This window comes from Kogia breviceps, chromosome 13, assembly GCF_026419965.1.
Source record: "Kogia breviceps isolate mKogBre1 chromosome 13, mKogBre1 haplotype 1, whole genome shotgun sequence".
NCBI classification, from domain to species: Eukaryota; Metazoa; Chordata; class Mammalia; order Artiodactyla; family Physeteridae; genus Kogia; species Kogia breviceps.
Window position 1 is genome coordinate 55,483,711 of NC_081322.1, and position 288,358 is coordinate 55,772,068.

Below are 288,358 nucleotides of genomic sequence, written 5' to 3' on the forward strand. Positions count from 1 at the left end.
GTACGCGGGCCTCTCACTGTTGTGGCCTCTCCCGTTGCGGAGCACAGGCTCCGGACGCGCAGGCTCAGCGGCCACGGCTCACGGGCCCAGCCGCTCCGCGGCATGTGGGATCTTCCCGGACCGGGGCACGAACCCGTGTCCCCTGCATCGGCAGGCGGACTCTCAACCACTGTGCCACCAGGGAAGCCCTAAAAGCTCAAATTTTAATATCTTTTATCTTTAGATACTGTGGACAGTTTCTAGAACAGTCATTCTCAATTTTGGAAGCACGATCAATATTACCTAGAGAGCTTTCAAAAATTAATCAGATCAAAATGTCTGGAGAGTGGGACCCAGGTTTCAGAAATGTTTGAAAACCCCTCGCTGTGTTGTGCAGGTACACCAGTGGGCTGGGAAACACTGCTCTAGTCCCTGGGATAGGAGGGAAATAACACACTGATTAACACCCCATAGAGCATGCTGTCACAAAATGTAGAAACTCAGGCACAAAAAGGGGAAGAAACTTGCCTCGGTTTACACACAGCTAGTAATTTTCAGAGTGGGAATCAAATGAAGCCCCAAAGGCCACGTTCTCCTTCAGTGTATCAGTAAGGATCACGGTCAGAGCAGCACACTTTATGTCCTTTCCTAGTCCTTCCTCAGATTTCTGTTTTCTGCCTATCTCCCAAGGGCACCTTACAAGTACCCAGGACTCGTTTAGGCAAGACTGCTGAGTACATCTTCCCTTCGGACACTTAAGATTTCCACCACATCCCCACTTCTGTAGAAAGATCAATTCTCGAGGAGTGAACCAGGTTTTCATTGACTTAACCAAACACCCTCCCGTTGTCTTCCATGTGGAGTATCTACAGGGACAAAGAACAAGAGGGTGAAGATGGTTGTTTTCCTAAGCTTGAAAGATGTGAAGGAAATTCATCATCCTAAGTGGCAAGGAAAAAGAAGGACATAGCACAGTCTTCCTTGCCTAAACCATTATGTGGGGAATAACACAGCAAACCTGGTTAATTCCTTCATCCTGCAAGACTCAGGTGAGGCAAGCATCCTCAAAGAAACCTTCCTTTATCTCCTCCCCCGTCTGAGTTAGGAGACCTCCCTCATTTCTCACATGCATACTCGACTTAACTCTGGTACAGACCTATTATATTGCACTGCTTTATAAAGCATCTCTTTACCCCTCCTTCTCACGAGACCATAAGCTCCCCGGGTAAAAAGGATCACGGCTCTACCTGTATCCTCAGCACCTAGCACGGTCCTTGACACATAGAAGATATTCAGTAGCTGCTTCTGAATCAATATCAATACTTCATTACTAAGAACAATGATAGAAGAGTTTAAGAGGGCAGACCTTAAAATTTTATGAATCAGAAAAATGAGTCAGCGTTTAGAAGAAGTTTAGATGACTCAAGCTAGAACATCGTTAACTATTTTTAGCTCCTTTTAACAGCTAGGAGTCAGCTGTAACCTGGTGTTTAATCTCCAGCAGTAGAGAGGACCAGAACAATGGAACAGACTCTAAAGTGATTTAATCACCGATTCTGATTCATCACTTGGTGCATCCATGGTCACTATCACCAAAAACCATTTAAAAGCCCTATGCCTGATGCTCTATAGAGGAATTTTTAAAATATAACTTTATATTTATTTTTGGCTGCATTGGGTCTTTGTTGCTGTGCTCGGGCTTTCTCTAGCCGTGGAGAGCAGGGGCTACTCTTTGTTGCAGTGCACTGGCTCTAGGGCAGGCAGGCTTCAGTAGTTGCAGCATGCGGGCTCAGTAGCTGTGGCTCGTGGGCTCTAGAGTGTAGGCTCAGTAGTTGTGGCGCACAGGCTTAGCTGCTCCGCAGCATGTGGGATCTTCCCGGACCAGGGCTCGAACCCGTGTCCCCTGCATTGGCAGGCGGTTTCTTAAACACTGTGCCACCAGGGAAGCCCTATAGAGGAATTTTAATGGCACTGATTACAAATCAGGGACATCTTCAACATAACAAAAAACACTAATGTGTTTATACATGTGCCAGGCAATCATGAGTATTCCTTCTTTCAAGCAAAAATGTAAGATTCTATTAATGTTTCTTAGTCTATATTCTGAGAGTAACTATAGAACCTACTAGTTAGTTAATTGTTTATTCAGTAAATCTTTTTTTAGCTATGAATTTGTATAAGGCTCTTTGGCAGGAAATATGAGAGGCTCAATATAAGACCCACACCGGGGCTTCCCTGGTGGCGCAGTGGTTGAGAGTCCACCTGCTGATGCGGGGGACACGGGTTCGTGCCCTGGTCCGGGAAGATCCCACATGCCGCGGAGTGGCTGGGCCCATGAGCCATGGCCGCTGAGCCTGAGCGTCAGGAGCCTGTGCTCCGCAACGGGAGAGGCCACAACAGTGAGAGGCCCGCGTACCGCAAAAAAAAAAAAAGACCCACACCGGACCCTGACAGACTTTACCATCTAAGAGAGAAAAAAGACTGAGTAATACAGCAAATCATTCAAGACCAAATGTAAGTAAATACTGCATTGTATTTTGCAGATGAGGATGGTATAGATGGGAAGAAAGGGGGAAGATGTGTGACAGCTAAGGACCTGAGGAGGTGAGACAGGAGGAGATATTTCTTAGTCCCTGCCATGCTTTCTAGTCACATTGCCAGGCCAGCCCAGGAACAGAACTGTAAGTTTCTAGTCTTTTCTCTGAAAATATGACTGCTTCATCAACTTACAGACACAGCCCATGGGTTTCAGATTAGAAAATATATCCACAGTTGATGCTTTTTATTTGCAGATTCTATATCTGTGAATTTGTGTCCCCACAAAAATTTATTTGTGACACCAGAATCAAAGTGCTTTCATGGTCCCTCCCAGACAAGGGTAGAGGCCTGAAAAATTGGGGTAAACAGGTGCACACCTCCCAGCAAAGGTCTAAAGAGGCTAAGCTCCACCTTCTTGTTTCAGCACTCAGATTATAAACAAGTGCCCTTCTCACAGACTACAGACAGACTATTTTTGTGTGTTATGGAGGGTGATTTTGCTATTTAAAATGACCCCCAAGCCTAGGGCTGAAGTGCTGTAAGGCATCCTAAGTGCCAGAAGGCAGTCTGTGCCTTAGGGAGAAATGCATACATTAAATAAGCTTAAGAAGTTTCATTTAGTTTTCCTAAGTTAAATAAGCTTAATAGTGCTGTTGGCCGGGGAGCTCAATGTTAATGAGTTAACAGCATGTATTAAATGAGGTATCTTTAAACAGAAACACACATAAAACAGTTATATACTGATCAGTTGACAAAAATTTGGGGTCCAGAATGTCAGAGGAACCTAGCACTGTATTTCTACCAGGAGCAATGATTCCTTATTGTAAATCCACCCTCCTTCCTCTCCCCAGGGCACTGGCCCACTGTGCTGCAGCCCATAGATCTTGCCATTAGCCTAGCAACATCATTCACAATAAACTGTCCCATAAAAACAAAAACAAAACCAAAACACGCACCAAAGTTCATCTCCAGTATTCTGACACCAAGTCTCAACTGTGGAACTTTCTTCACCTAGGATATTAATTCATAATTTTTCTTTTTGTTGATGATTGATACCCTTCCCTTGAATTAAACGTACGCATTATTTTTATCCCACATGCCCAGTAGTCATAGATTCCAAAACCACTGGATCACCTGAGTACATAAGTGCCACTGTTTAATGAAATATGTGTATTCAGGTCTGTAAACACGAGACGTGGAGTGCTACTTGCAGATGATTCTGACGGTTAAGTATTTACATGGACCACGGTGATATCCAAAAGAAAAATGCTTTTAAATTTGTGGATTATTTCATTGAACTATATAAAATGGGTATCAATAAATGTATTCACGAAAAATCCCCCAAACACACAAAAAAGTGAAGGCACAGCCGACCTCAAGCCTTCATAGGGCGGCGGAGCACGCGCCCCGAGCCCGGAGCGGGCGTCGTCCGCCCGATGCGCGGAGGGGCCGGCAGGTGGCGCCCAGAGGTGGGCTCCCTCCCCGCGAGGTCTGGGCCAGGTGGACTGGAAGGGGCGGAGGTAACCAGAAGCGGGCAGCTGAGGCCGATCCGCGGTCCCCACCCCTTCAGCGCTGCGCTTGCTACAAGCGTGCGGGGAGAGGACGCGAGCGGCTGCGCTAGCTGCGTTCCGAGCTCGGGCACCGCTGCTGCTTCTCCTCCGAGCGCCGGGCGTCCCCGCCGCGCTCAGTCCGAAGTCGGCCACCATGGAGGCGCAGGCACGAGGTGAGTGGTCGCCGACCGCCCTGAGGGTCAGGCTCTGGGGAGTGTAAAGGCCCTTTCCCTGCATCACCTAACTTTGCTCCCGGACCGAGCGGATGGGTGACCGCTCCACACGTCCGCAACTCTGCTCCTACTCGCGCCTGCGGGGACATTCCTGCCCCCCAAACTCAGGATTTGCTGTGGGGCTGGGGACCAGTGAAGGATGCATAAGTGCAGAAGACCCTCTGCAGGAAATGGGCCAGCGGAATGCCCTACTTCTTTCCCAGCCCGTCGCCCACATGCTTCCCGAACCTCGTGGGCGCCCAAAGGACCTGTTGGGCCGGGACCGGAGTCCGCGTTTCGTTCCCTTTTCCCCGCGGGGAGTAGGGGGGAGCGCGACGCCTCCTGCCCTGAGCGGTGGGCTAGCGTCCCGCAGCTCCCAAGTCCCGGGCTGAGCGCGGCGCGCGCCGCGGTGGTGATTCCGCGGGGACCCGGCTCTCCCGGCTACGCGAGGGGTTGGCAGGGCCGGGACCTGACTTCCGAGGCCGGGAGAGCGTTACCGCCCGCTGATCTTCAGCAGCTCGACACGGGTGTCCCTGTTTTCCACGGTCGGGAGCGAGTTCTTCCTCCCCAGGCGCGCAGGGCCGCCGGCCACGGTCTGGCCGCCACGCTCCCAGCTCCTGGGGTCGCCCGCTCGAGGAGCCCGAGACCGCTTCACCAAGGGCAGCCTGGTGTCTTGGGGTCACACACGGACGAGGGTTAGGGAATCCCAAAGGAATCGTACAAGAGTGGAAGTAAATGGTCGGTGGAAAGAAACAGAGGTGGGCGGAGGTGGAGCCGGAGATTGGTAGGAAGGACACTGACTCGAGTCTATCTGGGGAGCAATGCCAAGAAGGGATGGGGGGCAGAGTTCAGCCTTTAAAACAGTCACCACCACCTTTCTAGCACACTGCGGGAAATTCTGTGACGGCTTTTAAAAATAAATTTAAAACCTTTTTTTTTTTTTTAAAAAAGAAGAGGTTCATGACCCTATGTGCTCGCCCTTTAGAGGCCTAAGCGTCCTTCATGTGAGCGACTTGGCAGATATTTGGGCCTGGAGCCACGCAACAGGTTTGCTGCCAGGATTACGATGGTCTGAACAGTACAAACCACCCTCGTTCTTACCATCAGCCAAGATCCTGTGCATAACGCTGCCAATTCCAGTATTTTTTTTCCCCACTCTCTAAATAGGAAAGGAGAATTCAACCAAGTGTTGTTGGTCAAATTCAAAGGCAGAGGTCAGGTTGGAGGACTTCACTCCTAAACTGAAGCAGGTGGAAACAAGGCTGGAGCTTTCCAACCTGCTATGCAGATTAGAATTATTTGCAGTCTTAAATACAGGCCCTGGCACTTTCCAGACCAATCAAATTGGAATCTCTGGGGCCTGGGCATGGGTATATTTGAAATCTTCCCAGGTGAATCTGTTACTCAGTGAGGTTGGAGAAAAAAATACAGCAGATAGGAAACATTCATAAGGTTTGTGAAACTACAGATTGGACCCACTAGTGTTATTTGTTTGCTTTACTTGAGAAATATACTTAACAAATATTCCAGTGCTTTCCTTGGCCAAGCACTGTGCTAGGAAGAACAAAAACGACCTTGATCTCTGCTTCATGAAATTTACAGTAGAGGAAGAGATGGACATTAATTTGATAGTTATTTGATAAGTAAAATGTAAAATTGCAAGCATCTTAATGATAAGAAGAGGGCCACAGTGTAGCAAGAGCCTGAAAAGTCTCCCGGCCTAGTAGGTGATAATCAAACCAGCAGAGTTTGTTTACTGTGTCCCTGTTTCTGCTCTTTGTGCTTTACATGTGTTGACTCATTTCTTCTTCACAGCCGTCTCATGAGCTAGGTGGTGTTGTCCTTCCTGTTCTCCAGAAAGGAAACAGGTCAAAGATGTCAATTTCTTGTAACATCAAGTTCAAGATCTTCTTGCCACTTCAGCACGTTTCTCTGGCTAAATGAATTGCCTCTTAGATTCTAAAAGAGTCCTGTGATTTCCTAAATGCAAGTTTCTATCCTCAACACCGTTTATTTTAGAATTATCTAGAGTGGGGATGGCCTCTCTTTCTGCCTCTTGATGTAGAGAAAAGCAAAACGGAGTGAGGTTAAGTGGTCAGCTGCTGATGAGATATCCCCATGTACTTTGCAGGGGACCCCCCCACACACACACACACAAATGCTATGGACATGATTTGCACACATCGCTCCATAAATGCAGCAGCGGGTCCTAGAAAGGTTTCCTAAGTGAAATGCTGCAGATATGTTCTTTGACTTTGGTAGAAAGTAAAACACAGAAGTGGGATTAGGAGCAGAGCCATTCCACGAAGAGGGCCTGGGGAACAGTATGCAGTGAGAGGCCCACAGGAGGTCAATGTTGCCAGTTGTTTTCCTGGTAGTAGAGAATTTGCTTTCATAAAAATGATATATTAGAGAGAGAATTTATTTAGGAATGTAGCATTTTCCTGAAACATGTGGCAGTCCTTTAAAGTAAAAAGTTCCTGATCTTTTTGAACTACCTCTCAATATTTCATTACTCTAGGAAATAACTTTCTGTCTTTCCCATTGTCTTTAATGTTAAAAGGCACAATTTCACTTAACACTTGTATATGTTCAGATTAATAATTGTATTAGTGTCCTATAATTGCTGTAACAAATTACTGCAAATTTAGTGGCTTAGAACAACAGAAATGTTTTCTCTCAGTTTGGAGGCTGGAAGTCCAAAGTCACTATCAGTGGACCAAAATTAAGATGTCAGCAAGGCTTCGATCCCTCTGGATGCTCTAAGGAATAATTTTTCCTTACCTCTTCCAGCTACTGGTGGCTGTTGGTATTCTTTGGCTGCATCTTTCCAGTCTCTGCCTTTGTGGTCATATTGCCTTCTCTTCTGTCAGATTTCCCTCTGTCTCTCTTTTAAGAATGCTTGTGATTTCATTTAGAGCTCCCCTGGGTAATCCAAGATAATCTCCCCATCCCAAGATCCTTAACTTCATCACATCTGCAAAGACCCTTTTCCCATATAAGGTAACATTTAGAGGTTCCAGGGATTGGGACCTGATATCTTTGGGTGACATTATTCAGCCAAATTACAGTAATTATTTTTTATATTCAGACATTCTGCTCAGGAGGATTCTCATAAGTCCATGAATGACATAAAGTAATAAACATCAGATTAGTCCTGTTTGCAGATTCTATTAAAGTGAAAATGTCATATTTACCTTACTTTCTTCTTTGCTCACAAGACATTTATTTGCACTCATCTCGTTCCAGGAAGAACTCAGGGTGGTTTATACAGATACATGAAACACAGCAAGGTAATGTAAATTAGAAATAGATGAAAGAAAACAAACCAGGATAAGAACAGAAAATGAAGCAAGGAATGAGCTCTAGAAAAATGAATACAGTTATATCCTTTTTATTAATATTCCATGAAAACAAATTCTTGCTTTGTAAACAAGGCATGTTATTTTTTTTTTTTTTACAAAGCAGTAAAATAATCCCTTCTCCCCTAAATAGCAACAGGTCAAGTCTCTTATATTGTAGGGATAAGATTACCCAAGGAAAAAAAAATCTGTTTTCCACATTTCAGGCCATATAATCATAAACCTCAAACTGTGGAAGCTAGTTATTACACATTTTGATGAATGACTTTTGAAAATATTATGAAGAGCATTCTTTGTGTCTTCAAAGCTACCTTCTATTGTTTTATTTTCCCCCTAAATAAAAGTTTTAAAGTAATTAGTGATGTTTATATAAGATAAAGTCAGTCATTTGCAACAAATCATGTACTATTGTTGCAATTAAAATTCTTATAAAATGGAGTCATAACAAATCATAGATATTATAGTATATTGGAACCTATTTTGAATTGCATTCCCTAATATACACCTTGTTTTCTTGATACTCTTGGTAGGCAGAATCTGAGAAGTTGCTTCAAAAAACTTATAAGCAAAAGAGTCCATTTTTCTGGCCAGTCATAAGATTTTTCTTGACATTCTGTATGGTCAAGGGGGTTTTAAAAGGGCAGAATTTAACCATACTGTCTGTTGCATATATGGGCAACGTCTAGGTCTGGGAATAGGACCCAGAATAGCTGAGGTCTGCAAGAATAAGCCCCATATTATGGCAAGTTGGGGTAGGGCTGCTTATGTAGCAACAGTTTGCTGTTTTAGTTCTGTTTTCAAGATGGGAAATTCTGTAAAATCACAGGCCATGTGATTCTTAGAACCAGTACGGAATTTTATCAGCAGCTGCAAGGAAAAGCCAGTTCAACGGTGGAATGGTTCAAATATGTTATTCCACTTTGTGTTCATCCGTATCTCGTAATCTCAGGACTTTAAAATAAATAAAAGACATAGGATCTACCTGCTTGTCTCCATAAAGTAGGGTCTGTACACTCTAGATGCCCGCTAAAAGGACTCATCTCAAGGAATACCCAAAAAAGAAAGACTTTTATAGTCTCATGAGTATTATAATTACTTGTTTACCCCGATATGTTTTAATTTAACCGTCTCCCAGCATGTTAGCACAATACCTACTTTAAGAAGGTACCTAGTGGAAAAAATTGAATCGTTAGAGGGTTTGTCCTTAAGCTACTGTAGCAATCTCTGTGTTAAATATTTGTGGTCTAAAATGGCAATTGAAACAAACTTATAGTTACCAAGGGGGAAGGAGGGGGAAGGGATAAACTGGGAGATTGGGATTGACATATACACACTGCTATATATAAGATAGATAACTAATAAGGACCTATTGTATAACACAGGAAACTCTTCTTAATAATCTGTAATGACCTATGTAGGAAAAGAATCTAAAAAAGAGTAGATATATGTATATGTATAAGTGATTCACTTTGCTGTACAGCAGAAACTAACACAACATTGTAAATCAACTATACTCCAATAAAAATTAATTTTTAAAAATGGCAATTGGAGAAAAGAGGGTGGCAGTCCCCGGCATCAGCCTGGCTTGCTCTCCATGTATGTGGGCGTTCATCATTACTGCAGTTTTGGAAGGTCCCCAGCAACACTTTGAAGCCTCCTTTTAAACTTATGGAGTTAGGATGCAGTTAAGAACATGTAAAGGATGAGCCCAATCTGTGGATTTTGCAGCCTGTCATTCTACTTTTCATTGAATATTTTAGAAGTGAAGTGTAATTTATTTAAAATCTATGCATTAAATTAAGAATCATTATTAATGCACCAAGGAAGGCAGTAGGACATTTTAATGAATTTGAGTTGGCTAAATGAAAGCTTTGGGTCCTCAAGGAAAGATGAATTTTAAATAGTTTCTCACAGTGCGAGTCGTTTATAAGTGTTACATTTTGATGCAGAGCGTGTGAAATTCCCAGAATAAAACCACAAATCTCCAAGAGTACCCCTTCATCACCACCATATTGCTTCTTTCTCAAAAGACAAAAATCTGACACTTGACTATTTGTGCTATAGCCAAATGATGTACCACACACTGAAAATGTGTGCATATGTTACACCTCATCTCCAGACTTATCCATGCTTATTTGCACCTTACACAAATTACATTTTCCCCGCTGTGTATCTAAAACATAGAATCCTCCAAGCCCTTGGAAATTGCAAAATGCAATTTTCTTATAATTAGACACCTCTTTTGTCAATCAATAGCAAGAACACCTTGTCAGGAATCCTGGAAGCAGAACTGATTCATTCAAAAGAAAAAGATAACTAGGGATTGGGGACGGTGAGAAGGGATCTCTTCAGATTTCTCAGTTTCAGAGTCTCTGGCTGTCGGATATTTGTTTGTTTTTCACGGATTTTCCCCCCTTCACATGAATGAGCTGAGAGTAGCAATAATGAGAGCAGAAAAGAAAATTGTTTATAAGTATTTCCAACATTCGGGATTTCAAAATGGATTCATTTCTACATGAAGACATCATGGAAAGATGGTTCCCTTACTTAAGAGTTAGGACAGGCCAGGAGGAAACTGAAGTCTTTTTCCTCGTTATTCCTCTTTTGATACCCCAGGTCTCCATCTGGAAATTTCAAGATATTCATTCTTCCTGCAAAGTTTATTTCAAGTGATTGGAAGGTTCTTATAAGCACTCACCTATTTCTATTTTCCTCATTCCATGAAGGACATTACTGACAAAGAAAATATCTATTTATTGTGGACCTACTGTGTGCCCGGCATGGTTGCAGTCATTTATGAGATGTTCCATCAGGTTCCCATACTCCACTCTCAATGACACTGTCCCTGAAAGGAGGAGGATTAGGACTTGCATTTTTTTCATTGTGACAGAGAATGTATACAGATAAGAGAGATAAGATGCATAGATACAATGTATAGAGACAAGAACACACATGCAGAAATTTTTTGAAATATGATCTTGCTATCTTGATAAAGTCTGCATGTGAAGACGTAAGGGGAGTGTATCCAGCAGCCAGAAGGCAGGTGGTTACTTCGTGGCAGTGCTCAACGCATATGCTTTACAGATTCTCTTGCATGCAGGAGAAGGGCTGAGACCCAGGCCCTGCCTTTCAAGCAAGGGTTTTGGCCTCCACAGGGGAGAAAGGCCCTTGTACTTACAAATAAAAAATCCAGTACATCTGAAAAGCAAATCTTGTATTGGAAAAAAGAGGGAGGTCGGTTGAGTAACAGTAAAAAAAAACAGCAGTAAAACACACATCTGAAAAGAGATTCAGATATACATTTGAAAAGAATCGGAATCACAATATTGCCCACACCACATTGACTTAAGTTCTTTGATTATGTATGTTATGAGGTTGCTGACTTCCCTCATTAAGAGAACTGGACAAGTAATAGTGGTATTAGCACTAACATTTTATAATCTATTATCCCAAATCTTACAATTAGATACAAATATAACTTTTTATGACCTTTGCTACTGTAGAGAAAAAAACCCATTTACATTTAGTGTCATCCCACATGTTGTGTACTTATAGTTAAATATGCTTGTTTGCAATGACCCAGGAATTCACAACATGTAGAAGTACAAAAACTACGTCCTGTGGAGATCTGACCTCAGGGAAAAAAGAACTTGATGCCCGCGTTTTGCTTGGCCCTCTCTTCCCGGATGACGCCCTGTGCCTGCCTCTGCAGTTGCCTTCCTCAGATTTTTGTCTGTTCTTCTTAGTCCTTCCTCAAGGCTGAGGGAAAATAAATATTTTGGATTAACGTAATGGGACCTGTTATATATGGTGGAGTTATAATGGTCCCATGTAATTGCTTTGAATTTGGGTTCTCTTTGAGGAAAGAGAAAATTAGCTCTTTCTCATTAAAAAAAAAAAAATCCAGTGGTCAGTCCTCCGACCGTCCCCATCTTAGTTGACCTCCGACCGTCCCCATCTTAGTTGACCTCCGACCGTCCCCATCTTAGTTGACCTCCGACCGTCCCCATCTTAGTTGACCTACCAGCATCTCTTGGCGCAGTTGCTCATTCCCTCCTCCCTGGAGCACTTTGTTCTCTTGGTTTCCAGGATGCCAAGCCCCCCCGCCCCCCCCCCTGCTTCTTCGCAAGCCCCTCCTCAGTTTCCTTTGCCTTCTATCTGCACTCACTCTCTTTCTTGGTGAGCTCCTCGTGACTTGTGCTTTTAAATTCCATCCATACACCAACAAACCAATAACTCCCAAATTTATTTTCCCAGCCTGGACCTGGCCCCTCACCTTCAGCCTGCTCACTTACTATGTCTGCATGAATGTCTAATAAAAATCTTGAACTTAACATGTCTAACTTTGAATTTCTGATCTTCTTCCTCTGAAATAACCCTAGTATCCCAGTATCTTCCAGAGTTATTGCCATCTCAGCTAATGGCAACTGCATTTCAAACATGGAAGCCCAAAACCTATCCCAGGAAAGGTTTTTGTTTTGGGGTTCCCCCCGCATCATATCATATCATTTCCATTCTGTCATGCCAGCTCTACTTTCACAATATATTGAGAGTGAAACAGCTTCCCACCCTCTCTGCTGACCGTGCCTTGGTCCAGGCCACCATTATTTCTCACCTGAGTTTCTGCAAGAGTTTCCTAGCTGGTCTCCCTCCTTGGGCCCTGGCCTGTCTTCAGTCTATTCTCAACATAGTAACGAGAGTGATCGTCTCAAAACAGGTAGTATCATGCCATTCCTCCCTTCAGAACTCTGCAGTAACTCCTCCTTTCACTAAGAATAAAGAGTAGGGTCCTTACTGTGGCCACAAGGGTGCTACGTGATTCCCCTTCCTCCTCGTTATTTCCCCGACCTTATCTCCTAATGCTTTCCTTTGGAATTCCCTTTGCTGCTGCTTCAGAGCCTTTCAATTTACTAATCCTGCCTCAGAAACTCTCCCTCAGCTACCTTCCTGGCTTGAGTCCTCATGCTTGTTTCCAACCAGTGTTACCCTTAGTCCTGGCACCTGGGCCCCTGTCGTCAGGAGACAGTTCTCTGTCGGTCTCTCAAGTTTCTGCGCAACTGGTCTTGTGAGCGAAGGCATTCACAGCTAATTTTCCCTTGACTCTCTTTTGAAGGAGGTTTTGCATAGCAGGCAGCCTTGGAAGACAGAGACTGTCTCCCCTAGGGGCAGGTAGATTTACCGTCCAAGATAATAAAGATCAGGACTCCCTCTGGACCCCATGTCGTGCAGATTTGCTAGCAGCCCCTGTATAAAATCAGAGCATCCTAATCTCAGTGTTAACTCTCGGAAACACATCCCACTGTGTAATCAGGCAACACCTGGCCCTCAGCACGTCACCCTTGTGGAATTAGGGCTGAGGGAACTGGTGCAATGATGTTACTATGGCTACTGCTATTGTTGTGAGTAATACATTTTCTTTTTTCTGTGACCCAGGAGTCTTGTATCTTCTGCCAACATCTCTGAAACTGGCAGGCTAATTTGTTTGCTTGCAAGTGGGGCGAAATCCAACACTGCACAATTCTTGACACCTTTCCTGAGCCATTAACTTTAGAGGACCCCATTTTAGCCTTCTGTGTGAGCCTTGTCTGGAATGAGTAGTCTATAGACCCACGTAGAACCTATGCCTTCTCTTCTAGACTGAGCTCTGGGTACCCGGGACTCCAGAATTCTCTGCCCAAACAGCCCTCAGTGTGTTACCAGGCTTGCCTGTGCCTTCCAAGAGTAGATCATGCTTCCAGCATGAACATTCTTCATCCTGAGAGATGACGGGCTGGCTGCTCTTGGAGTTGGACATACAGGCTAGGGTACTGGTTGTCAAAGTGTTATCCCTTGACCAGCATCACGGGCTTCACCTGGGAACTTGTTAGAAATGCAAATTCTTAAGCCCCACTCTCGACCTACTGAATCAGAGACTTTGGAGGCGAGCCATCTGTGTTTTAAAATGCCCTCGCCATGATTCTGAGGCACACTCTGTTTGAGAGTTCCTATACAAACTCACTGGGTTAGGTTTCCCCATGCACGTGCACAGGAACCCCTGTTTGTGCTTGCGATGGACAGACCTCTAGGTGACCCCCAGTGATGAAGGATTTTCAGTTTTCATACCCCTGTATTGTCCTTCCACCTAGATTTCAGGCAGCACCTGTGACTCGCTTCTAACAGCATGTGACAGACATGATGGGATGTTATCCTTTGATTATGTTACTTTAATAATACTCTGTCTTAGCAGACTGGAGTTGAGACTCTCCTGGTGGGTTGATGAAGGAAACAGCTGTTAGACAAGCTCACATGACCAGGAACTTTGGGCAGCTTCTAGAAACTGTGGGTGTTTTCTAGGACCTGAGGAAGGCAGCAAAAACCTAAGGCCTTCTGCTCTGTAGATGCCAGGAAATTATCCTGCCAACAGCCTGAGCGAGACTTGAAGTGGATTCTCCCCAGTCAAACTTTGAGATGAGAGCGCTGGGCTTCCCTGGTGGTGCAGTGGGTAAGAATCCGCCTGCCAATGCAGGGGACACGGTTCGAGCCCTGGTCCGGGAAGATCCCACATGCCGCGGAGCAACTAGGCCCGTGCGCCACAACTACTGAACCTGGGCTCTAGAGCCCGCGAGCCACAACTACTGAAGCCCACGCGCCTAGAGCCCGTGCTCCGCAACAAGAGAGGCCACCGCAATGAGAAGCCCGTGCACCGCAACGAAGAGTAGCCCCCGCTCGTTGCAACTAGAGAAAGCCCGCGTGCAGCAACGAAGACCCAACGCAGCCAAAAATAAATAAATAAATAAATAAATTGTTTGAAAAAAAAGAGTGCGCACTGTGGCTGACACCTGGGTTACAGCTTACTGCCCTGTGAGACCCTGAAAGAGGACCCAGCCAAGCTGTGCCCGGATTTCTGACCCACAGAAACTCAGAGGTAATAGGAGCGTGTCATTTGAAGCAGCTAACTTCATGGTACCATGCCATGTGGCAGTTGGTAGCTAACATGCTGCAGGGTGTCTGTGGGAAGAGAGGACAGGCTGTGTGCCTCCTTTGCGCTCTTGCCGTGGGCCCTGCAAAGGTTAGTAACGATCATGTCGTGGCCTCTTTACATGCCACTTCACGCTACACCCTCACCACTCACACGCACAGAGACACTTACTATTGGTATTTCCCTAACCTGCTTTCCGCTTCTCTTTTTAGCCGCTATTCCCCTCTCAGTATATACATACTGTATATGTTACCTAATGTATTTTTTTTCCCTTGACTTTTCCTACCCCTCCTAAAAGTAAGTTCCCTGAGGCCAAAATATTTTCCTGTGTTCATCAGTGCTCAATCTCCAGTACCTAGACACATAATAGGAATTCAATCAATATTTCTTAAATGAATGAAGCAAGCTACAATCTTTGTGAGTCTACTGGTTCCTTGTTAATGCTGCACTGAAATCAGCTGGCTCTTTCTACTGACTCAGTTCAGTTTTGGATAATTGCATGAATGGGAAAAAATAAATGTGAAGAAAATAGTTTGAAGCATAGTAGTTAAATAAATGAAAAAATGTGTTCTATTCCTGCGACTTCCCCCATAAAAAGAACAGACTGACCCAAGGTTTGCCATTCTTGCAAGACCAGAGTCCATCTAGCAGTATCGCCATGAACATATGTAACCCTTACTTTCTATCAGCAGGCCTCTTCTTTTTCTGTGGTGGGCTGGCGGCTGTGCGGTCGGTTTGTAGATGTGATCATGTGCTCACAGAAGGAATCCAGGAGGAAGAGAGTCCAGCTTCCCCACTGGTCTGTGCCCCATTTTCCTCTCTCCCTTCCCTTAATTACCAGGCTATGCCACCTCCGTCATTTGCCCCAAAGGACTCTCCACTTTGAGTCAGGAACATGGTCCAAAGGATATCTAGAGAGAGCCCTGGCTGTTTTCCCAATATAAATCTACATTTTTCCCTGGGTTGATGCTTTCTGTTGTTTCTGTCATCTGTCTCTTGATTGATCAAACCCTTTTGGGAGATGATCTGATGTAGAGAGAGGGCACTGGCCTGGGAGCCCAGAGACTTGTGTCTGGTCTCGGCTTTTTCATCATTATGACTCACCTCTCAGGTCTGTTTGCTCCACTCTTACCTGAGGGGTTGGATCAGACGTCCTTTGAGGTCCTGACTAGCTCGTTCTTGAAAGGCTCATTCAAGTTCTTTTATCTGTGTTGCTTTCTAAAAATAAAACAGATCTGTATATATCTATATATGTATATGTACACATAAAAATGTGTGTGTGTGTTTATATATATAAAGCTGCTGTTATATATTTAAAACAACCATAATGGAACTATGCTTGCTTCCATTTCTATATGGAAAGTTTGCAGTCAAGTTAGGTATTTTCATTTCCTAATGTAATTCCTAAGATTTTAGTCTGGATGCTGCTACTTCTCATTTAGAGATTGACTGTACACCCACATAAGCTGTTTCTCCAGGCTGAGAAGATGAGTGCAGTCATGTGGGGAGAAGTCAGGAGGAAGAAATAGAAGAAAGATAAAGGTTCTGTCAGATAAAGGGACTCTAGCCTAGTGGTGGAGAGCACAGATGTTGTCACAGAGATTTGGATTCGTGTCCCAGTTCAGTCATTTTTTGGTTGTGTGACCTTTAACTTAACCAAGTCTCAGTTTGGTCATCTGCAAAATGGTGAGAGTTGTGGCCACCCAGTGGGTTTGGTGATGACTGAGGGAGATGATGCCCAGGAAGTGCTTGGGATGGTGCTTGGGTACTATTATGGTAATTAAAAGGAAAGGTGAGATTTATTAATTAAACAAATGTCATTTCTTTGTGAGCTTAGCACCCTATTTTTATTGAAGCAGTTAGGTGTCAAGTTACCATGTTTAATGCATTTTTTGTGTGTGTGTGGTACGCGGGCCTCTCACTGTTGTGGCCTCTCCCGTTGCGGAGCACAGGCTCCAGACGCTCAGGCTCAGCGGCCATGGCTCACGGGCCCAGCCGCTCCGCGGCATGTGGGATCTTCCCAGACCGGGGCACGAACCCGTGTCCCCTGCATCGCCAGGTGGACTCTCAACCACTGTGCCACCAGGGAAACCCTAATGCATTCTTTTATCAGAAAATTCTTTGGATGTGGTACAACACCTACCACATGATTAAATATAGCTCTCTGGAGCTAAGGAAAGATGAGTAGGTTGAAGATAGAAATAAGTATATAAGTTGATGGAATTTGGACATCTGGCCAGCATGCAAAGTTCTTTTCTGAAGTATAAATTTTACCTACTAAAGCACACTGCAATTTTTCTAACAAGAGGATATTTCGTTTAATTTTTATTTTTATAAATGTATTTATGTATTTATTTATTTTTGGCCGCGTTGGGTCTTTGTTGCTGTGCGCGGGCTTTCTCTAGTTGCGGTGAGTGGGGGCTACTCTTCGTTGTGGTGCGCGGGCTTCTCGTTGTGGAGCACGGGCTCTAGGTGCGCGGGCTTCAGTAGTTGTGGCACACGGGCTCAGTAGTTGTGGCTCGTGGGCTCTAGAGTGCAGGCTTAGTAGTTGTGGTACACGGGCTTAGTTACTCCGCAGCATGTGGGATCTTCCCGGACCAGGGCTCAAACCCATGTCCCCTGTATTGGCAGGTGGATTCTTAACCACTGCACCCCTAGGGAAGTCCCAAGGGATATTTTAAATGATTGCTCTTTGGGTCCTTCTTTATTTACTTGGGTAAAAGCTTAGAGATACGCAGGCATAACAAAGCAATGTTCATCGTTTGGACACGTTTTGAGGACGAACAGGTTAAAGTTTTTTCTTTCATTTCCATTGCTTCTCTCATAATAATTTAATAAATAATCGGGGTGGTGGGGAGTGCTGGCAGTGCTTATCTTTTCAGTTAGCTGATCTTATTTCTGATCTTTCGTGGCTTGGATGTTGATTATTACAGTGCAGCCTTGCTGAAGGAATGCAGAGCCCGTGGAGCAAGGTGTGTATTCGGGATGGCAGGCCTTTGAAGATCCCGGTTTCTGTTGCTTAGCAGCATGCTTGAGATTTCTGAGTATTCTGTAAAGCTCGTAATGACAAATGCAGATTTCTGCTCTTGCTATTTCAGATGTTTCAAAAAATAATGCACAAGTGAAAACTTTATGTATAAATATAAATATATAAAACCCCATCACAATCTATTCCCTTTACTCTACCTTCTTTTTGTTCACAGCACTATGGCATGTTATATTATGCATAACTATTTGTCTTCATTTTCTCCCAACTATCATTTAAACTCCTTGAGGGCAGGGGCTTTGTCTCCTTTATTACCATATCCCCAGTGTCCAGAACAATGACTGGTCCATGGAAAGCACTCTGTAAATATTTGTGGAGGAAACAATGAATGAATGAATGAATAGTACTGAGTGGATAATGTCTTCTATAACCCTGGCAGGGTGTAATAGGGAATGAACATTTCAACTTTTATAAGAAATGAATAGTTAAAAAATTTTTTTATTTTAACTTCTCATAAAAGCTCTCCAAATTAAAGAAGTGCTAGAGTGATAGTAAGAATTCTCAGTATTCTTTCATTGTCACAGAATGTTTCCAAGATTAAAATGCTGAAGAAGATATTCAGCTTAGGTATTGGGGAATGTCGACATAAAAATAGAAGGTGGGGTAGAACTAAGTTGCTCCTTTTAAGAAAACTAGAATGAGAGGGCTGTGGAGAGGGTAAGGGAGAAATATGGGAAGCAGGAAGGGAAGGACCCACAAAGAGTGAGCCTCAGCAGGAGAAAAAGAAATACAGCAGGAGAGAAGAAGAGATGCTGGAGGCTGAGGAGAGAAACTTAGGATAAGAGATGCTTCTAATGGTGCTTTCCCAGGAAATGCTATCATCACCTCTTAGTTTCCCCTGTGATATCTTTATTCAATATAGAATTTCACATTTTTTTCCGTAGAGTTTTGTTCGTGAGACAGCTCAAAAGAGAAGAGGTCATTGGACAGCTGATGTATATTTTCCAAACAAAGAAATAGATACTCAGTTTCCCCCAGTCTCCATTAAGCAAATATTGAGCAAATAGTTAATAGTCTTCAGTATGAGATGTGCAAATGAACCGTGTGCTTTGGGTGCTCAGGTTTTTCTGACTGTCCTGGGGCAGAGGGTCCAACAGGGCAGAGGAGGGACGAGAAGGAGAGACTGTAGCCCAGTCTCGTGGGGATGCTTTACCTGAGCAGCTGATTTTCAGTGCAGTCGGAAACCTCGCATCAGCAAACCTGTTCAAACTATTTTAACTGGACAAATGAAAGTCTCATTTGTAGAAATAAAAGCTACAATAATTTGGTAGCATCTTCTTCTGTAATGTGCATGTGACCTGCTCTGCTTTCTATTTTGTAGAGATTTATGAGAAAATATGTCCCTATTCTTATGTCCAGTATTCTGCATGTTGAAGAAGTTACTGAACTTGAAAAACACTTATTTCCTGCCCTGAATGTGCCACCTCCCCCAAGTCTTTGCTGATAACCTGCGAGGGTTTGAAATATTGATGAATATGAGTCCATTTTTCTCCCATTTTCACTGACCTTTCACTGGAGAGTATTTTTAGCTTTGCTGAGAATTTCGGGAAGAGGAAATCTCTTACAGAAATATCAGATTATGTGGGTATTCTTTCTGTTTCTTAGAACTCAAGATGAATTCTGTAAAATGAATACTTGAATCGTGATTAGCCTTTATACTAATAAAGTAGTACAGTATAAGGTCATTTTAAAATAAGCTCCCAAGAAATAACTGTGTAATGTAAAAGCATATTCTCCTTCCAAAATCTAATCTTAATACAAATAGATGTAATAATTTTGTTAATCAAATGTTTGTTTAGGTCCTGTGTAAATACTACCATTGTGCTATTAAAATATCTCCGGCATCCTAGCAGCTATAGTAAAGGCTGCTACTAACACGTTAGCTTTTTGAGCTATGAGATGTATTCATCAACACACTGGTGAAGTGCTCTCTTGACCGCACTGGATGGCTTGCTCATCATTGGACATTTTCCTGTCCCTTGGTTTTCCAAGCCCACTTTCTACTTTCCCATGTTAGACCCTTCACTCAGGTGGTTTTGTCCACCTGGAATGCTGGTTCCTCTCATTTCAAGTCGTCAGATCCCATCCAGCTACTCATGAACTTCTGATCTTCTCCCTGGAGGTAATCCCCCTCTTCTGTCAACTTCCATGGCATTTGGAATCTGTTTTATGTCCTTAAGGAGCAGCATCATAATTTAGAGTTGGGAGGGACTAATAAATGATCTCATACAATCTCCTCATTTTGTGGATGAGAACACTCCAAGAGATCTGGAGTGGGGGTGGGGGTGTTGAGCCAGGCTAGTTTCTTATAGGTGGAGACACTAGAACAGAACACGGGTTTCCTTCCTGCCTCGCAGCCCTGTGATCCTGTCACGTGCAGCCTTCCACCTTCTGCAGCACATTGTGGTGATTTGTTCCTATGTCTTGTTGAAAAGACTATGTGGAGGTTTATTTTTTCATTCAAACATTAACATTTTATTCATTACAGTCAGATTCAGAAAACTTACACTCTTAAGTTCAGCTTGCAAATTTTATTCTATTTATAAAATTAGCAAATGCTAATAATTACTCTTAAAGGAACTTGAATAGTATGACAGTCAAATAGTATGATATACAAATTTAGCTCATATAGTCAATTTCATATTTGAGTGCTTCAATTTTCTAGTTGACATCTTTCCCAATTACTTAAATCTTGTAAATCTAAAAATTAAATATGTAAATATACTAAATCTAAAATTCTTAAATGTTCTAATATTACTTACAAATTTAGTAAGATTTCCACTTAAAAATCACATTTAAATCAATTTCCTAATTAAACACTTAAAATTGTAATTATAAACCTGATCGTCTCTCAATAGATGAAATTCTCTCAAACATAATATAAAATACCAAATACTCAGATGTCTTCCCACAAGTACCCCAGTTCTGTGCTTTGGTTTTATTCATTTTTTCATTCATTCATTTCTTTGTGCAATAATTATCTAGAATATTTACACCTGAAACTAATATAATGTTATAAACCTATTTTACCTCAATTAAAAAAAGAAATCTAAAAAATAAGTGAATAAATAAATAAAATATCTATGTGCCAAGACATTGTTCTAGACTCCAGAAAAACACAAGCAAACAAAATGAAAATTTCTGCCCTCAGGAAGTTCATATTCTAGGGAAGAGGCAAATAGTAAACAACATAAATTAATTGAAGATGTAGTGTACTAGTTGTTGGTCAGTGCTAAAGAAAACAGTAAAGTGACGAAGGGGGTGGGTAGAGTGGTGGTTGTAGATGATTCTGCGTCTCTCTGGGATTGATGCTCTGCACAGAGCCTTTAACTGAGCTTACTTTCCAGAAGAGAGATGTGGCTTTCCGAGTACACTTGAAGTTGCACAAGGAGAAGAGATTTGGGTGGGGACGCTTCCTGCATTCCCACTGGTGACCCTGGTGAATACTCTGAATTTATAATTGCTGTGTCCACAACTCCGTGACTTCTAAAGGGAAACCTGTAGCCCCCCATCACTTGATTGGATTTCATTATTTCTTTGCCTCTTACAAAATATAAACATCCTTTTCACCCAACCTTAAAGACCTTTGATGTCCCTCTGAAATCCTTCATATTCTTCAGACCGCTCAATCTTAACAGACGTACCTGACTGCATTCCAGGCATCCTTCATGGTTCTCTCCTGCAGTTTGGACACAACTTCCCCAGTCGCTTGCCTGATCAACTTTAACTCTCCAGGCAACAGTGAACTTCAAGGGGAAAAACGCTGTGCCTTAGATCTGTTCCATTTTTCGTTTATCACTGTATTCTGTAGAACACAGAGGATTACCCAAGTAGGCCCTTAGAACACAGAGGATTACCCAAGTAGACCCTTAGAACACAGAGGATTACCCAAGTAGACCCTTAGAACACAGAGGATTACCCAAGTAGGCCCTTAGAACACAGAGGATTACACAAGTAGGCCCTTAGAACACAGTGGATTACCCAAGTAGACCCTTAGAACACAGAGGATTACCCAAGTAGACCCTTAAAACACAGAGGATTACCCAAGTAGACCCTTAGAACACAGCGGATTACCCAAGTAGACCCTTAGAACACAGCGGATTACCCAAGTAGACCCTTAAAACACAGAGGATTACCCAAGTAGACCCTTAGAACACAGTGGATTACCCAAGTAGACCCTTAGAACACAGCGGATTACCCAAGTAGACCCTTAGAACACAGAGGATTACCCAAGTAGGCCCTTAGAACACAGAGGATTACCCAAGTAGACCCTTAGAACACAGAGGATTACCCAAGTAGGCCCTTAGAACACAGAGGATTACCCAAGTAGACCCTTAGAACACAGAGGATTACCCAAGTAGGCCCTTAGAACACAGAGGATTACCCAAGTAGACCCTTAGAACACAGAGGATTACCCAAGTAGACCCTTAGAACACAGTGGATTACCCAAGTAGACCCTTAGAACACAGAGGATTACCCAAGTAGACCCTTAGAATACAGTAGATTACCCAAGTAGACCCTGTTGCTTAAGGCAGTAAGTATAGTGCTGCTCAAAGAAAGACAGGGTAGCGCCACTCAGCCTCCGGGTTGAAGGCAATTGCTCATCGGCTGGACTCCCTGAAGTGTGAATAAGAATTATAATAACCCCCACATGCCTCAAAGACCTTTGTTAACTAAGAAGCACTATAGGAATGCTAATTTTCCATGGTATTCGTGGTTGGATGTTTATTTTTTAAATCCCTCAAAGCACTTCACAAGCAGATCTTCACGTTCCCTTTCTATTTAGGCTTTAGGATAATGCGAGTTATACTATTGTTTTGTTTTTGCAATGCTGATAATTTTATTGTATCTGGTATATATTTAAGGCACAAGTTTTTTTCCACAGGATAGCTTCAATGTATCAGAATGATCTTTCATTTCTTTCTTTTCAGTGGTACTAACTTCTTTTTTCTAGTCCTTCAATTTACTTTGAATGCCAGCGATCTTTTTTTGGACAGAAATGCTGAGAAGGCAGCTCTTATTTGAAGTGAGTCTTTTCTGCCCTCGTGCATGATAGCGTTGTTTGAGCATTCTAAGAAAAATTTGGAAATGTTTTTTTTTTTTTTTTTTTTTTTTTGTGGTACGCGGGCCTCTCACTGTTGTGGCCTCTCCCGTGGCGGAGCACAGGCTCCGGACGCGCAGGCTCAGCGGCCATGGCTCACGGGCCCAGCCGCTCCGCGGCACGTGGGATCTTCCCGGACTGGGGCACGAATCCGTATCCCCTGCATCGGCAGGCGGATTCTCAACCACTGCGCCACCAGGGAAGCCCTGGAAATGGTTTTTAAGAAGGCTGTGTTGCTCTGGGGAGCAGCTTCTTAGAGGCAATCTGGTTAAGGGAGAGTGGTTGAAAGCCATTTCAACAAGAAAAGTCACTTTCTACCTGGTGTCTGAACTCACCTAAATCCACCACCAGGCAGAACTCTTATACCATCCTGATACTACCTTTTCATGACCTCTAATCCATCGTTCTGGTTATTACTGTTCTTCTGTTGACGTTCTATCATGTGAATAATTGTTCTACTCAGAGTCTTGGTGAATCATCAGATGTCTCAGTTTCTTCTCTGTCTTTTCATAACTGCTGTACAAGCCCTGTTTTATTTTTGTGTAATTATTATTTCATCATATATGATGTCATAAGCCAATTCGACTGTGTTATGGAGTGAAGGTGGAAGGGAGGGAAGGAAGGAAAAGAAAAGCAGGCTTGTATTATTAAGATTTCAAAGATAGACATTTGAGAGTGAGTCTTTTCCCAGAGTTACCTAGCATCTGCTATGGTTAATTGGGCAGTTAGTACCAAGCATGGTTTATAAATTTTCTAAATTGAGCAAAATTTCACATTAACTTTGAAGGTCGTGACATTACTGACAAATTGGAATTTTCAAATTAAATGTGATACATAATTTTTAAATAAATAATAAATTCAGCATATGTATGTGTTATATATTCAGCTTTTCTTTATCAGAGAATATAAAGGAGAGTGTGAATTACCCTATTCTGTAGAATTCAACTTATAATTGAAAACATGAGTGGGACTGTTTAACATCTATACAAAACACTGTTTCCTGGTTTTTCTAATGATACATTCAGGTATCAAAAATGTTTTCTACTGGGCTTCCCTGGTGGCGCAGTGGTTGAGAGTCCGCCTGCCGATGCAGGGGATAGGGGTTCGTGTCCCGATCTGGGAGATCCCACGTGCCGCGGAGCGGCTGGGCCTGTGAGCCACGGCCGCTGAGCCTGCTCGTCCGGAGCCTGTGCTCCGCAACGGGAGAGGCCACAACAGTGAGAGGCACGCGTACTGCAAAAAATAAAAATAAAATAAAATAAATGTTTTCTATTTACTTGCTCAAAGTTCTTTAAAATAAAGAAACAGAATCCCACCAGTTTCCAGCTCTGGTGGCCCACAGAATGGCAGCCAAATGACTTGCTATTACCATAGCCCGTTATACTTGATGAATGCTTTCCAGTACACCTAATTGTGACTACTCACAGTACTTCCTGGTAGTGCGAAGGAGGCTGGCTGGTGTTGCTCTTTTGCAGGTTACAAAGCTAGAACCAGAAGAGGGGAAACAATGATGGCTTAAAATAATCTTAGAAGTTGGGTTCAAGCCCATTGTTTGTTTTTCTCTTTAAGGTTTAGAAAGGGTAAAGAATCTGATGGCAGTGAACCAAGTAGTGAATATGATGTCTAATTAATTGATTGATTTATATACTGTAGTGATTAATTTGTAGCAATGAGGTAGCAAACCTGATAATACGTGATCTAAATGATTAGCATAAGTAGCAATGCCAAGACCAAAATTCAGGAAGGCTAAGAGGTTGTAATATAAGACCTTCGGGAGGAATTAGGCATAAACAAGAGAGAACTACATAACAGACCTATCTACGAGACTCAAGAAACATATCGGCCACAGTACAAAAAGAGCTAACCGTTGGGGACTTCAGCGATAGTGTCGAGGCAGACCAGCTATTTTACCTGATTATGTACATGCTATTTTCTAGAGAAAAAAAGAGAGAGGACACCAAACTGAGATTTAACCAGCATCATGGGATTTAAATATCAGACTAAGAATAGTTATAGGATTGGGGTGTTTTCCACTAGCACTGAGGACAGAACTAGATAGAGGCATATGTTGTTTTATGATAACATTTGTTTACTGACAAGCATTTCCTGAGCATCTTCTGGGCACTGAGTAATGTATAGATTCTGGGGTACAGTGATGAACTAGGAGGAATGCTAAAATGTGTCAGCCCAGAGAACTGTGAGCATCCAGGCTTGATCTGTTTCCGTTGATGTGGTACGAGCCATAGATCTCTGGACAATTTCTCTCTTCTCTCTGTTTGTCAAAGGAGAGCTGGAGTGAATTGTCATTAGATGGTGCACTGATTTCAGGGTCTGAGGAGTCTCTGGGACATTACAGAGATTCTGGGGCAGTTGGCTTTCATTCAGAAAGTTGAGTTTGGGCTGCCGGTCTCCTGGTGGCTCTTGCCTAGATCACCCCTTTGGGGCAGTTCTTATGGGCAAGGCTAACTCTAGGACACTTCTAACTTTAGGGAGGCACTGCTATGCTCCTCTGCAGCTGTACTTTCTAGAAACCAGTTAAGCATATAATGACCAAGAGTCCCTAGGAAGGCAGATAGGCATAGGTGCTGAGTCAATGCTGGGAGGACTTTATTAAGCCAATAGTTGTAAATGTGTGTTACTTGGCTGGATATCGTACAAAGCGGTTTAAACAGCATCTAAGGCAGATGTGCGAATCACACAGAGGCACAGGGAAAGTATGTAAACCCTGAACAAACGCACAGCGCTGTGTCATTTTTTTTTCTAGTTTTATTTTTTTAACGTCTTTATCGGAGTATAATTGCTTTACACTAGTGTGTTAGTTTCTGCCTTATAGCAAAGTGAATCAGCTATACATACACATATATCCCCATATCTCCTCCCTCCCACCCTCCCTATCCCACCCCTCTAGGTGGTCACAAAGCACCGAGCTGATCTCCTTGTGCTATGCAGCTGCTTCCCACTAGCTATCTAAGCACAAGTTGTTTTTCAGGATTCATGAGCTGAAGTCGTGAGCAAAGTGTAGGAGTTACGCTTTTAGATCCGTGAGATGGAGAGCAGTGGCTGCCTCTGTATAGGCAGTCGGGAGAGGATTGCCTGCCGAGGGGGTGGTTCTGAGAGGTGGTTGAAGGTAGAAAGGGAGGGAACCTGCCATTTGGATGGATGATGACATTCCAGGCTCTGGGTGCAGCTTCTTAAAGGAGCCTTTGCTTTTGGAGTACGTGGAAAGAAGAAGACATTAAATTAACTTGGCTGAGAACAGCTGAGGGAGGCAGGATGTTATGAGCACTGGCTTGGCTGTCAGACATCCTCATCCCTACCATTTCCTCACCTCTGGGCCCTGGGCCACTGCTCAGAGCATTGCCATGTAAGATCCCATTTCATGTTCACCAAAATATAGCTAAGCAATAGGTGACAGCATCTTCATTTTGCAGATTCGTAAATGGAGGCCTGGAGAGTTTAAGTAATTTGTGCACCAAGTACTCAAAAAATTACTCTGTGTGAGTGTGTGTGTGTGTGTGTGTGTGTGTTTATATACCACATTTGAAGACACACACACACACACACACACACACACACGGTGGGGATTAAGAATGCAAGGCATGTTATTTTGAGTACTTCATGCCAATCACTGTGTTATAAACTCTGAGAACAGCCAAAGAGACAACTTCCCCTTCTTTGAGGAATTTCCAATAGAACCAATCCTTATACAATAAACAAAAATGAAAAGAAAATGGGAATGAAAGCAGCATTGAAGGTTCCTGTACAACATGGAAGCATCCAGAAGGTTCAAGGTGGCCAGCCTGGGTCAGAAGTATATAGGAGAACTTCTTAGAGGAGTGAGCTTGGAGCTAGGTTTTGTAGTTAGGAATGATAGGATATAAGTATTTGAAAGAAGCATAGATGGATGAAGAGTGCCTACTGAAGGGCCTTGAACAGAGGCACGGGTTGATGTTGTTGGTATTTGTATGACTCCACTGGAAGATCATAAGGGAAGGACGTTTAATGAAAACAATGAACAAAGCATCACTGGATTGTATGAGAGTGAAATTGGAAAATATTTATAAAACCTGTGAGGGCTTCCCTGTTGGCGCAGTGGTTGAGAATCCGCCTGCCGATGCAGGGGACACGGGTTTGTGCCCCCGTCCGGGAGGATCCCACATGCTGCGGAGGGGCTGGGCCCGTGAGCCATGGCCGCTGAGCCTGCACGTCCAGAGCCTGTGCTCTGCAAAGGGAGAGGCCACAACAGTGAGAGGCCCGCGTACAGGAAAACAAAAACAAAAACAAAACCACCTGTGAAACTTGTGAAAGTAACTAGAACAACTCAAATGTTGATTAAATGTAAATAAATAATGATAGTGATTGGGAATGTGTAATATGAGCTAAATAAGGAGTCTTGACATAGAAGAGACATAGTGAAAGGGAAAATTTGTCTTAAACTAAATGTACTCAATTATTATCTCAGTAAAATCTGGGAGTCCTTTGGAGAGGAAGGGGGCATGTCATTTAGAGTCCAACGGCATAGGACAGAATGCACCCATCCATTTTAAACAGGAAGGAATTTGTTACAGAGCCCTGTGAAAAGGCCGCAGAATCATAGTGGCCAAAGGAGTAGACTCCAGACTCAGCTTTCAGGAACAACTCTTAAAGCTACTCCAAGAACTGGGGCCCCATATTGATGCTGCCACAGCTACTATTAAGAAGCATTTGGAATCAGGAAGCCACTGCCATTGGGACCTGCTGCCACCAAGCTGCTGTTCCTGCCATTGGCTCCAGAACTGAGCTACACCTGCTCCTGTCTGCACCAGCAAAATGGATGGCTCACGTCATGAAGCTGGTGGGGGGCAAACACTGGGACCTCATGCTTGGCTGCAGGAATAGCAGAAATGGCTGAAGTGAGTCTTCTACCTCTCTGCTCTCACAGATCTCCTGGGAAAAACCTCTGGCTGACCAAACCAAAGTCACATGAGGCCCTCCGGTGTCATCCAAGGAGGCCAGCTTCTGGGACTTTGCAGTAGAGGCGGGCATATCCACAGAGAGAAGAATGCAAGCTCTCGCCTTACAGGGACAAAGGAGGAAGTGATATAGGATTAATGTATCTGGAAGGAAGCAATAGTTGGCTTTGTATAAGATAGCCAACATTTGATTTTGTCTGATTACTAGTATTAGGCACTTTGTTTTCAGAAGATTTTAGTACAACTATTTGTGAAGGAAAGGCAACAACTTATAGAATTGAGAAGAGTAGCAGAAATTTCAAATTAACAAGAAAAAGGAATGAACAGAAAGTCTACCAAGCCAGCAAAATAACAAAGAAAAAAAGAGGAGAAAACAAACTAAATCATAACTATAAAATTTAAAAAATCAAGTATACCATTGTTATATTACAGTGTAAAAGATCTAAATAAAGAGACTGTTGCGATAAAAATAAAAACATGGAGAAAAGTTGCTACAAGAAATATACTTAAGCAATATTTTTTAAGGTTGAGGGAAGAAGGGGATAGGCAAAAATATACAAGGCAAAGAACAAACAAAATAAAAGCATGAGGAACAATATTTGTATTGGAAGGAAAGTACAAAACAATAAAAAGAGTCACATTTTGTGATGTCATAATCTTCTATGCCCAAATGGCATAGCAACTAGAAATGCATAATCAAAAGCTATCACAATTGCATGGAGAACTGTTTAATAATTCAGTTTTATAGTGATGTATTTTAACGAGGAGATAGTAGATAATCGGTAAAGACAAAAGGGCTTTGGGTGATCCAATTAAATTGACTTAATAGGATATATTATGGAACTTTCTATAGAACTTCATGTTCTTTCCCTAACTCTCTTGGTGCCATGAAACATGGGGAAAGTTAGTGAAATACTTGGCCCAAAAAAGAGCTTAAAAATTTCAGAACAGCTTTTACAGACCACATACTTTTTTATGTTGAAAATGAGGAATTTATTACATGCTCTGACGCTAATGTTACCTTTTTAGCTTATGTGGAATGGGATTTATTTATTTTTTTAACTTTTTTGAAGTTTAGTTAATTAACAATGTTGTGTTAGTTTAAGGTGTACAACAAAGTGATTCAGTTATATATTCTTTTTCAGATTCTTTTCCATTATAGATTATTATAAAATATTGAATATAGTTCCCTGTGCTTGTTGTTTATCTATTTGATATATCATTGTGTGTATATGTTAATCCCAAACTCCTAATTTATCCCCCCCATCCTCCTTCAAAACCATAAGTTTACTTTCTGTCTGTGAGTCTATCTCTGTTTTGTAAATAAGTTCATTTATGTCATTTTTTTAGATTCCACATACAAGTGATATCATATGATATATGTCTGACTTACTTCACTTACTATGATAATTTCTGAGTCCATCCATGTTCCTGAAAATGGCATTATTTCATTCTTTTTGATAGCTGAGTAATATTCCACTATATATATACACACCACATCTTCTTTGTCCATTCATCTGTCGATGGACATTTAGGTTGCTTCCATGTCTTGGCTATTGTAAATAATGCTGTGAACATTGGGGTGCATATATCTTTTCGAATTAGAGTTTTCTGTGGATACACACCCAGGAACTGGGATTGCAAGATCATATGGTAACTGTATTTTTAGTTTTTTAAGGAACCTCCATACTGTCCTCCATAGTGGCTGCACCAATTTACATTTCCACAGCAGTGTAGGAGGGTTCCTTTTTCTCCACACCCTCTCCAGAATTTATTATTTGTAGACTTTTTAATGATGGCCATTCTGACAGGTGACTCATTTTAGTTTTGATTTGCATTTCTCTAATAATTAGTGGTATTGAGCATCTTTTCATGTGCCTGTTGGTCATCTGTATGTCTTCTTTGGAGAAATGGCTATTAAGTCTTCTGTCCATTTTTTATGGGGTTGTTTGTGGGTTTTTTTGCTATTAAGCCGTATGAGCTGTTTGTTTATTTTGGAACTTAATCCCTTGTCTGTAGCATCGTTTGCAGATATTTTCTCCCTTTCCAAAGGTTGTCTTTTTGTTTATGGTTTCCTTTGCTGTGCAAAAGCTTTTAAATTTAATTAGGTCTCATTTGTTAATTTATGTTTTTATTTTCATTACTCTAGGAGGCGGATCCAATAAAACATAGCTGCAACTTATGTCAAAGTGTGTTCTGCCTATGTTTTCCTCTAAGAGTTTTATAGTATATGGTCCTACACTTAGGTCTCTAATCCATTTTGAGTTTATTTTTGTATATGGTGTTAGAGAATGTTCTGATTTCATTCTTTTACATGTAGCTGTTCAGTTTTCCCAGCACCAGTTATTGAAGAGACTATGTTTTCTCCACTGTATATTCTTGCCCCCTTTGTCATAGATTAATTGACCATAGGTTCATTAGTTTATTTGGGGCTTTCTCTCCTGTTCCATTGATGTATATGTCTGTTTTTGTGCCAGTACCATACTGTTTTGATTACTGCAGCTTTGTAGGATAGTGTGAAGTCAGGGAGTATGATCCCTCCAGCTTCATTCTCCTTTCTCAAGATTGTTTTGGCTATTCAGGGTCTTTTGTGTTTCCATACAGATTCAAAGTGTTTTTGTTCTAGTTCTGTGAAAAATGCCATTGGTAATTTGTTAGGGATTGCATTGAATCTGTAGATTGTCTTGGGTAGTATGGTCATTTTACCAATATTGATTCTTCCAATCTAAGAACATGGTTTATCTTTTCATCTGTTTGTGTTGTATTCAGTTTCTTTCATCAGCATCTTACAGTTTTCAGAGTACAGGTCTTTTGCCTCTTTAGGTAGGTTTATTCCTAGGTATTTTTTTTTTTTTTGATGTGATGGTAAATGGGATTGTTTCTTTAATTTCTCTTTCTGACATTTTGTTGTTAGTGTATAACAGACCACATTTTTTATTGTCCAGTGAAATTAGAAATAAATATTAAAATATAACCCCAAATTTTTTAAAATTTGGAAATAAACATACTTGGGCCAGAGAAAAAATCAAAATGAATTCTGAACTGTCTAGAAAACAATGAAAAGGAAAACACTCCAAAATCTATGAGATACAAAGTGACCACAGATAATAAAGGTTAATACTTAAGAAACTAGAAAAAACACACTAAAAGAAGAGAGAATTTTAAAAGATGGAAACAGAAATGAATGAAAACAGCAACAACAAAAATAGTAGAAAGGGTAAATCAAAAGTTAATATTTGGAAAGATACACACCGCTTGAGAGCCTATTTCCAGAGAAAAAGAGAGCAAAGTTAGAAGTAAAAAAAGAAACAAAACTAAAATATTGAAGAAAGTTTTGAAGCTGAAGAATACCACATATAACTTTTGGGGAACTAAATTTTAAACCTAGAGCAGGGATCTGCAAACTTTTTCTTTTTCTTCCTTTTCTTTTATTGAGGTTACCTTGGTTTATAACATTATATAAGTTTCATGTGTACAACATTGTATTTCTACTTTTGTATACAGTACAGTGTGCTCACCATGAAAATTTAGTTTCTATCCCTCACCATACAGTTGACCCCCTTTACCCATTTCACCATCTCCCTCCCTTTTACCCTCTGGTAATCACTACTCTGTATCTACATGTTTGTTTTGGTTTGTTCATTTATTTTGGTTTTTGCCTGTGAACTTTTTCTATAACGGGACATATAGTAAATATTTTAGGTTTTGTAGGTCATACAGTCTCTGTCATAACTACTCTATTCTGTCACAGTAGCATTAAAGGAGCTACAAACATTATAAAAACAAATGGGGGGCTTCCCTGGTGGCGCAGTGGTTGAGAATCCGCCTGCTGATGCAGGAGACACGGGTTCGTGCCCTGGTCCGGGAAGATCCCACATGCCGCGGAGCAACTAAGCCCGTGAGCCATGGCCGCTGAGCCTGTGCGTCCGGAGCCTGTGCTCCGCAACGGGAGAGGCCACAACAGTGAGAGGCCCGCATACCGCAAAAAAAAAAAAAAAAACAAATGGGCACGGCTATGATCCAGTACAACTTTATTTACAAAAATGGACAATGGGCGAGATTTGGCCTGCAAGCCGTAGTTTGCTGACCCCTGAACCAGAGGAAGTATAGCAAAATATAAACTACCAAAATTAATTCCAGGAGAATTGAAAACTTTAATAGATTAATTAATAACTGTATTTCATATAAGTCCATTTAAAGTTCCAGTATAGGTAAGATATTTTGGAATTGGACAAATGCTCTTAAGAGTCGCTATAAAGAATAAATATGTGAGATTAGACAAGGCATTATGATAACAACAGCTAAGTGGGGGAGGGAGTTGCCTTATGGACTTTTTCTTTTAAAATATTACTACTTTATTTTTCTTTATTTATTTTTTTCTTTTGGCTGTGTTGGGTCTTTGCTGCGCACGGACTTTCTCTCGTTGCGGCGAGCAGGGGCTACTCTTTGTTACAGTGCACACTGTCATTGCGATGGCTTCTCTTGTTGTGGAGCATGGGCTCTAGGCGTGAAGGTTCCAGTAGTTGTGGCGTGTGGGCTCAGTAGTTGTGGCTCACGGGATCTAGAGCGCAGGCTCAGTAGTTGTGGCTCATGGGCTTAGTTGCTCCGCAGCATGTGGGATCTCCCCCGACCAGGGATCGAATCCGTGTCCCCTGCATTGGCAGGTGGATTCTTAACCACTGCACCACCAGGGAAGTCCCACCTTATGTACTATTACTATATACCCTAAAATCACTCCAAACAGCATGGTATTGCCAACATAGATAAGTACCACAAGATGGAGTCCAGAATGGATCTCAGAATATTCTGGAATTTAATATATGCAATTTAGTGGAAAATATTTAATAACAAAGTCCTAGTACAATTGACTATTTGAAAAAAAATAAAGTCAGACTCTTATTCTATGCCTTAAAAAGTTAATTGTACATAGATTAAGATTTTTACTGTAAAAAAATGCAAATATTCAAAGAAAAGTGATATGGCTATGTACCATGTAATGGCTGGGGAGACTGTTTTTACTAAGAAAGGAAACACAGAAAAGAAAAATAATAAACATTTTATCCTACATAAAATTTTAAAGTATTTACATCACAAAAAGTGTTATCAAATTCAATTAGCAAATAATAGGTGGGAGAAAAAAATTCATCACATATAGCAGTTAATGGATTACTATCAATAAAGTATAAAAAAATCTAATACTTTGATATATCAGTAGAAAATAGGCAAATTATTTGAATGGACAGTTTACAGAAAAGCAAATGGAGTTGGCTGACAGCATATGAAAAGATGCTTAAATTAATTATACAAATGCAGATTTGAGTAATGATATGATATTGTGTTATATACCTTGGATAGGTAAAAAGTTAAAAGTGTGGTAACTCCAGTAACTGAGAAGGATGGAGGAAAGGAATACTTTCATATGCTGCTGGTTGAAGTGTGAATTGCTTCAGTCTTTTTGGAAAACAATTGGGCAACATCTATTAAAATTTAAATTCTTCTCGAAATTTTTTGGAACTAAAAGTACCTTGTGTAATAATACATGCACTGATACTCATTGCCTCACTGATTATAGTAGGCACTTCCCATCCAGAAAAAAGTGAAGTAAATAAGTGTCCATCAGAGGGGCAGTGCTTGAATACATAGTATTTGCTTATCATGAAATAGTCACCAGTCCCTTAAAACAATTAGCTATAGCTATACCATTTAGCATGTATATTCATTGTGAATTGTTAAATAAGAATAGTGAAAGACAGAGGAGTATATAAATATGATGCTATTTTTCTCAAACAGTGGCAAAAAAAGTGCATGTGTATGCGTAATTAGATATTTGTACATGTACACACACATATACGTACACGCATTGCCAGAGAATAAACAAAGTCTTGTGTTATCTCAAATCCAGAAACTGTCGGATGAACTTTTATTTTTATACCTCCTCATTTACCAAGGATTTTTATGGTGTTAAGGCATAAAGGGTTTTAGGTGGGATTCGGAAGGAGGAGTAAGGGAGCATTTCACCTTTAAGAATAACTAAGAGAGGGCTTCCCTGGTGGCGCAGTGGTTGAGAGTCCGCCTGCCGATGCAGGGGACACAGGTTCGTGCCCCGGTCTGGGAAGATCCCACATGCCGCAGAGCGGCTGGGTCCGTGAGCCATGGCCGCAGAGCCTGTGCTCCGCAACGAGAGAGGCCACAACAGTGAGAGGCCCACCTAGCGCGCGCGCGCGCACACACACACACACACAAAAGAATAACTAAGAGAGATCTTGTTTGGGAAGTTTCTGTTGAGAAGGTGGCCAGGTTTTATGGCATCACCTGCTGAATAAGCTATCCCATAGTTATCCAAGCGTATTGTACATTCCGCCAAAGCCTTCACAGCTGGGTAGGTTTCAGACAAGTTACCATAGCAGAGAACACTAGTGACTCCAGTGGAAACTTTACAGTGACCCTCCTCTGTCAACTTGTTATCTAAGTGGAGGGGCACATTTTTATCCTTCAGTGGATCCTCTTCCTGTAGTAAGTGTGATTCTTCTTCCCACAGCTGCATTCTAAGTATAGCTAAAAGCGGCCTCATTCATCCTGGTTGACTACCACCCTTACCTTGTTGGAAAGAGGTAATTATAATGACAGTATGTGAAAATTTAGATATTGTATTAAACAAAGTTAAATATCCTTCTTAGATGTGTTTTTCAAACTTTTAAAACCTTGATACAGAGTAACAAATACATTTTATATTACATTCTGTTATACTGGTGTGTGTGTGCATATATGTGAGTGTGTATATGTTTGTGTGTATATTTATATATAATACAATAATGGCTAAAACTGAAACAAAATTTCATGAAACATTACTTGCCCCTACTATGTGCATTCCTAATAATTTCTACTCTATTCTAGTCTACATTTTTTTTTTTTTTTTTTTTTTTTTTTTTGCGGTACGCAGGCTTCTCTCACTGCTGTGGCCTCTCCCATTGCAGAGCACAGGCTCAGGATGTGCAGGCTCAGCAGCCATGGCTCACGGGCCCAGCCGCTCTGCGGCATGTGGGATCTTCCTGGACCGGGGCACAAACCCGTGTCTCCTGCATTAGCAGGTGGACTCTCAACCACTGCACCACCAGGGAAGCCCAGTCTACATTTTTTTAAGGTATATATTTTTAGACATAATGCTATTATTGCACACTTAATAGACTATACTATAGTATAAACATAACTTTTATATGCCTTGGGAAATCAAAAAAATTTTATTACTCACTTTATTGTGACACTCGCCTTACTTAGGTGGTCTGGAACTAAACCACAATTCTCCAAGGTATACCACAGAGAACAATAAAGGTAAAACACACATCTTAAAAGTATCCATAAAGAGAACACAGATTAACTACAAAGAAAAAAAATTGATGGCAGGCATCTTTTTTAAAAAATTTCTTTAAATTTATTTATTTAGTTTTTGGGTCTGCATTGGGTCTAAATTGTTGTGCGTGAGCTTTCTCTAGTTGTGGTGAGCAGGGGCTACTCTTCATTGCGGGGCGCAGGCTTCTCATTGTGGTGGCTTCTCTTGTTGCAGAGCATGGCCTCTAGGCGCGTGAGCTTCGGTAGTTGTGGCGCGCGGGCTTAGTTGCTCTGTGTCATGTGGGATCTTCCTGGACCAGGGCTCAAACCCGTGTCCCCTGCATTGGCAGGCAGATTCTTAACCACTGGATGGCAGGCATCTTATAAGCAACGGAGGCCAGAATGCAGCAGAGAATATTGAAAACCCAGAAATGTACCCACAGCAAATATTTTAGTGGAAAAAAATGATTTTGGTGCCAATAAGCCATCATTAAAGTTACTTCTAAAGGAAGTATACGAAGAAGGAGAAGAAGAGGAGGAAGGAGGAGGAGAAGATATAAGAAATAATTCTGACAAATAAATCAGTATAGGTAAGGAAATCCAAATGAAAATTGACTGTTTAGAAAAATGGAACATTTAGGTTTAAAAAGACAGAACTAAAATGTTGAGCTTTTATAAATACATAAAAGGAAGAGGGATTATGTTCAGCATTTTATAATTTTTAAGGAGAGTGTAGAAATATTGTTAAACTTTGTACTTTTAAGTATATATTTTTAAGTATGAGTGTTAAAATCCTCTAGTAGCCAATAATAGAACAAAACTAGAGGACATAGCTCCCAATGTAATAGAGGAGAGACTGGAATTAAACACAGCAATTCATTCAAAAAGAAAGGAAATAATATGGGAAAATCATAAGGAAGAAAGTCCAAAATATTCTGCTCAAGGAAGGCCAATGGATGTTTGTCAGTAATTTCTAGTGCATCTCAGATGTCCTCACAGCAAGAGCCTGGAAACCAAGGCATTGTGAAGTGATTTCTTCTCACACTTTCACTACAGCAGCCAGACAATATAAGGCAACTGAAATATTCCAACAAGAGCCTTGGGTATAGGGTGTCAACAGATTTCCTGGAAGGGGACAATGGGGGACTATACGCTCCATGATGTCACAACAAGTAGCCTCAGGAAATGGCCTGGATCCACCCCTGCAAATGCTAGTATTACCTCTACTGTTCATGTTTAGTATTTGAACTTGGGGTGATTTGGTTAGGCATCCACTTGTGATGGTTTTCTTTATGAAATGCTCCTCTTTATCTCATGACTGGTTTTTACCTTGACTATAATCTTGCCTTGTATTATTATTATTTTCGGCTGTCTATTTTTATTTTGTTTTTGTTTGTTTTCACCATTTACCTCCATCTGGTATACCATTTTGCATACTTTTATCTTTGACCTCTTCCAACTGACATAGTTTTTAGATAGTTTTATGTAGGTGTAGTTGGGTTGTGCTTTATGATCTCTTTGGAGAAATTTTTCTCTTGAGGCAAATTTATCCCATTCTATTTACTAACATGACAGACAGGAGAAAATATTTGCAAACGAAGCAACTGACAAAGGATTAATCTCCAAAATATACAAACAGCTCATGCAGCTCAATATCAAAAAAAAAAAAAAATCAAAAAATGGGTGGAAGACCTAAATAGACTTTTCTCCAAAGAAGACAAGTAGATGGCCAAGAGGCACATGAAAAGATGCTCAACATCACTAATTATTAGAAAAATGTAAATCAAAACTACAATGAGGTGTCACCTCACTCTGGTCAGAATGGGCATCATCACAAAATCTACAAACAATAAATGCTGGAGAGGGTGTGGAGAAAAGGGAACCCTTTTGCACTGTTGGTGGGAATGTAAATTGATACAGCCACTATGGAGAACAGTATGGAGGTTCCTCAAAAAAAAAAAAAAAATAGAACTACCATATGACCCAGCAATCCCAGTACTGGACATATACGCAGAGAAAACCATAATTCAAAAAGACACATGCACCCCAATGTTCATTGCAGGACTATTTACACTAGCCAGGACATGGAAGCAACCTAAATGTCCATAACAGGGGAATGGATAAAGAAGATGTAGTACATATATACAATGGAATATTACTCAGCCATAAAAAGGAACAAAATTGGGTCATTTGTAGAGATGTGAATGAACCTAGAGACTGTCAAACAGAGTGAAGTAAGTCAGAAAGAGAAAAATATCACATATTAATGCATATATGTGGAATCTAAAAAAATGGTATAGATGATCTTATTTGCAAAGCTAAAATAGAAACAGATGTAGAGAAAACGTATGGATACCAAGGGGGGAGGGGTGGGATGAATTGGGAGATTGGGATTGATATATATACACTATTGATACTATGTATAAAATACATAACTAATGGGAACCTACTGTATAGCACAGGGAACTCTACTCAGTGCTCTGCGGTGACCTAAATGGGAAGGAAGTCCAAAAAAGAGGAGATATATGTATATGTATAGCTGATTCACTTTGCTGTATGGCAGAAACTAATACAACATTGTAAATCAACTATATTTAAGTAAAATAGATTTTTTAAAAAGAACAAATTATAAAAACAAAGAAGAAAAATATAGAAATATATAGAAAACAAAGGACTTTAAACAGAAATCATCAAACAGATAAAAGGAGTAAAACTAATAGATCTGTCATATTACTAGGCTACTTTGTTCTATTTCATTTAAAAAATGCTAGTCACAGCCCATTAAGTTGACTTAATGATCCACTAAATGGGGTAGTGACCTACAGTTTGAAAAAAATACTGCATTAGAAGATTCCTATCAAGCTGCGTGCATGGCATTCCATGGTCAGAAGATTTCCACTGGGCTAGCAAGGCAGTGACTCAGTGAGGTCAAATCCAGACCTAGGTTTGTTTTGCTTTATTGAGTATATGCCAGTAAGGCCAGCTTATGTGGAAGACATTCAGGGAGCAGGTTCCTTAAGACAGTTTTCAGCCTTAGGCAAAGCATTGTGATACTTTTAGAGAATTAGCTTAAAATGGGAGCAAGTACTTTTTTTCCTGCTGTGGTAGATGCCTTAGGTAATGATTTTTCTCCAGCGGTTGGGTCTGTCATAAGAAGGCGGGTTGTCTTGATGTAAATAGAAGGCATCTCAGTTGATTTCACCTCTGCCCTAAACATTCTTAGATTATCTTTTCCACTTAGGCTTTAAAATTATATGCTCAAATGGAAAGAAAAGAATTTCCAAACCATACATAAAAACAATTAAGTGTATTCTTTTATAGTAATTATCCCAGTTGGGCAAACTGCTGAATTAATTCTTCTCAGGATCAGTAGAGATCACTTGTGTACCTCGTTCCAAATACAGAATTTGTGTGGGTCATAATCACAGAGGTGGCTGTTGCAGGCACTGAGGGTGGAAGTGTTTAAAAACCTGACTCGTACTTTGACTGCAAAGGAAAATGACATGTGTTATATCTAACTGAATTTGGGAGCAGCAAATTTCAAAAAGAAGGCGGACAATGGCCTCTGCCTACGGCATCCTTTATAGTATACCTAATTTAAGATGTGTATAGCAAACATTTTTAGATATTCATTAGGGGAAAAAAAGGCTTTATATCCTGCCATCAACTTTATTTTTTTCATCTAACATGTTTGTCCTAGTGATTAACATTAATGCCTTTGATTTTTCAGGTGTTGTCAAAAGATAGTTCATCACATGGGGAAAGAACAGAGATGGGGATTGGAAACCTCTCTCTTCTTGGTACTTTTCCATAAGACTTCTTTCAACAACCTCATTGGTCTTCCCTTTTTACTCCTAAGTAGATCCAAATCTAATATTGTAGGGACTTGATTTTGTTTCCTTATAACATGAGTATTTGAAATAAATTGAGCCATTTTTTTCACATTATTTAATAAGCATCACAGAAAGAAGAATGTAGAGTAAGAGCCATAGCAGTAATACTTATAGTTGACAAAACACATAACAAAAAGGATATGCTGAGACATTGAAAGTGAAATCATAGGTCCTCCTAAAATTTCCCTTTCCATTTGCCTTCCCCTCCTAGAATTCTCTACCAACATTGAAGTATTGGAGGTTAGGATGGAGAGAAAGTATAGATAGAGCTTTCAGCTCCTAAGTCCACATCTTTCTATAGATGAAGACAGCCTCAAGTACCAGGGTAGAAGTAGGTTCTCTGAACTATATTGGTCATAATTTGAACATTTCTATCAGCTGTGATTTTGTGGCTGGCAAGAATTAATATGTCTTTCTTGGTTTGTAGGACTGTCAAAAGATAAGGTACCAAATTTATGACCAGTCCCTAGTGAAATACTGTTGTCCCTGGTGCCTCATTTTCAGAATAAGTCCTAGGTCTTACTCTCTGAAAACAGTACTGAAGAAGGTGGCATGTGGGAGTCACTGCAAAACCCAGACTGATGATAGGAAGTCGATGAGGCTGAAGCCATCAACATTACATCAGCATGCTTCAGAGTTTTTATGATGTGCTCAATATATTCTCTTTTGCTATACTAAGGAAACAATATGGAGCCATCCATTACTGTTGTCTCCACTCTACTTATTGATTACAGTGGTTTGTATTGTATCATAGGATGTTATATGGAACCTTAACATGATTTTAAATTCACTTGTCTTCCAAACTATAACTACCGTTTTCTCTAAAATTGAATCATTCCTTGGTTCCCTTGGGATTTTGTTTTGTTCTTGGTGTCTGTGTTTGGTTATTTTGTTCAAATTATATTTTCTCCATTCTTTTATTCTCAATAATATTCCTAGCCTTATTTCCTAGTGGGTGCTTTTGCAGGAGAACAGACTGTCCTTTGACACTTGGATCTCACCATCGTCCATTCACTTGATGTGTTTCCATGAGCACAGGCATTCCTAAATGAAGAAGAGAGAGACTGAATGTCCTCTTCCAGGTTCCATCAAAATGTGGACTTAATTGTTTTTCTTTAATTTCAGAAGGAAATGGTGAAGGGATAATGATGCTTTCAAAACTGGGTGAATAATATTATTTCCTCTAACTTGAAACAGTGTAGAGGAACCTACCCACGATCCAATATCACTGGTGCAGCATTGTAGATGCCCAAGAACAGCAGTATTTCCCATTTGGCTGGCTAGTCTTACATGTAGTTTGTCAAAATAGAGAAACAGGGTGCAGATATCCTAAGTATAAAGCCAAACATTCTCTGCTATTACATCACCTGGCCACCAGGGCATGTGCTACTAGCACCTCATGGGAAAGAGGAAGGGGTTGGGTTTGTTTTGTTTTGTTTTTTTAGTACAGCAGCACCTCATAAGGGAGTCTTCCTGCTGTCTGCCCATCTACAATTCTAAGGAAGTAAGCGTTGATTTTTCTCCCCTTTGTTAACTTACCAGCTAGGTTAAGTCCACTTTTCTGAGAGTTAATAAGACGTCAGAGAGAAAAGAGAATATTAGCCGTGGTTCCAAACACCAGCCGAGGGCTTTGCCACCGTGGTCTGCTTTGGTGGTGGGCCTGAGTCTGCACTGACCCCTGTGGGGCTCGCCTCCTCCATGCCCTGCCCTGGACCCGCACACGTACCTTACTGATAAAGTCGGGCCCAGGTGTGGCCACTCCAGTGAGAGCTGGTTCTGTCACAAGTGTCCCACCTGATTTCTTGAAAGATTTTATTAGCATCCATGTCCTCCCTGGCAAGTGTTTAATTATAAGGGCACTGACAGAGCACTTCAGCTCTGCCTGGCTGATTGTTTATAACAACCATTGCTAACATCTATTCATTATCCTTATGTGTTAAACACTGTACCCAAGAGTTTACATAATTTAATCTTCCAGACAAATTTTTGAGGTAGTTACTATTATTTTCTGTATTTTACAGATGAGGAAAGTGAAGCTTAGAGAAGCTAAGTGAGATAGCCAGGATTGCTCAGCTAAGAATTGGGTTGCCAGGACTAGATTCAGGCCCATCTTACTCCAAAAGAGACGTTCTTAAGTTATATTGCGATTCTCAGTATAGAGGGAGGAGACCGGGGCTACGACCTCTCCCCAGTGGGGTAGGGCAGAAAGACTTAGAGAAAGTGTTTTCAAGCTGCTTGTGTTTATATTCTCCTTTCCCATGCCCCTCCTCCCTCCTCTCTGCTCCCCTCCTTTTTCCTATTCTGATGTACTTTCCTGGGTAGACAGAATAGGGGACGGCCTCTCCTCACCATGGCCGCTCACTGCCACGCTGAGTCCTGTTCCTGAGGGCTGTGCTACAGCCTTCAGGGGCACCGTGATGGAAAAGAGCTGAGAACCAGTGGGTTAAAGGAAGGCTAAGAAATCCGCAAGCAGTTTTTCTGTGACTTTCTTTGCGAGGCATTCTCTCTATGATGGCATAGCTTCAGGGGGGCGCACACAGCAACAGAGTGCTAAGGCAAGCTGGAAAACAGCCTCTATGGATATGAGAATTGTATGTATATAAAAAACAAGAAACATGTATATAAAGTGCATATACACATGGAAAACATACATACGCGAAACACATACATGAAAAATACATATATGAGAAAATATATATGCACATATATTTTATATATGAATCTATATAGCTAGGTATAGATATTGATCTGTATATGTTGAACTCTAGGTTTGTGTTTCCTTCTCTCCCAATTCCAGCATCAACCTTAATGAAGGTGCAAAGCTGTGATATGTTCATTGCGGAGCAGTTCTGCTTTGAGACTTGCAAGACTGAGCTGTGGAGCTGGTGGGGTTGAAGGCCATGCCCAGGCCTTCAAGGATCTCACAACCCAAAGGGCTTTTGTTTTTCTTGAGGGTAATACTGACAGTTCTATTTATAGATCCATTCTTTTCGATCGTCATGATTTAGACAGCCAGAGAATTCTGTGGAAAAGTCTTCTGAAAAGTAAAAGAATTAAAAAATTAAAGAATGAATACAGGGACTTTCCTGGTGGTCCAGTGGTTAAGACTTCACCTTCCAATGCAGGGGGTGCGGGTTTGATCCCTGGTCGGGAAGCTAATATCCCACATGCCTGCGGCCAAGGAACCAAAACATAAAACAGAAGCAATGTTGTAACAAATTCAATAAAGGCTTTAAAGATGGTCCACGTGAAAGAAAAAAAATCTAAAAAAAAAAAACCCCAAAAAACCCAGAAAATGAATACAAGGCTCCATGCCTTCTAGTCCCTAAGAGCTGACTGGGACCACCTTTGGAATTCAAGCTTATTTACTCAATTAATGATTAATACTGAGTGCGACTTTTTTGTTTTCCTTGGCAATGTCTAGTTTGCAATCAATCAGAAGTGGCAGTTCACAACAGGGAAAAATCTGGAAGAAACAGGGATAGATCTGGAAGCTCAGCATTTCTGAGCTTTCTGTATAAGGATGAAAGGGCCATTCATAATTCAGCAGCCCCTGAGGTCATCCATGAGCACCTCACAGCATCAGGAAAGTCGTGTTTTCTTCCTTAAGCGCATCCTGTCACTCCTCTGCTCAAAAACCTGTGCTTCTCTTTTCCTCTCCTGCCTCCAGTCTCCTTTCCATGTTTTTTCCAATTCAGGATCCTCTGTGATCTAGACCAAACATCCTTTTTGGTACATTCCTTAACCCCATCCCCTAAAAGCCTAACTTCAGATAGTTAAGCAACTCTTCATTCTTGTACTACACCTGAACATTTTTGGTTCTTATACTTTGCCAGTGTTCTTCCTCCAAGATCTCCCTCTCCATCTCTACCTATCAAAATTCTCCTATTTTGTAAGGCCAAAATCAAACAACATTATCTCTGTGAAAACCTTCAGGATTCGTTTTTGGATTAAACATTTCTTATTTATGCTAATAATACATTGTTTAGACCTTGGCTAAAGTGTTTAATACATTCTTAATTTATAGTTAGCTGAGTACACCAAGGCTCTCTACTCTGTTCTTTGAGGGGAAGAAGCATGTCATGCATTTTTTGTATCACCCTTTGAAGAGAGAAAGATTTTATGTAAAATGAGTAGTTTAAAATGCTTTAACATTAAGTAAACTTTAGATCTATGGAAAAGGACTGATGTGACGTTCCCTGATAATACTGGGCAAATCAGCATTGTCATCTCGAGTTGCTCTAATCATCACTTAAATATTTTGATTCTTTGATGTTCCAAGCAGAGATTTTAACCTTAGGGCTTTTGAACTAGCTGTTATCTCTCCCTGGAGATCTCTTTCCTTTTGGGAGTTGGTTTTGTTTTGTTTTGTTTTTCTGTACGCGGGCCTCTCACTGTTGTGGCCTCTCCCGTTGTGTGGAGCACAGGCTCCAGACGCGCAGGCTCAGCGGCCATGGCTCACGGGCCCAGCCGCTCCGCGGCACGTGGGATCTTCCCGGACCGGGGCACGAACCCGTGTCCCCTGCATCGGCAGGCGGCCTCTCAACCACTGCGCCGCCAGGGAAGCCCCCTTTTGGGAGTTTTAAACTTCAGCCCATTCTTGGGGCCAGCACGCCTGACCCATCTTAGCGAGGCTTCCTTTGACTTCTCAAATCATTGTTGGTCATGTGTTGAGACAGAAACCCTGCTTCCAGTTGCTCTGTCACGGTGCCCTGTTGTACCATAGCACTGCCACAGCCACGAGAGTTGTTGCTTATCTGCTCATCAAGCGTCTCTTAAGCTTCATGAGAGCAGAGGCTTTATCTAAGAACTAGACCAGGGCCGGTTTCACAGTGGCACCACTTACATCATATTATATCATTTAAAATCAGTGGTTCTCAACATTGACTGCACACCACTGTCACCTGTGGGGCTTAAAAAAACACAGATGTGCCAAGTTGACTTCAAAGATTCCAATTCAGCTGACCTGGAGTGACTGTCACAGAGAGATAATAAGGAGATCAAACATGAACTTACATTAGCCAAAGAAACATCTGGGGCAGTTCCAAAGTTTTAATTACAGTTTCAGTAATGGAAGAGCTTAATTATCGTTTGAATGTTGAAACAAGTTTGGGTATGTCACTCTACAAATAAAGGAAATATAAATAATTATCATCCGGCCTTCTGTCTCAATGCAAGACCAACAATCACCAAATTATTTTTAAGAAATATACTACATGTTAAATGGTTATTTTTCTATTAGCTTATATAAAATACATGACACTGAGTAATGCACTTGAAATAAATGCTTATTTTATCCATAATGTGTACTTTGGTAAACATCAGATTCCATTAAAATTGTATAACAAGTTTCAGTGGAAAGAGAACTTTTTCTTTTTCCTCATATTTGTGTATTTGATATCAGACTTCATTCTTAGACTCTCCACCTCCCTCATCACCATGGTATCAAAACAGATTTATGGCTGTGACATGCTGTGCCCCTTATTTTACACATGGGGCACAGAGGTGAAAGTGAGGAAGATTCCTGCTCGGAGCCACTTACCCAGTGAGTGGTAGACCCAGCATCAGGGAGGAACCCCAATGCTTTGCTACTAAGGAGGAAAAGTGTAGTCATATTAGTAGCAAAAGTATAGTCATATTCCTAAATCATTAGGCAGGGAAGTAGAAACAACAACCTTAAAACTGTTCCTCAGAGATACCTGGACAAGTCTGTGCTGTTAATCAGAACACTCATGTGGTGAATCTCCCACTAAGGAGCTCCAGAAAGGATTTTCCCAACCTTTTCTAGATCATGAGGAACTACATTTAATTTATAATCTGAAAATATTCCAAACATAGACTCATAATCTTGCTCGCTGAAATTTTATTTCATCTTTCTTATTGCTTGCTGAAAAGAAGAGCTGCTGTCCTTTTCCTTTTAACACGCCTCCCTATATGAACAGTCTCTAGAGATGTCACTTTTCTAGACTAAAATCTCTGTTTGTATGTTATCACTTTGACCTTCTAAATCCTTGAACCATTTTACTTTTTCTTCTTGGTAGGTCTGTTCTCTTCATAATCGCTAATTAAATACTTCTAAACAGCACATATCTGTCCCTTGATCCAGTTCAGTATTGAGCGGTATGAATCAAGCTCACATGCTCAGAAATGTAGGAAATGTAACTTTTCTTATTTTTCTGCATTCTCAATTTCATGTCTCTTTTGAGTTCCTTTTCTACTGTGAAGTATTTTAGCGAAGTGTTTGTCCCCCAAATCAGGAGGCATTTCCCTCTTTCGTCCTGCCAGACCCTAAAGTAAAGACTTTCTTCAGGGTCAAGTGCACAATTCAGGACTGTAAGAGGCAGAATAGTTGGACAAATTTTTTTAAGCAAAAGCTGTTTTCTACACAAAGTCAAATATAATATTCTAATCAGGTGTGTAAACTAGTTATTTCTAAACTAATATATAATTTAACACTTAAAGTTAGACCGCACTTCAGAAACAAGATTGCTTTTCCAGTGATTACTCTCAACTAAGCTGTACGCCAAAAGATTATTAAAAACTTGCCAAGTTACTTTTCCTTTCATCTTAGTGCTGAGGATTCAGATGGGTGGCAGGAACTAAGTAAACGAAAGTATACGTAATTGGTGACGTGGAAGAACCCAAAGGGAATCAGAGGTGAGGGGTTGCACCACCCAATTTTCAAAGAGGCATTTGGGTGTCCTTTCCCTGAGACAGTAGAGTCACTAGTGTCTCCAGAAAAAAAGAGAATAAAAGAGAGAGGTAGGGGATGTCACAGCCAAGTGTGGTTAGTAACAGTCACTGCTGGTGTCCACATGGGTGAGGCTGGCCAGCGCCTCTGCAGCTCTGGGTCAGCATGAGGCTGGCCGAGGAATCAGGTAGCCCAGGGCCCTCTGAGTAAGCCCGTTGCTCCAGTTAAATAAGTAAGGGTCAGGATCTGGGAAGGTCAGCACTGTCAAAGCACTGCCAGGAAGTAGGGCTGTGCCCAAGGCTTCAAGCTGAGACCCTGGCTCTCAGCCCCATCTTCATTTGATCTTGAACTCTGCGTTGCTCCCTGAATGGAGGAGCTCAAGGTCTGTCCACCTTTAGGGACAGAATATCTGCGGTTAGTTTCCAGTGGATCCTGATTACAGCAGAGGCAACCGCAAAGGCTCTCAGCCACTGGGAGGCTCTTACAGTACTTTAAACCCTTTAAAGCAATTTGAGTCTTCTGTGTCTGTTGTCTTTGAAGGCATCATGTGTAGTATTTGAAACGTGTAGTGGCCAGGTTAAGTGATTTTTCAGTTATTCACTGGAGATGGAAAAAAATCACAAAATTCTTCTTTATTTTACATTTCTACTCACTTGCAGTGGCTGCCCCTCTACACATGTTTGGATGCAGGGAGTAAGGGAAATCTATTCGCAAACACATGAGCAGCTTCCAGATCTGGGAGGCCTAGGGACACTGAGATGATAAGTTGCCTGAATATAGAAAAAGCAGGGAAACCTGGCTCGACCATTTTCTCTCTGTGAACATCAATTTTCTCATCTATAAATTAGAGGTAGTGATGCCTAACCGTATGAATTAATGAGCATCGAACCCCTTGACCTAGGGCCTGACACATGAAGAACACAAGTGTCAGCTCCTTCCCAGCAGCCATAACTGTAGATGTGGGGCTGCCTCTGTGCCCCAGGAGAGCTTCCTTAATGGTTCTCAACTGGGTGTGGTTTTGCCCTGCAAACACGGGGCAATGTCTGGAGACAGTTTGATAGTCCCAGCTGGGAGAAGGGTACTACTGGTATCTATCTGGCAGAAGCCCTATAAATTACTGAACATCCTACAATGCACAGGACGGTCTTCCACGACAAAGAATCCTCTGGCTCCAAATGTCAAATAGTGCTGGGGTTGAGAAACCCATCTGACTGAAAAGTCATAGCAAAAAAGGGCAAGGTTGGCTCATTTTCCTTCATCCTTAAGAAAGAGAACATATATTACGATAACATAACAATACTGACCTCTTCTGGCACTTAAAGAAACAGCCTATAAAATCTAGACAATGCTATGAAACTAAATCTGATTGTGGTGAAAGAAAATGAAAGTAAAGGTATTTTGTTTGTTTTAATTTAAATAAGCAATCCTATCTATTCCGCTGGTTTCTTGATTGTGGATTGAAGGACCTAAGGCTGGATTTTATTGATTTTAATTTTGACCAATCATACAGCCTAAAAAATGTTTTGCTAGATTTGTATGATTTACTAAATAATTACTGATGTTTCCATGACACACAAAACCAGGAAAAGGTCAAGTGTTAAATTCTGTGTTTAGACACTTACTTCAATTCAAGTGAAACTCTAAAGGAAAAAGATATCAAGTTTAGCTTGCCTTAGTATTACAAGAAAATGTGCTAGAATTGAGCACTTGTATCACAAAATATCAGATGTTGATGAAAATTTTTAAATGACTTACTGCACAAGAATGCTTTAGAATCATAGGGCAGTTTGTAAAGCTGGACTTGCCTTGTGTTTCCACGTTGTTGCATCATTAGATGAAGTCTTCTTAGTGGGTGATTACCACCTGCCTGCCTGGGTTACGTAGGTGAGCCTGCAGTCACTGCCATGTTTTATAGTCTGTGTTGAACTTCTGCGGTGGCACCCTTCTAAAAGAACATACTTTTTTTGCGGTACGAGGGCCTCTCACTGCTGTGACCTCTCCTGTTGTGGAGCACAGGATCCGGACGCACAGGCTCGGTGGCCGCGGCTCACGGGCCTAGCCGCTCCGCGGCATGTGGGATCTTCCCGGACTGGGGCACGAACCCGCGTCCCCTGCATCGGCAGGCGGACTCTCAACCACTGCGCCACCAGGGAAGCCCCAACTAAAGAACTTTTAAAAGCTTATTTAAAAAACAAAAAACAAAAAAACCTTGGGCCTGTGGAGGTCTTTCTTACTATTTACCCCTTTCTGTAAATATGCGGGGGGTAGGGGGGGAGTTATATTTTGTTCTGCCTGAGTCCGTAGAAGATGTCTTCTATTGTAAAGGGAATGGTTTTACATTTTTTGCTTGAACTTGCCCTGAAGAATGACCCAGACCTTTACAAAGACCCACGAACATTCAAGGAATGGCTGAGGATGGGAGTGTAGCCTGTGCAGTGAAGCTGCCCATATGCAAGCTTGTGTCTGTCTCACTCCCTCAGGGGTTGGAGGAAGTGAGAAACTGGTCCCAAGTCCCTCGACTGTAGCTCAGGTATCTCAAGACGACTCACCAAATAAATGAATGGAAAATCTAATTCTCGAGTCTATTTCTGATGGTGTAAGAAGAAAGAGGGGAGAAGTAGAGAGAAAAGGAGAAGGGATTCTTTCTTTTTTTAAAATGAGTGTTAATTTTTGTTGATGAGTTTGAATACAGGATAGTTTATTACCTTGGGCTTTTCTTGTAATATAAGTGAGACTGTCTTCCTTCTTGTTCAAGGAAAAAATCTAAGGCTGGGTGTTAAATTCCGTGGATTTATCTTTTGTCAGGTTTGGTTTCCTTTTCCAAGTTTCATGAGAGGTAAAGTTGAATATGTATATATGGGGCTGGGGGTTGTGAAATGAGGATGGGGATACAAAAAAAAAGGATTATTTAAAAGTTAAATGATCTACCTAATTTTGGTTTGTCTATACACATCCTTGCAATAGTTTTATTTTTCCACATCAGTGTAGGAGTTTATTCAGAGAAGGAAGTTCCTAGAGTCTGTCCGTCAGGAAGATTAGTTATTTTTTGTTTTTCCATAACTATTTGTTTGGTTTTTTATTCACAAATTTGTGGCTGCTGCGTTTTTATCACTCTGCTTTTGGATTGTTTTGGTCTGAGTTGCAGATTTATCCACTGTGCATCTATTTTGTGTGTGTCAAACTGTGCCTTTCTAGAATAGCAAATGATGGTTTGGAATGGGAAGAATATTCCAAGTGCCTTAATCTTCTACTTGAAACATAGGCAATTGGAGAAGCCAAGAAGATTCATGATAAATGTGTCACATCTTTTATTTATTTATTTATTCTCTTACATGTATTTTAAATGATGAAAAGCTGCCCATGACAGTTACAGAAAATGGATGGAGTTACCTTTAAAAATGCTTAAGTTCCATTTATGTACATCTGTGTGTAAATCTGTGTGTGTACATACACGCACTTTTTAACAAGAGTTAAATTAAACTCCCCACTAAAACTCATATATGGGAAATGTGTAGTGGCATTCTCACTTATGGGGAAGCTCAACAAGCTTTGGGAAGAGTCCTAGGACATTCATATTAAAATAGGAAATACAGGCTGTCTTCAAATGGCTCAAAGCTTTGTAAATCCAGGATGGAAGTCATGCAATTCTGAGACATCTAATCAGGATCTTTAGTTTTCAGTTCTTTTCCATTTTGGGGAAGCTCTTTCAAATGCTTTCTGCTTTCAACTTCTCTTTGGAGACCTAGTTCTCAATCCTTAAGGGTGAGCACAAAGCATGCATGTTTGGAATTTTAATGTGTCCTCTTTATGAGATCCAGATTCTAGTGACTGGCTTCCTCTTTGGTTCTAATATCTAAACTCTAAAATTCTGTCAGCATTAATCTCAGTTGAATCAAACTATACTCATCTGCCCAAACCATCCTTTTTCCTCTCCCCTAAAGTATTGCTAAAATATAGTATACTTTTTAGATGTTGGAGGATAGATTATCTAGTCCAGTAAAAAGAAAAGTATAAACCAAGGAAAGCACTGCCGTCGCCTTAAGAACTGGTCCCCACAGAGGATCAAAGACCAAAAATAATACAAAAAGCCTCAACATCTGCAAATCTCTATTTCTACCCCACGTTGTACAAAAAAATGTAGAAACTGTACTATTTCACAGGAAAAAGCACCCCATGATCACTTCCCCGAGACAGTTTCCACATCAGCGATCTTGCACTTAAATTTCCCAAATCCAGCCTCATCCTCTGCAGATGACAATCCTTTTGTGAACCGAAATAATGTTCAAATTCTGCCATTAGTGTCAGAGATCACTCATTCCTGATTCACGGGCGTTGATGAACGGGTCTGGATTGCTGACATAGCTAAGGAACTTGCAGCATCAGCTGAGCTTCTTACCCCAGCTTGCTGGAAACCCAAACAGCAGTCTGTCTCCATCTTTTAGAAGCCGATGGCATTCCCGCCCAAAACCCGGTGCCACTCTGCTGCGCCTGTGCTTTGTGACCGTGGCCATGGCCTGAGGTCACACCAGGAGGTAGTTTCGGAGCTCATTCCAGAGCTGGAATCTCTGTCCAGATTCACGATGGAACCAACAGATCAAGCGATCTTTTTACAACCCAAGGTCCAGCTGTCTACCTTATCGTGATCGGAGTGCCTGAGGAATTAGGAATTCTCGGTCTATTGCAGACAGAAGAGAAAACCCTTCAGGGCAGCTGTTTAAGCCAAGAAGGAAAGGAACTTTGCACGGGATTGGCAGTTCTTGTCTGGGTGGAGCTTTTCTCAAAGCAATGGGTGGATTTGAAGGCCTCAGGTGTTTTCTGGTTCATTGTCCTGAAACGATTCCCCCTCCTGTTGTACTGGAAATAGCTAGCCGTTGCCCGCACCAGGGTCACCACCACCCCGCGCACGATAGGAAACACGATTTTGCTATCTTGTTTCCTTATGGGTTGCCGTACGAGGGATAGCCATCTCCACCTGCGGATGGCCTGGGCCTGGGCGGGTAGCGGCCGTCATCGAGGTCCCTGTCGCCCAGGAAACCGTCCATTTGCTCCCCTGCTCCCCTTGCTGCATGGCCGGTGCAGTCCGTTTGGTGCCGAGAACCAGGCTTGGCACATAGCAAGTGCTCAGTGAAATGCTTTTCACAGTCCTCAGTGCAAGCTAAGCTGCCGTCCCCAAAGGGGGTCCGTCCAGGTGGGCTGCTACAAACCTGCCAGGGATGCTATCCTGTCCCTCGCACCCACCTGGGCAGCCTCCTGCGGCCCTGCTGCACAGCCTGCACGGCGGACCGGGCCCCCAGTCCCAGGACAGCCTTGATGTCCCAGCCAGGAGCATAGGGCACGGCTCCAGGCTCTGTCCCCTCTCCCCGTCCTTCAGCCTCCCGTCCAGGCCCGCCTCGTGTCACATCTTTTAATTGACAATTGACTTCGTGGTTTTTTTTTCCCCATGGCTTTGAGTGTGGTCACTTGAAATGCTTGTAACCAACAGAAGCCATTGGTGTGGATAAGGCCATGTGACCTCAGGTGAGGAATAAAAACTCAGGTCTGAGTGGCTCACTCTTTGGTTGTGATTCACGTTGGCCTCACACGAGTGAATTTCAGAAGCAGCCCCCGGAGGAACCATCTACCACATCAACCGTAAGGAACTTAAGCTTCTCTGTTTCTGGCTTTCATTAAAGCAAACCCAGTGTTTTCTATACTTGTTCCCTTGACCCACTTTTAAACATTTAGAGAGATTTTTTTTCTACAGTATTCACAGTTAACTAAAGTTTTCTTTTATTGATATATTCTAGACAACCTAAATTAACACAGAGGTTGGACAGTGTAACACAACTATGTCCTGGGTGACATGAAGGGACACCTTTCTACCACAGATAGTCCCAGGTATATGTCAGTTTTCAACTTGTCGGGATCCTGCTATAGGTGTTTTCTGTTACCAAATGGAGTTAATGTTCTAGGGACACCCATCATGTCTTGAGGATCCTAGTTCCTCTTAAACTTTCTCCCTTTATTTACTTGTATCTTTTTCAAGGAAGTAGAAACTTAGAATTATTTTATTGGGGAATATAAAGGTATAAACTCAGGCAAAACATTGATAGAATGAAGGCTAGCTTCTGGCTTAGTGTAGTTCTTGAAGCGACTAGATGCAGTAACAAAAATGTAGTGATGGTGCCAGGACAGCTGATATATTGATGTGTGCTGATCGTTACTTCTCTGCTGCGTTATTTACTACTTCTGTCGGTGGCCACTGCGTTGGTTGTAAGTCTTGATCATTTTGTCTTCAACATTGCAAAAAGACAGCTGCTCCTCTGACTGAATATCAGATTTAATTTATAGGCATTTGAATAGTACATATATAAGGTCATGAGAGCTAATTAAATCAGTCCACAAATATTGATATTTATGGAGAACCTTGTATTAAGAGTGTATAAAGTACCTCATAATCTAAAGGAGGAGAAAGACAATGAATTGTGCAGTTAAAATATAGCATAAGTGATAAATATCTTGAAGTCATCAAACTCTATTCTTCCCAATGCTTACCAAATAATCTTTTGCTGTTCATTTGGTTTCTCTAGTAGATTTTGTTCTGAGAAAGTAAAGAGCACAGAATTTCCTGAAAGAAATGTGGCCTTCTTGGCAAATCAATCTCCCAGAAGATTTGTTAGTGGAAACTATCATCTAAGAGGCTGATTACCACATGTGAAGTAGTGAAATAAAATATCTGCACTTAACAGACCACAGAATATGACATCTCTTAAAGATGCAGCCAACCTGGGTATCCCAGCCTGAATGGCCAGCTGGTCTTTCACAATAATTGAAGCCGTGTCTTAATGCAAGGACATTTTCTGTAGTTAGCCCAGTAAAATGATGCCACAAAGCAAGCCACTCCCATGGGCCTGGGCAGCAACACTGTAGCCATAGGGGAGCAGGGCCTCTCCATCCCTAAAATTTCCACAGCTCTCAGTGCCTTCAGGAGCACCTAAAGGTGTGGGTTGGGCATGAGCCTGAGGAAGCCTTGGGTAAATAGGGCCAGTTCAGACTGTCTGGGATTCTTATCCCTGACGCTAGGTTAGAGTCCTGCTCAGACCTTAGTCACAGAAATGATAACTTAGGTTTATGTGTATCCCTGATTGATTTGAGCTCCTTGAAGATGGCCTGCCCTTCAGGGCTGCGCAGTACTTATTTAACTCTTGTGTGCCATATACTTTCTGCTAACTTTAGTATCCTATTGAATTTTGGTGACCTCATCAATACACAATGCACCTAAAAATTTTATATCAAAGGTAAGTTTCCTCTTACAGTCAGAAGACAGTTGCCTTGTACATATGGGTAAAGGAGAAATGGAAGGAAGTATTTCCATATATTTGTTTATCTCTATCTGTAATAGCATGTCTCTTCCATCTTTAGCCAACATTAGGTTTTGGTGAGTCACAAATTTTTCTTTAGAGAGTAGAGTCTATTTTAACCAGCATCTGACTATATGGATTATTACCTAAACAGCATATTTTTTTAAAAAGGGGAAAGATGGAGTGTAAGAATTTAATTTAGTCGTCTGCAACCTCAGAAGCATCTTTAGATAAAATACTTAGTAAAAAGCATAAAGTCCTCATTCAGCTGATTAGTATACTCTCAGGCTGAGCATTACAGAGATGATCTTTTTAAACTACATTATTAAATGACACCAAAGCTTTAGAAAATAATGCTATTAGTAGTGGTGACTCATGTGTTCTTCATATTTTAATAAGGATAATAAAATTTTACAGGACAGTGTCTGAAATCTTTTCTTCATAAACTTGTTTAACTATAATTATAGTAATATATAGTATTATGTGTATTAATGCAATTTATAAAATGCAAGTCATAATGTAGCTTTTATGTAATATTTAGTAGTAATATATAGAATAATGTATATCATAATATATAGAGTAATGTAGATCGTAATACATAGAGAAAGCAAAAAAGCCATCTTAGATCAATTTAAGGCACATGACATGTTAACTTGTTATTCTAGTGTTGTTGGCAACTTGGTAGGATTCTTAGAAGAGAAACTGAGGAGGAACAGGAGAGAGGCTTTCGAGAGATGGTGTGGCACAAAAACATAAGAGTGAATAGAACATGAGTGAGGAAAACTGCATATGACAGCCTGGTAGGTTTTGAGGCCTTGGCGGGAGAATCATAGGCAGGCTAGTTGGAATCACCACTTGTAGCCAGCCGTGGAAGGTTTTGAATGCTAGTGTAAGAATTTTCAAATTTAGGCTAGAAGCAATTCCATTCCATCCATGTAATGTTTTTGCAACTGGGTTTTAACATGATGAAGGTTATGTGTTCAAAATATTAATTTGAGTGTTGTGTAGATTGGGTGGTGGAGAAAGAGACTGCAAGCAAGGAGGTAAAATTTAGCTAAGATTTAAATAATTTTGAGTGTGTAGTGACAAAAGCCCTAAATCACAGCAAGCAGTATGCACAGCAAGCAGTACTGTGTCATAGCAATGAAAATTCAAAAGGATAGACAGATATGATAGATGATGAAAAGATATGGAAAGGTGGCTTCCCTGGTGGCGCAGTGGTTGAGAGTCTGCCTGCCAATGCAGGGGACACGGGTTCGTGCTCTGGTCCGGGAAGATCCCACATGCCGCGGAGCAGCTGGGCCCGTGAGCCGTGGCCGCTGAGCCTGCGCGTCCAGAGCCTGTGCTCCGCAACGGGAGAGGCCACAACAGTGAGAGCCCCGCGTACCGCAAAAAAAATAAAAAAATAAAGATATGGAAAGGGCATCAAGAAGACTTGGTAAGACATAGAAAACAAGCCTGTGGTTACCAATGGGGAAAGGGATTGGGGGAGGGATAAATTAGGAGTTTGAGATTAGCAGATACAAATGCTATATATAAAATAGATACATCACAAGATCTTCAACAATAGGCTAGATATGAGTTTCTGGTAAATGAATGAAAAGCAGTTCAAGAAGGGAGGTGCATAAGAAATAATATTTTGGTTTTTTGTGTGGAAGATTCAGTAAATGTGCAGAAGGGATTCTGATAAATAAATTTGTTTTATAGTTTTAATTTCTACCCTCCTCAGATTAACATGTATTCGCTTTTTGTGCACACAGAGATAATCAGAAATCCAACAATAATGAGATTAGCTCAATAGCTTTTCCCTTAGGGAATAAATGGAGATATTTTGAAGTTTTATGTTAAAAGAATGCCTGAAGCTATTTTTACCAAACATCATGAAGAAAATATAATTAAGTAATAAATATTACAGTTGTAAGTTTATTATTTAAAACATGGTGAATTTTCATTTAAGCTATTCTATTGAATTCTTTTTTTTTTATTAAGTCCTAGGATAACTTTGTATTCTTTTTGAAAATATGCACTTCCTTTGCTGGATTTATTTCTTAATTCCTGAATATGGTGCACGCACACAAACATGCAAGATTCTTTTGTTATTTAAAAGAAATTCTGTAACTTTTATGTATTTGCCAACAATTCAGGGTATGATCACTCATCTGAAATCGCAGTTCATAATCATTTTACCTCATAGCTGTCTGTACTGTTTCAGTCATGTGCATGAAGCCACAGCCTAACCCAGGGGAGTGCTTGACAGGATGCATTCAAGTATGTTGGTGCCAATAGGTGATTTCATTTCAAGGTTGGAGGGGAGGCACTTTAATCCAAAGTTCACTCTTATTTGTACTCAGCAGCATTGTGTTTACTATTCTTCCGATGGTTGTAAGCCAGGTAAAGGCATAGGCTTAGGACTCAGACTAACCTGAGTTAGAACACAGCAACTTGTAACTGAGCCAGACTCTGAACCCAGGTCCCATGAGTGAAGGTCCCCATTAACAAAGGCTGAGACTGGCCCACAGTGACTTCTCAGTTGGATCTGGTTCAGTTTGTTGTGTCATTCAGTCCTATATGTGGGACTTAAATGAGTCATCATTGGGTCATTGTAGGTATAGTGAAAGCAGGCGGATGGTAGCATTTGACGATTCCCCAGGATGTCACCTGGCCAATGCAGAAGCACAATTCCTGCAGTAGGAGTCATTCCTGTGAATATTTGTTACTTTTATTAAGACAAGTCTATATATTTTGTTGCATGTACTAATGAAAGTAAAATGGGCATCTTGAAGTGCAAAATACTCCACAGCAGGTTTGCAAGATTTATTCACACCACATCTTGGTGCACATACTTGAAGTCTTCCGATGCTGATGTTTTCTGCAGATACTACTTGTGATCTTGTCTTCCTTACCTGAGTCTGGGCCCAGTAACCTTTCCAAGCCGATTCAGCTTCACTTTGGCTCTTGATGGCTGATTTCTCCACCCCCTCCACCCAAGACCTCTGGCCAGGGCCAGTAACCTCCGCTGCTGCTGCAGGGGCACCAACCCTTTGCCAAGGCAGCAAGTTTCTCCCTAAGTGCTAAGGGGAGTTCTGGATCCCATGCGTGGTTAAGTGACTGCAGAAGAGTGAACTGGGGAACTAAACACCAAGGGCCAAGATGCCCAACCACCCAGCACCTCTTCATAAGGATGTGGCTATGCTCCAGGTTGGTGCAGGACAGCCTGAAAGATATTTTTCTCTGGAGTGACCACTGCCCTCCAAATGAGAGTGGGGCAGGCTTCCTATGTCAGTCAGGGACCAGGAAAGAAGTAAATGGATGACATGCTCAAACGGGGTGCCTGATTCAAGAGTTTAATGAAGGGACTATTAGAAAGATAGAAAGAATGAAGGGAAACCAACAGGGGATGTTGAAGCTCCTCAGAGCAATAGCAGGTGGGGTTCTAGGAACTTGACAAGAGCTGAGCTGTAGAAGAAAAGTACTGAACAGAAGCTGTGGTCTTTGGTGGTGGAAAAATAAAACTGCACAGTGCGGCCTGGCAGGGAGAGAGGCAGTCCCTGCCCCTTTCTGTCCCGCAGGGTCCTGCTGGGGCTCTGATGGCCAATGCAGAAAGGAGGCAGAAGGGTGAGGGAACCATGATGATGTAATCCTTAGGCCAGTCTCCCAGGCACAGAGCGGACTGGAAGAGGATAGAGGGTGGGTCTGGAGAAGCAAACAGAACCTGCAGCAGGTTCCTCTATAAATCTTTCTGGGCCAAAACCCGAAGTGAAAGATTGGACATACACACCTCACAGCTCCTCTCCTTTCTCCCTTCCCTCTTCCTGCCTGCTCCCGGGCACAGAGCAGGAGGCACATACATCCTTGGTAAATCCTCATGCACTGTGTACCTAAGGGGAACTTCCTGGCCCGGATGTCCTGGCCTTGGCTTCTGATGTACAAAGAGGGAAATAAAGATGTGGAGAACATCCCCTCCTAAGAATATTGCCCATTTTGCAAAAATGTTGTCCTCCTGGCAAATCCAATTTCAAATGCCAAAAATCTAAATATTAATCTTTGTGTTTCTTTTGCTCCTTTCTCTACCTCAGACAGACGGATGCCTATCTTGGGGAGGCTAAAACACAAAAGAGAACATAGCACATTAATACTTTTAAAAACTATCACCCCCAGATTTCACCAATATGTTGCTGAGGTCTGTATGGAAATTTAAACATTTTCACATATCTTATCTGATTTAACATCATTTAATCTTAACAACAATCCTGTAAGGTATCCATTTTACAGATGAGATAATTGAAGTCAAGTGTCCTCTGCTGGGTAGTGGCAAGCCCACAGGTAGGCAGAATTCCAAGTGTCCCAACTCCTGTTGTAATGCTCTTTCTTCTATGCCAGATAAAGGCGGCATAGTCTGCACATTTGGAAAAGAAAACAAAATTCATAATGTATTGGTACCTGCTAAAAATTGTGCTTCTTGAACAGTTTTGCCCACTAATAATTGCTTTTATTAAAAATATGTTTTGGGCTTCCCTGGTGGCGCAGTGGTTGAGAAGTCCGCCTGCCGATGCAGGGGACGCGGGTTCATGCCCGGGTCCGGGAAGATCCCACATGCCGCAAAGCGGCTGGGCCCGTGAGCCACGGCCACTGAGCCTGCGCGTCCGGAGCCTGTGCTCCTTAACGGGAGAGGCCACAACAGTGAGAGGCCCGTGTACCGCAAAAAATAAATAAATAAAAAATATGTTTTTAATCTTCTCTAATATCCTCTTCCATAGTGACTAGGTTATTTTATACTCATTTTACTGCCCTTCTCACATTATCATCTGTCACTTGGTATCTTTTCCTATTTGCTTTTTTTTTCTTCCTGATTTTGACTCTTTCACTGTTTAATCACTTTTTAAAATCGAACTCCTTTTTTCCCCTACTCCTTGATTCTGGAATTATCCTTTGACCTCATGAGTGATTGCTAGGCCCCTAACCCAGTGAGTCAAAAAAAAGATGGGGAACTGGCATTTATTTCAAAGAGTAAAGAAGGTACCTAGTCTAATTAGACCTGACCTAACTAGCAGCTTCTGGGCTCCAGGCAGATTTCCTGAATGGCTGCTTTCTGGGAGAGAAACGTGGAGATTCATGATGTCTCTGAGGAGTGGCATGTGTGACAGATCAGAGCTGAAGGCCAGTGCAGGAAATATATCACTTTATAAGATTTATATACCTTCCCCCTGAAAAGTAGAAGCTGCCTGCTGGATAAGGGGAGGTCAGTCTTTCCCTAAATTTGCTAGAAGTTTCCCAATTCACATATTAGCAATTAAAATGGATTTCGAATCTTCCTAGAATATAGGAAGATACTAAAGATGTTTGATGTCTTGAAAAGTCTAAGTGCCTGGAACTATTGTCTCTTCCCTGGTACATGTCCTCTCATACTGTCAAGAAAGGAAAAGATGGAGAATTTAGGTTTTGGCTAAGTTTGAGCAGTATCTGCTAAGTTCCTGGGCCAGGCTGAGTTGGGGAGAAGACCAGAGTGTCTTACAGGTTCCTCCTATGGCTCTGCCCCAGCCCCCAGTGCAGGCGGGCAGCTTACCTTCTGGGCCCGTCTCTTAAAACTGTGCTTGGAATTACTGCTGATTCCTGATTTAGACGGTTATCCTAGAACACTGACTAAAAATATATTGGCCACATGTAAACATATTTACCAGCAAAAATAAATGACAGTTTTAAAACTTTTAAAATGACCTACTTAACATTCTTGTACCGAGAATCTAGAGATATTCTTCTAGGTTGCTGATGTTTGCATAAAACTGGCACCACCTTTCTGGGGGATAGCTAGGCAGAAGGTTTAAAAATGTCCATGGCCTTTGCCTCTGGAACCCAGTGTGTAGGAAATCATCCATATTTTGCCTAATGACTTGGCAAGGAAATGTTCACTGCAACTCCCCAATAAACAGGATAAATTATTAGTCATACATGAGACAAAATACTGTACAACCATAAAAAAAAAGGTAGATATGTGTTTTTGGACATGAAGGATATCATGTTATCCTATTGAAAAAGTAAATTAAATTCACAACAGTAAATACATATAACTATATACCAAAAAAATGTAAACAAATGCATAGAAGGAATACCAGAAAGGATGGACAAAATGATCATTATTTCTGGGTAGTGTGATTAATAGTAATTTTAATGACTAATGGGTCATTTTATTTTATTATCTTTTACAACGAACAGGTATTACTCATGAAAAAGGAATACTTAGCATTGAAACTGGTCTCCCCGACTCCTCAGAGAAAACCATGGTCCTGAATTTTTTACCATAGCCTTGCTTGTCTTTTTACTTTTATTCCTAAACAGTATTTTATTTAGTTTGTGTGTTTGGGGACTTCATATAAGTACAATTATACATATTATTCTTCTGCAACTTGTGTTTTTCACTCAACATCTTGTTTCTGAGTTTCATCCATGTGGCGTGCGGCATGCGTGGCTGTAGTTCACTCATTTCACTAGGGTCGAGTTGTCTTGGTGTAAATGACCACGGTGTGCTTATATGTTCTCCTGTTGATAGACTTTTGCTGATTTACAGTTTTTTGCTACCATGAAAGTTCTTATTATTGACCTCAGGTACTGATGTATGAGTGTCTTGGGTATATCCATAGGTGTGGAATGCTGGATGGTAGGATGTGTGAATGTTCAACTTTACTAGATAATGATCCATTTTTTTCAAGTTATTTGTATCTATTTATATTTTTGCAAGCAGTGTATCAGAGTTTCCATCATCTACATAGTTGTCAACTTTTATTAATATCATCAAACTTTTAACTTTTTGCTAATCCAGTGGGTATGAAATGTTTTAATTTGTATTTCTCAGAATATCAGTGAGGTGGAGCATGTTATTCTGGATTTATTAACCACTTGTGATTTCCCCTGTAATGAATCTGTTTGGGTTTTTCAGCCCATGTTTCTATTGGGCTGTTTCCATTGTTTATGTGGGTTGGTAGGAATTCTGTTTATTCTGGCAACTAATCTTGCTAGTTCTACATCTGGGAGATTCTTCTTCCATTAGTGGCTTGTCTTTTTATTTTCCATACAGTTAGTGTTTTTGATTAAGAGTTGATTTACAATATTATATTAGTTTCAGATGTACAATATAGTGATTCAGTATTTTGATACATTATACTGCATTTAAAGTTATTCTAAAAATATTGCCTGTATTCCCTGTGCTGTACAATATATCCTTGTATCTCATTTATTTTATATAGTAGTTTGTCTCTTTTAATCCTCTACCCCTATCTTTTCCCTCCTCCATCTTTCTTCCCACTGGTAATGACTAGTTCTCTATATCTGTGAGCTGTTTCTGTTTTATTTGTTTGTTTTATTTTTTTATGTTCTACATATAAGTTATAACAAACAGTATTTGTCTTTCTCTGTCTGACTTATTTCACTAAGCATAATACCCTCTAGGTCCCTCCACATTTTTGCAAATAGCAGAATTTCATTCTTTTCTATGACTAATGTTCCATTGCGTGTGTGTGGATATATATATATGTGTGTGTATACACACACACACACACACACACACACACACACACACACATTTGCCGTGTCTTCTTTATCCATTCATCTGTTGATGGACACTTAGGTTGCTTCCAGATCTTTGTTATTGTAAATTATGCTTCTGTGAACATTGGGGTGTATATATCTTTCAAGTCAGTGTTTTTATTTTCTTTGGGTAAACACCCAGAAGTGAAATTGATGGATCATATAGTAGTTCTATTTTTGGTTTATTGAGGAACCTCCATACTATTTCCATAACGGCTGCACCAATTAGCATTCCCACCAACAGTGCACAAGTGTTCCCTTTTCTCCTCACCAGCATTTGTTATTTGTGGTCTTTTTGACAATAGCCATTCTGACAGGTATGAAGTGATAACTCATTCTTAATCTTATCCATCCTTTCTTTCATGATTTGCCCCTTTTTAATGTCTCAAGAAATCCCTTCCTACCCAGAGGTTCATAAATATAAAGTCCCATATTGTCTTCTAAAATGTTTATAATTTAATCTCTGTGAATGGTGTGAAGGTGTCCGATTTTATTTTTACTATACGGAACACTGTTTGTTCCAGGACAATGTATTAAAAGACCTCCCTTTTTCCAGAGATGTATAAATGCCAGCTCTGTCATAATTCATGTCATAAATAAAGCTTCCGTATATATGTGCGCCTATTTACAGAGGACATATGCATTTGCGCTGTCCAGGCACTTCCCACCTCCCTCTGACAGAGTCATTGTGGCCACAGTACTTCCTCACGGCTGCAGCTGCTCCAGGTTCCATATCTGCATATTTCCACATCGAAGTGGAAAAACGTTTTAATACTCTCTTATCTCGAGGTTCTTTTGGACCACCTGGGAGGTTGTGAATTCTCAGGGGAAGCCCTTTTGCCCTGTCCATTTCATGCTGAGTGTCAAGGCAGGCAGTTTGCCTTGCAGACACCTGTGGGGAGTGAAGGTATTTACTTCCAGGTCACCTTACTCTCAGGGTGTAGCCCTGTGGACAGGAGGATTTATGGAGGGGGTCTCACCATAACCTTCTCTCCCTCCGTGGCCCTGGGCTTTGTCCTCTGCCCCCTGCATCCCATGGGACAGTAAAAACCAAGATTCATCTGGGTGGTAAATGTAGAATTAATGAAGACTTGTTTTGTTTACATCTCAACTTCCCACTTTCACTTAGTTTTGGGGATTCTTAGTTTTCTTTACTTTCTTGGCAGCTCATGACACATTTAGAAGGATTTCTTTCTTCTGGAATTTTTAGTTATTTTTCAGTGGGAGGGTCAGTCAGAGTACCTAGTTCTTCCGACCATGGAAGTAGAATTTGGCTAAATTCATTTTTTAAATTGTGTTATGTTTTGCCAATCTTGCCTAAAGGTTTGTTGGAGACTGAACCACTGCAAGGAAGAGACGAAGACACAGTAGCCAGTGCCGACTCCCCTAGCATGCTCTCTGAGGAGGAAAAAGAAGAATTAAAGGCAGAACTAGTTCAGGTATGTTTAGTAATCTTCTTATTGTTGCTATGTCTATCTCCAAATCCTGAGAATTATTGTTAGTTGATATAAGTTGCATATTACAATTATGTTGTGTTTCATTTAATAAGATTTAATAAGTGATATATTGTAAGACGATTCATTTTTCTGAGGTATTTTTGTAATGCTAATTGTCCATTATCCATTGGTGGCCATAGGAAAACAAACGGTTATGCTGCTTAAGCAACAATAATTAGTTGTAAATATGCACCTCTTACTCTTTTTAGTATCACAATGCTGTAGGGACAGTAAATCACTTACAAACCTTATGGAATTCCTTCAAGACCTTGGTACAGGCGCAAGCTGCCTTTGAAGAGCAGTTGTTGTTTTAGGTCAGCAGCTTAGCTCAACAAATACTGTGAAAGGATTTATGTTTATAATGAAAAATTCATTCATAGAAGCAACTGAATTTATTAAGTTGATGTGCTCTTTTTCAGAAGAATAAAGCTCTGGCGGTAGAGAGGGAAGCTATGATGACTTGAGGCTTCATTAGAGCTTGTGTAGTTGTCGTGGGCATCTGGACCGAGAGATGAGGAGGGTGCCTGGCTAGTCGTGAAGACAACTCTTTGTTCAAGCCATTTGTTTGTAGCACCCACTACAAACACTTTGCTACCTCTTAAAAATTTTGCTGGGGAGCGTTTACATTGTAGGAGGAAAGGGCAGTTCTGAGAAGGGAGCTTCTCAAGTAGAAGAAGCAGTAGGGCAAGAGGGGAAGAGGCCAGCATTCCTCCCTATTTGAATCCCTGGCTCAGAGGGTAGGAAGCTCCTGGTCCAGCTGGAATCAAGGCTTGTCTTCTTCCTCTGGCCTCTTCTACAGGCTGGAGACAAAGCTTTAAGTTAAGCTTCACCCTGCTGTGTCCATCCCAGACTCTCCAAGCTCTAAGGTTCTGATAGTGTGTGTTTATGACAGCTCATAATAATACTAAAGACATTTCAGGTGCTTTCATAAGACACACCCTAGAATAACCTCATGATAAAATGAAAGAGCAGCTTGTTCTTCTAGTACAGCAGAAATTATTTTAGTAAGGACAGTGCCTCAGATCAAATAGCCTGTTCTTTAGCTGGAGCTGTCTGTGGCCGCTGATCCAGAACCACCTCATTTATTTCAGATTGGCCACACCTGCCAGAGTGCACGGACCAAAGTCATCCTAAACAGAGAATATCTGAGCTCTACGTTTTCTTAAGGCCTGGAATCCTGGATTAAGACTTGTTCCTGTCAATTGTGTTGACAAAAGTTATATTCTGCAGACTGGCATCAGCTAACTGATTCTGTGCTGAAATTTAACTCCTTCACTGTTATCCAAGTTTAAATTCATACACAACCTCTGTAACAGACCAACTTTTATAAAATGACTTGATTTTTCTCGGTTCTGGGATTACTGGGATACACACACACACACACACACACACACACACACACACACACACACACACACACACAAACATACATCTATGTTTTTTGTGTGCCTGCATGCTGTATTTTCTAAACTTTCAACAATGAGCAAGTATTATGTTTATAATCAAGAAACAGTAAGCCTTGGTTCCCAATGGATGTCCCCGTGAATATAAAAAACCAGTGTTTTCACACATTCTTGTCTCATTGGGCTACATTAATGACCCTCCAGTGTGTCTCATTCCTAAGACTTTTTTGAGCCTGACTTCTGAAAATAACACCAGACTCCTTGTTACTTTTTCACATTACCAGGATTGATGTTTTCATCCTTTAGGGTGCATTAGCCTCCATGCTTCCTGTCTCTTATTTCTGGATTCCTCAGGGATGGAGAAGCACCATGTCTTGCCAAAGGTAGCAGTGTAACCTCCAGGGGCACTGGGCACAGCTGTTTGCCTCAGGCCCAGCAAAAAGCAAAGGAGGGGATCTTTGCTGCTTTTCCTCTTCACATTTCCATTTCTTCTCCCTCCATCTCAGGCCACCTCTGCTTTCTGCTCATTCTCTTAAATCCACTTTCTCTGCCCTTTCACAGCGTACATGTGCACGTACACACACACACACACGTACACACACTCACACACACACACACACCACAAATTAGGTTCTTTCAGATCACGCATGCATTCAGATTACCTTAAATGCTAGCGTTTCATTGCATCAAGGACATCTCAGCAGTCCCACGGCTGGCCCTATGAAGAACTGAGACATCGTGCAGACAGCTCAGCTTCTCTGCCTCAATTCTCCACAGATATTCCTCTGGGGCCCCTGGTCATAAGCAACCCCTCTCTCTTTGAGGGAAGATCCTACTGGGTCTGTTAGCCACTTGGGTAACAGGACATCTCACAGGTCAGCCTATTAGACTGCTTTTGAATCAGGCAGTCAGCTGTGGCCGTGATCCAAAGCAAGAGCTTTGGGTGGGAGGACTTCTTACGTCTGATTGCTTTGCTTAGAGGGGTCTGGGGGTGTACCAGGCACCCGCTCTCCTCTTCTGTACACTCCTCTCCCTCGTTTCCTCAGATTCTCCTACTGTTTGCTGGCTGTGCTGGATGCCCGCCCCACTGCTTTACCCTGCGCTGTTTTGTGGTCTGTATTCCCATGAGGGCGCCCTTAGACTTCGGGCGCGCCTGTGACCCCATTCAGCCACACAGCCGGCACATTGTTGTGCTTACCAAGGGCTGGCAGAAGGAAGACATGTCCTCGTGGGGAGGGACATAAACTAAGCCCGTATTGTCCAAGGGGCTACATCTTAGCCGAGGTCTGCATCTTAAAAGAAGAATCTGCCGTTAACACAGTTCAGTCTCGAGTTTGTTATTATGTTCATGCAATACGTGTGTTTTTAAAAGTTCCTTCAATGCGGGGCCAATATCACTTCTGATCTGGTGCAGTAGTTTGTGCACAGAAGGTGCGCAATTAAGATTTATAATTAACTTGAATCATAGCACCAACAAACAGTTATATTTGTGAATACTGGAAGAAGAGTATATATATATATTTTTTACAAATCTTGTCAATATATAAAGAAATACTATTTTGTTTCAGATATTTGTTCTCATTAGTCTTATTACCAGCTGATCCTAACATCTTTTCTGAGGTTTTTATGCATCTATTCTGTGGGTTATTTTTTCCTTTCTCCCTTTTGAGATAAACTTGCTCAATATTTCTGTGCTACGAACATCCCACTCCCACTTTTGTTTCGCCAAGCTGCATTTGATGCTCCATATTCTATAATGTGGCTTGCCTTTTGAAAAGGATAAAGTGTTAGCATTAGAACTGTAAATTTATGATTATATAACAATCAAGTACTGCCAATGTCCCCTAGATAAAATGACTCAAGAAAAATGGGCATTAATAGGAGTAGGAAAAATACCAGACAGCATTATCAAGTAGACAATGGCTGTTGCTTAGTGTGTCGTTCCCCAAGTAAAGCACATAGTGCCCTCAAGCCACCTATCTCTTAGCCTTTACAAAGAAGTGCCCTAATCTCTTCCTTCCTCTCTCAGTTTTTTTCCTTCAAGACTCATTTTTTCTGGACTGAGCTAGTGAACAACTAAAGTCTTCACAACCAATACTGTCTTATTGTAAAACCCCTCTGTGTTAATCAGGGTTCTGCAGAGAAGCAGAACCAATAGGATATATATATGTATATAGAAAGGGATTTATTATAAGGAATTAGCTGTTGTGATTCTGAAGGCTGGCGAGTCTCAAGATCTACAGTCAACAAGCTGGAGACTCAGGGGAGCTGATTGTATAGCTCCGGTCTGAAGGCCTAGGGAGAGCCAATGTTACAGTTTGAATCTGAAGGCAGGAAAAAACAAACAAACAACAACAACAAGACAAAACAGTGGCCCAGCTCAAAAGCAGACAGGCAGATAGAGTTCCCTTTTACTCAAGGAAGGGTCAGCCTTTTTGTTCTATATAGGTCTTCAACTGATTAGATGAGGCCCACCCACTTTGGGAGAGCAATCTGCTTTACTCAGTCTGCCAATTCAGATGTTAATCTCATGTAAACTAACCCTCACAGACACACCCAGAATAATGTTTGACCAAGTGGGCACCCCATGGCCTGTCACACCCTCCCAGATATTATTTGCATTTTAATTTTAATTTCCATATTCTTAGCCAACGCAGGAGTTACCAGGAGAAGTGGCAGGACTTGAAGCAGTGTGTACAAGAGACCAAATGCTCTTACTCCTAAACAGCATACTGATACTTAATAGTTTATAAAAGTATTTCTTTTTCTGGATTTAAGTTAGATATTTTATGTAATATAACAGATTAAATAGAAAAGTAAGTTTTCAATCTTCTAATATAAATTTCATATTGAAGCTAACTCATTACTTAATTTATAATTTTTTTCATTTTTTATTGCAATAAATTGGCATAACATAAAATTAACTATTTTAAATTGAACCATTCAATGGCATTTAGAAACTTTCAGTGTTGTGTAACTACCACCTCTGTCCAGCCCCAAAACATTTTAATCGTCCCCAAAGGGAACCCCATACCCACTAAGCAGTTGCTTCCCATTTCTCTTTCTTCTCTGCAGCCATCAGCCTGCATTCTGTCTCTATGGATTTAGCTAGGTATTTCATGTAAGTGGAATCATACAATATGTGACCTTTTGTGGCTGGCTTTATTTCACTTAGCCTAGTGTTCTTGACGTTCACCTGTGTTGTAGCTTATATCAGTACTTCATTCATTTTTACCACTGAATAATATTCCATTTTATGTATATACTGCAATTTGTTTATCCATTTGTCCTTTGATGAATATTTGGGTTGTTTTCACCTTTTGGCTATTGTGAGTAGTGCTGTTTTGAGCATGCATATACTTGTATTTGTTTGAGTACCTGTTCTCAATTCTTTGGAGAATATGCCTAGGAGCAGGAGTGCTGTGTCATATGGTAATTCCATGTTTAACTTTTTGAGAAACTGAGAGACTGTTTTCCACAGTGGCTGAACCATTTTTCATTCCCACCAGCAATGAACAAGGGTTTCAATTTCTCCACATCCTCACCAACACTTACATTCCTATTCGTTCATATCTGAGTAATCAAGTTGAAATATCTAATCTTGTGCATAAATATTTATCCTATAAGGAGATCTTCTAAGGGGTCAAGAAGCCAAAGAACCAGACTATCAGTTTCTAGTGAAGATATGATTAATTTAAAATTAAAGGGGAAAGGATATCTTAAATACTTTAATTGATGATTTACCTGCACTCCAGCTCATTCCAAAATGAATTTGATATGGCTGCAGAGGTACTTACAATGTAGAATTTGCATACTACCTGCATCAGAATATCTGGGGGTGCTTGTTAAAAAATATATGTAGGTTGGACTCACCAAATTTGAGACATCAGAATCTCAGGGCATTAAAAGGGGCCTACTTCTAGAATCTGCATTTTAAATGTGCTCTCTGAGTGACTTTTATATAAACTGAAATTGAGAACCACTGGTGTAACTAGGCCAAAAATTCTCATTAGTCAAATAAGTGAATGAATCTCACCAGGATTGTCATTTAAAGCATTTGTGATTAAAGGCCTTTCTGCTGTGTCAGGACTCTCTGCTCAGCAGAGAGAGATGAGATTGGCCATTTTCAGTCTTGCACGTTAATGTAATTTAAGATTATTTGTTTTTTCACCTTCTGGGTTTTGCTTAATAGATATTTTGGCATATATTTAGATCACTGATAAATAAATGAAAGCTTTAAGAAGTGTGAGCCTGGGCTTCCCTGGTGGCGCAGTGGTTGAGAGTCCACCTGCCGATGCAGGGGACACGGGTTCGTGTCCCGGTCTGGGAAGATCCCACATGCCGCGGAGCGGCTGGGCCCGTGAGCCATGGCCGCTGAGCCTGTGCTCCGCAACGGGAGAGGCCACAACAATAAGAGGCCCGCGTACCACCAAAAAAAAAAAAAAAAAAAGGAAGTGTGAGCCTTACATTTTATTGAAATGGTGAGACTTTCATTATAGAACCTGACAATAGATCCAACTGAGTAACTGAGTTCATGTTTCCATCATTAGAAGTTTTTTCTCTACAAATGCCTTTTAACGTATGCTTCGATTTTTAAATTATTAGGTGTGGGATTTTATCTTTCTTTAGGATGGTGTTTGGTAAATTGGTCACTTCAATGTTTCTATCACTTTTGGGGATCGTGGATTTCATTAGAAAATTGTGAGTACTTTACCCACTCCTCCCACCCCCAAATAACTAATGAATATCTTACTGTCCCCCATAGTTTTGAATAAATTTCTGGGCTTCCATAGATGTAACATTGAGAATACCAAGATGTTCAAACCTCTTTCTTCTTCTGTACATCTTTAATTTCTTTCTGCAAGTTAAAAAACTTCCCATTAATTTTGTTACAAGATGGAAACTACAGTAATACCTGATACATGTACAAAACTAGATTCCTAGTCATTTCAGTCACTCAGACTGAAAGAAAGCCGAAAAGGTCTTTCTGATACAGAATAAAAGGCTGAAATGAAGCCCACGTATTTTCTATGGTAAGAGAGCTAGAGATACAACCTTGAGAAATCTTAGGCAGCAAACTAAATGCAGAAGAACACATTGACAAAGATGAAAAAGTGGAATATAACATGAGAGCAAAAGGATAAAGGGTTTGATTTTAAAATGACAGTGTGTTCTCATTTAATGGAGAGACTAAAAACATGATCCTCTTTGGTGGTCCCTGAGTCACTCCTTTCGCAGTAATGAGTATATGTGTGCATACTGAAGACTCTTGCTCATCAAGAAAAGACAGGGTGCTTTTGATTATAACATGTTTATGGAAGGTGAAATTCATTTTAGAAAGATTTCCATGAACATACAAGAAATGCTCCATAACCATAAAAAAATGGATAATGTTAGATTACTAGGACATTTTCCTGATATTAAAAGCTCCAAGATATTGTTCTTTTCTACTAGATTATTTAATATGCTTGATTCAGTATTTCTGCCTGTTTTGCTTAAGTGATTTTTTGTGAATACAAAGGTTTACAATGCTATTTTTGTCTGTTCACCATTGAGGTTAAATCTTCCTTGCTCTAATAAAAAGGACTAATTTTTGCAAAGGTAACTGTCATTGTTGAGATGTGTATTTTAGCAGCTATGTCTCTGGTGACCCAAGGAACACATTTGAAAGATGACTGACAGGGTTAGTGATGCTCCTTGTGGTCAGAAGTAGAGTGACACTTAGAATGTAAATGAGACACAGATCTCCATTAAAAAAATAATAATCTCTTAAAGTGTCAGGCACTTTTTTTTTTAACCTCTGTGTGTGTGGGATACTAAGGGAGTACTATTGATTCTCTTCTGGCTTCACAAAGAAAATCACAAATATTTATACTTTTCGGAAAACAAAGATGTAAATTTAAGCAATATTACCAGGGCAATATGTTACGAAGTGTGACAATGGAATAAAGTATGATAACTGGAATCAAAGACTTTGAGGAGGTTCAAAATTATTTTCATAAAATATAGCAGTGCTCTCTAAAATCTGGAGATTTTACAGAACTCCTTTGTTAGAAATTAGATTTGCAAAAACAATTTTTTCATGACTTATTTATTTTATAACAGGAAGTTTATACCTTTTTGTCCCCTTCACCCATTTCACCCACCCCCTTCCCTTGTCTCTGGCAACCACCAATCTATTCCCTTTATCTATGGTGTTGGTGGTTTTTTTTAAGATTCCACATATAAATGAGATCATACAGTCATATGGTATTTGTCTTCCTCTGTCTGACTTCTTTTACTTAGCATATTGCCCTCAAGGTCCATCCATGTTTTAAATGGCAAGATTTCCTTCGTTTTAATGGCTGAGTAATATTTCTGTATGTGTGTGTATGTGTGTATGTAAAATATCTTCTTTATCCGTTTATCAATGGGCACTTAGGTTATTTCCATATCTTAGCTATTGTTAATAATGCTGCCATGAACATGGGGTAGGTGCATGTATCTTTTCTGAGCTAGTGTTTTTATTTTCTTTGGATAAATCTTCAGAGGTGGAATTGCTGGATCATATGAGAGTCCTATTTTTGATTTTTAAAAGAATCTCCATACTGTTTTCCATAGTGCACAAGAGCAATTTTATGATGCTGAAGAGATTTGCTTTTCTGCTAACACAGGGGAAACAGGAGATACATCAGTACAAAGACTTCTACATGAATATTTATAGTAGCTGTAGTTGCATTAGCCAAACCCAAATATCCTTCAGTAGTTGAATAGAAAACAAATGGTGGTATATCCATACAAGGGAGTACTACTCTGCAGAAAAAAAGGAAAAACCATTGATGATGCAGCAACATGGATGAATCAAATGGTCTCAAATTATTTTATTGAGTGAACAGAGTCAGGCAAGAATGAGTTTATACTGTGTAGTTCAATTTATATTAAATTCCGGAAAATACAAACTAAACTCCAGTGAAAGAAAGATCAGTGACTGCCTGGGTGAGCGAAGAGAAAAGGGAGGGAGGAATTACAAAGAAGAACTAGAAAACTTTTGGAAGTGATCATTTCTTCACTATGTTGATTAAGGTGATGACTTCACAGGAGTATACATGTAGCAGAACTTACAGATTGGACACTTTACGTGTGTACAGTTTATTGTATGTTAATTACAAGTCAATTAAAATTGTTAAAAAGAAAAATCAACACAAATCACCCCCTTGCATACATTCTCTCCTCCCTTGTTCATTCTCTCCTGAGGCACCACCTTGGCAAACCACAACGTATGCTAGGTGTTGTTGGCAAAAAATAAACAACACTGACTAATAACACTTTAAAAGAAGTTGTTAGGCATAGACTACAAAACCAGTCTTTTGTTAAAAAATTGTATCCATGTATAATTTTAGAAAAACGTTTGGATGATTTGAAACCAAAAAAATTAAGCAGTGGCTATTTCCTAGTAGATTACACATGATTTTTATTTTCTTTACATTTTGCTGTATGAGTGAATTTTTTACAAGGAGGAGTGATTTCTTTTAGAATCATTAAAGCTAAAAAAATCTACTTTCATTTTTAAATATTAGATGGTCTTCTCTACAGTATGTGTTTGCTAAGGCCATGCACCGGGCTCTGTAAACAAGATGGCGCAGAGGCTGCTTTGGAGCACCGAGGGCACCCGTGTGTTTTAGCTGGTCTGACCTCTTTCCCCACCGTTTTCCCTCCTATCTGTAGCTAGAAGACGAAATTACAACATTACGACAAGTTTTATCAGCGAAAGAAAGGCGTCTGGTTGAGATAAAACAAAAACTCGGCATGAACTTGATGAATGAATTAAAACAGAACTTCAGCAGAAGCTGGCATGACGTGCAGACTACTACTGCGTAAGTATACGTTTTTCTTTAAAAAAAAAAATCACTCAGCCTGCTGTCTTGCCTCTTCAGTTTTTTTTCCCATGAGGCTGATTTCATACTGGTGGCTAGGGAAAAATATTTTCTCCAGAAGTAAAATAAAGAAATATGAATAATCATTAATATGTTGCATGATGCAGACTATAAAGTAGCTTCATGAAATAAAACTTTGTTCACCAACACTCTGTTTTCACTCAGACTACTTTTATGGAGTTGTACAGTTTAAAGTTCTTTCTCTTGGGCTTCCCTGGTGGCGCAGTGGATGAGAGTCCGCCTGCCGATGCAGGGGACACGGGTTCGTGCCCCGGTCTAGGAAGATCCCACGTGCCGCAGAGCGGCTGGGCCCGTGAGCCATGGCCGCTGAGCCTGCGCGTCCGGAGCCTGTGCTCCGCAATGGGAGAGGCCACAACAGTGAGAGGCCCGCGTACCGCAAAAAAATAATAATAATAATAATAAAGTTCTTTCTCCTCATTTTACATATATATATTAACATTTTAAAAATATATACTCTTTCCTTATGTTTTCTCATAAAATTCTAAATCCTCAGAATACTTGGCATTCACTGCATATTTTGAGTTACTATCAAAAATGGTTGACAGCTTTAAAAACTGTACAGACTTTTTGACCATTTACATGAAAAGAAAAGCTTGCACCTCGCATGTTTGGGGGTGTGCTTTTATCCCCACTACTCTCGGGAATGTTAGAACTGCGTTAAGGCCACATGAAGTAATAGAATATATTGGTTTCTGCCCCCAGTTTCTGGCACAGAGCTCCCCAAACCCTTATAATTTCCTACACCAGGAGCATCTTTTGTTCTAACATTTTCATTTTGACCCTGGTTCCTGACACAGAGTTCCTAGATCCCTTGGAATTTCCTGGGTGATAGCAGTATCCTTGGTTCTAATGCGGTGACTCTTGGTGGACTCCTGGATGAGGGCTGGTCACCGGAAAGACCAAGCCATGATTAGATACTTGGAACTGTCAGTCCCACAGCCCCGTTCTCTAGGGAGGGAAATGGAGCTGGAAGTGATCTATCATGCTTACATGATGAAGCCTCCATGGAAATCTCAAAAACATGGGGTTTGGAGACCTTTAGGGTTGCTGAACACATGGAGGTGCCGGGAGGGTGGCATACCAGGAGAGAGAATGGAAGCTCGGTACCCGTCCCCACATGCCTCTTTCATCTGGTTGTACATCTGTATCTTTTATCATATCATTTTTACAATTAATTGGTAACCTAGTAAGAAACCTGTTTTCCTGAGTTCTGTGAGCCACTCTAGCAAATGAATTGAACTCAGGGAGGAGGTTGTGGGAACCTCTGATTTATAGCCCACTGGTCAGGAGCACTGGTGATAATCTGGACTTGCCATTGGCATCTGGAGTGAGGTGGGTGGGGAGCGGTCTTGTGGGACTGAGCCCTTAACCTGTGGGATCTGACTTGATCTCCAGGTAAATGGTGTCAGAATTGAGTTAAATTGTAGGACGCCCAGCTGGTGTCACAGAATTGCTTGGTGTGTGGAACCCCCCCACCCCTGCCACAGCTGATGTCAGAAGTAATGTGAGTCTGACAGTAATGTGAGAGTAAAGGAGAAACACGGGAGAAGCAAGTTTTTCTTACTTAGACCAACAGAAAAGTTTTCAGCTTTGCCATTATCTTCCTGTCTGATATTAGGCAAGGTACAGAATAGGTTTGGGTATTCTACAATCATGCTTTCATGGGGTTACTTTTTAAATGACGTGAAATATTTAACTATTGTGGTACTTCTCTAATGATTTAAAATATTTTGCTTGCCAGGGCGTCTTGTGCCAAAGCGAAGAAGGTGCCCGCATCATAATGTGATTGTTCTTGCTTTTGTGTGTTGGGAGCCGATGGAGGAACCACAGAGGCTTCCTATCCCTTGACCCCAGATTCCACCATCAAGAAATTTTTGTCTCTGTGTTATGCATTTTCTTCCCTAGTATTCCTCCTTGGAAGGTAAAGATATTACATTGCTAGTATCTAAGTGGGAAACAATTTTTCTCTTTGCTGGTACTTTTCTCCCAGGCATAGAGGGGCCTGGTAGTAAGAAAAGGTACCCATGATGGAGAGCAATTATTTCAGTTTGGCTGGGGGCCAACTTTGCCTGCTGGTTACTGAGAAGTAAGATCTAAGACCTTAGTGAAGATGCCCTTTGCATGAGGAGTTAGATCTAAGAGGAGCCTGATGTCTCCACACTGTGGTTCCCTTAGTGTCCATGTAAAGGGGAATATTCTCTCCAGCTCTAAGCTCCTAGCAATTCTGTCTGCATCTGTGCATGTGCACCCCATGGGCTCATCCAGAAAGGGTCACAGGACAGTCCAGAGTAGGGCAGGATGGAACCAGGGAGCCCATCAGTGTCTCTCCAGAGGTTAACCAACCTTCCCCAACCTGATGGTTATGGAAGAAGATAAGAAACTACACACTGATGTTTATCAATTTAAAATATATATATATATAGCCATATGAACAATCTCCTGAAAAATCAGGATAGCTGGATTTTAGGCACTAAATTAAGTGAGCTTATCTGTCAGTAGTTTTGCTTTTTGTCTTTGCACTTTGGTGGCCTATACCAATTAATGGCCCTGCTGGGGTGAGGCCGAGCCATCTCTAATTCCCTGGGTCTGGTGGCCTCTGTATTTAATCCAGGTCTGGGGTTTCTTGTCACTTGATCTGAACTTCCTTCTGGGGCGTCAGAACCAGGCAGGATCTTTCTGCTTGGCCTCCCTGACCACACTGCAATGATAAGAGAACCCAATGGAGGGAGGGCAATTCTGGCTCTTCTGTTGCTGAGAGGAGGGGGAGGGAGCAGCGAATATCTGAGCGGAGGGTGTGGCCAGTTTGTTCTGGGTCGGGCAGGAGGAGGGGGAGTGAGGGGAATGAGTCATGGTTTCCTGAGACACGGAATTAGAGCAGGCAAGTTCAAGGAAGGCTTGTAGCCTCTTTGCACACTGGAGAATATATAGTTTCTGGTTTTCCCATGTTTGAAAAAACCAGTTGGTATTATAGTCAGGCAGTACACTTAGTATCAAGCTTTTTGTTGAAAGAGTAGAACACAGTTATTCCCTGGGGTTATCGAGTTTAAAGTCGTGGTCAGGAAAACAGAGTTTTATTTTTGTTTATTTTACAAGTTTTTACAAGTAACCGGTGAAAAGCTAAGTGTGACAGGGTTGTACAGCAAATCCAGGGTATTGTAGGGGATGTAAAGCAGGGGATGGAATCTTGCCTGGGGTTTCAGGGAAGCTTTTTTGAATAAGATGTTTAAGCAGAACTCTGGAGGATGATTTGGAGTTTAATCCGGTCACGGGGGGCAGGAGGAGGCCTGGTTGAGGCTGGCAAAGAAGGCTCCTTCTCCTAAGGAAAATCCGTCCAGTTACTTAGTCTTGTTGAGATGGTGGGGAGAAGGGGCCGGGGCTTATGGCATCTGTTTATAACAGAGTTATTCTTTATCCACAGGCAATAGCTGTTAGGGGGGTCCTGAAAGTTTGTTTCCCCAACAAGTGTTAGTGAGTGTCTGCTATTAGGCATTATTACCAAGGGGCTAATCTAAGCCCTCAGGATACAGGATTCAACAAGATGGACAAAGTTCCTAATCTCTATGAGTGTTGAAAGGGAAAAGGGCAGGAAACAAGCAGCAAACAAATGAGTATCTGTTGGGATGCTATGATGAAGACAGCATAGGTTGAGGTACTAGAGAGTGACTTGCGGAAGAGGGTTGGAAGCTGCTTTGATGGGTCCCTGACAGGGAAATCCTGTCCTGGGAGGTTTCTTTGAGCTGAGACCTGAATGACAGAAAGATATGATCTTGTGAGGATCTGGGGAAGAGCTTTCAGGCTGAGGAAAAAATTGCCACAAGGACACTGAGGCAAGACCTAGCTTTACAGGTTTCAGGAAGCAGAGGAAAGAGCTGTGTCTGGAGTGTAGTGAGAGGAGCTTGAGATCAGAGCCTCTGGGGCCTCCCAGGCCAAGGCGAGGAGTGAGGATTTTATTCCAAGAGCTTTGGATGCCGTTGGAGAATTTGCAGCAGGAAGTGACTTGTTCTAATTCACCTTTTTAAAAGAACATTCTGGTTAGTTTGTGTCCTATAGATTGTGAAGAGGCAAGAATGGAAACCAGAAAATCATTTATAAGACTTGCAGTGGCCCAGGTTGTCATGATGGAGAGTCATGAGCAGAGAAGGGACAGGATCTGGAGGTCGACCCCATGGGACTTCCCAGTGGTTTGGAGGTGGGGGGTTGAGGGAAATCGAGGGGTCAAATGTGACCTTAGGTCTCTGACTTGGGCTACTGGGGAATACTGAGACTGGTTACAGCAATGGGGATTTAGCATTGTAATTAAGCTGGTGGGCTGTGGACTCCAACCAATCGCCTGGTTTGAAATCTAGGTCCCCTGCCTCCATGAAATGAGATCGTATTAGTACCTATCATAGGTAGTGAGGATTCAATGAGTGCAGAACAGTGTCTGACACTTTGTAGGCCTGTTTGGTGTTCTAGGAGACAGGTCTGGGGACACCCAAGAATTCTGTTTTGGCTGTGCGCAGTCTTAGATGTCCAGTAGATAAACAAGTTTATATATTGAGAGGGCAACTCGGAGGAAAAGTCAGGGATGGAAATGGACATTTGAGAGTCACCTACATATTGATGCATTGAAAGCTGCAGACCTAGATGAGGTTTCCTCAGAGATTAGTTAATAAATACAGATGATCATGGACTCACTAACCTTTAGGAATCATGTGAACTTTCCTTTGTAAAGAAGAATAAATCTCTTTCTTAAGAGGGAGGCATGAGTCTTATCAGCAACATAACTTCAGGAGAGCATCTTTCTCCCACCATTTTTTCTTGGCTGCTGAGGGAAAGGGAAAAGTCTTAATCATATGTTGGGGGGAGGGGGGCGGACAGAAAAGCAGAATCTATTTTTCCCCTGAATATTTAAATCCCTGCTATTAGTGTCCATGATACCCATTCTAGAACAATATCTATTCCTCATACAATGAAATTTTGATGTGGGGGAATGATGAACTGGGGTAAGGTTAGATTGGATAGCATTAGATTTCAAAGCACTAAAAAGAATTTCAGCTGTCAGAGTATTGCAGGTATCCCAGAGGCAATACTTTGCATACTGATTAAGCAATCATGACCTATTTAGTTTGATTTATAATGAAAAGAAAATCTGTGATATGTTAATGAAAGACCTTGGCGTATTTTAGTCTGCGGTAGGATTCAAACTGGAATAAGACCAGATGAGTAGGAATAACTACACCACAGACTAAAATTATCTCCTTTATAGAAAGATAACCGTACAGTAGTAGGTCGAGAGGCCATCTGTGTCCCTGGGTTTGTCGTTGCTGTTGTTTTTGTCATAGTTTTTCATTTGCCTTGATTTTGGAGAATCTAAGAACACTCACAAGAATTCTCCCCACCCTCATCCTGAAGCTTTTTAATGCTTTTAGGCTTCAAGGAAGCATGGGGGAGGTGGGCGGCTTTGGGGTGAAGAGGTGGGGAGACCACTGGAGGAGAAATTGAATCTCTTCTGGAAATAGAAGGAAAAGGAATCTGTAAGCTTGATGTCGTGGTGGGCTATTAAAACTGACATGCTTCATTTTATTGAGTGTTCAACCTTTGCTAACCGGTGAAATTGCCCACCAGTAAACACTGAGTTGTATCATAGAACAAATGGTAGGTCTGCAAAGGGGAGAAGGTTGTGGAATGGAATTTAAACCATTCCATCTTTTCGGAAAGCTTAATAACTTCATCCTATATACAGAGGAGTAAAACTCTAACATTCAGCATTAAAAAAAATGCACAGTGCTTGAAAATTGAAGCTCAGTTTATGATTTATTTACTCTTTGCTTTTGTGCTTCTAAGACTTCCAGCTTATTATGGTCAGTAAAGATTATTATCTCTTTTTATGAGGAGCCTGTTGTGGCACCATTGGGTTCAGAAGTGCCAGTGAAGATTAAAGACCTAATTTTAAAAGACCACGTAGTGCATCTCTCACCCGGTCGTTCATTCTTCTTACCTTTTGGCTTTCATCTTATCACACAGGGCAGGAAGTAGGTTCTACTTTTCTAGATTCAAGTGGTAAATCTATGTTTTGATAGTGTGTTTATTAGGGAAGCTTTGGAAGAAAAGAAGCCTAAATAGTTTTTGTGTCTTTGGTGAAATGCTGCATATGCAACTGTTCAAGTAATGCTCTCTTTTAAATTCCATAATAGAAAACAGATTTGGGCTATAAGATATCTTCTTGTAAAAAGACTGTTGAATTTAAATTTTTTTCTTCGATCCGTATGTAGAAAAATGCTTTAAGTCAGAACATGTTAGAAGATGACACGCTTTCTCCTTTTGATTATTAACACTGACTTTCAAATCTGTAAGACATGAAGAGGAATCTGCATGAAAAGTCAACAGAATGCCTTTTATTTGGCTTGCAGAGAACCTTACCCCACACTACTGACGAGCCCCTTGTGCTGGGCAAACAGCTCGCCTGTTCTGGCAGTTAAATGCTACCCATTCCTTAAAGATGTACACACACACATACACACACACACACACACACACACACACACACGAATGCAATGGAATATTATTCAGCCATGAGAAAGAAGGAAATCCTGCTGTTTGCGACAACATGGATGGACCTTGAGGGCATTATGCTAAGTGAAGTAAGTCAGAGAAGGACAGATACTGCATGGTATTACTTATATGTGGAATCTAAAAAAAAGTCAAACTCTTGGAAACAGAGTTCAAGGGTGGTTGCTAGAGGTGGCCGTATGGGTGAAATAGGGAGAGGTTGGTAAGAATACATACTTTCAGTTATAAGATGAATAAGGTCTGAGGATCTAATGTATAATATCATGACTATAGTTGGACACTGTATTGTATAATTGAAATTTGCTAAGAGAGTAGAACTTCTACACACATACACACACACACACACATATGTATGTGAGGTGATGGATATGTTAATTTACTAGATGGAAAAGAGTCCTTTCACAGTGTATATGTATATCAAATCCAATATCTCACAATTTTGTTTTGTCAGTTATACCTCAGTAAACCTGGGAGGGGGGAAGCTGTCCATTCCAGTCAAACTGAATCTCTGAAAAGTAAAGCCTAGTTTTCTGTTGACTTTCATTGGAAAAGAGGAAGATTACTTGTACTCAAAACAAGCAAACAAAAGGCATCATCAATAGGTTAACGCATACAAAGTGCTTAATAAATGTGAGCTGCCATTTGCTTATCACAGTTAAACTTTTGCCGAAGAAAGGTTCAACACTGGACCATATTCGAGCCTTGTTGGGAAGTGCAGGTTCCTCCAAAGCTACTGTTGGCTGGATTGCTTTAGAGCACGCAAGGAAGAATTGCCCTCACTCACCTTTAGGTCGCTGTGGCTCTTCTCCAGAGTTAGAAACTTCGCATTGCCAAGTCCTGACCCTGCACCTGTAGCTGAAGCTGGGGCATGCCAGCCTCCAGAATCCAGAGGAAACTCATGCGACTCTTGCTGTAGTTGATTCAGGCACTGGGGATACAATGATGATGAACAAGACGTGGTTCTGCCCTCAGGAAGTTCAGACGAGTCCCAGAGAGAGGTTTAAAAACCGTAATTGCAGCACATTGGGAGGATGTTTGCAAAGAGCTGTGCAGAGGGGATTATGGGAACCCCGAGGAGAGGCACCCAACACAGACTTCTTGAAGCAAATACTCCCAATTTTCTTGTTTTCTTGCCTCCCAGTGCACAATTGACAGCAACCTGAGGATATCTTTTTTCTTTTTAACAAATTTATGTATGTATGTATGTATGTATGTATTTATTTATTTGTGGCTGCGTTGGGTCTTCGTTGCTGTGCGTGGGCTTTCTATAGTTGCGGCGAGCGGGGGCTACTCTTCGTTGCGGTGCACGGGCTTCTCATTGCGGTGGCTTCTCTTGCTGCGGAGCACGGGCTCTAGGAGCACGGGCTTCAGTAGTTGTGGCACACAGGCTCAGTAGTTGTGGCTTTCAGGCTCTAGGGCACAGGCCCAGTAGTTGTGGCACACGTGCTTAGTTGCTCCGTGGCATGTGGGATCTTCCCAGACCAGGGCTCAAGCCCGTGTCCCCTGCATTGTCAGGAGGATTCTTAACCGCTGCGCCACCAGAGAAGTCCCTGAGGATATCTTAACACTCGATTTTTATTTAAGGAAAATGTGTCAGTTGTCCGCTCTATCAATTATGGAACTCAGCAATGGTATAATTTCTATTTAGCTTAAAATAAGAGATGCTAGTAATGTAAAATGCTAAATACCACTTCCATTTACATTATAAGGTTGTCAAGTCAATCAGAATGTTAGTATTTAAATTGTTTTTCATTATTTGAATACTATTGAACATAATTTTATGGGATAGAGTTGAAAAAACAGTTTTTGGTATTAGTAGTACAAACTATGTACAGAATTTCATGGCACAATAAAGGGAGTAAAATGCAAATACACCAACTTCCTTGGGGGTTTTCTGTGGCCTGACGGAGAGTGTTTTTTCAAGACACAGGCTCCTAGCCTCTGGATGAGGCTGTATATTACTTATTCAGTTTTAAGATCAAGCCCAATTAGGATGCACCATAAGGTACAGGGTCTGTGCAGTGCACAACTCCAGAGGGACCCTTCACTTAGGCTGTAATGTGTGTGGTGCTCCTTGGAGCTTTTAAATGCTCTGAGCCTGCTGACCTATTTCTCATGGATTCCCTAGTTATTTTGTTCGTGGAGCGCACTTCCCCATGTATAACCCTCTCTCATTGCCTAACCCCTAGAAATCTCTTGTCCTCAATTATTGGTCTCTAAGTAATGTATATAAGGACTACTAATTGTTTTCAAGAAATGTAGTGGTTAGCCTAGGGGAAGAGGTCTAAAAGTGTGAGTAGCGGGCTTCCCTGGTGGCGCAGTGGTTGAGAATCCGCCTGCCGATGCAGGGGACACGGGTTCGTGCCCCGGTCCGGGAAGATCCCACATGCCGCGGAGCGGCTGGGCCCGTGAGCCATGGCGGCTGAGCCTGTGCGTCCGGAGCCTGTGCTCCGCAACGGGAGAGGCCACAACAGTGAGAGGCCCGTTTACCGCAAAAAAAAAAAAAAAATTAAAAAAAAAAAAAATAAAAGTGTGGGTAGAAAATGTGCATCTTTTTTTTTTTTTTTTTTTTTTTTTTTTTTTTTTTTTTTTTTTTTTGCGGTATGCGGGCCTCTCACTGTTGTGGCCTCTCCCGTTGCGGAGCGCAGGCTCCGGACGCTCAGGCCCAGCGGCCATGGCTCACGGGCTTAGTCACTCCGCGGCATGTGGGATCCTCCCGGACCAGGGCACGAACCAGTGTCTCCTGCATCGGCAGGCGGATTCTCAACCACTGCGCCACCAGGGAAGCCCAAAAAATGTGCATCTTAAAATGTCTCGAAATATAGTATTATTATTTCTCTCCACAAACACTGGAGTTGATCTAGTTCACCCTTGTCATCTCCTAGGCAACAAGACAATCTGACGGAAGGCAGGCACACTGCCTACTCTAACCCTACCTCTGTCATTAAAGAGTCTCTCAGCTCTTCTGGGCCTCAGTTTCATCATCTGTAGTCTTAAGGGATCGGGCTCTAGTGCCTTTCAGATTTAACATTTTATAATTCCCAGAAATAGAGTTAACAGTCCCTAAAATCTTTAACACTCCATTGAGCTATCCATATGTTTGAATTTTAACTTTGAAATTTCAAATAGATACAGAGATGCATTTTTCACGGTGAGGACTTAAATGTCCCTATTATCTCACTAAAGTAGTCAGATGCCTGTAAACACCTGTCTCACATTTTGATACAGAAGCGTGTTTAAAACATAATGTGCTAACACTTATTGCTTACTATATGTAGAGTCACCCCTAGGTATCTGCGGGGGTTTTGTCCCAGGACCCACGCAGATACCAAAATCCATGGATGCTCAAGTCCCTTATATAAAATGGTGTAGTACTTGCATATGACCTATATACATCCTCCCATACACATGAAATCATCTCTAGATTACTTACAATACCTAATGCAGTGTAAATAGTTCTAAATACAGTGTAAATGCAATGGAAATAGTTACCCACTGATGGCAAATTCAAGTTTTGCTTTTTAGAACTTCCTGGAATTTTTTTCCTGAATATTTTCCATCTGTGGTTGGTTGAATGAGCAGATGCAGAACCCGCAGATGCAGCGGGCTAACTGTACTTCTCCCTGACTAGCTCTTTTTAAATGAAGCCATTAAATTTAGAATGTCTCACACACACACACACACACACAAAGTGTTCAAAAGTCACTTCTTACCTCAAAATTCAAAGCATTCTCAAATGTATAAAAGTTAAACTATGTGGAAAGTTTACAAGTTAATTAAATACTTGCTTTAATTGCAAGAAATTCCTGAAAGAAATGCAGGACCAACACAAGAAGGAATTCTCTAACTGGTACCCAGTCCCAACCTCATGCAAAGACCACAGTGTGGAAGAGTAATTCTTTACTTTTCCCTTGAGTCACCTTTCAGGCCTTACAGAGGCAGTACTGGGTGGATACCCGATTGACTGTCTTCCCTTGGTCTTCCTTGAGTCCCTCTTCTGTGCCCATTTCCCCCCAGAACCCAGGTCTATTCCTCTGACACTCACTTGTCCAAGACCCCAGGTGAGTGATGATGGTGAATTGAACTAAGGCAGAGACCAGTAGAGGTGGTGAGATAGTAGACAGATTCTAGATCTATTTGGAAGGTTGAACTAGCAGGGTCTCTTGATGGGTTGGCTATGGAGTGTGAAAGGAATAGAAGGGAAAAGAAGATACAAAGTCTCCCCTTTGGGTTATTTAATGGATTACTCTATTTCCTCACCAATATGCCTGAGAAACTTTTACATAGGGAAGAGTTTTCCTTGCTAATTAGAATTGAGCCTAATTCTAAATTCCAGTCCATAGTGCAAGACCATGTTCCATCTGTGTATAATATAGTGTCTTCCTCACTTCCATCATGTATGGATTTCATGTTTTACAGGCCATTTTCCATAGATCTGATTTTGGGGGTTTTGGGGGGCCATGCTGTGCAGCTTGTTGGATCTTAGTTCCCCAACCAGGGATAGAACCCGTACCCTCGGCAGTGAAAGCACAGAATTGTAGCCACTGGACCACCAGGGAGTTCCCTCTATAGATCTGATTTTATGGCCGTTTTACTACTTTGTGAAAAATTTATCAGCATCCTAAAAATATAACTGGAATAGCAATTCCACATTTTTCTTTGTTTATTTGTAAATAAATCCTTTTGTTTTTAAGGCTAAAACTACTACCTTTAAATCTTTGTTTTAAAGGCTATCTCTATGCCTAGTTAATCCAAGCATCAGGACATTGCTTTGGGAAACTGTTTAGTAGCATGTTTCTTCTGAAGAATTCTCAGCATGTGCCATTTCAAGATCATACCTCCTGAATTCTTGTAATACTGATTGAGGTTTTTATTTCTGGTCCACATTTAGTGCTATATTAACTGCCTTATCACTAATAAGAAGTTAGAGATTAATATTTTATTTTATGTGTAATCTGCCTGCAATTCCATGATTTCACATGATCAAAAATATTCTCCCGCCATAATTAAAACCTAACATCCTATAGTAAAATGTAAAAAGAAAGTTGTAATTTGAATAACTGATATTTTTGTAACTTGGCAGCGAACAAAATTAAGCAAACATTCTAAAAGCTGTTCCTTTCTTTCATCTTCCCATTTCTCATTTGCTGCTTGACCTAGAGGCATCTGGGGTCCACCGTCCCTAATCACATACCTCTCCCCAGAGACACAAATTACCTCCTGTTCACCAAATTCTGCTTTGACCCTTATTCCTGTCGGTCTTTCCCTATTCCCTAGAAAATGTCTGTTTAGTAAATGAATATTTGGTTTGGTTTTATCATCTAGATAATACTTGATTTTTACACTTCCTGAAAAACGGGCATTGTGTAAATAAATAACATACGGTGCTGATAATATCAGACTCATTCCTTCCTGCTAACAAAAAAAGAATAATAGAATACCATGTTAATAAAGTGATTTCAGTCCTAAGGAACACCAAGGAGCATGTTTTAAAGCATTTGTGTAGAGTCTGATAGTGTATTTAGGGCCGGATGATTTGTGGGAGGTGGAAGGGTGGGAGGGATAACAGAAGTTCCTACACAATGAATTTCACAGGACATGGTCTTCTTAGATGTACCATATACATGCAAGTGTTCTAGGCTAAGCAAGGAGCTTTGGGGAACTTACCTTGGAGCAACATATATTGGAAGAAGATGGTATGTGCATTATAAGAATTAGTTTATAGTGGGAAGCAGCCACATAGCAGCCGCATAGCACAGGGCGATCAGCTTGGTGCTTTGTGACCACCTAGAGGGGTGGGATAGGGAGGGTGGGAGGGAGACACAAGAGGGAGGAGATATGGGGATATATGTATATGTAGAGCTGATGCACTTTGTTATAAAGCAGAAACTAACACACCATTGTAAAGCAATTATACTCCAATAAAGATGTTAAAAAAAAAAGAATTCGTTTACTTTTAAAAAATCAGTTGAAAATTTTTTGGTTTGGTTTGTTTCAGTTTTATTGAGATATATTAAATTAAATATAATACATACAGCACTGTATAAGTTTAAGCTGTATAGCATAATGACTTGACTTACATATACTATGAAATGGTGTACAAAACTTTCTGCTGATTTCTTTTTATTCCCTCAGGTTAGGTGCCTTTTGTTTTCTACTTTATTAATTAATGCTTAGAAATTTCCTAGCCCAGTGGATACACCACTGCCTTTCCTGTCACCATGCTCAAAACCTTAAGCCAATTTTTTCGTCTTGTTCCATTTGTCACTTATAACCTCCTGTCAAGTCCGTCCATTCTCTCTCTCTAATCCATCACACTGCGTTGTTCTTACTGCCATGACTCCCAGTGCAGAGCCACAGAGGAGCTTCCTCTTTGATCATTGATTCATTCCTCTAATATTTATTAAGTGTCCCTCCCCTGTATCCCTGTGCCACATATTGGGGACACAAAGATGAATGACTTCCTTGCCCTCAGGGAATCAGCCTTGTGGGGACATAGGCTTGTGAACAGATCATTTCAGTACTATATTCCTAAAACTGTTTTGAAAAAAGTAACTATATAATTTTAAGATTATGCACCCTTCTTATTCCCAGCTCTAAGTATCTGAAAATTAAGGAACTAGTTCTATTTTGCCATTTTATGGTTACTTTTACCCACATAAGCAGTAAAAGCTTATATTTCCCTTTGAAATATACATTTTCTAATTTGTGTTACCGTTGATGGCTAGAGCTTTTTCATTGTCACTTCATAGAGTTAATACATCTCTTTAAGAATAACTCTCTACTCTCAGAGCAGTTCCATTATTTGTGATTAAAGATCTGCACATTCAGATCCAGACTTATCTATGTATATTTTTCCTGAATTCAAATTTAATGGTCTGAGTTTCCCTCTGATGAGCGGCCACCAACCCATCCTCCCCAAACAATGAATAGAAACAATTACTTCTGTGGAGCATCTTCCTAAATCTGGCTTGGAAAGGGAATTTTCAAAGTCAGGACAGAGAAGTACGATGAATGTTTTATGGGAAATCATGATATTATTATTATCTTTCTCTATTTTATTTTTTGTTTTATTTCTAGCTACAAGAGAACACATGAAACTCTGAGTCATGCAGGGCAGAAAGCAACTGCAGCTTTCAGCAACGTTGGCACGGCCATCAGCAAGAAGTTTGGAGACATGAGGTACTGTGGGAAAGAACCATGGGAATGGGGCTAAGCCTTTGGCTTTCCGAGAGAGGGGGAGCATTATATATATATATATATATATATATATAATATATAATATATATATATAATATATTATATATATATATATATATATATCAACTGGTCTTCCTAACACATTCTTTTTTCTTAAGTTGGATTAAAATTTTATGTGGCTGATAGTATTGGTGACTGAGATACATTTTTATATGGGGACATTTTCTGCCTGAAGGTCAGCTTAGTGGGCCTGGTCCCAGAGATGCCCTTTCCACTAGGACCTGACCTAGTATAAATAGAAGATAGAGGGTGCCTTTAATCACCAGTAATAAGGAGAGACTTCAAAAGAATGCAGCACACACTGAATTTTAATCACTGTAATTTAAACAATAAGTTAAAATATGCCTTCAGTGGAATATTCTCTGATAAACTATTCTTGGTTGCATTTTTGTATATATCCGACTAGTACATGTATTTTTTCTGTGCTAAATGCATAGATATTTATCCTTTTATTCTGAAAAGGTACCATATAGTGTATGCTACTGGTAGTATTCTTTCTTTAGCAATATATTGTGAATATGTTTATTACATCTTCATTTTAAAAAAATTATTGATCTATTTATTTTTGTCTGCATCGTGTCTTCGTTACTGCACGCAGGCCTTCTCTAGTTGCGGAGAGCAGGGGCCACTTCTCGTTGTGATGCGCTGGCTTCTCATTGAGGTGGCCTCTCCCGCTGCAGAGCACGGGCTCGAGGCTCAAAGGCTCGGTAGTTGTGGCTCATGGGCCCAGATGCTCCACGGCACATGGGATCCTCCCGGAGCAGGGGCCGAACCCATGTCTCCTGCATTGGCAGGTGGACTCCAAACCACTGCACCAGCAGAGAAGTCCTTACATCTTCATTTTTAATGGCTGTATTATCTTCCAGTGCATAGCTGTAGCAAAATTTTTAAACCAGTCCCTTTGCTCATTTTGGTTATTTTCAGTATTTGTTATATAAAATTAGGGAGAATATCAGGATTTTGAACTGAGAACCAAATGACCTCACTATAAGCACCAGAAAAACAATGTAGTACTGACCATTTTTTTTTTTTTTTTTTTGTGGTATGTGGGCCTCTCACTGTTGTGGCCTTTCCTGTTGCAGAGCGCAGGCTCCGGACGCGCAGGCTCAGCGGCCATGGCTCACGGGCCCAGCCGCTCCGCGGCATGTGGGATCTTCCCGGACCGGGGCACAAACCCGTGTCCCCTGCATCAGCAGGCGGATTCTCAACCACTGCGCCACCAGGGAAGCCCATATTGACCATTTTTATTTTTCATATTATGTACTAGCAAGTTATCTTACATAGAGTTGTTACTCTCATTTTTTTGCTTGTTTAAATACCTATCATAGTTTATTTTGAATTTGGCTGATATGCTTAGGAGATTCTTCTGTATAAATCAATGTCATTTTTCTCTCTAGAAATCAAATTCACTTTTTAAAAACTTCTCAAGTACATTTTATATTTCTTCTTTTTAAAAAATATCTGTGTATTATTTTACTGGATTCTTAAACTATTGCTTTCTTTGTTACCCTGCAGCTTTGATACCTAGAGGCAAATATTTATATCTTTGTGTTTAAGTTATTTTTTGACGTCAAAAATTACTGGATTGTGCAATATTCATGCACCATCTTAACAACTTGGCATTCATGAGGCTAGAGTTAAGTAAGTACATGTGCATGAACCTGAGTACATTGCTTTATCTTCATTTTTGCTAATAAAGCAATAACAAAAAGCAGTTAAAATTCTTCAGAGGCAGGCTTCCCTGGTGGCGCAGTGGTTGAGAGTCCGCCTGCCTATGCAGGGGACGCAGGTTCGTGTCCCGGTCCGGGAAGATCCCACATGCCGCGGAGTGGCCTGCGCGTTCAGAGCCTGTGCTCCGCAGCAGGAGAGGCCACAACAGTGAGAGGCCCGCATACTGAAAAAAAAAAAAAAAAAATTCTTCAGAGGCAGTGTATGATGAATGGTAAATATTCTGGTTTATGAATTAACCCTAACTTTTTTATATAAAAATTTGCAGTCATTTCAATCGCATTAAAACATTTATCTAAACTAATTAAATAATTCCTTAAAACAGGAAAGACCTTATCACTAGTTATATCCAAGAAAATATATTTTGTCATGTTTATAAAGTTTGTTCTCCACATACTTAGTTGAAACCTTTCACTTAAACACTGCAGTGGCATAATACTGCCGACTAGAATAGTGTTTCTCTAACGGTAGCAGACCTTACAGACACCTCTGAAGCTTGATAAATGCATATTCTCAGATTCCACCTCTCTCTCCAAGGTTGCACCTCAGTAGGTCTTGGGTGGCGTCTAGGAATCTGTGGCTGTTCTCAGTTATAAATGGGTATAAGGGTAACAACGTCTTCAGTTTATTATACAAGTAGCAAGAGAGCCTGCTATGTATTAAGCACTCAATAAATGCCAGTTTTTACCTTTACTAAGTGACTGTCTCAGTTACAAGGTGACCCCACAGGACGGAAATTAGGGAGAGTCCGTAAACAGGAGTGCAGTGTATTTCATAAGTTGTAGAGAACGAAGACTGTGTTTCACACGTGCAGCATGTTGACATACTCATGTTGCTACGTGAGCTGGGCATAATATCAAGGTTGTGTTGATTGCCCTTCCTCCTGTTTCAATGTGGCTTTGTTTTAGCATAATGGATAACCTGTTTCCCAGGAGTTCCAGACTTTTCATTAATTATTGCTCTGTGTAGAGGATACAAAACTTCCATTACAAACTGTGGCTAAAACTATTGGGAAATGTAGTCCACATTCAAATATGGGCCTGTAATATTTTGTAGACCTATATTTTCAGGCCTATATTTTTCTCAAACTATAATATCTAACATTTGAAATAAATGAGCATAACTCTCTGTGAAAGCAAAAGTTTTACAAAGAATTGTTACTTTTATACTAGAACAAGTAATATATGTAAAAGTCATATTTGAAAAGTAAGTTTAATATAAACGATTCTCAAAAGAGAACAATTAATTAGTTTAAAATTTTTCCTTCAAATTAATTTGCCAATTTATAAAATGATAGTGGGGAAATTTTAAAATTTTATCACAGGCATTTTACTTTGAACCCCTTTTCAGTTTGAAAGTATCATATTATTTTATAGTTTGTTAGTTATACCATAACATTCTTTTGTGAATTCTGGGAACAAATTTCTGGACTTCTTCAAAAAGATTGCCAGTAAAATTCAGATACCTGAGAAGAAAAACAGTACCTCTCAGTTTTGTGGGTGGTTTTTTTTTTTTGGTTTTTGTTGTTGGCTGCACCATGAGGCTTACGGGATCCTAGTTCCCCGAACAGGGATTGAACTCGGGCCCTCGGCAGTGAGAGCTCAGAGTCCTAGCCACTGGACCTCCAGGGAATCCCTTGGAGGTTTTGCTTTAAAATAATTAAAAGTTAATGCTTACAGGTTTTGAAAACCTAGAATTTGGGCCTTTTAATAAATAACTGGATGAAAAGCGCTATGTTAGGATTTAATTTAGATGTTTTATAACAATAAATAATATTTCCTGAGCTAAGGTTCTCATTTTCTCCTGATTGTCACTAAGTGAAGGCCCCTTAACCTGGCCACAGAATTGTTCTGCCTCCTTCTCCACCTGTCAGGTAACGTGGTTAATAGCTACCTAACTAGACTGCTTTCTCTGAAGTTAAAATAAGGTCACATTTATGAAAGTACTCTGAAGAAACGCAAGCTATTAGAATCACTTTTATATTAATAATGTTGCCATCTTCTTGGGACTTCTTGGTGAATTTGTTCAAGCTGCGTGTGATCTAGTGGAGAGGAAATCTTTGGAGGAGGTGTGTAACTTTATAAGAAAATCCAGCCACCTCTATATATCCATGAGAAAAATAGTGAGAAGCACACGTACAATAGGTTGGTAAAGTAATTGTGAAGACGTTAAAAAGTCAATGTGCTCAAAAAGAGTAACAAACGGGGTCCCCTCATCTTTTCCTTGGGGCTCTTGAAAGAGGGGGTGGACAGTGGGCGGTGAGGCCGTTTCCTTGCATCCTGATGTGCTAATCCTGTTCCTGCCCTTCTCTCCTGTGCTGCTCTGGCTGCAGGTCTCACTCCATCGGGTAAGCGCTGCCCCCAGGGCCCTGCCGGCTCCCTAGCAGCTCCCTTCCTCCCCGGAGCCCCACTGTGGGCGCGCTTCAGCCAAAGACCAGGTCTCTGTTCCCGAGAGTGTTCACAACCAGGGAGAGTTACAGAGTATAGGGCACCTAATGCATTTGAATCTATTTCAGCCCCTGTGTATCTCACTTCTGAATCATTTACACGACTTTCACTTGCTGAGCCATCCCTCAGGAATCTCTTTCTGCATCATGCCTTCTTACACTGGCAGAGGTCCTTAGAATTCAGAGAAGAAGAGGAAAGTGGCAATTGCGAGTTGCGTATGTTTACAAAACTTTCAGAAAGTGAAGTCGAGAAACGGGAGTTTTTTCCTCTAGATTGTCGTGTTTTTCTGAATTCCTAGTAACTGTTACTTAGGCAGATGATTTATCTTCAACTTTCTGTACCTTCTGAAGTTGAAGAGGAGGAAGGCCCCTGGAAGAGCTCAAATGTAAGCAAGTGTGCAACTGTCAGTCCCAGGTCTCTGAATTAAGCCTCCTTTTAGGTAGAATCTTATTACATCCCTTAAAAAAAGTTTTTTTCTTAAGAAAACTACCTGTATTTAAAGAGATGAATAATTTATAATGCTGATGAAGTTCTTTCAGTAATTCTTTTTTTAATGTAACTTATGAGGAAATATTTGCCTATGATTTCTAAATGGAGTGTCTAGGGTAAGACCGTAAGTATCCCCTGCACTTCTTTGTCCTTTCTGAGTTCTAGTAAAGCGCTGCCCCTACTGATGACCTCAGTGGATAGTGTTGGGGAAAGTGATGAGTCTGATCCCCTACCTGTTAGCTTCCTGGGAGAAGAGAAGGCCGGGAGTGTGGTGGAAATTGGATGAGGGCATGCTAGCCGAGGAAAATGGACCCCATTTTGCTTCCTGCAGCCTGATTTCCGAGGGGAACTGCATACAGTCCTCCGGAGTGCTTCTCTACAATGGAATGCTTAGCTTTTAGCTGCCTGGCTTTATGTGCTGGGCACTGCCCCTTGTCCCTTACTGTCTTCTTGAACAGGAGAAGGGAGCTGGACCAGGAGAGCATGTCCACCGGCTGTTGGGCTGACCTGGGGCAAACCAGACAGTCTCCTCCTCTCCTCCCTGGCCTACAGGGAACCTACAGGAAGTAAAATAATATGCAGCCATGGACCACCTGGTCTCCTTATTCCTTTGGAAGTGACTGTGGCCCATCCTACCCAACAAAAACAAATCTCATCTTGGTGGGGCGTGCAGGGAACACTTCAAATAGCTGAAATTGCTGTCTTGAAACCGTGAATAGGGAGTTTCACATGTACTTATATTGTGCTATCTTCTTTTTTCTTTCTTTTTTTTTCCCCTTTAATCTGCTTTTGCCCTGAAGCTACTCCATTCGCCATTCCATAAGTATGCCTGCTATGAGGTAATCTGTGTAAATTATTTTACATAATATCAATGTAGAATGTGTATGAAGTGTTAACTTTATTGATCCTTTGTGGGTTTTCTCCTTCTTTGTATAAAGGGAAATGCCGTGACCTATCTTATGCTCTTTTCTGAGGGCCCCCAGGAGAAAAGGCTGACAATCCTGTAGAAGTATTGTAAGTGTAATGGGCTTGGGCTATTGACCAGACACACTGGTTTAAATCCAGCCACTCTTGATTTGTGTGACCTGAGACAAGTTATTTACCCATCTCTATCTCTATTCTCTTATCCGTATCCTGGAGTAAATGAGACCTACCTCACCTGGCTGTTGTGAGATGTGTAACCTATGTAAAGCATTGCAGTACAGGGCCTGGAACATTCCAAGCACACTTGCAAAGGTGGAAATCCTTTTATTCCCACAGAATTAAATGCAAGGCTGGGAGAAAGTTTAAATGAAAAGGTAGGAGACAAAGAGGGCTACAGTTCTAGAAAGGATATCATTAGGATTTTTTAAGGGATATATTAAGGCAAAGAGTCTGTTGAACAATAAAAATGTCATGAAAATTACTTGTGAGATGAAAACTCCTAAGAAAGATGTTCCTCTCGCTCCTAGTTGGCTCACGCCAACTTAGTGATACAATCAGATAAAATCAAAATAATAGCAATAGAGTATAGAGGAATGAATGTTAGATTAGGAATCAGAAGATTCTGGTTGTAGTCCAGTTCTGCTAGGGGTGAACTTGGCAGCCTTGGGAAGGTCACCTCAGTGACAGCAGTTTCATCATGTTTAAAAATAAGAGGCTAGAACCAGATTTTCTGCCCTTCCCTTGGTGCTTCCAGGAGCCCTAGTGCTTCCTTGGGCTGCCCTGGTTGGGGCTCCGTGGGAGGGGATCTAGTCTCTGGGACCCTCCCTCACTTCAGTCAGAACTGTGCCTCTTCTTCCTGCTTTAGATTATATACTGTGGTGTGAATACATTTTAGAGGGAGTTCAGTTACTCTAAATAGTTTGAGCCCACTGAAGCCACATTCTTTCCAGGGTCATTTGCAGTGCTACAAGTTTGTAGTTGTATATGACATGATTAAATCTGAATAAATAGTTTCTCTGTATTCCCCAGCATGCACTCTAGTGTAATTTGGTTAGAGGAATGTCTATTTTATTATATCTGATAATGTCTCTTCTACACTGGGGTTATGTGGTTACTTTGGAAGTTTAACCACAGCATTTGATTTCCCTAATTTGGTGGTAAGTAGAGAGCATAGATTCAAGATGGCTTAGTTCATATTTGAATGACTTGCTCCCCCTAGAATAAGAACAGCAGAATTGAGCAGTGCAGCCTGCAGCTCTGAGCTTCTTTACTTGGTAAATTTTAAGTCTGGGTGTCTGAAAAAGACTTGAAAAAAAAAACTAATATGGTTTTCCTCTGTGAACCAGGAATCCATCTAGTGACTAAGAGTGACTTATGGGTCAAATGTATTCCTTGTGAGCTTGCCTGAAATTAACTTAAAAAAAAAAAAAGACTTTGCTCAACTATAACCTAAACCATGAACCATTAGGCTGAACAGTCAACCCACTGTGGTCCTGTGCAACTGATGGATGACAGGTAGTCATGTGACCAGCTTGGCCACATAAAACATGCAGTGGAAGTAAAGTGCTAATAAGTGTACACTTTTGAATCATTCTTATGTAATTTCACTAATATTTCATCATGAGACAGGTATGGTGCAGGATTACCCCCAGGAATTCAACTCATGTTTGAGTCGTATACAAGGTGTGATGCCATGCCTGGGCCCTCTGAACTCGCCATAGTTACTTCATACAGCCTGGATGCAAATGCATTTGTGACCATCCGGAACATCAGAGTCTTGGGAGACAATCCCTAATGAAGCCAAATTCATTCAAAAACATATCCTCTACATTAGTTTCCTCTTGATGGTATTAGAGCCATGCTACAGCCCACACCATATAATGAAGCCCGTATTTTATAACCATCCACCCCTTATGAAGTTTCTGTAGGCCATTCCTCTTGTTTTATTTCTTCTGCACTCAAGAGAGAATAGCAAGTGGCTTTTCAAGTATAGTAACATTCAGTCGAATTTTTTGACCTGAAAATGACGGCCGTTGTTGTTGCTGAAAGCCAACATGAACACAAGATTTAAGACACATTTTTAATTCAGTTCCCGTTTCCTTAGTTGGACTTGGTGATATCATTTTTAATGGTAATGATGTCATTAAGTCAGAATGTCATGTGGCCAAATCCAGTGTAGGAAACCAAAAATCACCAGATGAAAAATCTAAATCTTAAAGTTACAAGATGGTATGTAGATTATTTAACACAGTGAATGAGTCACAAATAAATTGTCGATAGACAGCAAAGGTTCTGTCTGGTAAGAACAAGTAAGTGTATCTTCTTTGGGAGGAAATATAACACGTGCTAATAGCACCATTTTGATCAAGCATTAAACAAGTAGTGAGTATATTTCAACCTAAAATAATGGACGCACTGACTTTCAGAAACACTGCTTCCTGGATGTTGAGAAAATGCTTAGTTTTGAAACTTTAAAGTTTGAAAACATCTGAACCTTTTTTTTCCTTTAGCTATCTCTCTCTTGTCTCACATTCACTAAAATAAATGACTTTTAAAATTCCAAGTGGGAAAACTCGAATGTGACGTTCTTCAGATAGACTTTCTATTGGTTATAAAATAACTGAGCTGGGAAAAGGAGTGTTATGATAGAAACAATTAATTAGTAAATGAAAAATTAAGCTATCACTCCTTTGACTCGTTGGAAATGATGTACGGTGCACCATGGAATTATTACAGTTGTATCCTTGCCAAATGCTATATTATTTATTCTATAGTTATCTATTTTACTTAGAAAAATTCCATGTCGGGTTATGGTTTCTGGATCTAACCTAGCAGAAGTGAAATAAATTTTAAAACATGGTTGGTGTATGTGGCAAACCAGCAACTAGCTCTGGTGCAGAGGTGATGTTTGCAAGTAAGAGCAGAAACCAGGCAGCACAGCACGACTGCTAAGACAGCTAGGTCTTCGGAGCTGACCTCTCTTTTTTTGTTATTTTAGGAATTCTCCTACTTTCAAATCATTTGAGGAGAGGGTTGAGACAACTGTCACAAGCCTTAAGGTACAGATGAAGTAAATTTTGTGTCGTTGGGTTCATTGAATCAGGACAGCTTAGGCATTGCTGCCATTGGCTCCAAAGGCGGGGCTACCAGCATTTGATGCAGCCAAGAAGGCAGCAGTGCACAGAGTCACTTTTCTTCACATATAAATCTATAAGAAAACCAATACTGAATAGTGTTAACTGTAGCCATACCAAGTTGTTTATATAAATAAATCATTCCGAAGTGAACTGTTCATTAAAGCACATTGGGATTTGTGTTGATCTGTTCACTGGTTAGAACTCTTAATGCTATCCCCCAAGAAGCAGATATGTGATAGATGACTGTGCATAGGAGAGAGGATCTGTGAACTCGGAAATTAGAGTGTAAGTGAAAGTTCAGCAACAGCTCAGAGCTCCTCTGGTTTGGACATGGACCAGTAGAAATGAACTTGGCTCCATGCGCTATCCTGCCGTCCACCGCCCATCAACACCACTTGCCTACCCCACTCACGTACGGAGCACAGCACAGCGCGGTTAGGATGGAGGGAAAATAAAGCTGAATCACAAAATGCGTTATTTTGTAATAGTGCATTTGTTCCCTGGGTATAAACTGAAAGTATGCCTGTTCTATAGTAGGTGCTAAAAAAAAAATTCATTGAATTTATTGTTTGAGCCTAGATAAGTTAATGTACAGAGGATAAAAGAGCAAAAGTAAAATCAGTCTAGTCCTAAATGTATAGAACGTTTAAAACACGAGAAGTCATTGATACTACTAAGATTTTTTAAAGATACCACCTAAACTTAGTTACATCTTGATATCATTATCACTATTTTACATACAATCCATTTCTGTATTTCCCTATTACTTGGAAAATTAAGAATGTGTGTGATCTTTAATCAGATCAAAAGCACATATAGGCTCGTGCTGATTACCCAGCTGCTTCTGAATCATAAGCCCCTCACATGTGCTGCCAGATGAGAGTCTGTGAGGGTATAAGTTATTCCTTAGTCGAGGTCTTAGATGCTCTTATTGATTTCGACCTGGAGGGTCTTTCCCCTTAGAAGAGGCTTTCACATAGTCTTCTCTTTTCCAGACCTGTGATTAGGTGTTTAAGGCTCAAGAATGAAATTATTACTCAACATTTACCATGCTTTCATTGATTTCATTTACCAGCAGTCTCTAGTTGTGCAGTTTTACTGCTCTGACTGTCAACATTATCATTTATTGAGTGTTTAGGGACCCGGAGGAGCCATTAAGTTGCCGCTGTTTGTAGGAGAAGCTTTTTATGGGTAGAGACCTGCAGTGTCACAGACATTTCTCGTGCCAGAATATCTAGTTTCAAAACAGAAGATTCCCAAAACCCCAGGAGTTAATTCCTCAACATTTGGTTCTCAGCCTTAGACAATCCGAGAAGGATGGATTCTGTTGTCAAGGTCTGACATAGGAGAAGTTGTACTTTTTAGGTTTTCTTTAGAAGAAGGAGGTATGAAGAAGCGAAAGAAGAATGAAGAACAACCTGTTTTCCTTTGCTTTTAGGAAACTCTGGTTAGCTCACGGTTCATATATGATTTAAGTGTCTGATCCACACTGTCAGCCTCTCACTTTTCTCACCGCATCTGGATGGAAGGTACAGAGCCTGCCGCCTTCCTCAGATATGCACAAAACTAACTCAGCCAACTGGATACTAGCCTGTGTCAGGACCTCCTGAAAGCAGATTCTATGTCTGTATGATTGTCCATGGGCTTAACAAGACTCACAGCCCACCCACCGCCTAGTTCCTCTTTCTCTGCCCACACAGGCAACGGAGAATAGCTAATAATCATGCTGTGTGTCAAACCTCCCACTTCCTCAATAATTAAAAGTTCTCATTCCTTTTTTTCCCCTCCAGACTAAACAATAGACCTTTAACCCTTCTGTGTATAGTTTATTTTCTGCATAGCTTTCTTTTGTGTTCTGAATCTTCTCCAAAACTTCTGTAACTTTTCAATCCTGAGGTTATTTCCTGCTGAGGGAATGACTCACGAATCAGTACAGATGAGTGAAATTCCTTGCAGGTCTATGTGCTGTATTTCCACTCACACATCCTGCTTTAAGCTTGATTTCTCAAACACCACTTAAAGGGAATCGTGTTCATATTTGTGTTCTATTAGAAATAATGTTCTGCTGTGAAGTGAGGTCCGTTCCTGCCATCTTCACACAATCTGTCACACCATCTGGCATTTGCACCCAATGGATCTTTCTTATTTTATACCCAATTGTGTAGATAGTTTGATTTTCCATGAAAAACTTGCCAGTTCATCAAAATCATATAAAATTTAGTCCTTTCTGCCTACATCCTTGTAATACATCAGTGTATTACTTGACGTCTTGGCTGGTGTCACCTGTACACTCAATAAGCACAATTTCTATTTCATCTAAAACAAGCAAACAGAAAACAGACCTAGAATCAGCTCCTATGAAACCATATTTGGAATGTTCTACTATGTTCCAGTGAATCATGAGCAACTACATCCCCTCTGACCGTTCTGCACCCATGTCAAGCAGAACATATTTTTAGTGCCCCTACTTTTTGGTGAGCACATTGTATGGCCTGAATTAAAACCATAAAAAAAGGTAAGATATACATACTGTTTCTTTGTGTCCTTTCAACCGGATACTTTTATTATGAAAGATCAGGAAGCCCAGTTCAGTAATTCAAATAAAATTTTTTTGCAAAGAGCAGTTATAGTGTTGGGGACACAGTGACAACTTCTTGGATGAAAAACCATTTTGAAAGGAAGAGTCCTGGAGAAGCTTATTGTTCACATCTCTTCTTAAGCAGGTCCTTGGCTAAAGTATTGTAGTGTGTGGTTATTAAACCCACATGGCTAGGAAACCCCTTTAGTCCACTCCTTTCTTGGCCAAACCACTTTATTTCCAAGTGGTTTCCTCCTTTATTTTTCTATTTTGATTTGAGAAGTCAAGAACTAGAAGAGAAGAACAAAACAAAGCCCAGAAGAAAACATCAGTAATTGGTATTCACCTGATTTCAACACTGTGTGTGACTTCTATTGCTAAAGAGAATGTGACTAAAGAGGCGGATGGGAACTATTAATAGAGTTAATTACATTGAATTAATCTTGCCTCTCTCAGAAAAATAACCATAGTGAACAATCAGATAGTTGAAACCAACTCCCTGCTTCTTTCCAGTGCTAAGATAACACAGAGTAGAGGAGGAATCAGTGTTCTGTCCCTGAGGTCTGCAAACTAAGGTTTATGGGCCAGATTCAGCTGGTTGCCTATTTTTGAGCGGTCTGTATGCTAAGAATGGTTTTCACTTTTTTTTAATGGTTAAAAAAAAAATCAAAGGAAGAACAATATTTTGTGATTTGAAAGTTAAATTACACAAAATTCACATTTCAGTGTCTGTTCATACAGCCTTTATGGAACACAGCCATGCTCATTCACTTATGTATTGTCTTGGTTGCTTTCTACAATGGCTGATTTGATTATTTGTGACAGAGACCATGTGGTTCCCAAGCCTAAAATATTTATAATCTGTCATTTTCCAGAATGAGTTTTCCAATCCCAAGCAGAGTGGAAAAATTCAGCTCAGTAACTGAATTTACAGAGGCAGAGAGGGATTTTAGTGACAATGGGAGAAAAGTTTGTGTGTGATTTGCAATGACTGAACTGCTTTTAAATCCTGGTTAAGGTTTTAAAAGGGCAGGCCAGGCAATTGGCAGGTACATTTCCCAGTGCGGTTTATGTCCTTGTGAGTGATCATAAGTGACAGTGAGGTGTAGACAGCATTTGGGGAGGAGCAACATCTTCTATTCTATACCTTTCTTTTCCTCAAAGTATTTTTCCATATTGTTAATGGTTAAAGGAAGGCCCATGTGGCCATTAACAAGACTTGCATTAAGCATTTTGGACCATTAAATATTTTTTTAAAACATCTTTATTGGAGTATAATTGCTTTACAACAAAGTGAATCAGTTATACATATACATATGTTCCCATATCTCTTTAAATATTCTTTTGAGAGACCTTATAATAAGGAATTTTTCAAAATACTTAACCATATTTCTTAATTATAAATTGATTTCTTCCTGACTATATTCTTATTAGCCAATAACAAGTACACAAAAAGAGAGCTTCGTAAAGCATCATAACTTTGCATTTTAAGGTATATTCCTCCTATAAAGACAACTGCCTGGAAAGATGTGAGAGGAGCAGTGCTTAAGCCATGATTCATCTCCAACTCTCACAGTATTAGAAACCAGAAATCGTGTTCCATTGAGCCACTCTGCTTTTCAAGAGACATTTTTTAGAAATCCAGATTGCCTTGCTAAATCCCAAATGGAAAACTCAAGTTGGAGTCACCAAAAGGCGTTCACACATTTGTGAAATTGGGGGAATTTATCTAATATCCCATTCCATTTGATTAAATTGGTTCTCTGGGTGAGTAGATGGTGCAAATCCACAGATCTGCATATGCCCCTGAAGGGACTGGGAATTTTAAGTGTAGAAGAGACAAAGAGAGAATCGCTAAATCTGTTCAAATTAAAGTTTCGAGTCCAGTCGCAGAACCCAAATATGAGTGATATCCTAGCCCCCTGCTAAAGGAAACTAACTTCTCTACATCCTTTGCATCCCCTTTCAAGAAAACAAGTATATTTGTGAACTTGAAAGCCATCGATCTTATTTTTAAAATTACAGAAATAACGAAATAACTGCATGTGTGCGTCTCAACCCGTTTCAGACGAAAGTAGGCGGGGCGAACCACGGCGGAGGCAGCTTCGAGGAGGTGCTGAGCTCCACGGCCCAAGCCAGCGCGCAGAGCTCGGCCGGCGGCCCCCGGCGGGCCGAGGGGGAGGAGCTGCAGTGCTAGGGCCCCGCCCGCGCCCGCAGTCGCCTCCAGGGGCCCTGTCCCGCCCGCGCGCATCCGGATATGAAGACCGGAATCCCACTGGAAGACCCAGGCCTTGACTTTGTTCCTCAAATGGCTCCTCCTGAAAGTTTAATTAAATGATTTCCACTTGAATTTGTATTGATGATGGACCACGTGACCGTCACACTTTAGTATTCATAGATTGTCATCTTTTAAAATGTCGGCTTCAGCAGGTACACAGTTGGTCACGACCCTTGTTTTTTGTGTAATTCAACATATTTTCCAAACATGTAGCTATTAATTATTTGCTTTGATTTTTGCTTGGACTCCTGTACGAAGTGCATGTCTTTGAAGGCTCAGTGCCCCCTTTCAGTTCTGTCCACAGGATGGAGCTCTTTCTGACCGTCTCTAGCAGTGAATGGGATAACACTGAGAATTTCATCAAACTGCTTCCCATCTTCCTCGCCTACTTTAATTCCTTATGTTTATTTAAGCAATTAAAATAATTGATTTTAATGACGACTTTGAATTCTTAATTTCTTTACGTTTCAGTTCTGCTGATGACTTTGCAAGGTGGTAGGTATAATTCTGCAGATGCTATTTTATTTTATTTTATTTTTTATTTATTTATTTATTTATTTATTTATTTATTTATTTATTTATTTTGCGGTACGCGGGCCTCTCACTGCTGTGGCCTCTCCCGTTGCAGAGCACAGGCTCCGGACGCGCAGGCTCAGCAGCCATGGCTCACGGGCCCAGCCGCTCCGCGGCATGTGGGATCCTCCCGGACCGGGGCACCAACCCGCGTCCCCTGCATTGGCAGGTGGACTCTCAACCACTGCGCCACCAGGGAAGCCCCAGATGCTATTTTAAATCAACTTCTGCTAATTTGGAAAATATGAGAGAGGATATGTAAGTAATAATAACCTCAGCTACCTTAGGATGCTGAAACAATCTACGTTTCTAAAATTCTCTCTAATCTACCTGCGTAGTAGTTAACTTGGTAACCACTGAGTTAAGTGGGCAAGAGATAGCCGAAAAGGGAATTGCTAGAAAATGGGAGAAGCAGAGCTCTGCAACTGTTTCCAGTTTGCAGATTGCTCACAAGAATAAAAAAAGCATCAATCAGTACAATCAGATTTCTGCAGTACTGTTTACCTTCCACATCATATGCTTCGTTTTTCTTCTAAATGGGAACATACATTTGTTATTAGGTAGAAGGTAGCATTTGTTGTTAGTAGCATCCTATAGCTACATTTTAAAAATGTACACTGTAGAATGTAGAAAAGACCTACCAACTAAAAATTCACAATTTAAATAAGCAATATATATAACTATATATTATATATAAATAATATATAATCCATATAATATACATAATATAGATAGTATGTTCATTTTTTAACTTATTATTAAATAGAAGTGGATATATGTAAATAGTGAAATAAGACCAACCTAAAAATTTCCATTGAAGTTAATGGAGCAGGGCAATCCATACACCTAACTGAAAATCGAACTGGTTCAGGGCCACCTAATCTCTGAGGCCTGAAATCTCAGGAGCAATAGGTGTGGGGCTATAAACTTGAACCAGAGTGGACAAAGGAGCCCTGCCAGGAGGAGCACTGGCATTCTCCCTAATTTATCCTTCCAGCCTGCTGGTTGAAGCCAAACCCTGTCCAGCTGGCTTGTGACTGTGCTGTTCACCCCCTGCTGCAACGTGTCCCTGGTCGTTCTGTGACCGATCTGCAGTTGCCTGGTCACCTTTTGTAAACTCACTGCCACCTTCTTTTTGATTGCATTCAGCACGCTGCATTGTATTAGAAAATGCAGTTATGTTGCTATAAACATATTTTCATTCACCAACCCATTTCTGCACACAAGAGTCTCAACCCTACAATCTGAAAACACAGTATTCAAATTAGGTAGAAAAATAATCAAGAAAATTAGTGTTAATGCCTCAAAGCTAAAATAAAGTAAAATAAAATATATTTTATGTTTATTTTATTTTATTTATTTATTTTAATTTTTTTTGGCTTTGCCAGGTCTTAGTTGCAGCATGCAGAATCTAGTTCCCTGACCAGGGATCGAACCTGGGTCCCCCTGCATTGGGAGCACGGAGTCTTAACCACTAGACCACCAGGAAAGTCCCTAGCTGTTTATTTTAAACCATTCTTAAAAAATTCTAATGTCATCAGTTTTGTAAAAACTATATTCACATCACCTCTATTAATGGAAAAGTTTTTTAATTAAAATTATTCCCTCTGATCTGGGAGCGATATAGTGGCCATGACATATCTTTTTTCATTTTGTCATGAGATGTGTGAGTAGAATAATTAAATCAATTGTTTGTTGGTAAGTCTCATCTTCTCACTGCTTAATCACTCAGGAGCTGCTCTCCCTGACTGCACAGGCAAGTATGTCCCAACTTGACTGGCCGCTGAGTTGCCCTATTTTGTCCAGCTGGGCTTAGTTCACATGCAGTAGTTTAAAGTGTTCCACAAATACTGAACAGTATTTGCACACAATGGACATAGCCTTTTGCTAACGAATCAAAACGGCTTCAGGTCAGGTCAGCCAAGTATACGAAATGGCACAACATGTATGATACCAAAAATGCATCTCAATAATTGAAAATTCCAATGTGAATTGTGATTACAAAATAAACTGGTTTTTTTTTTTGAGTAAGCCATTCTGTAATTTAACCATTCATTACTTTTTAAATCCTGTTACTTTGATGGAAAATATTTTTTTTTTTTTTTTTTTTTTTTTGCGGTATGCGGGCCCCTCACTGTTGTGGCCTCTCCCGTTGCGGAGCACAGGCTCCGGACGCGCAGGCTCAGCGGCCATGGCTCACGGGCCCAGCCACTCCGCGGCATGTGGGATCTTCCCGGACTGGGGCACGAACCCGTGTCCCCTGCAGCGGCAGGTGGACTCTCAACCACTGCGCCACCAGGGAAGCCCACTGCAAATTTATCTTAAACTCATAGACTATGACTATTGGTAGGTCATGTCAGCAAAGCAATCTGTGTCTTTCCCTAAATTACACATTTTCTTATAAATCTGCTTTTGAACCATAGACAACAGAACAAACTGTCCTGATAAGCCATGCCACTCACAGTGGTCAACGTGAAGAGAACTCTGGGAATCTAAGTGGCTCTTCTGCCACAGTGCATTGTTCCAAAATTACCCATCAGCTTGAAAGTTGTTGAACTTCACTGTAAAATGGTGCATAAGGTTGTGAACTTTAACCCCAAGCCTCTCCTCTCACTTTTTATTAAATGGGAGTGTGGATGGGTACAATAAAGGAAGGTGGTGATAAGGTTAAAAAGTGATTTAAATATGACATGTAAAGCAACTTCTTCAAACCTGGCGTTCAAATATAATTTCAAACTATATTTGGCAAAAATCTTACGGCTATTTTTGATAATCTTTATTTAAGAATGGTAAAATTCTTTATTCTACATTGCTACTTGACTTTCAGTTTCTACCATGAAGCGTATATATATCAAGGCAAACCACAAATAACATAATCCTGTCTCCCACAGAAATCATCCCCGGGCTTCCCTGGTGGCGCAGTGGTTGAGAATCCGCCTGCCGATGCAGGGGACGCGGGTTCGTGCCCCGGTCCGGGAAGATCCCACATGCCGCGGAGCGGCTGGGCCCGTGAGCCATGGCCGCTGCGCCTGTGCGTCCGGAGCCTGTGCCCCGCAAAGGGAGAGGCCACAACAGTGAGAGGCCCGCGTACCACAAAAAAAAAAAAAAAAAAAAAGAAAGAAAAAAAAAAAGAAATCATCCCCAATCTCACTTTGTGTCCATCAAGACTGGCAAGTTACTTAAATAAAAATGCTGGGTACAGAGGATGCACTTCCCAAGGCACTTCGTTATCCCAGAGCGTATGTTACAAGACTTTAAGATGAACAGGTTGGCCATTCTGTTAGAATTAGTATTTGTCAAATATAAGGGCATTGAGAATTACGGAAGAGCTAGGGAAATGGTAACCCACAGACAATGGGAAAACAAGGAATCGTTTTTTGGAGATAGGACCACCCCCACCTCCACCCAACCCGGATCAGCCCCAGGGACCAGGCAGGGAGAACTGGCCTGAGGTGCCCCCTGCAGACCAACCCTTCCAGCCACTGCTCTTTTTGCGTGCGGGGTAGTCTCCTCCTCATTACCGAGAGGTAACAAGGAATTCTCTTTTTGTTGGGTTCATGTTGGAGGAGGTCATCAGGAGGATGTGACCACCAGCTGACCAGAGAGCTGGACCCAGGCAATCGGAAGCTCCTCACCCCCATCCCTGTGCCTGTAACGTGTGTTCCATCTACCATTCCCACACTAGGAGCTGTTTCAAGGATGCTGCCTTGAGACGGTAATGGTTGAGACCATCTGGATGGTACACAGGACTGACTGAAGCCAGTTAAAGCTTCTATATAAACTCAAGATTCCGACAGGCGAGTGCAGAGATCTTGTCTTGAGGCCGCCCCAGACAAGCTGCATATGTAAGTTGCCTTGCTTATGAACTGGCCACCTACTAAGCGGGAGTGGCTGCCTCTTCTGCAGTCTCTCCTTGCCCTCCGTGTGGGGAGCCAGTCTGCGAACCAACAGTTCAACCCGAGAATAATTATTTACTCGGCAACATAGTTCTAGGGTTTGTTATTCAGAAGACCAATTCCAGACAAGTAGCACAGGTATCTAAGAAGAAAAAAACATTAGATTGATAATGCTTAACTATTTGTAGACATCGGCTGGTGAATGCAATAGCTATCTTCTTTTACTGATCTTCGTTTTGTCCTTATTAAAGGATATTTTATTTATAACACCATTACATTTTCTGTTTTTAAATATATTAGCCCAATAAGGAAGGTTTAGGACTAAGTGTGAAGCCTCATTTGGTAGGTAAATGGAAAACTGAGGATAATGATTGAGACCAGTATTAAGTCTGACCCAGTAAAGACTTCGAGAGTCTGTGTGGATTTATGAAAATTACAGGAGGCAAACAACCCCAATAAAACTCCAGGGCCACAGAAAATCTTCTGGTTATAAGTATTTGAAGTTTATCAAGGGTTATTTTGTGTGCATGTTTTCATGCCAGGAGAAAAAACTCCAAAACACTGACAGATATAGTTGTTTTCTTCTTAACCATATCTCCAATTAATAACCAGACTTTGCTGACTTTCAACTAGTTACTGCTTTTTACATACTGTTGCTGTGATGCAGCAGCATTTCAGTGCAGAGCAGCACTGCTCTTTTCAATGCAAATCAGCTCTATGTACACCTTTGTGTTGCTCCTAAAGAGATCATGCACCTTGCTTCCGGCAGATTGGGTATCCATGGATACTGCAAAGAGTTTCCAAAGAAATGGTGCCTAGGATTCTCACCTTTTTAGGCCTTCTTCAAATGGAAACTGACATTTGAATTAAAGGGACAGGCATCATGCTCCCACCAAACTACTGAGCAGGTTTGCATGGATAGCCTTCCTTTCCTCACCGTTCAGTGGCTGTGCAACATGTAAAGGCAAGCGGGCAGATTACTTACCCTATGAAAGGGAAATGAGCAGAAGAAGTCGGAGGTCTGATGTGTTCTCTCCATAAGGTCCCGTGGCCCAGTAATAACTCATATATTTCTCATCTGGTGATAAATATTCTTATAATCAAGGTCTGAAGAATACAAATCAGCCATGGAAAAACAGAGGAAGAGAAATGCTATTTGAGATCGCATGCCCAGATTTATATCCCCAAATGACAGAAAGGATTGTGGGTGGGGGGCGCAGAACCAGTTACCAGGTTTACAAGTCTATGATCAGGGGCCTAAAGCAGATCATAGTGAATTAAAAATCTGGCTGCGGAATCTGAATAAAGCACCATTTCATCTGATGGGAGAATGCATTATGATACTTTTGTCTTTCCTGGATCCTTATCACTAAGCCAGCTGAAGAATCTTCTTAAAAGCAATCATAATTAAATTTTCTATTGTTCAATGACTCTGGCCTTCAGGGAGGTAGGTTATTAACTCAGAATAAGATGACTTGAAATCAGTAATAAATATTCCAAAGTTTAAGGTTTTAAAAATTTATTTATTCAGTTCATAAAAAGCCCCCCACCCTCCAAGTCTTCACCCATGGCATTTTCAGGACCACACCCTGTTCTGTAGCTTCTTTTACTGTCCAAATTGTATCATGTTTCTTGCTGGAGTCCAGGCAATTGAAAATAAACAGACTCACATCTGGGCAATCAACAGACCAACAGTGGCAAAACACAATACCATGAAACAGAAAAATAAAATGTTTGTTACAGGAGAGCATCTCACAAGTGTGGCTCACTGGCGGCGGCGGCTATGTTAGTGTTTCTTTCCGCCTCAAGTTCAGAAACAAGCTGGGCTATCTCAGGGTGACTGAATTTTCCTGCAATGCAAGAAGATAGGGAAAAAGATAATGACAAGTGAATACATCAGTTTCTCCAGCTGGATCCTAGGGCTTGTGAGGAGCTCGATTCTGTGATCTGACCCATACTTCACTCCAACGCAGAGTAAGATTCCAGGTCCTCGAGAGGCCAAAGGCAACCACTTGGAGCTTACGCTACATCACCCCAGATGCTATCAAGCATAAGGATGAGAATCAGGCAAAGAACTACAGCTCAGGCAGAGCTGGGGAGAACCTCACCAGGCAGCCTCTGGATACCCCTACCAGGAACTCCAGGGAAACTCAGGGAGGATGGAGTCCAGAGAACTGAGAACAATCGCTGTCCATTCTGAATCTGCAATTAGTTGTGGGGAACAATGCACCTACATATAAAAAGACTGACAGGAAGACCAGGGTGTCTGGGCTGTCCCAGGATGCAAACAAGAGTGCAAACATCTACAATGAAACCAGCTAGTCTGTGCTGTCTTCCTGGCTCCTTGGCACCCTCTGGGCTTCTGCCCTGGGCAGCAACCAAGCTCCGAGCTATCTTAGGTGGATGGTGGCTGGCACGCGGGGAAGGGGGTGGGGTGGGGGGACTGTTAAACCCACCGTCTCTTCTTCCCTGTCTTCTCTTGCCAGTGCCTTTTGTTGCTTGCTCTTCATTCCAGTTAACTCTATTCCGTTGATTCGCTCTGCTCAGTCTCTTCTCTGAATGTCCCCTTCACTTTCTTGCCCTAACTGATACCTGCTCGTCCTGAGGATACAGCTTTCTCTGCAGCCCCTCCAGCCGTGGCTGTCTTCTGTCTCATGCAGCTCCTACCACCAGGCCAGGGCCTGTCCTCCACGCTCCTTGTTGCTTCCAGGCCACCCTCTGCCCCACTGTTTAAAAGTCATGCTGTCAGACTTACCATCATTCCACCAAAACTGCTTTTACCAAGGACACCGATCAGCTCCATGTTGCTAAATCTGACGGCTACTCCTGCCCTCTTGAAACACTTTCTTCCCTTGGCTTCTGGGACCCCTGATTTTCTTCCTCCAAACCTATTCTTCCCCCCATCTTTCCTGTCTAGTGGAAAGTCCCAAATCCTCAGACTCCCCTTATAAACACCCCATACACAAATCCTGTCGACTCTATACTCAAAATATATCCAGAACCTGACTTCTTACTTTTTTTACCATTACTACCCTGGTCCAGACCAGGGTAAGAAATGGTAAGAAACCATTTCTTACATCATTTACACTGTTTAAGTTTACTAATTTTTTACTAGAAATAGTGGACCAGAGTGGAAAGTGCAGAGGATTTTAATCTCAACTCAGCTGTGGGCACATCACTCGCTTTCCAGGCTCAAGTTTCTTCCTCAATAAAATGTGGAGTTTAAACCAGATGACCCTTCCAGCTCCCATAGTTTTTGATTGTACTAGTAGTCTCATGTTTCATTTTCTATTTTTCATTGTGAATGTACCAAAATAGAAGATAATAGTATTAAAATGCAAAGAACAACATAAACATGACATATTTTTATTACCTTATTGGGGAAATATGCTATCTAGTAACCCAATTATTGGTCAAACCTTTTTTGGTAAAGAGTCAGGTAGTAAATATTTTAGGTTTTGTGAACTATTTGGTCTCTGCAGCCAACTACTCAGCTCTGCTGCTGTAGCACTGAAAGCAGTACAGACAACAGAGAAAGAAAGAGCGTGGCTGTTTCAGTAAAGCTTTATTGATAGAAACAAGCAGCGGCCAGTTTGGCCCACGGGCTATAGTTGGCTGACCCCTGGTTTACAACATTATTCCACTGAACCAAAGTCAAACATTTTGAGCATCACCTATATCAAGGACAGAAAAGACAAAGCTGGTTGGTCTCAGCCCTCAAACAGCTTACGATAGGGTGGGGTGGGCAAGTGGGGTTTTGGAAAGAAACCCAACGAGGAACATCATTACGGAGAATGCAAGTCGGACTGTGACAACGCTAAGGCAAGCTGCAGACCCAGGGCAGGCTGAGCAAAAAGAAGGGACCGCTCAGCTGTGACAGGGAAGGTTAGGAGAGGAAACCAGACGGCTGAGTGGCCTTGGCCTGCAGAGCTGTTCAGACGACTTAAAAAGTGTCAAGATTTTATTTTTCAGGAAGAGGAAAGCCACAAACGTTTAAAAAACAAAGAGGTGATGATACCTGTATCTACAAAGGAGGAAAGCACTGAGACATGCAGGATGAACTCATGAGCCTAGCAGATTAAAGTAGGTGGTTATAACAACAGTCCAATACAGAAATAATGAGGGCCTTGTCTAGGACAGAGGTAGTGGGGCTGGAAAAGAGAGAAGGAAAATCAAATCAACCTTCATCACAATGCAAATCATATTTTGGAGCACATTTTGGAGCTGGGGCTTTCCTCTACTTGATGAGGTCACAAAAGGGTCCAGAGAGGTCCCCCCCAAATCATCGCTAACAGTATTCTCAGGGGAGATGGAGGCTGAGCTGAGCCTGAAGAACTCCCAGGGAAGAGAGATGGAGTTCTGCTCCAGGGAGCAACATGAACACCAGCTGTCAGTGCACCTGGTGCCTCACTCTAGAAGCCGAATCAAAGTGAAGATAGCTAAGGCTTATTGCCAGCCATTATTCTACGCACTTCCCATTATATCCTCAAATTAACCCTATAAAGTAGATTTTGTAATTCTCCTCAAGTTAAAAATAAGGAAATGAAGGCCCAGAGCTAGGTTAAGTATTACTTTACTGGAAGTTACATAAATTGTATGTGGCAGAACCAGGATTCAAACCCATGCAGTTTGACTTTAGGCCTGTGCTCTGAAGAGCTGTAACGACGACGGTGACTTCAGCTGTTTGGAGTTTTCTCTTTTTAAGTCTCTATTTCTACCTCCACCTTAACATGACCTGACATCTATAAAGCACTTACATATTATAATGTATTTGACATACATTGTCTCTCTTGAATCTCAAAACCAGCCTATGTCTTAAGCAGGGTATTATGATTTCCATTTTTCAGAGAGGACACAGAGAGGTCAGGAGACTGCCTGAAAGCACACAGCTAAGTATGCGTGATGTGAACGAACCTGGTGCTCAGACTTCAGGGCGGCAATGCTCTTGTGCACTAGGTCACCTCATACCGTAAATCCCACCATTTGCTTCTTAGATGCTCCATGAGGAAGTGTCAGAGGAGGGTAACAACAGTGGATATATAATATAATGTTATGACTAACGTTATATACACTAGGAGTAAATTAAGCCAAACTAAAGTGACGCTTATTGAAAACAGCATTGCATACCTGCTGTGGAATTGTAGAAGTCCTGCAGTCTCCCAGGTTTGTTCTCAAGGGCTTCATATTCAGATGCCTGAAGAATCATTTCACATTGGTCCAGCTGCTTCACAAACTTAGCTTCTGCACTAGATTGGGTCTCATATTCCTAAGTAAAGGGACAATTAAAGCCACATGATCAGGGCTGCGTGATAGGTTATTCCAGGAAAATTCTCATTCTGGTACCTGAAGTCAGAGTCACAGCTACAGGCACATTCTGTACTGGCCACATTTCTCCACTGCATACAAACCCATCACAGAGACTAGTCACCTGCAATTCCACAGCTTAACAGCGGCGCTGTATGTGGCAAGGCGGCGCTCACAGCTCCATCTATTCCACCCGATGCCTGCGAGGCCTCACGTGTTCACATGGACACTTCCAAGCATTTTCCTTCCTGTTTAGTAACTTATCTTCAAAATCATTATTCTTTAATCCACCTGGGTAGAGCAGGTCTGTTCAACTTCAAGCTAATATTTCATCTTATGCTTCTCAAATTATTTCCCTCTCCATTTAATGTCACGTTTCCTTTTCCTTTTGAAGTGAATTTCTAGCTTTCTCATTTAATTTCGGTTACCACTCTACAATGGATATCTCTGTCCTTGCTTTCCAAATAGGGAGGAGTTAATCAAGTCCCTCCAGGTTATGACTCTTGAGGATACAGCCAGGGTCTGAGAACTCTTCAGGCCATAGGTATGTGCATGTGTTGGTGGCAGGGAGGCGGTGAAGGTAGTGGACGGGGAGTGGCTTTTTTACCTTTCCTCTTCCCTTTGTTCCCTCCCTCCCTCCTCAGTGCAGACCAGAAATCAGAGGCAGTCTGCTTCTTAGTGCATGACCCATGTCACAAAACCACCAGTCCCAATTAATACCATATACAACCATTCTTCTATTAAGACCAAAGTATTCCCAACTGATTTCCCTGCCAAGTTCTCATTTGTATTCCACCCTAGATGTGTTCAGATAATGAACCTGTCATGCTTTCTCAGCAGGGTGATGTGACGTGAATCACTGAAGATTTCTTGGTTTTTATTAGATGCAGCTCTGATTGGGGTTTTCAGAACAACAGAAGGATAAGGATTTCAAGCAGGAAAGAGAAAGTTCCAGGTTCTCAACATGGAGGACCGAAGGAAAGAGAAAGAGAGGAAAGGAGAAAAAGATCAAAGGTTGCCTCCCTCTCCCTTGAGGAAAGATTGGCCCTACATGAAGTATTGACATATATAAAGTTTGTCTTTTATGTGTTCCACTTTCCCACCTCCTAGTGACTCTCCCTCTGGGACCCAGGACCCTCATGTTGCTGTGTATCAAACTCCCCACCAAAATACTGCACATGTACTTCAAAGGATAGAACAGAGAGAGGCTTTTTTAAGGGGTACTTGTTAACCCGACAGTATCCTCAGCTGAATGTTGGGAAACAATCCAAGGGCAGGTGAGCGTGTGCCAGGCATCCAGCATATGGCAGGGAGCACCTCTTGCTTTGCCTTGGGATTCAAAGGGTTATTTCTTTAAAGCAAAATGCAGGTGGCAGGGTGGATATCTTTCTGTGATACTTCGAGGAAAAAAATGAAAATGTTTTCCCTTGACTTACTAAAATTTGACTTCACACTTCTATGGTAAAAGATAAATTATAATCAAGGATATTTAATTGCTTTAACTAGATGTGACCCTCTGGGCTGACAGCTATTTACAGTTGTGAATAGCAGTGATTAACATTTCAGAAATCAATCAACTGCCATTTTCTATGTAACCAGTACTAAGTTCTCTAGGTACAGAATGACCCTATTTTCTTAAATCAAAATCAGAACATATGGACTGGAGACAGAAAAATAGAGTGTACTCTGTGTCAGGCAATATTCGAACTGCTTTACATATATTCATTTGATTGCCATGCAACCCTATAAAATAGGTATACTACTATTAGTACCATTTTATAGATGAAATTGAGACACAGAGAGGTTCAGTAAGTTGCCCAAGATCACACAGCTAGCAAACAGAGGAGCCAGTAATTTGAACCTTGGAAATCTGGTATCGAAGCCAATGTACATGAATCTAAAACGTGCGTAAGTTAATATGAGAGTCTGTGTTCTCTGTTGAATAGTGTTCCCACAAAATCATGTCTACCTGTAACGTACGAATGTAACCTTATTTGGAAATAGAGTCTTTGCAGATGTAATCAAATTAAGATAAAGTCATAATGGATTAGGACGGACCTTAATCCAATGACCACAGCCTTACCAGAGGGAAATCTGGGCACAGATACAGACACAGGAAGAACATCACCTGACTAAGGAGGCAGAGACTGGAACAACGTATTCAGAAGGCAAGGATGTCAACGCTGGAAGACGCATTCACCAGAAGCTAGGGAGAGGCAAGGAAGGATCCTCCTCCAGAGCCTTCAGGGAGCATGGCCCTGCCAACACCTTGATTTGGACTTCTGGCCTCCAAAACTGTGAGACAATACATTGTTGTTTTAAGCCATCCGAGTTCGTGGTAATTTGCTACAGCAGCCCCTGGAAACCAAGGGTCTCTTACAATTAATAACTGACACAGTATCATGAATACAAAAGAACTATAAAAGCTTGTTCAATTAATTAACATACAGCATAATGACATAAAGAAAATGCTGAGTTAGGAGGCAGGCTTGTGGCCTTGCTTTGTCGCCAGCTAGCTAAGAGACCTTGGGCAAGGCAAAGCTCTTTAGTGTCCAGTCTTCTTATCCATAAAATAAGGGAGTTGGAAACAGGCTTTCTTTCAGCTATAAGCGTACAAAACTCTAACAGATAGCAGTAAAGAGCCAAAGAGAGAGAATATAGAGATAATTAAAAAATAATGAAGAATATAATAAGTAGCCACTGCACAGTATCAGGGAAAGAGGAAGAAAGAGAGAATTAGCTTTCTAAGGCTGCTGTAAAAAGTACCACAGACTGGGTGGCTTAAGCAACAGAAATTTATTACCTCCCAGTTCTGGAGGCTGGGAATTGGAAATCAAGGTACTTGCAGGGTTGGATCCTTCTGAGGGCTGTGAGGGAAGGAACGGCTCCAGGCCTCTGTCCTTGGCTTACAGACGGCCTTCTTCGTGCTCACATGGTATTCTTCCATTATGCGTGTCTCTACATCCAAACTCCCCTTTTTATAAGGACACCAGTCATACTGGAAAAGCGCCCCACCCAAATGACCTCATTTTAACTTGATTACCTCTGTAAGAATCCTAGCTCCAAATAAGGTCTTATTTGGAGGTACATACGAGTTTTAGGGGGTGAAAGAAAAGGTGGAAGGTCAGGTTCAGAAGACAGGAGGAGGGGGGCAGGGCTGTGAAGGAAACGTGAAAAGTGGGAGTGAGAGGCAGGGCTAGCCAAGCGTAAGGGCTGGGGCTAGAGGTTCACGCAAGGGAGGGTCAGTGGGCTTGGAGGGAAGTGAGAAACTGCAGCAGGCAGGGGTTTGTCTGTCGTTTTCCCTTCGCAGCTGGAAAGCAGCACCAGGAGGGGGCGCAGTGGCAGCACTAGAGTCTGCCGGGCTCTTTCCGCCCCCTCCCCCGGCCCATCCGCCTTAGCAGTCCTCGCTCTGCTCAGCACCACGGAGGGGCTGAGCGCCCACGCAGCCCACGTTCTGCGCTGGGCTCCACGGCAGCACCTGGCCTTGACCTCACTCAGCCCTAACACCCCTTAATGGTTTCAGAGATGGACAACGGACTCCGGGAGGGGAAGGAGCCCGAGGTCACTGAGCCAGGAAGTGGGGAGTGAGGTGGGAACACAGTTCTGAACTACCCCAAGGCCTACATTCCTTCCAAGGACCAGAGACGGGGGTGGGGTGGGGGGGGGTGAGGTTGACAGGGTGGAGGATGAGAGCAATGCATCAGGAGGAAATCCAGGGGCTGTGAGTCAGTATCCGTACCAGGCTTTACGGTGACAAGGGAAATAGGGAAATTGGAAGAAAAATTACTATTAGTCCTAAGAAATTCCTGCAGCAGCTGGGAGGTGAGAAACTGACACGACCGAAAAAGCAACAAGTTGGAGACAGCTTATTGAGATAGTCTAAGTCAAATAAAACACTGATGAGCCATATAAATTCAGTTACAATAAAAAGCGACCCATCAGATAGATATACTTACTTCCCAAAGTTCATAGAGCTCTTTGCTGAGACCCTCTGGGAGGAGCTGGGTTAGCTGCTTCATAGCTTCCTGAAATATCAAATCATTACTTTAATCATATTCACATTTATTTAACAACTCATCTACAAATGCCAAATAATGGACTCAAACTCTTACAAATAACTCCCAAAGGGGCAGCAGAATAGTGGACAATATTTAGGCTTACAAGGAGGGCAGTTGTGTACATTAAATAAATGTATTTGTTCACATGTATTTATTCACGAGCACTTATTTTGTGGCCTACAGCACACCAGACACAAACAAGGACAATGAGGAGGGTGTGAAATGATTACAGAAATATCAGAAGTGAGGCCGAGGAGTTTACATCTTTTTTTTTTTTTACATCTTTATTGGAGTACAATTGCTTTACAATGTTGTTTCTGCTGTATAACACAGAGAATCAGCTATATATATATCCCCATATCCCCTCCCTCTTGCATCTCCCTCCCACCCTTCTAAGTGGTCACAAAGCACCAAGCTGATCTCCCTGTGCTATGTGGCTGTTTCCCACTAGCTACCTGTTTTACATTTGGTAGAGTATATATGTCCATGCAACTCTCACTTCGTCCCAGCATACCCCTCCCCCTCACCGTGTCCTCAAGTTCATTCTCTACATCTGCATCTTTACTCCTGTCCTACTCCTAGGTTCTTCAGAACCATTTTTTTTTTTTTTTAAGATTCCATATATATGTGTTAGCATACGGTATTTGTTTTTATCTTTCTGACTTACTTCACACTGTATGACAGACTCTAGGTCCATCCACCTCACTACAAATAACTCAAATTCGTTTCTTTTTATGGCTGAGTAATATTCCATTGTATATATGTGCCACATCTTCTTTATCCATTCATCTGTCAATGGACACTTAGGTTGCTTCCATGTCCTGGCTATTGTAAATAGTGCTGCAGTGAACATTGTGATACATGACTCTTTTTGAATTATGTTTTTCTCAGGGTATATACCCAGTAGTGGGATTGCTGGGTCATATGGTAATTCTATTTTTAGTTTTTTAAGGAACCTCCATACTATTCTCCATAATGGCTGTATCAATTTACATTCCCATCAACAGTGCAAGAGGGTTCCCTTTTCTCCCCAGCGTCTCCAGCATTTATTGTTTGTAGATTTTTTGATGATGGCCATTCTGACCGGTGTGAGGTGATAACTCATTGTGGTTTTGATCTGCATTTCTCTAATGATTAATGATGTTGAGCATCCTTTCATGTGTTTGTTGGCAATCTGTATATCTTCTTTGGAGAAGTGTCTATTTAGGTCTTCTACTCATTTTTGGATTGGGTTGTTTGTTTTTTATGATATTGAGCTGCATGAGCTGCTTGTATGTTTTGGAGATTAATACTTTGTCAGTTGCTTCATTTGCAAACATTTTCTCCCATTCTGAGGGCTGTCTTTTTGTCTTGTTTATGGTTTCCTTTGCTGTGCAAAAGCTTTTAAGTTTCATTAGGTCCCATTGGCTTATTTTGGTTTTTATTTCCATTACTCTAGGAGGTGGGTCAAAAAGGATCTTGCTGTGATTTACTTCATAGAGTGTTCTGCCTATGTTTTCCTCTAAGAGTTTTATGGATTTTACATCTTGTGGATGAATCGCAAGATGCCCACATGAATTTCAACCATAAGCATACTAGAGTTCAAAACAAACCTGAGTCTGGGGACAACAGGAAAGTATCAGTGAATTACAAATCTCAAAGAAATTTTTTGTATACCATTATGTTCATTTTTGATCGTTAAAATGTTTTTATTGCAAAATGTAAAGCACTACACAAATGGGCAGATATTGTTATTAACATAAAGGAAATTACAAGTAGCATTTCGTAGGCTCACAGACTCACAGACTGAAAAGAGATCTTAAAGGGTAATGAGCCAAACCATCCAGCAGCATCACTGGGCACTTCTTAACCTCCCTCCACAAACATGTCCAGTGGTGGGAACCTAGCACCTCAAGAGGTTACCCAAATGGGCTTTAGGCAGCATTGGTAGAAAGCACTTCCTTACATCGAGCTGAAAATTGTCCCTGTGGTCCTTCCACTATGCCTAGCCCCAGTTCTTCTGCCTTCCTCCCTCATAAAAAACACAACGTCAAACAGATGCACAGTGGCCCAGCTGGGCCAGAATCTCTGCGACCAGTGATTGGTCCAAGGGATGGCCATGTAACTCAAACCAGCCACTCAGGGACCATCTGCATGAGTTGTCCAGCACAGGCTGGGAGACAGAAGCCCCAAGTAGAGCCTGGAGAGCCAAAACCCACAGAAAAGCAGAGATGAGAGAGTGAGAGCATGGAGGGTGTTCAGTATGTATTTCTAGTCTCCAAGTCCCAGGAGCCCCTCTCGTTCCCATCTCTTCCTTCATTTCTACGTTGCTCCAGAATTCTAAAATATCACATTTGGGGGGCATGAGGTCTGCAATCTACTCTCAAATGGCTTCCAATTCCTTCACTATCCTCATCCTATGCCTCTTAATCTGGTCCAGTTCTTCTAACTAGAGCTTAGGCTCTTTGAAAAGAATATGGTTTTAAGAACCACTTTTGGCAAAGTGGGTATATAAAAGTGGCAAAGGTCTCACATAAAATCAAATGGTGAGATGGGGAAAAGTAATAAAAATAAAAATGAATATTTGTATATATAATTATTTATTACCGGGAGAAAAAAATGTTATAGAATACAACCACTTCCAGAGCAAACCATATTGGCCAGTGGCAACGATCTGCTCTTGTAAGTAACATCACCATCTTGAATGGTCTGTACCATTACAGCAGCCTTAGTGGTATGAAATTTAGGGCATCTTGCACCTGCATTCTCCCTTGTTTCGTTTTCATAAATCTCAGCAAAATACTTTGCACTTTCAAAAATTAATAGTGTCTTTATAAATAGATCGCTCTTCTCTACACTATTCTAGAAACATAAGTTTGCCCATTGCTTTTGTTTGAAAAGAACGAACTGAATAACATATAGGTACAGAGACATATCAAGATCTAAACTTTTAGACTATAAACATAAAAGTCCTGCTGTGACAAGGGATTACTTTATTTCCTTCAGAGCGATGCACCCAGCACTGAATATACTGATTGATATGTGGTCTGACCCCGAAACACAGGGGAACCAAAGCCTCCATCATGCCAAATGCTCTATTTCTATAAATGCAGCCCAAGGCTGAGTTGGCTTTTTGGAAATCACGTGTGATTACCGACTTATTAATAAGCTTCCTGGTGACTAAAATCACCATGTCTTTTAAAAAACCAAAACATAGCAAACAAATACGTTTTTGCTCTCTTCGTGAAATTAAGCAATGATTTTTCTGGACCTAAACTCATTGATATCATTTGTTATTATACAATCAGAATTGCATTTTGAGACCTCTTAGTTGTTATTCCTTGTTTGGCCTCATATGCCACAGAATCATGCCTACGTTTTCAAATGAGCCACTGAAATTGACTTCATTAAAGTCCAGGACACATGGCTGAAGATGTCAGACTTTCCCTTCCTGATGGTGAGCCCCGCCACTCCCACTTCTAAACTGAGTTTTGTCTTGTTCACACAGATTTAGAGTGATAATTTCCCTAGCTTCTTCCTGTTAGCAAAGCATGTCAAGAATCTGCCCACAGTTCTGAGCCGAGTGAAGCTTTCAGCAAATGTCTGTCCGTTTTGTGACAAAAGCACCCAGAAAGCAGCAGTCCTCACTCACACACCACTGGGGAGGCTGAAGAGTGCAAGTTAATGACAAACTGTAGATTCAGATGGGGTTGGAAACCCTGCCTGCCATTTACTAGCTGTGGAACCCTGTGCAAGTTACTTCCTTGTCCTTCAGGTTTCTCATCTGTAAAATGGGGTTAATAGTGGTACCTGCCTGAAAGGATTGCCGTGAGGATTACATAGTTAATATATACATAAAGTGCTCATGATCTGGCACAGGAAAAGCACTCTGTCAAATGTTCACTGTATTTTTCACTTTCTCCATCTTGTCATGTTTACTCCCATAATAAAGTTTGGTTCTTCCCCTTTTAACCTCTAGTTCTTCAGCAGCTTTAACTCTCAGGTACATATATATCATAACTCTGCCTTCTGTTTTAATAAGTTTTCCCTTTGCAAAGGAATATAACCTGCTATTGCTATATTCCAGAGTCAAGCTTCATCCCACGACTTCTTAATGATCCCTACCAGGCATCACTTACCAACTAGGGTTATAATATAAAGTTTATTTTATCCTGTTTAGGAGGGGAGTCAGACTACAAGTATTACTTTCAGCCCCCCTGAATTTTCTCTTCTACACCTTCATTCTCCCTTTCATCTTAATACCTACTCTCCTCCAAGACAATCAGCCTTCCAATTTTATCAAGTATTTTTCCTCCCACTCCTACTTTGGTTTAGCGCCTTTCTGATGCCGTTGGCTAGCCTCTGGGCAAATGATACTTCCTGGTTTTCAACATGTGCATTCCACCTCCAGGAGCCAAGAAAACCTCATTTAATTATATTAAGTTATGGCTCAGACATCCAAATCTTATTCATAAATACTATCTGCATAAAGAACTGTTCACCTCCCAGATCTTTTTTCTCTGTCCCGAATCCTAACTAGCAGAGAAAGAGGCAATGAAGTATCAGCACTCCCCAAGCCTTTGGTTTCCTGTCCAAGAACTTGGGGTTCTTTAAGACGTTTCCCCTGTCCCTTCTGATGATGATATTTATTCTCCTGTAAATCAGATGGAGTGGGCAGCAGCCAGGAGGTTTAATGAGGCTGGGCAGGTTTTTCATCCTTGCCTGGATACGGCGTCCAGGAAGAAGCAGCAGTCTGAGTGTCAAGTGCCCTCTATGCCCCGCTCTGGGGGATGTCACTAGCCAGGACTCAGCTTCTGTCAGGACAGAGGTAGGTTTTCTCTGTCTCCAGTGGTTGGAGATCCTTCCTACTGAATGTTTTTTCTTCCGAAGGTTCGGACTCGCTCCTCTGTGGAGTGAACCTCACATTCCTTGTGTGCCTGTACGGGAACACTATCTTCTTCCTTTGCGTCACTTTAAGGTCTCTGATCACCCTCTGGTACTTCAGTATGTGATTTCTCCTCCATAAGGTATACATTTACCCTTGAATGAAACTATCGTATATCCTGAAACGTGCTATATAATTGAGGAGTCTTTTCCTCCTCTTTTTTTCTCTATGTCCTATGTCAATACCCAACATCCTCTGGTTTGGGGCTAACTCCTTTCTGCAACTCAGTGTCTTGAGCTAACTGGTTTCTTTTTGTGTTAATCCTGCCAATCAACCTAGGAATTCTTGATTCAGGACAGTCTAGACTCCTACAGAGAAACATTTCCTTAGCTCCTCCCTTTTTACAGACGGTCATGATGCTCATGTGTTCTGGACCTGTATTTACACTAAGAACACATTCCTTACACTATTCCCCTTACCACCATAATTTAGGGTGTGTTGGAAATCCTAAACTGAGATTCCTGGTAGAGCTTCTTGCCTCTAGAGGGGCAAAAATGCTGTTGGCTACTGAGCTCTAGCCTCCGCCAGCTCCAAGAACAGCTATTTAAGCCAACCTTCCCTGTTAAACCACCTTGATGAAGGATCTGTTGACTCAGACATTTAGGATCAATCTCTCTGGCCTACAATAAAAGCAGCTTGCAATAATTCCTGAATTGGGAACCAGCCATTCAGCATTTAAAAAAAAAAACCTTCCTGGATTTTCCAGTCTCTGTTTCAAATACGTCTTCCTCTTTGTCCCTGGACTCTGGTTTAGAGTCCAAATCAGCAGACAATGTTTTATTGATACTATTCATTTCTTACTAATACAGAATTTTTTTCTTTACTTTTAACCACTAAATTAAAGGACTAATTTAAAATTTACTAAATACTAATTATAATAATGATTATTCTTGGGCTTTATAGAACTTCTCTCCAAAGAGCTTAAACTAGCATGGAGAATTCCTTCAAGTTCCAGCTATTTCCATTGTTCTAATGAAAGCCGTACTATCTGTACTCTGTGTTCAGGTCCCCTCTATGCCCCTCCATGAGAACTGAAACCAACAAAATGTCCTGTCTCTGTGTTAAACAAGGCTTAGAATAAGCAAAACCAATTCACTGCTTATTCCAAGAAATCCTTACTTCTGGAAGGTAAGATTGTAAACCACCCAAAATAGAGTGAGTACTGACAGCTTGCCCTTCAAGACGCTTGTTAAGACCTTGGCTCACCAGCCCTATCACCCCAAAGTTATTATGCCCTAAACTCTAGGCAATCCCATCTTGTAAGATAGTAGCTCCTCTTGTAAGATGCATCCAAACATCCTCCAGCCCAGGCCCTAAAACTCTATAAATACCCTCCCTTGACCCTCCTTTCTGAGACACTACTAAAACTGTCAAGGAGGTACTCTCCCTTACTGCAATAGGTCTAATAAACTTAGCTTTGTTTCAGCAGTTGGTTTTTCTGGTGGTCTTTTGTGGAGTCAACAGTCAACACTGACCTCTTCTCGCCTATGTTTTTCTTCTTTGGGGATGTTATCTGCTGGTGCTATGTCCCCAACGATGCATTCTGCCATATCATGAACCAGGGCTAGGCGTACACATCTGACCAGGCAAGAAATGGTGAATAATTACACAGAAGTATAGTCACTACAGATTCCTTCTCTATACTACTTTGAAGTTACATAATGCAGTTTTCTTTCTCCAGCCTCACAGAGTATTTTATTTTAATGCAGTATTTTCTAAAGTAATTCTATTCTGCCAGCCTGCAACAGTTCTGAATCAAAGCTGCTAGTTAATATTCAGCACAATACATGAGAATACAGGGGAAATTGTTAGCATGAATTAAAAATAAAATAGCTGGTTTCTCAAATGTCACTTTAAAAGGTTGATAACTTTAGATTAAAAAGCCAGGAGGTGATCTAGTTACAGCATTTACTTACTGATACAAAATTCAAAAACTATCATTTCCCAATATACTAGTCAGATGTCAAAATGAGGCCCTTTCTGGAGAAATGGGTAGAGTTGGACAGATCTGAGTTTGCATCCAGCAATCAACATCTATTAGCTGTGTGACCTTTGCCAAGTTACTTAATTTCTTTAAATGCTGAGTTTTGCAGCCTTTATTTTCATCATCCATAAAAAAGGGGTAATAATACTTCATAACTTTGGTATGAAAATTACATTTGATAATTTATGTTCCTGAAACATGTTGATTATTCAACAAATGATTATAATTATTAGTGATAATGATTAGTGATTAAGGATAATCATCATCAAAATAATAAAGGCAGCTCATGAGATAAATGCCCCAGAGGGCCAGTCTGTTTTATGTTCCCACCATCACCGAGGCAGAAGAAGGCCTCACAGCCTCCTCACAGGGGTCCCTGCCTGCAGTTGCTCTCTCATCCAGTTCAAATCTCAGACTGTTCTTACGTGCCTCTCCATTTGACACCGTGCTCATCTCGTACTACCTGCCAAAAATCTCCTAAATTCTACACCATCTACAGAATAACAGGGCTCCTGAGACTCCCTAATGGACCTTTGTTTCAATCAATTTGATTTACTTATCAATTCCAAAATATACCTTTACTTTCCTACCATCAGAGATTTGGTTTCTCTGCCCTTCTCTCTATGTGCTGTCTTCTACTTCTCCACCTAATCAACACCTTAGAGGTCAACTCCGATTCTGTCTCCTCCATTAAGACCGCCCAAGAACAGGTGATCTCTCCGGTTAAATTTTCTAACTTAATTTATTTTGTGCTCTGTATGGAAGCCACTCTGGGCCTGTGTAATTCATCTGGGTTTTATTTACTATCTTATACTGTATTGCTAGGAAAGTTTGTCCTGCGTTCAAAAAGCATTTTATTTTTTATTTTATTTATTTATTTTGTCTGAGCCAGGTCTTAGTTGCGGCATTCATGCCGGATCTAGTTCCCCACCCAGGGATCAAACTCAGGGCCCTTGCATTGGGCGTGGAGTCTTACTCACTGGACCACCAGGGAAGTCCCGCAAAAACCATTTTAAACACTTGTTGGTTGACTGAAGGGAGAGAGGATATCTTTCTCAGCTCTTTCCTGCACATACAATTTCAAAAAGTCACTTCACAAATAAGTGCTACTATTCAGAAATGGGGTGAAAGAAAGGTACACAGTGTATGGATACAATTTTAGACAAAAGACACTTACCTTCAAGGCCCTGGAAACCCTCACATCACACTTAAGTTTCCTTGAGACCAAGGCAGGCTCTTTCACTTGCCAGGAGAAAACCCAGAGTACAGTTTACAACAACTGAAGCGATCAGCATATAGCGCCCCTTCCCATATCCTGAATCTGTATGGTCTGCCTCAAGTAATTTTTCTTGACATATACACTAAGCTACAAGAATGTGACACAGGCCTCAGTCATGAAGAGTCATGCATACCCACAGACCCTAACGGGCACCAAAGTTCACAGCTTACCGGTCTTTGTTAAGATGTTCATCTTTGGTCACCAGAGCCATAATTGCCATCCTATACATGTGATCTGATACGCTCTCTGGCTTCTGGACATTTCTGTATACCCAGCCAGTACGTGGGACTCTCTGATAAAAATGAACAGAAGACAATTGATAAAAATAAGTATTTTAACTATCTACGGTGCTCTTCAAGAGAAGTCCAGGGAATAGGGCACAGAAGCTGGGTCATGGTTTCAGTACATATTAAAAACCGCTTAACTAACCTAAATGATCAACTTCTGGAATCAAATAAACCAGTGAGGGCAGAGAATGAGAAAGAGAGAGGGAGAGAGGAATAATTCACAAGTATACAATACATAAGACCAAAAGTCAAGTTACTGCGTGTTACCGATGTACTGATGTACAGATCATATACAAGTCCTTAAAACATAAGAACAAAACTGTAAAGTATCTTATCTTTCCTAGCTATAAGAGTTGGTAAGTTTTACTTCAAACAGCTCATTAGACACAAGTAGAAAACACTGAGGTGAAAGCGTCGTGAACAAGCGACAGACTTCCAAATTTTGAAGCTGAAAGTATAAGGCATTTCTAACTGCTTCATGCTACCCACCAGTCATGTCTCTTCCTTTTACTCAGATCATGTGATCCTGTGAGACTCGGGAGTTTACATTTCTAAAGAATTTTATGAACTGTAGAAACAATGGCATGAAACAGATAATCAGCTTTTAACTTGGGAGAAATTCTGCAAAATCATTAACTGGGTGTGGCCAGGGGTGGACCGCCAGGAGGAGGACCCCTGGGATGTAACTCCAGTGTGTGCTACATAAAATCCTCCGTTAAAAAAAAAAAAAAAAAAAAGTCTTGTTATTTCTGTAAGTAATTGTGAGACAGCACAATTAAGCACTCCGCTTAAACCCTGCAGGACCAATGGGTTCTGATCTTCCCACTTGGCCGGTTGTGGGGCCGTGAGCCCCAAAAGTACTCGTGGCAGACGCGGGCAGAGGGCCCAGCACATCACCGCGCCGGATCCCCTCCAGAAACCTCTCGAAAGGCCTCCTGCGCCGGCCTCATCGGAGCGCCAGGCCGACACAGGGAACAGCGCGGCTCGGACTCCTCCCGGCCTGGGGTCGGCCCTAGCAACCCGGCCACGCAGTCTCCGCCACTTGCCTCCTCCGCCCACGGTCCGGACGCACGACCGCATCCATCCGGAGGGGCTTCCTCTGCCGACCCCACGAGTCCGGGAGAACGGAGGAAGGGGGCTGGCCTCGGGCCAGGTGGGGAGCAGGAGCCTCGTCGCCCCGCGGCCGGCCCCGGCCTCTCTCCGCGCAGCCGGGCCCCAGGCGGCCCTCCCGGCGCCCGCTCACCTTGAGCTGCCCCACCAGCCGCAGGAACTGCAGCAGGTTCCGGGCCCCGCGGCCCGAGATGGGCGCAGCCATGCGGCCACCGATCCCGACGGGTCTGAGCCAGCAGCGCCGCCGCCGCTCGAAGCTCCTCCCCCCGAAGCCCCTCCCACGGAAGCTCCTCCCATTCTTCCTCCCTACCCCTCCTTCCCTCTCCTCCTCTCCTTCCTCCTTCTCCATTTACTCACCCTGGTTTTCCATTTCCTCACCCTGGTTTTCTCCGACCGTTCTGTCCAGTCTTCCACCTTCCTGGCCGTAGTGGCTGCCGTTGGGCATTGCACCATCCAAGGCAGAGGCACGGTACTGGGAGCATCAAGGTATGCATTACTTGTTTGCTAAATTACTCCGCTCAGCTGAACTCCATCAGACTTTTAAAGGGATTGCAGTTCCTTGGGGAGGGTCAGAGGGGTTGGGGTGTGGAGGAAGGTTATGCCATGATGCACCAAAATCTTGCCTTTTAGCAATTCAACCTCTGACTAGAGGGAGAGATAAGGAGCTCTACTTCAAGGCGAGCAATCCATAAGCATTTTAACAGAGGCACGAGGAAGATGCTTTGGAAGGGAGACATTAGCTAGGAGTGAAAAAGTACTGGAAGGATTGGAGGCTAGCCATAGCTAGAGGACTTTAGAGATTAGTATAAATGGCTAGGGAGTGAATACAATTCCATGTTGAAATCACAGCCCCCTGACACCTCAAGTGCTGAAGAATCCCCAAAAGTAGGTCAGGGCCTGTCTCAACTATCTGTCCTAATTCTATCAGTAACCAATGGTACCAGTTTTCAAAGGCACTTAGTGACATGCATACTGAAGGACTCAATGAGAGAGGGTAACATGGAAAATAGACTGTATAGGGAGGAAGGAAGTTGGGAGACCAGTTAGGAGTCTAGGGGAGATGGTTTTGGTTTAATCCAGGATTCTAGTAGTGGAGGTGGTGAGATGTTAAATTTGGGGTACAATTTAAAGGTAGGACTAACAGGATTTGTGACAGATTGGACATGGGGCACGAGAGAAAGAGAGGAGTCAAGGATGACTCCACGAATTTTGGCCTGACCAGCTGGAAAGAGTGGAGTTGCTATGTATTGAGCCAGAGAAAACTGCAAGAAGAGTAGGTTGTGGGGAAGGGTAGGAATCAGAAGTTTAGTTTAGGACATGTTGCGATACCTATTAGAGATCCTAGTAGAGAGATAAATCGGGAGGTCAGGGGAAAGGTGACAATTTTGTGTCATCAGCACATGAGATGGTTTGTAAAACCGAGCAACTGGATGAGACCACCTGGTGGAAAAGTGTGGATGAAGAAGAAAAGATGTCTGAAGCCTCAGCTCCCAGGCAAACCAACGTTTAGAGTTTGGGAGACCAGAATGAAGTGGCCAGTGAAGTAGGTAGAGGATTAAGAGGTGGTTGTGTCCTGGAGGCCAAATGAAGAAAATACTTCAAGAAGGAAGGAATGTGATCAATTAAGTCAACACTATATCAGATAAAGACTACTGGATTTAGCAAATTCATTGTCACTACTGACCTTGACAAGAGCAGATTTGGTCTGTTGGGGCAAGCAGAACCCTACCTGGAGATGGTTCCAGAGAGAACAGGAGTGAGAAATGCAACTCATTTCAAATGAGTGGGGCTACTGGAGGAAAGATTTCTTTTTAAGACAGGAGATGTTACAGTATTTTTGTTTACTGATGGAGGTGATCTAGTAGAGAGGGAAAATTAATGATGTATTGTAGGAGACAAAGGAGAGAAATACTGGAATGATGGCCTTGAGGAGATAGAAGAGGATACAGTCTAGGGTACAAGATGAAAGATTGGTCTTAGGAATATGGAGCATTCATCCATAAAACATGAGGAAGGGAGAATATATGGTGACTAATTAACGGCAGTTGTGGTCGTGGGAGATGTGGAGCTCTCTTCTGATTGCCTCTGTTTTCTCACTGAAATAGGAAGTGAAGTCTAGACTGGGTTATGTTGTAGGAATAGGCAACCTCTGTATCTGAGGGGTTTAACACGTCTACGGTTTACTTCTCCCTGATGCTAAATGTCTACTGCTGGGAAATTGGCAAGCCTGTTTGCACTCTACCAGACCAATGGCTTATTTCAAAGCCTTGTTGGTCAACCACTAACATCAGGGGACTTGGAACCCATTTGTTTCCCTAGAAGGGGGTGCCCGTTTAAAGCAATGGGCAAGGAAAACAATTTGTATCACTTACTGAGTCAACTAGAAGAAAAGGTGAAATCAGAAGGCTCTCATTAGAGGGATTCATCCCTTGGGTTTAATATACACTTCTGGGGAATATGGAAATCTCCTGCAATTGTGTTGCATTTGAGGGCTTTTCTATTTATCAGATCCCTAAAGAGGTCTGTGACCAGAATGGGGGCAAAATCTGCTATTGAGAAAGTTGCTTCAGTATGCAGCTGTGGGGTAGTCCGCAAAGCTCTGGTCTTGGTGTTCTAATAAAAAAAGCTATCACTGCTTAAGCCTCCACTAAGTGAGATATATTGTCACACATCTCTCCTCATTTTAATTCACTCAACATTTCTCCAAGATAATAATTGCACATTTCCGAGAGAAAACTGAGTGGTACAGAAGCTGAAGAACTGGCCTGACTTTTCTTTCTTTTTTTTTTTTTTAACTTTTTATTTTATATTGGAGTATAGGTGATTAACAATGTTGTGATAGTTTCAGGTGTACAGCAAAGTGATTCAGTTACACACATTCATGTATCTATTCTAAGTTTTCATAGCCAGTGAACAGGGCTGCCAGAATTGAAGCTCGGGCCTGTCGTCCTCCAAATCTTCCTTTCCATGACACCCTGCTGCTTCCCAGCTAACTGGCTGTGAGTACCACATCTTATCACTGTGGAAATTAAATGAGATCCTGTGTATAAAATAGATTTCGTATACTGTCATTTAGGTAAAACATTGGGCAAGAGAACAGATAGCAATGGATTGATCTGAGAAAATTTGCCCAGAAAACTTATAAAAATGCTTTTAGGAACTGATGAAAGAACAGAGACCATGTCTGACCAAAACCTACTTTTTTTCTTTTTTTCCTTTGGACACCCAAGGAAGAAACGATGCTTCTGCCTGCTATATCTTCATTGATAAAAAGGTTAATAGTTGGTTTATATCAGCGACTCTCAATCTCGGGGTGACTTTGCCCCAGAGGAACATGTGGCAATGTTTGGAGACATGTCTGGTTGTCACAAAGCAGGGGAGTGTGCATCGAAAAGGCAGATGTCAGGGCTGCTAATAAAATTCCCACAAAGCACACGGCAACCTGCCACAACAAAGAATTATCCAGCACAAATGTCACTAATGTTGCAGTTAAGAAGCTACAGTCTATAGGTCCAAAATGAAAATGCTTAAAATTAAACTCCTCATATTGTTGAATTATTCTTGGTGAAAATGGATGTTCCATTTATATTAAAATGAGTGAGGAAATAAACACACAATTTTCGCATGTAACCCCTTTTTAAAGTAGTGTAGAAAGGCTCTGGAGGTTGGCCACAGAGACCCTGGAAAGATGAGGGGAATTCGAGGAAGGCTTTGATCAGTTATGTTACTAGGTTAAGCAGAGCAATTCAGCTCCCCGAAGAAAAATGTAGGATAGTAAGCCTAGGAGTGGAGGAATATTACAAAAGGAATATTTGCTCAAGGGAAAGAGATTGGGCTTTGTTCTCTTTTGCCACTTTTCTTGCCGGTGGTGCAGTATTGCAGTGCAGCAAAAAAGTCAGAGTGGGCACCAGTCCCCCATAAAACCAGCCATTAACGACAGAGGTAAGGGGGGACTTTCTGCTCAGATGAGCAGCTGTAGAGTGCACCCTGTCTGTGGTGGCTGAGGGTGGTGGCAGAGACTTTGCCAAGAAAGATGTGCCTTCTTCACAGTTAACCTTAAGCTGAGCAAGAACAGTTTGGCTCCAAGCTACTTGCCATTAATGGGTGTGTTAGAGTCACCCCTGGACACGTCTGGATTACAGAGTGGAGGGGTTCTGCATGTATAAAGACAACATTACTGTTTTGGTTTTTGTTTTAAGTTATTATCTGTGTTAATAATCCCTTACACCAGTTTTCTGGCAAGCCCCCAAATCTTCTCCACTGATGTCCACCTTCAGTGACTAAAGTGTTTCATAATTGTACAAGAATCTTCAGCTGCTCTATCACTCCATCCTTATCAGATGGAACAGACTGGAACTATTATCCCTCTAGAGTGACTGAAGTTAGCTTGCCCCTGTCCATCAGCATGCATCATCAGGAATAGGGCAGGGTTCCAGGTGAATTACACAGAGGTTGATGCCAGCCACTGTTTTGATAGCTGTTACACGGTGACCTATCAGGTGTCTTAGACCAGGTAGCAGACTCCTTCTCCGTACACAGAAAAAGAAACGACACTATCGTAGTACTCAGTAGCATTTTCCTGTTAAAGAAAGAAAAAGAGTTACTCCTATAAAACAGCAGCCAAGTTAAGTAATATATAGAATAAATGATATTAAAAGAAAGCCAGAAAAACAATTCTGATAATATGCAGCTTTCAACAATTTGGAATTTTGTTTTTAACTTCTAACTAAAAGAAATGCTATTGTTCTAGCACATTCCTAACTGTTAAAGAGTAAACCTATATGTTTTGTAGCAACACCTCAGTTATCCCAGAGGCCAAAATTCTAGTAATCTTATACATCTGGAGTGCCATGGAACCCAGAGGATTAAAGGGGAGGGGGGGCGGGGAATTGTTAAAGTGTGTCTAACAGGAAAAAGAAGAAAAACAACCAGAGCATCCAGCTTTAAGCCATTGAACCAAAACCTGATTGGACTGGGTCCAAGATGGCACTTAATGGTCTCTTGGTTTAATGTTCAGAAAGAATAGAGATACTTCAGGGTCTTTTAAGAGTCATAAAAGCCAAACCACAGCAACATTCAGGCCAGGAAGTATAGAGGAAGTTTGATGGAGGAGGGAAGAAAACAAGCGAGGGAACAGCAAACAACAAAGGCAGCAAGTGGTGAATATTACAAGGGGTGGCAACGAACATTGACTCTAGGAGAACAATTAGATACAAGGACAGATACTAAAACTGAAGGGTTTGGCCTCACTAAAAGCACAGGACAGTCAGGTGGTCTCGCATGGCGTTGTGAGAGGGTATCAGGAAGTGAGTGAGTGCAAGGAGTATTTAGATGGCAGTGATAATACCTTTCTTTAAAGAACACCTCATTTGTGCCAGACACTGCACTAGGAGTTCTGCCATATTATTCAAATTTGTACCATCCTTCAGAGTATCGTTATCTCCTTTCTGCAGGTGAGGAACCAGGCTCAGAAAGGTTAAATAATTTGCCCAAGATTGTACACCTATTAAGTTGCCCTGTTAGGACTGAAACTTTATAGCACCACGGCTCATGTATTTTCTAGTATCCATACCGCCTCCTAGGACTTTCTAGAATGGCAGTGTGGGAATCCTGGCAGTTATCAAGTTCTCCTGTGTGCGGAGATCATTTCACACAGAGAGAGAGGCTGTGTCAGAATATGCCATTATTATGTAAATACTGAAGTGGCTATATTGCCAAGGAATCATATTTCAGAGCTTGGACGGGGATATGGAACAGAAAGGTTCTTCTAGGTAAAGTGCATCTCAAGCTTCCTCTAGGGACAAATCAGGTTCTGCATGTGTCTTTGGTTCAACTTAATTGAAATGGTAATTTTTGAGCTTACAAATTAGGTCAAGTTTCTTTTCTGGTGGTTGCCCCTGTCATTTCAAAGTGGGACTTGACCTCAGAAGGTGTGAAAATCAAATGGCGAACCAGGAAGCCACAGAAGAATTCTTTAACTTTTTGGAAGTACATTTCTGAGCTCAGGGAATATTTCTCAGGCCGTTTTGTCATGATGGTGATACTAGACAGAAAGGTGCCTGGGGGTAGACACTGTGTCTGATCCATCTTTTATCCTTGGAAGCTAGAACCTAGCATGACATTCCCCTAGATGTGGTGACAAGAAGATGGTGATGGTGGTGGGGGAGGTGTAAAAAGGAGATGCCCTTCGGGGATGGAATCACCTTGCCTGAAGGCCTGAAAATCGTTGAGAGATTTGTAGAATAGCCCAAGTCAGGAGCTCAAAAGTGTTAATTTAATGAACAAAAATCAGTCTGTCTGGGAGATGTCTTCCAACTTCTACCAGAAGAGATGCCATTGGTCCAAAAGCCATGGCATTTCTGTAAAGCAAGGGCATTCAGGATTGGGACACATGTGTTCCCCTCTTCTTCCATGCCCATGTGAGGCTGGGTGGCAGGGTGTTGGGGAGGAGGCATATCAAACTGCCGGGATGGTCCTTCCAGGAGTTTCTGAGGCCAGGGCCCGTCTAGGGCCAGAGAGACAGCAGCAGCAACATCTGTCCTGCTCTAACTTTCTGTTTCTGCCTATTCTCTCTTCATCTGAGCTTTTAAACTGCCTTTAAAACCAGAGCAGCAATGGGCTTGTATATGCCTTCAGCTGTTTCTAATTCTCTCCCAGGCCCCCTCTCTCCAAATAAATGACACATTGTAGAAGGTGTTTCACAGCCTGACTTGTTAATAGAACCAGACTGCTCTGTAACAAATCCTAACACAGCAGTCAAGGGTAAAAGACAAAATCACAGGGCTTCCCTGGTGGCGCAGTGGTTGAGAGTCCGCCTGCCGATGCAGGAGATACGGGTTCGTGCCCCGGTCCGGGAAGATCCCACGTGCCGCGGAGCGGCCAAGCCCGTGAGCCATGGCCGCTGGGCCTGCGCGTCCGGAGCCTGTGCTCCGCAACGGGAGAGGCCACAGCGGTGAGAGGCCCGCATACCGCAAAAAAAAAAAAAAAAAAGACAAAATCACAAAATATGTGAGTTAGATAAACAGGGTCATCTGTAAAAGAAGGAGCTGAACCTTCTAATTTTTAAAGTGCCTTCTAATTCTAAAATTCTAAACTTTAAAAAAAGACTTCCTTACAGTTGAAGGGTATGCTGCTTTATACTTGGGCTATTGGATTTTTCTTTTATTGGTGGAGTTAGTTTGTCTTCATAGATCCTACTATGAACAAGTGAATAAATAAATAGTATAAAGTTAATAGAAGCTGCTTATTTTCTCTTTCCCAGGGACTCGGGACTGAATGTCTGTAGGGCACTGTAAAACTCCTCACTTAACATCATTGTGTTTAAAAGATTGTAATTTTGAGTAAGCAACTGCAGGATGCACTATCATGATAGATAAAACATTCTTCCTTAAACATTCATAATTTTATGAACTTAATTTTGATAAACTTATAAAAAAAGTATTTCCTTCTTTGCAGATGGCGAAATGGTGATCAAGGCCACAGCTTAACTTGCAAATGTCAAGATCTCATCATCCTTTGTTACTTTGTGATTGATTAATAGGTAGGATTGCTGACTTGTTGCTAATGAGCTAATTTATAAGCCCAGACAGGCTCTAACTATTAATGTAGAAGTAACAAGCAAACAACAAAGTGCTGCTGAGCAGGTCTCCGAGCACAGCGCTGTCCACAGCCCCACTCAGGATGGGTGAGAGAGAGGAATGCACAAGCGGTACATCCCCACCTTCTCAAAAGAGACGAGGAATAAACTGGAGGCTCCTTTGGCAATGATTAATATTTCCCCACCGCTTACGAAGTCGCTGCATGTAATATTAAGAGACCACCACTAGGTGGCACCATCTCACCAGTGTTCTCTTTTATCAGCATGATGAAGCCACCGTCACCTTTGGATGATGGAATACGTTTATTGTCCTGTGTTTGCTGATTTGGTTTTAGCAAAATCTTTCTGCTTTCATCATGCTTCTCTGGCTTTTCCTATATCCTTTCTTCTGTTTTCCTTTAGTTCCTGGGAGTCTGGGCCAATAATAGGCATAGAGATGGTGGCCACCATGGTGATAATAATCATATTAGACAACTTAAAGGAGAGAAACACTGTGACCTTTTATTGAAGTCTTATTATGTGTTAAAGGCTTTCCAGGTATTACTACCAAGATTCATGAGAACTCTGCAAGGTTGCCTTCATTTTATGAGCAAAGAAACCAAGATTCAGAGAATTGAAGCAACTTTCTCAAGGACACCCAACAAGTAGGTGATAAAAGCACAACATGAGTCCAAGTGCAGGTAATGTTAAGGCATTAATGATCACTCATGGAACTTAAACATTGGGTACAGTGAGAAAAACAGGAAGAGGCTAGGCTTCATGAAGTTCATAATCTGAAAGAAGTAATAGGGTAAATGAACCAAGTTATTTATAACAATTTTTTAAAACAATGACTTATGTATAAGTTCATAAAGTTTATAAAGGGTCTAAGATTACTGGGGACGCTTACTAGGAACAGAGTTAAGAAGACATCCTGAAATCGACTCTTCTCTTGGAGTTGAAATTTTTTGTAAGGGACATAGTTCTGAAGACGAGAGTAGGGAGGGCAGAATAAAAAGCAGATATTCTTGGATTTATCCCTCAAACTTATGAATCCTTCTGTTCATAATGTTGTTTCATGACACTTTCATTTGCTCTGTGTCCTTTGAGGCGATGTCTCAGCTAGAGCTCTAGTCATAGGGGAGGGAGACCTAAGTAAAATATTTTCAGGGCTAAAAGGCTCAACTCTCCCAGATTATTTATCCCACAGAACTGTATGAACAGAAAAAGCCAGGAATCTCATAGAGCTAAAACAAACTAATGTTTATTTGCTGTGGGCTGGACATCCCACTCGGTGCCCTGCATGCATCACTGTACTCTATCTTTTATTTATTTTTTATTGAAGTGTAGTTGATTTACAATACAATGTTGTGTTAGTTTCAGGTGTACAGCAAAATGATTCAGTTATATATATATACCTATATATTCTTTTTCATCTTCTTTTCCATGATGGTTTATTACAGGATATTGAATGTAGTTCCCTGTGCTATACAGTAGGACCTTGTTGTTTATCTATCTTATATATATAGTGTGTGTATCTGCTAATCCCAAACTCCTAATTTATCCCTCTCCCACCCCCTTTCCCCTTTGGTAACCATAAGTTTGTTTTCTATGTCTGAGTCTGTTTCTGTTTTGTAAATAAGTTCCTTTGTGTCATCATTTATATTTCACATATAAATGATATCATATAGTATTTGTCTTTCTCTTTCTGACTTACTTCACTTAGTATGGTAATCTCTAGGCCCATCCATGTTGCTGCAGATGGCATTATTTCGTTCTTTTTTTATGGCTGAGTATATATATATATATATATATATATATATATAGCATCTTCTTTATCCATTCCTCTGTCCATGGACATTTAGATTGCTTCCATGTCTTGGCTGTTGTAAGTAGTGCTGCTATGAACATTATGGTGCATGTATCTTTTCAGGGATTGAACCTGGGCCCTCCACAGTGAAAGTGCCTGGTCCTAACCACGGGACTACAAGGGAATTTCCTACGTTTTCGAATTAAAATTGTCTCCAGATATATGCCTAGGAGTGGGATTGCAGGATCACATGGTAGCTCTATTTTTAGTTTTTTAAGGAACCTCCATACTGTTCTCCGTAGTAGCAGCACCAATTTACATTCCCTCAGGATGTCAGGCTTAGGCAGGTTTAGTAACTTACCAGAGGGCACACAGCTAGGAAGTAGTGAAGTTACGATTCCATCCAAACTGGCAGATCCAAGAGCCCAGATTTTCACCTTTATACATATGATTTCCATTTCACATGCTACATGGCAGCAAGCAAATGCTCTGGCCATTATAATACTAACTTAACTTTGATTTATAAGTTTCAAAGAGCTTTCAACTCTATTGTTGACCTTGATACTAACAACAATTCAATGAGAAAGGCAGCATAGATTTTCTTACCACTCCTTCCCCTCCCCCCCCCCAATCCCTGCGAGCAACCCACACGCCTCCACCAGGAGAGTTTTTTGGGGGTTAATTCACAGAGCTGCTAAGTGTCAGACACTGCACTTGAACCCAAAGTTCTCATCCTTTGCTCCTTGCTTTCTTCTGCAGTACCAATGCCCCTTTATAGTGAGTCATAGATTATAAGGTAAATTTCCCTCCATTGGCACTCAGAATGCACTAGCTCCAAAAATCTCTGTTAAACGTCAAGCATGCTATTCAGGAAAAGCTGTATTAACATCAAATAATACATGCAGGTATATATTTAAAATCACTTAAAACTCCTGAGAAAGGAAGAAGAACCTAAAATGCTTCTTTCAAAAATTTTACATGAATGATTTTAGAGGCATAGGCAGTGATGAATATAATTCAATTTAGAATCAACATCTGTGGTTTTTTTATGTGTTGTGAATAGAGAGATGTGTACTTTATTAGCACAAACAGAACATGATAAAGTTATAAAGATAAAATGCATATGACCTAAGAGATCACAATTAGTTTCAATACAGTCCCAGTCTTTCCAGTTACCCTCTAAACTGCAGAATTCTGGGAACCCAAGACAGGGGAATGTGGCCCAAAGGGGAGGGCTTGACGGTAGTAGTCAATAGGTGCGGGGTCAACAGGGGAGGTATATGCCATCACTGGTCTACTCCGGACCTCACCTTCTGCACCTGTAACAAGAGGAGCCTAGAAGACCTGTGAGATACCTAAAATGCTAAGGAATAATTCTTAATCTGAATAAAGTCTGGAGACTTGTTTTATTCAGCAGAAAATCCAAGATTTTAAAGAATGGGGCAGACTGAGAAATAGATTAAGAATTACTGTCTTTTAAAAGTGAATTCATAGATGGTGAATAATAATTTTAGAGCCCAGAGACACTCTCGCTAAAACAGTCATGAGGTACAACCTCAGGTACTTTACGATTGTTGGTCCAAAAAGGTAATTGAATGCTGTGCAAGGAGAAAATGCTGGCGATCCCTGATTCACTCTTCTGGCAGACGGTTCCTCCGACTCTGGCCCACAGAAAGGCCACGTTGGTTTGCTGTTGAGAGGTGGCGCTCTTCACCAAAAGATCATCACAGCAAATCTTATGGTTGGGTACGAGGCTTCCACTTTATTAAGTCTTTTTAATGGACCACAGTTGTTCACTGTAAATCAATGTGGGATGCATGGATATCAAAGAGATGATCAAGGTACCACATTTCCTGAGGTGATAAACTTCATTCAGAATTAAAAGAAGGAGGCGAAGAAAAAGAAGAGGAAGGAGGAGGAAAAGGAAGAACAGGAGAAGGGAAGGGAAACTCTTAAAAGACTTCCAGTGTTTCAAGAAGCGTTGAACTTCTCTTGTGGGCCATTCTTAAGTTAATTTGGAAATTAGGGTCCCAAATTAGTGTGACAAAGAGATGGGTTTAGAAGCCTTTGGTTCTGTAGGAAGAAGGAACTGGGTTTTTAGGACCTATCAACCACAGCTCTAGACTAATACGTATCAGCATTCAAATGGTGCTCTAGTGAAGAAGACCATGTCCAGGGAAAGTTTCAAAGGTACAAGTATTCTTTTTTTTTTTTTTTTTTTTTTTTTTTTTGTGGTACGCAGGCCTCTCACTGTTGTGGCCTCTCCCTGTTGCGGAGCACAGGTTCCAGACTCGCAGCCTCAGCGGCCATGGCTCACGGGCCCAGCCGCTCCACGGCATGTGGGATCTTCCCGGACCGGGGCACGAACCCGTGTCCCCTGCATCGGCAGGCGGACTCTCAACCACTGCGCCACTAGGGAAGCCCACAGGATGCATCTTTTTATTCCCTTCAAAAAGGGAATCTGTTCATGATCATGAAGTAGAAAGTGTTGGAGCTTTTCCTTGGCCAGGGGCTAATGGGCTGCCACTGTTTTCACCTCATAAACCGGGTCAACCCCCCAGCTTACATAACAGTATCCACAGTTTATGTTTGACCTCCTCCAAAGATGGAGAGCTCACTGTCTGTCATAGCCCACATTGGACAGTGCTTCTTATTAGATCATTCCACTTATATTAAGGTGAAATTTGCTTCCCTGAAGGTTTGTTTTAATTCATCAACAAAATAATACTTCGAAAAGCATTTTTGAGCATCTGCTACATGTCAGGCCCTGTTGGGCTTTAGGAGTAAAAAGATAAGAGAATGACATACAGTTCAACTGATTGGGCAAAATTTATAGTCCAGTTTGAACCGTCTCAATCCTAACCCTCGTAAGAAATAGGTCAAACTCTTAGGATGACAATGGCATTGTATTGCAGACGCATTAGCATCTCAGCTGAGAGGTAAACTGAAGATGTCCGTAACTATCTCTACTCACCACCACCACTCCCACTGAAGAATCACTGCTGTGATGGTTCTGTATTCCTGTAGAAGTCCAATCCTAGGTCAGCAGGGTGGTAGGTCAAATATCTGAAGACAACTGTCATACATCCTTCTCTCTACCCCAATCAATTCTTCTTTCAGCTAAACATGCTACAGAATGCAAAATATGATTATCTTTCTGAAGCAAAGATTGTATCCCCCCAAAAAAAAAAAAAAAGCTGCTGATCATATCTGTAAATGTATCCATAACTGTGGTAAGTGGAACTGAACCCATCAGGCCAAAGCAATAGCCAAGCAGGAGCAGAGATGTTGAGCAGGGAGAAACCTGAGCTGTATGCAGTGCCCTGTGGATGTGGCTTTTCTACTAGAATGTAGTCCACAATGACCAACTCAAGTGTGGAGGACATGGAGTTGAAAACGGGGAGATGGATGTACCCACTGCCCCGTCTTCTTGCCTTCCTTTGTTCTAAGGCACAACACATTGTTCCTTGATGGGGGTTAGAAAGGAGGTAGAAGAAAGATTGGCGAAACCTAAAATTTAAAGAGAGAGGAAGAAGAAGGAAAGACAGGCTAAGATAAAAATTGTTCCAGCTTGTATAGCCGGGATGTTTATAATGTAAAGAGACAGCTGCATTAAAGGGTTAGGCCTCGCTGCCTGATTAACATCATTTGATCTTTTGCTATTGAAAAGACCCTGTGTATTTTCAAAGGCAGTGGACTTCTTAAACGAAACCAGGGGGTCTGGGTTAGCAGAAAGCTGTTAGGAAACAACTCATCTTTTGTTTAGTAATCTTTTGGTCCTACCTGCTTCATAATCTTCAGTTTCCTTCTCTCTGTTATTGGGGGCTGCATCTAAATCTGAAAACTGGGGCTCTGGGACATGTGATTTGTCAAAAAACAAACATAAAAATCCTTATGACCTAATTTGGTCAGAGCAGATTTTTCCCATGAATATCATCATAGGGGAGCCTCTTTTTCTCTTTTCTTCTGAGTTTATTTTTTAATCCTTTACTCTCCATCTCCAAAAATCCCTGTGCAATTTCAGTGGGAGAGATTAGCACATCATTACAGCATAGCAATTTCAGGATTTACTTTCTATCTCGTTTGTCTGCGTTCTTTTTGCAAGTTTCCAGTGAGCTGGGTACCCCTACTGAATTAGATTGATCATCAGGAAGTCGGCATTCTCCATTGGCCAACTTGGTGCAGCATATTGGTAGGAGGAATTGGGATATCTCCACGTCCATGCAGTCATCCCAGGGTGGCTGGGCAATGAGGTGGGGAGGCCCTCTGGTCATTTGGGAGGACCCAGAAGTCGTCATAACTAGTTCAGTCTCTGTGGCCCATTCAGCTCTTGGCATCGCTGCCAAGCCAGCCAACAAAGGAGCATTGTAATCCTGACAGTTTCCCAGCATTGACTGGACAAGCGCAGACCACCAACTAGCTCTGTTCACTTCTGCTGTTCACAAGTGAGACCATGAATAGAAAAAAGTCAGTGGCAAAAGTCCCACATCCTGCTGAAGTTAGTGTGTGGATGCTTTTCTAGCAAGAGAGTCTCCCTTCAAGCTGGTAATCCTCATACGTGTTTCCTTGTGCTTTTTTGTGTGCTTGTTTTTAAATACAGTTAGCTTGAATGGTAAGGCATAATCCTCATCGACGCCACCAAAAAATTCTGTTTGAGTTTTGAAAAATAGTCACATGGCATGCAATACTTTGGAGAATGGGAAGTATAATAAAAATGAAAGTTCATATTAAGCTTCAAAGATAAGAAGCAGTAATTCCAGCTAATGCTAGAGGCCACTATGATTCTTAAGAAGTTGAATTTGGGGGGGGGGGAATAGACTAGAGTTTTCAGGAATAAAATGGAATCATTTAAACTCATTTAAGTTTTTAGACATGCACCCCAAAGTCTGCCCTTTCTGTAGACCAGGCCAAGGACATTTACAACTCTGATTTTAAGAATAGCAATAAATAAAATAAAATGTTTAAGGACAAAGTAAATTCAGAGATATTTTCATGACTTTATCATTGATTGGAAGTCAGGAAATATTTTTGACAATCAGATAAAATGATCTTTTAATACATTTTAATGGTAAAAGTGGCATAACTCCATTCATTTAAATTGTTTTCCTTATAAATACAGATTACAATAATGAGATGCCATGGTTACTTATCAGTCGTCAAATATTCAAACAAATTGTAGTGCTCCATGCTGATGGGAGAGGTGGAGTAAGAATCTGGTGTTTAAACTGGATCCCTGGTTTTAGAAAGCAATTTAGCAGAACCGAAATAATAGTCTGCCCCTTTGACCCAGTTATCCTACTTCCTCAAATATATTTTATGTGTTTATATATTCTATAGATTCACACATAATATTATATTAAAGGCAAAATAAGGAAATAAATACAATATTATTCATCAAAACGAAAATAAAAGCAAAGACAAACAACAGGAAAAACGAAGGCGGAAAACAACATGGCAACAATGAGTTAATTAAGTAAATTGTTAACCCTAAGTAAATCTACACAATGGGATACAATGTAACTAAATAAAATAATGTATCCAGAGACTTAGTAATATGGGAGAATGCTTATTTAAATGTTAGATGAAAAGAGAAGCTGTAATTAAGTAACTGGTAGTGATTTTAGAATGTGAAAGTGCAATAAAATGCTAATGGTCATTGTCTTGGTCGGTGGGAATATGATTGACTTTTCATTGTACATTTCCACATTTTTAAAATTATTCCCCAAGAGCATGTCATTTTTTTGTAATCATGAAAGAAAACATTATTTTTTGAAAAATCCGTTTTCAGTGTGGGGGAGGGATAAACTAGGAATTTGAGAGTAACATATACACACTACTGTATATAAAATAGGTAAACAACAAGGACCTACTTGTATGGCACAGGGAACTGTCCTGAATATTTTGTAATAACCTGTATGGAAAAGGAATCTCAAAAAGAATACATATATATATTTATATTTGTGTTTATATATATCTGAATCACTTTGCTGTACACCTGAAACTAATTCAACTTTGTACATCAACTTTACCTCAACAAAAAAAGACAAAAATCCCTTTTCTTGTGTTGTAGAAAGGCTAATAAAGAATCTAAATTTCTACTTCCCTTACACTTAGGGGTTATTTTATTTGAACACAATACAAATGAACAACACCTTAACCTGTTACCAGGAGGCCCTGCTGAGGTAGTTTTTGATGCTGATTAGACAGACTTTCAGTTCCTTTATTTTCTTCTTGATCCACCCCGAAAAGTAGACAACAGGTTAAGCAACATAAGCCAGTACTGCCTCTGGGCTGTTTGAGATGGGGAGAGCGCTGAGTGCTGAGCTGTGGTGGCGAGGCCCCGGGCTGGAGCCCAGGCTCTGGGACACCAGTGACTTTCCTGACAGCTAAGCCATCCGTGCACCTCAAGGCAAGTCTAACCAAATGTCACAGGTATGAAAACTGGTGATGATCAGAGCTCTTTTGCTCCTTTAGCCCAACATCTTTTCAATTTTGTTCCGTAGATAAAATACAAGTCTTTTCCTACTAAACTTCAAGAGGACAGGTCCCCGGTCTCATGCAATCACTCCTTCAGGTAGCAATTTTTTGAACCCAGTATTCTATGAATCTGTTTGCCTAGTGGTTAAGAGCATAAGGTTTGAGTTAGACCCAGGTTGGTAGCACTAGCCTTAGACCAAGGCAGGAGGTGGAAAGGTACATGGGGATCTGCACCAGGTTCCACATTTTGGAAATCCCTGTTCTTGGCTCAGGACATCACATTGAGGAGTGTGCAGTTGAAGGGCACACTCCCCCGGACCTTGTGTTCTATGCACCCATGCTGCCTATTAAGCCATCATCCGGGTGCCAGGGACCTTGGAATTTCCTGCTTCATAGCCGCAGCCTATTTCCAATCTGCTCACGCCTCTTTCTTTCCAGGTCTGTTTTTCTGAAAGAGCATTGCTCCACTGGGCATCACTTGTAGGCTGAAGAGGGGGCCAAGGGACAGGCATTTTTGGGGGTGTGGAGGGAGCTTGCCTGTGCAGACTGGCACAGGGGAATCATGAAGACTAAGAACGTTTAGCACAGTGTCTAGCATGCAGTGGATCCCCTGCAAATGTTATTTCTGATGTAGTCCTTTAGTCCCTTATTACATATTTTCTACTTTGAGAGAGAGAGAATCTAACCACGAGAATGCAAGCTTCTACAGGGGGACACCAGTTTAATTTTTGGTGTCCGAAATGGGATATTTTTTTCAGTAACTTGGCTATTGTCCTGGCCCAATTCCAATATGCTCTATTCAAACTAATTACATTCCTCCCCCACTGGATAAATTATTCTTCACTTCCCCCATAAAAATCATCATGTTGTACTTGTGAAGCAAAATAGCTTCTCTGTTCTACTGAACATGCAGAAAATGGTTGTATTTCAATTCACAGTGTATTTCTCTGTGTGACTAATTTGAGGGCTGCATTGGAACTTATTACAGTGAGATGTGAGCTTAAGTCCCTGATGCTTCTGAATAATAATAGATCCCCTATTAAATGGAGCAATATCACAAGATACATTCTCCTGGCGACTTAAGATGACACAAAATTTTAAAGGATTATTTGGGTTGAGATTCAGCAGATGTGAGCTGTTGAGCTTACCTCTAAGTCATTGCATTCCCAAGCAAGGGCTTTACCTCATCACTTTAACTCTGTTTTTAATGCCAGGAGCCTGAGCGTTTATGAAACGGCTTACCAAGGGTTCTCCATTCATCCCCAATATCGAAAAGATGTGATTTTAAGGTAAAACAGGAGAGAAAAATATTGAAGGTTGTTAAGAAGTCACTATCCTTTTTCTCCCCCTTTCTCTAAGTTTAGCATCACTTAGGTCTAAAATCCCTTTTGGTGATTGATTTAGGGAAGTGACTTTCATTTCTTGAGATCATAGAGCATGGCGTGGGTGCCAGCGACCGGATAAAAGTGGCAAATTTTCATGAGGAAATAGCAGCTTTGGGCCCAAAGCGTGGCTGGGAGCATCACCGGCTCCCTTTGAGGAATATTCCAAGAAATGTCATCCCTAGATCTAAACTCTTCTCGGTTTTTAACGACTTTGAGCAAGAGACAACTCTCACCAAGAAGGTTACCTTTTCCTGCATTGTTCCTGCTTGGAAGGGACCTTGTTATCATGAATCGTTTGTGCAGCTGCTCCGTGCCAGGCATGGTGCTGCCTTGCCCCTCTGTGCTCGCGTCAGTGGAGAAGGCGGTCAGCAACCGCTCCTGTACTTGAGGATTTACTGAATTAACGTTCCCGTGCAGCCTGAGGTAACTCAGGTCTGTGACTTTTCCCTTCTAACTTTACTTTCTAAAATTTCAGTCTGAAATATTTTTATCATTCTGGATCTTTGCTGCTCAAGCAAAGGAGATAATTAATTACTTGGGTTTTTCAGGCCCAAATGACTATTTGGGAAAGGAAGTACCTGAATGATGCAAATGAAAAATAGCTATTTTGTCTGATTGATTCTGAAAAATTATTTCAGTTCTTGTCTTTGGTTTGTATCAATTGAAGTTTAATTTTCTACATGTATTCTTTTATTCATCCTTTACAACGTTTATTTATTTTTTAATTGAAGTATTGTTGACTTAGTTTCAATTTTTTAAAAAAGTTATTACTCATAGATACAAAGAACAGATTGGTGGCTGTCAAGAGGTTGGGGGGTGGAGGATGAGAGAAATGGATGAAGGGGGCCAAAAGATAAAAAGAAACAAATTTTCAATATAGATGAGAAAAAAAAGTTACTGCCTTAGTCTCGTTGCAAGAATTGGTGGTAGGGTTTACATCAGATTATCATCCAATCATTGCTGTCATTTTGCATACTAGGTGTAGCCTTTCTCCAAACTGGACTCAAACTGGTGACTCCAGAATAGAATTCTGTACTATAATAAGGGTCTACTTGGTATGCTGTGTAGTGATATTCTGCATCGTTTTGGAATTCTGTACCTTATTTCTCAAAGTGTGTCTCTCCATGGATGATAAACTGAGGACATGGAAGGAAAGTCTCTATTTTCAGTTTCTCCAGCAGATTGATAAGCTTGGCACACGGTCGATTTCATGCTTTAATAAATAAGGAAAGAAAGAAAGAAAGAAAGAGCATTGGCTAAACTGATTGATTAGTAATTTAGTTAAATAACCAGTGAGTTGTGATCTAGTTAAAAGAACACCTTTGAATTTTGTCGTGACCACCTGAGCAAAACTTGTAGGTTTGATAGATACTAGAAAAATGAAATCAGAGGCAATATGAACACCATTTTGTAACTCTAGATAAGACAGGTTGAAGTCAGATCTAGGTTTGCAGCATGAATTGGCCATTTACCAGCCATGTGTCTTGGGACGAATTTCTTAACATTTCTAACTTCTCAGCGCCTAAATTTCCTCATCAGCAAAGTGAGAACAATAGCCTTTGCAGTGCTATTGTGAGCATTATTGCTGTCGTGTGTATAAAGCACTTAGCATAATGCTTGGAACAAAATCAGTACTCAAGAAATAGAAACTATTATTTTTTTATTAAGAAACAATTATCATTTTCTGTCCTACCTCATAATAAGAAGTATGAGTATCTTATATGTACACTCCCTTTAAAAAATCTCTCCAGGGCTTCCCTGGTGGCGCAGTGGTTGAGAATCCGCCTGCCTATGCAGGCGACACGGGTTCGTGCCCTGGTCCGGGAAGATCCCACATGCCGTGGGGCGGCAGGGCCCATGAGCCATGGCCTCTGAGCCTGCTTGTCCGGAGCCTGTGCTCCGCAACGGGAGAGGCCACAACAGTGAGAGGCCCGCATACCGCAAAAAAAAAAAAAAAAAAAAAAAAAAAAAAAAAAAAAAAAAAAAAAAAAAACCTCTCCAAATTAAAAAAGACACAAACCTGTAGAGAAACTTGCATATTGAATTACTAGCCTTTGTTGAAGCCCTCAAGATGGTGCAGCAGGAATGTGAAATTTCGTTTCAGTTTGGTGAGCTTTGCTGTCCTGTGATGCGTTAAAAAAAAAAGGAGGAATAATTGTCTACTCAGAGCAAGCATCTCTTTCTGGTCCCCATAGTTCTCCTGGCACATGATTGTGGCTCAAAACTGCAAAACTGTTATTTTTGATGGTTCCATTCTTTCAGTCATTGTGATCTCTTATCCAGTCCTTCTTTTCTGCTCCCATATCCACCGCCATAATCAGCATTTAGATCACCTATGCTTTGACTATTTCAGGTGCGGCTGGAAGCCCTTCTCTCCCCAACTTCTGTCCATGATGGGTAGCATGACCTGGTCGCCAGGGATGAAATTGTAGCAGGAGGGCATGTGTTAAGCCTGTTTGAAGAGATACTCTGGGCCCTCTCGCACTTGCAGATGCTTTTGCTCTAACCTCTCTGAGCTGCCCCTCTTAGACTCCTCTCACCGCACTCACCGTGACGAGGATAGGCTGAGGAGGCTTAAGAATTCTGAGACTTCTTGGCACCTTTTGGTCTACGTTCTAGTCCTGCCTCCATTTAGACACAGTTCTCCACACAATCCATCCATCTGGCTTCAAGCAAGAGATGTCATTCGTTAGGAGTCAAGACTCCGTGGTATTAAAGACATGCTTTTGCTGGGCCTGGTCCTCTGTACACAGTTTCCCTCAGGAACTGCTCAGCATTGTGGTCAAAAACACTATTTGAGGAATTTCCTTGGCGGTCGAGTGGTTAAGACTCTGCGCTTCCAATGCAGGGACCCCAGGTTCGGTTCCTGGTTGGGGAATTAAGATCCCAGATGCCTCAGGGAGTGACCAAAAAGTAAGAAAAAAAAAAAGTATTTGAGGATTCTGGCTTCTGGTTCAAAGTCATCTCTTTTAAATTCAGGTATTCCTCCCTCCCCCAAACTCTGCAAATAGATTTTCTGCCTTCATTTAGTTCTTTCATCAACTTTCCAGCCCAGTTTATTATTATCATTTTAAAAATATGACTTTCAGCTTATAAATTGCTTGCTGAAAAATGATCAATACCTGCCACTGATTAAAGGATAAAGACCCCCACTTCTGCATGGCATTCAAGGCATTTCCAAATCTGGCCCCAAATTAGTAATAAGACTAATATCAAAAATATTCTGCACTTCTCCCGAGTACCCTTGTGAATAGCTGGCATTACACCAAACTTCCTAACACCAACACCACCTCTGCTTCCACTACGACCACCTCCTCTACCACCTGGCTCTCCACCACCTCCACCACCTCCACCTCCACCACCTCCACCTCCACCACTTCCACCTCCACCTCCACCTCCACCTCCACCACCTCCACCTCCACCTCCACCACCTCCACCTCCACCTCCACCTCCACCTCCACCACCTCCACCTCCACCTCCACCACCTCCACCACCTCCACCACCTCCACCTCCACCACCTCCACCTCCACCACCTCCACCTCCACCACTTCCACCTCTACCTCCACCTCCACCTCCACCACCTTCACCTCCACCTCCACCACCTCCACCACCTCCACCTCCACCTCCACCACCTCCACCTCCACCACTTCCACCTCCACCTCCACCTCCACTTCCACCTCCACCTCCACCACCTCCACCACCTCCACCACCTCCACCTCCACCTTCACCTCCACCTCCACCACCTCCACCACCTCCACTTCCACTTCCACCTCCACCTCCACTTCCACCTCCACCTCCACCACCTCCACCACCTCCACCACCTCCACCTCCACCTCCACCTCCACCTCCACCACCTCTACCACCTCCACTTCCACTTCCACCTCCACCTCCACTTCCACTTCCACGTCCACCTCCACCACCTCCACCTCCACCTCCACCACCTCCACCACCTCCACTTCCACTTCCACCTCCACCTCCACTTCCACCTCCACCTCCACCATCTCCACCACCTCCACCACCTCCACCTCCACTTCCACCTCCACCTCCACCACCTCCACCTCTACCTCCACCACCTCCACCACCTCCACCTCCACCACCACCACCACCACCACCACCAGCTTCACCACCATCACCATTACCCAGAGAGTGGAGCATAGCAACTGAAGGGCATGAACTCTCATACTAGGCTGCCTGGATTCAAATTCCTTCTTTGTTACCATCTCACTTTGTAAACATTAGATAAGTTACTTTGTACTTTACTATTCTTATCTGCCAAATGGGGAAAATAATAGTGTGCATCTCATAGGATTGTTCAGAGGATCAAATTAATTAATGAATGTAAAGTACTTTAGATAAAACCGTTGTACATAAGAGCTCAGCAATCATTAGATATTAGTATATTATTCAACTTAAAAGTTCATGCCCTCATTGTAGGATAATTCTCCCCTACTTTGTCTATGTTCTTTATTAGGCACTCATTAGATGCTGTCTTTTGGTAGTAGTCAATTTAATTGCTTTTAGTAAATAGTGAACATACTCAGAATAAAATACCTCCAGTGTATATGAGGGATATAAAGATGAACAATGATACAAACATCTGTATCTCCATGACCAAGCTTTGCATATAGAATATTACTAATTTCCAGGGAGGCCCTTGATTATTCCTTCCAAATCTCATCCACTTTCATCCTCTCCATTATCAGTAACCTCCATTCAAACATTGTTCTTTATTTATTTATTTATTTTGCGGTACGCGGGCCTCTCTCTCACTGTTGTGGCCTCTCCCGTTGTGGAGCACAGGATCCGGACGCGCGGGCTCAGCAGCCACGGCTCACGGGCCCAGCCGCTCCGCGGCATGTGGGATCTTCCCGGACCGGGGCACGAACCCGTGTCCCTGCATCGGCAGGCGGACTCTCAACCACTGCGCCACCAGGGAAGCCCCAAACATTGTTCTTTAAATCAATAGTAATTATCAGCATTGGTGATTCAATATATATTTTCAAATTTCTTTTTGTCAGGAAAGCTTTCTTCAATTATAGATTTTTTATATTAGAAAAGGTAGCAGTCCAACTTCATTTTTTTATAATGTAAATATCCAGTTGTCCCAGCATCATTTTTTGAAAAGCCTATTCTTTCCCCCATTGAATTGTCTTGGTACCTTATTGAAGATCTTGAGTGAAAAATCTTGAATTGACTCTGAGTGTGTTTATTTCTGGATTCTTTATTCTATTTTATTGACTGATATTATTATGATTCTATATCTATTCTTATGCCATTACCACACTGTAGGTTTAATGTAACTTTCTATTAAGCTTTGAAAGCAGGAAGCCTTCCGTATTTGTTCCTTTATTTTTTTTATATTCCAGCTGGGTTTTTATTTTTATAAATTTATTTATTTTTGGCTGTGTTGGGTCTTCGTTGCTGCCTGTGGGCTTTCTCTAGTTGCGGTGAGCGGGGGCTACTCTTTGTTGCCGTGCGCGGGCTTCTCGTTGCGGTGGCTTCTCTTGTTGCACAGCATGGGCTCTAGGCGCATGGGCTTCAGTAGTTGTGGCACGCGGGCTCAGTAGTTGTGGCTCACGGGCTTAGTTGCTCCGCGGCACGTGGGATCTTCCCGGACCAGGGCACGAACCTGTATCTCCTGCACTGACAGGCGGATTCTTAACCACTGCGCCACCAGGGAAGCTCCCCATATTTGTTCTGTATTCAATATTTATTTATTTAGTCCACTTTGGGCTCATTGAATTTCCTTATGGATTTGTTTTTTGTTTTTTGTTTGCCCCATGCAGCTTACAGGATCTTCCAGGGGGCGAATTTGTGACCCCTGCTGTGGAATCGCACTAACCATTGAACTGCCAGGAAATCCCCCTTAAGGATTTTGTTGTTGTTGTTGTTGGTACGCGGGCCTCTCACTGTTGTGGCCTCTCCCGTTGCGGAGCACAGGCTCTGGACGCGCAGGCCCAGTGGCCATGGCTCACGGGCCCAGCCGCTCCGCGGCATGTGGGATCTTCCTGGACCGGGGCACGAACCTGTGTCCCCTGCCATCGGCAGGCGGATTCTCAACCACTGCGCCACCAGGGAAGCCCTCCCCTTAAGGATTTTTGAATCAGCTTGTCAACCTGCAAAGAAGCCAGCCGGGAATTTGATTTACATGTTCTTTCACTTCTTTGATCAGTGTTTTGTAGTTCTCAGAGTATACAATTTGGACTTTTTTTGTTAAATTTATTCCCGAGAATATTATTCTTTTACTGCTATTGTAAATGACATTGTTTTCTTAATCTCATGTTCAAATTGTCCATTGCAAGTGTAGAGAAATACAATTGATTTTTATATATTGATTTGTATCATGCAAACTTGCTCTAATTGTTTATTAGTTCTAATGGTTTTTAAGTGGATTCCTTAAGATTTTCTGTATCATGCTGCTGATCATGTCAGCAGCAATAAAGATAGTTTTACTTTATTTATAATCCGGATGCCTTTTAGTTCATTTTCTTGTCTGATTGTCCTGGCTAGCCCCTCTACTACAATGTTAAATGGAAGTGGTGAGAGCAGATATCCTTGTCTTCTTTCTCCTTTTAGAGGAAAACCATTCAGCCTTTCACCATTACATATGGTATTAGCTGTGAGTTTTTCATAGATGCCCTAATCGGGCTGAGGAAATTCCCTTCTATTTCTAGTTTGTTGAGTCACCTAACTCCTGAAAGGTATCTGTTATGTGTACTTGCTCTTGCATCCCTTCTAGTTTAGTCTTTAAATCATATCATTTTTCTTTTACTTCTAATTCTTTCATAAGTTCTGTCACCTTTCTTTTCAAATGTTCCTTTCTTCCGATCATTTCGTTTTTGAGTTTTCCCCAATTCTAATTTGTTATTCTTTATATCTTCTATCATTTTCTTCATTTAGGTTTTTTCTAAATATTAGGTTATACATCTTTTTGTGGTCATATCTTTTTGACACATATTTATTGTTTGTAGAGTTGTTGTTTTGTTCCCCTGTCTTTCTCTCTCTCTCTCATTTCATCACTTTGTATGGGATTCTTTAATGTTTTCCTGTTGCTGATTTTTTTTTTTTTTTTTTTTTTTTTTTTTTTGCGGTACGCGGGCCTCTCACTGTTGTGGCCTCTCCCGTTGTGGAGCACAGGCTCCGGACGCGCAGGCCTAGCGGCCATGGCTCACGGGCTTAGTTGCTCCACCGCATGTGGGATCTTCCCGGACCGGGGCACGAACCCGTGTCTCCTGCATCGGCAGGCGGATTCTCAACCACTGCGCCACCAGGGAAGCCCCCTATTGCTGATTTTTGAGGGAAATGAGTTTTCTATTATTTTAGAGTGCTGGTGGTGGTTTTGGATATCTCTTCTAGTTGGATGACTCACTCCTTCTGTTGTTGTCATGGCACTTATCTGGACCTTCTATTTCCTTTGCCCCTGTTGCTCCTGACTGCCCCAATTGAATCCTATCCCAGCAATTTCTTCTCATTGCAGGGCTTTGTCTCGGGAGGGAGCTTTGATGAAACCCTCCAGCCTAACCACTCTCTCAGATGGCTGTGGGGCCCCAGTTTGAGCTTGCTGGGCCTCTTGTATTCTCAGGGCTGCCAGATGCCTGCTGGCTTCCCTCTGCTTCCTCCTGTGCTAAGGATGAGCACCCACAGATTTTCTGAAGTTTGTGGAGGATCCTGTGTCACTTCGTTTGCTTCACGTGTTGCCCATGGGTTCTTGGGTTCTGGTATCATAGTTGCTCTGTTTTTTAGAAGGGGATTCAAGGATATTTAACTACCATGCCTTCACCACTGCCATCTTCCCGGAATCCTTGTAAGCCATTGACAATCCTTTCTGATGTGATGTAGGCTATAAAACAAGTGATTAAATAAAATGTAAAGTTCTCCTTCACATACATTATAAGCCTTTATGTTACATGTAAATAATTCATATATACAGATATATTCTAGTCAAAAGAGAAATATAGTTGTTTTTGCAGTTCCTGAGAAGCTACCTGCATATTAATTAGCTCTTTAAATTTGGGGTTTTGGATTTTGCTCCTCCCTATTTCTAGGGAGGTCCACACCTCAATCCTTTTCAGAAAGATGAGAATCTGATATGATCCCAAGGCAGAGAGACAGCTTTCATTTCTTGTCTGTTTCCTTCACCCATGTGCTTTCCTCACCTGTGAGTCCCTTGTGTCCATCCTCAATGGAAGTGGGGAATGGTGGTTTGGGATCATGCTGTAAATATCCTCAGGGGCCACTTGACAGTCTTTCCTAAGAGATCTAATAATCTTAATATCACAAATAAGACTTACCTGTGAATTTTCTATAAGCATCAGTGTTTCTTTCCATAGGTGTATCCCAACTGAGTAGTATACTTTGATAATTCTACATGTGCATATGTTGGGTAAGAATTAACCTTTGGGCTCCTACAGGCTATTATGCTTCTTCTGAGAAATGATTTTTGCAAATTGTTTCAACAGTCATATTGCAGTCACTCTGAGTCCAAGACTGGCGAATATTTTTCTATTGTTCTTCACATAAAAAGTCATTCTCAATAATTTTATTTGTGTAATGTATTTTCCTACTTTTAAATTAGCGTGCAATTTTTCTCATTGATTTTGATCCGTTTCCATCTGACCACATTTCCAATTTTCCATGATCACTCAGGATTTAGAACGTATTTCCCAAGGCAGAGTAGAAAAGTTTTGGCCCCTAGGTATTGATAAACTAGGCTTGTATTCAATCATTCATCCTACTAATGAAGTTATGAAATGATACTGAATCAGAAGTGTTCAATTTTCTAAATGTAATCATGTCTATTTGCAATCTAACACCACACTGCTCTGCGAAACCCTTTAATAAAACAGCTGTGATGTAATTGTTAAGTCTACTTTGGAATCTGTATAGATAGCACATGATAAACATGTAATTGTTATTGCTCAATACTGTTGAAGGAAGAGAGGAAGGAAGGAAGGAGGGAAGGAAGGAAGGGGCCATTTACTCATATGTAGATGAGTACAAAGTGAAGCTATCTTGAAGTCCTTGCAAAAGTACTTTAAAAAATAATTAAGACCTTATTTTTTATTCCTTTGCAGGAAAACACTAAGTGAAGATACACAATATTTCATTTACACAAACTACTTACGAATATTTTATGTTATACAAACAAATGATATATCAGAAAATACCCCTCTGCTCTGGGTAGTAGGGGGAAACAGAGAAAACTGGATTTTTTTCAAAAGAAAAGCTCAAGGGTTAAAATTGTACTTTTATGGATTATTGTATTTAGATTAAGAGTAAACACTGATGGAAACTTTTTTTTTTTTTTTTTTTTTTTTGCGATACGTGGCCTCTCACTGCTATGGCCTCTCCCGTTGTGGAGCACGGGCTCCGGACGTGCAGGCTCAGCGGCCATGGCTCACGGGCCCAGCCGCTCCGCGGCACGTGGGATCTTCCCGGACCGGGGCACGAACCCGTGTCCCTGCATCGGCAGGCGGACTCTCAACCACTGCGCCACCAGGGAAGCCCGGAAACTTTTTTATGAGTGCTTCTTTACACTCACATCATTTACTATTTCCATTTAAGTGGATTATACAGGTGTTCTTAAAGCTAACACATCATCAATTTTTAAAAAATTTCTTGGGATTCTTTTATTTTATAGATTCTTTAGGATTTAAAAAAATTGTTGTTTTATAGCTCATCTATGAAGCTGAATTAAGCTGTAATTGCTGTGTCACATGGAAGCCTATCCCTGTCAGTAAAAATTAAGTAAAAAGATAAGATTTTTATTTGCAATGGCTTTTGTTTATTAAGATTGTAGAAATACAGTCAAACCTCATGATACAGTGGTGTATTATTACATGGATGTGGCCAAAGAAGAATTTTATTTGATAAATTGATTTCACAATTTAGAAAGTTTGTTTGTTCCTCTCCCCAACATGAGCATCTTGGTAGGGTTCCACCATAAATATATGTGAGTCCGTATTTAGATTTTTCAAAATGAAGGGTTTAAATGTAACCTTGCAGATTTTCGACTTGCTATTATATCATTTATTGCCCAATTCTCTTGCCACTTGACTCAATCACTGAGCTTTCAGTACTATTTAGCAAACTAAACATTCAGCTCTATGGGCTTCTTTGCCAAATGTGGTGACTCTGCAGTATTTTAGAGAATCTTTGGTACTGTAGGTGACCCATCTCTGGGTTTCCAGTGCAACTTGTACACATCTCCATCATAGCTCCTCTCAGACTGTGCTGGAACTGTGGCTACCGGTTTGTCTCTTGCCTCTTTGGAGCCAGTGACCAGTTTCTCCATTTCTATATCCCTTATACCTTAGACTATTCCTGGCATAGAGGAGGCACTCAATAAGTATTTATCAAATGAAATATAATGTATACTTTATGGGCCATGCTAGAACTTTTCTCCTGTTCTCAGTGACCTCAGTTCTCATTATTTTATAAAGTATGAAGAGTATTCCCTCTCTCCTGAACAGTTGAAGGCACTAAACTATAATTACAGATGGAAGAAAACATTTCATGGCTATTAGTGGACACATTATTTGATGGTCTTTGTACCAGTTACTCTTTGCAAACTGGCATGCAGCATTTTTCATCAGTGTGCATCTTATGTACCGACAAGTCACTGTGATGACATTAGGAAGGTGATAGGGCTAGAAGAAAGACTCAGCGATGAAACACAGACATTGCTATAGTGGGTATTTATTGAGTAACTAGAGAAAGTCACAAATGGGTGAAATGGTTGCTTTTTTCAGGCAGAGTTTACAAGGATTTAATAATATGTTAGACTTGGATTATTGTATACTTTGTGGTCATAAAACAGGATGACCAAATTCATATCTTATCTGCGTATTTTTTGTTAGGTTATATCTAATAGTATAGCTGGAGATTTTTTTCTTTTATGCCTGTATTACTGTCATTTTCATTTTGAAACTTGGCTTTAGACACGTGAAGAGTGAGACATAATTGAAGTGACCGCCTTAACAAGCACAGTTGCCCATGACTGTGATGGTTTTGTTGTGTCATATGAACGTGTGCTCCCCAAACACTGAACAATAATCTAGATAGTTTTCTCTGTTCATGAGTATAGAGAAACACAGATTGGACTTTAAATTTTTATATTAATTAAGTGCAGTTATACTTTACCAGTTCTATGTATTTTTTTCCTCTTCCTAGGAGTAACAAAAAAAGTGATACATGCATTTTGACCCAGAAATTCCACCTTAGGGGATCTCTTCTGCCCATATAAAGGTACCTATGCATAAAGGCTTATGATTAAGGAAGTCCTCTGGAACATTGCTTGTAGTGGAGGCAAACTGCAAATATCCTGATTGTCCATCTATAGGGCAAAGTTTGAGTAAAATATGGTGCATCCATGCTATAGATCTATACATTTATAGACAAAATTTAAAATAAAAATAAAGTCATATTGTATACTGTATCCTTCTCTTTCTTTTTTATTTAAGGTATATCTTTGGAATCCCTTCAGATTAATGCATATAGCTGTTTATTTTTCTTTAATATGGATGTACCATATTCCATTCATGAGGGTGATATTAGTGGGAGAGGATGGAGATTATTATTTTTCCTTATACATATCTTTGACTTATTATAATGAATGTATTGTTATTAAAAGTATCTAACAAAGTTAAAAATATCATAGCAAATGTTCATTCAAAGAGGCTGGGTTAAAGACAAGATGTTTGGTACTAACTCTCTAACTATGATAAGTATTCAAGATAATTAAACAGTTTTAGAACATATTTCAGATGTGAACACAAAGTAATGAGTATGCTTTCTGTTTTTAGTTTTCAGAAACTAAATTCAAAGCTGTTTCTCAAAGAACAGTTTCACAGGCTTTTAGGTAAATACAGTTGCATTGGAATAACCATGTTTCCAGGATTAAGGAAAATAATAATTTGGCTATTTAAGTTCTGACATTTAAAAAAAAGTCGGTCTCAAAACTTTATGGTCACATTTACAGTGTATTTGCATATAAGGTTGGATGTAGAGAGTGATCTTGGTATATGTGAATTGAGCATCAGAAAAAGGAGAATGAATCTAAACATGGAATATCGACCAGTAACAGCCATCACTGAAGAGCTAAAATTCGTTCTAACTATTCTCTTCCATTCTTTATTCATTTTGTTAATACATCTTTTCACAGTCATTGTTTTTATTACTTTGGCTGCACAGTCTTGTGATTTTTCGCTATTCAGATGTCATTTTGAAAATCATATTTACATATTTTCCCTTGTCAGTCTGCCCTTGGGAGACAAGCATTTTAAGTGTTACAAGGAGGTGCTGTTACTATTACAGAGGATAAAAGGACTTGGTGGGAACAGTAGCCCCATACATGAGAAAAAAATGTTACACGGTTCCAGAAGCACTGTAACAAGAGTGGAGGGTACGTAAATGATCTCAGGTCACCAGATTAGTGCAGATAATAGAAGGAAGCATGTGAACCTAAGTTCACTCTATGGATGTAACCTGGAAAATACAGAGGAATCTGCAGCATGGTGCGCTAGGAACAGAACAGGGCACAAACGTATCCTGTGACCTGGTTATCTACAGAACACTGGGACTGGGTCCAGCTACTTTGATCCTCTAGAGAAGCAAGGCCGCTTCCTCGTGTAAAGCTAATTTGGTAGAGTTCACGGGGAGTACAGAGTTGGGTCCTGAAGCAGGCTGCCCAAGTGACCTCCCCGCAGGGCACCCAAGGGCTCGGGTGCCTGCCGTTCTCCTAATCAGACGTCCTTGATATTACTTGTCTGGAGTTGTTTCTTCCTGAGATGCAATTTTCTCACTCCCAGAACAATTCTAAGGCTGATAATACAAATAACACTAATAATACACTGTGTTCTGATAATTTAGGGGGTTCTCTTGCTGTCTCTGATTTCAGGATATAAGCAGGAATCCTCGTTCAAACAATAGTCCTCTGTCCCTCCCCACAGATGGTACTGTGGTTGGAAATCTTTACAGCATTCCAGAGGAACCATTGTGTCTTGGATGCATCATTATACCAAGGCCCAGGAGCTGTGGAACATATTACCTGAAAGGCCTGCCTTACGCTGCCTTGGCACTTGTAAAAATGGTCTTCACGCTGAGAGTCCCAGAGTGTGCCTTACGAAGTAATAACTTACGTTACCAACAGCCGTTATGACCTCAGTGAGAGATGCATGTACCCAAGAGCAGCTACATGTTACTGTCAGTTAATTAGTGTGGGTAGTCATTAAAAGTGGGAGTGAGAGCCCGGAAACGATCCATTACTCATTGAGAATGGAGTCCTGGCACAGCATAGAAGCTCTCCAAGTAACCACTGAAAGCAACAACTAGGAATCAGAATAGAGATCAACGAACTGGTTGCTTGGTTATAGTTTTTACAACATGAATGTACACTCACACAAAAACACACACACTCTTACACTGAGCCCACACTTGCACATTCACATGTGCATTTCCATTAGCTCTGATAGTTCATGCTGTGGGTTGAATTGTGTCCCCACCAAAAAAAGATATGGTGAAGTCTTAACTCTCAGTGTTTGTGAATGGGCACTTATTTGGAAATACTGTAGGGTCTTTGCAGATGTAGAGTTAAGATGAGGTCATACTTGAATTGAATGGGCCCTAATCCAATATGACTAGTGTCCTTATAAAAAGAGAAAACAGAGACCTAGGGAGGAAAACATCATGAAGACACAGAGACATAGAGACACAGAGGCAGAGAATGGAGTTAGGCTGCCACAAGCCAAGGAATGCCTGGGGCTACAAGAGGCAAGGAAGGATCCTGCCCTAGAGGATTTGGAGGAATCATGGCCCTGCCAACACCTTAATTTCAGACTTCTAGTGTCCAGAATTGTGAGACAAATTTCTGTTGTTTTAAATCGCCAGTTTGTGGTACTTTGTTATGTAAACCCTAGGAAACTAGTATAGTTTACTTCTAGGAAATGGACACCCTCACACGCGCAGCACTTCTTGTTATGCATCTTCTGACACATTTTCATACTCGTGTTATGTCTCACTTAAAACAATTCAAACTTAAACACAATAAACTCAGCCATTCCTACTCCAATCAATTCATGTCAGGCCGTCCTGTTTCGAATAAAATGAAAGATGAGTCAGAATCGCAAGGTGGGCACCTGCTACTTTGTGCTCTGCTTTGGAAGTAAGGAAAACATACCCCTTTATCATTCTTCAACTCAGAAAACAGTTGTGATATAATTATAATAAAAATCTTTCTTTAGGATATATGACTAATCTAGTTTTGGAATCCCAGTAAACTTGCCCATAAAGGAAGAAGTCATTTGAGAAGTTTGTAATGGGGTAATTTTTAACCAATTTGAAATTCTGACAGAAAAGTGTTGTGAATGTTTGCAGTAAATTTAAAATATAGGATTTTCCTGTCTTTCCTGTTTTTTTGTTTTTACTAAGTCTTAAATAAAAAAGCTTTCCAAATTGACATTTATTTTGCTTCTTTAAAATAATCTGTACAATTTGCCTTCATACCTACTTACTACTTGCAATGGTCACGTTAGCTTATATTTGTGTGTTAGATTCTATGGCAAGTATAAATAATACAAGGTGGTTCTTGACATCAGAGTGTTCATAGGCTATAACCAGTGTTTCCCAATTTACACCTCCTGCTCACCATACTTCTTCTTTTAGCTCCTTACTCCTTTATTTTACTTTTTGGCCACACCTCACAGCATGTCTGATTTTTTTTTTAAATAAATGTATTTATTTATTTATTTTATTTTTGGCTGCCTTGGGTCTTTGTTGCCGCGTGGGCTTTCTCTAGTTGTGGCGAGTGGAGGCTACTCTGCATTGTGGTGTGAGGGCTTCTCATTGCGGTGGCTTCTCTTGTTGCAGAGCACGGGCTCTAGACACGCAGGCTTCAGTAGTTGTGGCTTGCGGGCTCTAGAGCGCAGGCTCAGTAGTTATGGCGCACAGGCTTAGTTGCTCCGCCACATGTGGGATCTTCCTGGACCAGGGCTTGAACCCGTGTCCCCTGCATTGGCAGGAGAATTGCCAACCACTGTGCCACCAGGGAAGTCCAGTATGTGGGAATCCTAGTTCCCCAACCTGGGATCTTAGTCCCAGACCTGGGATCGAACCCACGTCCCCTGTAGTGGAAGCATCAAGTCTTAACTTCTGGACTGCCAGGGGAGTCCTTGAGCTTCCTCCTCCTAACTCCAACTGTCTACTTCCATTTCTCCACTTAGATATCTTAAAGGCATTCAGACTCAACATACAGAAAACCAAACTTTTGATATATTTTGCCACTTTAATTCTCTTTCATAGTCTCTTTCTCCATAAGCAGTGCCACCATCCATACAAGTATGCATGCAAGTCAAAAACCTGAGCTTCAGGCCTAATGTCACCATCTTTCCCCACCCTCCATCACTCTACCTTTACTGAATTGAACACCACCATTTATTTTACGTCCTTATTGTCTCTGGAATCGTCCCAGTTTCTCATTCTCCTCCACCACTTGTTTAGACCATGCTCCCAGAATCTTTCCTCTAGATTATTGCAGCAACATCCTAATGGCAGGAAGGATAACAGCCACACTGCCCGCACCTCAGCCTCTTCTTTACACTGCAGGCAAAGGGATATTTTTAGAAGGCAAATCTTAAGATGGCATCTGCCTGCTTAAATGCACAGTGGTTTCCCAAAGCTTTCATAGTAAAGCTGGGAATCCTTAACTTGGTCTAGAAGCTCTGCATACCTCTCTCAGTCTGAGTTCACACTGTTCTCCTCTGTCCTTGCACGCTGAACAGGGTCCCTTCTTATGCTGTAACAAATGCTCCGTGTTCCTCCCAACTCCAGGTCTCTACACCTGTTGTTTCTTCTGTCTCCTCCCCAAATTCTTCCTGTTAATTACCACTCATCATTCAGGATTCTGCTCAAACAACACTCTCTCAGGAAAGTCTTTCCTGATATCATAGAACAGATCAGGACCCCTGAGAGTATGTTGATTGATTCTCTCATTCATTCAACAGTTACCGAGCATCAGGACATGTCAGGCACTCTTCTTGGTACATGAGCTATATCACTGGACATGAAGACAAGACCTCTGCTCACATGAGCTTATGATATAGTTGGAGGAAGAAATAATTCACAAATAAATGAACAAGGAGCCACCAGGAGGTGATAAGCTCAGTGATAGAAATAGTGAGTGAGGCATTACACCTCTCTGAGAAGGTGACATCTAAACTTAGATCTGAGTGTCAAGAAGGAGCCATGGTATGAAATTCCAAGGGAAGAACATTCCCAGCAGAGGTTCTAGAGGTGGAAGGAAGGCTCTAGAGAGTAGAAAGATGGTAGAATGCAAAAGTGAAGGGGATTAGGTTCTGTAGAAGAGATCACCGGAGGCAGTAGTATTCTGCAGGTCAGGATAAGGTGTTTGAATTATATGCAAAGTACAATGAGAAGGTACTAAAGTGCTCTAAGCACAGAAAGGATTTGCCCTTATTATATATCCAAAAGATCACTCTGGCTGCTGTGTGAGAAGGATTTTAGGTGTCCAAGTGTCTAAGTACAGCTATCAGACGGGGGCTACTGCAGTAGGCCAGGTGGCTTGGACTGGGAGAGCAATCATGGGGTTGGAGGAAGACAGACAAATAGAGGATGGCAGCTGGAAGTAGAAATAAGAAGAGTTGCTGTCAGATTGGATATAGGAGATAAAGGGAAAAGACTCAGGGATGATTTCTTTATTGAGCAACTAGGTGAATGGTGGTAGCAATTATAGAGATAGGGGATGCTGAGTAAGAGCAGGTTTGGAGATGGGGAAAGCAAGAGCTCTGTTTTAGGCATGTCAAATTTGAGATATATGTTAGATGGCCAACTGGATGTATCAGGTAGGCCGTGGCTTCTGAGAATCTGGAATCGCAGTGACAGGTGATGTCTGGAGTCACAAATTGGAAAACCATCAGCATATAGATACTATTAAAGCCATAAGCCTAGAAAGAACAGTGAAGAGGGACCAAGATTGAGCCTTGGGACATTCAGGGTGGAGTTGAGGACAAGGGACTAGGAAAGAATGCTAAAAGGAAAAGCCAGTGAAAGAGGACAATCTAAGGGTGTACTGTCAAGACGGCCAAGAGTAAAAATGATCCCATTAATTTAATTCTGCATAAGGTGTTCTGTTACTGTCACACGTTCAGCAAAACAAACAAACAATCTAAACAACCCTTCTTTAATATATTTGACAAATATATGAATCCTCCTTCAGCTATCAAAATTAAGTTTATTTCTCCTACCAAGAGGAGAAATCTCTCCCTTTGAGTAACAAATCTCATTCTTATTAGTAAATGCACACAGTATTAGATTTCCCCCTGGCTCCCAGCATGAGTTCTGGTTAATTCCTTCCTCTTTTCTTTGTAGATTTCAAACACTGATCAGGTAAAAGGTGACTTTAAAACATCTGAAAATAACAAATTTATGTCTGAGGATCACGGTCAAATATATTCGCAACAACATGTGGACACATCAAACGTGGAAAGTAGAAGCTGGGATACCCAGTATGTAGTTGATAATTTTATACCTTTCCACAGAATATGTATGTGTCTATAGTTTAAAAAGCCCAGGAATCTTCAAAACAAATGACGTTTGGGAGAGCAGGGAGCAAGGGGAGATAATTAAAAGATAAATAATTTGTGTTATCAAGGCGTTTTCAACCCTGGGGTATGTGTTTTGCACGAACTGATGTGTGTGTGTCAAGCTCCAGCACACTCATCTGGGGTAGCAGAGGTTTGCCGCGAAACATTCATCAAAACACAGGCTGCATTCCATTTCCACAGCCCGATATCAAGATTGCCCAGAATTACATCTTTAGGCCATTAGACATCTAATGCAAAGCCATCGAGGCTTTCAGCTTTCCCCGGGGACCGCTTGAGAGGACTTTCTGCTGAGAGCCGGCAACTCAGACCCGATGGCTGTCGGGAATGAACCGTGGTACAAGATTCAGGGAGGGCTTGCGCTGTCAAAACAATAATAGCTGTAATTTTCTCTCCCTCTGTTTACAGGAAACAAACTCTTCCTTCCTGTCCTCTGCCTGTAGCAGAAAATAGACAAGCCTAGCAGATGTCCAGGGATGGCGGAGGAGTATGTCGGGCTGCAGATTCCTTGGAGAGAAAACAAGCGCTCAACGGAGACTTGCGGGTGGGGCGTGAGGGGTGAGGGGTAAGGGAAGGCGGGGTGGCAGGAAGGTGGTGCAGTATTGCATCCTGATTCCTAATGCGGGCAGCACCCCTTACCTTCTTTCTCTCCCTCCATCTGCCTTTGTCTCTTTCCAACCACTGCGAGAGCTATGAACTAAATATGGCCACGGAAATCTCCAACAGTCGCAGTATTTTTATTTTTATTTTATTTTATTTTTTTTCAGTCACAGTATTTTTAAACCCTTGTGGCCTCCCGTTTGCAGACTCATGTGACTCACATGAACTAGATCCCGAGAGTTTCTCATGGGAATCCAGGATGCTTCGCTGGCTGGGGTTGCTTGTGTTTTGGGCCCTTGTTAATGTAGCCCTTGGGGTTTCATTTCACATCTTCAAGACCTGGGAAGCAGCAGGCCCTGTGGATGCACCGAGAATGTGCCAGGGAGACTGTCTTCACGGTGCCCCACCAGGACGGCCACCCTGGGCCTGTGAAGAATTGCTGGCTGCGTGGATCGGCCAGCTCAGGCCAAGGGCTGAACTGCAGGGCATCTTAACGCAAACCTGGACACTAGCAAGAAAGATTTAGCTCTCACAAGTTTCTAAGGGCCCTTTCATGTGGATGTCCTTGTTGTCGCCGTGTTTTGTTTGGCTGTCCTTGTGTACTACCCAGCTTTAGTCGAGATATTCTGTAAATATGTGCCCCCATCCCTTCCCTTCAGCATCGCCCTTCCCAGTCACTGGTTATTTCTCTTTCTAATGCTCTTGCTGAGGTTCTTTTCTCCACTGAAAAAAATGTTTCAAAATGTCCTGGAATAGAAAATATTTTCTTTTATTTGAGAAATATCTTTATTTTCAAGTAATTTCTTCACAAGAATTAAAGCTCATTTGAGATTAAAATGAAAATAGGGGGACCACTCACATATTTACTGAGAAAAATTACCTGTGAAACAATAATAGCGGGGGCTTCCCTGGTGGCGCAGTGATTGAGAATCCGCCTGCCAGTGCAGGGGACATGGGTTCGAGCCCTGGTCCGGGAAGATCGCACATGCCGCGGAGCAACCAAGCCCGTGCACCACAGCTACTGAGCCTGTGCTCTAGAGCCCACGAGGCACAACTACTGAGCCCGCGTGCCACAACTACTGAAGCCCGTGCACCTAGAGCCTGTGCTCTGCAACAAGAGAGGCCACGGCAACGAGAAGCCCGCGCACAGCAACAAAGACCCAACACAGCCAAAAATAAATAAATAAAATAAATAAATTTATTTAAAGAAACAATAGTAGAAAAATGAAATTGTCACTGGGTGTAGTTTCTTGCAGGAATACTGAGTGTAGTTAGTTGTCTAAGTTATGCATGATGTAACTCTAGGTGTCACCATTCACACTATAGATTTAATTTAATATCATGATTTCCTAGCAAGTGTCAGTGAAGTTTGTGGAAGGAGGGGCATTTTTTGTTGATTTGTTTGTTTTGTACAAAAGGACCATAATGGACCAGCAGTATCCTCTTTTTTTCATATTGCACTTTACCTATTATAATCATTACTATGTACCAAGGACTAGCAGACATTAGTTTAAGTATATATTATGCTGGTAATCTAGCTCTGGAAAAACAAAGCCCTGAACTGCAGTGTTTGTCGATTTCCATAGTGTAAATATTCCCTCCACAGCATAGTTCAAGCTGCCAAAGTTCTTGAAAGTTAATATGGAATAGAGAAAGGATCACAATTGGCTTTCCTGAGCCAGTACAAGTCAGCTCCAGGATACCGATGGTACTAAGTATTAACTGGTACTAACTGCTTTGAGTATTAACAAGTGTTAGTTACTCTATCGAGTGATACTATTATTACACACTCACATACCGATAAGGAAACTGAGGCATGGGGAAGTTATGTTCCTTTGCCAAAAGTGACAAAACCAGTAAGCAGTGGAGCCAGGCTTGGAGCCCAGACAGCCTAACACCGGAGTCCACACACTTAACCTCTGTACCATTCTGCAGGCAGTCGTGTGGGTGTTCAGTAAATGATTTCTGAATGATGAAATATTGATTTCAAGAAGTTTATACTCCTTTAGGTATTGTATCAGTCAGAGTTCCACCAGAGAAAGAACAAGTACTATATACGTATATACATATGTTAAGAGATTTATTGTAGTGAATTGGCTTATGTGATTGTGAGGACTGGATAGGCAAGTCAGAAATCTGCAGGGCAGGTCATCAGGAAGGACAGGCTAGAAACTCTGGGGCAGGAGCTGACACTGTAGTCCACAGGTAGACTGTCTTCCTCAGGGAAACCTCAGTTCTTCTTTTAAGGCCTTGCAAATGGTTGGATCAGGAACCCTCAGATTATCTAGGATAATCTTCCTTACGTAAAGCAAACTGATTATAAACTTTAATCACACCAAAAAAAAAATCTTCATAGCAATGTCTATGTGTTTGATTGAATAACTGGGGACTATAGCCTAGCTAAATTGACACACAAATTATTATGACTTGAATTGTGTTCCTCCCATAAGTAATGTTGAAGTTCTAACCCATGTTATCTGTGAAAGTGACCTTACTTGGAAACAGCATCTTTACAGATGTGATCAAGTTAAGATGAGGTCATACTGGAGTAGGGTGACCTTTAATTGGATATGACTGGTGTCCTTATAAGAAGGGGATGGAAGTTGGACACAGACACGCAGGAAGAATGCCATATGGCAATGGAGTCAGAGATTGGAGTGATGTATTTACAAGCCAAGGAACGTCAAGGATTACTGGAAGCCAGAAGTTAGGAAGAAGCAAAGAAGGATCTTTCACTGGCACCTTCAGCAAGAGCATGGCCCTGCCAACACCTTGATTTTGAACTTCTAACCTCCAGAACTGTGAGACAATGAATTTCTGTTGTTTTAAGCCAGTTTGTGGTATTTTTTTATGGCAGCCCAAGGAAACTAAGCAGAGACTCTTAAACATAACACTAAATCATAATACATTTAAATAATGTCTACTTCACCAACATTTAAAACTTCACTTCCATTAAAAAAGTAGTATATTTACCATGATTTTCTTGTGGTCTCCTCATCAGGCATCCTTGTGGATCCTTTCAAGTTTGGCCTGTGTCTATAAACTAATTTGAATAGCTTTTATTTAATTAAATATAGGCAGGAATTTATACACATTCCCATCAAAGCAATCACTTAAAATATTTTACTAAAGCCAGTGTGACTGATATTGTAAAAGCATCTTTTGTAGTGCACTGAAGTAAATATTTATGGATGAATGGGGAATACATTCATTTATTGCTTTCAGGGCCAGTTATTCATTCTTTGGATTTCTATTAGTGTTAACAATTCTTTTTAGGACTAAATAGGATTTGGGGGAATAATTAAAATCAGTGTCAGATGTGATGGAAAACTAAAATAGGTTTGATTACTTTTTGCCTGTAGCCTATAAACTGTCTTCCCAAACAGAAGAACCAAGAATATTTTCAGCAATCTCAGAGTAGCATTAGAATAAATTTTACAAATGCCTCACAAGGTGACAGCTTTGAAAGTCAACAGTTCTTTTGATATGTAAATTTAGTATAGCAGTTTGTGCTTTTTTTTTTCAGTTCATCCTGCAATTTTATAATCACATCTGTAATGTCATTGCAGCAGGCCAAATGAATTATCAGACTATTTGATGTTATCCAGTTAAAGACATTTTACCTAGAGGGTTCTATATGGTTGTGCAAGACTGAATTAGACTAATTCCAAATCTCCAGATTCATTCACACACAGATGTTAATTGTAACATTGGAATTCTTTCCATGGATATCGCAACTGAATTTCCATCCTATATATTTGATGCCTTCCACTATATATAATCAGCTTTATTGAGTACTTGCTGCTATCATCCTCATTTATTACATATGACAAATTAGCACAGCTAGGTGAAGTAACTTTCCCTGATCACACAGCTAGTAAGTGGCAGATCTAGGATTTGATCCTAGGCAGTCTGACTACAGAGCCAGTTCTTTTAACCTTCTTGGTATGTCAATAGCATGAAAATCATTCAGCAAAATTTAAAACACTGTATGTGTTCGTTTAAAAATAGTTTTCAGGGCTTCCCTGGTGGCGCAGAGGTTGAGAGCCCGCCTGCCAATGCAGGGGACACGGGTTCGTGCCCCGGTCCGGGAAGATCCCACGTGCCGCAGAGCGGCTGGGCCCGTGAGCCATGGCCGCTGAGCCTGCGCGTCCGGAGCCTGTGCTCCGCAACGGGAGAGGCCACAACAGTGAGAGGCCCGCGTACCGAAAAAAAAAATAAAATAAAATAAAAATAAAAATAGTTTTCAGCCGTTAGCCTTAAACCTATAATGGTTATGGAGACGGTGAGTAAAGTGTATATAAGTTGGAAAAAGTGAAAACAGCTTCGCATACTCCTCAGTATTTCATCTTAACTGAGTGCCTAGTAGGTGCTGCCTGCAACTATAGTAACACGTTGGATCAAGGCCAAGTGCAGCAGCAAATTGCTAGGTCATATTCTGAGGAGATGCTGCCTCCTACTGAGGCTCCTGGATGGGATAATTTCAGGGCACCAAGTACCCATTATGGGCGGCAATGCAGGGCCCTGTAGGCTTAGTCTGTGTGGATGGCACCTGGGTACCCTTTCTCCAGCTAAGTCTTCTTGGACTCGTGACTCATTCACTGTGTCCAGAAGGCAGTTAGTTAAGCTGCAGGACTACTGAAGAAATGGTTACTTTATATATTGAGATACATTGTGGTCACAGACATGATCTGGTAATCATTTCTGCTTGTATGTTTCTTTGATTCAGGAGATCAGGTTATCAAGCATTTTATTTCAGAAAAGGAGGGATAAAAGAAAGCCATGGCAACAATCTATCTTATTTTTAGGATATTAGACATTTAGCTGACTCTCCATATTTGATTCCTTATTATCTTATTTGCTTCAGAAACACACCACAGCACAGGGATGATACTAGAAACACTTGGACATATTTCAAATTGAATTATCATCATTCCTGTTATTTGAATACACCATGAGAAAATTGAGCTCCAAAATGCTCCTCCTGGGTATGCCTTGACAAAGGGCATTCTTGTTTCCCTGCAGCCAAGAGGCCTGTGAGAAAGGGCAAGAAGTGTCTGCTCTATTTTCAGGAGGACTCCACTGCAAGAGTGGGTTTTCTCATGGCTGTCAGTTGACAAGGGAATTCCACGGGTCAAGCCTATAGTTAAATCAATTGCGTGCCTATATGGGAAAAACTCCGGCTTATCAAACTTTCCAGTGTAAATGCAGGAGTCTGGACTCTCTCACATACTTCAGGTATTCAAATTATTTGAAAATGTATTTTAAGATTATGTCCACTAAATCTTTTGAGCCCTGCTAAGAATAAATCAACTGCATGCCTTTCTAAGACACTAAAAAATTAGTTACCACCCAGCCTGCATCTCTACCTGTTGTGGTCCATGCCTTTTAGATCCGCAGTCCTTCTTCCAAATGTTACTTTTAGCTCACATACTTAGAATGAAGGCAATTCCTGGACTGCTCCTGGGTGACCTGATCCTATGGTGTTGAAATGATCTGTTTTGTGACCAAATTTCCATTTTGTCTTAGAATGATCAACTTGCAATTTTAAAGTTATTTAAAAGAAGATAACTGCTTGGGCTGAATTAACTGGCTTATTTAATCCAATCACGCTTTTGAATAATCTAGTGTAGATTTAATCCAGTCACTTACCCCCTCAAAAACTGTCTACTGAATAATCACGTATCTTAGTCTGATAAACTGTCACTTTTTTCCCCTACAGGAGCCCATTGCTCTAGATAAATCCATTAATCGATGGGCATCAAACATGATAGTGATCATCTGGTCTCTGTGCATTACCCAAATTTAAACTGCCATCTGTCCCCCATTTCCCTGTGCAGTGAGTGAATTAAGGAACCAAAGGCTCCAGCTCTCCATCACTGAGGTGTGCTAAACTTTGTTAAGAATTTTTAGTGTAGGATGTGTGTAGGTTAGGATTAAGTTCTGCTGCTAATACCAGAGAGGCATCTAGAACGGACTGAACAGTTTAAGGGTCCATTAATTTACATTTAAAAAGTCCAGCGGTATTTGGTACAAAGCTGGTGGGGTTACCCTATAAAATATATCAGGGCACCAGGCTCCTTTTCTTCTGCTGCTTTGCCCTCTGTTCTCAGGGTCATAAGAGGGCTGATAAAGTTACAGCCATTCACTTCACACTAGAGGAAACAATAAGCAGAGAAGGAGTGCACCTCCCTTCTAAAGAGCCTTCTGTAAGTACTCTAGAGATTTCTACCTCCATCTCACTACCCTGAATATGACCACACGGTCACGCCAAGGAGGCTGGGAAATGCAGTTTTTCAGCTGAACACACTCAGGGTTCTGTTATAAATGAAAAGGGGGAAACAGATATTAGAGGCAATGAACAGTTCCTGCCATAGTTAATATTAAAACTGATGTTATAGAGGAAAAATTTCTCACTCATTCAAGATTCAATAAGCAAATATTTATTGATTAATACACTGACCTAGGCACTGAGGATTCAAAGACCAAAATGACGCACTGCCTGCCTTCAGGATACCACAGTTTAATGGAGAAGATATTCCTGTTCATGTTCACAGGTGATCACATAACAGAAGTAGGTATAGCTTTAAATGAGAACAACTAGGCTAAGCTCCCTACTCAGGCAAGGGGGAGGGAAAGGAAGAAGGCTTTATGGAAGCCATAAAAGAAAACATTTGGAAAGGAAGAAGTAATCTTCAGTGACAATATGTTGGGCTGAGGTCAAATAAGATAAAGACAGAAAATATGTTCATCAGGCTTATTAACAAAGGAGGTCTTTAGTGAGCTGGGGGGACACTATTTCAGAGGAGTGGAGGGAGAAAAATCCAGTGAGGTAGGGAGTAAATTGTTAATGATGAAATAGAGAGAGAAAATATGGAAAACTCTTTAAGAAACTTAGCTATAAAGGGGAAAAGAGGGAAAATGGCAGCAAAGAGTTCTAGGGTACAGAGAAGTTTTTTAAGGATAGGAAAACATGAGGGTATTTTAATACTACCAAGAAAGTACAAAGAGAGATAGATGGATACAGAGAGGGAGAGAGAGAGAGAGAGAGAGAGAGAGAGAGAGAGAGAGAGAGAGAATGGGATCTTATTATCTAAAATGGTGGAAAGTAAAATCTAATGCCAAGGCAGGTGATATATAAGAAGATAGTCACATAACTGAGGAACATGTCTGGAGATGATCTCTACATTTTCTGTGAAGTAGAATTCACAGTGCTGAGATACGGATTGATAGTCAAGGAGAAGAATGGTACCTTTAAAAATAGCTATTACTGGCAATGAGAACAACAGAGATGGGTGAGGGGAGAGAAGGAGGAAGAGTGGGACATACTGTGAAAGTCTCTTCTCCCACCTTTCCATCCGTCCAGATCCCCACCACAGAGGCAATTACTCTTATTCCTTTCTCACTTATTTTTCCAGAGTGTTCTACAGCAATACTAGCAAATATCTATATTTAGCCCTCCCCCCTTTTTACACAATCATACATACTGTACACGATATTCACCCTGCTTTGGATAACTTAAATATACATAGGTGTCCTACTCTTCCCAAATCTCTGATCCATCATTAATTCCTTTTCATTTGCTCACAAACAAGATGACCACATTTCAGAGATGTTAATTGTCTTGCTCAAGATCCACAGCTGATAAGTTGCAAAACAGGCAAATGGATTCCAGAATCCAATATGGATCTGGCATTTAACTTGCAACTGTTCTCCCAACAAGAAATTAAATCAAAAAAAAAAAAAAAGTTTGGAAATTTAACATCAAAATGAATGACATGAATGCTCCAACTATACTAGAATCATCATGAAATGTCCTAGTGTTGTGTTCTATTTCACTTTTAAAATTGTATGAAAGACCAATTGACAGCACAACCAGAAGATTCCAGTTATGCATGGCTTTCAAAGCCACTTAGCTCTGTTCTTTAGAAAGGTAGCTTTCGTGTGCTCTTTCAGAATTTCTCCCTCCAGTTTAATCTGAGGCACAATGGCCCTGCCTGTCCATTTTTAGGTTACTCTCCCCCTCTAATTTATGTTTCAACCTTACTTAATTACCTACTCCAACTGACCAATTACCTTCCTCATTCAACCATAAGCTCTATCTCCTGAGTCTCTACACTTGGAACTGCCTCTAATGGTGTCTCATTTAAATAACTTCTTTATCTTTCAAAACTCGTATCTGAAACTCAGACTAATTCATTGGTACACTCACAAGTACCTACTAAGTGCCTGTTGTGACCCAGAAAGTGTCAGCCCAGAAGATATGAGGGAACACAAGATAGGTGAGGGGTCTGCCCTCAGAAACTTAGAGTCTAGTGTGGAAAATAGACAATAAATAAATATATTAACTAGACATTGTTTTGGATTCTATAAAATAAGTTAACTAGGTTCTGGAATGGACCATTACGGGAGCAACCCATTTTAGATGGTTAGAGAGAGATAATATTTAAGTTGAAGACTCAGGGTAAGAAGGAGTCAACCCTACGAAGAGCAAGGGAAAGAAAAGTAAGTATTACAGCCCTGAAGGAGGAAAGAGGCTTGGCCTTTCTGGGAACTGACAAAAGGCCATTGTTGGTGATGGGTGATGAGCAAGAGGACAGGTAAGAAGCACAAAAGGAAAAGGCTGGAGAGGTGAGGCAGGAACTTCGTTCTAAGGATAATGGAGAATAATTTTAAAAGATTATGCAGGACAAAAGGGAGCTGTTTTAAAACATCTGATTTTGTTTTTAAACAATAACTTTGGCTACTTTGTAAAGAATGGATCAGAGGAGACAAGTATGAAAAAAATGGAGGATCTGATGGAGGTTAGGGTAGTCTGTATACTAGACTATGGTGGTGTGAACTAGGAAGCTGGCCATGGAAGTGAGGTGGAATCAACAGGACTTGCTGGTGAATCTGGCAGGTGTCATTCTTGGTAACGGGGTTTCCATTCTTGGTAACTGGGTGGATGGGGGACTGTGATTCACCTACACAGATCCTTTGTAAGGATAACAAAGATGCCTTTTAAGGCAGACACAACGCCTTTGGTGCTCAGCTTGCTGGACAGATGTCACCTTTGACAAAGAAAGATGGCTCTTTACATCCAGGCAGAAGCAACTGGATGCATACAGTGTTTCAGGAAGAAGGCAGTGCTCAACTGTGTTCAACACTGTGGAAAAGGTGAGTTAGAGGAGAGGCCAAAGCAGCATCCGTTGGTTTTGACAGCAAGGAGGTGACCAGTGACTTTTGCCAGAGTGGATTCAGAAGACTGACTTAGGACAAAAGGCAGATAGAAGGAAGTGGAAAGTAAATAGATGAGGAAAGGAGCTACCGTGGATGGAACACTCTAGAAATTTTTCTCTGCAGATCAGAGAAATGGGCAGTAGCTGAAAGCGTATGTGGAGCAACTTAAGGTGCTTCTTCTAGAGACTGGAGTTACCTGAGTAGTCTCAGTGCAGTGGGGCTTATCCCACACTCCTCCCTCTGGGAAGCCTCACATGACCGTCTGTGCCCAGGTTACATCCATGTTCCGTGTGCTCCCAATGCAAATTGAGCATGCGTCTCCCTAGGGTGTACCATACTGGGCTGCGGTTGTTCTGAACATAGCAGCATTTTCAGGCTTCTGACAGTCACGGGGGAGAAGTCCTTCCCTGCGAGTGGACAGCCGGTTAGGTCCCCACTTACTTGTCCTGAGCTCACCACATTCGTAGATCATCTGTGCTCATTTTTAGGGAAATCTCTATATTTAGTTCAAAAGATAAGACAGTAAACAGCCTTTTGTTTCGAAGTAGACTACCCCCTCCCTCCCCAAACACACTCAATCTGATACTGGACTTGCTGTGAAAAAGAAAAACATCCTCTTGGAAATTGTTCTTCAAAATAGAAAACACTGCTCTGGCTGGAAGGTGACACTGTTGGCGCACACACTGCATTACATTCTATTGGAGGTTTTCAACGTGCACAGGATGTGGTTACGAGGAGCGAGCCCATCCCTGTATAGACCTGAACAAGTGTGTGTGTTTTTACCTCCAAGGACGTCCAGAGTTTTCATTTCCTCACTGGGTTTGTTCGCTCTGAGAATGGGTCCATGTCCCTACTTTCTGCATGCTTGGGGCATCCCCCTCTCTCTTTCTGTCAGCAGCGGAAGCAGCATCTTGGCAGGACTCTGTGAGGTTCACCCTGTCGGGAAGCAAAGCACCCACACAGTCCTTGGCTTGTTTCTAAGGCAACGGGTAATAAGGACATAGGTCGAGTCTGGCTTCTTGCCAGCTGAGTGCACTCACTGTCAGAGTGCGCTGGGGGCCCGGGAGGGATTTCAGAAGGAAGGGCTGCCTGTCAGTTCTGAGGAAATGGTACCAAACAAATAAACTGCTCCCGGGACCCTGGTTCAGCCCGTTGTGCTGGGTTACCACTCTAACAGCTAATTCTTCTGTCCTCTTGACATTGATTGGCAAGATTAATGCCAGAAGCAGCTGAGAGCAGATGTGGCCACAGAGGCAGCTCTGTGCCGGCAAGAGGGCATCAGGGAGCTCCAAGTACCTCTCCATCCTCATGGCTTGAGTTACATGACTTCCTCCTCTGGGGCTACAGACAGGTCATGAGGGATAAAATTATCAGCCCAGGAAAGAGAAGATTTTTATAGCTTCTGCTACTTTTACAAAAATAGATAAAAGGAAGGATTGTTTTTTCCACCCTTTGCGGCCTGTAAACTTCCTCAGCACTGTGCATAACTTGCTCCTTGTTCCAGAAACAGGGAGCCCAGCGGGACACTGTGTGTTCAGGCTGTTGGGTGCCTTGTGCGTGATGTTTACAAGGCAGAGCTCTCCAGTTTAGAGAGTTATTGCACCGCAGCATCCCCTTCCTCTCTCCTTTCCTTCCTTCCCTCCTTTCCCTTTTCTTTCTTTCAGCTTTATGACTTATAATTTGCATACCATAATTCACCTGTTTTAAGTCTGAGTTACAGAGTTGTGCAACCATCACTACAATCCAAGTTTAGAACATTTTTATCACCAGCCCCCAACACCTCTTTCTTTTATCAACCAATTCCCATTCTCAACTCCAGGAAACAATTAGTCAACTTTCTGTCTCATGGATTTGCCTTTACTGAACATGTCATGTAAATGGAATCACACATACATTTTTCTGCTTGTTCGTGTCTGACTTCTTTCACCTAAGCTGCCCTTTTGAAGTTTTTTCTATGTTGTAGCATATGTGAGTACTCTGTTTCGTTGTTGTTTTTTTTTTTTAAATTACTGAATAGTATTCCACTGCATGGACATACCACATTTTGTTTAACCATTCTTCAGTTAATTGACTTTTGACTGATTTTATTTTTTGACTAATATGAATAGTGCTATTACACACATTTGTGTACAAGTATTTATGGGGAAATATGTTTTCATTTTTCTTGAGTCAATATCTAGGAGTGGAGTTGCTGGGTCATATGGTAAATTTGTGTTTAACATTTTAGAAACTGCCAAGCAGTTTTCCAAAAAGTCTGCACAAATATATGTTTCCATCAGCAGTGGATGAGAATTATAGCTTCTCCTCATGCTGACCAGCACTTGTTATTGTCTGTCTTTTGTATTATAGCCATCCTGGCAGGTGTGAAATGATACTGCAGCCTTTCTTATAGAAGCTGGATTTAGGAAACTGAGTTTTCCTGGTTGTCAAGGTATTATCTACGTTCTCCTAGCTTGGCAGGAGACATTCTGAGATAAGGAGGCCAAACAAAATGAGGAGAAAATGATGCCTAATAACACTGGCTAGAGTTTTAAAAGAAAAATGTTCTAAAAAGAAGTATTCCTTTTATGGATCCTTTTATGGATCAAGAGTAATGAAAAATTCATTATGTACTTTAATTCTCCTAAATAAAAAGAAGAATCATTTTGTCATATCTACCTTCTTGCTTGGCAGATATGCCAAGATTTAAGCAATGTCTGAAATGTAGAACTTTAACTTGTGGGATCTGATTCTATTTTGGGGTAGATGGTGTCAGCGTTGAGTTGAATTATAGGACACCCAGCTGATGTTCAAAGCGTTGCCTGATGGTATGAGGACCACTGCCCCCGCTGACACACACACTGGTTCCTGAACCCTTTTTAGGGCCACTTTGGTTCGCAGCATCTTCTGGATATAATGCATTTTGAAGTAGGAGGTCTAGATTTGGTCTTACATCAGACTTCACATAAACACATTAAGCCAAAAACAGCATTTCTAGGGGAACTTCACACTTTGGAAGTATTGCTTGACTAGTTCATATGGAGGCATGTGTGTTTTTACTTTACTTGTATTAAATAAAATGTAATAGCTGGTTCTACTCTGGGACTTAAGGAGATGTTTTTGCTTATAGACCATATTGTAAACCCCTGTTACTTGGGTTTCATTAGTTCATTTGGCTCTGCATAGAGCTACTAAGCCCAATATTCCAATGTTAGGTGATCTCAGTACTTCCATGGCTACAGACTACACAAATGCATACCCTTGGTCAGAAGGAGGTGTGGCAGGATGCATGCCAGGGTCAGCACTGGAAGGAGCTTGGAAAACAGATGTGACTGTTCCTTTGATGCTTTAAAATGTCCTTTATTTTACTCTAAGTAGGTTATTCATCAAAGAATCGTGTCAAAACACTACTGAGTACTTCATGGGCACTTAATGGATATTTTCAAGGCTGCATCAGTTAAGCAGGCAACTAATCATTTTGCTAGGGTATAGAAAGAGGAGATAGAAAGAGACAAGATATGTGGACAAATTGCAAGCGATGTATAATAAATTGCCCAAGACTGATACAAAAAAGTGTTAGGTTTCTTGAGAAAGGAAACATAATTTTTTCTCTTAGAAGTTGGGGAAGTATTCATAGTAAAAGGAATACTTGGTAAACTTTCAATAGAGAGGCGAGAGGCGTCTTGGATAGGGCACATGGTACAGAGGCAGAAAAAAAAAACATGAGGTATTTTTAGGGAATGTTTGATGGATGATTTTGACCAAAGCAAAGAGTTTGAATAGAGAGGAGGCAAATAATGTTGGTAAATAAAGGTCTTGAATGTCCCACCAAGGAGTTGCACATTTTGCTATAGAGAATAAGGAGTCATCTAATTATCACTGGGCAGATGAGCATATGACAATATGGTAGTAGCGTGTGCCCCGGACTGGGGGGCAGGAGATCTGGAGAGTGAGAGACTGCAGATTCTGGCTAAGCTCCAGGAGGGGAAGAGAGATCATTGCCTAAGCTGGGACCATGTCTGTGAAAACATCAAGGAAAAGACCACCACAGTGAAAGATGGTGCAGAGGCAGAAGGGAAAGGATTTCATAGCTGGCAGGATGTGCCAGGCAGGGTAGAGGGCAGTCAAGAGGATCTCAGATCTGCAAACCTAGATGAGATAGTAATTCGTTTAACATAATAAGTAAGTTGAGCAGAGAAACCAGTGACAGGAGAGAAAATACCAAGTTCAGGTTTGGATGTGTCTTATTTTAAGGGACTAGAGGAGGAAATTTCAGCAGGCATTTGGAAATGTGTTTGCCTGGTACAAATTAAGCATCTATTTTTTTTTTTTTTAATTAAATTTCCTTCACTCAGGGCCCTTCCCTTCCCTCCCAGGAGAAGCGAGCGTGAGTCACACCGTGAAAAGCTCCTGCCTGGAGGAAACTCTGCAGATTCCACTTCTGCGGGGCCAACTGCTTCCTTGCAGTAGGACAAATGAGGTCGTTTGAAACTTCCCAAGACAATGCATTCGTCTCTGCCAGGTAGAAGGAAGACGGCCAGTCCCGAGGCCGGTGAAGTGTCTCCTGGCGCGGACGCTTGATCGCTTTCTCGCTCTCGTCGATATCCCTGCTGCTTTCCGGTCCCACGGGACAGCTCCAAGCCTCCCCCGCTCGGGGCAAAAAATATAAAAGCCCTCCCTGCACGGACAGCCAGCCTCATTCATGCCACCAACAGACACTCTTGTAGCAGGTGTTGTTAAAATTTCGGGGAGCGCCAGCCACCACGCCGGGCCTCCTGGCTGCGCACGGTGGGCGACTGGGACGCGCGCTGCGCCAGGGTTGACCGAGGACGGGGCGGGGGGGGGGGGGGGGGGCGGAGCCGCCCCGCTGAACGGCCGGCCTCTCCCACAGAACAATGCATCTGTCACCCAGTGAATGGTAGGGCAGTAAGGGCTGAAAGGGAGGCGCACGTCTGGCTAGTCTTCCCACCAGGCTGGCCTGTGTGCCTCGCACTGCTCTTGGGCAAAGAGCCAGCACCCGGGTCTTGGAAGGTTCTTGACAAGGATGTACCCAGTCAAGGAGGACCAACAAGAAGAAAGGATCAGCCAGGGCTGCCTTCTGCCCTGACTTGAGTGAGGTCACTGCCTTCACCCCTCCAGGTCTTAGGTCTCCAGCTGCCCATAGCACCCCTTTCAGGAGAGGACGGAGAGCTTGAGGATTGATAAGCCTTCCGACCCGCTATCGGGGGAAGCCCGCTAAACTGCCTGCTTAGCGCTCAGGAATCCTGCTGTGGGCTATTCCTGGCTCCAGCCCTAAACCGCTCTCTAACCCGAGGCAGTCCTATCGCTCAATTTCCCCTTTTCATCAATACTCAGATGCTTTCTAGGACATAAGCCAGAAATGAGGCAGCGAAATATCAGTGACTCCCAGCACCTGGTGCAAGGCGAGTGTTCTGAGTGATCGATTTTAAAGACCAAAATTCTGGTCATGACTTTCAAATGTGGCTATAAGCACACATACTGTATACACATTCATATATATTCTAATGTGATTATTTCACAAATAACATATATTTACTAATAACCTATAGCCAGTCCTTCAGGATCTGGTCGAATGAATAAACAAGACATAATTAATCAGAGCAATTCATTTAGTGATAGTCTTAAGATTATTTATGCTTTTAAACAAGGTCCCTCTGATCTTATTTCCGCTTTTATTTTGTTTAAGCATACCCAGGTGCACTTCAATTCTCTTGAACCAAGGTCGACCTCACGAATCCTTTGTTACTGGGGTCGTGATTAGGTTACAGAGAAGAAGCTAACCTTTATCAAGGCCACAAAATTGAGTTAGGGACAGAGCTGGAATGGTCCACAGGGATCTGGATTTCCAATTCAGTATTTATTCATGACCTGATTCTACAACTGTATTATAATTTCTAGAGGGCAAGGCTATGGCTTATGTCTATACTTCTTCTCAAAACTGAGAACTATGCCTGGCATAGAACAGGTGCTGAATAACTATTTTTGTTGGGATTTCTCTAAAATTCCAGAAAGAAAAGGAGATGATCAAAAAGAAATAAGGACCTAGTTAACGTTACAAAGGGGAAAGAAACTCCATTACTCTATAAAATATAAATGTGGCTCAAAAAAGAGGCAGGAAACGTCTACATGCAGATAATAAGGTAGGAACTTTGGTTGTACTGGCACCTGGTATAATTCTGAGAGACATTTCCATGGCCAGAAAAGAAAGTTGTGAGTGAGTACATACGAGCTGAGTTTTAAGAGAAAAATAGTAGATGATGATTTTGGAAAAAATGTCTGGAAAAGAGAAAGAACTCTTGGCTTGATTTTGCAGTACTACTATTATAAGTAGGTCACAGATAAAAATGTCCTGTGTCCAGAGTATTTAGAAATCAAATGGTTGCCAGAAGAGGCAAAGGACTGCAACATCATAAGTCAGATGAGTGGGACTCTTGATGTTTTTAGTCAGGAAAAGATAACTGTGAAGGAAACATGTATTAGAAGAAGCCAGAAAAGACGTTTGGCCAAAGAAACGTTTGGAGTGGAGAGAGCAAACGTATCAGATTCCTGTGGACACGAAGGAAGCAAATATCTTGGTATGAGGTGAAAAGTCACCAAAAAATACATCCCATCTGGTGAGGATGGGCAAAATCAGTATGGAGAACCAGAGAATGAAAAAGGGCATAAAAAGACGACCACATTAAAGTTCCCTCCAAATGCCCACTGTAGATAGAAGAGGGAAAGACCCAAAGGTACAAGACAGTGAAGTGGGAGGGCGGGTAGAAGCTGGAGGACAGAAACTCAAAGAAGCAAGGTGCCACCACTGCATTCCCATCAGATGTTTCTTCTGAACAGGGACTCCCCATGTATAACCTCATAATTCAGAGAGACTGAATTTAGGGATGTATGACTACCCCTTTTCTTTTTCTTGTATTTTCACTAGAGAAGAGATGGAATTGAGTGGGGATACTGGGCGGGGCTGAAGGAGGAAATTCTCTTCTATTATGAGCATGAATTAAGGTGATGTTACTGCAAGCCCCCATCCATGTGCCTGCTCGACCTGGGCAAATGTGAAGCCTGCAGCCTTTCAAGGAGTCCAGATTTCTTAATTTCAGCAGTCGGGGCTAAGGCAGCAATATCAGTGGCCGTGGGCTGCTGAGGGGACCTGTGCAAAACCACAGAATATGTAGAATTGGGTTTTGTGCCCCTTTCATTTCTTTTTCTGAATGTCTCTCCCATCTCTTGCTCCTTCCCTTGTCTCCCAGATACTCAGCAGCCCCTGCTGCTCTCAGAAACTAATGTATTTAGCTCACCTCACAAAGCCCCACTGAGTCCATCCATATGAATGAGCTCATTTGAGCCACGGCTTATAAAGGAATTTAAAAATATATACCATTAGCACTCCTATGTTACAAGAAGGTTAAGTTATTTGCTGCAAGGCCATTCAGGAAGAGATTGTCAGAGCTGAGACTTGAACTCAAGTTCTCAGAAGTCTGTTTCCCTTAGGTGCAGTTTGCATGGGGAATTCCCATTCCTCCTTAACACTGCGCCACACGGCCAAGGCAGATAATAAAGACAGAGCAGTGTCATTGTGACATCTACTCTCCCCCTTTGCTCGTGTTTGCAAGATGCTCTCCATCCCTCCAGGGCTCAGTACAAACACTCGTTGGCTTCAAGCCTCAAGATGAGAGTGTGAGAAACTGTGAATTACAAATTGAACACGGAGGACATGTCGAAGTGGAAATGAGGAAGAAAGTCTGGCAGAGGGGGAATGATAATGAAAAGCAGTGGTGCTGATTCCCTGGGGAGAAGGATTCTGCTCGAGGGTGAGTTTAAAGGCCTATCAAGCCTTGGAAAGGGGAAGATGGTGAGGTGAAATGCAGGCTTCCTCAGCCCAGGAACCTGGGGGAAAGAAGAGAGGAAGGCAGAGCTGATGTGATGTACACCTGAATGATGGTCTCTGGGCTTGAGAGGAAGAAAGTTTCCTTGTTCAGATCAGCAGGTTTGGTACCTAGCACATCATCTGAAGTAGCAGATGCTCAGTAAATATTTGTGGACCCAAACCTTAACACATTTCCCAAGCAAAAACTAAAGCCAGGAAACGAAATGGGATAAAGCAAAAAGGAACCTGTAATATGAGTTACGGATGAATAATTAAAGACAAAAATATAATTAGGCTAGTGGTGAAAGTTATTTGTATTCGGAGACCAACCACTGGTGGTGTTGCATCTGAGGCTGTGAAAGCCAAAGGGAACAGAGAGACCGTTGAGAAGCACCTGCTAATTTTATGACGGAAGAAAGTGAAAGAGAGAGAGGTTAATACCCTTCCAAAGCATAACTAGCTGGTTTAGTAGCAAAGAAAGGGCTTTACATCTGGGACTCCTTATTTAAAACTTGAACATGAACTAAAAGGCCAACATCCTACACTAGTCCCAAAGTAGAGACAGCTGTGGCTTTGTTTGTAGCAGACCACATGGGAGATCCGGGTGTCACCTATTTTGTGACACTGGACAAGTCACATAGGGTTTGAGCTTCTTGTATTATCTAAAGTGTTGGGAAGATAATAATAACTACCTCTATTCCATCACAAAGTTGTTGTGAAAAACCTGTGAGATAGTATGTCAAAGGATTTTATAAAATAAAACATTTGCAAAGGTAAATTATTTTTAATGTCTTTTAGTATTTGGGCAAAAAAGCCTCATTTATATAGTGTAAGTTGCCTTAATTGTCACATAAAATTTGTGTCAGCACATGGAGACATTTTAAAAGATGTATGATATTAAATCTCATGTGATAAAGAAAAGACATGTGGTCTATGTACATTCATGCTTTTAAAAAAAACCTCATGGGAGAAATATCCTGCCTGCCAACCACATGGCAAGTCTTGTTTAGATTGTATTTTACATTTTCTTCCTTTATTTTTCTATTTAAATTATTTCACATCTATCTAAAGGCTGTAGTTATGTATACAAATTTATCTTTAGCTTCCCGTAACTATGTGTGTAGCATCTTAAGAATCTTCTTGCCTTCTAGAATGATAGGGTAAGTAGATTTTAAAGGATCCTAGTGATTTTTTCATCCAAGAGAAATAAACGACTGAGGATAATGATTTCAGAGGTTCTCTTTACAGTGACTTTTATTTTTTGTTGTTGCTACCATTTGAATGAGAGGGAAAGGGCACAGTGAAAAAGATGTTTCACATTTCCCACTCAAAATCATGATGGGAGAGTTGGCTCTTTTCAAAGAAAGAGAAGTGGGAAAGGGACAAGATAGTAAAATAACATCAGTGGGTAATAAATAGATGGCAATTGTATCCTAAAAATGGAAAATAACTCTTGCAGCTACTTTGAAGGAAACTTCTGCAAATAAGCTTGATTCAAAAGAGAACAATGCAAATACATGTTGAGGGGTCTTTAGAAAATGCAGACATAGGAAGAATGGATGTATAGTTGGAAATAACTATTTAAGAGCTAAGAAAGGAAAAAAGGTGTTGGTTGTTGGTTTGTTCTATTTTCCAAAGGGAAGGAGTGCCTAATGGTTACAAATAGAAGAATAAAGCACAGAGCTCCTGAGAATAGGATGATGTTGAGTTTGGAGGAGCAAAATATGAGGAAATGTCTGAATGGAATGGATGCGGGCATAGGTTATATAAAAATGTAATGAAAGGGTGCTAGTACTAGAGTGTACAATATTATTAAGAGAAAAGAGAAGACAGTTAACATATATGAGAAGTCATATAAATTAGAGAATGGAGAAACGATAGAAGAAATTATATAAGGAAAACCACCCATCATGATTATTCTTTGGTTTGTTTGATTTGGTGGTATGTTGGCAGGTTTGACATTTCATACATTTAAAAAAAAAGTAGGTAGCAAATTACAATGGAGATGAGAGGAAAGGACAATAATAAAACCAAATACAATTTAAAGATTTAACAGAATTTTAAAAATGGATTTAAATAATATCCAAGAAGTTTCTACAAGACCTAAGAGGAGACTCTCCTTGTAACTCCATACATTTCTGTGAAAAAAGGGGAGGGAAGGGCCACTTTGTATTAAGTGCAGGCGTTTTCCTAGTTTAAACCTATAAGGAAATTCAGATGACCACAAACTATGTTTTTTAAATGGCCAGGAGAGAAAGGGAGGATTACCAAAGCAACTTTTGAGGGATGGTTTTAGTATCTAATATTTACCACATGTTAAGTGCATCTCTGCTCCAAGGAGTTTAAAAAATATTCAACTATTTTATATCCCATAAAATTGTTGTTTTATGATCTGTGCTTCTATTTAAAGAATTGTGTTTCTGTCAATATTGATATTTAATCTATCAAATATTAACTTTTTATATCATGGGGAAAATGTCACAGGAAACCCAGAAAGTTTTTTTTATGAAACTTTTTAGAAGTTTGTTAAACTATCAAAGGAAATAATAATAAATTTAAAAACTTTTTGTGCCTGATTTTCATTTGTACCTAAAATCCTAGGCCAAAATGTCAATTGATGCATTCCTGTCAGATTATTTAGAGATCAATGATTAAATTTATTTGAGTCTTGTTTTCCTAGAGTAAGAAAATTTTTTGAAAATCCCATGAGTATTAAGCTTACAGGTGTCCCTTTCCTGGTGCTCTGAAGACGTGGCCAATCTCTCCATGTGACAGGATCACACCACAGCTCGTATCCACTCTGTGCAATAATCTGCAAACGATAAAGACTTTACAAGGCCAACCCCCATGCGTACTTGCAGAAAGGCCCCTGTCAGACGCAGCAGGTGCCTGTGATATCTGAGAGTGGATCACCAGAGCTGACACGTTCAGCAGCTCAGGAAGCCAATTTAAAGATGCAGAAGCAGGGCGCTCTGTGTGCGACTCTGATGGGGCAGTGGTCCTTGCGGCTTCCACAAGCAAGTGGCACTGAATGAAAGAGAACACTATTTACCCCTGAAACTCCTCAATGGCTGTAAAAAGAAATGCCAGGCTTGGACTGTGATCCCAAATGACAGCATTTCCTGGGCAAAAAGCAAGTCATTTCAAAAATCCCCGTGAGGGCTTCCCTGGTGGCGCAGTGGTTGAGAATCCGCCTGCCGATGCAGGGGACACGGGTTCGTGCCCGGGTCCGGGAGGATCCCACGTGCCGCGGAGCGGCTAGGCCCGTGAGCCATGGCCGCTGGGCCTGCGCGTCCGGAGCCTGTGCTCCGCAACGGGAGAGGCCACAGCAGTGAGAGGCCCGCATACCGAAAAAAAAAAAAAAAAAAAAAAAAAAAAAAAAAAAAAATCCCCGTGAAAGAACTTTGAGACCACTGGGAAACATTTCAACTTGGAATAAAATGAAAGTGAATTTGGCAAGTAAGCATGGGGGGTGGAGAGTTAACTTCTCTTCCTGCGCTAGCGTTCTTTAAGCTTCATACACATGCGATAGCCTCACGAACATTGAACAAATGGGGAAGCCCTCTCTTAGCTGGAATAAATAGCACTTGTCTTTACAAAATGAAGTTTTAAACCCTGAGACCTTATTTGGACAAAGTCATTAAATAAAATCTTAGATAAACCTAGCCCTGAGCCATTTAGGTGGGTAAATAGTATTTTCTCACTTCAAACCCTTTTGAACTTTAGAGTTAGATATGGAGGACATTTAAGGAGCAAACTTCAGAAAGGCTAAATAATATAATCAACAGACAACTTGAATCAATGCTGTGATTCTCAGGAAACTTGGGGTTTCGTAGAAGTATTATTCTTAATATTGTTATATAAGAAAGAGAGATAATATATGACATTATATATTTGATTACAATGAAATAAAGACAATAAATTCACGTTTGTCTTCATGTATATATATTTAACATTTTCAGTCTAAGGAGTTGCTTTTTTTGAAAATAAAAAGTATGAGCTCTTCAAGAAAACCAGCTCCATTAATTGGAAGATTTTAAAAATTTTAATCAAGTACAAAACTAAGGGGAGGGGAAGGGCTATGTGGTCTGTTTTTTCTTTTCTGTTGCAAGTATTTGGTTATTTTATGATACTTGTACCTAAATGAATTCAAATCCCTTATTCACTAGTTTTGTTTCTAATAATTTGAGGCCTATGTAAAAATTACAATAACATTTAAAATTTGACTGTCTGTCAACATTAAGGACATTTAAATAGGAAGCTTTAGGAAATGACACATGAGAAGGAAAAGAAAAACCAACAGGTGTGCAGCAGCAACCTTGGTAGAACCTTGACATAAGAATTACTTTACAGTTAAATCTTGTGACTATTCTCAAACCACGTATGAATGAAAAGTATATGGCCGCAAATCAGCTTAGAATCAAGAGATGAATCAGCCTCCATTCTGTGTGGTCTACATTTCAATCTGCTCTCCTTCTGCTCATTGTCAGTGTATCAGATTGCTTCCAGTTTAGCTGGACACCATCCCAAAGCTAAGTCATTTCTCAAGTTGAGGATACTATGAATAATAACAATAGCTAATATTTATTGGGCACGTATTGCATTCTGAGATGTGCTAACCATACACATGCATTCACTCATTTAATCCTTACAATTCTACAAGGTACATACCCTTACTGCATTTCAAGGGTTCTAATATGCACTCTCCCCACCACCCCCAACATTCTAACATTTCTGAAATTAGAATGCATCTTACAGACAATGACGAGTCATTAATTGTGCTTTCTCACTTGTATATTAGTTATTAATAACAAAAATTGATGGTGCATCCTATAATTGATAATGTCTTAGAAGTGAAGACACACAATACTTTCCTCACTTCACAGAGTTTCTAATTAAGGTTAGAGAGATAGTAAAACTTATCCAGGGTCACATGACCAGAGGAGTCCGGGCCGCCTATGCAGTGCACACACTGAAAGCCATTCTGGCCTCCCAAGCCTTCCGTCTCCATCAGTTGCTGTGGCCCCTTTTGGGGGATTTCTCACAAAAGCACAGCTCTCCCTGAGGAACAGCAAGTTCATACATTCTGTATTTAAACTTACCTCTGACTTATATGAAAACACCAACTCTAAAAATCCAGGATTAGGAAAGACCAATTAAAACTATTTTGGTTTTAAAAAAGAAAAGAAAAGCAAAAGCAAAAAATTCCTTAGTCAGACAATCACACCTGACTTTATATTATTTCATTCTATCAATAATTCAAACTTTCAATTGGATGGACTCAACGTTTAGACTAGCAAAGGTTTGCTAGTCAGGAAAAAGACACTCATTTTTTAAGTCAAACTCCAAATGCTAATCTGTATTTGAGATTGCACCCAAGAGCCAAAAACAGAGGAGAGTATGGGTTGTTTTTTGCATTTTTACATGTCTTCCTCCCTTTTAACTGTACATTGAAGTTGATCATAAAGCAATTTCTGTGGTTTTGAGTTACATTTAGAATAAAAAACTTTGAGAACATGGTCACTACATCGTGGGAAGAGTGGGACCCCTGGCATTATCTCTGGTGGCTCTTTGTATCTTTATATTATTGTTAAATCACTTTGTTAAGTGTCTCATATATTTTGTAAAGTGACATCACTAACAAATAAATGCCAACAGGTTTACATTTAATATTCATGAAATTTAAAGCGAAGAAATCATCGCATATACTATTTTTTTTACTAGTTCTTGTTAAAACCGTTTTAGCGTTTTATCTGTATATTTGTATTCTATCACAAGCTTGCTACAAATTGCATAAATAAACCTTGTTACAGTTTTAGACAATATTTTTATTTCTAAGAAATGTGTATGTGCCTTGGTAGAAAGAATTTAGGGTGGAAATACTACACACTCTGGCATCTTTATGTTACAAAGCATTAGATTCCTTTATTTATTTATTTATTTTTGCGGTACGCGGGCCTCTCACTGTTGCGGCCTCTCCCATTGCGGAGCACAGGCTCCGGACGCGCAGGCTCAGTGGCCGTGGCTCACGGGCCCAGCTGCTCCACGACATGTGAGATCCTCCCGGACCGGGGCACGAACCCGCGTCCCCTTCATCGGCAGGAGGACTCTCAACCACTGCGCCACCAGGGCAGGCCGACTTTGCCCTTTTTTAAACAGCAGTTTGCTATTCCTTTGAACAGATGTGTCAGAATATATTTAATAGTCCTAACTTAGGAATAACCTTGAACATATGTCATTTCCCTAATGAGCAAGTATACTTTAGGGACAAACTTTTAAAGGTGGAAATGTTGATTTGAAGGATATATCCAATTGAAGGAGCTATAATAGATATTGCCAAACAACCAAAGATTGTTTACTTGGTTTGACCTTTGAAGAGTGACTTGGGAGCCCAGCTAAAATATCTAACAACAACAACACAAGAATGGTTCTTATAGTAATGGGAGTATCTGGTTTTCAGTTTTGTCATTTTCAAGTTATTCATGTTTTGGTCTCTTTGCAGACATGATCAAAGGTCATCTGCTGAGTGCCAAAGCAGACTGAAATCCAGAGAGTATAGAAAGGTCTCGCAATAATGGTTTAGTTTTAAAGATATATCATTTGTAGATAGAAATTCTGATTGTATTCCACTTCTGTCTTCTCTCATCTTCTCGATCCTTTTGGCCACTGATGTTCAGAGCAAATCTGTCTTTAATAGAGTTACTAAACTCTGTAGGATTTGGATAATCTTTTTGCATGCTTTTATAAGCTGGAATTAGAGACAGCAACACAATTCAGCCTCTTGCTGTGGAAACCACAACCTTCTAAAGGCCATCCTGCCTGGACATCATTTCACAGAGAACAAGCTCTGTCCCTTGGGCGCCTTGAAGACTGCCCACATGACTTGTTGCATCATGTGACCTTTGACAGTAAACTTAAATTTAAACCAGGGACAGAGCGGGCAGTCTGCCTTTTAACAATTGAAACACCTCCAACTTCTGTGACAGCGCTCTTCCCATTACACTCCCTCCCCTGGTTTATCATCTAAGCATTCCTAGATTGAAAACCCACGTGAAACAAGTAAACTTGTCCCACAAGACCATTCAACATGGGACAAGTGACCCAAAGAGTAACAGTTCTCACCTTGAGTGAGTCGATGGGTGAATACTGGTCTCTCTTCATCTTTAAAATTCTACCTCATAAGCAAGGATGGTGGGAATCTGCCTGTTCTGTTGTCATGACCAATCAGGCAAGAGAACGAAGATGGCTTTGGGTGTTATGTGTTGTGTGGTGAAAAAGTTGCCCAGTATTTGCATGAGTTGTCTTGAGGAAGCAGGGGAATAAGTGAGGTTCTGAAGTGAATGGATCGTCCTTCTATCTCTAACATGGCAGTGAACTCAATGACTCACTGAAGAGTGGAATTAACATTTGAATTTTCACCTTCCTTCTCCCAATACCTTGCTTTGTTTCTTGACCAGCCAGGAAAGACCTTTTTCAGGGAGACAGCTAATCTGGAAGTAATAAGACAGCAGAATCGCTAGAAAAGCCAAGTTGTTTTAGATAATAGGATGACGCTGCACGATGGCACATTGCTCAGCCAATGTTTTATGAACCAGATCTTGCAGCAACTTTGGCTTTGAGACCATGAGAATGAGGATAAACCTAGGCCTTAAGTCCCATGTGTGACAAAGGAGCCAAGGCTCCTTTGAATAGTGGAAGGCTGGAGGGCCATAATGAGGTTAAAGACCACCATCTCCAATCAGTGCTGACCTATGCAGAGAAAGAGGAAAGGTGAGTAATGAATATGATCATGGGAACCATTGTAAATTACAGATAAGCAGAAAGTCACTTGGACAAACAATGGAAACGAAAATAGTGGGAAAACACAAAAAGAAGGCACAATGGATCTAAAACACTGTAATGGAAGAAAGAATAGAAGGAAGTGGCTATGATTGGATCAGGCAGTAAGACTAATGATTGGTGCTTCTTGAAAGTAACAAAGCATTAAAGGGGTCTGTGATGAGCCCAAGATAGGGGAGGTTTTTTTTTTTTTTAAGTTTTAAAAACAAAACAGTGAGCACAGTACTTTGGCATGTGATTTTTAAAGGGTAAAGGAATACATGGAATTATACTGGGCCTAACTGTAGCCCAGATCTCAGTAGCTCATGGGCTGCTGTCTGTACACTGTACTGAAAAGTCCACAGCCTCCTGGAAGTGCTTGCTGTCAGTAGAGCGTCACAGCTGGCCAGGTTAAATGACGACAACAACAATCAGCAAACTAAAGAGACCGCAGGCCCAGAGGAACACAGATGCACAATAGTTTCCCCGGAACAGAAATATCTGGCCACCCACAAAACGTGGTTGCCCGGCTCTCTCCCCTCTTCTTGGACAAGGCAGGGGGGGGCTGAGTTTTAACTTTTGTTCTTTTTCACCCAGAGGATACATGGGTCCATGCTATCCAGGCTAACTTCTCATGTAAGAAGGGCTGACTCTGACCCAGAAACTACATGTGGTTTCACTTCCAATGACATCTGGGAAGCAAGGGGTCAAATATCATCTGGTAGAGAGATGTCCTGGTGAACACAGGGAAGGAGCCAGCTCTGTTCTTTTTGGGAGATTAGTAAGGAGTGAAATAGGGCTTGATGTGGATGGAATTTTAGTGAGGAATTAGAATAATGTTTCTTTTCCTTTACTTTCCTTCTTAAATTACTTCTAAGAGGAGAGGTAAGGACAGCGGGGGGTCAGCGGGGGAAAGGAAAGGAGAAAAGAAAGAGCTACCGGAATGATCACAAGAATTCAAATAAAATTACAACCTTCCAAAAGGAACTGAAAGTTTTTTCAACCTCATTTAACTACCAACCTCGTGTCTTGGCACTGAGTGAGTTTGAATTAATATTTCATACTTGGAGAATTTAGAAATAATGTCTATACGTTCACAGCACTTTGTTTCTCAAGGCATAATAATTTTCATTTAATTTTACACCAGCCTGTCACATTTACACAAATAAAAATCGAATTGGCAATAAAGAAAGCATATTCTTTTTATAATAGAAGCACTTCATGACCAATTCCTACCCTCCCCAGAATTGGCACTGGGAAATGTGATAGCACAATAGAAAGACAAAGCCAAACACACATACTCTCCCCCTCCCTAAACATATAACAAGTTCCCTCAAGTCTAATCCCCCCAGCAAGGGATCCCACATTTTTCATTAATATAATACAAAAACATATGGTTAAGAAAAGAAAGAGAACATAAAGAAATGAGCAGAAGAGCTACAGAATTCAAAGAAAACACATTCCCTAGTTCATACCCACATCTAACTGCCTAAGAAATTTCAATGAAAATCAGATGTGATTTTCAGCATGTATTCTGCTTAAATAAAATATGAGTGAAATACAAGGAATTCTCTATCTGGTGGTAACAAAATTGTCTTTCACTGTATTGAGTTATAATTGTATAGGGTTATTGTGAGGATTAGATAGCATTTGTAAGCTGTTAAAGAACTATATAAATTTATATTCCCAAATGTTAAAAATTAATTCTTACTGTTTCAGAGATATAGATATGGTTGTAGAAGACAAGAAAAGATAGATTTTTGTTCTAAATGTGTACCAACCTCAAGACATAAATTGAAAATATTTTTAAGAGATAAAAAAAATCCCATCAGCATTTTTTCCTTTATTTATTTTATTTATTTATTTATTTGTTTTTGTTTTTGTGGTACGTGGGCCTCTCACTGTTGTGGCCTCTCCCGTTGCAGAGCACAAGCTCCGGACGCGCAGGCTCAGTGGCCATGGCGCACGGGCCCAGCCGCTCTGCGGCATGTGGGATCTTCCCGGACCGGGGCACGAACCCGTGTCCCCTGCATTGGCAGGCGGACTCTCAACCACTGCACCACCAAGGAAGCCCTTTTCTCTTAAAAAAAAAAAAAAAAAAAAAAAAAAGGTTCTTTTTTTCCTAAAAGAAAATTCCAGAAAAAAGTAATTCCGTCCTCATTTTGTGTATGTCACAATGCAATACAAGTGGAAAAAATACAATAGGAAGAAAGGTCTTCCCTGTAAGATCCCAAGTTTCTTAGAAAGCCCTGAAATCAAGATGAAGGAATGAAAGGAGGGAGGGAAGAAAGGAAGGAAATGGAGGGGAGAGGAGGGAGGAAACAAATGAGAGAAAGCCAAGGTCAGACCCAACAAGGAAATGAATCTCCACTCATCACAAGTCACTTGCTCTTCTTCTGCTGAGTCCTTTGTAGCAGCGCCACTATTTGGTTGTTAGCTCGTTTTTGGTTTTTTTTTTTAACGTCTTTATTGGAGTATAATTGCTTGACAATGGTGTGTTAGTTTCTGCTTTATAACAAAGTGAATCAGTTATACATATACATATGTTCCCATATCTCTTCCCTCTTGCATCTCCCTCCCTCCCACCCTCCCTATCCCACCCCTCTAGGTGGTCACAAACCACTGAGCTGATCTCCCTGTGCTATGCGGCTGCTTCCCACTAGCTATCTGTTTTACACTTGGTAGTGTATATATGTCCATCAACAGATGAATGGATAAAGAAGATGTGGCACATATATACAATGGAATATTACTCAGCCATGAAAAGAAACGAAATTGAGTTATTTGTAGTGAGGTGGATGGACCTGGAGTCTGTCATACAGAGTGAAGTAAGTCAGAAAGAGAAAAACAAATACCGTACGCTAACACATATATATGGAATCTAAGAAAAAAAAAAGGTCATGAAGAACCTAGGGGTAAGACGGGAATAAAGACACAGAGCTACTAGAGAATGGACTTGAGGATATGGGGAAGGGGAAGGGTAAGCTGTGACCAAGTGAGAGAGGTTAGCTCATTTTTTAATCTGAGTCTTTGACTTCCTTTCATCCTTCTGAATCTGATCTAGCTCATCTTTAGAAGATGCTTAAGAGACTGAGGACCGCGAAGTCTCACTCTAAAAAAGATTAAGATAAATAACAGGTTGGGGATGGGTTTTTTGACTTTAGGCCTTTGAGAATGTTTTCACATTTATTTCTATTTAAAGCAAAATATAATTCCTTTACTGGAGTTAAAAGCCAGAATCATAATATCAGCAGGGAAGAATATCTATTCCACATTCATCTACATGTGATGGCAAGATAAGTGAGAATAATAATGCCAACAAAACCCCAACCCTCTTCTTCCAGAGTGATTGCTCCTTCAATCAGCACATCTATTGAGAACCTATTTTGTGTCGTACATTCATTCTTTCAGTCACTGGAGATACCACAGTGGACAAAACGGATAAAAATCCTTGCCCTTAAGAAACTGAGAGGGCTTCCCTGGTGGCGCAGTGGTTGAGAGTCCGCCTGCCGATGCAGGGGACACGGGTTCGTGCCCCGGTCTGGGAAGATCCCACATGCCGCGGAGCGGCTGGGCCCGTGAGCCATGGCCGCTGAGCCTGCGCGTCCGGAGCCTGTGCTCCGCAACGGGAGAGGCCACAACAGTGAGAGGCCCGCGTACCGCAAAAAAAAAAAAAAAAAAAAAAAAGAAGAAACTGAGGGTCTTGGGGGTGGGAGGTCAGGTAGCGAATTAGAGATGCCCTAAAACATCCTTTATTTATCAGAGATTATTTGCTTTCAACACTCTCATACATATATGCCCAGATTAGGTCAAGAGTAAGATACAAAATTTTTTGAGGTCCTAGTATCATGAAATGTTTTACAAATCCTCAAACATTTGAGAAAACTGGAATATATACAAAACATGTTTTAGTAGTTTGAAAACAAATATAAGATGATTTTCTTAGTTGGTAGTCTGAAGACCAAAAATACTTTATAGTGGTTTTTTTTCAAAATTTTAAAATTTTTTATATTCAGTGATCAAAGGCTCATGTGTAACATAAGTAAGAAAGAAAAATATTTTTTCAAACTATTTCACAAGAGAGTGGAGGAATGGAGGGAAAAGTTCTTAAAAATATTTCCCCCTAACTTTTCTAGTTTCATTTTTATGTTCTCATAAAGCCTAACCTGGTGTCTTGCATTACATGGCTTTTCAGTGAATATATGTTGCACAATTATTTTGTGAGTAGTACAGGGAAAATTCTTAATTTAGAGAGCATCTCAAATTCATTCTAGAAAAAAAATATTGTGTTGGATCTAAGCTGAAAAATAAACATTTTATTGTATGGTTCATAATTAATTCTAACCTTTTAATCCTCAAGAATCCAAATTTTTATTTAGGAAGTGAGCTATGCTTATAGCCTATTGTTCAACATTTATTGGAAATAATGACATTGTTTTATTTTATAACCCATTAAAAATAGAGTTATTATAACCTTGCTTCTTTATTTTATAACTCCAGAAATTCTACATTATTAAATTATTTACAATATAACTTGGCCTTATCTAGCATAGTTTCAGAAATAAATGGTTTGGTGCAGGACAGAGAGAGGATGCTCTGGGAGGCATGATGAAAGTCCGGGAAGAGCGGAACCAGAGGGTAAACATAGTCTTGAAGAAGCTCTGATCAGAGGCCTGGGTTTATTCTGTGGTCCAGGAGGTGGAGGGTGAGGGGTCAGCCAAGGTTGATGGCTAGGAGCCAAGTGGTGGCGTTGCCAGGGACACAGCTGGAAGATGGAGCAGAAAAACTGTAACCTGTGAGACTAACCCAGGAACTGAAGGCAGGAGCACGGAAAGCCAAAGTCAGACGGCCCTTCCTTAGTCTAGCGCTGCCTGGAGGACATTGCCCTGTCATTCTAGGCATCATTTTTTTTTTTTTTTTTTGCGGTACGCAGGCATCTCACTGTTGTGGCCTCTCCCGTTGCGGAGCTCAGGCTCGGGATGCGCAGGCTCAGCAGCCATGGTTCACGGGCCCAGCCACTCTGTGGCATGTGGGATCCTCCCGGACCGGGGCACGAACCCGTGTCCCCTGCATCGGCAGGCGGACTCTCAACCACTGCGCCACCAGCGAAGCCCCAGGCATCATCTTTAACACACTGTCCAACACCAGAGACTGGGACACATGCATTTTAGTTTGGGGAGGAAATAGACATCTTCCCAAAGAACTGTCAGTGGCTTCAGTGAGATCAGTGATTATGCTGGTATTGTTTACCTGTTGTTATGTGACAAAATAATCCCAAACTTGGCAGTTTAAAACAGCAAACATTTATCATCTCCCAGTTTCTGTGGATCAGGAAGCCAGGAATAGTTTAGCTGAGTGTCTCTGGCTCTGGGTCTTTCACAAGGTTGCAGGCAAGGAGTCAGCTGGGGTTGCTGACTCAAATAGGAGAGTAGGAGTAGATCCACTTCCAAGGTCATGCTCCTGGCTGTTAGCAGACCTTATGTCCTTGCTGGCTGGGGACTGAAGATATAAGTTCCTTGCGACATGGGCCTTTTAATAGGGTAGCTCACAACATGGCAGCCAGGCTTCCCTTGCAGGAGGCGAGCTAGAGAGTGAAATAATGTTAGAGAGAGTAAGACAGAAGCCACAGTGTTTCTCACCTAATCTCAGAAGTGACATCACATTGCCTTTGCGCTATCCTATGTGTCAGAGTGAGTCACTGTGTCCAGCCACACTCAAGCAGAGGGGATGTGCTAAAGCATCAATGTTAGGAGGCAAGAATCCCTGGAACCCTTCTTCGGGGCTGCCTACCACAGCACTCCACAAAGAAATCTGTATCACTGGATATTTTAGAACAGAATAGACAACACTTGGTCAGGCAAGGAACAGGTATTCACCTGCCTGAAGGTAGAAACTGATGTTATCTCAAAAGTTCCTTTCACCACTAGGATTCTACTCTCTGTAATGAAATGGGTTCTTTCTATTTTCTTGATCAATTCTGTCTGATACACTATGGTAGTGCAATCATTATCTCCTCTATTGTCACATGGTCAAAGTCTCTAAGCAGTATAGCAGTATAGTGGTTAAGAGACAGACTGCTAAGCTTTGAATCCCAGATCTTGAATTACTAGCTGCTTAAGGTTATGCCTCAGTTTTCTCATCTGAAAAATGGGGATAATACTTTTACCTAGCTCACAGGCTGCTGTAAGAATTAAATGAGTTAAGAGCTTAGTATGACTCATGCACATGCTACATGATCAATAAATGTGAGCTAACAAAAGAAATCTGACCTGTCCTCTAACTATTGACGACTTTGGGAGGAAAAGGAAGTTAACCTTTTTTCCATATGATTTCCTATATGTCAGCCACATAGACTCCTTCTCTTTCCTCACTTCCTAAAGTGAATCGTCATCAGATTAGTCATACCTCAAACATGATGACTCAGACACCTAGGCACAGTGACAAGATAATGTGGGTGACTACAGAGCCAGCCAAGGAGATGAGGACTTCAATCTTCTATTGTCTTATTCTAAGGCTAGATCAAGCCCTTCACCTGTTTACAATAATGTTTATATTTCAGAAATTATTTCTCAGGCATTAATCTTTTCAGTTTCCACAAAACAGCTGGAATTAAACTTTTAAAAAAATTCCTTTGATGTCTTCTTAGTTGATTCTTTATAGACTTTGATATTTTTATTTTAAAAAATCATGCTTATTCTAGAAAAAAATAGAGAATGGAGATAAGTAGAAAAAGAGAGAGCTAAAAAAGTAAAAAAAGAAGAAATATACTGATAATTCCAATATTACTGATATATTCTCAGTTGATATTTAGAGCTTTTGATTTTTAATTTTAAGAAATTATGCTTATTCTAGAAAAATTACAGTAAGTAAATAAGTAAACAAAATTTTTAAAAAGAGAATTCACTGATAATCCCATATCCGTAGAGAACCATGACTAACATATTTGTGTCTGTCCTGGGCATTTTTCTCTACATGTGTATAAAATATAATAATAATAATATATACACTATTTTTTAACGCTGTTTTTTTTTTTCTTTTTTTTTTTTTTTAACTCAGTAGCACATTGAGAACAAGTCGATTTACTCTAAAAAGAAGTAGACCAATAGCGGCAAAAAGTCCATTTACAATGTGAAAATGAAGAAAGTGAATCAATTTAGATAGAACAGGGAGACAGGGAAAATAATAAGACTGGGAAAAGGAGTTCTTTTGTTTACCCAGGAAAGGCTGAATTTAACTCTTCTTCCCCTTAACACATGCAGGTACTTGGAAAAGCTCACTCTAACTTGGGTCCAGGAGACCCAATCAGCCTGGAAAGCAGTGACAGACTTTCTTCATGCTTATATTTTATGCATTTGGTGACTACTCTGTGTGTACAGAAGGGGGTCTTTGAGAATACATTCTGCTGAACACCTAATATCTGTACTTCCCAAATTCATACTGATAAGGACCCATAGATGCCTCATTTGGGGACTGAATTGAAAGCACCAATACCCACTAAAAAAATACCTTTTCCTTCTAAAAAATTACTTCTTGAATTGAAATCCATGTAATCAGCTAACATGAAAATTTGTCTAACCTGAGTGAAGATACTAGTCTAATTCTGACCCACTTTTAAACTTGAGCATAATAATATATTTTCTAATATTTTCAATGAAAGAGTAATTCAACATTCACATTTGGCATTAAAAAAATCTCAATAATCAGATGCTTCTCCATCAAAGAAAGCAATCTAGTCTTAACTATCAGAAAAAATAATTCCTATTTCCATTTATCTCCAGCTCCCTTTGCAGTTCATTCCAGGCCAATGATCCATTGTTTAATTTAGCAAGAAGTCATTCAAAATGAGATCCTTCAGTTGTCTCTGATCTTTAAGGCTTCCTCTCCCTTTCACTTTCTTTGAATCTAAAAGAAATAAATGCCCTCCTCTTTCTATGCATTTATCTACTTTTAGAATCCATGCTCTTCTCCAGCTGTTGAAGTTATTGGCATGGTATTGTTTACGATATTGCTTCGTTATTGCTTTAATGTCTGTAGAGTATGTAATAATGTCGCTTTTTAATTCGCCAAAATTGTAATTTGTGGGGATTTTTTTTCTATTTTTCTTGGTCAGTCGAGTTAATTTATCAATTTTACTAATCATTACAAACAAAAAGTTTCAGTTTCTTCGATTTTGTCTATTGTCTATCATTTCATTGACTTCCACTCTTGTGTTTATTTTACCCTTCCTAATGATTGCTTGTGTTTAATTAGTCCTTCTTTTTATGGTTTCTTAAAGTAGAAACATATCATTGACTGAGCTTTTTTTTTCTAATATGAGCATTTAGAGTTACAAATGGCCCTTCAAGCCCTGCTACACCTATGTTTTGCACATTTTGATATACTACTACACTTTAACTTTTTCAGGATCATTCAATTCCAAATATATGTCAATTTTCTTTGGAATTTCCTCTTTGATCTATAGATGGCTTAGAACTTCGTTGTTTAATTTCCAAATATTTGATGATTTCCAGGTGTATTTTTTTTACTGACTCCTAAAGTAGTATTGTTGTGTTCAGAGAACGTTTTGAACTATCCCAATTCTTTGATATTTATTGAGACACATTTTATGGCCCAACATCTGATCTATCTCTGTGAATGTCTGAAGTGCACTTGAAAAAAGTACTTATTCTCCTGTCAATGGATGTAGTATTCTACAAATGTCAAATGGGTTAAGTTTGTTGTTAGTATTATTGAAAATTTTTAAATCCTTAGTGATTTATACCAATTTTTCCATCATTTACTGAGAGAGGAGTATTGAAATCTTCAACTACAATCATGGATTTGTCTATTTCTCCCTTTGATTCTGTAAGTCTTTGTTTCATGTATTCTCTTTTTAGATTCATACCGATTTGTGGGTTGTCTCCTCCTGATGAATTGATCCTTTTATCATTATGAAATGTTCCTCTTATCTTTGTCAGTACTTTTTTTCTGAAGTCTACTTTGTCTGCTTTTAATATAGGCAAATTTTTACAATTAGTGTTTGACTGATACATATTTTACCACCCTTTAATTTTAGCCTATTTGTAGCTTTATTTACACTTAATGTACTCCTTTTTTAAGCAGCTAATAATTTGGCCATGGATTTAATCAGGCCTGGTGAATTTATTTTTGTTGACATGTTTATGTTTGGTTGTAAATCTACTATCTTACTGTTTGCTTTTTACTCGTTCACATAATCTGTAGGTTTTTCCCCTGCTTTTCTGACTTTCTTTTGGGTTGAGTAATTTTTAGCATTTCATTTCATTTCCTCTACTGGTTTATCTTCATATTTTTAAATTTTATTTTTTTAATAGTTACTTTAGGATTTATTACATGAATTTTAATATATTAGACTCTCCCACCAAAAATATTATAATAATTTATGTATATTGTAAGAATCTTAACAACAGTATAATTTCATTTTCTTCCTTCTCATCTTTTGTGCTGCCACACATGTCATAAACCCCATGATAGTTTGTTTCTCCTTTGAAGAGTCAACTAGTTTTTTTAAAAAATTATGATGTGAAAAAGTATTTTATATTTACCTATATATTAAACTTATCTGGAGCTCTTCATTTCTTTGTGTAGAATCACATTTTAATACAGCATTATCCATCAACCTGAAGACCTTCTTTATATACTTCTTGTAGCCCAGGTCTCTGGCAATAAATCCTCTCAGATTTGCTTGGTCTAATAATCTCTTCACTTCAACTTCATTTGAAAAATACTTTATTTGTTTATAGAATTCTAGGGACACACTCTTCTTTTCTTTTAGTAATTTAAAAATAATAATCCATTATTTTTTCTCCATTATATCTGATTAGAAGGCAACAATCATTCTTATTACACTCCCCTGAAGGTGATGTGTCTTTTCCTCTGTCTGCTTTTAATATTATGTACCTAAGGAAAAAATGGGTTCACCTAATTTTTATTTCCTTTCTCAGGGCTTGCTGCCTTTTGTCAAACATTTGAAATAGTTATTTCATTTAATTTTTTCCAGTTGTATAGTTGTTTATGCCTTAGAGTAAGTTTAGTATTAGTCCCAACATCACGGCCAGAAGCAGAAGTCTGATAGGGTAGCTTTTAAATGCAAGTAAGTAATGAGCATCCAAGAAATAGTGAGTTCCCCAGTTTGAATATTTCTTTTACTTAACACTCAGTAGCTGTTGGTGATTTTGAAGTGGGGTTGTGACTTAGTGATATGATTTAGAAAGTTTTGGCTAACAGTTGTAGCAAAAATATATTGAAATGAGAAAAAAAAGAGAGGCTAGGTGAACTTTTAAGATGTTGTTTCAATTGTGAAGGAGATACATAATAAATTCCTACTCCAAAAGGGAGGCATAGAGAAGGGAGAATAAATTCCCCTAGAAATAGAGATAGATTCTACAGATACAGATAAGGCAGAAATAACCCTAGCTGGAGAAGCTGAAGGGTATGGATTCTAACCAAAAGCAGGTAAATGCATAGAAAAGAGGACACTTATTTCTTTTAGAACAGAAGAAAGTGAAGGGGAGAGGAAGACTAAAAGCTCAGGGACAACGGAAAAATCTCATTTTGAATGACTTCTCACTAAATTAAACAATGGATCGTTGGCCTAGAATAAAGTAGTAAGTAGAATAGAGATAAAAGGAAAATAGGAGTTATTTTTCCAATAGTTAAGACAAGATGTCCTCCTTTAATGGAAAAGCAACTGATTGAGATTAAAAAAGAAATAAAAGCAAAAGAAGCACCTATACATAATCCTGATAGTATTAAAAAGACAGAAGATCTCATAATAACTGGATCAGGAAAACCTTATTCATAGTTAGATCTTTACCAGTGATATGTAGCAACATCTTCATGACTTCTGGCATCTAAATAACACAATATCATGGCATTGCAGCCTGCTTATTTTCCTGCTGAAAAATTGTTGTTTGGCTTTTATAGTCCTATTCTGTTTCTGAAATGGTTTCTAAACGATTTTTTACGAACAAGGCAGTTTGTTAAAGAAGTCAGTGTCCGGATGATAGAGAAAAACGAAAAGACTGTTTTCCACAAATCTAGCTAAGAGGTATATTTCCACTAACTTGTTCCAGTATTCCTAAATTCCTAGTGGTGCTGTATTTTAATTAATGAAACCTAAAGCTGGGGAACACATTACCCATCTCATTCAAGCCCTTACTTTACAGATGAGAAAGTCATGGCTCCTCTTACCTCACAGATGTTGAGTGATTGGTACAATGTCACATAACTTATTAGTGACAGAGCCATGCTATAAAAACCACATCATATATATCTATTAAGCGTCTTGTGCCCAGTATTATGCTAAGTGCTTTAGTGTCACAAGACACTCTGATGAGAAAACAGTGTCATAGAGGTTAAGTAAATCGCCAAGATAACCAACTAGTAAATGGCAGGGCCAGAACTGGATTCAAAGCCTGCCTGACTCCAGTGCTTTTATCCAGTACTTCAAAGTCTTTTTTTTTTGCCCCATTTGTACTGTGCTTTTTGTCATTTCCATTGGTAAAAATGAAAGCCTGAACCGATAGTCTTATCAAAACTTGACTGATCGATTTGTAGAAAAACAAATGGGTAAGACCAGTAAAATAGCCCACACTCTTGCACATCAGCTTCTGACTCCAGGAAATCTAATGCCAGTAGAAAAAAATGTAGGTTTTCCTCCTTGGTGGCCCTGCAACCCTATACTTCCTTTTTCTCAGGCCATTCTGCTTTAAAAAAAATTATACATCTGGGGTACTCACAGGCTCAATGCACCAGATCTAAATCTTTTCCCACTCATAAATGGGTTCCCATAAGACCAGTGTTTTTCCAACTGAGAACTGTGACCCATTAGTGCACCATGAAATCAATTCAGTGCGTCATAACTAATGTATTTTTTTAATTAAGTAAGATAGAGTACATTCTCTCCTCTACCATTTGACCCCCACTAATATATTAGGCTTGAAGGGGATTTTCTTTGATTCATATTGGGTGGCCTTGGGTAGAGGTAGTTTCTTCTAATTTTGATTTTGCTTGAGTTTTCATTGCACATTTACTGAAATCAGCATAAATCCTGACCCAAAAAACCCCTTGCAGAGGGTCCTTAAAAGAAGAGACACTTTCCCTATGAGCTATTTATATAATAATTAACTTAGGGTGCTCTAGTGGTCTTTCGAACTTTCTCTTTACCGGGGGCCTGGAATCTATGGGCTTCTCAGGTTAATTGCAACCAGTCTAATTCCTGCCTCCTCTGTGCAAGTCAGGGTCCAAGACTTTGGAGGCTTGAGGGCTCTGTGAAGTTTCAGCTGCCAAATAACACGGGGCGGAGAATCAGCTGGAGTTCAAGTGTTTGTCGCACTCCCTCCCCAAGTGAAAAGCCACACTGAAATATTTGTCCTCTGTGCTTTGTTCCTAAAGCAAACAACATTTAGCTAAGTATGGTGTAAAAGGTTACCATTTGCCACAACTGATAAATAAACTGGTAACCACAATGATGAGGGAGAAGTGGGGGTATTTTGAGGTCTTGAGGGGAATTGAAAGCTCTCTTTCAGTGGAGACAGGCTACAAAAGACTAAAATCATCAAAACAAGGAAATCAATCTTTTTCTTAGAACAGAAGCTTTGTTGCCTGCAGTGTTTTTATTTTTAGATGACTGCTTATTAGCAGGTAGAAGAATTTGTAGAATTATTTTTCTGACAAAGAGATTAAGAGTGAAGGTAAAGCTCAAATTTCATTTTATCTTTTTTTCTTTAAACATTTTTACTTAAAAAATAATATTTTGGGCCCCTAATGAAAACAGAAAAATTAGATGACTAGATTTTTCTGATCAAAGCAAATTTAATAGAAACAAAATTCAAAAGCAAGATACTAAATAAGTGGGTTTAGATAAATCTAAAGTTTAACTGTGTATTATTAACTGTTCAAGTTAATTCAGAAGAACCCGTTTTTTTCTATACTTATATTGCAAAGCTTTTCTACTTATGTAGGCTTTTGGTTTTACAGGGTTTTGATGAAATTTACTTTGTTTAGAACTAGCAGGTGTGGTCAAGATATCTGAGTAGGAAGGCCCTGAACTCCCCTCCTCTCACAGGCCATCAAAATTACAGCCATTTACAGAGAAACTATCCATGAGCACGACCTGAAGACTAGCAGAAAAGATTTTCCACAACTAAAGATATAAAGAAGGAACCACAATGAGATGGGTGGAAGGGGTAGAGACCTGGTATAGTCAAGACCTACACTCCTGGGGTAGGCAACCCACAAACAGGATAATTGTGATTGCATAGGTCATCCCCAAGGAGTAAAGGGTCAGCACCAGACCTATATATTCTGTTACATTGATCTATCCATTGATTTCAGCACCATATTAAATTCTTACATAAAGTTTTAATATCTAATAAAACGAATTCCTTCTTAGCTACTCTTTCTATGTTTTTTAATCCCCAAATATTCTTGGCTAAGTTTCTCTCTTTAGTCTTCTAAAAATGTTTAGAGTAGTTTCTAATGTCCCAAAACGACACAATTTTTGGGGGCAGGGGTGGAATTTTTATTGGAACCTGTATAAACATGTAAATTAATTTAGAATAATTAATGTATTTGTCAGATTCCATCTTCCATGAAATATGATACATCTCTTTATATAGCAAAACTTTCTTTTCCATCTCAGTAAATGTTTATGGTTTTCTTAACATAAGTCTCACATTTCTTGATAAGGTACTACTAGATTATTTTACTGTTAGATTATTAGGTTCTTATCATGTTTTATATGTTTATTATGTTTTATAAGTGCTTATAATTGATATACAGCTTTATATATATAGTTTTTAGATTGATTATCTTGGGTTTTCTCAAAAGCAAATCTTATAATCTACAAATTATGTTTTATTCATTCAATGGAAAATATTTATTAAGCATTTACTCTGTGTCAGCCAAATGTTCTAAGCACTGAGCACACAATACTGGGATGGGGGCGAGCTGCGGGTTGCGGGGGGAGTATGGTATATTTCTAGCCAAGAGAAGAACGACAATACAGATTTTAACAAAGATAACATAAATTAGGATAGGTAGTGCTTAGGACAAAGGAAAAACAATTGAGCAAAGAAGAGGCATATAAAGTAACCAGGGTGGATATTGAAATTTTAGATAGAGTAAAAGCCTCACCAAAAAATATCTTCTGGACTTCCCTGGTGGCGCAGTGGTTGAGAATCCGCCTGCCGATGCAGGGGACACGGGTTCGTGCCCCGGTCCGGGAAGATCCCACGTGCCGCGGAGCAGCTGGGCCCGTGACCCATGGCCGCTGCGCCTGCGCATCCGGAGCCTGTGCTCCACAATGGGAGAGGCCACAACAGTGAGAAGCCCGCGTACCGAAAAAAAAAAAAAAAAAAAAATCTTCTGAGTAAAGAAGTTGGAACAGTTCGGAAAGAGAGTAATAGTAAATGAGATTTTTTTTTTTTTTTTTTTTTTTTTTTTTTTCGGTATGCGGGCCTCTCACTGTTGTGGCCTCTCCCGTTGCGGAGCACAGGCTCCGGACGCACAGGCCTAGCGGCCATAGCTCACGGGCTTAGTTGCTCCGCGGCATGTGGGATCTTCCCGGACCAGGGCATGAACCCGTGTCTCCTGCATCGGCAGGCGGATTCTCAACCACTGCGCCACCAGGGAAGCCCATAAATGAGATTTTAAAAATATATAATGGAGGTCTTTGTGTGTCATAGCAAAGACTTTGGAGTTTTTATTTGGAATGAGTTGGGAAAATATTAGAAGATTTAGAGCCAACAAGTGATATGAACTGCTTTAGACTGCTGTGGTTCTGGCTGTTGTGTTAAGAACAGATTGAAGAGGATGAAAGCAAGGAGACCATTTGCGGAGTGGAACAGAAGCTGTCATTCTCCTGGCCATACAGCCTTGGTTTACCCCAAAAGGCACCTGTAGACAGTTCTCATATATACTGACTGCTTCCTGTTTCTCTGTCTGAAAACAGCAGCAAGGAGAAGTGCCAGGGAGTTACATCTAGAATGACTTTCAACAAATGGGGGAGGGAGTTTGTGCATAAAGATTCCAGTTTCTCTCGGTGGGATAATTCCGAGGTGTGTTCTGCACAGTCTGTAGGAGGGTCCCCAGCAGAACTGAGCTCTGATGTTCCAAGCAGTATCTTGCTCATTAGTGCAGCTTCATCAACTTTCTCTGTTTCATTCTCCATCTAACTCACCATGCTTCCTGATCACCCTCTTAGGGACAGTTTCTGGAGGCACCCAAACTAAGATAGGAGTTGTAGTAATCCAGGCAAGACAGAATAATAACTTGGACCAAAGTGTATCCTTAAAGTGGGGATAATTGATTTATTGCTGAATATGTTTCCAAGAGGAACTGAAAGGATTTGTTGATGCATTGAATGTAAAATGTAAGAGAAACAGAAAAATCAGGATGACTCCAAAATTTTTGGTCTGAGCAACTAGAAGGATAAAATGTCCATTTATTTAAATGAGAAAGAGTACAACCCATCTGGAAGAGACTTAGGGTACAGTGTGAGGTAGGAGTCTTCTTTTAAAATTTAATATGACTATCCAGTTGATCTAGCATCGCAAACTGAAAAGACCCTTCTTTATACACTGCACTGCACTGTAACTTTATCAAAAATGAAGTGACCATATATGTGTGGGTACTTGGCTGTATTTTCTGTTCTGTTCCATTAGCCTATTTGTTTATTCTTACGCAAATACTCCACCTTATTTTCTGTAAATTATAATAAGTCATAAAAATTGGCAGTGTATTCCTCTAGCTCTGCTCGTCTTGAAGGTTACTTTTTTTAACATTAAAATAAGTCATAGGGCTTCCCTGGTGGCGCAGTGGTTGAGAGTCCGCCTGCCGATGCAGGGGACATGGGTTCGTGCCCCGGTCTGGGAAGATCCCACATGCCGCGGAGCGGCTGGGCCCGTGAGCCATGGCTGCTGAGCCTGCGCGTCCGGAGCCTGTGCTCCGCGACGGGAGAGGCCACAGCAATGAGAGGCCCACGTACCGCCAAAAAAAAAAAAAAAAAAAAAAAAGTCATAACTTCATACTAAATCAAACTATTTGGCAGTGTAGTTCCTCCAGCTCTGTTCTTCTTGAAGATTACTATTAAAATAAGTCTTATAACTTCATAATAAATCTTAATATCCAGTATTCAATTCCTTTCAACTCTGTTCTTCCTGAAGAGTTGCAAGACTCATAACTTTACAATAAATTTTAATAATCTGTGGTGTATTTCTTCCAATTCTGCACTTCTTGAGGTTACTCTTAGTCCTACTTAATTTTGTAAACATTTAGAAGCAGCTTATCACTTTAAACACACACAGCAAATATTTTTATTGGAATTACGTTGAATCTTTAAATCAATTTGGAGAGAATTAACATCTGTACGATACTGAGCTTTCAAATCAAGAGAATGTTTTTAGTTGGGGAAAATAACAGCGTATTTCTATACTCATTAGAATAATAAAATAAACAGAGAAAACTCATGATGCAAGATGGGGAGAATTGCTGCAGCAATATTCTGGAGTGGGCAAGAGTGGGTGGGCTCTGATGCCCAAGTGGCAGGATTGACATAGGTAGGAACATGGCCAGCTCATGAGTAATAATGGAAAACGCGAAAGAGTATATAGTCATATATACAACTATATATATATATATATAGTTGAGCAAAGTTGTTGTGGTGGGACCTTGTGAACTTTCTCTCTTGACTGCTTCAGCTCTGTGAAATAGTAGCCTGATAGGATGGTTATAGAGTGAATACTGTTATGTTGTCTGGCTTTTTAATGAGAAAGCCTCTGGTGGGACATCATTAAGTATAAAGGTGGCTGCTGGCTTAAAAGAATTATTTTGTCATCTTTTAAAATTATGTTTTCTAAAAGTCATCAGGAAAATGTGTCCTCTTTGCCTATATCTTTCAAGATTGATGTCCCTTTTAAATAATATTTTTACTTTCTCTTATTATGAAAAGCTCCTTCCACAGATGGAGTTTTTTTACACATTCCTTTGGGTTTCCTTGAGATCTGTATGTCTCATCTTGATGGAAATGCATTAATCAAGACAGTATACTCCAGTGTGAATTCACCAAGTTTTATGTATGATGGAGGTGATGTTGTATTTACGTATCTCATTTATACTAGAAAATGTCATTTAGCCTTTTTTGGTCATGGTAGGATGTTGGAATAATCTGCAATGATTACACCAGTTGCTAGCTTAGACTTTCTTTGGTAGCTCAAAGATAATAATCATAAGTAACTTTTGGGTTTTTTCCTCTAAAATTCATTACCTTACAATTGCTCAGACTGAAATTTACCTGCCACATTTCTAGTACTTACATATTTCTACAAGATTTTGCTTGTGATTTTTCTCCCCAAGCACAGACATTAATTTCCAAGAAGAATTTAATTTACTAACATGTTTCACTGGACTCCTCATTCTGTAACATTTAATTAATAAAGGCCAGAAAAGAGTCTGAGTGCTGATTCCTAATGAATATACATTTCATACATTTTATCCAGAAAATACAACCATTTATGCCTACACCTTTCTTCTGCCTGTAATCCAATTCCTATTTCAAAAGAAAAGTTTCCCCCAACTCCAGTGGGAGACATAAATAAGGGTCAAAATTGGAAGAGTTAAGTCCAGGCTGCCAAAGTGTTTATAAGTGATTATAGCAAGTACTAACACGATGCCCTAAATGAAGCACTGCTGGAGTGGTAGGCTCACATGCACCTAAGAGGCAAGAAAACTCTTGTGTCAATCATTAGACGAAGGTGCCATGATGAAGGTGGGAGCCGCAAGTGTGGATGGGGTAGAGGGAGGGATGAGATTTGATATCAAAAAAACTGGAAATGGGAACAAGTGACCAATTTAAACTGAGAAACAAATGGGAAAAGAATGGGAAGCTGAGATGAATCCACAAACTAAATTGATTTGTCTAATGAGAAGCAGAGCCAGTTAGGTACAAGACCCATGAAAAATACTGGGGCCGAGTTTGTCAGAAGAATCAGAGAGACTGAGATCTTCCTCATGAATTGTGTCTGATGCTTGGTCCACAGGGCATGGGCCCTTTGGGGCATATGCCCGACCTGCAATGCTAGCCAGTCTTCTCATGGTTTACACGATCAGTGGAATGATCAGGGTTTTAGTAAGTACAGTCATGAATGTAAGTACAGATGCCTTCCTGCTTCTGACAGGTCAACTAAATAGTGCTCTGTTTCCAATGACTAAAGTTTTTCTTCCATAAGATAAGCAACTCTTTTTCTCTTTAGGATTGTCCTGTCTCCAATTACAAGCAATCCAACGGAAATGCATGCTATCAGTTTCCATTTTTCCCCATATTATTCTCTGAAATATGAGGAAAAATATCTAGTGGAGAGTGAGAAAATTAAAGCTCTCCCCTATACACCATTCTTAGAATGTATTATTTTTATAAACAATGAAAGCAGTTTTCCCACCCTAACTATAAGAATTTCAATAAGCAAACTTTTTTGCCCTTTCATTTTTCAAAGTCTTTAGGGTGCAGGCTGTGTTGTGTCATAGACCAAAGGCATTCCGGAGCCAGACATCAGTTTGGCACTCATAGTCTTCAGCTGTCAACTTGTCCACAAGGAGATCCAGGCACTCCTTGCTCCCATTCCAGTCTGGGTGTTATATCAGTTGTCTCCCCTTATTGGAGAGCAAGCCTGGATGAAGAATCAATCCTAAATATCAGTCCTAAACCCAGTCATGGGAGACATGGGATGAGTGGCTAGGGTTGACTCTCATTATAGCTTTCTCTCACCCAGCTCAAGACCTGAAGAATCTGAACTGCAAATCCCACTTCAACACGTGTGCATGTTACATGTAAGTTTACACACACATAAATTCCCAGGTACATGTAATGTTTCACATTCCTTTACTTGATCAAATACTTACAAAATAATTGTAAAAACTTGTTTAAAAAAAGGAAAAATAATCAGACATCGGTCTTGCTAAAGCTGATGGAATTTCAAAGAAATCAATCACTCTTTTATCACTCTTCTCAAAAAGAATTGATATTAAAAAAAAAACACTTTACGCTACAGTTTTATGATTTCAACCACACCAATGGGAAGGTCTCATGGAGAAGAAATGTAATCTGGTGTTGATAGTAAAATTAATAGGTCATGTGTTCGCCAGATAAAACTTCATACATTTTGGGGACAATAAAAGAAGAGGAACTTTGTATGATGCAGCCCACTGTTGTATGAACTCAAATACAGTTCAGGTTATGTCATATTTCTAAAACAGAATATCCTTGTTCAGTAGAAATTTGAAATAACACAATTTCTCTGGGAAGTGGCTGTATTTCTGGCCTCATCATTGAACTTTGTTCAAGTCTCTGAAAAATGTCTCATATTCTGCAAACAAAATAAGCTATTCTTCCCAGTCTCAAAGCATCTGAAAATTTAATATGCAAATTTTACATAACTTAATCCAACTCCTTGATTAAAATGCAGAGCAGGACAGAACCTGAAGATAGGGTCCCAGACAGTCTACTGAATCCTCCCATCAGGTTTATTTTGAGGAAATGTTCATTGAGCATAGTTGTTCATCACAAGAATCCATTTAACTAAACTTTCTTCCAGACCTTTAAATAATCCCATGTGGAGATCTTTGGATTACTGCATTTCCATATTTTGTTCTTTCATCAACTTTGCTAACTAAAGAAAAGAGGTTAGCATGCTCTGACTTCTTCCTACTGAATCCAGGATGGCACTCAGTGGTCACTACCTTATTTTCTCCATCATCTAGAAGCTCATTATTTTATGTTATAGTTATATAAATTATATTATGTATAAAGTACATATTATATATTATATAAACTATATATAACATATATAAAATTTGTGTATGTATCTCTCTCTTTTTAATAAACTTAGAACGGATTAGATTAGTCCCCCAAACTATTTAGCTGCTACCTTCGAAACTGAGTTTTTATCATCATCATCAACAAACATTTAGTCAATGTTATATGTTGCTCTGATCTATGATTTGTCTTGGAGGAATGACACAAAGAACAAAACTTTTATTGGAAAAAGAAATTCTAGGAAGCATTCCAACACTGGTGACAACTGGGCCAATTAGTGTCAGCGGAACGAAAGGTATCAGTAAGGGGAAAGTGCCAAAGTGGAGAGAAGAAATTAAGTGAGGAAGAACACACTGCACTGAATACTTTTAATTCAAATCTAATCTATCCTTTAAGAATTACATTTTTGTGATTATTTTTCTCTCCACATTACTCTCTCTGCTAAAAACTCCCTGCTATCATTTGTGTCCTTAATCTGAATCGTTATTTTTATCATTTCTCATCTAGATGTCCTGTCTGGTGCCTAATCCTGGAAGGCAGGGACCATATCTAATTCTTTAATATTTTGACCCCCTGCAGCTCTAGGATATAACTGGCTCACCCTATGTACTCAGTGATAATTTTGGAATTGAAAATTTCAATTTGAGGGGATTATAAAGCAGAGGTTTTTAAAGCAGAAAGGAATCTTGGAAACTGTTACCTGGAAAGAGTGAATGACTTGCCTACAATCACACAAGTCTCTATGCATTCATTCACAAAAATGTTTCTCTCTAGCCTCATTTCTAAGATTGTCTTTCTTGGATATCCAAAATTGCTCTGAAGTCCCTGCTTACAAGGCAGCAAAGCCTATTTTGATTGCTTGGCTTGGTGAAACTAGTTTACATATTAAGAAATGTACACTTTGATCCCAGAGTCTGATAATTCCTTCTAAGACCATGTGTAGGCTCTTACATAGACACAGACATAAACAAATTCATCCCAGAGTGATGAATTGGGAGTGTTTCTCAGATACTGGTGTATATTTAGGAGATGGTGGTATATATTTAGAGGGGTCTCTTTCCTCATTCTTTTTATTAGCAATTGGAATAGTGCCAAGAATCACAAACTGAAAGTCAGCATTTCATTAAAATGACCCAAAGAACAAATCAAATTTTTCTGTAGCTCCGGGGAAGAACTAGCTGTGATATATTTATAAACAGAGTTAACCAGAAGGCAGAGCTTCTTTGATGATTGCACTGGTCTAAGCTCTCTAATATGACTCATGGAAATAACCAGCAGTTGTGGCCATGGCTTAAAAAGTCCCCAAAATAGTATATGTCAAATAGACCACAATCCTTCCCTGTCTTTCCGCTTAATGGTCATCAAGACCCAGGGCCTTCTGCATGTACACCTCAACTTGATTTATTTTAAAAATCATTTTTTATAAATCATTGGTGTGTTCTTATTAATTTGTATATTTTTAGACATTTTTTAGGGAAAAGGAGTACCATAATATCCATCCTTTGCCCATATCCCATTAGAAATTTTGGAAGTACACTGTTGAAGAACCTATAATACCTTCTTTCTTCATGATAACTATCCTGCCTTTTAATTTGTAAGAGGTACAAAAAAAGACTATACTTTTCCAGGCACTTTGTAATGGGATATAATATAGAGAAAAACATTCAAAACAACTCAGTCCAACTCTATTACTTTTCTCTCATGAAAGTCCCTGGAGAGTCTTTTTCTGGAACTTTTCCTATTTGTAAACTTAATATTTGCCATCTATTTTTCCAAGAGCTATGCAAACAAGAAGGTTTTTAAAAATATATTTTGAGCTCTTTGGAGAAAATGATGCTGGACAAGTATGTCATTTTGGAATTGACTTTTTTTCCTTTCAGGAGGAGGAGAGAAGCCAGGCAGTTTCAAGTATTCGAAAAAACAAGTGGGGCAAGGGGAGTGGCTGAAATAGAAAGGGAAAGGAGACGGTGCCCTTATTTCATGGATGGAAGCTCCTCTTCCCTTGGCCACAAGGACCCTAGAACACCTGGACGTCAGGCACGTTGGAAGTGGAGAAGGTGTCACTGAGCTAGTGACAGCATCTCCATGCAGTGTCCAAGGGTTGTTTATGGCCACTGCCTCCGGAGTCTAGCTGCTGCAGTGACCACACCATTCTCTAGGGCAGCCCAGATGGAAAGGAAAAAACTGACACAATTTTATTTTTATTACCATAGAACTTCTGTCTTCTCCTCAAGTTTTGATAAAGAGCCAACTAGGTATTACTTAAAATATAAGAAAACATCCAATACTATGGGATGACCTTTTATATTTTGAGACAAAGTCTGGAGCTCATCTTTTAAACTATATTCTAAAACCCAGTTCATAATGACAATGAGATTGTAGGGGAGCTGGTGGGCGTCTCAAAAATAGTACAATGGTAAATGTTCATGTATTTGGTTTAATGGATTAAAATAGAAAAGCATCAGGAAAACATATCAGCTGAACCTGATTAATTTTTTAAAATCTCAGAAAATTCTCTTCCATCTACTCTTATGAGTTTTCTCAACTTTTATGTCTGTGATTTACTAGTCTTTGAAGTGTTGCATTGTAAGCAAATCCATTTAGCTTTTGATGATAATTTCTATAATTTGGAGTTTGATCACTGGAGTCATTTGTCCCATGTTGACGTGAAATGTTGTACCTGAGTGGCATATCATAGGATAAAGCATGAATGCTCCTCAACTCATCATCCTGAAACTAGGCAGGTTCTTTGCATGATGTGCAGAGTCAGTAACAACAGCCATACAGAAAGACAATCTCCACTGGCTACACCCCTACACCAAGCCTGTCCCTACCCTGTTAACATACCCTTGGCAATTTTTAATTCAATTATTAAACTCAAGTATAAATAATTACCAACTCTAATTATCAATAAATATTACTCATAGTTAGCTACTGTGTGATTTTTTTGTTTATAAATTTCTTTCTCTTGGAAATCTAATTTGAACCCCACAAATCCCTCCGAAGTGTATTCTCTTAATTCACAGGATTACTTAGTGTAACCTACCATAGCAAAATACCACAGACTGGGTGGCTTAAACAACAGAAATTTATTTTGTCACAGTTCTGGAGGCTAGATGTCAAGGCACCAGCAGGGCTAGTTCCTGATGAGGACTCTCTTCCTGGCTTGCAGGTGGCTGCCTTCTCACTGTGTTCTTTCAGGGCTTTTGCTCCATGCTCATGTGGAGAGAGAGAGTACTCCACCGTCTCCCTCTTCTTATAAGGACTCCAGTCCTATCAGATGAGGGATCAAACTTATTTAACCTTAATTGCCTCCTTAAATACTCTATTTACAAATACAGTCACATTGGGAATTAGGGCTTCAACATGTTAATTTGGGGTGGGAGACAAGTCCATGACACCCCATTTTGCAGATAAGACAACAGATTGAAAACTAGAGCTAGAAGAATTAAAGTGTCAGAGTCAGTGCTTGCTTCTAAAGTTGTGCTCTCTGGTCTTTGCTTTTGCTACAATTCGCTTGTGATGAAAAGTCATAATTTTATGTATGTTTATAAAGAGCCCCTGGCTTTCTAGAAACTGCAAAGATTATCTGTAAGAAACTAAAACCATAAGAGCATGAGATTTTTTAAAATAATCATTATGCTTAATATTATTTAATAATTATTAAATTATTTTTAATCGCATATCATATATTACTTATTTAATAGCAATTATTATTTTAATACTGTATTACAGTGTAGTGGAAATGATGTCACGCTGCTCTGAGCCTTGGTGCTTTCATGCCCCAGCAAGCATGCCAGCTCACCACAGAGGCATGAATGAGCCTGCTGAGACCAGATGAACCATCGAGCTGAATCCAGCCCAAATTGCCAACCTTCAGAATTGTGAGCTAAAAAGTGGTTGTTATTCAAGCCCCTAAGTTTTGAGGTTGTTTGTTATGCAATAATAGAGAACAGATGCCCTAATCAATAAAAGAGGGCTAAAAGCAAAAGTACAAAGAAGTCAGAGCCTGTCTTAATATTTTGAATCTCCTTTTCTAGGTTTAATACTCAGGTACTTGATAGATATTTATTTTATAAACAAATGAATAGTGGGAAGAAAATTGGTAGCTTTGTCCTCAAAACATATATCCCTTGGCATGTAAATATGACATGACACCCATGTTAACCAGACTCTTCTTTCATAGTCATAATGATAGCTATAGATACCCATAACATTTTCATTATTCTCAGAAGGGATTCTCTGAGATTGAAAATGAGACAGCTTAGTCGGTGACATTTATTCAAAAAAAGGAATCATAGAGTAACCCGAGGGAGAAGGAATGAAAATACTTTAAAGGTTGACCTTAAAATTCTCAAGAGCCAGCAGGAGTATCTAAACCAACTCGGAAACATATATATATGAATAGGTGGGTACAAAGGAATACATATAACTATGTAGAACATAAGTAAAGTTTAGGGAGTGATGTGCATGAGAGCCATGGTGGGGAGAGGAGGTGTGATTAGAGTGACTGTATGAACATATTTTCTGACCAAAGTGAGGTTCTGAAGGGATCTCATGGTGTTCCCACATTTACTGATATCTTCCCTACCTTTTCACCCCCACTGCAATCATATTCACTTGCCCTTTCGGAGTCCCAGATTTCTTGACTGAAACAAGAAATCTGTTTGCTGTTTCTACCTAGCAAACACAGAGAATTCTCCCACAAGCAAAAAGATATTAGAGTGTAATTCATGTTTTTTCAGGCTATTGTTTGTATTTCATTGAGCCTTCTACCTGATTGCCCTGTTCTACATCTAAGCAATAGAGATTAGGCCTGAGTTTGTGTTCTTGGCTGCCAGATAAATCATTCTCTCTCATGTCCTTTTTGTGAACCATCACATCTCTCCATGTTGGTGGGCATTCTGGGCAAATATGGCATTCTGGAGAGGAGATTACTGTTTGATTACAAGCACTGCATCTTGACTTTGCCCTACAGGGAAAAAATGGGAAGAAGATTATGGTAATTAGGTCTAGACTAGATCCTAAGGTTGTATACTGAAGAATTTGATGAATGCCCTTTTGGGAAGTGGTTGCTTTGTGAAGAAATTTGTGTGAGGTCTCTCAGGTGATTTTATTAAGCACCATTAGCCTCTCCAGGTCAGAGGTAGTCATCACTGGCATCTCAGAGTCCTGAGTTAAAACCATTGTGGGAACAATATGCTAGCTAGGAAAGGATTTTGTGGCAGAACACAAGACGTGTGATAAATAAGCACACAGGAGTAGTTGGTATTGCAACGTTTCCAACCTAAATCTAGAGTTTGTGAACTTGCCCTGGGAAGAAATTAGCCTTCTGAAAATTTTACCATTTTTTATCTTCTTTTCTCCCACCCCCACTTACAATAAAAAATAAAATACAGACATGTCAAGAAGTCAATCTTAACATCTTACAATGTTGCAATTAAAACAATTACTCTCAACTTTTTTTGGGAGCCCATTCTGCATTTATTTATTTATAATTGAAGTGTAGTTTATTTACAATGTTGTGCTTATTTCTGGTCTTCAGCAAAGTGATTCTGTTATATATATATACATACTCTTTTTCATATTCTTTTCCATTATGGTTTATTACAGGATATTAAATATAATTACCTGTACTATACAATAAGACCCTGTTGTTTACTTATTTTATATATAATAGTTTGTATCTGCTAATTCCAAATTCCTAATTTATAAACTTTCTTTTAAACAAAAAAATGTTATGTTATATTCGGGAATAAACTTTAGAGAATGCTCATCAAACTAGAACTTCCCCCAGGATATAATTTCTTTATTCTTCTCTCAATACTCCCTTTATATTGAATTGTCTTATACACTTTTTTTTGATGTGAAGTTGTTTGTTGTTTGCCACTAAGATCTTCCCATAGCCTTTTCATCCATTCCCATCTTAGTCTACTTCCTCCAGTTTCCTGTTTCTCCTTCTAGTTTACTTATAAAAGAGGTATTTCTTCAGAACAACTTCTGATCAAAGTTGCATTATTGATACTTAGGACAACTCCAAATCTTTGAATTAAGAAACTAGTCCATTGACTAGTCTGTGGTCTATGATTGACCAACTGTATTGCATCGACACCAATTAGACATCTTACTTTGTTAAATGGATCAGAAATGAAATATAAAGAAACAAACAACCAAAAACACTTTTTACCTGTAAAAGTGGTTTACCTCTTTACTTTAAAAACGAGGTAAAGGAGTCATTTTTTAAAAACGTTAGTTTGTTGGAAGGAATTCTAAGAGGTCCTCTAGTTTATTCTTTTTCAATTAAGACCTGCTCTTGATATCACTAAATAACAGAGCAGTCTTACCATTTCTTCATTCTTGATACTTTTCTTCATTCTTGATACTTTTCTTTTATACTTTTTAAAGGTATTAGGCCAAATGTAGAAGTATCAGAAGATATAATCCCTTTCTTCAAGTAATTTACATTCTAGTTGAAAAGATTGTATGTGAACTTTCAATGATGTCTTCTAAGAATTGAGAAAGAGGATTATCAGGAACAAGACAAATTGGGGAAGAGTTCATGTAGAATATGAATGTGAGGTAGGCCTTGAGGTTGGAAGAGTTTACATTGCTGGAGTGGAGGAGGTAACATCCTAGCCAAGTGAAATAAGTTGAAGGAAAGCAGAGGTACAGAGAGCTTAACAGTATGGCCTTCCAACATGAAAGCATGATGCTTTCCCCAGGATCTTTAGCAGATAACGAAATAAATAACAAAAACGATCTTGCTCTTTCCCTGCACACGTCATGGCTCACCAAGTCCTAATTCAGGAGGAAAAAACTCATTTTCTTAAAAGCTATTCTTTCTTCCCATGAGTCAGCTAGGGTGGGTTATCAGAGATAGCACTCAGTACGTTTTCTCTTTAAGCACAATATGGAGAAGGTTAGGTGGATGTCCTGAGCTCCCAGCTGTAGAGAGAGGTTTTATGAGAGATCTTTGAAACATGGACATCATGTCAAAACTTGCTAGGTTACAGCTTGAGAAAAATGATACTTAGATTCAGTGAATGACTTTCCCAAAGCCTTAGATACTTAAAGACCTAAGTCAGATACATAAAGACCTAAGGTGAAGACCCAGGTCCTCTTGGCTCCTGAACTTTCTGTTCAGGAAGATTGAACTATAATCCAGTAATGGATTGATGAGTACTCTTTCACTCATTAAATTACTTTTGAGTGCCTGCTATGTGCTAGACACTATCCTGAGTACAAGGTTATAGAGTGGGAATAAAGGAAGACCATCCAAATGAGAACAAACAAAGGCCATTTGTTTGGAGTTTGCTATTGCAAGGGAATCGGCCACCATCACTTAAGTTTAGTTGACTCCAAGGCAGGCAGAAGAGTGGTAAAGCAATATAGTGAAAAATACGAAGGCTTTAGGCCTGGGGGAAGCTGGAGGGGGGCTGACTGGGAGTGGAGCATCCTATGGAATAAGTCTGGGGAGAATATTTTGCTTTCTCTGTTTGGTCCTGATTTGGGTATGGGGACAAAACTGGAGAAACTGGCAGGCATCAACCAAGCCCTGATGATTCTCCTGATCATTCTGGATCAAGAAGTTGCAGTTTGACTTCCGGAAGTGGTTGCTGCAGAGGTTGAGGGTCAGAGTCCTACTGTCATATGTGATCTGTCCAGTGTCCATTTATATATTCATTCCCTTTGGTAGCGAGCCAGAGAACCGTGCCCCATCTGTGGAGTTTACAGGCTATGGAAGAAGGCAGATGATGAATAATGGTTTAATCAGGCCTTAGACCATGCTTCCTGGGTGTGGAAAGAGATCCCTAAGAGCGGACTTGACATATCTGGGGAGTCATGGAGTTTACCTGAGTAAATGACATCAAGCTGGACCCCAAATGCTGAGTGGAAGAAGTTATTCCATAGTAAAGTGTCAAAATGTCATTACTAAAAGTATCTGTGAGGTTTGACAAAAGGGTATCAGTTCCCCCTCCATCTCTGATGGGGGACACAAGGCTTTATGCTATTTTTGTCTTTCACACCATAGCAACAAAATCAGAAGGGCTCCCATCGTGAGGGCCTACTTAAAACAGAAACCCCGAAAAAGCAGCATCTAACATGAAAATTGTATGCTGACCCTCCTTGGACTAAATGTTGTTAATCAAGTTTAAATTTAGCTCCCACGCAGTCTCAAAAGAAAAAGAGACAGCGAGGTTGAGGGAGGAAACACTTCGGAGGCCTCGGAGGCAAGGAGAACAAGTGTCAAGTCTATACCGGCGCCCTGTAAAAACAAACGGTGCAGGTGAGAAGGCGCAGCTTCCAGAAGGCTCATTAGCAATCAGACACGGCCACGGGGCTGTCTCGAGTCGGGAGCAGGGCCCACGCCACCACGGAGCCTGTCACTCAGTGGCCTGCCTGCTGCCGCGCTCCTAAGATGTGCCCTCCAGGGGCTTAGACAGGGAGGAGGAGGGGCAGGAAGCCAGGAAACACGACAGGCGACGTGAAGAAAAGCAAAGCTATGGTCTTTACCTACCCACTGATAACCAGTAATGAGAGATGCGGAGAGGGTGCTACCAGAGGAAACGAAGCCAGCAGGATTTAATGCGAGGCCCAGAGCTCTGCTGCTGCCCTTTTGCTCCATCCAAAAGCTGTTTCCACTCCTTAGAAGTCAAAGGACCTCTTAATATCAACCTATTTTGTGGTCTTTTACATGAGTGGAGATGCATGTTATCTTTTAAATAAATTAATTTTTTTTTTTTTTTAAAAAAAGGCTAACTTGAATTTGATAAACACTTTAAGTGAATATGTATTTTCTTTGCTCAACAGCAGCTGCATACGTGGGAAAACAGGGGGTATAGTTTACAAATCGTGGCACAGCCCTTCCCCAGCTCTCCCTCATCCCTGCAGCCTCGCAGGAGGGAACCTCTGTGCCACACAACGGAAAAGGAAAGAGTGAAAAGGGGAAACTTGCACTTATTGAGTACTGACTGCATACCATTCTTGGGTAAGAAAGGTATTATTTATTATCCTTCTTTTGTGTACTAGGAAAGGACAGCTAACTTGGAGAAATTAAAATACCTGCCTCAGGGCTTCCCTGGTGGCGCAGTGGTTGAGAATCTGTCTGTGGATGCAGGGGACACGGGTTCGTGCCCCGGTCCGGGAAGATCCCACATGCCGTGGAGCGGCTGGGCCCGTGAGCTATGGGCGCTGTGCCTGTGCGTCCGGAGCCTGTGCTCTGCAACGGCAGAGGCCACAGCAGTGAGAGGCCCGCGTACCACCGGAAAAAAAAAAAAATACCTGCCTCAAATCCGACTATTGGTAAGTGGGAGAGCAAGAACTTAAAATCACAGCACTCGCCCCCCACCCCATGTTCCTGCTTATTAAATTAAGTCAGCAAGGAACCCGTTAGACTGAGAACGTTCTAATGCCTTCACAGCTTTGTAAGCAGACAAAACCGAAGCCTGTAAATGCCTCAAGAGGAAAACATTGGAACCTAATGGACAGCCAATTACACACAGCCAACTAGCCTTTTTCAAATAAGGTAAGCACTTAAGCTGCAGCCAATCAAATAATCTCCTTTCTTTGCTTCCACCTCTTCTCTGTAAAAGACTTTCCCCAGCTCTTGTCAGAGCTACTAAACACTTCTGGTTTGGTGCTGCCTGATTTGAATAGATTTTTGCTCAAATAAGCTCTTAAGATTTTTAACAGGCCTCAGTTTATCTTTTAACATACTTAAATCAGTCCAACCTCACTGGGGGTACATTAGGAGTCAGCTGACTCTCTCATGCACATTTGTGAAGGAGTCTTGCACCTGGCGGGATTTTATTTCCTAGATGCTATTGGTGGGATGCAGCAGTGATGAGTGATTGAAAGGGGATGGGGCTTCTTGGACCTAGAAGGTTCAGGATAACTATGTGAACAGTAGACTGTAGGAACAACCTCTGGGCCACCATTCCCAAGTGATTTTTTAAAAAATCTATTTTCTGTCAGTATCTGAATTTCACCCAGTGCTCTAGTTTTCAAATGTGCTCAAATTCCTCCAAACCCTTCAGGAGGAATTCAGGGATCCCCTTGGAAAGCAATGGCTGATCTGAGAGTCCCATCTCAGGCCTGAGACCCCATCCCTGCTTTCACAAAAGGTGCTTCATGTTGGTCTGTTTCACAGGTTGGATTGATTTGATAGATTTTGCTTGAAGAAAGTTGTCTCTGCCTTAAAAACAAAGTGTAAAACCACTGTACTAAATAACTTTAATGCCTGGCTGGTGATAAGCCCTCAAAAAATATTTGTTGGCCAAGGGTAGACTACTTGAACCACAAATGATTCTCGTGGAACAGTCATTTAATCCTTATTTAAAATAACAATATGAGATAGTATTAGAAACATTCATGTATTTTCACAGAAGATGAACTATGACATTATTAATTTGGTTCAGGCTGGAAGATTAGGAAAAACATGTTGCTGTTGCCTGACCCGTAAGTGGGGTTAAGGAAATCTCCTGGGAGTCAGGGGGAGCCTATGAGCTGTCACCCTGCTGAAGATGCTTATCAAGTCACATTTTCAATTTTGGAGTTACTATTAAACCCACAGATTTTTTTTTTCAATTAAAAACTAATGATCCGGGCTTCCCTGGTGGCGCAGTGGTTGGGAGTCCGCCTGCCGATGCAGGGGACACGGGTTCGTGCCCCGGTCCGGGAAGATCCCACATGCCGCGGAGCAGCTGGGCCCGTGAGCCGTGGCCGCTGAGCCTGCGCGTCCGGAGCCTGTGCCCCGCAACGGGAGAGGCCACAACAGTGAGAGGCCCGCGTACCGCAAAAACAACAACAACAACAACAACAAAAAAAACCCCTGATGATCCTATGGTCCCCTCCACTCTGAGTGAACAGGGATGTTGTAAGACCTCTGAGAAGCCACCTTTACTGCACACCCATCCTCCAGGAGCTTCCCGTACCACACAGCGCTGCAGAAATAGCTTTCTCGGACTTGTTAGTTGACTGTGACATAATGAGATACAAGACAAGTCATATGCTCTCTGGGGGAATATGGTGCTGATGAGCAAAGAATGATGAGGTGGACAGTGCTTTTCTCATCCAGAAAAAAATAGCAACAGCACCGTTTCTTGAACCCTTACTAAGAAACAAGCACTCTATGATTCACTCCTTTGAAGTAGTTACACTTACCACTTTACAAGGAGAGACTGTGGCTTGCTAAAATGCTCCAGTGGCTCTCCGTTCTAATTAGAAAAGAAAATGAACACTTGACCTTGGTTCCAAGGCTCTAGGTAATCCTTCTCTCTGACCTGATCTTTCTCTTTCCGCTCTCCCTTTTGGTAGCCCTGCTCCTGTCTTACTGGTCTTCGTCATGTCCCTCGCCTGTCTAAGCTTATTGTGGGGCTTGTGGTCCTATTTATATATATACCTAATTTATGTAAGCAGTGCCTTAGTGATGGACATTTAGATACTTTCTAATCTTTTGATATTGTAGCACTACTGCAATGCATATTCACGTATGCATGTTGTTCAGCACAAATGCAAATATATCTCCAAGACAAAATTCTTAGAAATACAATTCTTAAAAGCAAGGATACATGGATTTAAAATATTCTCAGTATTTCATAGTGAAAAATTTCAAGCATACAAAAATAGGGGAATTACAAAATGTAGAGAGCGACATCCCAGAAACCCATCCTCCACCATCAACAATTATCAGCACATGTTTAAACTTGTTTCGTATCTACTCCTTCACTTTAAAAATATAACCAAATACCATGATCGAATTAATAACTTTTTAAAATTTAATATCTTTTTTGGAGTATAATTGCTTTGCAATGTTGTATTAGTTTCGGCTGCATAACAAAGTGAATCAGCTATATGTATACATATATCCCCATATCCCCTCCCTAATATTATCAAAAATATTCAGACTTCCCTGATTGTTTCATAACATATTGTATAGTTGTTTTGTTCAAATCAGGATCAAGCAAGGTCTGCACACTCATTTGGTTGATATGCTTTATAAGTTTCTCTTAGTCTATAAGTTCCTTCTCCCCCTGTTTTCATTTCTTTAAAATTTAGGAAATTATTAGGAAAATAGGATGTAGAATTGTGCCCTTGTTGTGTCATTTAACATGGTCCACTGTCTCCAGCATATTAGCAAACTGGTAGTTAGATCTAGAGGCTTGACTTGGTTCCAGTTTTTTATTTTATTTTTTGTGGGGGAGGGGACAGAGACATTTTATAAGTGATGTTCTGTACTTCCTGTTACATCCTATCAGAAGGTACATATTTTATGGTTACCCCTCTTTTTGTTTTATCATTGTAATTGTTCAGGCGGTCAATGATTGATATTGTCAGCCCAATCCATTATAACTTGTTCAACAACTTTCTACTTAATAACTGTCTCAATCCATTATCTCATTAGGGTATTGAAAATGGTAACATTCCAATTCTACCATTCTTTCTGCATTTATTAATTGGAAATCTTCTCATGAAGAAGACTGTTCACTTATTTGGTTACCCTGAGGTACAATTTGTTCTTGAAAAGCAATATAGATGTTTGATTCTTTTCCTTTCTGCCTGTTATTAGAATAATGGATTGATTCTGTAATATTTTTAATGTTGGCATATGGACTATGCAATTTAAATACTATTTTTGGGACTTCGCTGGTGGTGCAGTGGTTTAGAATCCACCTTCCAATGCAGGGGCCGCTGGTTCAATCCTGGGTCAGGGAACTAGATCCCACATGCATGACACAACTAAGAGTTTGCATGCCAAAACTTAGGAGCCTGCCTGCCGCAACTAAGGCCCAGGGCAACCAAATAATAATAATAATAATAATAATATTTTCCTCCTAAAGAAGAAACCAGGGCTTGAAAGAAATGGCTGATTCCAGGCCTGGGGCAGGATGAACAAGATGGAATATGCCATGTCAAAAAACGTAAAAGCTTTCTAAGACTATTGGAATTGTATCAAAGGGACTCAGGAGCCAACTTGAAGAAAATGCTACCAGCCACAGATGGAAAATTTTGAACGTAAAAGAAAAAGAAGAACAGCAGTGGATGGATATACAAAAATACATTAAAATCAATGAGTTTGTAAAGATACACTTTACAAAGAACTCATTGGTTAACTTTAGAGGATGTGTTTTTAAATTTCCATAAGTACAGTTACAGGTTTCCTAAATAGAATAATTATAATCATTTTCATATAAAATATTTATAATATTGTCATTATAAATCTCCATAAATGTCTAGAAAATAAGTGGAGTTTTATAGAGAAGCCAAAGTCATATGAAGATTAAATTAAGCAGAACTGAAAACTTTCTTAGTAACCTATATAATATATTCCAAAATCTTGACTTCTCATCATTAGATGATATGAATTCAGAAGATGGAAAATAGTCTTGGAAGAGCTTCATTGTAACAGATGGATTAATATATGTAATTGGTAGCTATCATACCAGAGAAATAGTAGCTTTCTCTAAGTTATTAAAATTGTTTTGCATTAGTAGTATATTTTTAATGTTTTAAGGCTTAGGGGGAATTATTATTTTTGGAGCTATTTAACAAGAGAAAGGAATTCCTCTTGAAGTGTTGAGATAATCAAAAATATTTAAGCAGTCAATTTTTCTGAAGAGTAATACAGAAGGAATGAAAAATTGGTGAGAAAATATTCTTCAATCTCTAAATTTCTTCAAAAATTTAAATCTGTGATTCTCTAAGGATGAGTACCATTACAGTAAGAATATTTACATTTCTATCAGTAGTTATAAAATTTTTATTATGAATCATCTAGAAACAAGATGACTCAATCATTTTTGAATAGTTTAAATAAAATTTTATCTTCTAGGTACTTAAATATGAAGAACAAAATTATCTATTGAGATGCCTCTTAATTCTGAGAAGTATGACACATTTAGGAAAGAGTCTTCCTCTTCTTTCTCCTAAATAAACTGGTTATTGAGTTTGGAATTGTTTTAATCTTCCAATGGAAAGAGGTTTTATATTTATTTTATACAAATTAACTGCAGGTAAATGTAATTAACACTTTCAATCACAGAAAAGGATGAAGAGTGAGGAGAGTAAAAAGTTGAAAATGGAGGAAAGGGAAGCAGGTGGAGTTCTCTGTCCATAGAAGCCCATAAAACGTGTGCTGTAAGGAATGGAGTGACCTCCAGTGAAGTGCAGGTGGGCTCAAAGTAGCAAGGGTAAAATATTTTTCTACAGATGTATCTTCATAAAAATCGTGAGGGGAAATTATAGAAGATGTTTAAATGGCTAAAAGAGATTATTAGATAGACTTTCCATGGAATGATGTAGTTTATGGGGATTATCTAATTTTATAAGGTTGAGTGCCTTTGTCTCTCTTTGACTAGACTCCTAGAACTCTGTAGAGAGAAGTTAACCGTACAAAACTGCTAATGTTTCTGTCCATAGCTGTGCAAATGATTCCTGTTCAAGGCAATGAAAATGGATTTCTCAGTGTGTTAGCTCAGGCTGCCATAATAAAATAGTATAGAGAGGGTAGTTTAAACAACAGAAACTTGTTTTCTCACAGGTCTTGAGGCTAGAAGTCTGATATCAGAACGCCAGTATGGTCACATTCTGGTGACAGCTCTCTTCTTGGCTTGCAGGTGGCTGCCACCTTATTGTGTCCTCACATGGCAGGGAGAGAGTGATTGCTGGTATCTGTTGCTCTTTTATAAGGACACCAGTTCTACTGGATCAAGGATTTACTCTTACATCTTAGTTTAACCTTAATCACCTCCGCAAAGGCCCTAACCCCAAACAGTCACAAACAGTCATATGAAGGGTTAGGGCTTTTTTTTTTTTTTTTTTTTTTTTTGCGGTATGCGGGCCTCTCACTGTTGTGGCCTCTCCCATTGTGGAGCACAGGCTCCGGACGCGCAGGCTCAGCGGCCATGGCTCACGGGCTTAGCTGCTCTGCGGCATGTGGGATCTTCCCGGACCGGGGCACGAACCCGTGTCTCCTGCATCGGCAGGCGGATTCTCAACCACTGCGCCACCAGGGAAGCCCCAGGGTTAGGGCTTTAACATATGAATTTGGGTGGGAGTTGTGAGGGGCAGATACAATTCAGTCCTTAGCACTCAGGTAGATAATATATTATCTCTGTATGTCAAACTACTATTTAAATCAATTGTAACATCTTACTGGTTCCCTCATTAATTAATTAGTTAAATCAAATATTTGACTTTTTTTTTAATACTTGCATAAGTCATATCTCTTTTATAATTTACCCTTTAACAAGAGGATCCGACTTTATTCTTACATGGCAGCTCCTAAACTTACTGAAAAGAGAGATATTTTAAGACCCTTTTATGCCCCAATTTATTGGAGTCACTTTCCTTGGTTGAAAAAACTCAGCCTGGCTTTCTTTTTATAGTTTATGGATCAATTATTAATTAAAAAGCAGCTGGATGAAAACATTAAGAAGTAGACATCCTTAGACCTACACCCAGGTGGAGTCCTACAAGTTATACAATTTGGTTAAAGTCACTCAAACCCTTGGCTTCCATTCTTCCATCAATATAACGAAGGAATCGGGATGAATGTTCTCTAACGTCCCTTCCAAATTTTAGAATGTGCTGGTTCCACGATTTGTGCATATGAAGGGTTGGGATTGTAGAGACCAAACTTTCCCACTCGTCTAGAAGACAAATATTTTAATACATTTCCACATTTCAGTGATGTCTGCCTTCTCCACACCCTGCCAGGTAAGACTGGGTTTCAGAAGGCTTTCTTTCTCTTCTCTTCCCCCATCCCTTTATACAGCTGCTTCCTGCCCCCTCAAGAAGTCACTAACTCCCTTTGTGTTCAAGTTTCTCCATCTGTGAAATGCGAGGCTGAGTGCCCATGGGCCTCCCAGGGGTATTTCGTGTCTGACTGCCTTTACAGAGCATTCACTATTGCTGGGCATTATCTACAGGCTAAGTTTGGCATTTCCTTCCTTTCCTTTCTTGATCATAATTTGATCCTAACTTCCTTGGGAGCCTCTTGTTTTTACAATTTGTCAGTAGTTCTAATCCTGTTTCAACATAATTTAGAGCTATGGTGATGCTAATGATGTCATTGATAATGAGCTGGGGATTGGCAGAGAGCCTTTTAAAAAGTGTGTTCAAATAGTGAAGAAAAGAGTCCAAGAACAAAAAAAGAAACAAGCAACAGCAACAAAAAACCCCACAGTGGTAACATAGGAGAAAGCGCCCATCTAAATAAAATAATTTACCCAAGACAGCGTTGCCAGATAAAATACAGGACACTCAGTTAAACTTGAATTTCAGATAAACAGAGAATACATTTTTAGTGTCCCATCCAACGGATATGTGCCTCATCCATACTAAAAACATTTTTTGTTGTTTATCTGAAGTTCAAATGTAACTGAGTGCCCTGTATTTTTATTTGTTAAATCTAGCAACCTTAATAAGACATTAAAAACAGAGCTTCTGTCCAGCAATTTCTGCCTGAGATAATCTGAGGTTCCAGTGTGAGGCTGGGCTTTTATTAGTTCTTCAAATATTAAACAGAGAAATATTCCAAAGTTGACAAGGGGAAGAGGTTGAAACTTCCCCATAGTCTTACTGTTAAAAAATATGTGGGAAAACTATAGATATCATCACACTGAACTTTTAGTGTCATGGATATTTGGTCCTAGAAAAAAAAATTGGCAATTCCATGAGAAGCTGCAGTTCTCATATGTTTAGTAGAAATAATGCAAGAGTTTTCTAATGGCTATAATGTTTGTAGTGTTTGAGGGGTTCTGAATGTAGCATTGATAAACAACGAAAGGATGCAGGTATCTTTGGGAAGACTTTGGTTTTAAAGCACTCAGTGCCAAGGATAAGGCTGCACAATAGTGGGCACTGACTCGGTGGCCACTCTGTCGAGGACCATGTAATAACCACGCAGCAAAAGGCTCGAGCAGTCTCCATGGTACGCATGCGCACTGATGCTCCCTACACCGCCTCATCCGTGACATCTGTACCCTCTACTACAATTTGCACTATGAGGGATACTCAATTCATTGACCATTAGAGAAGCAGCTCCTTACTTGCTTTGCAAAAACAAAAAGGACTTTTCTCTAATGTTCCTTGGCAAATAAAATGATCAGGGAAAGATGCAAATGCAAAAAAATTGAGAGGTATGACCACCTCTGTCATCTGACCCAGCACTACTCAAAGTATGGTCAGCTGTCTAATGCTGGTTTGTGAGCTGTCACCATGCAGCATCAGGAAAATTGCAGAAATTTAGAGTAAACATTTAGAAACATTTACAGTTATCCCATAGAGTAAAAACAAGTCTGCTGTATCTAATAATGAAAAATTGGATCTTGCATTTTGTATGTCTGTTTTGTTATTGCTGGCTTCACTTTTTTAGTAATTTGTTTTTATAAATACTTCACAAAAGTATCAGTTATTAAAGGGCTATCATATTGTAAAAGATGAAAGACACACTAATTTTGGTGTCCTTTAAAACAGACAACTCCCACATGGCTTAAATGAAAATCATTAAATTGATCAATTCAGACTTTCAATAAATAGTAATTACAAAGCAGGCACTTTGCTAGACACTGTGAGTAAAGTGATGAATAAAATAAGTATAGTACTGGGGTTCCTGCCCTCAAAGAGTACATTTCAGGGAAGAAGACATAATAAAATCACAATAAAGTAGATAGAAAAATACAAAGTGAAATGGGAGTGAACTGTAAGAGACCCTAAGCTCGTCAAGAATTCTGTGAAACATTCCCAGAGGAAATTACCCAAGCTCTGTTAGGTATGCTAGTCTGAAATTCAGAGAAGAGATCTGAGCCAGAGGTATAAATGTGGGACAGTCCTCTGAAGATGATAATTTAGGGCTCATTAATGGATGAAATTGCCTAGGTGGAAGACAGCACATGAAAAGAGGGGAGAACTGAACCTTAGAGGTCTAACAGCTGAAATGAACCTCCAAAGAAGATGGAAATAGAGTAGCAAAAGAGGAGAGAGGAATTAAGATTGTGGAGTGCCTGAAGCTAAACAAAGAGGGTTTGGAGAAACAGGGAATGATAAAGAACTTCAGATACTGCCGAGAGGTCAAACAAGAACTGAAAAATACACACTGTGTTCACAACGTGAAAGTCACTGTTTTTGGTGGGAGAGGTTCCTGGGATCTGGTGATAGAGGTGGGAAGTGTTTCAGAAGCCAAGTTGCAGGAGGATGTAAGAAAAAGAATACAGTGATTATAAGCAACTCTTTCCAGAAGCTTTGCTGGGGAATGGAAGACAATGTAGGACTATATTTAGAGGGAAATAGGCATAAAGCAATTTTTATCTTACTTCTAAGGTGAAGGGGCAAGCATAAATACTAATCGTGGGGATGTTATAAAGAGCAAGTGCTTGGAGATAGTGAAGATGGTAGGAGTTGGTCAATGGCAGTTTCCAAGAAGGCAGGAGAGGGAATCCCTGTGTGACTTTACACTCATCCTATTTATAATAACCAAATATCTGTTCTCTACTAGATTCTCAACTTCTGAGGGCAGGGACCATGTTTGTGTAGATCATCACCCTCTACTTGGCACCTGGGCTGGTGCTGGAACATCAAGACGCTCAGGAAATTATGAAGAGAACTGGATGCCAGTAGAGGATGTGTGTCTTTGACACATGGATGGGTACCTCTTCCTCCCTGATAAGAAGACATGAAGGAATACTGTAAGGAGGGAGAAAAGTGAGGGATTTTTTTCAACCGATATGTTTTATTTTCTCTGTGAAATGAAAGAGTGAAAAAAGAATGGGGAGTTGATAGGGTAGAAGGCTTGAGAAGAATGATGAGGTTTTGACACTACTGTTGTGTAACAAGATTTACTGAACCATTGAAGAGTAATAAATGGCAGTCTGTGATGAAGACACAGACTTAGTTGTGAAGACACAACTAAGGTGTGTTAGATATTCATATATGGCACACACTTCTTAGAGTCACAACTGACAAGCAAATCATGAAAGAAAAAAAACTTCTGGTTGACCATGAAGTATGTACGCTGAGAAGAAGGGATTGGGCTTTGGCACTAGGAAAGCAGTGTGAGCAGAGGCTCAATGATAGAATTTGGCCCTTTGGAATCTACAAGAATAGCAGCTACATTGAGCTGAAGTTCCCCTCAGGTGCTGAAATGAAAGAATTGGGTGCAGGGGAGAAAGGCAATAGAGGGTCATGGGAACCCTTGGCCATTTCATAATATGCCCACACTGTCTGAACGTCTCCCAGTCTCATGCTAAACTTTTCGTGTTTTAGATTCACACCATCATGCTTCTCTCTTTTCTGCTGTCCACCACTCTCCAATCACTCTCTCATTTATTGAGGACTTTCACTCAGGTTATCCCTCCTGTCCAGGGCCTAAATTTGCCCTGGTAACTTGTGTGCTGGAACGTAAATCACAATCAGCTCTAGCTTCAAGGGCATCTGGGAAATGTCATTGTTTAGTTTTCAAGCCTTTTTAGTATAGGAAGAAAAGTAGAAGGAGATTAGAATAGATATTAAGCAAGCAAATATCCACCATTATATCCACCACAGTGGACAGAGAAAGTACATTAGAACAAGATTATTAGAGGCAGAAAAGAAAAACTAGGAAAGTTTACAAATAAAGTCTTCTGGTATAATACTGAGTAACAAAGTACAGCTTGAAGGACTCTCTTGATATTAATACTGTAAATATGCAAAAATTGATGAACCTATGGACAAGTAGTAGACGATATCACAGACAAATTAGGTAATGTGATATGGGACAATTTTTATCTTGGATTTCAATAACATTAATTGGTTTGCATTAAGATAACATTTAAAATGTAGGATATTGAAATTTAAAAGTTCAGTTGGCAAGGTTAATCGTGTAACAATTACTATGGACTGGGGAAGTGAGGTGAAGATGAAAATCGCTGGAGGCGAGATCAAAGGATTAAGGATTTTGCTCACCTGTCCTGTAACTAACACAATGCTTAACAGGTAATAGATGCTCTATAAATGTTTTGAATGACTATCTCTTTAGCTCAGAAAAGACTGTCCAAGTGACACTGAGTGACTTTCCAAACTCCTGTTAACAGGAGTTCTAAAAAGTGAAGCATGGTAAATCATTTGCAATTGTACAGTCTTTTACCTTTCAAAGCTCTTTTGTGTAATATCTTTGTTTACAAAAAAGAATTTTCCAAACAATAAAGAATGACCTCTATGTAAATAACTGTCATTGTTACCCCCTGAGACATAGCCTCAGAATAACTTGTGTTTTAAGTATCCCCATTTCACAGATGCACACGCTGAGATATACAGGGCACTAGGGAGTGACCTAGAGCCTAACAGCCACTCAAGACCAGGGCTCAGTTCTTCAGAAGCACTGTAAGAATTTTTTTTAATTGTCAGTGATTTTCCCTAGGCTGTTTACCAATGGCTAAAAGAGCAAAGAGGAGGAGTCAGATGATTTAGGGATGAGATTTGACTCAACTTCAGATTGACTCTGGGTCAACTCCCAGAAGCCATGATACTTGCTTTGTCAGCTTCTTGTCCGGGTGCAATAACACACACCTAAATTCTACAGTCTATAAGAACTCTATGTTTGGCACTGTTTTTTTCCTTAGGCCTTTTATATCACTTTTGATAACCACTGTGTCTTCCAGATTTATAACACCAAATTGAAATGATTAATTTAGTGCAAGGCACTGTGTGAGTGCTAAATACATATTAAATTTTGTTAATATACATATAAATGAGAGTCTAACAGACTAAAAAATGAAACAAAAATGTGTTTGAAAATACACAAAAGGGATAAGTGAGTCATCTACTCCAAATCTCCTAATAGTAGAAAAAGAACATAGCATTTTTAAAAAATTGAAGCGTAGTTGATTTACAATATTATGTTAGTTTCAGGTATGCAGCATAGTGATTCAGTGTTTTCACAGATTATATTCCATTGCAGGTTATTACAAGATAATGGCTATAATTCCCTGTGCTATACAGCCTATTCTTGTTGCTTATCTATTTTATAGTAGTTTGTATCTGTTAATCCCATACTCCTAATTCATCCCTTCCCCCTTCCTTCTCCCCTTTCGTAACACCAAACTTGTTTTCTATATAAGAGCCCAGCATTTTTGTAGCTTCCTTCTTCTTTATCACTTCAAACATAAAATAAATACAGAGGTCTAAATACATGGCTAAAGAATGCCATCAAGGGCTTCCCTGGTGGCGCAGTGGTTGAGAATCCGCCTGCCAATGCAGGAGACACGGGTTCGTGCCCCGGTCCGGGAAGATCCCACGTGCCTCGGAGCGGCTGGGCCCATGAGCCATGGCCGCTGAGCCTGCGCGTCCGGAGCCTGTGCTCCGCAACGGGAGAGGCCACAACGGTGAGAGGCCCGCATACCGCAAAAAAAAAAAAAAAAAAAAGAATGCCATTAAAACGGACTCAAAAGCATTTGCACTAAAAATAACCAAAACTTTGGACTTTCTGTTATATAGATCCAGGTCTGTTAGTCCTTTCCTAAAACAAGATCTGTACATCAAGTTGCTGACATTTGAGTGGTATAGCTGGAGCTGATTTTGAATTTCATTTCATTTTCTGTTTTCATGCTTAATTATGGCTTGATAAATTAACGACATCAAATTAATGCTTTCTGGGAGATTTGAAAAATCCCAGACACCACACAGTCTTTAAGAAAAATCTCTTCAACCTAGTGGATCATTTCCCATCCAGTCAGTGATGTTGACAGTCTTGACCTAACTCGGAATCTCTTCTCCACAACTGTCTACAGAGGAGATTGCACCGAGGGTAAGTTTTTAAGCCAAATGCAACCAAGTACATGTGGGTAAAAACCCAAGGAACTTTTCCCAAAGGGTAGTTGCACATTCCGCTCTCCTGTTTGCCAACACGATCACCATAACCCAGTGAGTTGCCCAAGGGTTAGGAGCAGCCACAACTTCTCCGTGAGGCCAGGAGTCCCACTACGGGGACACACCACCAAACTCAAGGACATGTCCCGAGGCATAGCCTGTGTCCTTTCAGGCTGAAAGCTTTATTTGTCTTCAGTTCCACAGACACCCCAGAGGCAGAGCTGCTTTGACCAACCACTCTCCGAGAGGGTCATCACCTGTTGCCTCGCCCAGGTCAAAGGAGGTCAGCTTCTCAATGGGAATTTTCAAAAAGAAGGCAGGCTCGGTCTGTCCATAAAAGGACCTCTTTGAGGTTGGTAGAAGGAAAAAAAAAGCAATGCATTTTGTGTTCCCAGTTAGAGCCTCTGGAACGAGGCCGCCTGAGAACACGCCTGTGAACGGTTCTTGTTGGAGGAGGGCCAGCTGAGGCAGCCCAGACAATTTTCACAGGACCTCTTGCTGCCACTGCTGACCCAGAGCAGCCGCAATTGGAGTCGGGGTGGCCACCTACTGCCCCCCCACCGCCCCCCTACCCCAGGCGGCTGCTGAGCAGCACCCTGCCACCAAAGCAGCTGCCTTCTGACAGGATCAAGTCATTCAGGGTCAAGGGCAGGAAACCAGATTTACACAGGCCAGATGAAACGTGGACATTTGCTGATGACCATGGGGAGTCTCCACTCTTCTTCGCCTCCTTCTCTTGCAGTGAAAAAGTCATGAAATCCATCCTGCAGTCCCTTTCCCACAACAGGACCCTTTAGCTCAATATACCTGTGAATGAGAATTCAGTCACACGGGAACACACGTGGTGGCCGGCCGTGTACAGTTCCGGGGACTGTCGTTCACCTCCCTTTACCTCCTTCCCTTCCCTCTGGAGAGGGATTCTGTGGGCTGGAGCTCACACTTTGGCTCCATTGGAGCAGTGATCTAACAAGCCCCTTAGTGGCCCGGCCCCAACTCTTAGCTACCGAGGCAGCACACTGAAAGGTGAATCAACTCATGATCATAATGGGGAGTGTAGATTTGGAGCCACAGCTTCCAGAGACAAACCAATACAGGAAAATCCAGGAGGAAAAGAACTCCGTCAACATCCACTGACACAGCTTTTTGTGGCATCAAGTCTTTTTTTTTTAAATAGATCTTTATTGGAGTATAATTGCTTCACAATACTGTGTTAGTTTCTGTTGCACCACAAAGAGGATCAGCCATATGTATACACATGTCCCCATATCCCCTCCCTCTTGCGTCTCACTCCCACCCTCCCTATCCCACCCCTCTAGGTCATCACAAAGCACCAAGCTGATCGCCCTGTGCTATGCTGCTGCTTCCCACAGTCAACTATTTTACATTCAGTAGTGTATATATGTCAATGCTACTCTCACTTTACCCAAGCTTTGCCCTCCCACCCCGTGTCCTCAAGTCCATTTTCTGTCTACCTCTCTATTCCTGCCCTGCAGCTAGGTTCATCAATACCATTTTTTTTTTTTTTTAAGATACGGTATATAAGCATTAGCATAAGATATTTGTTTTTCTCTTTCTGACTTACTTCACTCTGTATCACAGACTCTAGGTCCATCCACCTCACTACAAATAGTTCAATTTCATCCCTTTTTATGGCTGAGTAACATTCCATTGTATATATGTGACACAATTCTTTATCCATTCATCTGTTGATGGACATTTGGGTGGGTGCCATGTCCTGGCTATTGTAAATAGTGCTGCAGTGAACATTGTGGTACATGACTCTTTTTGAATTATGGTTTTCTCAGGGTATATGCCCAGTAGTGGGATTGCTGGGTCATATGGCAGTTCTATTTTTAGTTTTTTAAGGAGCTTCCATACTGTTTTCCATAGTGGTTGTATCAATTTACATCCCCACCAACAGTGCAGGAAGGTTTCCTTTTCACCACCCCCTTTCCATCATTTATTGTTTCTAGAGTTTTTAATGATGGCCATTCTGACTTGTGTGAGGTGATACCCCGTTGTAGTTTTGATTTGCATTTCTCTAATAATTAGTCATGTTGAGCATCTTTTCATGTGCCTCTTGGCAATCTGTATGTCTTCCTTGGTGAAATGTCTATTTATGTATTCTGCCCATTTTTTAATTGGATTGTGTGTTTTTTTGATATTGAGCTCCATGAGCTGTTTGTATATTTTGGAGATTAATCCTTTGTCTGTTGTTTCATTTGCAAATATTTTCTCCCATTCTGAGGGTGCTCTTTTGTCTTGTTTATGGTTTCCTTTGCTGTGCAAAAGCTTTTAAGTTTAATTAAGTGCCATTAGTTTATTTTTGTTTTTATTGCCATTACTCTAGGAAGTGGGTCAAAAAAGATCTTGCTGTGGTTTATGTCAAAGAGTGTTTTTCTCTAAGAGTTTTATAGTGTCTGGTCTTACATTTAAGTCTTTAATCCATTTGGAATTTATTTTTGTGTATGGTGTTAGGGAGTGTTCTAATTTCATTCTTTTACATGTAGTTGTCCAGTTTTCCCAGCACCACTTATTGAAGAGGCTGTCTCTTCTCTATTGTATGTTCTTGCCTCCTTTGTCATAAATTAGGTGCCCATATGTGCATGGGTTTATCTCTGGGCATTCTATCTTGTACCATTGATGTATATTTCTGTTTTTGTGCCAGTACCATACTGTTTTGATTACTGTAGCTTTGTGGTATAATTTGAAGTCAGAGAGCCTGATTCCTCCAACTCTGTTTTTCTTTCTCAAGATTGCTTTGGCTATTCGGGGTCTTTTGTGTTTCCATATGAATTGTAAAATTTTTTGTTCTAATTCTGTGAAGAATGTCATTGGTAGTTTGACAGAGATTGCATTGAATCTGTAGATTGCTTTGGGTAGTATAGTTATTTTCACAATATTAATTCTTCCGGTCCAAGAATATGGTATATTTCTCCATCTGTTTATGTCATCTTTGATTTCTTTCATCAGTGTTTTAGTTTTCTGAGTACAAGTGTTTCACCTCCTTAGGCAGGTTTATTCCTAGGTATTTTATTCTTTTTGTTGCAGTGGTATATGGGAGTGTTTCCTTAATTTCTCTTTCTGATTTTTTTGTTGTTGGTGTAGAGGAATGCCACAGATTTCTGTGCATTAATTTTGTGTCCTGCAACCTTACCAAATTCATTGATTAGTTCTAGTGGTTTTCTGGTGGCATCTTTAGGATTTTCTATGTATAGTATCATTTCATCGGCAAACAGTGACAGTTTTACTTCTTCTTTTCCAATTTGTATTCCTTTTATTTCTTTTTCTTCTCTGATTGCTGTGGTTAAGACTTCCAAAACTATGTTGAATAAGAGTGGTGAGAGTGGACATCCTTGTCTTGTTCCTGATCTTAGTGGGTATGCTTTCAGTTTTTCACCATTGAGTATAATGCTTGCTGTGGGTTTGTCATATATGGCCTTTATTATGTTGAGGTAGGTTCCCTCTATGATCATTTTCTGGAGAGTTTTTATCATAAATTGGTGTTGAATTTTGTCAAAAGCTTTTTCTGCATCTATTGAGATGATCATATGGTTTTTATTCTTCAATTTGTTAATATGGTGTATCACATTGATTGATATGTGTATATTGAAGAATCCTTGCATCCCTGAGATAAATCCCACTTGATCATGGTGTATGATCCTTTTAATGTGCTGTTGGATTCTGTTTGTTAGTATTTTGTTCAGGATTTTTGCCTCTATGTTCATCAGTGATATTGGTCTATAATTTTCTTTTTTTGTGATATATTTTTCTGGTTTTGGTATCAGGGTGATGGTGGCTTCATAGAATGAATTTGGTAGTGTTTCTCTCTCTGCAACGTTTTGGAACAGTTTGAGAAGGATTGGTGTTAGCTCTTCTCTAAATGTTGATAGAATTTGCCTGTGAAGCCATCTGGTCCTGGACTTTTGTTTGTTGGAAGATTTTAAATTATGGTTTCAATTTCATTACTTGTGATAAGTCTGTTTATATTTTTTAATTCTTCCTGGTTCAGTCTTGGAAAATTGTACCTTTCTAAGAATTTGTCCATTTCTTCCAGGTTGTCCATTTTATTGGCATATAGTTGTTTGTGGTAGTCTCTTATAATCCTTTGTATTTCTGCAGTGTCAATTGTGATTTCTCCTTTTTCATTTATAATTTTATTGATTTGCATCCTCTCCCTTTTTTTCTTGATGAGACTGGCTAAGGGTTTATCAATTTTGTTTATCTTCTCAAAGAACCAGCTTTTGGTTTTATTGATCCTTTCTATTGTTTTCTTTGTTTCTATTTCATTTATTTCCACTCTGATCTTTATTATTTCTTTCCTTCTACTGACTTTGGGTTTTCTTTGTTCTTCTTTCTCTAGTTGTTTTTAAGTGTAGGGTTAGATTGTTTATTTGAGATTTTTCTTGTTTCTTGAGGTGAGATTGTATTCCTATAAACTTCCCTCTTACAACTGCTTTTGCTGTGTCCCATGTTTTGGGTCGTCATGTTTTCGTCATCATTTGTTTCTATGTATTTTTAAAATTTCTTCTTTGATTTCTTCAGTGATCTCTTGGTTATTTAGTAGCACACTGTTTAGCCTCCATGTATTTGTGTTTTTTACAGTTTTTTCCCTTTAATTGATTTCCAATCTCATAGCGTTGTGGTCAGAAAAATGATTGATAAAATTGCAATTTTCTGAAATTTTCCAAGGCTTGATTTGTGACCCAAGATGTGATCTATCCTGGAGAACATTCCATGTGCACTTGAGAAGAAATTGTATTCTGCTACTTTTGGGTGGAAAGTTCTGTAAATATCAATTAGATTTATCTGGTCTATTGTGTCATTTAAAGCTTGTGTTTCCTTATTTATTTTCTGTTTGGATGATCTGTCCATTGGTGTAAGTGGGGTGTTAAAGTCCCTTATTATTATTGTGTTACTGTCGATTTCTCCTTTCATGGTTGTTAGCATTCACCTTATGTATTGAGGTGTTCCTATTTGGGTGCATAAATATTTATAATTGTTATATGTTCTTCTTGGATTGATCCTTTGATCATTATGTAGTGTCCCCTCCTTATCTCTTGTGACAGTCTTTATTTTAAAGTCTATTTTATCTGATATGAGTATTGCTACTCCAGCTTTCTTTTGATTTCCCTTTGCATGGAATATCTTTTTCCATCCCTTGACTTTTAGTCTGTATGTGTCCCTAGATCTGATGTGGGTCTTTTGTAGGCAGCATATATATGGGTCTTGTTTTTGTATCCATTCAGCCAGTCTGTATCTTTTGGTGGGGGCATTTAATCCGTTTACATTCAAGGTTATTATTGATATGTATGTTCCTATTACCATTTTCTTAATTGTTCGGGGGGCTTTTTCGTGGGTCTTTTTCTTCTCTTCTGTTTCCTGCTTAGAGAAGTTTCTTTAGCATTTGTTGTAAAGCTAGTTTGATGGTGCTGAATTTTCTTAGCTTTTGCTAGTCTGAAAAGCTTTTGACTTCTCCATCAGATCTGAATGAGATCTGTGCTGGGTAGAATAGTCTTGGTCGTAGGTTTTTCTCTCTCAACACTTTAAGTATATCCTGCCACTTCCTTCTGGCCTGCAGAGTTTCAGCTGAAAAATCAGCTGATAACCTTATGGGGATTCCTTTGTATGTTATTTTTTGTTTTTCCCTTTCTGCTTTTAATATTTTTTTCTTTGAATTTAATTTTTGTTAGTTTGATTAATATGTGTCTTGATGTGTTTTTCCTAGGGTTTATCCTGAATGGGACTCTCTGTGCTTCCTGTACTTGGGTGACTATTTCCTTTCCCATGTTAAGGAAGTTTTCCACTATAATCTCTTCAAATATTTTCTCAGACCCTTTCTTTTTCTCTTCTTCTCCTGGGACCCCTATAATTTGGATGTTGGTGCCTTTAGTGTTGTCCCAGAGGTCTCTGAGATTGTCTTCAATTCTTTTCATTCCATCAAGTCTTTATTAGATTTGGTGTGTGTTCTTTTGGAATCTGCACATATTCTTATTGTTGTTTGTTTAAGCCAGAAGTGGTCTTGTCTCTCAGCTCCCTTGCTCTTCAGAGGCTGGTGGATGCCAGTTACTATTTAGTTGCTGGTAGGATGCTATTTGAGTGAACCACATCTGAGGACGCTGGTGTTAGTAAAGCATTTTTCAGTTGAATAATGCAAGACAGCACATTTGGGGAGGTGAAAGGCATGCAGTGGTAGTTCAGAGGAAGACAAAGAGGAAACAGACCGCTGACTCTGGTGGGAACAGGGGTGGTATGTGGCATCCCTCACATAGAGACAAAGATCCCAGCAAATTACCACAATGCCAAACAGAGGGATGTGACAGACATAATGGAACCATGGCCCTACTTTTTGCAACAATTAAAGGAAAAACTGTAGTATATGCATTGGTCGTTTTCAGACAAGAGAATTAAAAGACTTCTTTGGTTTTCCTTTAAAATGCATTTCAAAAATTCTGTATGTGGAGATTTGGAGGATGCATACTTCCATAAAGCTGCAGTCATCATCTCAAGCTGTTGAGCTATTTCCTCTTAGGACTTAATTATTTCCCAGTGCACCCTTACTAGTTAATTCCTCCAGCTCCTGAAAGGCTACCCGGAAATCTCCAGGTTGCTCATCCACCTCTTCCCCGTTAAATTCCAATTTTCTTCTCTGCAAACTTATCTGCAGCAAAAGGAGCCTCTCTATGCAGCTCTTTGGAGTTTGCCAGCCCTGCTTCTGCACAGTTGCTAAAAGGATGGATTACGGCCCTCCTTCTTTGCTGATTCACTTGGTTGCATATAGTTTCATAACATCAGCAAAGGAAGAGAGCACTTTATGTGCATGTTTTTGCACAAATTCCCTCATCTGTTGCTTATTGTTATTTTAGTGGAAAAATAAGGAAACGACGGTAAGGTATATCTGGATTTTCTTTTGTGCTGCAAAGCTCTCAGATATTTTACAAAAACGCATTGCAGATGCTGAGGACATTGTAGACTATTGAATAAATTGTAAGAATCTCCTGAGCTTTTTCTAAGCCGCCTTTCACTCTTCTCCTGGAGACACATCAGTTCTGAACTTGAGATCAGGCTGAAGAAATATCAGGAAGCTTTAATTGTTACTTAGGCAAAACACATACAATATGTTTAGGCTCTGCTGTAGGAAACAATGTTCTTTTAAACCATAAGTAAAAAGCTTGTGAAAGCATTTTATGAACAAAAGGATGTCTTTTATTTTAATATCTTATAATAATGAGAAATCACATTTGGAAAAATCTGAGTCACGGCTTTGACAGTAAAGCACAAAATATGTTCTTTGGACCTATAATGTCTCCATGGCAATCCACAGGAAGGGCAAGATGCAAGAAGATTCACATTGATGCAGGGCTCCTCTCAAATGCTGGAAGTGGAAAACTACATAAGATTTCTCAAAACAAAGCCTTGTGTTGTAAAACTCTGGGGTGGTCTTCCTCAAAACAGTCCACAAAAGGCCCAAGATGACTTTGGGACATACTAAAACCTAAAAGAAAGGAAACCAAATAAAATCTGCAGAATCATTACATGGTAGGAAGCCAGTTTGAGGCTGGGAATTTAAGAGCTGTGACCTCTGGCCATCCCTGATTCCGTCCTCTGCCCTGGAGACCCTGAGGCTTGTTCTATGTAACATTCCATTTCTAAGGTGCCTGATGAGACTCATTCACTCATTTATGTATTCAGTTTATTCAAAAAGTGTCTACTTGAGCACCACCCTTTGAGTGCACTGTGCTATGTATCATTGGATTTACAAAGGATAATAATCATAGCTAAGATTTATTGTGTTGCTACTAATCATTGTGGTGTTTTACATGTATTTCTCACTTGTTCTTTATTATCCCACCCTACAAAGTAGGTAGCATTATTGCTGTTGTTGTTATTGCTGTTATTATTATTTCAACTCATGGATGAAACAACTGAGACTCAGATTGGCTGACTTGCCCAAGGACACAAATCTATTAAGGGGTTTGTCTGGGACACAAATCTAGGTGATCTAACCCCAGAGCCCACGGTTTAACCATCACATAATATTAAACAGGGTCATAACTGTCCTCAGGAACTTACGCTCTAGTGGAGGATACAGAATGTATACTTGGCTCTTGTCCAGGGCCAGCTATTGGGAGCCATAGCTCTAATTTCTGAGTCATTCTTCAATTATTTACTCTCTGATGTTTTCTGGGTTTGAGAACAAAGCATAATTGCTCTTGACCATGGATATTTTACTACTGTATCTCTTTTGCACCTCCCATAGCTTGGGGACATTGTGGGAAATTATCCTAGGTTGACCTTACATTTACTGCAATTTAAAATCATATCATAACTATATCCTATCTGTCTCCTACATCTCCCTTTTCTGGAACCCAAATCTCTTTTCACTTCACTATTCATACCTTGTCTTAATCCAGAAAGGAGTCATTTTAAACTTGTAGTCATTTAAAACCAAAGTCATCTATCTTTGTCTTTATTCATTTAATCTTTACAATCCTTTTTGTATTCTGTATTCACATTCTTAACGCAGTTGGTTGTCATGGCCCACCGTTTATCTCTAAGTTCATATCTTTTCCTCATCTGAGCCGTATTTCACTTCTACCATCTTCACCAGGGATACTAGCTGGGAGGTCTACGGGGTGGGGGTGTAAGAGTGAACGTTGGGATGGTAGAAATCTGGTAAGTGAGAATGGGGGTCAGAATCATCACATGATCCTGGGGAGTGTAGAACTTTTAATTACTTTCTAATGAGAGTTCTTAGTTCATGCAGATGATGCTTTGTGGGTAATGCCTTGGGTCTCTCCTTGCAGATCTCTGGGGTGGGGAGCTAGAGTCTAGGGTAGTTTCCTAGGGGCTAAACTGGAGCCTAGGGAGCCTCACTGTGATTGATGTTCCTGAGGAATGGAGCCTGGACTGAATTCTGTGACTTCTGCGCTTCTAAGATGGATCAATGAAACAACTAGAACACGGAGTGCTAAGGAACAAGGGAAGTGGCATTGTGAGGGAGGACTGTGCTCTGATAGAAGGCAGAGATCCAGGTAAAAATGCAGAGGCCACTGGCACTTCTAGAAAACCCAAATTTCAATTCCCAGTGAGCATGGTACTGGAGGAAGTTAGCATTTGTGTAGCCCTTGTGTGTTGAGGGGATATCATGGTGAACATCCTAGGTAGAAGCCTGCTGAGTGTAGGCAGAGGAACTAGGAAGACTACAAGGACTCCGAGGGTCTTCAGCTCTCGAAGTTATCTCGGATCCGTTCTTAGTGTTTATGAAAACAATGGTTAATTAGACCTTGTTCAGTTACTCTACTACTAATTCCCAGTCAAGAATTTCTCTTTCAATAGTTGTGATCTCTGTCTGCCTTTTTGAAGTTACAGAAGAATCTTACATGAGCCCTTTCAGATATGAACACCATAGAACACTTGCTTTTTCCATATTTGCATGTTATGTATTATCCTTTTATGGAACTCCTTGGTGATCCCTCCACACCTAACAGATGTCATTTTAGCTTCATTTTCACTTCTGGAATTATTTTTTCACTTCCCTTGATTTAACATAATACTAATTTCAATGTACAAGATATGTAATGTCATCCAATCAAAAGAATATTAATAAAGAGTGATGACATTTGCCTGATAATGCCAAAAGATTATCATGTGCTAGATCAGAATTTATGCACAAATAAAATATCCTTAAAAATATATTCACAAACTCCAAATTCTTGGGACCAGATGCTAGAAATGATTCTTGGTTTTAGCACATCCAGTGGCCCTAAGAGCAAATAAAATGTGGATGAAAAATTGAAAAATTAAATATCTAAAATGAAAATATTTCCCGTTTCCCTTTTAAGAAAATGCTTTGTTTAATTCATTGAAATGGGACAGGGAATTCCTATACTCAACAACCACAATCCTCCTAATTTTTTAAAGATGTTTCTTTTATGATGAGGATCATCAGATCCAAGAAAGTCAAAACTAACCTACGGTTTATTACAAAAATAAGAATTACCCAATGACCTCCCCACTTCCTCTCCTTTTGGTTTCTTTATGAATGAACTCTTTGGGGAGGAATATTACAATGATGCTCTCAGATCTTGTGATAATATGGAACCAAACCACAGAATTAAAGTGTTCTCTAGTTCATAATAATTTTCCTCTTAAAATTTTAGATCAAAACAATGGATCTTTTGCACTCACTTAATAAAGGATGAAAAAATCTTAACAGTTTATGATTCACTAGGAGAATTTAACTTTTACAAAGGTTTTTTTTAGCTATGTTAAAAATTAGTCATTTACAATCAGGGAGAAAAATAGATTCAATACAGCTTTACACAGATTCAGCAATTTGAGCAATTCAGTTGTTCAAACACCATGTAAATCCGTGCAACTGAAGATGTACTCAGTGATAAAGTCCAGGTTACCATTATCACAGACACAATTTCTGAAGAGAAGTATCTGTGGACATAAAGTGAATGTTACAACATTCATTAAGTTCTCTTTTCCCCCTTGATAGTCAACTTCTAGCAATCTTTCAAGTGGATGTTAGTAACTTGTATCAGTAGCAAGGAACTCACAGCAGTGAATAATTACAGTAAATGTTTTGATCAATCACATATTCAGTAATTTGAAAATAGGTATTTTAATTAAATGATTAAATCATAACTAACTGCTATAATCAGTAAATTGTTCTAGTATAATTGGTGGATGGTTTAATTACTATTGGTTCAATTACAATATTTAACACCTAAAAATATCAAATAAAATTGTTCTGTTTTATGTCTCATGTGAAAAGTAGGACATGAGCAAAGGATACAATACATCCACCTAGTCGGGAATATAAGTATCAATATGGCAAACTTCCTTTAGTCGATTCTTTTGTGTCAACAGGAAGCTTTAGGTAAAAAGAATTGGCTCTTGCTAGTTAGGATTTGCTTCAAGTTCTTGAAGAAATTCTTCAGTGTTTACATAGAATAATACCCCAGCTGCTTCTGGTACTACAGTAATTTGATATTTAGGGACATACTTAACAGCAATGACCATACCAGCCCTTACGTACGCATAGTGATTTTCCCTTTTCCTGTAGCCTTCCTCAGCACTCTTATTCTCTTCTTGTTACATTTCCATCAGATAAGCACCTAGGTATTTAACAGGATACTCTCCCCTAGCATGCTGGTAACTGAGAGCAACAAAAGATGTTTACAGAGAATTTTTCTAAAAAGAAGATAAAATTCAGTTCCACTAAGTTATTAAGCACACACTACATGCCCAGCGCTAATACAGATGCTGAGGAAACTAGGATGGATAAGACAGAGCTCCAGTCCTCAAGTAGTTCACCAAATGGAAGTGTAGATTCTTACACAATGGTGTGAGAAACCCTAAAATAGTTTTAAGGTCCTAGTTTTATGAAACAATAATTGAAAAGACTGTTTATTCCATTAAGAGTATTTGGAGAAGTTTCACAAAGGAAGGGACATCTCCTAGCATCTCAGGATTGAAAGGAAGGTCAATCCTAGTACAGGGGCAACCATGGGCCCAATCTCATAGAACCAAAAAGTTAAAAAAAAAAAAATAAAGCAAGAGACATACTTTAGATTGTCCATTTTAATTTTGCCAAGAGTGAATATTAAAACAAAAAATCAGGCAATTGGCTAGGATCTATTGCTTTCATTATCTATTATCTATTGCTACAGAACAAACTACCCCAAAACCTAATGGCTCACAACAACAGCAATTTATTATTTCTCACAATTCTGTAGGTTGTCTGAGAATGCATACTTCACATGGTTTCAGCTAGAAGAGCTGGAAAAGCAGCCTCATTTACATGTCAGCTTGGCAGTTAGCAGGGGCTGTCAACCCAGCGCATTGCTTCTCCTCCACATGGACCTCTCCACCTGGCTACTCGGGCTTCCTCACTAGACAGCACTGGGTTCCAAGAGGAAGCAGTCTATGAAATGAGAGCAAAAGCTACAGATCTCTTAAATCCAAGTGTTGGAAGTTAAACAGCATCACTTCTGCTGTGTTCCGTTACTGAATATAGGTCATAGGGCCAGGCCAGGTTTAAGGGGATGCAAAACAGATTCTACCTTTTGACGGAAGAGTGACAAAGTCTACCCCGAAAAAGGTCATGTGGAATGGGCAATGTGGCTGTGTTTGGAAATACTATTTACCATCCCTCATTTAAAAAAAAGAAGGGGGCTTCCCTGGTGGCGCAGTGGTTGAGAGTCCGCCTGCTGATGCAGGGGACGCGGGTTCGTGCCCTGGTCCGGGAAGATCCCACATGCCGCGGAGCGGCTGGGCCCGTGAGCCATGGCCGCTGAGCCTGCGCGTCCGGAGCCTGTGCTCCGCAGCGGGAGAGGCCACAACAGTGAGAGGCCCGTGTACCGCAAAAAAAAAAAAAAAAAAAAGAAGGGACATTTTGACACTGATATATTTAGAAGGACATAATCCCAGTCTAAAGGAAGACCATTTAATCGAATAAATCTAGCTTAATGAAAAACCTAGCATGTTGCTTATATGTTTCTCTATTTACTAAATACCAGAGATAACTTTATCAAGAACAGCCCTGATTCAAAGACCAGCCAAAGTTTGGAGAACAATTATTTAGCCAGCAGCTTTCATACCTACTTAATAACATTTTCACAACTCAGTGAGCACATGCACATACATCAAATAAATCAAGTTTCACAAATGTTGTACTTTGAATAATTTCTCTTCTACATTTCCTGTTTCATTTAAAAATTATACTGTTAATATCCTACTAAATTAATTTCAGCATCTAATAATTGGGAAATATCCATCGTTTGGTAAAAACCATTCCCTCCACATTCTTTCTCTTTTGAATACCTTGAGTAATGACAGTAAGACTGTCTTTCAAGACAATCTTTATTATCAAGAACAGTTATTTTTAGTCCCCTTTTTTTTTTTTTTTTTTTTTTTTTTTTTTTTTGCGGTACACGGGCCTCTCACTGTTGTGGCCTCTCCCGTTGCGGAGCACAGGCTCCGGACGCACAGGCTCAGCGGCCGTGGCTCACGGGCTTGGTCGCTCCTCGGCATGTGGGATCTTCCCGGACCGGGGCACAAACCCGTGTCCCCTGCATCGGCAGGCGGATTCTCAACCACTGCGCCACCAGGGAGGCCCAAGAACAGTTCTTTTTGTTAGAAAATCATTCTTTTAATTTAGGTTAAACTTGCTTCTTTAAGGCTTTCGTACATTCTCCCTTGGGCCCAAGTTCAACCTTTCTTACACCTGAGAGAACTTCCACCGTCCGGGGACAGCTATCATATCCTTCAAGTCAGCCTGTCCTTGAGCCAGTTTACTCCTTGCTCTTTCATCTTATCCTTAGAGACCAGCATCTTCAGTTCCACAGGGAAGTGGGTAAGAGAGTGAGTCCTACAGTCAGTTTGCCTAGATTTGAATCTTGGCTTCATCTTTTACTAGTTGTCTGGCTTTGTGTAAGTCACTCAATTTTCCAGAGCCTTGATCTCCTCATGTGTAAACTGGAGGATAATTATCATGCCTAGATCCTAAGGGACTAGGAAGCTTAAATTAAAGAATGTAAGTAAAATGCCTGGCATGATACTTGGCATGTATCAAATGATCAGAAGTTATTAGATACTATTTTTATAGTTACCACTCTTTAGTTTGTCTACATTCCATTCAAGATGAAACATTTAAAATAGGACATCATATACTGTGCATTTATATTATATATCATACGACCATATGAAATATATAGTGGATACATAGCATTCAATGCTTCCAGCATCATCTGTTAAGTGCAGTATGAAAAAAGAATATTCCTTTCCTGAATAAGCATACTATGCTTCTGTTAGAGCAGATTAAAGTGGCATAACTTTCATAGTTGCCACTTCTTGTTTTTACTCAAATTGCACTAACTGGTGTCTATAATCCATTAATTGTTTTTCACACATGTTTCTGCTAAGACAAGTCTCCACCCTCCTATATTTGGGCATTCGTCTTTGGAGGCCCTGTTCAATTTTATCTTGTTAGAATCAGCCTACTGTTCAAATCTATTAAATAATAGTATATTCTAATCCTGCTGTCCAGTGAATTACAAAACTTTTGATCTCCCTGTCAGCAGTGGAGACTATGAGGCTATCCTCTGTATTTCCATCTAAGACATAGATAAATATGCTAAGAGGAACAGAATCCATTCAGAGCTCCCACAACTCCCATCAAGACACCCAATGATCAGTGAGGATTCTTTACATCCAGTATTTTGACCAGTTGCTGTCATCTAAATGGCCTGGTGACCAAACCACAGATCTCTTTTCCTCTCATTTTATAGGCTCTAATGAAAGATCTGTGGAATTTTTTTTAGAGCTCAGTTATACTACAGTCAGTTCCACACTTCCTTGAAATAACATTCTGGTAATAACCCCATCAACAAAAGAAATTGATCACCTAACATGTGTCTAAATGCCAGCTTGACACTTCCACTTTTATGTCTAAGAGACATTTCAGTATTTATATTTCTGTATTAGTTAGGTTAATTCTAGGAGGAGAAGAAAGAGGTAGAAGAGAAGAATAAGAAGAAACCCAAAACATCAGTGGCTTAACACAGTAGAATTTTTTGACTGGTTCAAGTAAGTGTTTGATGAACCAGTTCCTGGGTTGCTGGGGAGCTTTCTTCCATGTGGTGATTCAGGGAACCAAGATCATTAATGCTTGTGGCTCATTATTCCCTAGGACTTCAATGTCCTCTGCATCCAGCTGAGAAAATGGAAAGAGAATCTGGAGAACACACATCTATTCCATAAAAGCCTTGGCCAATGAGAGATACAATCATTTCTACTTACATTGTACTGGTGAGACTTGTCACATAGCACAGGGGATTGTGAAAGTTGGCCTCTGGCTGCGCAGCTGCTTTGCTAATACAACTCTGCTCTATGAAAGGAGGGCAGATTTTGTAGACAGTGAGCTGTCTCTGCCACAGTGTTAAAACAGACTCTTAATTGTGCCACTCAAATCTACTCTTTTTTCATTGTTCCCATCTCAGTAAATGGTGCCTCCATTTCACCCAGCTGCTTTGGCAAAACCCCTTGGAAATATCCTTGATTCTGCCCTCCCTCTCATTCTGCAGATCAAATCTATCATCAAATCCTGCTGATCATACTGTCATGACATATCCAGAATACAAGCATCTTTCACTCTTTCTGCTGTTGAACTCCTACTCTGAACCAATATTGATACATTATTATTAACTAAGCTCCATATATTATTTGTATTTTCCCCTAATGTAATTTTTCTGTTCCAGAATACCATCCAAGAGACCATATTACCTTTATTCATTTTGCTTCTTTAAGTTTCCCTAGACTGTGACAATTTCTCAGACTTTGTTTGTGATGACCTTGACAGTCTGAGGAGTACTGGACATGTATTTTGTAGAATATCCCTCAGTTGGGACTTGTTGGGTGTTTTTCTCATGATTAGACTGAGGTTATTGATTTGGGATAAAGACTAGAGAGGTAAGGTGCCATTCTCAACAAATCATATGAAGGACTCATGCTATCAACATGACTTAACACTGATGATGTTAATCTTGATAACCTGGCTAGGGTGGTGTGTACCAGGTTTCTCTTTACTGTGATGTTTAGAAGCAAGTCACTAAGTGTAGTCCACGTTTAAAGAATAGGGTGTTATGCTCCATCTCCTCGAGGGCAGAGTATCTATACAAATTATTTGGAATTCTTCTGTATAAATTTGTTTATTTATTTATTTATTTATTCAGTCATGTGTTTAGACTATGGGCTGATGGATATTTATTATATATTTTGCCTTATATTGCCAATGCTACTTTATGTATTTTGATCCATGAGTTGTACCATCTTTGGTCTTTGAATTCTCTTTCAGTAGACTCCTATGTCCCTCTGAGATACTCATGCCATTTTATTTGAGCACTTCCTCATTTTCTGGTACTACAAGATGACTGAGGTTATCTTCTATATTCCCTAACCAAGCGTTAGGACCAGTCATTTCTCCACAGATTACTGATTCATTTTATTGAAGAAAAGTATTAGAAACCAAGATCTGGGTGGAGGTTTTACTTGCTGATATTGGGATATAACTGCTTCTAGTCCCTCTTAGTAGACAGATCTGGGAAACAAATGTATGTATACTAACTATATATATATACACATTTCTATAATTATTTCTATATGGATCCTACAGTATCTATATTAAGCTAACCATGAGTTCATAATCATGTCTCCAGCTCTAATCCAGTACCTCGTCGTTCATTCTAGCCTTGAATGTGGTAACTTTAAAGCTTAAACTGTTATGATTGTGTGAGATTGATGAGAAAAGGCTAGTTAGGGGCTTCACTAGGCAAAGTGAGAGACTTTGAAGTATTATTTTGAACACTCTCTGGAGATATAATGAAGGGCACTGAGGCAAAAGTAGGATGCCTTACTGACTGCATCTAACATTAAATGCCCACTGTATACATTGACATTAGACAAAGAACTAGGGTAGATTCAACATTATACGCCTTACCTTCTCTCCCATTTATGTGTTGAACAAATATCTGTTGACAGCCCACTACAAAGTAGGCACAGAACTGTGCTCCCAGTGGTGAACAAAGCAGACATGCTCCTTGCCCTTGGGGTACTAAACCATAAATGAGGACAGAGAGAGGCAGTAAACAAATAAATACATGTATAAGAATATGGTTGCAAACCATTCTGTGGGCTACGAAGGAAGAGAATATGAGTGAGATTAAAGGAGGAACCAAATTTGGACATGCAATCTGTTTGTTTCCCCTGAGAACAGGGGGGACATCTTCAATTTTAACAACAAAAAAAATGATTTAGATTTGGGCATTTCTAACGATAAAGGATGCTAAATGTTGGAGTGCTTTACTAAAGAGGAGGAGGGTCCTTTCTACTCTGGCTTTTTGAGAAAGGCTAATTGGCAGAGATGTATGCGTTCCTTCATTAATCCTTTTACTACAAGTCGTTTTCAGTTCTGCATTTCCCGGATGGGGGAGGGGCCCAGATGCCACGCTGGTGCCTGGGTTCTTCATGTGGTTTGTCTGAAGAAAACCAAAAGGCAAGCTCTTTATCCCCAGCGTTCATAGGAATCTCAAACTGGGTTACATAAAAGGAGCAATTTATTTACATGTAGCAGCACAGGAATAGAAATGGCAGTCCTATTTGCTGACAGGGAAACTACCTAATGTCACTTATTACAAACAAAATGTCTTTTGTAAACTCCCCAACACGCTTATTAAATATATATCTCTGTGTTTGGAGAAAGGCTGGGAAGTGGTTTGGTAATTATAGCCCAGAGTTAACAGAGTTTACCCCCGCTTCTTCAGTTCCAGTTTTCAGATTCCCACTGCTTTGCTGGGACCCCTGTGGACCATCCTGACCACATCTTTGCCTTCTTGATACTTATCTTTCAAACCTAGCAATTCTCAACCAAATCTTCACTACCACCATCCTGGTCAGAATCTCCTGACCTTAAGGACCTGCCAGGACTCAGCATTAAGCAGCCTCTGGTTCTTCTTACCCCACTGCTGACAGCTGTGGCCCCCACATTAGGACTGTGCAAGCCACATGCCAAAGAATGCTCTTCCCAAGCCGTATGCACCATATACTTATTCATAGTTTATTTAATGTATCCTGTCCTCTGTATTGCCCTTTTCTTCCTTGTCCTATATCAAACTCATAATTTTGTACCCACTTTGCCTTGCCAAGGCACCTTTCTTTGCACTCTGTTTCTAAGCGCTCTATTTACTTTTTCTATGATCAGATTTGGGGTGTCATTTTCTCCCTCACCTGTGCTGTATCTCAATCCCAAGAGTTATTTCTGCTCTGATTTTCCAGGAGGCAGTTTGGTGTAGCAGTCAAGGGCATAAGCTTTGGTGACATACTTCATTAGATGGAATCCTAACTTGCACTTAGCAGCTGTGAAAGCTGGACAAACTTTACCTTTTCTCTGAGCCTCAGTGTTCTCATCTGTATAATGGCAATAGTAATAGTACCTACTCCAAGGTCATAGTGAGGATTGGATAAGTCAATATATGCAAAGTGCTTAGAACAATATTAGGCATATAGTAAGCCCTACAGAGATGTTAGCTGCCATAATTATCTTATTCATGCACTTCCTAGGAGAAATGTGACTTAGTAGCTCTGAAAGCTCATCCTGGGTCAGACTTCCTGGACTTGAATTCCAGTCTCATCAACTCACTGGGTATTTTCATCTCTCTTTGAGCCGCTGTTTTCCTTCTCTGAAAATATAGATACTAACAGTACTTTCCTCGTATGGTATTCACAAGGATTCAAATGAGGTAATAAATATAAAGCATATAACATGGAGCCTGACACATGGCTAAAAGTAAAAAAAGACCCAAATGGAAATTCTACAACTGAACAATAAAATTACAAAAACTAAGAACTCACTAGATGGGTTTAACAGAAGATTAGATACAGCAGAAGAGAGATTTTTTTTTGAGCCAGAGTACAAGTCTTTAGAACATATCCAGATTGGAGCACAATGAGAAAGAAGGATGGTGTATATAGAAAAGAGCATTAAAGGCAGATGGGATACAGAGAAAAGGTCTAACAAACACGTCATTGGACTCTCAAATTGAAGGGAGGGACTTCCCTGGTGGTCCAGTGGTTAAGAATCGGCCTTCCAATGCAGGGGACGCAGGTTCGATCCCTGGTCAGGGAACTAAGATCCCACATGCTGTGGTGCAACTAAGCCCGCGTGCTCCAACTACTGAGCCAGCGTGCCTCAACGAGAGAGAGAAAACCCGCAAGGCACAACTAGAGAGAAACCCGCGTGCAGCAAAGAAAGATCCTGCATGCCTCAACGAAGATCCCATGTGCCGCAACTAAGACCCGATGCAGCCAAAAAATAAACAAAATAACTAAATAATAAATAAATATTTTTTAAAAAATTGAAGGCAAAGAAGGTAAGGCAGAGATAATATCTGAATATTTATCAAATATTGCATATTTAAATATTCATCACTTTCCAAAACTGATGAAAGGCATCCAACCACTTCAAGAAACTCCAGAAATTCCAAGAAAGGTAAATACTAAGAAATTCATACCTGAGCATCAGAGTAAAACTGTGGAGTAGCAAAGACAGAGAGAAATTCCAGTAAGTAGCCAGAGAAAAGAGACACATTACCTCTAAAGGAGCAACAATAAAATTTCTACTTGCCTGTTCAACAGAAAGTCTAGAAGCCAAGAGAATATCATTGTGTCTTTAAAATGAAGTGTCAGCCTGGAATTCTATATATATTTCCTGTATATAAAATAGATAACTAATAAGGACCTACTGTATAGCACAGGGAACACTACTCAATACTCTGTAATGACCTCTATGGGAAAAGATTCTTAAAAAGAGTGGATATATGTATATATATAACTGATTCACTTTGCTGTACATCTGAAACTAACACAGCATTGTAAATCAACTCTATTCCAATAAAAATTTTAAAACACAGAGTGAGGAGAAAATAAAGTTGTTTTCAGAGAATTTCTTACCAGCATACCCACACCAAAAATATGGTAAGGGAAATTCTTTAGGTAGAAAGAAAGTTATCCCACATAGGAAATTCAAGATAGACTGGGATATGCAGATTTATTTTAAAGTTACAGTAATTCAAACACTGTAGTTATGACCTAAACATAAATAATAGTATAATGGAAAAAAAAAATAGAAGGCCCAGGAAAAAAATAGAAAGTTCAAAACAGGCTGTACATATACAATCACTTGATTTATGACAAAAACACCTGTTATGGGTTGAACTGTGTCCCCCCCTCCATGAAAATATATATTAAAGTCCTAACTCCTGGTACCTCAGTGTAAATTGATTTGGGAAGGGGGAAGTTACAGATGTAATTAGGATGAAATCTCCTAAGAGTAGGGTGAGCCCTTAATCCAGTATTACTGGTGTCCTTATAAGAAGAGGGACATTTGAGCACAGACATGGTGGGAGAAAACCATGTGATGAGGAGGCAGAGATAGAAGTGCTGTGGCTGCATGCTGAGGAATGTCAAAAATTGCCAGCAAACCATTGGAAGCTAGAAAGAGGCAGGGAAGGATTCTCTACTACAGGAGCATGGCCCTGCTGACAACTTGATTTTGGACTTGTAGCCTCCAGAACTGTGAGACAATAAATGTCTGTGGTTAAAAGCCAAACAGTGATGGTATTTTGTTAGGGCAGCCTTAATAAACACATACAATGCCACTGCAATGAAGTAGGAGTAACAATCTTTCAACAAATGGTGCTGGGTAAAGTGAATATCCATATTTTTAAAAAATATATCTTGATATTACTTTAAAGAGGATAAAAATTTTACTAAAGAAGGATACACATGTATCTTGATATTTTATGAATGAAAATATTCAAAAGTCAATAAATATATAAAAAGTGCTGGGGGCTTCCCTGGTGGCGCAGTGGTTGGGAGTCCGCCTGCCGATGCAGGGGACACGGGTTCGTGCCCTGGTCCGGGAAGATCCCACATGCCGCGGAGCGGCTGAGCCCGTGGGCCATGGCCGCTGGGCCTGCGTGTCCGGAGCCTGTGCTCCGCGGCGGGAGGGGCCACAACAGTGAGAGGCCCGCATACCGCAAAAAAAAAAAAAAAAAAAAAGAAAAAAAAAAAAAAAAAGTGCTTAACATTATTAATTTTTAGAAAAATACCAGCTAAGCTCTAATGAGATTCTACTGTATATCTTCATGACTGGCTAAAATTCAAAATAAACTTGAGAATACCACGCATGGATAAGGATGAGAGGGGTTCAAACTTTCATACGCTGCTTATATTATTGTAATTGGTACATCCACCTTGGAAAATGATTAAATAGTACCTACTAGAGCAGAGAAAATACACAATCATTGATCTACAAATTCCTTTCCCAACTGTAATGCAAAATATATGTATCAAAAGACATGGATAAGAATGTTCATAGCAACATTATTTCTAATAAATAGTGAGAAAACAAAAATAAAAACCAAAACCCAACTGTCCATCTACAGTAGAATGGCTTTTAAAAGTTGTGATATATGGCAATAAATATAAATGAAATACTGCTACTTGAAGCAACAGTGATGACCATCAAAAACATAATGATTAGAGGAAAAAAAAAAAAGGCAGGTACAAAAGAGTATATAATGCTTGATTCCCAACGCCTAAAACACAAGAACACGGCTTCCCTGCAGGCGCAGTGGTTGAGAGCCCGCCTGCCGATGCAGGGGACACGGGTTCGTGCCCCGGTCTGGGAGGATCCCACATGCCGTGGAGCGGCTGGGCCCATGAGCCGTGGCCGCTGAGCCTGTGCGTCCGGAGCCTGTGCTCCGCAACGGGAGAGGCCACAACGGTGAGAGGCCCGTGTACCAGAAAAAAAAAAAAAAACCAAGAACAAGCAAATTAATCTATAATGATATAAATCAAAACAATGATTATCTCAGGAAGGGGATTAATGATCTGAGGGGTACAGAGAGGCTTCTGAGACACTGGCAATGTTCTACTTTATTATTTGGATGGTATTTATATGTGTGTGTTCCCTTTATAAAAATTCATTGAACAGTGCCCTTATGATTTACGTATTTTTCTGTATGTATACATTCAAAGATAGCATTTACAAAAACATTTCATGTATATTAGTTAACTATTGTTCTGTAACAAATTATGTCAAAACAACAGCTTGACACATTTATTATCATGCAGTTTCTATGGGTCAAGAACCCAGGCAGGGCTTTACTGGGTCCTCTGGCTCTCTCTGGGTCTCTCACAAGGCTAGAGTCATCTCAAGGCTCAACTAGGAAGGATCTGTATCCAGTTCACTCCTGGGATTGATGGCAGGATTCAGTTCCTTGCTGATTATTGGCTAGAGTCCATTCCTCCTGAGCTATTGGCCGGAGGTCTCCATTCATCCTTTTCCCTGTAGGCCTCTCCATAGAGCATCTCACAACATAACAGCAGAACGTGCCCATGACAGAGAGTGCTGGTTAAAAGGAAGTCACAGTCCTTTGTAACCTAATTGTGGAAGTGACAACCCATCACTTTTGCCATGTCTACTCATTTGGTTCAGCTCACACAAGAGGCTAGGGTGTTACACAAGGGCATGGATACTAGGAGGCACAGATCATTGGGAGCCATTTTAGAAGTCCGCGTGCCACAGCCTGGTATGAGTTGTGGCAAACAACAGCAAAATATATACAAATATTTATATCGCTACACTTCCCTGTGCATTTCCTAGTACACAGGATAAGGTCAACCAAACGGAACTCTGTGTTAAATGGAAAAGTCTCCCTTCCTGTTTCACTTTGGTTGTGTAGATGGAGTGATGTGACTTTTAACTGACCACTGGTCCTCTCCCAAAAGAAATTAAATTAAATTTCATAGAGAAAAAAATCCCCACAAAAAGAAAGAGCAGAATACTTTGTTTTAATAAGTCTTGAAGAGACTCTACCCCAATAACAAATGTTCTTAGTTATCCCACCACCCACTTGAAAAGCAACTGGCATTAGGGCTAAGGAAGAACAGTGTTGTCTGGCCTATTGTAGGAAGGCTCATTTTATTGGAATGCAAGAATTACTGCAAAATAAGGAGGAAGAGAAAGAAAATGAGAAAATGGCCTCTACAACTGCTTTTAATGAAATGGCATGATGGCCCCTCAGCCTCTTCTTCATGGTTTTAAGTCAATGATCCCCAGAGAACATATCTGAGGCTGCAAATGAAAAGATTTCATTTGAGAAAGTCTGTATGCAAGTCCTCTCTCCTTTGATGCCCGAGTGAGAGGGAATGTTTCCATTGTGTGTGGTTTTTGATATATTGCTTTGAAAAGAATACTAAATCCTTCCATGAAAAGGTTGAACATTGTGCTCTTTGCTGAGTAAAGAGAGTTGTTGTTTTTGAGTAAGACTGAAATCCCACTCAAAGTTGGCCTTGTTCATGATCTGCTATTTTCTCAGGAGGAACATCAATGTACCCTTTCTTTTATTTATTTTTTTCTTTTCATGGAGGACACAGCCTTTCTATTCTTTTTTTTTAAACTGAAGTATAGTTGATTTACAATGCTGTGTGAGTTTCAGGTGTACAGCAAACTGATATATATGTATTCTTTTTCAGACTCTTTTTCATTATAGGTTTCATTATAATATATATATACTATATGTATAGTAGTATGTATCTGTTAATCGCATACTCTTAATTTACCCCTACCCCCTTTCTATCCTTAATGGCAATAGAAATATCAAACTGAAAAAGTAAAAATCATGAAAATACAGGTAACATTTTTTTTAAGGTTTAGAAAAAATATGAGGCTGTGATGTGTCCTCTCATACGACTAGAGGCATGATATGCTGAAGCTGCAGATGTTAGAGGCTGGAGTCTGCGTAGACAATTCCATGTCAAATTCTCACACTCCGAGAGGGGCGGAAATCCAGTGGAAAGTACAGAACTGTGTTAACAAAGATAAATCCAGTAAACTGGACCTTTCAAATAAGTGGAATTTTTTGGTGATCAGCACAGCTAGGAAAATAATAAGAAAGCAAATGAAAACTGGAGTTTGTTTAAACAGCCCACTACATACCACAGCCCAGGAAAAGGACGCTGTGGTTTTGTGCATCCCAAAGTTAGCTGAAAATCAAAATTACCCTGCAAGCTGCTTCCAACTTAGATTTCTACAGCCTCATCCAAATCTACTGAATCAGAATCTCCAGGGGTAAAATGTGAGCATCTTTATTTTGGAAAGAAAAAGCCATTCAGGTGAGAGGAGCTTGGATCAAAAGTGGTTTCTTTATTTGCCAGGAGGACAAGCACACTGTCATATGGTTATATTTACCCACACAAAGTGAAAAGAGCCCTGCAGATTATGGTGATGATCTAGGTTCAGAAACCTTCCACCTGAGAGCTCCAGTAACTGAGGTGACGTAGAAAATTTTCAGTTGTGCAGATAATCGCCTAAATCTTCCATTAATGTTATGTGCGCAAGGTCCAGAGGATATAGGGCCCCTCTCATTACCAACATTGTGCTGGTAATTTCTTTTATAAATATCAATATATCTATGCCACTGAATTATATTATGTTAAAAGCTCCCTATTTTCTACTTTTTATAGAATATATGTTATTATTTGAACTGTCTATTGTAGGAACAATTAAACACTGCCTAATTATACTTTTGATACCTTTGTCATCTCTCAGTCTCTCATTTGCCAAATGAAGCCCATCTGTCTCTCTCAGTTGTTCTCAGGTGCCAGGCAACTGGAGTCAGGGGAAATAACTTTCCCAGAAACTCGGACTTTTAAGCCCTTAGGCTTCAGTCTCCGGTCTTCACAATAACAGTACTTTGCTGTCTCCAGGCTTGTGTCTGTAGGGCTGGGCTGGAGGACCCTCACTCCCGTCTTTTCTCTCTCTCAGGGGCTGGAGAGCTACAAATACTCTGGGAAACCTGTCCAGGAGGTCTTCCTTGACGCTCAGCAGAAGGATTGTCCTTCCATCTAACCAAGATCACAGCTGCATTAAGGAAAGGAAATCTCCTCTGGATCCTCCAAATGACACCCATTCTCAAGAAATGCACACAAATCGTTTAAACATAGGACATCAGTGTTGCACCTGTTGATAAAGAAACTTCCCCAGAGTCCTTATCCATGTTCACACGCCACCAGATTTCTTTCTACCAGCAGAATGTATCCTTCAATCAGTCTGAACAACGTTGTGTTCTGAATCCAAACATTTAATCCAAACACTGGGCAATTTCACACATCAGACACTGACTAGAAGGTGCTTCCACACCAAGCACACACTGCAAATTCCAGATCATTTTCTCTTGAATTCAGCGGCTGCACCAACCCCAAAATTACTGGTTATTTTGGTGCAGCTGTTCAACTATGAGAAAAAGAGAGAGGGTGTAGGTAATGAGCTCCATTCTTACGATGCATTTAGGGTCCATGTGCCTGGTGTGATGGGAAAAGGCCAAGAATTTGAGAGTTTCTCAGATGCATTTGAGGTCCTCACTTGCCACCTTCTTGCCGTGTGACTAAGTGAAGTAGCTTTATTTCACTAAACTTCATTTTCCTCATGTTTAAAATGAGGATAATATGCCCAGCTGATTTTTAGCGTTGTGAGGATATGGTTAGAAGATGAATGTGAAAATGCCATATAAACTGTCAGTGGTTAACAAAGTGTATGGAGGTGTAATTGGCCACCTGTTTGGTCTCTAAACCGTGCTATTCTATATCTAGTGCTGGTGAACACATTGTTTCATGTGGTACACATATTTTTCGTGATTTCCTCAGCAAATTTTTCATGGATTGAGTGATAGGGTGGGGACCCAGAGATATGGAAGTAAAAAATCATCTACCACTTTACTAGATATTTCTTTATTTTACAGTATGTCCTCATTATGAATCTGCCATTGATTAATTACATTCATTCAACAAATATTGAACTGTACTATATACCAGGCACTGCCCTAATTCATGGGAAAGTTCAACAATTTAAATATATATACACACACACACACACACACACACACACACACACACACACATATATATATATAGTTGGTGGGAATGTAAACTGGTACAGACATTATGGAGAACAGTATGGAGGTTCCTTAAAAAACTAAAAATAGAACTACCATATGATTCAGCAATCCCCCTCCTGGGCATATATCCGGAGAAAATTCTAATTCAAAAAATACGTGCACACCAGTTTTCATAGCAGCACGATTTACAATAGTCAAGACATGGAGGCTACCTAAATGTCCATCGGCAGATGAATGGATAAAGAAGATGCGGTGTATATATATACAACGCAATATTACTCAGCCATCAAAAAGAATGAAATAATGCCATTTGCAGCAACATGGATGGACCTAGAGATTATCGTACTAAGTGAAGTAAGTCAGACAAATATCATATGATATCACTAAACAGTTTTGCAGTATGGTTGGACAATTCTCTTGGCTGCATAACATCCTATTTTGCTTCCATGACATATCTAGACATTCCATATGCAACCTAATAATCTTTAATAAACCCTTTCTGTTCAAAGTAGGTTGAGTGTTTTCTGCAATTAAACATCTTAACCAATAAAATACCTTTCTTATTAGAGCGTACCATCTTGCTTTGCTATATAACATGTTTACTGTACTCCGATAGATTGTTTAGACAGGATGTAACTATGTCAAACTCCCCCTTGTGTACAGTACAGCCCGAGGCTGCCACAGCAAACTGAGAAGGATGCTGCAAGGCATTTTAACACAGTGACATGTCCATTTTGGTCACCGAGTAACCTGCTACTATTAAGTTGTTTGGATCTTTCTACTTAATAAATGGAACTGGGGTTTTTTTCATTAAAAAAAAGTCATAAAGAAAAGTTACCAAGACACTAAGGGGACCATGAACCAAGAAAGCTTGGTAATCTCTGCACTAGGTGCTGAATAGAAATAAATGTTGTGTCTCACCTCTGTTTGGACAGGACTCGGGGAGGCCAGTCCTTCTCAGTTCAGGAACAAGGGGAAATCTGACCCATATGAGAACCAGTCAAAGCAGGGAGGATGGAAAAATAGGACTTAGATAGATAGCATCTCAAATAGAGTTCTTTAATTTCGGCCGAAAATCGTGGGAAATGCTCCAATGCCTACAGCAGGCAGAGAACCCATTGCTTATCTTTGCATCACTGAAGTTATTATGGGAGCTCTCCTGGAGTCCTCTTGTCAGCTTGCTCTTTATCTTCCATGCTGCTGCATCGCAGCATTCTATTGGCTTAAACAAAGCCTACAAGCCCAGAAAGGAGGTCAGATATAGGCAGACAGCCTAGCTGAGGCTATGATGGAGATGAAAGGCTGTATTTTAATTGCTGGCAAGTTGGCTCATATCTTTTGCCAAATGATATTTATACAGCTGAGAGGAGTATGTTAGTTTCATGTTCCTGCTGCACAGGAGTCAGAGCCAGTCTCAAGAGAAGGGTCTTAAATGGAATGCATATGCTTTACAATATCCAAATGAGCTTCCCATCCTCAGATCCTTGAGCCCCTAAATACCACTACTTTGGCTAAGCTGGCAGGCTCCTTTCTGGCCAGAGCTCTGATTAGAATCTAAACTTCAGATGATTATACTCCAAAGTCAGAATTGAACCATGTTGGGGTTTTGCAGTGTGTGAATTCAATTCATTATGGTTCCTGAGGTTTAGGATTCAATGGAAGGAGCTAGAATTAGTGTGAGGAGACATTTTATCAGACAGTTTTCAACTCTGCCAAATTTTCCTGAGAGCTCAGAAACTGTGGTCCAAGGCTGGGATCTCAGCCACCCAAAGCAGCAATTAGGTGGCTGAAAGGCAACCCACTAAGTCCACTTGGATTTGCCTAATGGAAATGTGAGTCAGTGTTCTCTGGGAAGCAGTAGCCAGGCCTGTGGGCCAAGGAGTATATAGACTGAGAAGGAAAGGCATTGACAAGCAACTTCCATTTTATGGAAAGAAATTAAGCTACAAGCAAGTTGTTCTACTCTTCAGGGGCCCCCAGAGATAAGAATGTAGCAGCTCTCAGACTTCCCTGGTGGCGCAGTGGTTAAGAATCCGCCTGCCAATGCAGGGGACGCGGGTTCAAGCCCTGGTCCGGGAAGATCCCACATGCCACGGAGCAACTAAGCCCGTGCACCACAAGTACTGAACCTGCGCTGTAGAGCCCACGAGCCACAACGACTGAAGCCCGCGTGCCTAGAGCCTGTGCTCCACAGCAAGAAAAGCCACTGCAATGAGAAGCCTGCACACTGCAACTAAGAGTAGCCCCTGCTCATCTCAACTAGAGAAAAGCCCCTGTGCAGCAGCAAAGACCCAACGCAGCCAAAAATAAAATATAAATAAATAAAATTTTTAAAAAATAGAGAGAATATAGCAGCCCTCAAAGCAATTATTACAGAGCTCATGCGTTCTCTCTCTCTCGCTCTCGATCTTTGCAGTTTTTCAATATTTAACATAATATCCATTTAAAACTGAGAGTATTATACTCCAATAAAGATGTTAAAAAATAATAAAATAAAATAAAACTGAGAGTAGTGCTTGGGAACAGAGCTACAGAGAAGACAGGAGGATGGGGAACACTGGAAACAGATTTTTAGTTATTTGGAAAGAAGTATGTGTAATCTTATGGTTGCTCCCTGTCTTCAAATTTTACAGAGCAGTATAGAGCCATGATGGCCGAGAACACTGTAGAAGATAGTAAAGTAAATGCTGGAGTTTTTTTTCCCCTTAAGAACCAAATGAGGAGGGACTTCCCTGGTGGTCCAGTGGTTAAGACTCCACACTCCCAATGTATGCTTGTCTATGGGAGAGGAAGAACATTGGTGACTCCTGATAATCTTTTTTTTTTTTTTTTTTTTTTTTTTTTTGCAGTACGCGGGCCTCTCACTGTTGTGGCCTCTCCCGTTGCGGAGCACAGGCTCCAGACGCGCAGGCTCAGCAGCCGTGGCCCACGGACCCAGCCGCTCCGCGGCATGTGGGATCTTCCCGGACCGGGGCACGAACCCGTGTCCCCTGCATCAGCAGGCGGACTCTCAACCACTGCGCCACCAGGGAAGCCCCCTGATAATCTATTTATCAGCTTTTTCAGCTAAGAATGTGACTAGGCCAGAATCCCAAAGAAAAACTGAACCAAAACATGTAAATACTTACTTGGCAATCTTTTTGCCAAAACAGATATAATATTTGGATTGGTGATATTTGCTGCTTCACCAGTGAGAGAATTTCTCTTTACCTTGAAACACTAAAAGGAGGCTGACCTAAAATCATAAATTAAAAATTGTACATACCCCCAAGACCTTTGAAAGGTCAGCGTTGTCACTAACTTAAATGATTTTGCACTTAATATTTTAACTTGGGGTCTTTCCTTCAGGCCTTCATTTTCTCTCCTAGGGGATCATCTATCTGTTAAAGCAGGTTGTTTGAGGGTAGAGAGAATTCTAGATGAGGCGTCACTAGACAGGTGGCTCGTCTGTTATTCATTAGGGTATGCCCGTGGGCTGCTCATTCAACTCTCTGGCATCAGCAATAGGACAAGGCAGCAAGAAAATGTTTTCTAAGATCTTTTCCAACTTGAGCAACTTCTGATTTTAAAAATTTAGGAATGCACTCTGTCGGCCTTTGTGCCTCTTTCCATCTATCCTCCCACCTTTTAGCGTTGTTCCCTCAACACACAGCCACACATTAGTTTCTGTATATTCTCGTTTAAAAGCCAAGCCAAGGGCTTCCCTGGTGGCGCAGTGGTTGAGAATCTGCCTGCCGATGCAGGGGATACGGGTTCGTGCCCCGGTCCGGGAAAATCCCACATGCCGCGGAGCGGCTGGGCCCGTGAGCCATGGCCGCTGGGCCTGCGCGTCCGGAGCCTGTGCCCCGCAATGGGAGAGGCCACAGCAGTGAGAGGCCCGCGTACCACAAAACAAAACAAAAAAAAAACAAAACAAAGAAACAAAAAAAAAGCCAAGCCAACATGTCCTGAGGATGTCATGTACATCATGGTGACCATAGTTAACAATACTGTATTGTATATTTGAAAGTTGCTACAAAAGTAGATCTTAAAAGTTCCTAGCTCAAGAAAAAATTTGTAACAATGTGAGGTAACGTATGTTATTGTGGTAATCATTTTGCAATCTATGCATACATCAAATTATTACATTTTACATCTTAAACTAATACAATATTACAGGTCAGTTCCATCTCAATTAAACTGGAACAAAAAAAGGAAAAAAAGAAAAAGCCAAGTCAAACTCTCCAATATAGTGCCCATAAATAATTCTTCTCATTGCCAATTGAGCCTAAGAGATATCTTTGGATTTTTCTACAAACCCCAAAACAATTGTCCAATTTTGAAAACTAAATCAAAGTTATCAACTGAAGGAACAAATCGCTTAAAGTATTAAAGGAACTGATTATTTGATTGATTTGATTAATCAATTTAGTGGCAATGGTCAACAAGCCTCCCTGTGCAGACATCCTGCATCAGAGTGGAGGGGTCGGGAGAGGAGGCCATGTAGGGGTGGGCCCAGATGTGAAACCCTATTGCACTATTTAGCAGCTCTTTGGCCTTGTGGAAGTTTTACAACATCACCTAGCTGCAGTTTCTTTATGTGTAAGACAAAGATGATATTTCATAACTTACAGGGCTACTTAAATGAAATGACATATATCAAGTACCTGGCACAATGTTAATTCATTTCCTTTCTCCCTCTTACCCTCCTACCAGGCTAAGAGTTCCTTTTATAGCAACCCCGGCAAGTAGGCATGGAACTTCTGGGAAAATTTCTCCAGAGTAGGGGAGCTCATTACCAAGAGAGACAGCCAGATGAAGCTTAACAACAACAACAAGAAAAGGGCAAAGGACTTCATTTGGATTCAAAATAGCAATTGTAAAATTTTAGGATAAAGAAATGTCCATAATCATAAACAAAACCCTTCAGTTGATCTCATCTTATTTCAACCATGGAATTTTTTCTTTTTCCTTTGCGGTACGCGGGCCTCTCACTGTTGTGGTCTCTCCCGTTGCGGGGCACAGGCTACGGACGCGCAGGCTCAGCGGCCACCGCTCACGGGCCCAGCCGCTCCGCTGCATGTGGGATCCTCCCGGACCCGGGCACGAACCCGTGTCCCCTGCATCGGCAGGCGGCCTCTCAACCACTGTGCCACCAGGGAAGCCCCAACCATGGAATTTTAGAAGTAGATATATATGCCCCTGAAAAGTATTCTTTTCTTCAATATCTGTGTAATCTGTCAACCAATATGCTTGCAGAAACAGAGAACTCATTTCAATAAAGCTCTTCCATATTTAGACAGCCTTATTCAACATTAGTACTAAAACCTTGCTTATTTCTAATTTCTCCTTGAGATTGTAACTCTTCTCTCTGGAATAATTTAGAATGCTTACCCCTTAGCCACATACAGCCCATCATATGCTTGAGGGGGAATCTCAGGCCTTCCAAAGTCCACTCTTTCCCCAAATAAAAATTACCTTAACTTTTCCCTGTAAGATATTGAAATCTAGTCCTTTTCCCTGGGAGAGTGGAGGGTCTATGAGTGAACGTGAGACATCTGTGTAAAGGAAAAAGTGGATGTTTGCTTTAACAAAGCAGTGAGATCCTGGGAAGAGTTTAACATATGTTACAGTCTTGCTCATTTATCCTTAAAGACATTCAGGTTTAAATAAAAATAAATGAAATATTTCAATTCTTCCTTAATTTGTTCATCCAAATCTGACAGTGGATTTTCACACGTATCTTTAATGTCATGGTATGAGCGCGTGCACACACACACACACGTACATATATCAAATATCGGAAACTGATTTGGGGCCTTTTTTCTGGGAACAAAAATCTGGAGCTTTTTCAGACAAAATAGTACCACACAACCAAATGTCCACTGTAATAATTTCTCCTGCAGCAGATTTTAAGTGGCTCTCAAAGATCAGTTATAAAGAAGAGAAAACAACATCTCTTAGCAAAGTGTTATCAAGTTAGAGGGCCCAAGAATAGATCCAGAGAATTTCACAAACTTGTAAATGCTGCAAGTTTCCTGAAAGCCTTTCAGAAAACATGTGGCCTAAAACCTCAAGTCCAGATGTATTTGCCATACATATAATAAGCAACGGTGGCGTGATGAGTAAGGAGAGACAGGACAGCAGCTCCAAATACCCGCTAAGCGGGAAAGCAGGGTGGGCACACAGTCTCCCTGTCAAGTCAGGCTGGCTCTCTGGCTCTAGTCTTTGTTTGCTGCCTGGCAATTTGTCCAGAGACAAAGCAGCAAACTTCCTTAGGCTGCAGATTCCTTGAACAGCCTTGGTAAACACCCCTGATGGCCCGAGGAATGCCAATGCCACAGTCAGAGCAGGGAGCTTGAAGCCCCTCAGTGTTCCCACCACTTCAGCTCAGGGAGTCTGCTCACCCCCTTCCCACCCAGCCTGTCCTCTTCGCCTCCGCAGAAATTCCCCCTTGGGGTTTTTATTCTGAGTTCATACCGTTTGTGGCTACTTTCACAAATGCTCATTTTTTATTTTGCCTTTTAAAAATATATATACAATTCTAAAAATAGAGTAGACATTTCACTTCAAGAAAATCTTTAGGGCTTCCCTGGTGGTGCAGTGGTTGAGAGCCCGCCTGCCGATGCAGGGGACGCGGGTTCGTGCCCCGGTCCGGGAGGATCCCACATACCGCGGAGCGGCTGGGCCCGTGAGCCGTGGCCGCTGAGCTTGTGCGTCCGGAGCCTGTGCTCTGCAACGGGAGAGGCCACAACAGTGAGAGACCCGCGCTCCGCAAAAAAAAAAAAAAAAATCTTAAAAAAAAAAATTCCAGTGTCATTTGCATCTTGGAACACGTGGTTCTTGATGCTGACACTGTTGTGTTGAAATCTCCTTTTTCCGCCCTCTGACCCATCCAAGAATCTGACTAAAGGCTTTCTAGGCGACCAAAAACAAGTAACCATCTAAGAAAGCCACCTAAGATCGCAATTGTAATCAGGAAATATCTCTTCCCTCTCCCTTTTCCTCCCCTGCACAGACCATGATAAACTTCCATAGTCTCCTGCTGAACACCACGTTCTGAATGTCAGCCAAAAGAAAAATCTTGGTACCTTTTCTATTCCTGAAAGTAATGATTTAAAATATCCAACATTAATTCAACAAATACTTATTGAGCATCTCTTAGGTACCAAGCATTGTTCTAAGTGCTAGGGATACAGCAGTGAACAGTGGGATAGTAGGTACTGCAGAGGCAAGGGAAGAGGGAGATGAAGTGCCGCTGGAGAGTAAACGTTAATCAGGGAAAGGCTGTACTGAGAAGATAGCTTGGGAAGAAAGATCTGAAGGATGTGAGGGATCTATCCAAGCAGGGCAGAAATTTGAAGCACAAGGAACAGCAGGTGCAAAGGATCTGAGGCAGCAGTGTGCCTGGAGGTCCAAGGAATGGGGGAGAGGAAGCCTTGTGTGGCTGGAACACGGTGAGCCGGGAAGGTGGGGAGGAATGTGGTCCGAGGAAGCCCGATGACGTGGGGCTTGTGGCTCCTAGGAAGGATTTTGGCTTTTACTCTGAATGAGCTGCAACGCTTCGGAGCGTTTGAAGCAGAGGAGCAACAGGAGCTGACACGTCTTAACAGGATCACTCTGGCCATGGCGTCAAAAACACACAAGCTGGGCTTCCCTGGTGGCGCAGTGGTTGAGAGTCCGCCTGCCGATGCAGGGGATATGGGTTCGTGCCCCGGTCCGGGAAGATCCCACATGCCGTGGAGCGGCTGGGCCTGAGCCATGGCTGCTGGGCCTGCGCGTCCGGAGCCTTTGCTCCACAACAGGGAGAGGCCACAACAGTGAGAGGCCCGTGTACTGCAAACAAACAAACCCAAAACCAAAAAAACACACAAGCTGTGCAATTACGGGAGCTCCCGGTAGAAGGCAACTGGAATCATCAGGTGAGATATGGCGGTGGTATGAGTAATTAGAAGGATGGAGTTGCCATTAACTGAGGCAGGGAAAGGGGCAGGAGGTTTGGAGCTAAAAGGTACTAGGAGTTCAGTTTTGGACATATTAAGGGTAAAAATCCACTAAATCTGTAACTCTTTCCCTTGCTTTCTGACATGTAAGATAAGTTCCCTTTCTTAATAGACACACACACACACACACACACACACACACACACAAACACAAACACAAACACACATGTGCTATTTTCTACCACCCAGACTCAAGCCTTGGCAGTCCTTTGATTCTTGAAGGAATTACTTCCCTGTTGAATGGACCAGTTCCCAAAGGTCCAGTTGTAGTGGTACCACTGTCCTTGAGCATGGAGATTTCTAAGTCTCGAAGCCAAGTGAGAATGGGCTGGAATTTCTTTAATACTCTGCAGAAACATTTCCTAGGTTTTTTTTTTGTTTGTTTGTTTATTTCCCCTTTCACTTACTAGCTGTCAGAGAACCATGGTGTCAAACCACAGAAAGCCAAATGAGCCCTGGAGGAAATGATAAATTTCTAACCATCAACTCTGGACTGTCTGTGATTCCCTGAAGCCTGCAGCAGAATCACAAATGGAAGGGATGGGGACAATCTAGGAAGCATGGATTGATAACATTATTGGCAGGGAATCATCAACTATTATTGTAAGAGAATATCATCTTTAATCCAATTCTTTCTTCATTCACCTATTCAATCAATCAGTAAACACACACTTTTGGAGAACTTACTAAGTGACCAGTACTGGCATACAAAATGAATATTGTGGCCAGATCTTTCTTTCAAGGAGCTTAAGTCAGTTGGGAAGATAGGATGCAACCTAACAATATGAGGTGTGGTCAGAGAAGGATGTGAAACAATGACACTCGGTGATAGGCAAGAAGGACAGCACTCTGCCTAGGCTGAGAGAGGAAGTGATGCTTGAACCAAGTTGCAAAGAAAGAGTGGATAGTCCGCTGGCAGGCCCAGGGGAGAGGAAGCAAGGGAGAATGCGCTTCTCTCAGGTGGACCAGCTTGAACAAAGGGTGAAGCTGTGGGCACATTCGCAAGCCTACAAACTACTCCAGAGGAATGTGGCATAGGGGGCAATGAGGAAAGTGGGGAGCCATGAAGCTGCTCTCAAAGGGTCTGGTTTGCAGGTATTTCCATTAAGTAGGGAAATGGCATGATTAGATTTGCCTTTTAGAAAAATCACCCTGGGGGAGGGACAAGGAAATGCACACGAAACCTGAACATGTACAAGACCTTCACCACTTTTGGAAGAATTCCACAGATGTTAAAGTAAACACAATTTCTAAAGGTTTATGTTTGTTTGTTTTGTTGTCAAATATACTGTACATTAATTAAGACAGCTCTCCTTAGCAAACGGACTCACGTGGACACTTACAGAGTTGCATTTGCCTATTAGTACTTGACTGTTGTCTGTTTTCACTGTCACCAAGCCAAACTTGAATGAAAAGCTTTTACATGTTTGTCTATCCCCTAAGTAAAATGAATATGAAAGACAAAGAAACATTTTGTAAGGCTAGTCTCTCAGAATGCTTCTTTAATTCTAGAAGCTATTCAATATAACTCATCTACTTCTACATTGCATAAAGTCATTTCAGGGTATTTATCTTTAGAAAAGGTTTATATTATGAATGAAAACAAAAATAAAGGGAAATTCAGGTTCTCAACTAATGTCATGTATATATTTGAGGTGCAGAAAGGTTTTAAGAAGCCTCTGTGTTAGAATAACTGGTTTGGAAAATACCAGGTGAATGTATAGTGCAACATTTCAAAGAAATGGAAAAAAAAAAAAGAGTTCACTTATCCTAAAGGTCACTGAAAGATTTTAGATATGTCAGAAATTTGGCTAAAAATATTAATAAATTTTCAGTGATTATTTAAGAGTAGATGCAAATAAATAACTAATAAGTAAACAAGCAAAGCTGTTTCAATGCAGGAGACTTCCCAGAGTCCCTGAATTAATCGTTTTCTCACAAACAAAGTACCCAGCCTGAAAAGGCTGGGCTCTGCCCTCTGTGCATACTGTCAGAAACCCATGGTGGGATTCAGATCACTGTGAGAAAGTTGCCAGAGTGCAGCAATGAAAAATTAATCCAGCCATCAGGCATCATTTCTTTTTTATTGGTTAACATTGAATCCAACTTGTTCTCCCCACTAGTATATCCTAAACCCTTTGAAACAAGTTCCCCAACCTTTCCTTACCAACATGGAAATGCTGGTGAAATCCTCAGGCATCTTACAGACCTTTTCCACAGCTCCCTATTAAAAAACACAAACAAACAAACCCCAAACACTCACTTATGACAAAGACCCTGCAGTCTTGCACCAGTGTTTCTGCTCTGATGCACTGCTCTTTTGCATTGAGGCACTGTTGGCAGGAGAATGAATTCCAAACCCCATCTCTTATCTCTACCGAGTGATAGCAATAGTGTCATCATTCCTGCTTTTATAAGAATTCTGAGACAGTGTGTGGGTGAACTTGGACTGGAAGAGAAGAGGGGGATTCCAAGCAGGAGGGCCTCAATTCTGAGTGTCACCACGGACCATGACGTGCAAAGGAGAGGCCATCAAACCTCCCACTTCTAGCCTCTACAATTCCCTGTGCACTCAATTCAGTTATGAGAAAATGCTGGGGGCCGAGGAAGCAGAGAAAAATTTCTCTCATCCCTATTCCACCTAGCTCTTGTGAATTGAAATATCTTAAAGAGAGTGGATGGATCATTCGGACAAAGCACTAGGAGAAAAGGGTTTGCTGAGTGAATTGCAAATGTAATTAAGATGATAGGAAGAAAGAAATTAAGTGCTTTTGAAGCATCTTTTCAAAAAGCAAGTTAATATATTAATATTAGCCAAACTTTTTGCATACTTATCATTTGCTCAACACATACACATACAGTATCTCACCAAATCCTCAGTACTGATTTGGGAGAAGCCATACACAGTCTGAAGGGTGAAGGACTTGCCCAGGAGCATAAAGGTTTACGTGGCAAATTGGGATTCAAATGTAGGTCTTTCTGTGCTCAATATAATACATGGCGTCCTGACTGTGATGATAATACTGTAGGTCTCCTTGAACAAATATTGTTAATACTTTGTAAATGATTCATATCATTATACATTCTTGAAAGTGATACAACTGTTTTCATTTTTAAATGAATGTAATCTGGCATTTTCACCACTTCAGACTATTCTATTTAATTATTTAGAATTTGTATGACTCTACCACAAAATTCACATGTGCTAGCCAAAACCCAGAAAGAAAAATAAATGAATTCCACACAAGCAGTCCAAAAATTAGTATTATCTTGTTTTTATTTAAATTGTATTCCATTGGTTCTAATAGCCAAATAAGATTCAATTGCCTAAATACACACAGTGCAGCTCAAAACATTTCAACAGGACGTAAAGTAGAGAGGGTTCCTCCTATTTAGAAGTTTAAAATCTGAAACTCAGCACGAGCACAGAACAATGTAGGAACATAACCACATACCCCACCATACAAGAGGAAAGAAAGAAGTGCAGGAGACCCTCAATACAGCAGCAAGCACACAAGTGATCACTAAGTTTAACAACTCCTCTGAGGTTTTCATTGCCAAAAAGAGAGATCAATTATCACTCAGATCACGGAGGAGTGGAGAAGAAATGAAAGAGAGGAAAGGACTTTTCCCAGTAGAGAGACTGCTGGACGAAGCCTGGGAATGACTTCGATGAAAGAGTGGGGTCTGCTCGGTCGAACAAGATGAAGTGAATGCTGAGGAGATAGGCTTGGGCAAAGTGACGGGAGCGCGAAGGAAGGGAAGAGATTTGTTACAGACCCCGGGGATCCGATTAAGAGCCCCATAAAAGGGCCCGAGCAGCCTGGCCTACATAGACGGAACAAAGGAAAGCACAGCCGATTTCAAAGGGTAAGGTAACCTGGTGCAGGTGGTGAAGGCACTGGCCTCGCTGCATCACCTGGCTTGCCAGGATCTGAGGTGGAGGAAAGTGGGCCAGTGAGAAGGAGGTGGCCATGGTCAAGCCTGGAAGCTGATCACTCAGAAAATACGTCCATTTATCCACATAATGCCACTTCTTTCGATGAGAAGGACAGAGTTCAAATCTACACTAAGACCCCATTCCCGTTTCCTTCAGGTGTTCAGGCAGTAACTCAGCATACAGCAGGGGAAACGTGGGCAGCTGGCAGGACAGGGTGGTTAGGGAGGAAGTAAGGCTAGAGTATAAAGGGCTGAGGTTTAATGGTAGAAACTGACATAAAATAGGTAGTCCTGGTCTCTCATGTCCACGGGGGATTTGTTCCAGGACAAGGAGGGGATATCAAAATTCCTACATAATCAAGTCCCATCGTCAGCCCTCTGCATCCGTGGATTCAATCAACCACCCATCATGTATTAAGTGTGTAATCCCTGGTTGGCTGAATTCTCAGATGTGGACCCGCAGGTACAGAGCGTTGACTGTATATTTTGATAAAAATCCACTTATGAGTGAACCCATGCAGTTCAAACCCATGTTGTTTAAGGATCGACCGCACTCGCTACTATATTCTAGTCTTCTCACTGTGTTCCTTGGTAAACTTCTATGTCCATTCTGATCAATGAAAAATATTCAAATTTATCTCTACAACATCATTATTAACAAAGTCTATTTCCTTATTCTGTGCCTTCACAAAAGCTCATGAAGTCAGTCTGCACCATATTTGCACTTGTTTCTGTATTTCTTGGTAGAGAGTTTTAATGCCATTTGCAGTGTCTAGGAGGTAAGGATGTGAGGCCAGACACACCTGGGTTCGAACTCCAGCTCTGCTACTAGCTGGGATGTTGGGAAGGTACTTGATGTCCCCACGTCTCAATGTCTTCACCTGTAATAATGATAATATCTACCCACATGGTTGTTTTAAGGATTAACTAAACGCATATAAAGACTTAATAGAGTGCTGGCAAACAGCAACTGCTCGAAGAATATTAAACGTTATAGTTATTTTTCTGTATGCTTTCTCTCCAGATAAATTTCAAGTTTCTTAAAAGTTCAAAATTCGTGCAACATCAGGTACCACAGGAAAATATCAAGCCCTGTCTTCCGCAGACAGCGAGGGGCGGAGAAACTGACAATATTGTGCCCGTGACCATGATGGCACACTGAACAATATCCAGGCGGAAAGTGGATAATTCTGCTCGCCATTCAGACAGCAACAAACACCCAGCTACATTTCTGATTGAATGGATTGTTGGCTTCTGAAAGAAGAGCTTTAGAAACTGCTATGGATTAATAAGTTTACCGGATTTGGATCTCTTGTGAAACTTGCAGAGGTGTGGTGTTTGACATTTAGTTATTCATCACTGATGATCTTTCCTTCTTATACTTCATTGTAACCATGGTCTCTTTTATCATCTGAGTGCATGACCTGCTAATAAATTCAAGCATTTTCATCTCAATACACTCAATTTTTAATGATAGTGTCCTATTTTGAATATATATCATTGGAATCTCACTCCTGGCACATAATGAATTCCTCTCTGTGCCCTGTTTAGGACTCTATTAAATCTTTGTGAACCTCACCACAATGGTTTGGTTCAGTATCCCTCCACCATCGAATACATTAAAACCAAAACAAAACACTGTCATACATGGAAGAGTTCATAAAATCCAGCTTGTGAAAGACAGTCAGCAATCTGTCCAAGTCACGTCCTGGACTTTTTGTTTTACAGACTTTCCCAGAACATTGACTTAATGTTAATAGAGAAACTGTAGATAAAACTCAAAAAAGAAGGGGTCGGTTAGTCTATGGGAGACCAGGCCCTAGAATGCTGCCCACACCTCTGTGAAACACCGAGTTTGCTAAATCTGCTATTGTCAGCTAGCAAGGGTTGATAAAAATCACAGGACTCTAAAGTATGCATACTCAGCCCTTTGGGGTTACTTCTAAGTAGGCTTATAAAGGTACTTTTTTGTTTTTTCTATGAACTGCAAATGCAAAGGCATCAGAAAGCAGTTATTTGCAAACACATAATATTTTTCTTTCAGGCTATGCATTTTCTTTTTTTTTAACTGGAATGACAGAATTTGAAGTTCTACGTAAGAATAGTTATCCTCATTTGCCCTACTTTTAAAAAATAAAAGAATTCTTTCATATTCAGTGTTTTAACTACATTTTTGAAGTAAAATGAACTTAAGAACTAAAAAGTTCTTAATAAAGGAATTTGATGCTCAGAGAATTTTAAAGATTCTGCTTCAAGTCCCACAGCCAGTGAGAGGTAGATCTGGGATTAGGATTCTGTTCTCCCATTTCTAAACACAGCTTTACACCCCATCAAGCAGCCCAATTTCAAATAGCACAGGAATTAAGAGTTTCCCACCTGGTCTGGCTTCTCAGACACCCCAAACCTGGAAAAAGTCCCCCTTGCCCTTCATTTAAGTGTTTCCTACCTTTACTCTGATCACCTCATGTTCTAAGGTAATCAGATGGAATTCAAGCAGTTTCGGCACATTTCATCAATCCAGCTAAAAACACGGTTTCTTACACAACTGCAGTATAAAAACACAGATATCCTAAAGGCAAAAAAATACTAATAATGTGTCATGTCATGATCTACAAGAGTACCACTCACAAACACAGGCTCGGGTCAGAAACAAGAGGTGAGCAGGATGTGTAAGGGAAAGCCCTGCAATGTGATGGGGTGGAAAGTACCATGGGAGAAGGGTCATGGAGAATACAGAGAGCTTGTGCAATAGACGATCCTGATCTCAAAGGACGCGCAAGCATTGGGCTGGGCTGGGGGAAGCACCCCTGTCACAGTAACCAGATTTGATTTCTATTCTACCACTAACTAGCTATAAGCCCTTGGCAAGTTACACAATTCCCTGAGTTTCAATGTCCTTATCTGAAACTAGAGCTATCAATAGTAACTCCCCAAAAAGCATTGTGAGGTTCAAATGAACAAAGATGTGTAATATTCTTAGGAAAGCATCAGGCACATAGTAGATACTCCATAAATATTAGTTATGATGTTGGTGATGGTGATGGAACATTATGTTCAAAGAATCAGAGGTAAAAATTACATAATCCTGAACGTTCCAGGAAAAGCAAATAGTTCAATCTGGTGGGAGCACAGAGGATAAATGTAATCAAAATGAACTGTGCTCACTTCTCCCAGCTCTGGTGTAGACCAGAAATTGTACATCGCACCAACTACATAATATACCAGAATACCCATTAAAACCCATTTGCACTTCAAAGGGTTGATGGTGGATTTAAGGCAGCATCCATTAGAAGGAGGGTGTGAATTTAGGGTAGCCGGCCTTAGTGTAGGTAAAAAGATTTAAGTGCTAATAGAAAGGTAAAGTGGATCCCAGGGAGTGGCAGGGATGGGAAGCCAGAGCTGGATTTAAGACAACTGGTCGCCTACCTGGGAGTAGGTCTATAGCCCCCAGGAGCACTGGCCCACAGAACTTCCTCCAGGGCACCATATAAAGGATCTGAGGTTGCAGGGCTCAGAAAACTAATTGCAGCTTTTGGCTTGGGGATAACCCTCCTGGATGGACTGCCCACCAGGTGAGTGAAATTTTTAGTCTTGCCTGGGGGCCATCCCATGAGTGGTATCTTTGATCCAGAGGGGCTTCAAGTCCAGGAATGCCAATGAAGGGGCTGTTAAATGGAACTGATAATCATACGTGTGGCAAGAGCTGGTTTTGCTTCTAAGAGAGAAATAAGTAATTTAGAAATGAAGGTAAAATGACTTTTTCCAGGTGTCAGGGGAAACCTCAGGCAGAATTTGCCCTCAAAGATCTCAGAGGCATGGGGATTGTCCTTTGGCAAGAGAAAATAACCAATCCAAATTACTTAAATAAGCATCTTCTCCTTTAAAATCAGCAAGATTCCTAAGTTCTGAAAAAGCTATCTGATATAGACTAAATGTTGTGTCTCCCCAATATTCAGATGCCGAAACCTAATCCTCATTGTGATGGTATTTGGAGGTTGGTCCTTTGGGAGGTGATTAGGTCACGAGGGTGAAGCCCTCATGAATGGCATTAGTGTCCTTATAAAAAGAGACCCCAGAGAGCTCTCTTACCCTCTTTCTGCCATGTGAGGATACAGTGAGAAGAGAGCCATCTGTGAAACAGAAAGCTGGCTCTCATCAGACACCAAATCTGCTCCTTTCTTGATCTTGGACCTCTCACCCTCTAAAACTGTGAGAAATAAACATTTGTTGTTGAAGTCACCCAGTCTATCCTATTTTTGTTATGGTAGCCCAAACTGATTAAAACACTATCTGTGTTAGAAACACCAAACTAAAATGTGACTGCAGTGCTCTTGCATCCTTTCCAAATGCACATGAACCACTCAGGAATCTGTGGATGGCAGGCAGTGCATGTTGACTGAGACCCACCTCGGCTCTCATTCCAGGCAGATGGGAATTTAGAAACACCCTTCCCTCTTCTGCTTCTCTCTGCTCCTCATCCCTTCCACATCTCTTACAAGGTTGTCTGGACTTCCCAATCTTACTTTACCTTAAACTTAAAACAGACTCCCCACCTCTGCTTATCCCTGTAGAAGAATTTTGTGCTTACTGGCCTGAAGGTATTTGTATTAAGCCATTTTCTTTTAATGAGCAGGATGTGTTCACAAAGTGATCCAGTGCATTAAATAAATCATCCGGTGCATTATTAATCATTCCATGGTGCCATAAAATGACAGACATTTGGTTTCCAAATGCAAATGCTGCAAACCAAGAACCTTAATATAGAGGTGGATTTAAATTATTATAGCAAGTGGCAAGTCCTTGGTGCATGTAGAGGGTCACAAGAGGATAAAAAGAGTTTCTGGTGCCTTTCTAATTGTTTTTCAATGTTTATTTATGGTCATATTAAGCAGTTCTCTGAGGGCTCGAGCCATGTAAATTACGATGATTCTTTCTGAAGGCTTTTAACTGTAAGGGAATTGGGAATTAGTTTCTTTTCTGAGGAGACACAGGTGCATGAGTATTTCTTAACAGACTGTGTTCTTTCATACTTGCTGAGTGGATGAGTTATCAGTGGTTCAAAACCTTCAGAATTTCCTGATGAACTTAATAAATTCAGATTGCTGGGCCCCAGCCCTAGCATCCCTGCTTCAGTAGGTCTGAGGCAGAGCCTGGAAACCTGCATTTCTAACATGTTCCTAGGCTATGCTAATGCTGAAGTCTTAGGGACCATACTTTGAGAAACACTGGTATAGAATATACTTTGAGTTAATGCACAAGGCCATCTGTCATTGTTGGATAGGGCTTAAAAAGATATGGTCCTCCAACAAGCACCCCAGCCCCTCCATTTTCTTTATCCCAGTAAGAAGGGAGCACTCCCATCCTTACACTATGCTCTTCTAATTGCCTATAGATTAGGTACTGCTTATGGTAAAAAAAAAATATCCTGTCTGTTCCCAGTCATTACCATGGAGAAACATCTAATACATACGTGGGGCTGAGCCAAATAGCATGACGATGTGAATCTAGCAACATTTTTCCTGGATCACTCAGGAAAATTAGAAAATAATTACATTTAATTTTCAAGCAAGTCCAGTGATGTTTTTATGTCCAATAAGTCCATACCTCAGTATGTTCCCTTTTAGAATGAGTAAGGAATAACCATATATAATTTCAGTAATGAAGTTGCAATAAAGGTTTTTTTATGCCTTAACTCTGACAAACTCTGACATCTCTTGATTTGATTTCAGCTTATTTTTCTTTATCAACAGATTACGATTCTCCCTGAAAGAATTTTTATTAAATATGAGTATTTCTAATATTTCACCTTAGGTTGTTCTCTCAGGGTAATTTCTTTTACACTTGCTAATTCTGTCTTAGGTAACTTAATGATTTAAGTTAATTTCCTATGTTGTTCTACTGAAATTCATTAATTTTTTAACCTTTTATTTTGAAATAAATTCAAACATATAAGAAAGTTGCAAGAATGGTATCAAGAACTCCCATGTAAAAAAAAAAAAAAAAAAAAAAAAGAACTCCCATGTAACCTACATGCAGATTGGCTGACTGTTCACATTTTATCCCATTCTCTCTCTCTCGCTCTCTCTATATATACATACGCATATATATCATATGTCATGTATAAGTAAAATACGAACATATATATCTAACATCACTTTAATTACTCTTTATAATAAATATACTTTTACTGAACCATTCAAGAGTAAGTAGCAGACAAAATACCCCCTTATGTCTCAAGATATTAGTGTCTATTTCCTAAAAATAAGGACATTCTCCCACACAGGCACAGAACAATCATAATCATCAGAAAATCCACATAAATAAATTACCACCATCACACTCACAGACTCCATTCAAATTGTATAAAATAATATCCTTTTTAAACTGAGGATCCAATCTAGGATTACTTGTGTTTAGTTGCCATGTCTTTTTAGTTCCTTTAACTTGGAAAAATTCTCAGTCTTTTCTTGTGTTTTATATTCTTGATATTTTTTAAGAGAACAGGACTATTTAGTGCAGTGGTCTTCAACCTGAAGGTTTTGATTTTTCCTCATGATTAGATTCAGGGTATGCTTTATGACAATACTACCACAGCAGTGATGCTGTGTTCTTCTTGGAGTATGATATGAGGAAGCACATGATGTCAATTTGTCCCATTATGGGTGCTGTTAACTTTTACCACTTGGTTACAATGGTATCTGCCAGTTTTTTCTTTTTTTTTCATTTATTAGTAAATGATTAACAAGTATTTTGGTAAGATACACATTAACACTGTAAATATCCTGATGCTCATCAAACTATCACCAGCTAGTTTGGGCATCCTCCAATGATTTTTTTTTTGCCTGAATTGATTATTGTAATTGTACTTGCCAAGTGATAATTTCATAATTCCATCATTCTTTCTACTTTAAGGTACAGCTTTCCCTCTTGTCCTTTAATCTACCTATCAACTATCTATAGAGATATTAATAGACAGATTTTTAAAATTTTATTCAATGAATTATAATCCTTTACTTTTATTACTTGTTTTGATATTTAAGTTATCCCAGATTTGGCAAGTGGGAGCTCGTTCAAGCTGGCTTTTGTGTCATCATTTGAACAATTTCTTACTATCTGGCTCAGTAAGATATTCTAGACTCATCTTGAATTTTATTTGCCCAAGCCCTGGAATCAGTCATTCAGTCATTTCTCTAAGGAGTCCCGGTTCTTCTCAGTGAACCAAGATCTGGATTCTAGGGATATATATATATATATATAAAATGAACTGAATATCTGTGTGCCCCTAAATTCTTAAGTTAAACCCTAACTCCCATTGTAGCAATATTTGGAGATGGGACCGAGAAAGAGTTAATTCAGGTTAAATGAGGTCATAAAGGTGGGGCCCTGATCCAATGGGATTAGTGACCTTATAAGGTGAGATATCAGAAAGCTCTCTCTCTTTCTGCATGTGCATGCACTGAGGAAAGGCCAAGTGAGTACATATTGAAAAGGCAGCTGTCTGCAAGCCAGGAAGAGAGCTCTCACCAGAATCTGACCACAATGACACCCTGATCTTGGATTTCCAGCTTCCGGAACTGTGAGAAAATAAATTTCTGTTGCTTAAGCCACTCAGTTTGTGGTATTTTGTTGTGGTAACCCAAGCAGACTAATACAATTGATATCTTATCTATGTCTGTGTCTATATCTATATCTATACCTATATCTATATCTACTTCTATTTATATCAAAGAAAACAACTCATGAATTTCCATCAATACTGCAAATTCCAATTCAGGGTTTATTCTGGTCTTCTCTTTTTCCATATTTGTAACTTTGATCTCCAACAGTGAGAAGCCTGGCTCTCATTATCCTCCATATATTTAGTTACTTGTTCAATCCCCTGTGTGTAACCAATCCACCAACCACATGGGCTAAGTCCTCAGTGCTGGCTCCTCTAACCACAACTAGGTGGGTCACCTCCCTTTCCCTGGGTTAGCCAAAAACTATCAACTAAATCCTCAGTCCCAGAAGGAGTCTTCATTAAAGATTTAAAATTTTAAACTTAAAGAATTTGGCTAGTTTTATATTTTAAGCTAATTAATTTTTTTTCTAATCTCCCAATTTAGTATAATACATGAATTTCAGTAGTCATTTTTTGTCCAATATGAGATAATTCATCATTATATTTTTCATTGTGTAGAATTATGTTAATAAGATCAGTTTGAGGAAATGGCAATGATGATGATAACTACATTGGAAACATTTTTAATCTCTTATAAAATATTTACATTTAATCATTTTAGTTTGACATTAAACACTGACTTAAAAATTAAGTGAAAACTAAAAACAGTTTGAACATATGAAAATAGAAGAGTATCCACGGTCAGAAGAAATGGCAAATGGTGAAAGAAATAGTGGATCAAATGATGAAAAAAAAACAATGTTTTCTTTCAAGACAGTTACCAAAACTCTCTTGCCATGCACAGAAAAATTACACCTTCTTCTTAACAGTAGAGCAATTGTGAAATCTGATAAAATCTCAGTCTGAACAAGTGGCATAGTAGGTCAACAAGGCTGTAAAAAAACCCATTTCACACAGTAAGGTGATATAATTATTCTATGTACCTGAGAATATACGGCAATAAAATAGTGTGAATTTAAATCCCATGTGCTGGGACAAACTGGACTTGTCCTAATGATCATTTTGTCCATTTCTAAGATTTTCTATGCCATATGTGTAATTAAACATGTAATGCCATTATACCTACTGTCCTACTTAGGCTTGGTCCCAAGACCTGAAATGCATAATATAAATATACATTTTGCAATTCAGCTTCATATTCTAACCAAACTTCACTTTCTTTTTTAATATTTGCCCCATATAGATCAACTCACTTAATCAATCTCCACAAATACATTTTAAAAAATCCTTCTTCATCTCAGAGAACCAAGATATTTTCAGAAGCATATAATTTGAAGATGTGTGTGTATAAATATTCAATTTATTTAATTAAAATTCATGAGTTTTATGGAAAATAAGAGCTAGAATATCAATCAAAAACAATGATGAGCCCTTTAGTTTACAGTCTAACTGGGAAATTAAGATATAGATACAAAGTAGAAAATGAACTATATGATGGAGTATCAGGCTGGTGAACTGAAGTCCTATAGCTGTTGAGAGAAGTGTGACTTGGGGTAGTCAAGCTGGCTGGGACATGAGGAAGATTTAGGCTTGGAAGGAGAAACAGAGGCTGAGGCAAAAAGCAAAGTACTATCAGAGCAGAGGATTTTGTTAGGGAGTCTGGGGAAAATAAGAGTAAAAATTTGTGGAACTGAAAATCCATTTCACAGATTTTCAGGAACATGTACTTTTGTGTGTTGGGTTTTTTTTTTTCGGTACACGGGCCTCTCACTGTTGTGGCCTCTCCCATTGTGGAGCACAGGCTCCAGATGCGCAGTCCCAGCGGCCGTGGCTCACAGGCCCAGCCGCTCCACGACATGTGGGATCTTCCCAGACTGGGGCACAAACCCGTGTCCCCTGCATCGGCAGGTGGACTCTCCACAACTGCGCCACCACGGAAGCCCAGGAACGTGTACTTTTGACATGTGATTAAAATCAAATAAACAGGAAAGGGATTTCCCTGGTGGCCCAGTGGTTAGGACTCTCAGCACTTTCACTGCCATGCCACTGGGTTTGATCCCTGGTCTAGATCCCACAAGCCGTGTGGCCAAAAATTTTTTTAAAAATCAAATAGGAAAGAGTATTGGAAAATATTAACTCCTACAGTAGTTTCCAACATTTTATTTATTTATTTATTTTTGGCTGCATTGGGTCTCTGTTGCTGCATGCAGGCTTTCTCTCATTGCAGCGAGCAGGGGCTACTCTTCTTCTCATGTGGTGGCTTTTTCTTCTTGTGGAGCACAGGCCCTAGGCATGTGGGCTTCAGTAGTTGTGGTGCACGGGCTCAGTAGTTGTGGCTCTCAGTCTCTAGAGTGCAGGCTCTGTAGTTGTGGGCTTAGTTGCTCTGCAGCATGTGGGATCTTCCCTGGCCAGGGCTTGAACCCGTGTCCCTGGAATTGGCAGGCAGATTCTTAACCATTGCACCACCAGGGAAGCCCTTCCAATCTTTTAATAATCAAGAATCCACTTTATATCTCTTTTGCAAATTCCTACAATATTATGGTTGACCATAATTTCTCATCTGCATGAAAACTAACATTATTGTTCAAGAGTGACCTTTTTAATCCTGAAAAAGCAGAGAATTTTGACAGTTTAGTTAGTCTGAGCACCTTTATTGTGCAAACCCCAATTTTACTGAGTTTTTTGAAATACTCAAAATGGCTTGAGAATTCTCATTCCTCGTGGACACTTAGAAGTTGACAGCACCTGATGTACTTTAATAATTGCATTTTATAGGTAAGGAAATGAGAGGCCCCGAGAGGTTAAATAACTTGCCCAAGGTCACATAGTCTATCCCAGAACTAGACCCCAGTCTTGACATTAATCCAGAACCCCTTCCTTTATCTTTCTTCTTAGTCGAGAACTTCATTATATTCTAACTTGTTTTTCTTTTTGTTTTTTTCACATCAATCCTTCCCCTCAAAAGATTGTAAACTCTTTGAGAAGACGGAATGTCATCTACTTTTTTGAATAATAATAATAATAGTAGCATATGTGTGAATTATCCCTAAACAACAGACCCAGTAAGCTTTGCAGAGGTTGCTCATTTAATCCTTCTAACAGCTCTGTGAGACAGCTATTATCAGTCTCACTTTATAGATATGAACTCTGAGCCTGATTAAGTTTAAGTAATTTGCATAAAATCACACAGCTGGTAAAGAACAGAACATATGTTCAACCCCAGGTCTGGCTTTCTCCAAAGCCTTTGTTCTGTCCATCCAGCTAAGCTGCCTCTGAGGTACTCACGGAACAGTTCCTAGATTTCCTTCCTTAGCCACAGAGCTGAGTCCAATCATTTTTTTAGGTTCCTTACTATGCTCGGCTTTTAGAAAGACATGATAAGTGAAAGAAGCATAGGCATTTATTTGTTTTTTGAAATCAGTGAGGTCCTACAAGATATACTAAATTTAGCAAAAAGAACCTATGGAAGTCTTCTCTCTATTTTTACAGGACAGTTGCAAATATACTGAACCAGAGAATTTTCACATTTCATAAAATGTTCAGCATTCACTTTATTGTTTATTTCTTCTCAACGATCTCATCCTTTATGAGCAATTTTTCCAACAGCAATAATATCCCTGCTCAAAATGCTTTTGTTCGTCTGCAAATCCTAAGGGGTAATATTGGACATCTTTAATAAACACATAACTTCTCTTGAGGTTTTGAATGGTCACCAGTCAAGAGCAAGGGGGCCAGGGCTGGGGCCTGGAGGACCACGGAAAGAGTAGAAAATCTTGCAAAGCTGCCTGACCTTGACTACCAGGCTACCTTGTAACCTGTTGTCACCAAAATGTTAGCAAACATTGGGCATGACAGAAGGGATGACACCAAAGCTGTGTGGCAAAGAGAGAAAGCCACTGTAAATGCAGGGCTGTTTGGCTGAAGGAACGCCAATTGAGAAATTAATGGTGCCCACACGTATTTGAATGCAGGGAATTTAATCCTGAGACATCTTGAGTTGGAGCTCACTCTCCTGTTTCCTGCCGGATTTGGCAGTGCCTTGCTCTATTATTGAGACGTGCCCTGGGAAGGTGGGTCCTTCGGGGGTAAGGGGCACCTCTGCCCTCACATTCAGGAATTGCCATTAGCACCGGACCCAGAGTTCCAAAAGCCTCTCTCACAGATACTGATGTACCTTCCTAGGCAGGCTTTTTCCTTTCCTTTCTATTTTTTACTTTTGTTTTGTTTTTAACATTTGCTTTAGGTACGCTACACCGTGTAATGGTTTTAACTCTAATCATGCATCAAAATCAGCATTGTTGGACTGTTTTTTTTTTTTTTTTTCTTTGGCGGTGTTGGGTCTTTGTTGCTGCGCGCAGCCTTCCTCTAGCTGCGGCGACTGGGGGCTACTCTTTGTTGCGGTGCACAGGCTTCTCATTGCAGTGGCTTCCCTTGTTGCAGAGCATGGGCTCTAGGCACACAGGCTCCAATAGTTGTGGCTCGTGGGCTCTAGAGCGCAGGCTCAGTAGCTGTGATGCACGGGCTTAGTTGCTGCAGGACATGTGGGATCTTCCTGGACCAGGGCTCAAACCCATGTCCCCTTCATTGGCAGGCGGATTCTTAACAACTGCACCACCAGGGAAGCCCCATTGTGGGACTTTTTAACCACATGAATTTATTATTTAAAAAAAAAATGTCACTCCAGGGCCCAGAAATTTTAATTTGTTTGGCCTGGAATAGGGTATTTCTAAGCTCCCCAGTTGGTCCCAATGTGCAGTGTAATGTGATTCTCAGCCCAGGATCTGCAGGAGTCCACGGGAGCTACTTTGAATATTTCAAACAGCCTAAGGCCATTCATATATTTCTCCCATGATAAACATCCTTGGGGTTAACACTGAGTCTCTTTGCTCTTGGCTGGAACTAAATCAATGCCTTGTGGTAACAGCTTATCATTTGCCGATGAAAAACTCCAATAAGCAAATTGAATAAAATAAATAAATAAACGAAAATAAAATAGATATGAAAATGAAAAATTATTCATTTATAAATACCATTTTTAAATAGAGAAAATCTTCTAGAACCTAGTTGATCATGGGAGAAAATAAATAAAAGGACACTTTCAGGTGAAAAAGTTGGGAAGCCATCTGATAAGTTCATCTTTTAAGCTGGTATTAAAATTAGCCTTCAAACACACAACAGATTAATAGAAGGCATACCAGAAAGGTGATGGGTGCTGAGGGGAGTCAGATAGGGGATTTTGTATTTGTCCTGGATAATGTGCACTCAGATAGGCAAAGGGCGCTGTGGGTGATTCTGTCCCTGAATGCACTGCATTCTCTTGCTTTAGGCAGTAGCACAGCATCTTCCCATCACCCCATCTTGCTTCTGTCAATCCCATTAGGACCAGACCCTTCAAGACCTGTCTGAGAAAAACCACAGAGGGAAGTACTAGAGATTATTTCTCTTGTCTGCCAAGTTGGTCTCTTGCTATCATCCGGAAATGTTTAACATAAGTGAATCTTTAATTAACTTCAAAAAGTGCCTGTGCTTGGTCTCAGGTATGTAAACATGGCAGGACAAAAGTCACTAATGTTTAACAAGGGAAGTTTTCAAAACATCAATTAGGAAGAGTTGGTACGCCTGATGAACACCCACCTCAACAGTAGAAAAGAAATTAGTGCTAATCATGAGTATCCCTCTTACTTCACCAAGCATTTGTTCATGATTATACACCAGGGTGGTGAAACCAAACACACTTTTTTTTTGCTATATTTTATTTATTCATACATTCAGTAGATATTTAAAGGGACTCTACTATATGCCAACACTGCTCTAGGCACTAGAGATACAGAAGTGAGCTAGGTAACTAAAACGTCTTATGCCCGCAAAGCTTAGGTTCTAAAAGAACTGTAGAGCTTGGAGGTCACTGCTAGGCAAGAAAAGTACATGGCAAAGCAGCTGTCACTTGCAATTGTATTAAAATATTTGTAGTTCAGACTTCTAAAAAAATTTCTCCTTTGGAATATAGAAAGCTAAGGTATTCCTCTCAACTCGTTGTGAGAATATTTTTAATTCACAGCTTCCCATCCTCTGAATTGATTAAATCAACACCTAACTAAAAGAGGGAAACATAATTGTATGTTCTATGTTCTCCATCCTCAACAGTTTACAATTCAGCATTTACTAGCCAGAAGCTTGGGTCATTCAGGTAGAGTGTATTTCTTCGGAGATGATAAGCAAGACAATGCAAGGTGTTTATGGACTTAGAGGTGAGAAGAGAAAGAAAAGCAATCTTAGGAAACCTGAAAAGGATTGTGGAGACCAGTAAAGTACTTTAGAGAACATTGACATTCAAATCAGATACTTCCATGTAATAAATATTTGCTGAATATTTCATTGGGCAGCTAGATTCCATAGATAAGGTGACATTGTGTCCCTTAAGACGCTAGTACTTGGTATGTACAATTGTACTGTATAGGATACATTTCAGCTCTCATTTCCAGTTGGTAATCCCTTGAAAAAAACTCGTATAATGTGTCTATGGCTGAGTGTAAAATTATCTTGGGTAGAGCTTCTGTGAGAGAACTGAAGCAAATGTTAATTGTGCCACCTTCTTGGCTTGAGTGTTTTTCAAGGAACAGTAACAAAGCCTTTAAGGCAGAGAAAGTGGTTGAGAGTCACAAAGTATTCTCGCAGCTGAAACCTTACTCTCAAGATAAGAGAGACCTTGCCTAAAATACAGTGAAAAGCAGCCTTGGGACAAAGAATTAATGTGAAGAGGTGCAACCAACACGTCTTCTGAAAGCCCTACACCATTGCCACATTGTTCTGAGTATTTATAAAAAGTTTTCCAGGAGTACAGACTTTTCAAGGAAAACTAAATGTTCACTTTATAATGAGGGTTCCGTGAAGAATTATTAAGGAATTAAGAATGCTTTTTCTTAAACAAGACTTCCTCCATTTAAAATTTTATGTTAAAATGAAGAGAAGTACATATGTTTTGATGCTTTAGGAACTGATGATTAAATAATAAAAAAAATTTAGTCCTATAATAATAAAGGCATACAAATTTGATTAAAAGAAAAAGATAGAGAGAAATAGCTTTTTAAAAAACTGTCTAGCCACAGAAATGTCAGACAAATGGAGCAATAAATTTTACCTGGATACTTTAAAAATACTTAATATCACTGTTTACATGTCAATTCAACAAGGTGTCCTGAAGAATAACAAATATGTAGGATATGATCCCTTACATGGATAAAAAAGTAACATTGGTCATGTTAAAGCATGAAAGAAAGGATTGCCAGAGAAAATACAGGACACCAAATACTGTATGGGACATATTAAAAGTTTTTTTGCTGTTTATCTGAAATTCAAATATAACTGGCATTCTGTATTTTTATTTGCTAAGTCTGACAACCCTAAAAGAGTACATTTAAATTCAAAAGAAAATTAGTAAAACCTTAAATTTTGTAAACATTTGAAGAAAATATTCAACTAGACTCCCTCTCAAGGTGCTATGGACTAAATTGTGTCCCCTGTCCCCAAATTCATATGTTGAAGCCCTAACCCCCAATATGACTGTATTTGAAGATAAGATTTTTAGGAAATAATAAGGTTAAATGAGGTCATAGGGTGGGATCCTAGTCCGATTGAATTGGTGGAGGAAGGAGGAGGAGAGGGAAGAGAGGGAAATCTCTTTCTTCAAGCACAGTACTGAGGGAGAGCCATGTGAACGCTGAATAAGAGGGGCCCACCTACAAGACAGAAAGAAATCACTCACCAGAACCCAACCATGCTGGCACCCTGATCTCAGACTTCCAGCCTCCAGACTGAGAAAATAAATTTCTGTTGTTCAAGCCACCCAGTCTATGGTATTTTGTTATGACAGCCAACCTCACTAACACGTAAGACCCATTGCACTTCCTCTCAGTCATCCCACTTGTAATTACAATAATTTCAGAATTTTCTTTCCTGGCAGATCAAAATCTCCATGATGGCAGAAAGGGCAGACAGTGGCCTAGCTTGCCTTTTGCTGTATCCTTAGCTTATTGAGCATTGCCTTTGCCTTGTAATAAGGACTAAGTAAATATCTGTTGACTAAATGAATACTGAATGAATTAAGTGACTAGAAAGGTAGACCAAAAACTATTTGCTACAGTGTTGTTTACTACAGTGTTAATCATCATAACAATAAAACATTAAGAAAAATCTAAATGTCCAAAAATTGAGGAACATTTAAATAAATTAATTAAATTAATAATAGTACAATCACATGACAATATCATGTAGTCAAGGAATTCCCTGGCAATCCAGTGGTTAGGGCTTTGTGCTTCCATTGTAAGGGTCATGGGTTCAATCCCTGGTTGGGGAACTAATATCCCACATGCCACGCAGCATGGGGAAAAAAGGGGTCTTACAAATATTTTTAATGTCATGATAAAATTCACAAAAAATTATGTTATATAAAAGTAGGATATATATGTATATATACACACACAAAGAGGGGAATGTTTGGAAGTGAGTACAATTGTTAATAGTGGTTGTCTTCAGGTAGCAGGATTTGATTATTTTCCCACTATGTTTTTCTTTACAAATTTGCTGCAAGAATCATGGATGCGTTTTTGTTTTGTTTTGTTTTGTTTTTGCGGTACACAGGCCTCTCACCGTTGTGGAGCGCAGGCTCAGTGGCCATGGCTCACGGGCCCAGCCGCTCTGCGACATGTGGGATCTTCCCGGACCGGGGCATGAACCTGTGTCCCCTGCATCAGCAGGTGGATTCTCAACCACTGAGCCACCAGGGAAGCCCCATGTGTCTGTTTTTATGCCAGTACCATGTTGTTTTGATTACTGTAGCTTTGTAGTATATTCTAAGTCTAGGAACGTGATACCTCCAGCTTTGTTCTTTTTTATCAAGATTACTTTGGCAATTTGGGGTCTTTTGTGGTTCCATATGAATTTTAGGATTATATGTTCTAGTTCTGTGAAAAATGCCCTGTGTATTTTGATAGGAATTGCATTAAATCTGTAGATTGCTTTGGGTAGTATCGCTATTTTAAAAATATTAATTCTTTAAATCTAAGAGCACGGGATATCTTTCCATTTTTTTGAATCATCTTCAATTTCTTTCATCAATGTTTTATAGTTTTCAGAATATAGGTCTTTCACCTCCTTGGTTAAGTTTATTCCTAGGTATTTTATTCTTTCTGATGTGACTTTAAACAGGATTGTTCTTTTATTTTCTATTTTTCATAGTTCATGATTTGTGTGTAGAAAAGCAACAGATTTCTGTATATTAATCTTGTATCCTGCAACCTTGCTGAATTCATTTGTTAGTAGTTTTGGGGTAGAGACTTCAGGGTTTTCTAAAGTATCATGTCATCTGCAAACAGTAACAGTTTTCTTCTTCCCTTCCAATCTGGATACCTTTTATTTCTTTTTCTTGTCTGATTGCTGTAGCTAGGACTTCCAATACTATGTTGAATAAAAGTGGTGAGAGGGGCATTCTTGTCTTGTTCCTGAATTTAGAGGAAAGGCTTTTAGCTTTTCACCATTGCATATGATATTGTCTATGTGTTTGTCATAAATGGTCTTTATTATGTTGAGATATGTTCCCTCTATGCCCACTTTGATGAGAGTTATTGTCATAAATGAATGTTGAATTTTGTCAAAAGCTTCCTCAAGATCTACTGAGATGATCATACGATTTTTTAAACTTCCTTTTGTTAATGTGGTGTATCATATTGATAGTTTTGCAAATGTTGAACCACCCTTGTGTTCCTGGAATAACTCTAACTTGATCATGGTGTATGATCCTTTTAATATATTGTTGGATTTGGTTTGCTAATATTTTGTTGAGGATTTATGCATCTATATTCAACAAAGATATTGGCCTGTAATTTTCTTTTTCTGTAGTGTCTTTGTCTGGTTTTGGTATCAAGGTAATAGTGGCCTCATAGAATGAATTTGGGAGTGTTTCTGTACGATTCAATTTTTTGGAATAGTTTGAGAAGGATGGATATTAGCTCTTCTTTATATGTTTGGTAGAATTCCCCTGTCAAGCCATACAGTCCTGAACTTCTGTTTGCTGGGAATTTTTTTATTACAAATTTAATTTCATTTCTAGTCATCAGTCTGTTCATATTGTCTGTTTCTTCTGGATTCATTCTTGGAAGGTTGAATGTTTCTAAAAATTTGTCCATTTCTTCTAGGTTGTCAAATTTGTTGGCATATAACTGTTCTTGATATTCTCTTACCATTTTTTGTATCTCTGTGGTATCAGTTGTTATTTCTCTTCTTTCATTTCTCATTTTGTTTAGTTGGCTCCTCTCCCTTCTTGGTGAGCCTGGGTAAAGGTTTATCAATTTTGTTTATCTTTTCAAAAAAGCAGCTCTTTGTTTCATTGATCTTTTCCTTTTTTTTTTTTTTTGCTCTATTTTATTTATTTCTTCTCTGATCTTTATCATTTCTTTCCTTCTGTTGACTTTGGGCTTTATTTGTTCTTTTTCTAATTCCTTTAGGTGGTAGGTTAGGTAATTTGGAATTTTTCTTATTTCTTGAGAAGGCCTGTATTACTATAAATTTCCCTCTTAGAACTGCTTTTGCTGTATTCTATAGATTTTGGAGTGTAGTGCTTCCATTTTTATTAGTATCGAGGTATTTTATGATTTCTTCCTTGGCCAATTGGTTTTTAAGTAGCATGTTGTTTAGTCTCCATGTGTTTGTGTTTTTCTCACCTTTCTTTCTGTAATTGATTTCTAGTTTCATACTATTTTGGTGAGAAAAAAAGCTTGATATAATTTCTATCATTTTAAAGTTCTTGAGACTTTCTTTCAGTTTTTGTGTATTTATAGTATGTTTTTGATTTGTGGTTACCATGGGGTTCATATATGTTGACCTATAATTATATCTACTTGTTTTAAACTGGTAGTCACTTAAGATCAAACACATTCTAAAAGATCTACATTTTTACTCCCCTCCCCCACATTTTGTGTTTTTGATTTCATATTTTACATCCTCATGCTTATTCTTTGTTTATCGTAGTTGCAGTTCTTTTACATTTTTTTGTCTATTAATCTATGTACTGGCTTATTTAAGTGGTTGAACCTCAGTCCTTACTACATATTTGCCTTTTCTAGGGGGATTTTGCCTTTCCTAGTGGGACTTTTCCTTTCCTATAGATTCTTACTTCTTTTTCACTTAGAGAAGGACCCTTCAACATTTCTTTTAGAGTAGGTTTAGTATTGACGAACTTTTTAGTTTTTGCTTGAGAAGTCCTTTAGGGTCTCCTATTCTAAATGATCATCTTTCTGGGTAGTGTATCCTAGGTTGTAGGTTTCTCCCTTTCAGCACTTTGAATATATCATGCCACTCCCTTCTGGCCTGCAAAATTCTGCAGATAAATCAGCTGATAACTTTATGGGGATTCCTTCATATATGACTCTCTGTTTTTCTCTTGCCACCTTTAGAATTCTCTCTTTATCTTTAAATATTGCCATTTTAATTATGATATTTCTTGGTGTGGGTTTATCTTGGGCTTATCTTATTTGGGACCTTCTGTGCTTCCAGTATCAGGATATCTATTTCCTTTATCAAGTTTGGGAAGTTTTCAGCTATAATTTCCTCAAATATATTTCAATCCCCTTCTAGCTCTCTCCTCCTTCTGAGACCTCTATAATGTAAATGTTGGTATGCTTAATATTATCCCAGAGATCTCTTAAATTGCTTTTTTTAAAAATTTGTTTTTCCTTCTGCTGCTCTGATTAGGTGATTTCTACTGTTCTATCTTCCAGATCACTTATGCATTCTTCTGTATCACTTTGTCTACTATAATTCCTTCTAGTGTGTTCTTTATTTTAGCTATTGATTTACTCATTTCTGATGTGTTATTTTTTATATTTTCTAGTTTCTTGTTAAAATGTTCACTGCTTACATCAATTCTTTTCTTTTATTCAATTAACAATTTTATTACCAATGTTTTAAATTCTTTATCTGGTAAGTTGTTTATTTCTGTTTCATTAATTTTTCAGGGGTTTTCTCTTGCTCTTTCAGTTGAGAATAGCTCCTTTCCCTTTTTATTTTCCCTAACTTTCTCTGCTTCTATGAATATAGGTCAAGCAGTTACCTATTATCGTCTTGAAGGGGTGTTCTTATGTGGGGAGCATCCTTACACAGACTGTGTCTGTACAATGCCTTTGATGGGAGAGCTGGATTTGACATGGATGCAAGTCACGTCTTTCCTCAGGGTGTGCTGGCCACTATCACCTTCGTAGCTTGAGTAAGTACTAACAATGGCTGCCATTGCCCCACCCAGGCTCCACCTCAGGACTAGGTCAAGTTTGTGTCCCATGGTTGAGCCTTTTCTTTGGTCATGAGTGCCCCAGATCCAGTGTCCCACTGTGGCATGGAGTGAGCAGGGCTGGAGTGTTTGCTCAGCTCAGGCTGAGGTACATGGCAAGGCTGTGGCAGGAAACCTGGCAGTAGGTGTCTCTCTACCCTGCCTTGGGGGCAAGTCCCATTTGTCTCTCACAGCTGATCACTATCCCCAGCCTCGGCAGCTCCTGCCCTGTTGTGGAACCACTCCACAGAGCAAGCTGGGCCCGTGTGGTCTCTCTACATGTGAGGGGGTGGTGGTGAGCTGTGGTAGAGCAGCAGCTGGCAAAGATCTGGGTGGCTTCTGGGGCACTGCTTGAGTAGTCTTTTATCATGTAGCATAATGCCTTGGAAATCCATCAAGCTGTTGGTGTATCAATAGTTCTGGTTTTTGTTGTTTTTTTTTCAATCACTGAGTAGTCCACTGTATGGATGTCTGAGTCCCTTCTGGCTGCTGTAACAGCAATCCATAGATTAGAGTCTTATAAACAACAAAAATTTGTTTCTCATAGGAACTCTCAGTTACTGGATCCTCACTCTTGCCCTAGCCTTAATGAAGATACACCTCAGTGCTCTTCTGGTCGCTGAAGAAGCATTGTTGTTCCCTACCCTTGTTCATCTTTTAGTTTATGATGAAACAGAGAGAACCCAGAAGGAGATCAAAGTGTAGGGGTCTAGCATAGAACCAAAGGCAATTCATAGCCCCAGGCTACAGGGGAAGAGATAAACTTTAGGCAGGGAACTAAAACTAGAGATCTGAGAAATAAAGAAGGAGGTAACCTAGAGGGCAGTGGAGATAATGGATTAATGAAGTGAGTGCTGAGATACCAGTAGGTCAGTGCACAGCTTGGGACTAGTCTCACAAAGGTAAAGTTCCTTACTAGAGACTTTCTGGAGACAGATGTTGAGGGATAGAAATGGTTGGAGCAAAAGTTGCTTTCTTCAGAGCAATCCAGATGCTAATTTCTTCTCATAGAACCTCCCAGAACTAGAGTTTTCCTTTCCTAGTACACAACTTAGAAAAATATTTCCTCAAATGATGTCCAAAATGGGGTTTTGTTTTCATATAACTTATGCCAAAATTTCTCTAAAATCCTCAAATTTCATCTCAATGCGTCTCCACCCTTATCATTAGGGCATAAGGGGACACCAAGCATTATACCTTATATATGTATATTTTCACTACCAGCATCATATTTAAAACAGAGTTCAATCTAAGTATTCAAAGAGCAGGTTTTCAGTCCAAATATGATTTAGGAAAAGGGAATATGGACACAGAGAAGTGAAAGAGACACACTAGGCCAAGATGAAAACTAATAACATTATTTTAGTGTGCTTGTTACTCAGTCATAATAAGAAAAATAACAATAGTTTTGAGGATCAACAGAGTTTTTTTTTTCCAAAATGGTGCCAGTATATGGTATAAGGAGTTAGACTGGGAGTTTTATGAAACCAGGTGGGAATACTTGTTTTATCATTTAGTAGTTCTATTACCCTGGAAAAATGTAAGGTGCTTAGCATGATGTCTGCCATAAACTTGGCACACATTGCAGGTCACCTTTCTTTGTTTTTCCCTCTAACCTATGATACCATCACTTCTGTTGAGCCTTTTCTACTCTGTCTGCTGTCCTTCATATATACTGCCAGCCAGGTGCCCTCTACTCTTCTTCTGGGCCCCCTATTCTCTTGTATAAAACACCAGTCACTACAATCACCATGTGTTTTGTAATTGGGCACTGTTTCTATTAATTAAAATAACGTATTTACATAAAATGCCTAGTGAAATAATGGATCAAGTTCATCACTACCTCTTCGACTCTTGGTGTTTCCTCACTTGTCCACTAGGTTTGCCAGTGAATAGTTGATTCAAATTTACTTTATTGGACTCAATGTTCATGTTTATATTACAGTGTTTATCTTTATTCCCAATTATTCTAACCCACAGAAAGAAAGCAAGGCCCTTAAGAAAATGGAGCATGAAGTTTCAATTTTCACATGAGTCACACTTGTGAATAGTGCGTTCTTTTGTCTTGGGCTCAGCGCATGCTGCAAATCAAAAAAGGATGGGAAGAGTTTTGTGCATGTAAACAGCTGGAGCACAGTGTTAAGTTGATAGTATGGAAGAATCTGAAGGTTTTTTTTTTTTAAGTCTGTGTAGGGAATAAAACTAGGAAGAATCATTTTACACCCATGGGAAGGATTTACTGGTTTATAAATATGATAAACCTTTCTTAATGCTTGTGCTTTGAACTTGCTGAGCGCCTTTCAGCAGTGGCATCCAAAGCACTTCACTGACAGTAAACCCCAGGACCCTTGGGATGGAGGCATTATTTCCATTTCACACTCAGGGAAATAGATGCAAGGAGTGCTTTGCTGGAGAGCACAGAGTAAGTCCCAGTCAGGCTTATATCTCAGGACACAGACCAAAGCTAACCTCTAGGCTACTCCTGCCCTCACACATTTATTTTGTAAAAGAAAAACAATGATTTTAAATGTATATGAGTTAAGCATAAAGATACATTCCTTCCATCTGTTTTAACACTTTTTTGAAGTCTTTACGTTGGCAGGATTTTCAGATAATTAGCTCTGAGTGTCTTCTGTTTAAAGTGTCTCATGTAGGGGATGAGAGAGAGAGGATAATCAAGGATCTTTTCACTGCTTAGACACTAGTTTGTGTTCAGCCTAGTTGGGTGGTGATCCATAGGGAGAGAAGTAAATATAGTGACCATCTTAACCTGGCTTTGGGTGGGGAGAGTGGTTCCAAAATGAAAACAAACAGAATTTCGTTCAGGTTGCTCGAATTTTATGCAGGAGAATTCCGTGAATATCTATGAACATTGGCAGAAAATTACAGAAGTGAATAACTTTAGAAACAATGTTCTATGTTTAGAAATAATGTTCCAGGACTTCCCTGGTTGTGCAGTGGTTAAGAACCCGCCTGCCAATTCAGGGGACATGGGTTCGAGTCCTGGTCCGGGAAGATCCCACATGCCGCAGAGCAACTAAGCCTGTGTAGCACAACTACTGAGCCTGCGCTCTAGAGCCTGCAAGCCACAACTACTGAGCCCACGCACCACAACTACTGAAGCCCGCGCACCTAGAGTCCGTGCTACACAATAAGAGAAGCCACTGCAATGAGAAGTCCGTGCACCGCAACGAAGAGTAGCTCTCGCTCGCCACAACTAGAGAAAGCCCGCGCACAGCAACGAAGACCCAATGCAGCCAAAAATAAATAAATAAATAAATTTTTTAAGAAAAGAAATAAAGTTCCTTTCAGAAAAACAAACAAAAAATGTAAAGCAAGTCTACTGGAAGAAGGGGCAAAAGAGGAAGGTAGAGACTGAGAAATGAAAACTGGCATCATTAAGGCTAATAATACCAATGCTAATTTGCAAACAGATTTCAGGAGAGGTATGAAACCTTTCTGGACCAGGAAGATCAAAGGGAATAGTCAACCAGGAGACAGTGAGTTGATGCGAAAGCAATTTTATCACACCAAAGGTCCTAGACAATAAGATAAAATAAAATATATCACTAATTTCTAAATGGAAATTTGTATCTATTTAGTTGTCTAGTATAGGTGCAACAGGTCAAAAGTAACTGTAACTCATCACTAATATAAAAGCCAACATTTAAACTATCAAGACTCTACATGGAGTAATAAATGAACATCATTACTCACGCAGCGTGCACTGCATTAATAAAAACTCTTCTAGTACTTCCACCCCACCCCACCCCCAAATGCACAAAAATTTTTTGAAACAACACGTAGCCTCTATCCAATCTTTATCATCTAAGGGAAGCATTAGCTTCACATGCTGACAGGTTGCTCCCTATTTCTTCTTTCCTCCCTTTCAGTTTGTAAGATCTGCAAACAGGAAGTGATATTTACTCCTTGGTTGAGAACAATGATAGATACTAAGGATGTACTCCACTCTAAATATTGACCACAGCAAGGGAAACATTCCCACAGGAACACTTATAAAACTGGTGCTTTCATTTTTAAACATCTAAATGATTTTTATTTTGGTAATTTTTTAAAAATTAAGGAGGAATTGGCATTTGGGTTAAAGGGGAAATATGCTCCACAGAACCAGAAGAGTCCACATGATCCTTGTCCAGATATACGCATGCTTTTGAGCCTGGGGGAAGTGGGTAGGGGGAGGCAATTTGATAATGCTTTCACGCAAGGGACCTTGTGCATAAAATGAGTAAAACATGAAGGTCCCAAGATGATCTCACTCGCAATTCTATACAACATCCAGTTGTGTTGTAAAATGCTCATGCTGGTATTACTATACAATCTACTTGTTTGGAGTTTAAGTTTCCATTTACCCAGAAAAAAAAAAAAAAAGGAAAATAGCACTGTCTTAAATGGAGCTTCTGCAACAATTTGCCTACCATCTTCCCCATGACCCTGTTTTTAGAGAAATTCATATACAGAGCCATGGTTTCTATACTTCTTTAATAGTACTTTATGCCCCAGCATATAACAAAGCATTATTTTATTAGTGTACTTCTGTTATATCATTAATTTATAATATTGAGTTACTACCAAATCAATCATTGAGCACAACCAGTATTTTGATCTAGAAAATAATTTGAAATCAGTCTCAGCATTTCATTTTTTGCTGTATTTTGTTTCAGTTGCACAGTATTGAGATAAATCCTAATCCAACCATACAAGTCTTTACAAACGATGAAACCTGTGCACGGCTCTCCTTGCAAAGTTAACATATGCTTCCAAAAAGTGAGGAGCATTTCATTTAAAAAATTGAATCAACAACAATATGTGACAACTCTTTATTCTTTCTCATAAATATAAAAGTCGGAAGAAAAGCACCCAACATTTATAGTAAGAGTCCCAAACTGTATCGAACAAAGTAGCTTGTCATTTATTTTTGCACAATTGTACAGTTATCCTGGGAATAGAGCGTGTTCTGAGCAGATTCCCGGGCCTGATTTGAAATTTAATCGAGCCCAACGTTCACATAACACTGTCATGTACTTGTACAGTTTTACATGAGTACACCTGAGCAGGCCTGAATTTTTAAAGGAACATTTAAGCACCATTACATTCCTAATCAATGGCACATTTAGGGGAAGGGAAAATATTTTCAGAGAAGGCAGAATAAGCTGTATTTTGAATCTACACAAAAATGAGCTAACCTGAGGACACAAGTTATGGTATCAATGATGTCAAAAGAGTTAAAATTTAGTTAGCATATTGAACATGCATGCCGTTTCTATTCCTTTTTCAAATAGTTAAAATATATGTCTAAAATAAAATTCAAATTAAACATTTGCAGCTCCTTGAAGCACACTGCAGAATCCCTCTGGTATCTGGCACAATGCCTGGCACAGAGTCGGCAGTAAATACTTGTTGACTGGGTAATGGATTTCTGAAAACTCACTGGCAAAATGCAGCAAAGGCTTCTCAAAACAACCTCTGCCTCTCAAGGGGAGGTGGAATAGAAACTAAGTCATTCCAAAGTTATCTACCTTTGATACTTAACCACCTCTAGAGTTCATTTTTCACGACTACTTTACAATGGAGGTTTTTACAAGTGTAACTGTAGGTCTGTAAAGGAGGTATTAACCCACCATTTTAGCTCAAAACTCAAAATAAAATAATACTTATTAAGGTTTATTAATGAGTAAGATGTGGAATTAAGATACAGAACCTGGACCACAGGGCCCCCAAACCCATGCTTCCCCTTCTGCATCTCTTTGTTTTTGGCACTCTCCACCTCTCACTCCATCTCTTACCTCCTCCACAACCTGAAAGCATTACACATCTTTAAAACCTGTTGGAATTTGGGAGTTAGTCAGAAAAAAACATCATATCTAGAACCTGCACTTGTTCACATATAAAAGAATTGAAATAATAAATGTATATTATATATACTAATATACAGTGTATAATAAAAAATATAAATATACAACATATTTTATCTACACATCATGTGTATGGAATAAGTTTCTTAGGGCTTGGCATAAAGTATATTTCTCATTAGAGCATTTGACAATGAGAGGCCTTTCCTATTCAGAAATGAACATTATATTTTCTCCTCTATAAACATTTGTTTAAACAAAGTTGCTTGAATATTTTCTTCCCTTAGAAAATGGAGAGTGTGCTAAGCAAATAAACATAGAGTATTAAAATTGCCCTGCTGATAATTCTGCTTAACCTCTGAAAAATCATCTCTGTTGCATAAATAGGATGGAGACAATAGTCAAGGATCAGGGTTTCTCAGCACACAAAGTAGGCTTTGTCCAGTGAATGTTTTCTTTGGATTTTTTTCTCTTCGATAGAGTGGTAACAAAAGTATAGCTTTCCCACTTTGTCCCAGAGATGGGGGTTTGAAGTCTATTGAGGGCAACTTTGTGCCTTATCTAAGCCTCTCACGATGGGTCACTTAGGAGGGAAAGCCCTGCTTCATTGGTCCCTGGACAGGAAAGGGGGGCCACCGTGGGGACAGGGAGCAGTTCTCTGCTTAAAGGGATCTGGCAGCTTTGCATAAAGGAAGATGTTTATCCCTGTTTATGGCATATCCCTTCTGCCTTTATAATTCCCATGGCTGATGTTACTTTTTATAGCACGTCTGACTGTCTGGGAAGGAACCATGTTATTCCACCCTTAGAAAGCAAAAGGGAAAGATGAGAAACCTTAGTAATGCCATCTACAGAAGGGTTTCTGGCTTTCGGAATGTACAAAGCAGATGAACTCT

The 288,358-nt window shown here is 40.4% G+C and overlaps 2 protein-coding genes and 2 long non-coding RNA genes across 8 annotated transcripts; 3 read left to right on the forward strand and 1 right to left on the reverse strand.

Moving 5' to 3' along the window:
• The first annotated feature begins 3,978 nt into the window (after positions 1-3,978).
• Positions 3,979-99,187, forward strand: TPD52L1 (TPD52 like 1). 3 transcript variants are annotated; one of them, XM_059083968.2, is made up of 8 exons: positions 3,979-4,240; positions 61,850-61,965; positions 71,130-71,278; positions 84,992-85,093; positions 89,232-89,246; positions 90,636-90,674; positions 93,758-93,818; positions 98,543-99,187. In XM_059083968.2, exons 1-8 carry the CDS (start codon positions 4,222-4,224, stop codon positions 98,669-98,671), a joined length of 630 nt encoding a protein of 209 aa, XP_058939951.1. In that variant the 5' UTR covers positions 3,979-4,221; the 3' UTR covers positions 98,672-99,187. The 3 variants fall into 3 exon arrangements, with proteins under 3 accessions (XP_058939951.1, XP_066866802.1, XP_058939953.1); XM_059083970.2 differs by lacking the exons at positions 89,232-89,246; positions 90,636-90,674 and having other exon boundaries at positions 4,007-4,240; XM_067010701.1 differs by lacking the exons at positions 89,232-89,246; positions 90,636-90,674; positions 93,758-93,818.
• On the reverse strand, positions 96,440-122,429 carry HDDC2 (HD domain containing 2). Of its 3 annotated transcripts, none has more exons than XR_010836030.1 (7): positions 122,301-122,429; positions 120,941-121,062; positions 118,983-119,085; positions 112,482-112,550; positions 108,349-108,487; positions 104,207-104,328; positions 96,440-96,764 (listed from the first exon to the last, which is right to left on the reverse strand). XR_010836030.1 is itself a non-coding variant. In XM_059083973.2 (6 exons), exons 1-6 carry the CDS (start codon positions 122,370-122,372, stop codon positions 104,974-104,976), a joined length of 603 nt encoding a protein of 200 aa, XP_058939956.1. In that variant the 5' UTR covers positions 122,373-122,429; the 3' UTR covers positions 104,724-104,973. The 3 variants fall into 3 exon arrangements, 1 of the variants encoding a protein (XP_058939956.1); XR_010836029.1 differs by lacking the exon at positions 96,440-96,764 and adding an exon at positions 101,635-103,363; XM_059083973.2 differs by lacking the exons at positions 96,440-96,764; positions 104,207-104,328 and adding an exon at positions 104,724-105,071.
• On the forward strand, positions 122,120-158,402 carry LOC136792361 (uncharacterized). The gene is made up of 2 exons (XR_010836031.1): positions 122,120-122,653; positions 157,439-158,402. It is a non-coding gene; the product is annotated as an uncharacterized lncRNA (long non-coding RNA).
• On the forward strand, positions 129,622-150,653 carry LOC131768260 (uncharacterized). Its single transcript, XR_010836032.1, has 3 exons — positions 129,622-129,707; positions 130,293-130,408; positions 150,588-150,653. It is a non-coding gene; the product is annotated as an uncharacterized lncRNA (long non-coding RNA).
• Positions 158,403-288,358: the final 129,956 nt, after the last annotated feature.

Coding starts and splice junctions, on each gene's coding strand:
- HDDC2 (XM_059083973.2), bottom strand. CDS start 122,372: ATGGCTGCGCCCATCTCGGGCCGCGGGGCCCGGAACCTGCTGCAGTTC. Junction 108,488..112,481: donor AGCTCTATGAACTTTGGGAA/GTAAGTATATCT, acceptor CCCTTTACTTAG/GAATATGAGACCCAATCTAG. Junction 105,072..108,348: donor CTTCTACAATTCCACAGCAG/GTATGCAATGCT, acceptor CTTGCATTGCAG/GAAAATTCAGTCACCCTGAG.
- TPD52L1 (XM_059083968.2), top strand. Junction 71,279..84,991: donor GACGTGCAGACTACTACTGC/GTAAGTATACGT, acceptor TTTTATTTCTAG/CTACAAGAGAACACATGAAA. Junction 90,675..93,757: donor ATAAGTATGCCTGCTATGAG/GTAATCTGTGTA, acceptor TTGTTATTTTAG/GAATTCTCCTACTTTCAAAT.